General features: G+C 44.7%; 3 protein-coding genes, 2 long non-coding RNA genes and 1 pseudogene across 11 annotated transcripts; 3 read left to right on the top strand and 3 right to left on the bottom strand.

The window, feature by feature from the left end:
* Positions 1–1525: 1525 nt before the first annotated feature.
* On the bottom strand, positions 1526–42541 carry NIPAL4 (NIPA like domain containing 4). Its single transcript, XM_064376347.1, has 9 exons — positions 42428–42541; positions 25230–25324; positions 17112–17199; positions 16738–17020; positions 12816–13055; positions 8987–9043; positions 7659–7749; positions 4372–4532; positions 1526–3894 (listed from the first exon to the last, which is right to left on the bottom strand). The coding sequence occupies exons 1-9, from the start codon at positions 42539–42541 to the stop codon at positions 3266–3268; spliced, it is 1758 nt and encodes a 585-aa protein (XP_064232417.1). The 3' UTR covers positions 1526–3265.
* A 26254-nt stretch (positions 42542–68795) lies between these two features.
* On the top strand, positions 68796–72322 carry LOC135275109 (uncharacterized). Its single transcript, XR_010342826.1, has 2 exons — positions 68796–69483; positions 69775–72322. It is a non-coding gene; the product is annotated as an uncharacterized LOC135275109 (long non-coding RNA).
* On the bottom strand, positions 69815–212740 carry CYFIP2 (cytoplasmic FMR1 interacting protein 2). Of its 4 annotated transcripts, none has more exons than XM_064376481.1 (32): positions 212667–212740; positions 192414–192553; positions 190842–190931; positions 181950–182027; positions 179950–180051; positions 176125–176306; positions 173815–173911; positions 172535–172663; positions 167922–168026; positions 165965–166056; positions 164038–164155; positions 161307–161426; positions 160676–160801; positions 155868–156034; positions 155011–155158; positions 152800–152874; positions 151748–151901; positions 149968–150124; positions 149335–149431; positions 147543–147619; positions 142342–142450; positions 139791–139910; positions 134290–134489; positions 132327–132414; positions 113906–114049; positions 112624–112714; positions 111442–111572; positions 83302–83374; positions 82566–82660; positions 76254–76492; positions 75013–75160; positions 69815–72567 (listed from the first exon to the last, which is right to left on the bottom strand). In XM_064376481.1, the coding sequence occupies exons 2-32, from the start codon at positions 192528–192530 to the stop codon at positions 72400–72402; spliced, it is 3837 nt and encodes a 1278-aa protein (XP_064232551.1). In that variant the 5' UTR covers positions 192531–192553; positions 212667–212740; the 3' UTR covers positions 69815–72399. The 4 variants fall into 4 exon arrangements, with proteins under 4 accessions (XP_064232551.1, XP_064232552.1, XP_064232553.1 ...); XM_064376482.1 differs by lacking the exon at positions 212667–212740 and adding an exon at positions 212278–212331; XM_064376483.1 differs by lacking the exon at positions 212667–212740 and adding an exon at positions 198650–198724.
* LOC105719514 (uncharacterized) lies at positions 76286–110376 on the top strand. Of its 2 annotated transcripts, XR_010342824.1 has the most exons (5): positions 76286–76679; positions 92096–92189; positions 94395–94519; positions 105659–105763; positions 109779–110376. It is a non-coding gene; the product is annotated as an uncharacterized LOC105719514 (long non-coding RNA). The 2 variants fall into 2 exon arrangements; XR_010342825.1 differs by lacking the exon at positions 109779–110376 and having other exon boundaries at positions 105659–105831.
* On the top strand, positions 127639–131890 carry FNDC9 (fibronectin type III domain containing 9). Of its 3 annotated transcripts, XM_012455607.2 has the most exons (3): positions 127639–127981; positions 129663–129702; positions 129971–131890. In XM_012455607.2, the coding sequence occupies exons 2-3, from the start codon at positions 129665–129667 to the stop codon at positions 130650–130652; spliced, it is 720 nt and encodes a 239-aa protein (XP_012311030.1). In that variant the 5' UTR covers positions 127639–127981; positions 129663–129664; the 3' UTR covers positions 130653–131890. The 3 variants fall into 3 exon arrangements, with proteins under 3 accessions (XP_012311030.1, XP_012311031.1, XP_012311029.1); XM_012455608.2 differs by lacking the exon at positions 129663–129702; XM_012455606.2 differs by lacking the exon at positions 127639–127981 and having other exon boundaries at positions 129559–129702.
* Positions 144328–146424, bottom strand: LOC105719511 (bifunctional methylenetetrahydrofolate dehydrogenase/cyclohydrolase, mitochondrial-like; annotated as a pseudogene).
* Positions 212741–221574: the final 8834 nt, after the last annotated feature.

Below are 221574 nucleotides of genomic sequence, written 5' to 3'. Positions count from 1 at the left end.
AACAGCCATATTTAACGTATGTGAGTCACTGCATGCTATTTATGAATAAGGATTCTCTCATTTAATTCTCACAAAAACCCTGAGGGGGCTTCTTGCTCTCTGATTGTACTTTAAAAAAAAAAAAAAGGAGTCTCTGTCACCCAGGTTGGGGTGCAGTGGGGCAATCTGGGCTCACTGCAACTTCCACCTCCCGGGCTCAAGCAATTCTCATGCCTCAGCCTCCCAAGCAGCTGGGATTATAGGTGCCCTCCACCACGCCTGTCTAATTTTTACATTTTTAGTAGAGAAGGAGTTTTGCCATGTTGGCCAAGCTGGTCTTGAACTCCTGACCTCAAGTGATCCATCTGCCTTGGCCTCCCGCAGTGCTGGGATTACAGGCGTGAGCCACCGCGCCCAGCCTGATTATACTTTTCTAACCTTTCAACTCTGCTTGCTACTGAGTAGACAGGTGGGCCTGGATAAGTTCCAGGTTTCTGAGTCTCTTTTCACTATTCAAATGGGAATAGTATATCTACCTCAAAAGTGTGATCATCAATGACGTTCTCTATGTGAAAAAAACACCCAACAGCGCCTGTCACAGGCTATGTGCTCAGAAACTGCTGACTACATCAGTTTACAGTTGCTTTGCTTGACATGCAGGGTTCTGTTACGATCTGCCTTGGATTGAGTGCTGGTCTCCAGGAGAGTTTGGGCAAGGAAGGACTGTGATGTTGTTCCTTCATTCAATACATACATTTTTTAGTGCCTATGATGTGCTAAGTACAATCAGAGCCAACTCTCATGAAGCTTATATCCCGATGGGGAGAGAGCACAGATCACAAGAAAATAAGTGAATAAAGTAGAATCAGATTATGCACCAGGCACAGTGGCTCAGGCCTAAAACCCCAGCAATTTGGGAGGCCGAGGTGGGAAGATTGCTTTAGGACAGGAGTTTGAGACCAGCCTGGGCAACACAGCAAGGCGTCATCTTTACCAAACCTGAGCCTGGGAGTTTGAAGGTGTAGTGAGCTAGGATCACACCACTGCACGCCAGCATAGGTGACAGAACCAGATCCTGTCTCAAAACACACACACAAAAAACCCAGCACAGATTATGCAACTGGGGGCAAGGTTAGTCTTGGAGAGACACACTACGCCTGGTGGTTAATCCAGGTATCAGCTTTGCTCTTCTTGGCTGTGTGACCTTGGGCAATTATTTAACCTCTTCAAGTTCCTTTCCTCATCTATAAATGGGAATAAAAACATATCCAACTTGCGGATTTGTGAGGAGTTAAAGAGAGAAATCGCAGGAAGCACCTACTGTGCCTGGTGCCTGGTAAGGGCTCAGGTGTTAACCAGGGAAGGGTTGTCTTCGACTGATTCTATTTCAAAAACTATCTTTCCCACTCTACCAAGGGTGTTAATTATCAAGGACACGGTAGGGGCTGTATTGGCAGCCACATTCATTCAGAGATTGGAGACTGTCCCTCCAGCACTAGAAAAACCAGTTTCATCACTCCATGCTCAAGGAAGGTCAAGACACGTGTCGAGTAAATATAATCTGAAGTCTTTATTCTTGACCCTGCAGACCACACTCTCAGGGCCCTCAGTTTACTGCCATTCTCAAGATCCAACTTGTTGCATTGCTTTTCATTACAGACAGAAATCCACATTCATCAAAAACTGGGGATTTGAGGCTGAAGGGGCAGGGAGCCAGTCTGCCGGTCAGCCAAACCTTGGAGCTCCAAGGCCAGCAGGAATTTATCTGGGCAGAGGATACAAACACAGTGCAGGTGGAGTCACACAGGGGAGGCCCTGCACCAACCTGGGGGCTGAGAGTCAAGGCTTCCCTCTTTCCAGATATACCAGCCCACTAACTTCCCTTTCTAATGTCCTCCAACCCCACACTCCTGCAGCTAGAAAGGAGATGGGAAGGGAAGGAATAGTAATTCTCTCTCCTCCAGCTGCTCTGGTTTTGGGTATGCCTCTGGCCAAATGTGAGGGGACCAAAGGTACTCCCCGTAGCAAGTGGTGTTGGAAAAGTCAGGGCATACTGCTTCCCAGTGTGGGCAGCTCATCAGTGGAGTTGGGGACTTGGTGGCAATCTGGTCAACAGCTAGAATGCACCCCATGCCAAGTCTGTGCCTCCACTTGGCCACTGAGATTCAGAGCTGATCCCACTATCCAAACCTTTAAGGCTGCAGCCCAGAAATTACCCCTGAGCCCTTTTCTCCTAAGTTCCGGGATGAGAACCAGAGTCAACACGAAAGTTAGCCCCTAGTATCCAGAGAGCCTGGGACTGCCTTCTGCCAAATCCCGACTTCGCTCCTCATCCTCTCCCCACCTCCCCAGATCACAGGTTGGTTGACTCCTTAAGGAAAAAGAAAGTGCATTCTGCGAAATTCTAGCTTGGCAGCCAGGCCACTGTGAAGCAGTGAGTCTGCTGTTCTTTTTTTGAGTAAGACAAAATGAAACACTGGGTTTGGCCACCAGAGTTTGGCTGTGGCTCTATTACTGTTGTTTTGCTTCCCGTTCTGTGATTACCATCTTTACGTCTCAGTGACTGACTCCTTAGGATGTAAGTAGAGAGGGAAGGGGTGAGGGTGGGATGGACTAGGTGGATACCAAGGTGCTGACTGCCAGGCTGGAGTGCTCGGGGAATGAGCTGGTTGAAAATTTTCCCTGAGACATCAAGTGACTTTCACAGTAAGAAGGTCAGCTGAGGTCTTGCTTCTGTTTCCAAAAAGGAAGTGGCAAGATCACAGGATATTTTACACTGGTTGCGTCCCTGTCAGCTCTGGATAGGGCGGTGCGGCCAAATGCTCTCTGGGTCTCTGGAAACCAGCTCTATTTCATTCTTGAGCTGAAAAAAAAAATAACAATGGAGATTTCATCTCAGGAGGAGACTTGGTATGAAGGAACTCCTAATGACCAATAAATATCTCAGGGAAGTCCTCGGACTGCACTACATTCAATGGGTCAGATTCCATCTTCTTCCCAACGACATAGAGATGGCACCAAAAGAATGAATGAGAAGGGAGGTCCAGGGGACCTGCAGGCACTGATGTAAACTTGGGTATTTGGTCACTGAGTCTGTTTCCAGGAAGTTCTGCCACCACCGCTATTTGGGTAGAGATTTTTCTCCTGGAAACAGTGATGAGGTATAAATGAACTTCTCAAGACAAGAGAGCCCACTGGTAACAGTGGCACTGAAAGTAACCAGGTGGTTTTAAAATTCAGAGGTCAGTCTGTACCATCAGGCTCATCCTCTCACGTATTCCAAGCTTCAAGAATGGATTGTAAATACTCTGGGTTTCTCTTCTGGCGATGGCGTGCTGGCGAGTTCTATATTGTCCACAAGGACATTCTTGTCTTCCAGTCTAATGACAGTGGGCTCTGGGGCGGGAGAAGGGGGTGGGTTTTTATGCATGTGGGGTAAGCTGGCGCAGCTGATGTCCAGGTCTTTGAAAGCATGCAGCATGAACACGCCCAGGATAATGGTGACAAAGCCCGAGAGGGTGCCCGCAATGTCCACGGCAGACATGCTGTACCACTCCTTGAAAAGGATGATGGACGAGGTAACGACCACCGTGGTGAAGAACACATAGTAGATGGGGAACACCAGGGAGGTGTTGAAAATATCCAGTGCCCTGTTGAGGAAGTTGACCTGAGTGCTGAGAGACAGTGCCAGGATGAGGGACAGGATGTAGGGGAGTGGGTGCCGCACAACTGGCAGCCCCTGGAAGAAGTTCTTGATGGTGATGCCCAGCCCCTTGACAGCAGCCACAGAGAAGGCCCCGATCACAGAGCAGATGATGATGTAGATGAGGATATTCCTTTGCCCGTAACGTGGGGCGATGACAAAGATGAGGATGAGGCAGGACACCAGCAGAAGGACAGCAAACACGATGAACCCTTCGGGAGGAGAAGGAGAAGAAGCACTGGGCTGTGGGTGCAGGCAGTGTCTAGGGCCCAGACTCATGGCAGTGGGTGGTAGCCTTAATTAAGATCATGGGCTCTAGAGTCAGACAAACATGGGTTCCAGTCCCAGCTTCGTGACTTTCTAATAATTTGGTTCAGTTGTTAAACCCCCAAGAACTGTTTCCCCGTTTGTAAAAGAGGACCAACAATCATAAGGCTGTTTTGTGGGATTCAATGAGATAATGTATTTAAAGCACTCACAACAGTGTTGGTATCCATACATGTCGGGCCGGGAAGCCTTTAAACCACCCTCACTAACAATTACCAGCCCATCCGTGTTTCTTCTTTAGCTTGCCTTCACCTCTAGGCGGCAGCACCTGAGATGGTCAGAACCCGCTCTGATCTTTTATGGGGCAGTGGGGGACATTCAACCTCCAGTATTTTCCTGCTCCTCAGGGGCTTGGAGTCTACCTGTGTCCTTCATCTTGGAAGCCATCTCCATGATGGTGGTGACTTTCTCTTCCTCAGGGGCGTGTATCACCATCACCGTGCTGCCGGCCACACAGATCACACAGCCCAGCTTCCCCAGCAGGTTCAGACTCTCTCCCAGGAAATATGAGGAGAGGATGGCACTGCACGTGGAAATGAGAGAAGGAGATAGAGCAGCCATGCCTGTCCCAGAGTCCCAAAGAAAAATGGGGCCTGAGCAAACACTCACAGAGAGCAACAGATCAGACCTCACTACTCTCTCACGTGGAAGTTTTTCTTCCAAAAAAACTGAGGTTACCGTGGGCAAGTCATGGGACCATTCTAAGCCTCATTGTCTCCGTCTGCAAAATGGGGATGCTAATAATATCCACGGGAGGCATTGTTCTCAGGAACTAAATAAGATAATGCACAGAAAATGCACAGTGCAGAGCTGATACCAAATAATAACCACAGCTATCACATATGGAGGGCTTAGTATGTGCTGAACGTTCTGAATCTACCCCACGTATTAACTCATTTAATCCTCACAGCATCCCTAGCTGAGGCCAACAGAGTAGTTAAGCTACTTGGCCAAGGCCGGCGGGTTTTAGGAGGCCAGGCTGGAATTTTAACCCAGGCACTCTGATTCCAGAGTCAGGGTGCTTAATTGATACGCCATGTTGCCTCTCAAGTAAACACACTCAAAAAATGTCTGATCGTTTTAAAAATAGTTGATACGAAATATTTGTGCGTCTCACCACCCCCAGTCCTCCTGAGCTGGGGTCAAAAAATGTTTCATATAGAAACTCATTTCTGGCAGTGTTACAGTATTTGCTGGAGGAATAGAAATGCAGGTGAATTTCTTCTGTTTTAGAGACTGAAAGTATTCCCAAACAGAAGAGTTGGAAGAGCACTTCGGAGTGCTCTTGTCTAGCTGCCTACCCGATGGACACGTCCTCTCTCAGCATTGCCGACAGATGGCGCTCAGCTTTGGCTTATACATACCTCTGGTGGCAGGGACCCACCCCCCTTCACAAGCCAAATGAGCCCGTTGTAGGTTTGCTCTAATCATTCGCCAAAAATACGCCCCCTGGTAATTTTTGTTTTTTTGCCCCATCTCTGCTCCTCGGGTCATCCATAACAAATCTACTATTTCTTTCATTTGTATAAGCCAATATAAACAACTTTAGTGACAATCACAGGTACCATGTCTTAGGCGTTTATTACCTACTATGTGTGGTGCTAGGAACTTCCCATTTATCTCACTAGCATCTCACAATCTTTGCAAAGTGAAGTATACTATCTCCAGTTGATAGATGAAAAGACTGAATCTCATAGAAAAAATGAGTTGGCAAGGTCAAATGACTAGCAAGTAGTCGAACCAGGAGTTGAGTGCAAGTTCTTTCTAATTGTCAGTGGGTTTTCTTCTATGCCTCATTGAAGAGGATGCTTGTGACTTCCCTGAGTCTTCAGTTTCTGGGCAAATTATCTCTAGTTCCTTATTGCACAATGGTGATATGATATCCATTCCCCTCACATCCTCTACCCAAGCCAGCAGAGGCGAGAGAGGAAGGGAAAAAAGTCACGAGCAAGCCACATAGGATCACTGGGGCGTGCTTCTGTCTCCTCACGAAGGTGGCATTAGTTTAGGGTAAAAACCTATTGGCCAGGCACAGTGGCTCACGCCTGTAATCCCAGCACTTTGAGAGGCTGAGGCGGGTGGATCACCTGAGGTCAGGAGTTCGAGACCAGCCTGACCAACGTGGTGAAACGCTGCCTCTATTAAAAAATACCAAAAAATCAGCTGGGCATGGTGGCGGGCACCTGTAATCCCAGCTACTCAGGAGACTGAGGCAGGAGAATCGCTTGAACCGGGGAGGGGGAGGTTGCAGTGAGCTGAGATCGCAGCATTGCACTCTATCTAGCCTGGGCGATGAGCAAAACTCTTGTCTCAAAAACAAAAACAGAACAAAACCTACTGGCTGTCTCAGGGCCTAATTAGCCTCAAAAATCGTGGTTCAAGTTGTCAGGAGAGAGGCGATTGGTATCTAAGCTCTCTTGTCTGTCTTCTATCTTTCCTCTGAAACCACCAAAAACATTTGGGCCACAATGTCCCATTCGAGAGATTATTCATGCAGGCAGGGGCCACACACTGGAGGATTTCATGGCTCTCCCAACTTACCCGGAGTGGGAATTTGCAAACTCATCAGATATGCAATTATGGTATCACAGGTACATCAGCTGTGATCGGCCAGTTGTACAGCATGAGTCATGGTTCATTTGAGTGTGTAAATGTTGCAAAATTTTTATCAAGATAGTAAAACAAATGATGGGTACTGGGTGTGGTCTGCTGCCATTTACCAGCATTCCAAGGTTAGGCCAACAATCAGAGTCTCCTTCAAATGGGGCTCCAGGACCCCCACAGAGGAACCGGCTCTGTTTGTAGCTCAGGAGGACTAGGGGCAGTGGGAAGCACAGATATTTAGTATCAATTACTTTTAAAACTATCAGACATTTGTTGAGTGTTTACTTGAGAGGCAACGTGGCATAGCAGTTAAGCCCCCAACTCTGGAATCAGACTGTCTGGGTTAGAATTCCGGCCTGGCCTCTTAGAACCTGGTGACTTTGGCCAAGTTGCTTCACCTCTGTTGGCCTCAGCTAGGGATGCTGTGAGGATTAAATGAGTTAATATGTGGGATAGATTCAGAAGGTTCAGCACATACTAAGCCCTCACTATGTGATAGCCACGGTTATTGATTGGTACCAGCTCTGTACTGCATTTTCTGTGCATTATCTCGTTCAATCCTCAGAACAATGACTCCAGTGGGTATTACTGGCATCCCCATTTTGCAGATGGGAAAAATGAGGCTTACGGTGACTAACTAAGTGGCTTAAATGACTTGCCCATGGCAACACAACTACTAAGTGGTAGAGCGAGCATTAGAACTCAGGCAGAGTTCATCCAGGGCACATGCTCTTAACTTGTATGCTACATCTATCGCAGCACCAAAATACTGACACGTGCCATTCGGCATGGTGGTGGTGGAAGACCTTCCAACTGGTTTGGGCTAGGCCTGCCTATTACCCAGTTAGTCAAGGGGATGCTGGGGCAAGAGGCAGCAAACATTCCCGGGGTCTGTAGCTCTGAACAGCACACTACCTCTTTCTGGAGGCCGAGACCAACCCAGATCCCTGATTGCCAAGTGGCAGCCGACCCCACTTGGCAGTTCCAGGCCTCAACAAACTGAAAATGGAACAGAATAAGAGAGGGCTGGAGAGGGGACAATAACCTTATGAGGACACTCAGTGCTCCCAGAGGCGTGACGACTGTTGCGGGTGCAAACGCATAGGCTCCAAAGTTGGCAACTTCTCCAGCAGCCACTGGGAAATGAAGCGAGAAAAGAGGCTAGCACGGTGCAGAAGCACCATCTCCGTTCCAGACCAATCATTCCGTGTGCAACCATCTGGAGAATCCCAGACCAGCGTTCCTTAAAATCCTGATCCATATGCTCTCTCCCTAGAGAGTCTGATGGAAGGTCAGTCCCAGCCTATCCGGATCAGATCCTTCCATTTTAAAGGTGGTGAAGCTAAGGCCCAGAGCCCAAGGTCACGTGACATGCTTATGGGGTAGAAGCCCTCTTGTTCTTTAGGCCTGTTGGCTTCTAATCCAGGTACAGTTAAATTTGTCTCAGGGACTGTCAGTATTTTGGACTAGATCGTTAATTTAAATTCTAGGAGGTGTTCATTATCAAAGGAAGAAATAGTTACAGTTATTGATTCTCCAGGTACCAACTGGTCCATGGACCCCTCTTTTCCAGTGGAATTGTGACCGGTCTGGACTGACAGGCAGGTGGTTAGAAAAATCTGGCATTCCCAATGGGCCTAAGTTCTTTCTCTCCATCCGAGTTTCCAGTTTGTAAATTCCTGAGTTAATACACAGGATAACACTTAGAAAGTTTAGCACATAGTAAGCCCTCAATATGTGATAGCTGTGGTTATCAGAAAAGTGTCTTTTCCGTTTATCTGCTGATAGAGAACAACCTGAGTCTCCCCTTTAAAAGCAGAGGGTCAGTGGATAGCTCTGACTGAGATGGGGATCAAAACTTGACATAGAGGAATTATACATAGCAACCTGGTTAATTTTCCACCTTAAAGAGTCAGGGTTTGCTAGCAGGAGAGGGTGGGTGGAAAGCGGGGGAAACGTATGAGTATGCAAATTTGGGCAAACTTTTAGTGACGGACTAGCTATGTTCTAACTGGGCCAACACGTTAACTGCCTGTGAACTGGGAGAAATTGGCCTAGGAGTCCCAGCTTCTACCATGAAGAAGTCAAGAGTCCACTGCCAACAGGCAGTGATATTATCAACCTATGTTTAAAGGGAAGTTGAGAAAACACACCTTCATTGTTGCCAGCTCTGTGCAAACCTCTCTGGGGGTAGCTACGTCGTGGATGAAGACTGGCTTTGATGATAAGATGTTCTCTTTGCAAAGGTGTTCAAGGTTTTCCCCTGGGAATCTGGGCCTCAGATTCACACTTGCCATACTAGAGACAAAAATGCCCCGCCCACCCCTCCCTTTGTCTCCAGCCACTGTTCTTAGTAGCAAACAGCCCACTTACTGGTGAGAAATCCGGCCCACCACATTGCATCCTTCAGGTAGCCGAAGCCTCCGTCCACTGTAGGGGGAATGGACACAAAGCTGGGTTGGAACTTGGCCACACTTTCTCAGGCACCTCTCCTAGCTCTCTGCTCACTCCCCGGCCTCTAAGAGGCTTGGTTCTGGGCCTTCTCCTGGGTGGGTTCACTTGTTTCTAAAGTTTTAAATACCGTCTCTATCTGGTGCCTCTGTATCTCTAGCCTGGACCTTTCTTCTGAGTCCAGGTGTATATCCAACTGCTTACTTCGCATCTCCTCTTGGATTTCTCAATCTTTGTCCTAAATGGAGCTCTTGGTCTTAAATGTTCCCCAGCCACCTGCCAAATGAAACATAGTAAATGACACTCTCATGTGTCCAGTTGCTTCAGCCAGAAGCCAGGGAATTGCCCTTTGACTCTTCTCTCTCTCCTCTGCATCCTGTCCATCCTGGTAACTGTCTCCAAAAAGCATCTCACATGTGTCCACTCCACTGCCACCTGCTACACCAAGGCACCGTCATCCCTGCTTCAGATGGAGGCAATAGCCTCCTTCATAGTTACTCTGGTTCCATTCTTGGCCCTTTAATAACCTTTTTTTTCTTTCATGGCAGCCAGTGGTCCTTTAAGAATGCAAATCAGATTATGTCACTCCTCAACTTCTGGCTGGCCAATGGCTTCTGATTGCTCTTAGCGTAAAGACCAGATCCTTAACAAGACCATGCATACCATAGTGTTGGCCCTGCTCACCCATCCAAGCGCATCTCCTGCCACTCTTCTCCTCTCTTAGCGCTCCAAAAACGATGAGCTCTTTTCTGCCTCAAGGCCTTTGCACATGCTTTCCCTGTGTCCAGAACACTCTTCCTACTAACATTTGCCTAAACTTATATGCACCCTACAGGTTGCTGTGTGAATGTTGCTTCCCTTGTGATGCCATTCCTGACTCCCTGATATCTATTATTTCCTACTGGAGTTCCTGCTCTCTCTCCCTCCCTCCCTCCCTCCGTCCTTCCTTTTTTCCTTCCTTCTTTCCTTCTTTTCCTTCCTTCCTTCCATCCCTTCCTTCCTTCCCTTCTTCCTTTCCTTCCTTCCTTCTTTCCTTACTTCCCTTCTATCCTTTTCTTCCCTTCCTTCCCTTTCCTTCTCTCCCTCCCTCCCTCTTTCCTTCCTTCCTTCCTTTTTTCTTTCCTCTCTCTCTTCCTTTCCTCCCTTTCTTCTCCTTTCTTCCTTACATTTTGCCTTCCCTCCCTCCCCCAGTACAGGGTCTCACTCGGTCACCCAGGCCGGAGTGTGCAGTGGCATTATCATAGCTCAATGAAGCCTCAAACTCCTGGGCTCAAGGGATCCTCCCACCTCAGCCTCCTGAGTAGCTGGGACTACAGTCATATGCCACCATGCCTGGCTAATTTTAAAATATTTCTGAACAGATGGGGTCTCACTATGTTGCCCAGGCTGGTCTTAACTCCTAGACTCAAGTGATCCTGACACCTCAGTCTCCCAAAGTGCTGGGATTACAGGCATGAGTGCACCCAGCTGGGGTTCTCTTCCCTAACACCCAGCTCTTCTCTTTCATGGCATTATTGTTTATAATTTTAGTTGATCTGCTTATTTTCTGGCATTTCCCCTGGTAGAAAGAAGCTCCACAAAGCCAGGAATTATGTCTGCTTTGTTCAGGATCTGGCACGTAGTTAATAACCAATAACATTAGCAGCAAAGATGATGATAATGATGGATGATGGTAGATGGGTTTGAGACAGTTTTGTAGAAATCCAAAAATCTCATGTTGCCTTTTGGAAATGCCCACTTTTCTAAGAAGAAGGTCTCGTTTTCATCGGGTTCCTAAAAACATCAGAATTTCCTGTAAATATTAAGAACTCAGAGAGCATTTTACTCTAAGGGATGAAATCACAGGAGATACTGAAATAGCCTATTGGAGAAAAAAACTGATTCCAGGGAAGTTGGCTTTCTGAATGGCCAATGATACCTTCTCTGAGCACAAGCAGAAATTTCCCTGGCACTCTGGGAGGTCTCTGACCTTTCAAATACTTGTCCAGAAGTGAAGGGTGGAACGGCAATGCCCATTGTTCCCGACTCATCCCTGAACCTCACAGCTATTCATTTTGCAGAACACATGGGCTCTAGACCTGTGCCTCTAACTGCGGGAACCTCCCACTTAGGTAACAGTAACACCAACACTAGTGCTCTCTGTGCTAGGTATGATTCTGACTATGTTACATCTTCTTATAACCCTTCAGGCTGGCACGATTCTTATCTCCATGTTATAGATGAGGAAACTGAGGCATAGAAAAGGATACTTTTCTTGCCCAGAATTGCATAACCAGGAATTGAGGAGCCAGAATTAGAACCCCTACAGTCTGCTTCCAAAGTGCAACATCCCACAGAAACATTAAACTGAACATGTCCAAACTTGAATGCACCATCTTCCCATAAACCTGTTCCTCCTTCTATGTTCTTCATCTCAAAACATAGCACCTTCATCTCCCCAGTTGCTCAAGTAAAGAGCCTGAGTCATCCTTGAGTTTTTGTTTTGTTTTGTTTTTTAACCCCTTGCTTGAAGCCAGTCTGTATCAAAGCTGGTAAGTTCTACCTTCAAAAACTAGCTCTGGAATCACCACTTGCCTCCATTCCTGTTTCCGTCTTCCAGGCCCAAGTTCTGTCCTTGTGCTCACCTACGTGGCTTGTCCCCTAATCTGATCTTCACCCAGCAACCAGGGATTTTTTTCAAATTGCAAATTAGACTGTGTTACTCCCCTGCTTAAAACCATTCAGTCACTTAACAATTGCACTCAAGCTCTGTACTTCAGTTTACAAGACCCTTCATGAGCTGGCCCTTCGCTCACCGTGCACCCCTCCTGCTCCCGCCACCCTGAATGACTTTCGATTTCTAATATCACAAGTTATCTCTTACCTCTGAGCCTTTGCACTTGCTGTTTTTTCTGCCTGGAACACTGTCTCCCTCTTTTTACCTTGTGGTCTCCTCATCATCTCGGTCTCAGTTTAGAGATCATCTCTTCTAGAAAACCTCCCCTAATCCCCTGAGTCCGGGCTTTACACACCCCTCCAAAATACTCCCCCATAGCAGGCTGTATTTTCCCCATGATAAAACAACTGCCTGCTGACTCATCTGTCTCTTCCATTTAACTGATGGTTCCACTCAAGTGAACCATCCCCATACATCCCCATGTCTAGCATTGTCCCTGGCGTACAGCAGGCAGGCGATAAATGGTGATTAAATGAGTGAGTCCTTTTGCACGGGATTCCTTTTCTCAAGTATTGTTTCACAGATACACATCTTATTTTCCAAACAAGCAAATACCTTGTCAGCAGAAACCTAACCATTTTTTGGCAGCCCAGAAGGGAGCTCAGTTGGATGGTAAGTGAGTGCACACCAGCATCTGACATTGTTCTGAGCAGAGCTATCTATTCCAATTTTGCAGAGAAGTTGTGACTTGCCTATGTTGGCACCGGTAGGAAGTAGGACCAAGACCAGATCTGCAGTGTCTGATTCTTGGTCTTGAGACTTGCTGCTTCCCTTCTCTAATAAACACATCATGAAGTTCTCAGGAAAGGTTGGATTCTAAAGGAAGGCCTGCTGTTGGCTCTCTACACTGAGACCTCCTGTTGCAAGTCTTCCTTTATGACCCTAAACCCTAACCCTGTTGGCAGGTGGGATTCCCAACAGGGTTGACAATGAGCCTTTTGTGCCCCGAGGAGGCCGTCCTCTTAGGTTGCAGCCCTGGTCCCTGTGAGGGCTCAGCTGCCCTGCACCCCATCCTCTCCTGCCCCACGAACCTACCAGCTCGAGTGGCTCCCGTGGCCACGAGTCGCAGGAGGCCTTTCTTCTTGAGGATGACACTGCTGCCGATGAGGAAGCTGGACAGGAAGGCCAGGCCCAGGCCGATGTAGAAGCCATAGTTCTGTCTGATCCTCTCCTGCCAGCTGTGAAAGGTGGCATTGCTGGGCACCTCAGGGCTCAGGTCACCGACAATCTGGCACCAGACTTCTTGGGAGGAGCAGTAGAGGTGGAGCAGGGAACCTTGATGGGAAGACCACGGTGAGAGAGTCACACTGGGGACATTTGCACACTTTAAAAATACTGGAATTGGCCACTGTTTCAGACCTTGTACTTCCACTACTGCAGGGCTCTGCCCGTATACTGTGCCTCCGTCGAAAAATAATAATGTTCAGTGAGTGCTTACTCTAGCTAGAGCCTTCCTTTGCATGGCCACAACAAATCTTTTCAACCACATGTCAGGTGAACGATGTCTTTAATCCCCATTTCACAGATGTTGATGTGGAGGTAATGAGAGGTCAGGTTCCTTGCTTAAGGATACACAGACTGGCCAGGCGCGATGGCTCACATCTGTAATCTCAGCACTTTGGGAGGCCAAGACAGGCAGATCACGAGGTCAGGAGATCGAGACCAGCCCGGCCAACATGGTGAAACCCTGTCTCTACTAAAAGTACAAAAATTAGCTGCACGTGTTGGTGCACGCCTGTAGTACCAGCTACTCAGGAGGCTAAGTCAGGAGAATCGCTTGAACCCAGGAGGCAGAAGTTGCAGTGAGCTGAAATCGCCCCACTGTACTCCAGCCTGGCAACAGAATGAGACCGTATCTCAAAAAAAAAAAAAAAAAAAAAGAAAGGATACACAGACTGACTCTAGAACCCCACTGTGTAACCACTAATCTATGCTGATGGCTCGCACCTCAGGCAGGGTCCCCCAAGCTCTCAGGAGTCATTGAGTCCAATCTCAGGCCCTCCTCAGGAATCCCTGCCCAGCCTCTGGGCATGTGGGCTTCCAATAGCTCATGATCCCTCCAAGGGAATCTCTCCCTCCCAGAGACATCTTCACTTGTCTCCCTAAGCTCCAGCTGCAATGGGAGGCTGCTGATCAGATACACGAAGGAGTGAGGCTAGAGAGTCCACAAGCCTCTTCCAGGCCTCAAGATGACTAAGTGGTGGGCCTCCTGCTTTCAGATGAAACTGACCATTCTCAGGCCTTGCTTCTTAGACTTCTGGTGCTGTGGTCAGTGGCTGGGGTCTCCTTTAGGTTTTGAAGAGATCAGCATCCCTGCCACCCCATACAGACTCTGTCTTTGGTTTGCTATCGAACTCTTAGAGTTCTTAAGAATCTGAATCAGCCTTCGGGCCTCGGAGCCATCCCACCTTTGCATGCCCTGTGGGGACAAACACCAAGGACAGCAAGAACAAACCTGGGCACAAAGGCAGACCCTCAGCCAGAAGCAGCACACAAGTTCAAGGAAACTGCAAAGAATAGCCAGTAATTCTCCAGTGCAACAACTCACATGGTCCTCTGCTCTGGGGTTTTCCAGGAGGGTTTCTAATGACCACTTGGAAACAGGCACAACAATCATTTCTAGGCTTTTAGTTGAAGAAATTGAGGCCCTGATAACTTCAGTAGCTTGCCCAAAGCCACAACGCAGTACTAAGTGGCGAAGCCAGTGTTAGATTCTAAGCTTATCTGATGCCAAAGCCTGTGCTCTTAACCACCACACACACCTCAATAAAGCAGGTAGCATCTGGCCTCCTAAGAGGTTTTTTGTTTGTTTGTTTTTGTTTTTTGGGTAGAGATGGGGGTCTTGCTATGTTGCCAAGGGTGGTCTCGAACTCCCAGCCTCAAGCTATCCTCCTGTCTCAGCCTCCCAAAGCACTGGGATTACAGATGTGAGCCACTGTGCCTGGCTCTAAGAGGTATTTTTAAATAGAAATAAAAATTGGGAGATTTTCCATGATAATTCAGATGTGAGGCTACACTGAAAAATCATATCTGCTTACCATATTGGGCCCTCTTTTAAGGGAACAGCTGGCTGCAGCTGGGCAGTGTTGCCCCCTAAAACAGGACATACTCTCTACAGTTCCCCAAGAGTCTCATCTGACTCCTTTCAGTCATTTCTGGCCTGTGCTTGGCCTTCGTAGGCATCTGAGTTTGTGACCTCTGGAGGTAGAAGGCCTTTTTCGAGCTGTGTGTCACCAAGGCCCCTATGCCAAGGATGTAAGCCTCAACCAAGTTTTTCTCCCACCAAGCTAGAACTCCCAGCCAGTGCCTGGAAGGGCCCCAAAGTCCACGGTCAAGCAGCTCTGGCTCTGGAACATCTGCAGTGCAGAGTGGCAACTTGGTGGAACAGATGAAGGGCAATGTTGACCTTTCTTCCATGACACAGACCCATGAAAGAGCTTGAAGAGCCCTTAGAAAGCAGTCTAAATTATTATTTTCAGCTGGGGATACTGAGGCCCTGAGAAGGGGAAGGGCTTGCTTAAGTCACACCAACATCTGGTGGAAGATCAGGACCCAGAACCCACTAGGGCACATCCATGTGTCGTTTGCAGTGTGAGATATCTCTTTCCAAAACCCATGTCACAATCGAGGGAAGATGAGACAGGAGGCATTTCCGTCCCTAATCAGACTTGCTCTGCACTGCTCATTCCTGTTTCTCCAGCTCAGGCTTCCTTGCCCAAGAGCTGAATCTGGGGAGTTCCCTGAGCCCAGGAAATGAGCCAGAGCCTGGGAGGACATGGGCTAAGGGAGGTGACTCCTGAGAGGAAGACCAAACTCATCCCCACGCCCTTCCCTTGATCCCTGAAGGTGCAGCTGGAGCAGGTGGAGTCAAAGAACCCTCTGTGGATGGACTTGGCTGTCACTGTAAAGCCTGCAGCACCCAAGGGCTCAGCACCCTCCACTGAGTCAAGTTCTCCCACTGCAGTGAAAAGCAAAAGAGAGAGGGCTGATGGCCAAAGTTAACCCAATTCTGAGCATGGGCCAGATGATCCCTGTCATCTCTTCCAGAATATGCTGGGACCGGGGAACCACATTCTGCCCTAGAAGAAAAGGTGAGCCTGAAAACGGCCTGCCTTGTTCAGGAAACCAAAGTCAGACACCCGACAGGCTGGTTTTGAAAGCTTCACTGCGGAAGGGAAGAAGTTAGAGAAACAGGGACGTTCCACAGCTGCATTTCCAAGGCAGGTAGGGAAGTGGAGCTACACCAAGGAAGGAGTTGAGGGTTTAGTATCCACCAGCCCTGGATCTGTATTCCATTTCCTCACTGTATTACCTGCAGCAAATCATTAGCCATTCAGAGCATCAGTTTCTGTATCTTTAGAATGGGGATAACAAGATAGTAAAGTAATAATACTTATTATTATTTCTTTCTGGGGTTATTCTAAGGATTCAGTGAGATAATGCAGGTTAAAGGGCCCAGTCCGCTACCTACTTTATGGTCAGAATGCAGTAAAAAGCCAAGGCTGTTTCTTTACCCCTTCCTGCAGTTATTTCCCTTTCTTTCCCAAAGCAAGACCATCCATACTTTGGTGGTCCTCGCATTGACCCAGAGAGAAAGCCCAAACTGCGCAGGTACTAAAGCCTGAAGCAACTATACCTTAAAAACACAGAATCCCCCAACCCCAACCCCCACCTCTCAGAGTGTCTGCTTTCGTCCAAATGCCTGCCCCACACCCCAAACCCCCATCTCAACCCAGGGGACATCCTTTCCTTCCCTGGCTCCTGTCAGGGAAGATGCAAAGATGAAGGTGAAGTCTCAGCCAGAACCCTGATCTTCAAAGCTGGGGGGAGCCACCTCGTGCTGGCCCTGCCCCTCCCCCGCCTTGGGTCCCCTGAGAGGATGCGAAGGAGAGGGGTGGCAAGGAAGGGAGGGCGCGAAGCGCGAAGCCCGCCTGGTCCCCAGCCCTGCCGCACGCACCGTTCTCGCAGCTGGCGTTGCTGGCCCGCAGCTCCATGGGGCTCGGGGCACACGGACCGACGCGCGGGCGGACGGCGCCCGGACTCCCCGGCTCCGGGGCAGGTGGCCGCGACTTGTCCCCCGCGTGGCTCGCGCTCGAGAAGCCGCCGGGGTCCGGACCCAGGAGTGGGGAGAGTGATGCGTCCCAGCGGGGGAGGGTCCCCGGGGAGGAGTCACCCAGTGTCTTGGGCAACTCCGGGGGGAGGGGTCCCCGCGCTCGGGCCGCCCGCAGAGGGGCGCATGCCTTTCCGGGGTGAGGACGCTGCCAGGCTCCCAGCCCTGGAGTCACCGCCCCGTGCCAGGGGCCAGAGGCGAGGGGGCGGGTTCCCCGGCACCGCCTCTCCGATGCCCGAATCGGCACCCAGCTCCATCCCCAGTGAAAGAATACTGAGGCCCTGGATGGCTGGAGAAGGGGCAACTTTCCTGCCGAGGTGGATGTGGCAACGTGGGGGTTGGAAGGGGGTACTGCTGCCAGTTGGGAACCTGGGTTCCTTCTTTTCCATCCTTCTCTCCCTCCCACCGTCCCCCCTCCCTCCTCCCCCTCTTCCTCCTCCCCTCCACCTTTCCTCCCTTCCTCCCATTCCACCCTCCTGCCCTCCCTTCCTTCTGCCCTCTGACCTCCTTTCCTTGCCTTACCCATTCATTGATTCAACCTAGATCTGATCCGTGCTGGGCACTAGTAGGTAACAGATACCTAGTGAGTGCCTAGTGCTCAATATATATTTATGTCTAATGAATAGGAGTTTGGTAAATTAAGTGAAAGAAGGAATGCAGTGATTGGAGTCCAAAATGAGTCAGACCATTCCCTGTCCCCCAAGTACCTTATATTTTAATGGGGGGAAACAAAATGTGATCAATTCTTAGAGACCAATGTTTTTGAAATTACCACTTTAAAAAAGTTAGAAAAACACTGACCTGGACCATAAAAACACTTACATAGAGTTTGCTGTAGGCCAGGCAGAATTCTAAGTGCTGAAAAATTCCAGTTCATTTAATCTTCATGACTGCCTTTAATGTACAGATTTTTATTATTTACAGAAAGGAAACTGAGGCACAAAGTGCCCGAGTAACTTTCTGGGGACCTCAGCTGGGAAGTGGAAGAGCCAGCATCAACCTTGTGCAGTAGTGGCCACGTTAAGCTGCCTGGCATTTTAGACTGAAATAAACTGCTCCTGGGCAGTGAGGGGCGTGAAGCTAAGAAAGCCGTGATGGGTTCTGCCAGTAGTGGTGTCTGGCTTGCTGGAGGAGGCAGTCTCCCCAACCCCAAACCAGATGGAGCAAGTCTTGCTCGGTCACCCAGAGCTGGGGTACAATGGTGCAATCTCGGCTCACTGCAACCTCTGCCTCCCAGGTTCAAGTAATTCTCCTGCCTCAGCCTCCCGAGTAGCTGGGATTACAGGATCAGGCCACCATGCCCGACTAATTTTTTTAATAGTTTTAGTAGAGATGGTGTTTCATCACGTTGACCAGGCTGGTCCGGACCTCCTGAACTTACGATCCGCTGACCCTGGCCTCCCAAAGTGCTGGGATTACAGGCGTGAGCCACTGTACCCAGCCACCTGTTAAGAATTGTCATGTATGGAGTTGTCAGCATGAGGCAGATGCTGTGCTAAACCCTTTCCAGGAACTGTCTCATTGAAGCCTCCTAGGAGACAGATATCCTTACTCTTTCCATTACAGATGAGAGGAAACTGTATTTCTTTAAATTTTATCAAGAGATAGTTTTAGACTTATGGAAGTATTACAAAAATACTATAGAGAGTTCCCATATACCTGTCACCAGCTTCCCTTAGTGTTAACAACTTATATAAAACAAAAAATTAAAAACTCTAAATACTCCGAGACACTTGCTCCCAACGTTGCACAGCTAGTGAATGAGGATGCCAGATGTAAACAGAGCTGCTCTGGCCCCCAAGCCGGCCCTCCTAGCTACCACCCTCCATTGTCTACTTGTGGACTTGTAGCGGGGCCTCCAAGGATGGATTCTCCCCGCATGGGGCTTCCCCTAACTTGCTAGATGACTTTAAACAAGTTGCTTACTCTTCATAAGGATCAGTTTCTTTGTCTGTCAAATGTGACAGCCCCTTCTCCCAGGGGTTGGGATTGGGTTGGGAAGGGGAGAGGTTAAAGAGAAAGGGAAATGAGACACAGCGAATGTAAGAAGCCACGTTTGCTCATTTTACTTCCTGCATAATTTCACAGGCCCTTGATTCTGTAATGAGGTTCAGCTCTCTGGAAAAATGCTTTGAAAACAAAACAGGATAGAGCAAAGGCCCCCACATCTCTTGCCTGTGAAACTACATGAATGACCCTAGACCTTGCCTATTCCTACACACAGGATAACTAACAAGGTTAGTGACTATGCCTCTGTCATCTATGACCAGATGTACTCTTGCACCAGACTTTGATGTGATTCTACTTTACTGTAACTTCTAAGCAAATTTGATGTAATGTTTGAGCACGTACTGCACCTCCGCTACCTGTAAATAAGCTATGAGCTGAAACACTGTTTTAGAGCAGTGGGATAGAACCTTTCTAAAAGACTCCTCCCAGACTTTTGTCTTCAGTTTCTAGTCCTCGATAAGACTTTTTTTTTTTTTTTAAGACAGTCTCGCTTTGTCGCCCAGGCTGGAGTGTAGTGGCTAGATCTCGGCTCACTGCAGCCTCCACCTCCCAGGTTCAAGCGATTCTCCTGTCTCAGCCTCCCGAGTAGCTGGGATTACAGGTGCCCACCACCACGCCCGGCTAATTTTTGTATTTTTAGTAGAGACGGGGTTTCACCATGTTGGCCAGGCTGGTGTCGAACTCCTGACCTCAGGTGATCCACCCGCCTCAGCCTCCCAAAGTGCTGAGATTACAGGCCCTCAGTAAGACTTCTGAATAAAACTAACTTTAATTCCTTAAAAGCTTCATTTTCTTTTCTGTGGTTGACAGAAGTCACAGCTGTTGCCAACAGAATATACGTGAGTCTGCAGGTGAGTGCTCCCAGGCCTGCCTCTAACTTTGGAAGTGTGTCATACTACCGTTCAAGTAGAGGTGAAACCTCTGAGACCCATATGAACTTGAACATAGAGTGGCAAGATACGGGATGACTGGCCCTATTTAGAAGTAATACTTCGTGATAAAAAAATATATGCATCCCTGCTATCTGCAAGGGAGAATTTGACAAGAGAATTCAACTTCTCTTTCTCTTCCCTAAGCATTTCTGCTGTTCGGCCCCTCCTTGTGCTATAAAACAGGATCAGCGCGGAGCCCAGCGTGGCACAGCTCTCAAACCCTCACTGCTTTCAAACTTGCTTGCTTTTGTTCCGAGGACATAGGGTGAGAAATATGGAGTATTTCCCTCTGACCCGAACTTTTTTCTTCCTCGCTTTATTGAAGTATGACTGACGAATGAAAATTGTATGTATTTAAGATGTTCAGCGTAATGATTTGATATTGGTGTATGTTGTGAAATGATACAACAATTAAGCTAATTAATACATCTGTCACCTTAGTTATATTGCGCATGTGTGGGCGTACATGCATGGATGTTGAGAACACTTTAAATAGTGGCTTCTCTTAGCAACTTGACTTTTTAAATCACAAGAGAGGATGTTTCAGATTGTATTGCCAGAGCTGAGCCCAGATCCTGAGAGACAGATGCACAAATATGTTCTTTAATACATTTATTTTTGTATGTGTTTGTGATTTGTGGAACCTCTAAATTGTAGGGTCAGGGCAGGGCCTCCTTGTCAGGGGTTAGGGCAATATTGAACTTATTCTGTGCTTTGAGACAGGCCTTTTCAGAGTCAGGGGATCTCCTGTTTTAGGGCAGTGGCACGAGGTGAAGGAGGCTGAGATCCGCTGCAGGGACGTCCACACCCTCCCTGGGCCTCAGGCTCCCCATCTGTTCTAGAAGGGGGCTGGGCCTCAACAGGGCTGGCATCAGAGCATCTCACCAGCGTAGACATAAAGGGCGCCATTGAACTGCAGGCTCCTCGGCCACTGTCCTGACAAAGCCCTTTTCTCCTCGAGCCACAATAGCCCTGTCAGGCAGGTAGCAGGGCCTGCAGCATTGTCTCCCCAGAAAAGAACAACAGGGTTCACTGTCTGTTCCAGGCTCCGTCTCCCTGGGGAGGGCGGGTGGCTTTAGAAGGGTCTAACCAGCTAGGGACAGATGGGTTCTGCCCTTAGCCAGCCAGCAACTGGTGACCCAGCCACAACTCTTTTGGTCAGTTATTCTGGGATGAGTAAAAAAACCAATTCACCAAAACCCAAGTTTTAAAACATGTGACTTTTCCAAGTGCATTTCCAAACGTTTTAGGTTACAGAGCTGTGCTGTCCAATACAGTAGCTACCAGCTGCATGTGGCCATTGAGAACTTGATGAGCCGCTCATCTGAATCGTGATGTGCCGTAGAAGAAAAAGCCGGCTCAGTTAGCATTTTGGACTAGATTGTTCTTTGTTGCAGGGGCTGTCGTGTGCTTGTAGAATGTTTAGCAGCACCCCGGCCTCTACCCTCCAGATGCCAGCAGAGCACACACCCCTACACCCCAACCCCCACCCCAGTTTTGACAACCAAAAACACCCCCAGACAATTGCCAAAGTCATGCTAGGTTGAGAACCACTCAGATTTCAAAAACTTAGAAAAAGAAAAGGAAAATCTCATTAATAATGTTTAAATATTGATCACATATTGAAATGATAATATTTTGGATGTATTGGGCTAAGTAAAAACATTATTAAGGCAAGGCATGGTGGCTCATGTCTATAATCCTAGCACTTTGGGAGGCCAAGGCAGGCGGATGATGAAGTCAAGAGATTGAGACCATCCTGGCCAACAAGGTGAAACTCCATGTCTACTAAAAATACAAAAAAATTAGCTGGGCATGGTGGATGGCGCCTGAAGTCCCAGCTACTCGGAATGCTGAGGCAGGAAAATCACTTGAATCTGGGAGGTGGAGGTTGCAGTAAGCCAAGATTGTGCCACTGTACTCTGGCCTGGCAATATAGCGAGACTCTGTCTCAAAAAAAAAAAAAAAATTAAATTATTTTTTCCTACTCTTTTCACTCTTTATAAAGTGGCTACTAAACTATTTAAAATTACATATATGGCTCATGTTATGTTTCTATTGGGCATTGCTGTTCATAGAAGAAAAATCTGAGTGCAAGAGAGGGAAAGTGACCGGCGGAAGGTCACAGAGCAACAGAGAGAGAGTCAGGGCCCCAACCAGGTTTTCAGACTGGCACCTGTAGGGTAAATGCACCTGGCACAATAACTTAAGCATACGCTTACAATGACCCTGTACGGCAGACACACCTGAATGTGTGTTCCAAGCTGGGGAATCCGGGAGTGGCCAACCTGGAGATTCGTTCCTTGTCTATGAGGAACATCTGAGCTCCCGGCCTGTCCCATGGAATATGGACCGTACAGAAGACTGAAGCCTTGAGTTTTGAGATGGATGAAGGTTGCCAGGTGGAGGTCGTTAAGGGGCGGTGTTAAGTGAAAATATGATATAAACTGCATGCAGTTTGCAAGTGGTTGTGGTTTTCGTGTCCAGCCCTTCACCACTGGGTCATCTTGTCCAGCCTGCCGCTGCTGGACTGTAGATAAGGAGGACATCATGTCCAGCCTGTCGCCAGTGGACGTTTTCTGTAGGTAAGGATGATGTAGTGCCCTTACCTATCCTAGCCTGTTGTCAGTGGGCGGGTTTTCCTGTCCAGCTTGCCACTGTATGTAAGTCGCCTGTATGTAAGCCGTCAATTTTTATTGCTTCCCTGTATGTAAGCCGCCAATCAAACCCCACCCTCATTTGCTGGCTCTGGGTCTCTTCTTCAGCCCTTGAACCTGGTACCTTCCCTATTGAGGTTAATAGGGGTTCAGCTCAATAGCACCCCAGACCAACTCTGCTGCTCTATACAGCTTTACAACAGGAACTCCACAAACCAGTGCATTGTGTGTTTCCAGTATGCTATGGCCAAAGATTACTAGAGCAGGAGCAGAGCGGAGAGACATTACACTTGTGGCTCATGTTATGTTTAATCTTCGCTTAATCTTTGCAACAACCCTGGGAAGAGACTCTGTTATTACACTGTTTTCCAGATGAGGAAACTGAAGTCCTGTGAGGACTCTTAGTCTTAACTTGAGAAGCGAAGAATCAAACCCAAATACTCTTTTCAATATTGCACATACTGCTGTGCAGTCCTAGGTCTAGTAAAACCTGGATAGGTCACCTCATCTTCTTACATCCTAGTTGGGTAAGATGACTGGGCAAGATATAGTCTGAAGTCCTTCTCAGCCTTGCCCAGCTGGTCTTCCAGGCAGGGTGGGGAAAGACAGATGGTTGTCACCTCCTTCAGGCTGACGGGGAGTCATGGAATCTGGATGGTCAGCATGCAGAGGCTGGCCCACCCCTTTTCAGGTGTGTCCCTGGGATGGCTTCTGACCTCATAAAGAGCTTTGCCAACATCAGAAATAAGACTTGGAATGGACACGTGTGTACTTGTTCTGGTTCTAAGAAAAGCACCATTCCCAACAATGGGGTCCACTGGCATCAATAATGTTACCAAACCGACACTCTACCGAGCTCTGTGTGCTAAGCACTTAGCAGACATCACCTCATGTGCTCTTACAATCCCTTACTCCGGTACCACTTTAAATCCCTCTTACAGATGAAAGAACTGAGGCTCAGAGAGGTGAAGTGACTTTCATAAGGTCACACACAGTGATAGAGAATTTCAAGCTGGGATTGTGCATTTCAATAATGGCTCCCTGAACTAAGGCACTGGTTTGATGAGGCCACTGGTTTGAGGATTAGTCCCCTTCCTGACCCTCCTCTGTGTGGGAAGACTGGGGCCATCCAGACACAGTTATATAACCTTCTCATCATCCCTTCTGGGGGCAGCTATATAACCTTCTCAGCCCTTCTCCAGAGTCAGAAAGCGTTTGCCTAATCCAGCCCCTTGAGTTTGAAGTTGCTGGGGAAACTGAGATACAGAGAAGGGGCAAGGTCGTGGCTAACATCACTCAGCTAATTTGTGGCAGAATCAACACTTGACTCAAAGTCACTGGAATCCCAACCCAGCACAATTTTTTTTTTTCTGAGACAGTTTTGCTCTTCTTGCCCAGGCTGGAGTGCAGTGGTGCAATCTTGGCTCACTGCAACCTCCGCCTCCCGGGTTCAAGCGATTCTCTTGCCTCAGCCTCCCAAGTAGCTGGGATTATAGGCGCCCACCACCACGCCAGGCTAACTTTTGTATTTTTAGTAGAGACGGCATTTCTCCATGTTGGCCAGGCTGGTGTCTAACTCCTGACCTCAGCTGATCCGCCTGCCTTGGCCTCCCAAAGTGCTGGGGTTACAGGCATAAGCCACTGCACCTGGCCCCCAACCCAGCACTTTTATCTCTCTCTTTCTTTCTTTCTTTTTTTTTTTTTTTTTTTTTTGAGACAGGGTCTCACTGTATCAACCAGGCTAGAGTGCAGTGGCATGATCTCAGCTCACTGCAACCTCGACACTCACCGGGCTCAAGTGATTCTCTCGCCTCAGCCTGCCTCCCAAGTAGATGGAATTACAGGTGTGCACCACCATGCCCAGCTAATTTTTATATTGTTAGTATAGATGGGGTTTCACCATGTTGGCCAGGCTGGCCTCAAACTCCTGACTTCAAACAGTCTGCCCACCTTGGCCTCCGAAAGTGCTGGGATTACAGGCATGAGCCGTTGCACCCAGTCTTTCTCTTTGCTTTATTTCTGAGCAGAAAGGACAGACCTTAGGACCAATCATGAGTTAATAGTTTTTGGCCAGTTTTTAAAGGTGAGCCAGTGCACTAAGATTTTCACAGGTGTTATCCCATTCAATCCTCAAAACGAGTCTAAGAATTAGAGACTGCTATTATTCCCATTTTAGAGATGACAAAACTGAGGCTCAGGGAGGTTGAGAAACTTGTCTGCTGTTAAATAGTAGAGCCATAATGAAACCCAGCAGACTAATTCTAGAGCCAGTTTCTTCTCAGGCCGATCCAACTGCATCTATGGGATTCTCCCATCAAACATCTGCCTACAGGTGGAAGAATGTGGAATGACTGGCGAGGGCAGGGCTCACTCCAACGCACGCATGTGGAAGTGCAGCATTGCTTGGCCTTGATGTGGGTGTGCAGAGAGCCTAATGCACTTAAGTTATGTATAAGAACTTCAGATCTTGTCAAAAACCAGCTATAGTTAAAACAATATTAACTATTACCTGTTGTACCACTTCCATGTTGCAGGTTCTTTATGTGTATTGCCTCTAATCCTTACAGCAATCCCATGTTAGGATAACTTCGTGGCACGTGAAATTTACGGTAACTCCGTAAAGTTACCCCAAATTTACAGCTGATGGCAGTGAGACTTTGTGAGGTCAAGTGACTTGCTCAGGTTCACACAGAGAATAAGTAGCTAAGCTGGGATTCACTCTGTCTTCCTTGTTCCCTACCGTTTGCTTCTTACTGGCAACTGTAAGGACAGAAACCTGGTGGTGGAGGATCGAGGGGGACTGTAGTTCCGCTCATCCCCTGGGCCTGTGTGGACCTACAGCATTCAGTATACGGGAACAGATTGGGTAGGAACACAGTGAGCTTTGAGTGTGGCCAGAGGGAAGATTGATTCTAAAGTCAACTTGAACATGAACAACAAACGTAGGCTCTGTTTTCCCTTTCAGTTAAAAAAAACAATCTCAGACTCTGCTGTTTGACAGGCTGGTATAAAAATAGACAGGAGATGTCAGTTCCAGTCCCTATTCTGTCACTAACACGCTGGGACCTGCGGCCGTTCCTTCCCACCTGGGCCTGTTTTCCCAAAATGCACAATGAAAATGAGGAACTAGATCAGTGGTGTTTAAAACTTTTTTTTTGGTGGTATAGGGGTAGACAGCAAGCCTTTTTTTTCAGATAGAAAGTTACATAGAAGGACAACATACAAACTTCTTTCAAGAGCAGCTGCTTTAGTTGATTCAGGCCCAGAGCCTGGAACCTTGCCCCCTTGGCCTCCATGTTGTCTCCCTGCTGACCCTCCCCTGTGACCGCCACGGAGGCATCCCCACTATGCTAGGGCTTGGAAGATCCCTAGCAGGTCAACAGCAGGGACCATGTGGCTTCCTATGCATATAGCGTGTGCACTGGCCATGGCTTTTATGGAATGCTCCCTGTATAGAGAAGCTTATAAAGGGGTGTCCAGAGGTTCAGGACCTTATGAGTTCTCCAGGCCCATTTGTCAGGGCCTGGGGTCATGGGCATGCCGTTGCCAAGCAGGTCTGAACGCTTATGCATGGATGGTAGGGTCTGAGTTCCAAAGGGAAATTCCCACTCACTCCTGGGTGGCATGTGGTGTGAGGCGTGGAGAGAATGAGAGGTTTTATTTGCAAGTTCAGATGAAATTGGCTTATCCGCCTTCAGGGATCCTGGAGAGAAACAGCAGGTTTGGAGTTGTGTATGGGTCTCAGTTCAGCCACACACAGTAGCTATGTGGCCTTAGGCAAGTTAGTATCCTTTCTGGGTTTCTGCTGTATGATCTGGAAAACACAAATAACGCGACCAGGAGCAATGACGCACACCTGTAATCTCAGTACTTTGGGAGGCTGAGGCGGGTGGATCATGAAGTCAGGAGTTCAGGACCAGCCTGATCAACACGGTGAAACCCTGTCTCTACTAAAAATACAAAAAATTAGCTGGGTGTCGTGTAGGCACCTGTAATCCCAGCTACTCAGGAGGCTGAGGTGGGAGAACTATTTGAACCCAGGAGTGGGAGGTTGCAGCGAGCTGAGATCGAGCCATTGCACTCCAGCCTGGATGACAGAGTGAGACTCCATCTCAAAACAAACAAACAAAAAAACCCACGAATAATGAAGAGGATAATGATAATCCTTCTATGTGCAGAGTCTATGTAAGTGCCTCTCATGCATTATATCAGCAAAGCCACATGATAACCATATTAGGTAGGCATTGTATTATCCATTTTGGCAAGCAGGAAACTGAAGCATAGAACAGTTAAGCGACTTGCCCAAGTTCACACAGCTATAGCGATCAAGTGGCATAGCTAAGATGCAAACTCATGTTTATCAGACTCCAAAGGCTACATTTTCATCTGCAACATTATCCCACCTTCTTCAAATAAAACCTGCTTCAAAGGGCTGTTTTCAGCATCATGAAAAACAATCTAAGTCATAATCACAGAGTTGGCGTATAGTAGGTGCTCAGCAAACGTGTTCCCTTTCCTTTCTTCATCTCCATGCTAACCAAAAGTCCCTGCAGGCTTGAAGGAGTTGATGATTGTTTACAAGTTCCTCTCTTCCTAGCAGGTAAAAGTAGGGACAGAGAAGAGAATTCTGTCCGATCTCAGAATAAATGATCTTTTTTTTCCAAACAAGCTATTTTTTTTTTTTAATATTTAGACTGGGTCTTGCTATATTGCCCAGGCTGGAGAACAGTGGGGCAATCATAGCTCACTACATACAGCCTCTAACTCCTGGGCTTGAGTGATCTCTCTGGCTCATTCTCCCAAGTAGCTGGGACTATAGGTGAGTGGCACTACACCTGGCTAATTTTTTTTTAATTAATTTTTTAAGAGACAGGGTCTTGCTATGTTATCCAGGTTTAGTGTTGAACTCCTGGGCATAAGTGATCCTCCTGCCTCAGTCTCCCAAAGTGCTGAGATTACAGGTGTTAGTGACTGTGCCTAGCCCAAATAAGCTTTTAAAATGAGTGTTTGCCAACTGTGTTCCATGGAATACTATTCCACATTGTTCTATGTCAATAAAGTTTGGGAAATGCTACATCCTCAACCCCTCTCTTGAAGAGACCCATTGGATATTAGCATATTAAAGGCACTGATAAATCCTGCTGCAAAGAGTTCCACCTAATTTAGCTTGATCCTGCCCGGAGCCATAATACATATTAGCATCTTTTTCTAAAGAATACTCATGGAAGATAAGCTGATTCTTGTCAATTAATGCACATAAGGCAATTAAAGGCCAGAGAGCTTTGGATTTAGAGTTTAGGTCACACAGCTATCCAGTGGTGAATAATTTTGTAAATGAAGACTTATTCTCAAATCCATTACTGAGATGCAGGGTAGAGTGGCAAGTAAAAGAAGGAACCTCAGGTCAGATGACCGGAGTTTATATCCCGCCTCCACTTAGCCTTGTGACCTTGAGCAGTTTGCTTAGCCATCCAAGGCCTCAATCTCCTCATCAGTTACATGAGGTAATATGATACATACCTCATGATGCTAATTTGGGGATCCAGTGAGTTAATACATGAAAAGTATTTAGAACAGCACCAGGCATGAAGTTAGTTATTGGTATGCCTGTTGGAGTTTTGCATAAGAGGAAGTCCACCTAAGTATACACGGTGCCGGAGGCCTGCTGTTTGAGAGTGCCTGCTGCTTGCCAGGGCTCACAGGGACTTGCTGGAGGGAGGCCAGGCCTTGGCTGGCGGCTCTGGGGAGGCCTGTTTTCCAGCCAAAGCTCCCAGGAGCTGAGTGCTCCTATCCTCCTCCCCGACCCGCTCCAGGGCCAGGCCTCGTGGTGCTGCCAGATTGGACAACATCCACATTTCTGTTTCGTCTCCCTGTCTCCTAAGCCCAGAGGAGTCCTGGTTGGAATTGCCAATTTGTGAGGCTAGATAGGTCTGGAAGAAGGAGCCGAAAAAAGCAGTACAGCATCCTACAAGCAGCACCGGCTTTTGAACCAGACAGTCCTGGCACCAAACCCAGGCTATACACTTACCAGTTGCATAATTTTGGCCAAGTCACTTAACTCCTTTGAGTCTCAGTTTCTTCATTTGTAACATGTGCATAATAATGGTACCTACTTCCTAAGTGTGCTGTGAAGTATGAATAACAGCTAATGTTTAATAAGTGCTTACTACGTGCCGTGCACTGTTCTAGCAGCCAGTGATAGCTAATGTCATAACAGACAAAATACCTGGCTTTATGGAGCTTAGTTCTGTTAATAGAAGGGGTAGGTATGCCACAAATAAGTAAATTAGAAAATAGATTAGAATGTAATAATGGATATAAAGAAAGTAAAATATGGTAAGGGTCAGAGAATGAATAAAATGGTCTGGGAAGGCCTCACTGAGGCGGCGATATTTAAACTGAGATCTGATTGATAAGGAGTGAACTGTAAGTAACAATTTGGGGGAGCAGCCTTCCAGACAGAGGGGACAGTTAGGCCAAAACCCCTGAGGTGAGAGTGAGCTTGGTTTTCTGGAGGGACAGAAAGAAGGCCCTTATGATGGGGAGGGGGAGAACAGTATAAGATAAAATCCTTACTATACACTCAAACAAATGAAAACCTACGTCCACACAAAAACTTGTACATGAATGTTGGTTCATAGCAGCATAATTTATAATGGCCAAAACGTGGCAACATCCCAAATATCTATCAACTGATGAATGAATAAACAAGATGTGGCACATCCATGCAATGGCAGCCACAGAAGGCAATGAAGTACGAGACGCACCATGGGAGGCGTGGATGAGCGTTGAGAGCACTATGCTAAGTGGAAGACACCAGACACAGAAGGTCACATATATGATTCCGTTTCTATGAAATCTCCAGAAGAGGAAAATCAAGAAAGGCAAAAAGTAAATGAATGTCCCCAGGGGCTGAGGGGAGTGGAGAATGGAGAGTGACTGCTACGGGGGCCCTTGTTTTGGGAATAAAAATGTTCTGGAATTAGTAGAAATGGTCGCACAATTTGTGAAGATACTAAAAACCACTGAATGGTACACTTTAAAAGGATAAACTTCATGGTAAGTGGATTATATCTCAGTCTATAAAAAAAAAATCAGAGGGCTAGGAGGGCCAGCTTAGAATTAAACTGGAGAGTGGGGGTGGTACCACTGTTATGCCACATTATGGAGGACACTAACATAGAGAGAAGATAAGCAACTTGTGGGGGGCCACACAGCTACAGATTGGCTGAGCCTGGCTTCAGAGCCCATTCTTTTATGTAAAGCATTTCTGTAGCACAGGGGCTGGTATCCATCCATAGAAACTCAATATATGGGGTTGGGGTTTTAGTTTGCCGATTCCCTCCCCTCCCTGAGATGCTCCTTCCCACCTGCCTCGTTCCAAGCAGAGAGACTAAGGACCTGGCGTTCCTAAGATCCTTTGCGCACTATTCACAGATAATAGGGCACAAATGTTAAGTGTGTCCTTCCCTCTTGGGCAAGTCTACAGCAGCGACAGCCACAGCCTCCTCGGCTGCTCATTAGCTCTCTGCCAACACAGTCACACTGGAAATTCTGGTTTGCAGGTCGGGCCTGGATAAGGGACCCCAGAGGAATCCAGAGCGTGGGTTAAGCTTTCTTCAGGCTTGTCGGGTGAGGCGGAGGGTTAAGCTGCCCCTCTACTACCTAGCGCCTCCGCCCAGCCAGCGCGAGGGGGCACGGCCCGATGCGCAAAGGCCTGCAGGGCTGGGCAGAGCTCCGCCCACCAGGGCGAGGACGCAGCCGCGCGCCTCGGGATTCGCTGCACACAAAGGCGCTGGGCCAATAAAAAGCCACGCCTTTTTAAACGGTTGCGCTAAAGCTCAAGTGGTGATAATTATCTGTATTTTGCTCCCCAAAGAAAAAAACGTAGCTGTTTGTTTGCAGCCAGCCCAGTAAATACGCTCATGCCTCCCTTTCTCGAGGCCTGCATTTCCAGAAAGCCTGCTCTGACAGAGCGGTCTGACCTTTAGTTAAACCCCAACAGAACCAGGAATAAGTAGTCTTTATTTTAAGGAAGGCCCTCACTAGTAATTTTTAACTTTTTAGGAGCTCCAAATCCCTTTAAGAATCTGACAAAAAAGGTCAACACTTGCCCAGAAAGAGGCACGCACCACTTTTGCACTGAATTTCAGAAGGACACACAGATCAATAACCCTTGGCTTTTGGCCAAAGAGGGGAAACGTCCTATATTTTTGAATGCACTTTTTTTTATTGAGGCAGAACTTCACAGAATAGTGCCCAAATGTTAGGTGTGAAGGTCAGTGGGTTTTCGTATACGCATACATCCTGCCATTCAGATAAGATATGGAACATTTCCAGCCCTCAGAATGACCAAAAGAAATTTTGGCTTTTTTTTTTTTTTTTGAGACACAGTTTCCCTCTGTGGCCCAGGCTGGAGTGCAGTGGCACAATCTCGGCTCACCGCAACCTCTGCCTCCTGGGTTCAAGTGATTCTCCTGCTTCAGCCTCCCTAGGAGCCGGCTTTATAGGCGCATGCCATCACACCCAGATAATTTTTGCATTTTTAGTAGAGACGCATTTTGTCATGTTGACCAGGCTGATAGCCATCCAGAAATTACATATACGTACCACAACATGGAGTCACATTATACAGCTTTTATTTCAAGTTGCTTTTCTCCTAGCAACGTGACTTATTTTTCATGTTAGTACATTTGAATATACTTATTTTTAGAATACTGCATCTTTTTAGAATAATGTACAAATATTCCTAGCTCATTTAGTTACGTTTCTACTGATTATCAGTAGAACAGTTTGTTTCCAGTTTAAATATTAGAAACTCTGCTGTGTGGACATTACCTCTTTACACGTGTCTGTGTCTGTAGGATAAACTGCAAGTGGAATTGCTGGGCTACAGGATAGAACGATTCAAAAGGCTTCTGGTAGGCTGAATATTCACAATCCCCACCTATATCTTGATTCCTGAAACCTGTAAATTTGTTACCTTACATTGTAAAACAGATTTTGTAGATGTGATTAAGTTAAAAATCCTGAGACAGGGAGAGTACCCTGGGTTTTCCAGGTGGATCCAATGTAGTCACAAGGGTCTTTATAAGTGGAAGGCAGGTGGGTTGGCGTCAGTGGGAAAGGTTATGTGAGGATGGAAGTGAGGATGCGGGTGATGGGGTCAAGAGCCAACAGCCTCTAGAAGCGAGAAACAAATTGTTCCCTGGTGCTCCAGAAAGAACCAGCTTTGCCGACACGTTGATTCTTGACACGTTGATTCTCGTCTGGTGACTAAGAGACTTATGTCTTTTGGTGTGCATAATTGTAAGTAATACGTTTGTGTTGCTGTTAAGTTTGTGGTAATTTGTTACATCAGCGTTAGGAAACAGGGCTGCATCCGCTCTCATTTTTACCAAGACAACAGGAGAGTGCTGGGTTTCCCAAATCTTGGCCAAAGTTCCCAAATAGACTCTTTAAATGTTGCCAGTTTAGAGCAGAAGTTTGAGAATGTGAGACTGCAACTCACCGTTTTCTGAAGAAGAAAAGCAAAACACGTATATATGTGCCTGTAATTTGAGAGTGCTAATGGACCCCTTAAGGTTAGAGGGTTTTTTTTTAGGGTTTCTGGTTCCCCTTCCCTTGCCATCTCCCCAGGGCAGGCTGTGGTTCACATCCATGGTCCCAGTGCAGAAGACCTCAAACTGCCAGTGCAGGGATAGTCCTTAGAGGTCATCTGGGGTACTATGCTCATTTTAAAAATAAAGGCAGAAAAAGTAGAAAAGCTGGGACGAGATGTGAGTTTCATGGCTCCCAGAGCAGTGTAGTTTTTTGTTTCGCCTGTACATCCTCCTCGGCTAGGGAGGAGGAAATGTGGGGAAGCATCCGGGTCTGGGCTGAGGTTTGGGAGACCCCTCATGTCACAGGTGAGTCCAGTTTCAGGAACCACTCAACCTCAGGCAGTAAAGGCCTCCCACAGGCTCGTCTTCCCCTCTGCTGGGGAGGGAGATGCACACATAGAAGACCTATCCAGAGACTCCTGGCCTCAGGCTTCAGGTCCTGAGAATGAACTCTGGGTTCTTAAGAGCTAAAGAGTTTGCCAAAGAGGGGCTGAGATGGGGAAATAGACCTTCTGGCCACTGGTCTCAGGAATGACCCTTTACCACCTCTGGGCTTTCTGGGCTCTGCCATAGTCCCCTCCAACTGGTTGTTTCTTCCTTATCTAGGCTTTTTGCTTGCTGAATCTATTGGAAATAGATTTGAACTGAATGGGGATTAGGGGTGATCGAAATCTTCCAAGATATACTTCCACCTTCCCTGGGGAATTGAATGGAAACCCCAGTTGGAAAGTAGGAAACGGGCTGCAGAGGGTAAAAACAAGTGCCTCCAGCTGACGGAAACCTTTTCTCTCTATCAGCACCATTATTGATCACTGACAGTGTGCCGGGCATCGTACCAAGGCAATTCTTACATACTACCACGCATTTTTTTGTAACAACCCAAGAAGCAGGTGATATCACTGTTACTATTATTTTGCAGATAAGGAAAAAGATGCTCAAAGATTAAGAACTTGCTAGTTCCTGGCGGAGCTGGGTTTTCAACAACCCAGCTCTTAACCAGTTACTCTCTTCTGCCTGGATTCTTGGTTGAGGTGGGTCCCAAATGAGAAAATTAACACCACCAAACCTCACTCTCAGCCCTGACTCTGTCCCTCTCTGTTTGTCCTTGTCCCTCTTGCCTCAACCCTACCTCCATAGTCCTGTTTTCTGCAGCCCAATACAGTATACCCATAATACTTACAGTCAGTGCCAATTGGCACTTTATTTTCTCATATGGCAGCTGCTGTTTTAAGGCAGGTTAACTTGTCGATACCAGTTATATGGCAAGCTTTTTTTTTCAAGGGGAAGGAAACAGGGAGAAATGGATTCATTCAGATGACATAAAGGCAGCACTTTTGTGTCACCCACTGTGAATGGCACTGGCACTATGATCGTAAGACAGAGACAGTCCCTATACTCTTAGACGGTATTCATTAAATGGTCACACAATTAACATTGAATTATAATTTTGGCAAGGGGTAAGAAGGTCAAAGATGTGCTTAGAGAATATTTCACAGAGCACCTGGAACCCAGGCATCCAGGAGGAAGAGGAATTATAAGAGACTTGCAGGATGATAGAAGGCCTTAGTCTGTGAAGAGGGGGATGTGGGAAGGGGAGAGATGGTGGGGGAGGGGAGCGGGCAGTGTGGTTGCTTAACCTCTGTTGTGTTCTAAGTCTGAGTCCTTGCTTATAAAATGGGGATGATATTTGTACCTCAGGGATGGGCGGAATAAAGGGACATGAGAATATGTGATAGCAGTAGCCGGGCTGAACTCAGCTGCTCTGGCTAGGGTCTCCCCATAGCCACTGCAGTCCAACCCAATTTGCTTTCTCCAGCTCATTCCCGGGCTTGGCTCCTTGCCAGAAAGCCTATTAGAAAAGTTCCAACCAGGGACTCTTTGATTTCCTCTTTTCCTGTCAGTCTGAAACTCCAGAAGGCAGAAATCCCTGGGTTTTATTCTGGCTAATGAAGGTGGAGCTTGGGGGCCGCATATTTTTCACTCAGATAGCATCTCACAATGTAATTTCCCAGGGAAACCCTCCCCTATCCCTGTTCTGCCGGAAGCTGTGGGCTAGCCAAACAGTGATACATCTGTGATCCCACCGGACTCAGCCCAGAAAGGAGCCCAGGCGGAGAAAATTAGAGTAAATCAAACCATATGGGGAAGTGAACTGGCTTTGGGGGCTGCTTATTCTCCTCCTTGCATAGAGGGAAACAAATACATCTTTATCCCTTTCCCACCGTGGTCGTTATTGTCTTTAGGGGTGCTGAATGCAGCTTAAGAGCCAGCCCCCTCCCAAAGTTTCTAGGGTGTGGGGCAGAAGTACCACATACCATATGTCTCCAAATAATTAAAAGTTCCATATCACACCGATAAACTGTTGAAAATACGCTCTGTCTTCCTAACTTGACAAAATAGACCATTATAACACAAAATAAAGTATATTTAAAGTCATGGTTTTTCTATGACTGGAAGTTGGCAAAAATATCAAAGATCACTGAATTTAATTATCATAGCATATTTCTGGGTGTTCTGTTCCTGTGCCAGTGATATTTGAATAAAGACACAGTAATTTATATGATTCTATGCATTCCTTCTCATTTTTCCTTCATTTAAGCAAACTTATGTTCCTAAAATCTAGATTTTTATGTAGTTTGTGTTCTATTGTCAGTAATGCCAAATTAGATGAACCTTTCTTGATTCATTGCAGCTTTTTTTTTTTTTTCTAAATCAACTTTGATTTGGAAAAACTGCTCTGATAAGGAGTTACACCTGGAATTGTCAACCAACGTTTGTGTTCATTGCTGAATCTTAAGAGGCTTGTGGGAGGCTAAATATTCACATTCAGGTATTCATTTTACATACTACATTCGCCTCCTGTAATGAGGCCACATGTACAGAAAGCCCTCACATAACATTGTGGAAAGGTTCTTGGAAACTGTAGTTTTAGGCAAAATATACAGGTCCTCGAATGTCGTCATCGGTTCAACATTTTGTTATAATGTCATTGAGGAAACAAAAACTGATTTTGTGTAGTTTTGCTGAAACTTGCAGTTTCCAAGAACCTATTGATGTTTAGTGAGACTTACTAAAAACATCACAGAAAATTACAAAAAATTCCTTATAGTACAATTTTCCCTGTCTCTTAAAACAATATCTAGATCATACAGTATTTCTTGAATTATTCTTTCACATTTTTCAATTCTGGAATATTGTAAGGAAACCTCCTTAAAAGCTGTATTTTCCTCAATTTGTTCTAACCTTTTTCAATCAAGATTATACCCTGACCTGTAATGGTCAAAAAATGGTTTATAAACAAGTTAGATGGGGAGTGCTTGTATGTGAATCTTCTTCACAGTCATGTAAAACATTCTTTTTTTATTGTTTTGGTTTCTTTATATTTTATTGGAATGCCATTTTTGTTGTATATTTCACATGCATTTTTATTTGGGAAAGCAGTTTCTAAAGCTTGTAATACTTTAATTCTTAGACAAACTTAGATTCCTTTTTTGTAATAATAGTGAAAAATAGTTCATACTAAATATAGATGGTGCTCATTCAAAATTATTTTTTTCTCCCAAGATAACAATTTCATTATTTTTCTTTTTTAAATTTTTTCCCCACAATTTTACTCTTGATTTGAGGATCCTCTGTTGTTTTACTTAACTCATTTAATGCATCTTTGACTTTTTCCAAACTAAATCTAAATACTTTAATGCCATTTTGTCAGCAGTTCCTTCGACCATGTGAAAGTGGTTTCAGTGTGAATTCTGATGTTTCATCAAAGGTTCTCTTTTAGCAGATCCATAAAATATTTTACTTAATCTTTTTTATTCTAAAAATTGACATAATTCTAGGTACAGTTGTAATTGTGTCTCCTAGGAACAAATTTAATTTGCTATGCTTGGTAGAAAAAACACCCCTGGATTTTCAGCTAAAAGTTAATGCTATTTCTGTGGGCTTGCCCTAACAGTCTTTTAAATAAATGTCTAAAGTTGAAAGTTGATTTCTCTTTTCAGTTCTCCTTTACATGTTTTCTCTTACCCAAGTGCCTCCACAGCTCAAACTTCTCCACAGTTCCAGGGAGTACTCGTCCCTGATATCAGTGGTGGCACAATCCACAAATGTTTGCTGTGCTTGGATGCAGTAGCATTTTGTCTCAAGGATGTGCACAAGAGATTAAAAAGATTCCACGGGGGGCCTGAATGGTGTCAGTCACAGAGCAGATGTTTAGAATTACAGGTTGCACTAAGCTAGCACTAAGAATAGATGCTGAGTGACAATGATGCCCACTCATTGTGACATTTAGGGCCTGGTGAAGTGTGGGGCTTGGAGCAGAAACGTGTTTAATCTAATCTAGACTGGTGTTGATCAGGGCCACAGTGTGTTGTTGGTAGATTACGTCTCTTGGTGCTCTCATGCATCTCCCTCCATGTTCATGAGTTCAGATTCTCATTTTTTTAGGTTTATATTCAAATGAAACCTCTTCCATGAAGGCCTCCCTGATACAGCCCTTCACCTTCTCAATCTTATCCCAGCTGGAATATCTTTCTCTTTCCTTTGATCTTCCAAAATACCTGGTGTGCCTTCTCTTAGGATCTTACAGGATGGAGTTACTGTACATGTTTTTACATACTTTAGTGATTAAGAGCTTGGAGGCTGGGCGCGGTGGCTCAAGCCTGTAATCCCAGCACTTTGGGAGGCCGAGGCCGGTGGATCACGAGGTCAAGAGATCGAGACCATCCTGGTCAACATGGTGAAACCCCGTCTCTACTAAAAATACAAAAATTAGCTGGGCATGGTGGCGTGTGCCTGTTATCCCAGCTACTCAGGAGGCTGAGGCAGGAGAATTGCCTGAACCCAGGAGGCGGAGTTTGCGGTGAGCCGAGATCGCGCCATTGCACTCCAGCCTGGGTAACAAGAGCGAAACTCCATCTCAAAAAAAAAAAAAAAAAAAAAAAAAAAAAAAAAAAAGAGCTTGGACCTGGATCCAGACTCACTAGACTTTGAATCTTAGCTTCATTCTTTACCAACCGTGAGACTTGTGCCTCAGTATCGTCATCTGTAAAATGGGAGTAAATAGTAATGCTTATCTTCTACAAGTTTTTGTGAGGTTTAAATAAAGTGTTGAAAGCTCATTTTCTGATGGGTGGCATGGAGAAAGCACAATAAATGCTAGCGATTATTAGATTCCCCATGTTCTCCTTCACATTCTAGTATAATGTGTACGTGTTTTATTTCTCCTATAACTCCTAAGTTCCCTCAGGTTTGTGATCATGATAGATTTTTCCCATTGTTCTTACTGTGATAAAATACACACAAAATCTACCATCTTAAATTTTTAACTGTACAGTTTAGCGATACTAAATTCATGTTATTATGCAGCCATTATGAACATCCATCTCCAGAACTCTTTTCATCTTGCATAACTGAAACTCTGTACTCATTAAATAAGAACTTATTCCCCCCTCCCCAGCCCCTGGGAACCACCATTGTTTGTCTCTGTGAAATTGACTACTCTAGGTATCTCGTACAAGTGGAATCATGTAGTATTTGTCCTTTTGTGACTCACTTATTAGACTTAACGTCCTCAAGGTTCATCCATGTTGTAGTGTATCCTTTTTAATGATTCAATATTCCATTGCATATATGTATTTATCACCTTTTGTTTATCCATTCATCATCAATGAACTCTTGGGTTGCTTCCACTTTTTGGCTGTTATATATAATGTTGCTGTGAATGTGGGTATACAAATACCTGTCTGAGTCCCTGCTTTCAATCCTTTTGAGTGTATACCCAGAAGTGGAATTGCTGGATCGTATGATAAATCTGCTTAGTTTTTTGAGGAACTGCCATCTGTTTTCCATAGCAGTAGTACTATTTTATGTTGTACCAATGGCGTACAGGGTTATAATTCTCCACATCCTCACCAACATTTATTTTCTGTTTTTTGGGAATAGTCATCCTAGTGGATGTGAGACGATACCTTACTGTTGTTTTGATTTGCAGTTACCTATTAGTTGAGCATGTCTTTATATGCTTATTGGCCATTTGTATAACTTCTTTAGAGAAGTGTCTATTGAAGAACTTTGTCCATTTTTAAATTGGATTGTTGAGTTCTAGGGGTTCTCTACGTATTCTGGATATCACTGCCTTATCAGACATATAATTTGCAAATATTTTCTCTCATTCCACAGGTCACGTTTTCACCTCTTAATAGTGTCCTTTGAGGCACAGAAACCTACTTTCTGTGAAGTCCCACTGGTCTTTGTTGTTGCTGCCCGTGCCTTTGGTGCCTCATCCAAGAAATCATTGCCAAATCCAGTATCAGGAAACTTTTCCCATTTTTTTTCCCTAAGAGTTTTATTGTTTTAGTTCTTATGTGTGTTTTTTTTTTTTTTTTTTTTTGAGACAGAGTTTCGCTCTTGTTACCCAGGCTGGAATACAATGGCGCTATCTCGGCTCACCGCAACCTCCGCCTCCTGGGTTCAAGCAATTCTCCTACCTCAGCCTTCTGAGTAGCTGAGACTACAGGCACGTGCCACCACGCCCAGCTAATTTTTGTATTTTTAGTAGAGACAGGGTTTCACCATATTGACCAAGATGGTCTCAATCTCTTGACCTCGTGATCCACCTGCCTCGGCCTCCCAAAGTGCTGGGATTATAGGCGTGAGCCACCGTGCCCGGCCAGTTCTTATGTTTAAGTCTTTGATCAATTTTGTGTTAATTTTAGTATATGATATTAGATAAAGGTCCAACTGAATTCTTTTGCATGTGGACATCCAATTTCCAAGCACCATTTGTTGAAAAGACAGTCATTTCCCTATTGAATGGTCTTGGCAACCTTGTGAAAATAATTTGACCGTAAGTGCAAAGATATTTTTCTAGTGTCTGTATTCTATTCCATTGGTCTATATATCTCTCTTTATGCCAGAACCACATTGTTTTTGTTGTTGTTTTAAAGCAATCTCCGCCTTCTGGGTTCAAGCAATTCTCCTTGCCTCAGCCTCCCGAGTAGCTGGGACTAGAGGCATGTGCCACCACACCCAGCTAATTTTTATATTTTTTAGTAGAGATGGGGTTTCACCATGGTGGCCAGGATGGTCTCTATCTCTTGACCTCATAATCCACCCGCCTTGGCCTCCCACAGTGCTGGGATTACAGCGTGAGCCACCACACCCAGCCCACACTATTTTTATTACTATAGCTTTGTAAAAAGTTTTAATATTAGGAAGTGTGAGTCTCCCAATTTTGTTCTTTTTCAAGGTTGTTTTGGTTATTGAGGGTCCCTTGAAATTCTATATGAACATTAGAATAGTTGTTTCTATTTTCAAAAAACATCATTGGGATTCTTATAGAGATTGCTTTGAATCTGTAGATGACTTGGGTAGTATCGATATCTTAACAATATCAAGTCTTCCAATTCTTTAACAGGTGTATTAGTCTGTTTCCACACTGTTAATAAAGACATACCTGAGACTGGGCAATTTACAAAAGAAAGACATTTAATTGAACTTACAGTTCCACATGGCTAGAGAGGCCTCACAATTGCGATGGGAGGCAAGGAGGAGCAAGTTACATCTTATGTGGATGGCCACAGGCAAAGAGAGAGCTTGTGCAGAGAAACTCTTTTTTTAAAACCATCAGATCTTGAGACCCATTCACTATCACAGGAACAGCATGGGAAAGACCTGTCCCCATGATTCAGTCATCTCCCACCAGGTCCCTCCTACAACACATGGGAATTATGGGAGCTACAAGATGAGATTTGGGTGGGGACACAGAACCAGACCATATGACATGGTATGTCTTGCCATTTACTTGTGTTACTAATTTCTTTTAGCAGTGTTTTGCAGTTTTCATTGTGCATATCTTTTACCTCCTTGGTTAATCCTGAGCATTTTATTCTTTTTGATGCTACTGAAAATGGAGTTTTCTTTATCTCCTTTTTTTTTGAGACAGAGTTTCACAGTCTTACTCTGTCACCAGGCTGGAGTGCAGTGGCGTGATCTTGGCTCACTGCAACCTCCGATTCCCTGGTTCAAGCAATTCTCCTGCCTTAGTCTGTTGAGTAGCTGGGATTACAGGCATGTACCACCACACCCAGCTAATTTTGGTAGTTTTAGTAAAGATGGGGTTTCACCATGTTGGCCAGAATGGTCTTGATCTGCTGACCTAGAGATTCACCTTCTCAGCCTCCCAAAGTGTTGGGATTACAGGCGTGAGCCACCGTGTCCAGCCTGGAAATGTTTTCTTAACTTCCTCTTCAGATTAGATTGTTCCTCATTAGTGTGCAGAGATGCCACTTTTGTGTGTGTTGACTTTGTATTCTGCTAATTTGAATTTGTTCTAACATTTTTTGTGTTAAATCTTTAGGGTTTTCTACATATAAGACTGTAACATCAGTGAACAGAGATCATTTTTCTTCCTTCCCAATTTGGACGTCTTTAATTGTTTTCTTGCCTAATTGCTCTGTCTAGAATTCTAGTAGTATGTTGAGTAGAAGTGAAAGCAAGCCTCCTTGCCTTGTTCCTCATCCTAAACAAGAAGCTTTTAGTCTTTCACCACTAATATTATGTTTGCTGTGGATTTTTCATATATGGGATTTTTTTTGATATACTTTCTTTTTATTTCTAGTCTGTTTTTACCATGAAAGGGTATTGAATTTTGTGAGCTACTTTTTCTCCACCAATAGAGATGACCATTTGTGTTTTCTCTCCACTGCATTCTGTTAATGGAGTATATCACATTGATTTTTCTTTTTGTATATTACATTTCAGGAATAAGTCCTACTTGCTCATTGATATGGTTTGGATTTATGTTGCCACTCAAATCTCATGTTGAATTGTAATCCCCAGTGTTGGAGGAGGGACCTGGTAGGAGGTAATTGGATCATGGGGGTGGACTTCCCCCTTTCTGTTCTTGTGACACTGAGTTCTCATGAGATCTGATGGTTTAAAAGTATATAGCACTTCCCCTTTCTCTCTCTCTCTCTTCCTCCCACTCTGGCCATGTAAGATGAGCCTCCTTTCTCCTCTTCCACCATGATTGTAAGTTTCCTGAGGCATCTCCAGCCATGATTCCTGTATAGCCTGTGGAATCATGAGCCAATTAAACCACTTTTCCTCATAAATGACCCAGTTGCAGGTAGTTCTTTGTAGCAATGTGAGAATGCATTAATAGAACCATGGCACATACTCATTTAAAAATGCTTCTTAATTCTATCTGCTAATAGCATTTTGTTGAATTTTTGCACCAAAGTTATTAAGGGAGATTGGTCTGCACATTTCTTGTGGTGTCTTTCGCTGGCTTTGGCATTGTGAAGCAGGTTCACTGTACTGGTTACCAGCTTGTCTGAGTCTGATGAGACAGAACACACACATACAACAAGTTATATGAAGTGGGTTTTGTAAGGTTTAAATGAAGCAACCAAGGTTCTAATGAGGCAACTGAGGCCAGTTATTGAAATAAAGAAATTTAATCGGCTCCTGGGCGAGGTTCTGCAGTCCGACAGGAGGGGCCAGAGAAGTCGCTCTTGACTCCTCTTGGACTTGGGGTTTTATAGGGAGTGCAGGCGTTTTGATTGGTTGTTGGGAAGCAGGACGTGGATGAGGGCAAGCTGCCATTGGCAGGTAGGCGGGATTTCCGGTGAGCGGGCCGCCTAGGGGGAGTGGGACCTGGATGGGGCAAAATGCTATTGGGCAGGTTTTGGCAGGAATTCTTTTAAATTTTTGGCAGGATTCTTCAATGGTTGGCTAGGTGCTGAGTGTAGAGGCTAGTGTTGAGTGCAGATTTGCGTGCTGAGTGCAGAAGTGGGCGTGGAGTGGTGAAGTGGTTTCTAGGCAAGGAGGGGGGTGGGTGTGTCTGAGCTCCTGGCGAGACATTACATTCTGACCCTTTTGATAATATAGGATGCCGCTTCTTTCTGGCTACTTCCTGCTGAATAGGGGTGGAGTGAGGGAGAGGGTCTAGTGAGCAGGTGCCTCGGTTGGGAGTTGGACGTAGGGATGAAGCAACATTTGGTTAACAGCCACTCATCCAATTTCTTGGCATATGAGCTTGTAGGAACCTGAGAAGGAAAGGGGCAATTAGTAATAGTAAGCAGATTATGATGATGGGAGTGACGATAGGGGTCAACCAGGTAAACAGGGGAGATTGCCACCAGCTGAGACGCGAGACTGATGTATTTTGCTTTTTACAGAGGTTTTCTTGGAGGCAGTGGAGAGTGTTGACATTCTCTTCTACCAGGCCTGATTCATTGATATAGTAGCAGCACTGTTCCTGAAGAAACAGACAGGTACCTCGTTTTTCTGCCATTAGTAGGTCAAGGGCCCATCGGTTTTGGAGAGTTACCTGGGCCAGTGACGTGATTTGTTGCTGGAGGGAGGCCAGGGAGGCAGCTGACGTGTCAATGGCCACACGGAGCTTGTCTTCCAGTTGAGCGGCTGAAGTGACACTGTAGCCCATTGCTCCGCCTCCTATTCCAGCAGCCGCTAAAGAGGATGCTAAGCAGAGGCTGACTACTATTGGGAGGAAGACAGCTCATTTGTTTCGGCGAGCAGGGGGAGGCGTAAGGAGAGATAGGAGCTCAGCTTGCCCGTATACCTTCAACTGCGGGACTAAAGTGACAGGCGTGCAAGGGAAGGCGAAGGAGGCATTAATGGCTTTGGTTAAGGTTCCATTACACCAGAAGTGTCCTCCTGGAGGTGCGTAGAAGGAGGAATTTAGTTTTACTGTGGTGTTGCAGGTGGAGTTGGAATTGCTGGCTGTCCCATAGCAGAGAGAGAGATTCTGAGAGTGCACTTCGAACAAGGGGATACCCGTTAAGGTGGTGCCAGGCCCCGTAGGCGACTGTGACAGATTGAACCTGGACCAGAGGGGAACTGCGGCTAACGGGGGTTTGTTGAGAGAGGCACAAAAAAAAAACAGTTGGTGAAACTCATGGCTTTGGTTAAGTTTGACATGTTAGCTCCCTGCTGTACTAGAGTTAGCCAGGAAAAAGGTCGGGAAGTGCTGTCTGAGGGTTTGAGTTGGTTAGTTAGGGTGGCTTCATTTTGTAAGATGGTATGGCCTACCGAGCTGAGTTCTTCTATTATTTTAGGGATGATGCGGTGTAGGACCGGTATACAAGCCATGTTCCATGAGGATGTCTCCAAGTATGAAATTTATATACTTTAGCGGAGACCCCCATAACCCACCTTGGGTCCCAGGGATCTTTAATTTTGAGGGTTAGTGAACCATTGGGCTGTCTATTCAGGTCACGGTTAGGATTTATGGCCATACCTGTAGATTGTGGCATTAGGATTGGGCATGAGGGGTAGGGACATCCTCCATACTTTTCTGGCCACCACAAACAGTAGTCTTTGGTTTGTCTGTACAAGAAGCAGAGTGCCGGCCCTCCCTGCTGTCCAGAATCCAGCTGATTTTTTTGGGAGGGGATGGTAATGTTGACAGACTCCTGGCACCCTTGCAGGGAGCAGTTACCCTGGCCTGTAAATTGGGTGTGAGTGATGTGGCCTTCGGTCCATGTCTCCTTGACATAGAACCATCAAACGTATGAGTTAGCTTTAAGGGGGGTTACTAGAAGGATTGTCAGAAGGAGGATTTGAAGGGTTAGGGGTTTGTGGGCAGGGGCCATGGGTGAGGCAGAGGCGAATGGGGCCCAGGGATTTGGATTTCCACTGATCATTTTGAGAGGCCACCTTGAGGCAGGACACATGATACCATGGAGTGTGACCCAGGAGCTTGGCGGCCGTGGGGGTGGTTAGGATAACAATGTGGGGTCCCGACCACCTGGGTTTCAGAGATCCTGGTTTGAGCTCCTGGAGGAGAACACTGTCACCTGGCTGGAGAGGTGCTGCCAGGTGGGAGTCTCCAAGTCCTGGAACAAGAGGGAGAGTGTGATCCGTGTGCTCCCTGAGTAAATGGCGGCAGAGAGAGAGATAGAGGAGGTAGGAGGCTGGGGGGGTGGTTGCACCGGGAGGTTATGGGAGACCAGGAAGGGCCGGCCATACAGCAATTCAAAGGGGCTGAGGCCCATTGGCCCCCATAGGGTGGGTTGGACCTGGGCTAGAGCAAGAGGCAGGAGTGTGGGCCAAGAGAGTTTTACCTCGATGGTAAGTTTGGCCAAATGGTCTTTGAGGATGCCGTGAGCCCATTCGACTTTACCTGATGACTGAGGGTGGTAGGGAATGTGTAGTTTCCAGATGTTGAGAGACTTGGGGACCAGTTGGACCACCTGAGCTGTGAATGCTGGACCGTTGTCTGACTAGATGGTTGCAGGTAAGCCAAAACAAGGGATGATTTCTCAAACTAAGAGGGAGGCCACCGTGTCCGCAGTTTCCCTGGAGGTGGGAAAGGCTTCAATCCATCCAGAAAAGGTATCTACTAAGGTTAGGAGGTAGTGGAGTTTTTTGTGAGTGGGCATAAGAGTAAAATCAATTTGCAATCCTGGGCCAGCAGATTGCCACGTATTTGGTGGGTGGGAAACTGTGGCCTTAAGCCTCCCTGAGATAAGACCTTAGAGCAAGTAACGCATGTTTTGTGTACCTGCTCAATTGTCTGTTGTAGACCTGGTGAAACAAAGAGGGGCTGCACAAAGCGGTACAACGCCTTGGGCCCTATATGTAAGGATTGGTGGATTTCAGCAATAATTTTAGGGGCCTGTTCCAGTGGAAGGGTGATCCTGTTGTTTAGGAAGATCCAGCCCTGATTAGATTCAGTTCCCCCTCTTAATATGAGGGCCTGTTTTTCTGATGGCAAGTAAACTGGCAGCGTGGTCGTGGTGAGGAACAGGACCAGAGTGGGGGCTAATCTGGTACTGGTTAAGGATTTTGCTGCTGCATCTGCCCTTGCATTGCGCCGAGAAATGGCATCCTGCTGGGCCTGGTGCCCCCAGCAGTGGATGACAGCAACTTCTTTGGGCAGGGACAAGGCCTGCAGGAGATTTGAGGTTTGGGTAGCATTGACTATGGGGGACCCCTTTGTGGTAAGGAATCCCCGCTCTTTCCAAAGGGCAGAGTGGCAGTGGGTAATAAGAAAAGCATACTTTGAGTCAGTATAGATATTTGCTCACTTTCCCTGTGTTAGTGTGAGAGCTCGGGTTAAGGCAATGAGCTCTGCTTTTTGTGATGTGGTTCCATCGGGGAGGCGACGTGCCTCGAGGGTGGCTGAATCTGTGACTACTGCATAGGCCACTTTTCGTCGCTTCTCGGCTGTCACTATTGAACTCCCATCTACATAAAAGGTAAGGTCTGGGCTAGAGAGAAGAAGGTCAGACAGGCCCTCCCGAGGTTTAGCAAATGCATCTATTAGTACAGGAATGGGCTGGGGAGGGGGAATGGGATAGAAGGGGAAGCAAAGTAGCCGGGTTGAGTGGAGAAGTGGGATGAAGGCTGACTGAAGGATTTTCAATAAAGAGTGGCTGAAACTCCTGTAGGTGAGAGGGTCCTAGGTGATCAAGAGATTTGTGAGAGAGAAGGTCGGTGAGCTGATGGGGAGAAAACACTGAGATGGGCTGACCCAAGGTAAGTTTTAGGGATTCCTTGGTGAGTTCTGTTGCTGCTCCCAGGGCCTGCAGGCAAGGCTGCCATCTCCTGATGTGGGGTCGAGTTGTTTTAATAAGTAGGCTACTGGATGGTACATGGGACCCAGGGGTTGCGTTAATACCCCAACTGCAATTCCCTGTTTTTCATCAGTAAGCAAGTGGAAGGGGCGGTTGAGATCTGGCAGTTGGAGCGGGGGTGCCATGGACAAGGCAATTTATAGGGTTTTAAAAGCCTATTTTACTACCCCAGGGTGGGAGAGGGGTCCTATGGGTGTGTCTTTAGCAGCTATATACAGAGGTTTAGCTAGAGAGGCAAAATTAGGTATCCAATGGTGGAAGAATCCTACAAACCCTAAAACGGAGAGAATTTGGTCAGCCGTCTCTGGAGGCTGTAGTGAAAGGAGTGCCTTTTGGCGATCTATTGTTAGACTTTTACTTGTAGGGGTGAGGTGAATGCCCAGGTAGACTACTGAAGTGACTGACATCTGTGCCTTGGAGGGAGATACCCGGTACCCTCGAGATCCCAGAAAGTTAAGAAGAGTGGTGGTATGCTGTTGAGACAGGGAGAGGGAGGGGCTACAAAGTAACAGATCATCCACATACTGAAGGAGGAGACTGGGTTGGAGAGGGCAGGAGCTAAGGTCAGCTGCTAAGGCTTGTCCAAAAATGTGGGGGCTGTCTCTGAATCCCTGGGGCAGGACCGTCCAGGTGAGCTGTTGTGACAGGTTGGTGTCCAGATCAGTCCAGGTGAAGGCAAAGAGAAAGTAAGACTCAGGTGTAGAGGAATGGTAAAGAACACATTCTTGAGGTCAAGAACTGTAAAATGGGAGGTAGTGGAGGGAATGTTGGATAGCAGGGTGTGTGGGTTGGGGACTACAAGGTGGAGGGGTACCACTGCCTCGTTGATAAGGCGTAGGTCCTGAACTAGGCTGTAGTTGCTGGACGACTTTTGGACCAGCAAGACAAGAGTGTTGCAAGGGGAACTGGTGGGGATAAGGAGTCCCTGGGCTAGGAGTTGGGTAATGATAGGCCTTAGACCCTGGCGGTGGGTTTTTGAGATGGGAAACTGAGGACATGAGGGAAAGTGGGTAGGATTTTTAAGAAGTATTTTAACTGGCATGTGATGTCTGGCCACTACAGGCTTAGCAGTATCCCATACCAAGGGATTAACCACATCAGGAGGGATAGGGGGTTGAGGTGAGGGGTTGAGACCGGGCGTAGGGTTGGTTAGGAGGGGCAGTAGGAGGTGAGTGGGTGATGGGTTTGAGTATGGGGGGCCAGTAAGTTGGAGAGTGGCCCCCACAGTCTGGAGAATATCTCTTTCTAACAGGGGAACTGGGCATGAGGGTATGATTAGAAAAGAGTGAGAAAAGGGGTGTCCTTCGAGGACACGGGTAAAGGATGAGTTTGATTAGGGCAGGAAGGCTTTCCATTAATTCCCATAACTGAAACCTGGGAAGGTATGCTAGGCCTGGAGTAGGAAGACAATATAGAATAGGTAGCCCCTGTGTCCACTAAGAAGGAAATGGACTTACCTGCCACCTGCAGCATTACCCTGGGCTTGGCAAGGGTGATGGGGGTCGTCAAGTCTGGGCTGCATCAGTCGACCAGAAGGCCGAGAAGTTCAGGCAAAGGGATTGCTTCCTGTGGACCGGCCTGCCCCTCACATAGAGGTGTGGCGGGTGAGCCTGTAGTCCGGGATGGGCACTCGTCGCGCCAGTGTCCCAGCCGCTTGCAGTCTGGGCAGGGCTTGGTAGGTAGTCAGAGACATGGACACTGACGTGCCCAGTGTCCTTCCTGACCACACTTGAAGCAGTACCCAGGCAGAGTGCCGGGTTTTGATGGACACCCCCCACCAGGCATCTGGTGGGCTGCTGACCTCAGGGCTGCTACAAGAGCTCAGGTTTGGAGGCTTACCTTTTGCTGTAGATGGGCCTGTCGGGTGGCCTCAGCTTTTTCCTCTCGGCCATTAAAAACCTTAAATGCCATGTTTACCAGGTCCCGTATGGGAGTTTGGGGGCCCTCCTCAGCCTTTTTAAGTTTCTTTATTATATCAGCCACCTACTGGGAGATGAAGTGTGTGGCTAGGACTCTAGCCCCCGCTAAGGAGGCTGGATCCAGCTGGGTATGGAGGATCATAGCATTAGTTAATTGGTCAAGGAAGGCTGCTGGGTTTTCATGAGGTCCCTGAGTTATTTCCCTCAACTTGTCATAATTAACTACCTTTTGGGCTGTGCTTTGCATGCCTGCTAGGAGGCACTGTAGCATTTGGTCTCGGTAGTGGTGGCCATCTTGACCAGTCTGATAGTCCCAATTAGGGTCGACCTCGGGGACCGCTCCTGCCCCCACCGGCATCTGGTTGTTAGGTGTACCTGATCAGCATATGTTCGGGACACTGTAAGAATGCAGTCTCGCTCATCTGGAGTAAGGGTGGAGGACAGGATTACATAGGTGTCATGCCAGGTGAGGTTGTATGCCTGGGTGAGGGAGTGGAATTCTTTGGTGTAGGCAGTCAGGTTAGTGGATAAAGACCCTAGGTGCTTTTCGATAGCCGATAGGTCAGAGAAAATGGAACATGCACTTGTACAACTCCCTCGGCCCCGGCTACCTCACACAAAGGGCAGAGGAGTGGGGGGTCGTGAGAGCGGGTATGAGAACTGATGGGGGAAGTCATATTAGGGCTTTGGGGAGGAGAAGGAGAAGAGGGAAGAGGGAGTTGAGGCCCTGCATAAGGAGGAGGGTTGGTAAAATGGGCGGGGCAGGACAGGTCTTCCAGGTTTTCGGAGAGTGCAGAGCCAGGCGGGGCTGAGGGCAAAGGTGGTGTTTTGGCTAATAGGACCTGGGCAGAGGAATAAGAAGAGCAGAGGGCGGTCGGGATCACAGATACCAGAAAGCCTGGACATAGGGGACTTCCAACCACTTGCCATTTTTTTGACAAAAGTTATCTAAATCTGTCAGAACATTGAAGTCGAGTATGCCCTCTGGAGTCCACTTAGACTGGTTGTCCAGAGAGGACTGTGGCCAGGCCATGGTGGAAAGGAAGAGCAGCCTTTTCTTTTTTATGGAGAGGCCCAATTTGGGTAGATTTTGGACTAGGCATCTCAATGGCGACTTGGGGTCTAGGCGGGACTCCTGATTACCCATAGTTTACTAACAAAACTGGCAAATCTACAATAAAGGCAGAACCACATACAGGACTGACGGACAAAGGATGGGTGTCCCCCAGATGGGAGACCAGTCTGATGCCTTCCCAGCCACATCCCCAAAGAGGTCTTGGCTAAGGTGTACCCGTATAACCCCCAGGCCTGGTCACCTCAAAACTTTCAGTCCAGAGGTGAATCACCGTTATGCCTTATGACGTCCCCGTGGAACCACAGGTTGAGGCCCACACAAGCCCTGTAGCCATTAGGCCATGGGACTACACATAAACTCACTCACTCACTCATTCATGCCGGGGGTAGGAAGAGAAACTGAAAGTAAAGTTACTCCATTAAGCAGGAAATGGCCGCTATTTTAAAAGAGGGCGAGAGAGTTAGGAGTGGGAAACAGCCGTCATCTTGAGAGAGGGAGAGAGAGAGAGTTAGGAGATAGGAGCAGAAACAGGAGCCAAGAATACAGCCAAATCTGAATTTGCTGCTTACTTATCTGCTCCCAGGCAGGGCCTGGGTTGACAAACAGGATATCTGACTACCCAAGCCTTGGCTGCCACCACAGAGATTATCAGAAGGGCGACTCAGCATCACACCACTGAGCACTGGAGGCCGACAGGGGAAGCTCCTGGAACTTCCAACCTGAAGCCGGAGGGTTCAGGAAGGTGGGGACATCTCCCTCGGATTCCTGACCCTGAGAAACCCCTTATGGGGAGAAGACAAGAGTGTAGGGACGTCTCCTCTATGCTCAGGTCCTCAGAACAGAGCTAGGGCCCTGGGCCCTTGGTGGAATGGAGCCAGGGCCCTGGGCCCATGGTAGAAAGGAGTCCCTGATGAGGCCTCAATTACAGACAGGGAGTCCACAGCGCAGACAGCAGGAGAGGCTATGGGCAGAAGAAGTCTTACCTTGTGGAGGAGTGGCTTCCTGGTCCGTTTCGGGTGGAGGAGTCAGTTTCCCCCGGGGGGGTCTTACAACTCCTCCCAGGTTTCAGCACCACTTGTAAGGTTTAAATGATGCAACCGAGGTTCAAGTGAGGCAACTGAGGCCAGTTATTGAAATAAAGAAATTTAATCAGCTCCTGGGCGAGGTTCTGCAGTCCAACAGGAGGGGCTGGAGAAGTCACGTTTGACTCCTCTTGGATGTGGAGTTTTATAGGGAGTGGAGGCATTTTGATTGGTTGTGGGGAAGCAGAACATGGATGGGGGCAAACTGGCCTCCCAGGGGAGTGGGACTGGGACAGGACAATATGCTATTGGGCAGGTTTTGGTGGGGCTTCTTTTAAATTTTGGCGGGGTTCTTCAATGGTTGGCTAGGTGCCGAGTGCAGAGGCTAGCGTTGAGTGCAGATTTGCGTGCTGAGTGCAGAAGTGGGCGTGAGGGAGTTTAACAGTGGGCTAGATACTGAGTGCAGAGCTACAGATTTGCATGCTGAGTGCAGAAGTGGGCGGGGAGTGGTGACATGGTTTCTAGGTGTGGAGGGGGGTGGGCGTGTCTGAGCTCCCGGCAAGGCGACCGGCCTTACAGGTTTGTTACTTACAGAAAAGCAGCAAGGGACAACAGAAGCCTAACGTTCATTGTGAGCTTCTCTTCCAAAGTTCATAAAAGCTGCTCAGGATGTGTGGAGTCTCATCTGTGTGTGCTCCTTTTGCACTGCAGCTGAGGCAACTTGAAATGTAACCCACCCTGGGTTTGATTCCTTGTGGTGTCATGATATGCTGAGCGAAAGTGTTGAAGGACATCTTGTCTCTCTGGTGGTGGGACTGGATCAGGATGTGGGCTTTTCTGGCCAGTTCCTCCCTATCTCAGAATATTACATTCCCAGCACATTGATAGTTATTCTTGAGAACTACAAGTAAGAAAGAAAGGAGAACTGGGTCGGTCCAAGGCCACCCAGAGAACTGTCCTGCTGATATCAGGCCAATCCTGGCTTCCTGGAGTGAGTTAGGATGTGTTCTCTTCTCTTCAAATGTCTGAAAAAGTTTGAGAAGAATCAATGTTAATTCTTCGTCAAATGTTTGGAGTTTATCTGTGAAACCATCAGGTCCAGGTCTTTTCTTTATTGGGAAATTTTCTTTTTTAAAAAAAAATATATTTTATTGCATTTTACATTTCGGTTTACATGTGAAGAACATGCAAGATTGTTGCATAGGTACATACATGGCAATGTGGTTTGCTGCTTTCCTCCCCATCACCTATATCTGGCATTTCTCCCCATGTTATCCTTCCCCAACTCTCCACCCACCACTGTCCCTCCCCTAGTTCCCCACCCAGAGCCCAGTGTGTGATGCTCCCCTCCCTGTGTCCATGTGTTCTCATTGTTCAACACCCACCTATGAGTGAGAACATGCGGTGTTTGATTTTCTGTTCTTGTATCAGTCTGCTGAGAATGATGGTTTCCAGGTTCATCCATGTACCTACAAAGGACACGAATTAATCATTTTTATGGCTGCATAGTATTCCACGGTGTATATGTTCCACATTTTCCCTGTCCAGTCTATCATCGATGGGCATTTGGGTTGGTTCCAAGTCTTTGCTATTGTAAACAGTGCTGTAGTGAACATTCGTGTGCATGTGTCCTTACAATAGAATGATTTATAGTCCTTTGGATATATACCCAGTGATGGAATTGCTGGGTCAAATGGAATTTCTATTTCTAGGTCCTTGAGGAATCACCACACTGTCTTCCACAATGGTTGAGCTAATTTACACTCCCACTAGCAGTATAAAAGTGTTCCTATTTCTCCACATCCTTTCCTGCACCTGTTGTCTCCAGATTTTTTAATGATTGCCATTCTAACTGGCATGAGATGGTATCTCAATGTAGTTTTGATTTGCATTTCTCATGATCAGTGATGATGAGCATTTTTTCATATGTTTGTTGGCTTCATATATGTCTTCTTTTGTAAAGAGTCTGTTCATATCCTTTGCCCACTTTTGAATGGGCTTGTTTGTTTTTTTCTTGTAAGTCTGCTTTAGTTCTTTGTAGATTCTGGATATTAGCCCTTTGTCAGATGGGTAGATTGCAAACATTTTTTCCCATTCTATTGGTTGCCAGTTCACTCTAATGATTGTTTCTTTTGCTGTGCAGAAGCTCTGGAGTTTAATTAGGTCCCATTTGTCTATTTTGGCCTTTGTTGCAATGCCTTTGGTGTTTTAGTCATGAAGTCCTTGCCTATGCCTATGTCCTGGATGGTTTTGCCTAGGTTTTCTTCTAGGGTTTTTCTGGTGTTAGGTCTTATGTTTAAGTCTTTAATCCATCTTGAGTTAATTTTAGTGTAAGGTATAAGGAAGAGGTCCAGTTTCTGCTTTCTGCACATGGCTAGCCAGTTTTCCCAACACCATTTATTAAATAGGGAATCTTTTCCCCATTGCTTGTTTTTGTGAGGTTTGTCAAAGATCAGATGGTTGTAGACATGTGGCATTGCCTCCAAGGCCTCTGTTCTGTTCCATTGGTCTATATCTCTGTTTTGGTACCAGTACCATGCTGTTATGATTACTGTAGCCTTGTAGAATAGTTTGAAGTCAGATAAAATGATGCCCCCAGCTTTGTTCTTTTTGCTTAGAATTGACTTGGCTATGCGGGCTCTCTTTTGGTTCCATATGAAGTTTAAGGTGGTTTATTCCAGTTCTGTGAAGAAGGTCACTGGTAGCTTGATGGGGATAGTGTTGAATCTATAAATTACTTTGGGCAGTATGGCCATTTTCACAATATTGATTCTTCCTAACCATGAACATGGAATGTTTCTCCATCTGTTTGTGTCCTCTCTTATTTCCTTGAGCAGTGGTTTGTAGTTCTCCTTGAAGTCCTTTATGTTCCTTGTTAGTTGTATTCCTAGGTATTTTATTCTCTTTGCAGCAATTGTGAATGACAGTTCATTCTCGATTTGGCTCTAAGTTTATTATTGGTGTATAGGAATGCTCATGATTTTTGCACATTGATTTTGTATCCTGAGACTTTGCTGAAGTCGATTATCAGTTTCAGGAGATTTTGGGCTGAGACAATGAGGTCTTCTAAATATACAATCATGTCATCTGCAAATAGAGACAATTTGACTTCCTCCTTTCCTAATTGAATACCCTTTATTTCTTTTTCTTGCCTGATTGCTCTGGCTAGAACTTCCAATACTATATTGAATAGGAGTGGTGAGAGAGGGCATCCTTGTCTAGTGCCAGATTTCAAAGGGAATGCTTCCAGTTTTTGCCCATACAGTATGATATTGACTGTAGGTTTATCATAAATAGCTTTTATTATTTTGAGATACATTCCACTGATACCTAGTTTATTGAGAGTTTTTAGCATAAAGGGCTGTTGAATTTTGTTGACGGCCTTCTTGGCATCTATTGAGATAATCATGTGGTTTTTGTCTTTGGTTCTGTTTATGTGGTGAATTATGTTTATAGACTTGCATATGTTGAACCAGCCTTGCATCCCCGGGATGAAGCCTACTTGATTGTGGTGGTTAAACTTTTTGATGTGCTGTTGCAATGGTTTGCCAGTATTTTATTCAAGATCTTTGCATCTGTGTTCATCATGGATATTGACCTGAAGTTTTCTTTTCTTGTTAAGTCTCTGCCAGGTTTTGGTATCAGGATGATGTTGGTCTCATAAAATGACTTGGGAAGGATTTCCTCTTTTTGGATTGTTTGGAATAGTTTCAGAAGGAGTGCTACCAACTCGTCTTTGTATGTCTGGTAGAATTCAGCTGTGAACCTGTCTGGACCTGGGCTTTTGTTGGTTGATAGGCTATTAATTGCTGCCTCACTTCAGACCTTGTTATTGGTCTATTCAGGGTTTCAGCTTCTTCCTGGTTTAGGCTTGCAAGGATGTAAATGTCCAGGAATTTATCCATTTCTTCCAGGTTTACTGGTTTATGTTCATAGAGTTGTTTGTAGTAATCTCTGATGGTGGTTTGTATTTCTGTGGAATCTGTGGTGATATCCCCTTTATCGTTTTTTATTGCATCTATTTCATTATTCTCTGTTTTCTTTTTTATTAATCTGACTAGTGGTCTGTCTATTTTGTTGATCTTTTCAAAAAAACAGCTCCTGGATTTATGGATTTTTTTGAAGGGTTTTTTGTGTCTCTAACTCCTTCAGTTCTGCGCTGATCTTAGTTATTTCTTGTCTTCTGCTAGGTTTTGAGTTTTTTTAATCTTGCTCCTCTAGCTCTTTCAATTTTGATGAGTGTCAATTTTAGATCTCTCCTTGCTTCTCATGGGCATTAATTGCTATATATTTTCCTCTAGACACTGCTTTAAATGCGTCCCAGAGATTCTGGTACATTGTGCCTTCTTTCTTATTGGTTTCGAAGAACATCTTTATTTCTGCCTTCATTTCATTGTTTATCCAGTCAACATTCAAGAGCCAGCTGTTCAGTTTCCATGAAGCTGTGTGGTTCTGAGTTAGTTTCTGAATTTTGAGTTCTAACTTGATTGCACTGTGGTCTGAGAGACTGTTTGTTATGATTTCCGTTCTTTTGCATTTGCTGAGAAGTGATTTACTTCCAATTATGTGGTCAGTTTTAGAGTAGGTGTGATGTCGTGCTGAGAAGAATATATGTTCTGTGGATTTGGGGTGGAGAGTTCTGTAAATGTCTATTAGGTTTGCTTGGTCCAGGTCTAAGTTCAAGTCCTGGCTATCCTTGTTAATTTTCTATCTTGTTGATCTGTCTAATATTGACAGTGGAGTGTTAAAGTCTCCCACTATTATTGTGTGGGAGTCTAAGTCTCTTTGTAGGTCATTAAGAACTTGCTTTATGTATCTGGGTGGTCCTGTATTGGGTGTGTATATATTTAGGTTTGTTAGCTCTTCTTGTTGCATTGATCCTTTTACCATTATGTAATGTCCTTCTTTGTCTCTTTTGATTTTTGTTGTTTTAAAGTCTATTTTATCAGAGACTACGTTTGCAACTCCTGCTTTTTTTTTCTCTCCATTTGCTTGGTAACTCTTCCTCCATCCCTTTATTTTGAGCTTATGTGTATACTTGCATGTGAGATGGGTTTCCTGGATACAACACACTGATAGGTTTTGGCTTTTTATCCAATTTGCCAGTCTGTGTCTTTTGATTGGGGCATTTAGCCCATTTACATTTAGCATTAATATTGTTATATGTGAATTTGATCCTGCCATTTTGATGCTAGCTGATTGTTTTGCCTGTTATTTGATGCAGTTTCTTCATTGTGTCAATGCTCTTTACCATTTGGTACATTTTTGGAGTGGCTGGTACTGGTTTTCCTTTCTATGTTTATTGCTTCTTTCAAGAGCTCTTGTAAAGCAGGCCTGGTGGTGATGAAATCTCTGAGTAATTGCTTGTTTGTTAAGGATTTTATTTCTCCTTCACTTATGAAACTTAATTTGGCTGGATATGAAATTCTAGGTTGAAGGTTCTTTTCTCTAGGGATGTTGAATATTGGTCCACACTGTCTTCTGACTTGTAGGGTTTCTGCTGAGAGATCTGCTGTGAGTCTGATGGGCTTCCCTTTATGGGTGACCAGACCTTTCTCTCTAGCTGCCTTTAGCATTTCCTCCATTTCAACCCTGGTGAATCTGATGATTATGTTCCTTGGGGTTGCTTTTCTTGAGGAATATCTTTGTGGTCTTCTCTGTATTTCCTGTACTTGAATATTGGCCTGCCTTGCTAGGTTGGGGAAGTTTTCCTGGATATCCTGAAGAGTATTTTCCAGCTTGAATTCATTCTCTCTGTCACATCTGGGTACACCTATCAAACATAGATTAAGTCTTTTCACATAATCATATATTTCTTGGAGGCTTTGTTCATTTCTTTTTACTCTTTTTTCTCTAATCTTGCCTTCTTGTTTTATTTCATTGAGTTGATCTTCGACCTCTGATATCCTTTCTTCTGCTTGTTCAATTCAGCTATTGAAATTTGTGTATGCTTCGTGAAGTTCTCATGTTGTGTTTTTCAGCTCCATCAAGTCGTTTATACTCTTCTCTAAGCTGTTTATTCTCGTTAGCATTTTGTCTAACCTTTTTTCAAGGTTCTTAGTTTCTTTGCCCTGGCTTAGAACATGTTCTTTTAGCTCAGAGAAGTTTCTTATTACTCATCTTCTGAAGCCTGTTTCTGTCAATTCATCAGGCCCATTCTCCATCCAGCCTTGTTCCCTTGCTTGTGATGAGTTGTGATCCTTTGGAGAAGGAGAGGCATTCTGGGTTTGAGTGTTTTCATCCTTTTTGCACTGGTTTCTTCCCATCTTTGTGGATTTATTTACCTGTGGTCTTTGTAGTTCGTGTCTTTCAGGTGGGGGTCTCTGAGTGGACATCCTGTTTGTTGATGATGAAGTTATTTCTTTCTGTTTCTTAGCTTTCCTTCTAACAGTCAGGCCCCTCTGCTGTAGGACTGCTGGAGGTCCACTCCAGACCCTGCTTGCCTGGGGCTCACCTGCAGCAGCTGCAGAACAGTGAGGGTTGCTGCCAGTTTCTTATTCTGCTATCTTTGTCCCAGAAGGATACCTGCCAGATGTCAGTCTGAGCTCTCCTTTATGAGGTGACTCTTTGGATACACAGGGGTCTGGGAGCTGCTTGAGGAGATAGTCTGTCGATTATAGGAGCTTCAAATGCTGAGCTGTGAGCTCCATTGTTCCTCTGGGCAGGTACATTTAAGTCTAGTGCAGCAGAGCTCATAACAGCCTTTTTTTTCCCTGGTGCTCTGTCCTGGGAAGATCTGGCTTTATTTATAAGTTTCTGTTGTGCTGCTCCCTTTTCTCAGGGCTGCCCTGCCCCAGAAAGGAGGCAGCCTAGTCAGTCTGCCAGCAGAGGCATTGCTGATCTGCTGTGGGCTCTGCCCAGCTGCCATGTGAACTTCCCTGCAGTCCTGTTTATAGGGGTATAATTAGAACTGCCTCTGTAATGGTGGGCTGCCACTGTAATGGCGGGCTGCCTTTGTAATAGCGGGCTGCCTCAGTAATGGCGGACACCCCTCCCCACCAGAGCTGAACTGTCCCGGGTTCAGCTGTGCTTGCTGTGAAACTCTGAATCCAGAGCATTTCAGATTGCTGGTCTTTGTGGGGGTGGGACCAGCCATGCCTGATCACCTGGCTCCCTGCCTCAGACCCCCCCCTTTTTTTTTTTTCAGTTGAATGGGTGACTGTCTCCCAGGTGTTCCAGTCACCAGTTGAAATGGTGCCCGGATTTGTGTGAGTTCTTGTGTGGAGACCCACTGCGTTGGCTGAAACAGCTGTGCTGGGGGCTCGTGGTGCTTTTTCACCTGGGAATCTCCTGGCCTGACTCCCTGTTTCAGTCTCCTTTTTTTCAGTTGAATGGGTGACTCTGTCTCCCAGGCCTTCCAGTTGCCAGTTGAAAAGGGGCCCGGATTTGTGTGAGATTTTTGCGGAGATTTGCTGCACCGGCTGTGCTGGAGGTGCTTTTCCGCCCAGGGATCTCCTGGCCTGGCTCCCTGTTTCCGTCCCCTTTTTATCAGTTGAATGGGTGACTCTGTCTCCCAGGCATTCCAGTTGCCAGTTGAAAAGGCATCTGGATTTGTGTGAGATTTTGTGTGGAGACCTGCTGCGCCAGCTGAAATAGCCATGCTGGAGACTTGTGGTGCTTTTTCACCCAGGAACCTCCTGGCCTGGCTCCCTATTTCAGTCCCCTTTTTATCAGTTTAATGGGTGACTCTGTCTCCCAGGGACTCCAATTGCCAGTTGAAATGGGGCCTGGAGATGTGTGAATTTTTTGAGTGGAGAGCTGCCCTGCCAACTGAAACATCCGTGCTGGAGACCCGTGGCACTCCTCCACCTGGGAATCTCCTGGTCTGTGGGCAATAAAAATCCGTCTAGAAATGCAGCGACCACTCACCCTTCACATGCTCGCTGGGAGCTGCAATCCAGAGCTGCTCCTACTCAGCCATCTTGGATCCCCTCTCAGGAAATTTTCAGTTGTTGATTTAATCTCCTTACAAGTTATAAGATCTATTCAGATTGTGTGTGTGTGTGTGTGTGTGTGTGTGTGTGTGTGTGTGTGTGTGAGAGAGAGAGAGAGAGAGAGAGAGAGAGAGAGAGACAGAGAGAGAGAGTGATTCAGTCTTGGTAACTTTTGTGTTTCTAGAGAATTTAAATTTTCCAATTTCCCTTCTGTTATTGAGCTCTAACTTCACCCTATTGTGATTGGAGAAGATGATTTGTACGATCTTTTTAAAAATCAGTTGAGACTTACTTTTTGACAAAAGATACAGTCTATCCAGGAGAATATTCCATGTGTACTTGAGAAAAATATAAAATCTCTAGGTAGAGTGTCCTGTATGTCTATGAGGTCTAGTTGGTTCATTGTGTTGTTCAAGTCCTCTATTTCCTTCTGTCTGGTTGTTCTGTCCATTATTGACAGTGAGATATTGAAGTCTCTATTGTAGAAACATCTTTTCTCCTTACAGTTCAGCAACTTCTTGCTTGTTTTTTTGATTAGCTGTTATTAGGTGTGTAAATGTTTATAATGTTATATCTAATTACTGTATCGAATATTTTATTAACATATAATACCTTTCTTTGTCTCTTATGATTCTTTTAAAGTCTATTTTGTCTGATGTTAGCATTGTCATCCCTGCTCTTGGTTGCTATGTGCACAAAATATCTTTTTCACTTTCAACCTATTTATGTCTTTGGATTCTAAAGTTAATCTCTTGTAGACAGCATATGGTTAGATCATTTTTAAAAATCTATTCTGCCAAACTGTCTTTTGAGTGAAATGTTTAATCCATTTAAATTTAAATTACTGATAATGAGAGATTTGTCATTTGCTATTTGTTTTTTATGTGCATGATAACTTTTTTCTTCTGCATTATTGTCTGTTACATTTAATTGATTTTTTAAATAGTGAAACATTTTGATTCCCTTATTTCGTTTTATGTAAATTCCCTATTTTCTTTGCTGTTACTGTGAATATTACATTGGTCTCACTGCAATAGCAACAAAAAGTGTCTGAAATTATTACAACAGTACAGTATGTATTCCAGTTAATTTTATGCAGGTTCAAGTGATTCTCCTGCCTCAGCCTCCCCAGTAGCTGGGATTACAGGCACCTGCCACCACACCAGGCTAATTTTTGTATTGTTTTAGTAGAAACGGGGTTTCACCATGTTGGCCAGGCTGGTCTCAAACTCCTGATCTCAGGTGATCCACTGCCCTTGGCCTCCCAAAGTGCTGGAATTACAGGCATGAGCCACTGCACCTGGCCTATGTCTTTCATTTATTTCTCTTGCCTGATTGCTCTGGCTAGGACTTCCAATACTATGTTTAATAAGAGTGGTGGAAGTGAACATGCTTGTCTTGTTTCCGTTTTCGGAGAAAAGGTTTTCAGCTTTTACCCATTAGTGTGATGTTAGATGTGGACTTGTTGTATGTGGCCTTTATTATGTTGAGATATGTTCTTTCTATGCCTACTTTGTTGGAAGTTTTTATCATTAAGGGATGCTGAATTTTATCAAATGCTTTTTCTCCATTTACTGAGATGATCCTATGGTTTTTGTTCTCCATTCTTTTGATGTGATATATTATGCTTGACTTGTGTATGTTGAACCATCCTTGCATCCTTGGGATAAATTCCACTAGATCATGGTGTATTATGCTTTTGATGTTGGATTTAGTTTTCTAGGATTTTGAGGATTTTTGTCTCTGTTAATCAGGGATATTGGCTAGTAGTTTTCTCTTTTATTGAATTAGGGGAAAATTTCCCCTCTTCAGTTTTTTGCAATAGTTTGAGAAAAAATTGATATTAGAACTTAATAAGTTTGGCAGAATTCAACAGTGAAGTCATACAGTCCTGGACTTTTTTTGGTTGGGAAACTTTTTATTACTGGTTCAGTCTCACTACTCATTGTTAGTCTGTCCAGGTGTTCTATATCTTCCTGACTCAATCTTGCTTGGTAGGTTTTATGTGTTCAGGAATTTATCAATTTTCTTTTCTTTTCTTTTCTTTTCTTTTTTGAGACTGAGTCTCACTCTGTCTCCCACGCTGGAGAGTTAATGACGCGATCTTGGCTCACTGCAACTTCCACCTCCAGGTTCAAGTGATTCTCCTGTCTCAGCCTCCCGAGTAGCTGGGATTACAGGCGCACACTGTCATGCCCACCTAAGTTTTTGTATTTTTAGTAGACATGGGGTTTCACAATGTTCCCCTGGCTGGTCAAGAACTCCTGAGCTCAGGCAATCCACATGCATCAGCCTCTCAGAGTGCTAGGATTACAGGTGTGAGCCGCCACACCCAGCCAATTTATCAATTTTCTATAAGTTGTTTATAATTTCTGATCTTTTATATTTCTGTGGTGTGTCTCCTCTCGTAATGTCTCCTTTTTTTTTTTTTTTTTTTTGACTTAGGTTTCGGGTTATATATGAAGGTTTGTTACACAGGTGAACATGTGTCATGGGGGTTGGTCATACGTATTATTTTATTACCTAAGAATTTAGCCAGTAACCAATAGTTACCTTTTCTACTCTTCTCCCTCCTCCCTACCTCTCCCTCAAGTAGATCCCAGTGTCTGTTGTCTCCTTCTTTGTGTTAGTTTTTATTATTTAGCTCCCACTTGTAAGTGAGGACATGTGGCATTTTGTTTTCTGTTCCTGTGTCAGTTTGCTAAGGATAATAGCCTCCTGCTCCATCCATGTTCCCACAAAAGAACATGGATGTCTTTTTTATGGCTGCCTCATATTCCATAGTGTATATGTACCTTATTTTCTTTATCCAGTCTATCATTGATGGGCATTTAGGTTGATCCCATGTATTTGTTATTGTGAATAGTGCTGCAATGGCCATTTGCATGAATGTGTCTTTATGGTAGAATGACTTACATTCTGCTGGGTATATACCCAGTAATGGAATTGCTAGGTCTAATGGTAGTTCTGCTTTTAGCTCTTTGTGGAATCAACATACTGCTTTCCACAAGGGTTGAACTAATTTACACTCCCACCAACAGTGTATAAGTGTTCCCTTTTCTCTAAAACCTCATCAGCATCGGGTATTTTTTGAGTTTTTAAAAATAGCCATTCTGAATGGTGCGAGATGGTATCTCATTATGATTTTAATTTGCATTTCTCTAATCAGTAATATTGAGCTTTTTAAATATGTTTGTTGGCTGCATGTATGTCTTCTTTTGAGAAGTGTCTGTTCATGTCCTTTGCCCACTTTTTAATGGGGTAGTTTGTTTTTCTCTTATAAACTTAAGTCCCTTGTAGATGCTGGATATTAGACCTTTGTCAGATGCATAGTTTGCAAAAATTTTCTCCCACTTTAGGTTGGCTGTTTACTCTGTTGATAGTTTCCTTTACTGTGCAGTATCTCAAGTTTAATTAGATCCACTTACCAAATTTTGCTTTTGTTGTGATTGCTTTTGGTGTCTTTGTGATGAAATCTGCCTGTTCCTATGTCCAGGATGGTATTGTCTAGGTTGTCTTCCAGGGTTTTTATAGTTTTGGGTTTTACATTTAAGTATTTAAGCCATCTTGTGTTAATTTTTGTGTATGTTGTAAGTAAGGGGTTCAGCTTCAATCTTCTGCATATGGCTAGACAGTTATCCCAGCACTATTTATTGACTAGTGAGTCTGTTCCCCATTGCTTTTTTTTTTTTTTTTTTGTCAGCTTTGTTGAAGATCAAATGGTCATAGATGTGTGGTCTTATTTCTGGGCTCTCTATTCTGTTTCATTGGTCTATGTGTCTGTTTTTGTACCAGTACCATGCTGTTTTGGTTACTGTAGCCTTGTAGTATAGTTTGAAGTCAGGTAACATGATGCCTCCAGTTTTGTTCTTTTTACTTAGGGATGCCTTGGCTATTCAGGCTCTTCTTTTTGGGGCCACATGAATTTCAAAATAGTTTTTTCCAGTTCTGTGAAATGTCACTGGTAGTGTGATAGGACTAGCATTGAATCTATAAATTGCTTTGGGCAGTATAGCCATTTTAATGGTATTGATTTTTACTCTTCATGAACATGGGATATTTTCCCATTTGTTTGTATCTTCTCTGATTTCTTTGAGAAGTGTTTTGTAACTCTCTCATTTTAGACCTTTCTCATCTTCCTTGTTAGCTGTATTCCTAGATAGCTTATTGTTTTTGTGGCAATTGTGAATGAGATTGCTTTTCTGATTTGCCTCTCAGTTTGGCTGTTGTTGGTGTACAGGAATGCTAGTGATTTTTGTACATTGATTTTTGTATCTTGCAACTTTGAAGTTGTTTATCAGCTTAAGGAGCTTTTGGGCTGACACTATGGGATTTTCTAGGTAGAAAATTATGTCATCTACAAACAGCTTGACTTTCTCTCTTCCTATTTTAATACCTTTCTTTCTCTTGCCTAATTGCTCTGGCTAGGACTTCCAATACTATATTAAATAGAAGTGGTGAGAAAGGGCATTCTTGACTTATGCAGTTTTCAAGGGGAATGCTTCCAGCTTTTGCTCATTTAATATAATGTTGGCTGTAAGTTTGTCATAGATGGCTCTTATTATTTTGAGGTATATTCCTTCAATACCTAGTTTGAGAGGTTTTAACATGAAGGAGTGTTGAATTTTATCAAAAGCCTTTTCTGTGTCCATTGAGATAATCATGTGGTTTTTGTCTTTAGTTCTGTTTATGTGATAAATCACATTTATTGATTTGCATATGTTGAACCAACCTCACATCCCAGGGCTGAAGCCTACTTGATCATGGTGGATTAATTTTTTGATGTGCTGCTGGATTTGATTTGCAAGTATTTTGTTGAGGATTTTTGCATCAGTGTTCATCAAGGATATTGGCCTGAAGTTTTGTTTATTTATTTATTTTGTATCTCTTCCAGGTATCAAGATGATGCTGGCTTCATAGAATGAGTTGGGAGGAGTCCTTCCTCCTCACATTTTTTGGAATAGTTTCTGTAGGAATGGTACCATCTCTTCTTTGTACATCTGGTGGAATTTGACTGTGAATCCATCCAGTCCCATGCTTCTTTGAAAGCCTGGGACTGGTTGGTAGGCTATGTATTACTGGTTGATTCGTAGGCTATTTATTAGTGATTCAATTTTGGAGGCTGTTATTTGTCTGTTCAGGGAATCAATTTATTTCTAGCTCATAAGTGGGAGGATGTAGTGTGTGTGTTTCCAGAAATTTATCCGTCTTGTCTAGGTTTTGTAGTTTGTGTGCATAGAGGTGTTTGTAGTAATTTTTTAGGGTGGTGGCCTGTTTTTTCTTTTTCTTTTTCTTTTTTTTTTTTTTTGGAGATGGAGTCTTGCTCTGTTACCCAGGCTGGAGTACAGTGGTGTGATCTCAGCTCACTGCAACCTTTGTCCCCCAGGTTCATGCAATTCTCCTGTCTCAGCCTCCTGAGTAGCTGGGATTAGCTGGGATTACAGATGTGTGCCACCATGCCTGGCTAATTTTTGTATTTTTTAGTAGAGACAGGGTTTCAACATGTTGGCCAGGCTGACCTCAAACTCCTGACTTCAAATGATCCACCTGCCTCAGCCTCCCAAAGTACTGGGATTACAAGCATGAGCCACTATGCCTGGCTTGTTTCTGATCATTGCTTTTATTTCTGTGAGGTCAGTTGTAACATTCCCTTTGTCATTTCTAATTGTATTTATTTGCATCTTCTCTTTTCTTCCTTATTCTTCTAGCTAGTGGCCTATTTTATTATTTTTTTCAAAAAACCAACTTCTGGATTCATTGATCTTTTGAGTGGTTTTTTATGTCCCAATTTTTAGTTCAGCTCTGATTTTTATTATCTTCTGCTAGCTTTGGAGTTGATTTGTTATTCTTTTTCTAATTCTTTCAATTGTGAAATTAGATTGTTAATTGGAGATCTTTCTAACTTTTTGATGAGGGCATTTAGTGCTATGAATTTCCCTCTTAACACTGCCTTAGCTGTGCCCCAGAGATTCTGGTATGTTTTATCTTTGTTATTATTTTCAAAGAACTTCTTGATGTCTGCCTTAATTTTATTATTTATCCAAAAGTCATTCAGGAGCATGCTGTTTTTAATTTCCATGTAATTTTATGGTTTTGAGTGATTTTCATTGACCTCTATTTTTATTGTGCGGTGGTTGAGAGTATGTTTGGTATGATTTTGGTTCTTGTACATTTGCTGAGAATTGTTTTATGTCCAATTGGTTTTACAGTATATGCTATCTGGTAATGAGAATAATGTATATTTTGTTGTTTTGGGGTGGAGAGTTCTGTAAAGGTCTAACAGATTCATTTGGTCCAGTGTTGAGGTTAGGTCCTGAATATCTTGTTAATTTTCTGCATCAATGATCTGTCTAATACTGCCAATGGAGTGTTGAAGTGTTCTATTGTATAAAGGTCTGTCTCTTTGAAGGTCTAAGAACTTGCTTTATGAAACTTGGTGCCCCTGTGTTGGATGCATGTATATTTAGGATTGTTAGGTCTTGTTGAATTGAACCTTTTACCATTATGTAATGCCCTTCTTTGTCTTCTTTTAATCTTTTTGGTTTGAAATCTGTTTTGTCTGAAGTTAGGATTGCAACCTTTGCTTTATTTCCTGTTTTCCATTTGCTTGGTAGATTTTCCTTCGTTCCTTCATTTTGAGCCTGTCATTATATGTGAGATGTGTCTTAAGGACAGCATACCATAGGTTCTTGCTTTTTTATCCAGCTTGCCACTCTGTCTCTGTGTATTTTATGAGGGGATTTAGCCCATTTACATCTAAAGTTAGTATTGATATGTATGGATTTGATTCTGTCATTGTGCTGTTAGTTGGTTATTATGTTGGCTTTTGTGTGTTTGCTTTATATTTTTTTATTAGTTGGTAGCAGTCTTTCTTTTCTATGTTTAATGCTTCTTTCAAGATCTCTCATAAGGCAGGTCTGGTGGTAATGATTAACCTCAACATTTGCTTATCTGAAAAGGATTTTATTTCTCTGATACTTAGGAAGCTTACTTTGGCTGGATATAAAATTCTTGGTTAAAGAATTTTTTTTTTAAGAATGTAGAATATAATCCCCCCAAGCTCTTCTGGCATTTAGGGTTTCAGCTGAAAGGTCTGCTGTTAGCCTAACAGGGTTCCCTTTGTAGGTGACCTGCCCTTTCTCTCTAGTTGCCTTTAACATTCTTTATTTCATTGTGACTTTGGAAAATCTGATTATGTGTCTTGGGGATGATCTTCTTGTGTAAAACCTTGCAGAAGTATTTTCTGAACTTGATGTTGGCATCTCTAGCGAGGTTGGAGAAATTTTCATGGATAATATCTTGAAATATGTTTTCTAAGTTGTTTGCTTTCTTCCCTTCCCTTTCATGGATGCCAATGATTCATAGATTTGGCCTCTTTACATAATCCCATACTTCTCAGGTTTTGTTCATTTATTTTTTAAAAAAAATTTTGTCTGAAAATTTTAGAGAGCCAGTCTTCAAGTTCTGAGATTTTTTTTCCCCTCAGCTTGGTTTCTTCTAATGTTAATATTTGTGATAGCATTGTGAAATGCTTGTATTATGTTATTCAGCTCTGTCAGACGCATTAGGTTCTTTTTTATACTGGCTATTTCATCCTTCAGCTCCTGTATCACTTTATTGTGATTCTTACTTTCCTTGGATTGGGTTTTTCTATCCTCCTGAATCTTCATGATCTTTGTTTCTATCCATATTCTGAATTCTGTTTCTGTCATTCCAACCAGTTTGAGCTGGTTAAAAATTGTTGAAGGACTGGTGCAGTTATTTGGAGGACATATGACACTCTGGCCATTTGAGTAACTGGAGTTCTTCTGTTGGTTCTTTCTCAGCTCTGTGTGTGGGTGTTCTTTTAACTGTAGTATGGATTGACTACAGTAAATAAGCTTCCTTTCTGGATGTTTTCACCAGGCCAAGGCTTTGTGCAGGGTCTTTATTTGAAGCTGACTTGTTGTCTCTGGTTTCATAGGGGGTATGTTAATGAGGTATATTTGGTGTTGAAGCTTTGGGATGTGATCCATAGTTGGCACTTAGGCTTATTGGTCATTTGGTAGACTCTTGCTTGATTGTATTTCTTCAGTTGCAGCTGTGTTGATGTTCTGAAAGTATGGATTTCTTTCCCCCTTGAGTGCTGACTGCAGATTACAACTGGGCACTCCTGGTCTGCCCACTGCAGCTGTGGGGTGATCTAAGTGTTTGTTTCTCTTCCCCAACTTGGAGGCAGCAGAGGAAAGAATTTTCATAGTGATTGTTGTTGAGGGTTGTTTGCTTGTCTTCTGAGGGCTCTACCCCAGAGAAATGAAGGTCAGCAATTGCTCAGTACAATCAGCCCAGGATGGAGAGTCTGTGTTGCAGGTCTAAACCATGGGTTCCCTGTCTGGAGACAAGTTGGGGGATAGAGGGGGTAATGTGGGATCCATGAGAGATGGACTGGCCTCCTCTCCTTAGATTGACTACAGCTTGTTGGAGGTGTGGATAAAGCACTTATGGTCTTTGCTCCTTCATTAGTCTGAGGGTGGCAAGAGCAGTTCCACTGCAGAGGCAGTGACAGAGAGAGACTTTCAATTGCCCCTGGAAAAGTCTGGCCACTTTTCCCTAGGGCTGCTGTAGTATGCTTGGGTCCCACTCCAGTCCTTAGTCACCTCAGATTTTCTAGTACCTGGATGTATCACCAGTGAAGCCTGTAAAACAGCAAAGATGGCAGCCTGTTTCTCCCTCTGGGAGCTTTGTCCCAGGGAGGTATGGGCCTGTTGCTGGCCCAAAGGTACCTGCAGGAAGTAGCTGGAGACCCAGGTTGGGAAGTCCCACCTGATGAAGGGGAATGGGGATCAGGGATCCACTTAAAAAAGTAGTCTGGCCACATTTTGGTAGAGCAGCTGTACTGTGTTGGGGGGTCTGCCTCAGTGCCCTCCCTGGTCACTTCAGACACTCTGAAGTCCAAAAGCTTAAATGGCAAAGATAGTGGTTCACCCCTCCCTCTGGGAGCCCCATCCCAGAGAGATTACAAACCTTTGTTGATTGGAGAACACCAAGAGGGGTGGCTGGAGGACCCAGTTGGGAGGTCTGCCCAATGAGGAGGAGTGGGATCAGGGACCGACTTAAAGAAGCAGTCTGGCCATGTTTTGGTAGAGCTGTGCAGTGCTGAGAGATCCCTTCCACCTGCAGTCGGCTTGGACTCTCTAAAGCCTGAAGGCTGAAACAGCTAAGTCACCCAAACAGCAAAGATGGTGACCTGCCCCTCCCTCTGAGAGCACCATCTCTGGGAAAATTCAAATCTCTGTCAGCTGGAGGCCACTGGTGGCATTGGTTGGAGGGCCCAACTGAAAGAGCCCTGCCCAGTGAGGAGATCTGGCATCAGGCACCTGCTTAAAGCAGCAGTCTGGCCCTGTTTTGTAGAGCAGCTGTGCTGTGCTGGGGAATCCCTTTCATCCCTGGTCAACTTGGAAACTCCAAAGCCTGAAGGCTGGAATGGCTAACGCACCCAAGCAGCAAAGATGGCAGCTTCTCCCTCCCACCAGGAGCTACTTCTTAGGGAGGTGCAGTGCCACTACTGGTGGCTGCAATTCCAAGCCACTGGGTCTTATCTTGTGAGGTGTTGTGGAAGTGGGCCTATAGGCCATTGCTGCTCAGCCCACTGGATTCTGCCTCTTTCCTAGGATTATGTATGGGGGTCTAACCTCCCACTTTGCTGGAGCTGCAGCTACTTTTTCTGGAAAGTCCAAGTATCTAAAGCTCCAGAGTTTCTGCACATGTCTGTGTGGCTCCTATACTGAGGTACCACATAGCTCCATCAGACTGAAAGCCCTGGTAGAGTGGGTTCACAAGGACATCTTCTGATCTGAGAGTTGCAAAGGTCCTTGGGAGAAGTGTCACTTCCTGGGGTCACTTATTCACTCACTGCTTTCCTGGGTAGGGGAGGTTCCCCTAGCTCCATGTTGCTCCCTGTTGGTAGTGTTCCTTGTTCGGAGCAGAGGTGACTCTTGTTAAGTTTTAGCAAAGAGACTAGTGGCATTTTGCCCCTGCCCTAGAAATTTGTGGAACTTTGAACTTGAGAGAGATGATTTAGGGTATCTGGTGGAAGAAATTTCTAAGCAGCAAAGCATTCAAAAGGTGACTTGGGTGTTGTTAAAAGCATTCCATTTTAAAAGGGAAACAGAGCATAAAAGTTCAGAAAATGCGCAGCCTGACAAAGCAGTATAAAAGAAAAACCCATTTTTAGAGGAGAAATTTAAGCCAGCTACAGAAATTTGCATAAGTAGCAAGGAGCCTAACGTTAATCCCCAAGACCATGAGGAGAATGTCTCCAGGTCATGTCAGAGATATTCATGGCAGTCCCTCCCATCACAGGCCCAGAGGTCCAGGAGGAAAAAGTGGTTTCATGGGCTGGGCCCAGGGTCCCCATGCCAGGTGCAGCCTAGGGACTTTGTGTCCTGTGTCCCAGCCGCTCCAGCCATGGATGAAAGGGGCCAATGTAGAGCTTGGGCTGTGGCTTCAGAGGGTAGAAACCCCAAGCCTTGGTAACTTCCACATGGTGTTGAACCTGTGGGTACACAGAAGTCAAGAACCAACGTTTGAGAACCTCCACCTAGATTTCAGAAGATATATGGAAACTACTTAGATGCCCAGGCAAAAGTTTGCTGGAGGGGTGAGGCCCCCATGGAGAACCTCTGCTAGGGTAGTACAGAAGGGAAATGGGTTGGAGTTGCCACACATAGTGGGCATTGCCTAGTGGAGTTGTGAGAAGAGGGCCACCGTCCTCCAGATGCCAGAATGGTAGATCCACCAACAGCTTGCACCGTGCACCTGGAAGAGGCACAGACACTCAACATCAGCCCATGAAAGCAGCCAGGAGGGAGGCTGTACCCTGCAAAGCTACAGGGGTGAAGCAGCTCAAGACCAGATATCCCACATCTTGCATCAGCGTGACTTGGATGTGAGGTCTGGAGTCAAAGGAGATCATTTTTGAGTTTTAAAACTTGACTGCTGTGCTGGATTTTGGACGTGTGTAGAGCCTTGTAACCCCTTTGTTTTGGCCAATTTCATTTGGAACAGCTGTATTTACTCAATACTTGCACTATCATTGTATCTAGGAAGTAACTAACTTGCTTTTGATTTTACAGGCTCTTAGGCAGAAGGGACTTGCCTTGTCTCAGATGTGACTTTGGACTGTGGACTTTTGGGTTAATGCTGAAATGAGTTAAGACTTTGGGGGACTGTTGGGAAGGCATGATTGGTTTTGAAATGTGAGGACATGAGATTTGGAGGGGCCAGGGTGGAATGATACAGTTTGCCTATGTCCCCACCCAAATCTCAACTTGAATTGTATCTCTCAGAATTCTTGTGGGAGGGACCCAGGGGAAGGTAATTGAATCATAGGGACCAGTCTTCCCTGTGTTATTCTTGTGATAGTAAGTCTCACAAGATCTGATGAGTTTATTAGGGGTTTCTGCTTTAGCTTTTCTCTTGCTGCCACCATGTAAGAAGTGCCTTTCACCTCCTGCCATGATTCTGAGGCCTCCCCACCCATGTGCAACTGTAAGTCCGATTAAACCTCTTTTTCTTCCCTATCTTGGATATGTCTTTATCAGCAGCATGAAAACGGACTAATACAACCATCTAGGAGATACGATGTTAATCCAGACTGATAAAGTTCTGCCGGACTCCTCAGAGCCTTATGGATCTTCAAGGGGAAAGAACATGAAGTGTTTCCCAAATTCATCTTCTTTGGAACCCTTCTTTCACTCAGCATCTCAAGACTAATAGTCCTCCCACGACACTACTTCAAATATGACTCCTTGTGATGGCAATTTTATGAAGTGGTGACACAGGTTGAGAAAGATTGTGAGTAGACCCCTCAAAGTGTCCCAGTGGGAAATTACCTAGAATCAGGATATGAGAGCTAGAAAGGATCATCTTGTCCAACTTGACAGAAGAGGAAACAGCCCTACGACTCATCTTAGTGGATGACCTTTAGGAAAGCTGGTGCTATGTGAAATGTGAGGCTTAATTTGTAAAGACGTAATTCCCCAAGTGAGAAACCAAGCAAAGCCATTAGTTTGGTGTGCACTAACCTATATTTTTCTTTCATTCTCTTTTAGGTTGTTTATGTAGTTCTAATATTGTCTTCTGCAGGTCAATGAGGATTAGAACAGGACCAGGAATCAAGACCAAGTTGCTGGTTTTACTAGTTTGGAAGCAGTTTTAATGAAGATGGAAATGTTTATCAACTCATCACAGGTACCCCCAAAATACAAATCAAAATATCATTTTCAGCTGCATAGCAAATATGATTTAAGAATTTAACATCATTATTTGATCACAAGCGTAAATATAAGTCACCATAAATAAATGTAAATTCATTGTACAAAAATCCCCAACAACTCTTAATACAAATATGGTACATTTGACAGTTCCTGAAACAGATTTTTTAAAACTTCTTTTTAAAACCTAAGCTTTATTTCTTTCCTGGTTATTAGACACACACAAAAATCAAAAGAGGCTAGGGCAGTAATGCCAAGGGGAGAGAATATTAAACTCATAGGTTGTTTAGAAATCAGGGCCACTGGCAAGCCAGGGAAATGAAATCCTTCTACCGAAAGGGAAGACCTCAATCTACTGCGATCAAGTCTCCTGCAGGTAATGTGACTCAGCCCAGAGGGTGAAATTTAGGGATATGAATGTGGGGTGAGAGAGGTGGGTTATTGAAATAGAAATCTCATCAAATAGATGATTCAAATCTCCACAAAGCTGTGGTCAGGGATTTGGATGAAACTCTAGCTATCTATCAGCTACAGAGAGCCAGCTACCATCCTGACAGGACTAAAGATGTAGAAGGATCTGGAGCTTAGACATTTTATATGTGTTTTGAAAGTACGTTCTGCCATCTGGGATAATGTCTCTTTTGCCTCTGGAACATAGCTATGGTCATCAAGAAGAAAAAGTCAGAAATCAGAATAGAAGGTGGTACTTGCAGACAGGAGGATCTGCGTTTCCACTTGAACCTCTTCCTTTCTCTCTTCCCTGTACATATTTTTTTTCCCACACCTCAGTGGTAGCTCAAAGCCCAAGGTTATCAGAATGATTCCCTTACAACAGTGCTTCCCAAACTTTGATGTACAACAGAACAAGTCAGGTAGCTTGTGGAAAGGGCAGATTTCCTGGCCCTATTCCCAGAGATTCAGAATTAGTAGGTTTGAGGCGGGGCCCAGGAATCCGCACTCAGTTGTGCTACTCTCAGGATCTGACCTAAGGGGCCTTTCACATGTGGCCCCAACTTTCCTCACTGGAGGACATAAGTACATCACAGACCTCTTCCTGTGGGTACTTCCTTTGGGGTTAAAAATGAGGCCATTTGATTAAGGCAACCATTTTTAACCATCTTAATTCCCTGGGCTGGAAAAATACCAAATGTCACATTTTATGCTCTTAAAACCACAGGGCCACAGATTTCCTGAGACAATGACATGCTCTGTAACAAGACATGTACATCCTAAAGCCTCTGTCCTTCTCAATGTTCTCGTCACACTTGGTGGGAGATTCGCAGAAGACCTTTGGTTTGGTCTAGAAAATGGAAGTAAATATTACCTCTGGGAGAGAAGCCACACCCCAAAGTCTAACTTAAGAAACATAAAGAGAACAGCCAAGTTGAGAGCAAAAGCTAAAATGTTGCAAGAATCTTTCAGCTTCTAGGACAATGAAAGTTCTGATTCCCTAAAAGAGGACTCTTCTTGGGGGCCAGGGGGCATACATATCTTGGTATTAAAAGCTCGTTGACAATTATTATTCCCCCTCACCTCTGTATTTCCAAGATGTTTTGGGCCTCTGTGGAAATAACCCCTTAATATTTTCTTTCTTGTGGAAATGTTCCTTGACAAGCGATTCTGTGCCAAGAAGTGGTCCCTAATTTGGTAGCTGGCTAATGCTGTAGGCAGTGCTGTGACTGATTTGTTCAAAGCTGCTTCCCCTATGTGGCCCAATGCTAAGCCTCTGCCAAAGGAACGAGGGAACCATCTCACCATCAAGCAACTGAGATGGCCTGAAAGCATCCTGTTTGGACTGTGAAACTTCTGGCCGTGTTCATACATACTGCTTCCCCACAGCAGGCCTGACCAGTCTCCTACCCAACCTGCATACAGTGTGATACATCTGTGAGTGTTTTTGGACCTCTCTCTAGGATTTCCCTGAGAGGGGAGTTAGGATGGGGCTTTGGGAAGCCTATGTGGTAGGATCCCTGGCAGCCAGAGTGGGAGAAGATACACCCCGTGGCACTGCAGGGAGGGAACCAGGAGAGATGAAGTAGTAAGCTGAGGTACGCCCTTCAGGCCGGGCTGGCATCTCTGGGCAGGCCATATCTGTTCTCAGTCTGAGACTTCAGTCCTGGGGTCAGACATGGGCACTGGGTAGGAGGTGTCCATCTTGGGAGGAGGTCTTGGGAAGCAACCACAGATGGGTGGGACGATGGGATGGAGAAAGGGTGAAAGGTTGAGGGGGCAAGAAAAGAAAAAGCACACACTGCCCTGTTTTTGCCTTTTTTTTTTTTTTTTTTTTCATATATGCTATGGAGAAACCAGCATGGAGATGTCACGGGAGAGCATGCACAGGCCCCGCCCTAGGGAGTGGTAGAGATGTGTTTGGGGAGGTGCTTGTTTCCAGGTCCATCCCACACGCTGTCCAGTCGGATCCTGTGGCAGGCTGGCTGTGGCTTTCTCTCTCCTGCTTCTCTTCCTCCTCCAGATAAGGGTCTGCAGGACCTTCTGCTCAGCAAGTGGTGGCCAAGGACTGGTGGATGGGTGGCTGGAAGCAGCGCACATGCTCCACGGTGGAACTGTCTGTCTCCACGGACTTCATGTACTTGTTCAGGATGGCAAAAACCTCATTGTTCAAGATCTGGTACTTCCTGATCCGGTCGGCCATCTTCTTGAGGGGCTACAGAAGGAAGGGGATATTCAAGTTAGGGCAGGACAAAGGGAGTGGAAAGAGAACGGTGTAAGAGAAGTCAGTGAGGTCCAGGGTCCCCTGCATCTATGACTATATCACTTAAAGTCCTTTAATGGAATCCCCTGGATCTGACAATCAAGTGTTAACAGGATGGTGAAAACCCTCTCCAAGTCTTAAAACCATCTACAGAGCTACAGCAATCAGAAGTGTGGCACTGGCATAAAGGTAGACATACAGATGAATGAAACAGAATAGAGAGCCCAGAAATACACAATTATATGTATGATCAAATGATTTTCAACAAGGGTGCCAAGACTGTTCAAGGGGGGAAACAGCAGCCTTTTCAACAAAAGATGCTGGTAAAAATGGATACCCACATGCAAAAGAGTAACACGGAACCCTTACCTTACACCATATACAAAAAATTAACTCAGAATGGATCAGAGACCTAACCATGAGAGTTATAACTGAAACGTTTAGAATATAGGGGAAAAATTTTAATGATATGGATTTGGCAATAATATCTTGAGATATGGTATCAAAAGCAAAGGCAAAAAATTGGACATCAAAATTGAAAACTTTTGTGCATCAGAGGGACACCATCAGAATGAAAAGGCAACCCATAAAATAGAAAATAATCACAAATCATATCTAATAAGTAATATCTAGAATACATAAAGAACTTCAACTCAACAAAAAGGACTCAATTAAAAAAATGGGCAAAGGACTGGAATAGGCACTTCTCCAAAGAAGATATACAAATGTCCAATAACACATGAATACAGCACTCAGCACTGACAGTCATTAGAGAAATTCAAATTAAAACCACAACATGATGACTTTTTCACCCATCAGGATGGCTATTATTAAAGAGTAAGTGCTGATGAGGATGTGGAGAAACTGGAACTCTTGTGTACTACTGGTGGGAATGTAAAATTGTGCAGCCACTATGGACAACAGAATGGCAGTTTCTAAAAAATATCGAATTATCATATGATCCAGCAATTCCACTTCTGGGTATATAGTCAAAAGAATGGGAAGCAGACTTATTTGTATACCTATGTTTCATAGTAGCCAAAATTCACCATTTTCAACAATAGCCAAAAGGTGACAGCAACCTAAGCGTCCATGGATGACTGGACAAACAAAACGTGTCTGTATACACAATGGAATATTACATAGCCATGAAAAGGATGGAAATCTGCATACACTACAACATGGATGAACCTTGAAGACCTGCTAACTAAATGGAGCCAGTCACGAAAACACAAATACTGTATGTTATATGAGGTACCTCGAGTAGTCAAATTCATAAAGTAGAATGATGGTTACCAGGGGCTGGGGAGAAAATGTGGAGTGAGTTTTTAATAGGCCCAGAGTTTGAGTTGGGGAAAATGAAACAGCTCTGGAGAGGGATGGTGGGAATGGTGGTACACTCAGTGTACTTCACGCCCCTCAATCATACACTGAAAACTCCCATTTAAACTATGCGTATTTTATTTAAAAGCCCTTTGTGAGGTGGCTCCTAGCTCGCTCTCTTTGAAGTAAAAATTTTGCCCAGGATTTTGATAGCACGTTGTCAGCAACCGTCCCTGTTTTGAAACTGTCCCTATTTTTGTTAGTAACTGCCTCTTTCTGCTTCTGTACCTCAGCTTATGGCTTACTAACTGGAAAACCTTTAAGAGAAACTGCCGCGTTGTCTAAAGTCCTGAGTTACTTCCCCTCCCCCTTACCTGTAAAAACTGTGTACTATTCTGAGCCGGGGTCCAGGCTTTTGGGTGCGAACCCTTCTGGGCCCGCTGGCATAATACGGTGTGTTCCTCCAATCCCCTGAGTGCCACTTGGGTTTCTTGTCGGGTAAGATGTTCCAGAACATCTTCTCACTGGGTCCCCGAAACCCCACCTTCGATCTGCCTTCATGCCTCAGTGCCTCAGCTGTCACCATTCCTCTGTCTGGGGCATCCTCCCCACCCCAAAACCCTCTTTGCTTCTTTGTTCTTTGCTGTGGGCCATCCCGGACTCAGCCCAGGCACAGCCTCCCTCTCCTGGGAAGCTTTCTCTGCCCTCAGCTTGGTTTAAGAGTCCTTCTCTGCCTTCCCACAGCAGCCCGTCTCACCCCACACCAGCACCTATCCCATCCCCTGCACAACTCCGGTGTTTGGTGAATATTTGTACAGGTGAGAAACTGGCATCAGCAGAGCCTGATTGGGACAGGGAAGGTGCACTCCAGGTCTGGAGCCCAGCCCTGCCCTTCAGGGTGACGAGTGGGTGACTCATGGCTTCCTCTAAACAGGTCACCGGCCTGTAATATCTTTGTACCTGCTGTGTGGGGAGCTGGCCTTCACGAGCAGCTCCCACTCCTTTGCTTTTCTGGTGAAAGCCTGGTTGTCAGCCCAGCCCCACCTCCCAGGCCTCAGCCGCCAGCCTGCTTACCACGTTCTTAATGATTTCATCCTTCCCATCCTGCCTCTGCACTTTTAGCAGGTGGTAACAGAAGTCGAACAGGTCGAAGCGACGCTGCTGGCCCAGCAGGACGATGATGGAGCAGCCAGCCCAGTTCAAGCCATCACCGAAACACTGCCTAGGAGCAGGGAGAGAAAGCAGCTGGAGTTGAGAGGTAGGGGAGGAGGAGAGGGAGGGAGGGAGACTCATCTTGGGCCAGGAGTACAGCTACTGAGCAGGCCTGTCTTTGGGCCAAGTCTCTTAATCTATAAAATGGGTACAAAGGAAGCTGTGAGGGTGGATTTGTTAGTTCCAGGGATGGTAGTTATGTCATATAAAGTCCTTCCAGCCACAAAGAGGTGTCAGCCTCTTTGCATCACTAATGTTAAAAAAAAAATCAGCTCTGAATTTGCAGGGAAAAACCCACCCAGCCCTTGAAATTTATGTGGCTGATCCCTCCCTGCAGGCCAAAGGAGAATCTGTCTTGACTCTCTAAAGGAGCTGAAGGAACACCCATGGGGTGAAGGGCCATTTCAAACCAGGAGGCCAACTGGCCAGAGCAGGCTGAGAGGGAGGGGACAGGCCGTGGTGGGCAGATGTTGCTGGGGTTGAGGCTGAGTCCTCTTGGTTCTGACAATGTTCCGACTGCAGTCCCCCAACTCTCAAGAGACATGGGCAATTTGGATGGCAGCAGGGTCATTCTTCAACTATCTCTTTTGTCCTTAAGCAGCAGCCCCAGCTCAACCTGGGCAGGTGTCCCCAGTTCCCCATCACTGTGCTGGAAGCTTGTAGGCCAGCGCTGCTCTGAAACAGCCTCACCAACACCACATTCTCAGGGAAGCTGCCCCTTCCCCCAACCTTTTTCCTAGAGCTCGTGGCTGCTGGAGGACAGGTCTTGTCTGCCTTGCCACTCTGTCCTCAACATGTAGCTGGGTGAGTTCAGGAAGAATTAGCCCTCCTCTGCTCTAAGGACTCCTAAAGGCTCCCCATTTTCCAGTAGTACAGTGAAGTGGCAGTGAGGTGGGCAGTGAGTCTTATCAAACCCCTACTGGGCTCTTTCTTGCCCACGCGATTGGCTCAGCCTCCAGGTGTACCCCGTGCAGCAATCAGCACACTCAACAAGTACTTGCTGGCCACCCCCAACCCCGTTTCTGGCTGAACTCTGGTAGCCCCATGACCTGCAGGAGCACAGGCAGATTGGGGGTGACCCTGCCTTCTCTGGGAGTACTCACTCAGCTGTGAACTCATTGGTTCCCACAGGGATGCAGTAGACAAACTGCATGGCACTCCACAGCCGGTGGAACTCCACACACTCATCGACGTGCATGACGCCATTGGTGGGCGGCGGGCCCCGCCAGATGGGGTCCTGCAGGTAGCTCCGGATGCGGGTCAGGATGACCTCGAACATGGACAGGCCACAACACAGCCGCTCCTTGGTCAGGAGGTCACCCTCCCGAGCGATGGCGATTTGCTGGAAACGGAAGGGCATTGACACCTTCTAGCCACATTTCAGAGCCCATCACCTGCCACCTCCCACCAGAGATTCCCAAACTCCAGAGCTGGCTGCACCTGGAATTCATTCACCAAAACTGATGTCTCTTCTTCAAAGCAGAGCGCTAACTTGATGGTCCTGAATGCAACAGCAAGGAAGTTTCGTGGTAAGTCTTACTGGCGTTAAGTAAAATCCAGGCACCATCAGTAGTGGATTAATTTTTTAAATGATGATTTACCCATGTAATGAATGCTGGATAGCCACTGAAAAGACTGACATGATACTACTAGTAGTACCACTGCTTCTGTAATTACTACTAGCTTAAGCTTTCTGAGTGTGGGTAATAAAGCAGGCCGTGTTCTAAGCACTTGATAGGTGTTGACTCCATTCTACTCCATGAGGTAGGTGCCATTCCTATCCCCATTTTACAGATGAAGAAACTAAGGCTCAGAGAGGCAGCCAGTGAGTGATAAAGCTCCCATTTGACCCGGTAGTCTACATCTGTTGGTTAAGTTGTAAAGTGAATAGAACAAATTGCAGAAACGAACGCATATTACAATTCTATTTAAAAACATTGACAACGTACAGTCCCACAGACGAAAGTATGTGTGACGTGTGTATGTGTAAAGCATACTTTAGAAAGACTAACATCAGTTATGGGAACAGATGGGCTTGGAGAAGTGAGTGGGACTGTCACTCTTGACTTTAAATACTTCTGTACAGTTGAATGTGCTATAATGAGCATACGTTAATCTTTCAAAATTTGCCCATGATTTCAGATAATTATTTCCTTTAGAAGGGCTTCTTTGACTATTACAAATGACCTCTATTAATAATGTAAACTGGTTTTTCATCTGGGTTCTGGCTACTGCATATCTAACAACCAGCTAGCTAGACAGGCTAGATGTGAAAACATATTACTACACACATTATGAGTAAAAACATGTAGGGGTAGAGGTCCTGAAAGCTATCTGCAAAGCAACGTAAATGTTAAAATCTAAGGTTAAAACAAGGTCTCTGAATCTGTGAACAAAGCTAAAAAAGGCAGACTTTCTGACACTGAGATCCACAGGGGACTCACGGGATCAGCTCCCAGTGGGAGGTTTCCCCAAGGAGCCATTTTACAGGGTGGCTGGGAGGCACCTGCCTGACTTTCCTGGAAGCTCCCTCCCTGGAGGCCCCCAGGAAGAGGAAGGAAGAGGGTGACCTTTAAGCGAATCCATGAAGGGAAGGAAATCCGGAAACAGCAATGCCAGGAGTCTGTTATAAATGTGGACCATGAATGTAGTTGTCACGACAACTAGGAACTGAAAAAAATCTAGGAAAAAGATGAATTGGACAAGTAGTTTGCCAATGTGTGTTTTAAACACGAAAGAGGGAACCCTGATTCCTGGTGACTCATCCTAATTTCATCAGGAACAGCTTGTGAGCAGAGGGGGAACCGCTCAAATTGCCACAGTTAGCTAGAAATATCTCTTGTTAAAAAAAAAAATCCTGAGCCTGTGCTCGAGTCTGTTCATATTCTCTTTATTCTTATTTTCTATTTGGCCCCAGAAAGGGCTCCTCATTTCAGAAAGAGAATGTCTAGTACAAGGAAGATGCTCAGTAAATAAAAGGACCCCAATTTGTTCTCAAGTCATGAATATAATTTTGCAAATTAACGCACACAGAGTTCTGGTTTACTAATAAATCTACATTTGCTTAATCTGAATCAGTCCTGAGGGTCAGACAGTCCTGGAGTGGGGAAGAGAAAAACTGGCAACTATGGTTATAAATCTTTAGACTTGGAACTCTGGTGCCCCCACCCACTACAGCCAATGAAAAGGGCCTAATAATAATAAGCTTTCTCCCTTTCTTTCGAAAAGTGTTTGTCCTTTCCTGGTGTCCTAGTGGTTAAGAAAAAAGAAAAAAAAGTGTTTAGCCCTACAGTTTTATGAAAATAAAAATATTTCATAAACTTCATTACCCAGAAATGAACATTCTTAAAATATTGATGTATGATTTGTTTATGTATGTGAATGTATATATGTATATTTAGCAATTTGAGTCATATAGCTACATTGCTTTTTTTAATAGGTTAGTAATTTCAACTCCCCCTCTTTCAATATGTTGAAGGAACGGCTACATTTAATGGCCAGTGATGTAATTCATTTAGTCTTATATACTTGGTTACCTTAAATTGTTTACAAACTCGCCATTAAGAACAATTCTAAAGCCACCATCCTTTTTTTGTTTTTTTTTCTAGACCAGGCTAAAGTGCAGTGGCATAAACTCGGCTCACTGCAACCTCTGCCTAGTGGGTTCAAGTGATTCTCCTGCCTCAGCCTCCTGAGTATCTGGGATCACAGGCATGGGCCACCACGCCTGGCTAATTTTTGTATTTTTAGTAGAGACAGGATTTCACCATGTTGGTCAGGCTGGTCTCGAACTCCTGACCTCAAGTGATCTGACTGCCTTGGCCTCCCAAAGTGCTAGGATTACAGGCATGAGCCACCGTGCCCGGCCCACCATTCTTATACATAACATTTTGCAAGCTGCAGCTGAGCATTTTGTTAAGATGAATACTTAGTAAATGAAGGGTCAATGAGTCTAAATATTTTTCAAAGGCATCTACTACACAGTGGCAAACTATCCTCAAGCAAAGTTGACCCGTGTGCATCTACCTATGTGAAGCCTGTTCCTTATACCCTCATCCATATTCCTGTATCCCAGCCTTGGCAACATGGTGACACCTCATCTCTATAAAAATGAAAACATTATCCAGGTATGGTGCTGTGCACTCATCCCAGCTTCTTGGGAGGCTGAGGCAGGAAGATTGCTTGAGCCTAGGAGGCTGAGGCTGTAGTGAGTTACGATGGCACCACTGCACTCCAGCTTGAGTGACAGGCAAAGACCCTGTCTCAATAATAATAATAAAATACGGTTGAGTGAGGTCACTGACGCCTGCAATCCCAGCACTTTGGGACACCAAGGCAGGCAGATCACCTGAGGTCAGGAGTTGGAGACCAGCCTGACCAATACGGTGAAACCTGTCTCTACTAAAAATACAAAAATTAGCCAGGCATGGTGGCATGCACCTTAAGTCCCAGCTACTCGGGAGGCTGAGGCAGGAGAATTGCTTGAACCAGGGAGGTGGAGGTTGCAGTGAGCTGAGATCACGCCACTGCACTCTAGCCTGGGTGACAGTGAGACTCCGTCTCAAAATAATAAAAATAAATTACTCCACTGAGAAATAGTCTTCGTCAACTTGAGATGAAAAATTGTATCTCATTCTTTGAATCTGCATTTCATTGATTACTGGTAAGGGCAGATGCTCTCCTGCGTGTGTTAGCATTGTATTTTTTTTACGTTGTGAGTTTTCTTTCATGTCGTGTCTTCTGATATGTCTATCATTTTCTTCTTGCTTTGAAAATGTGCTTTATAGATCGCTTCCTGCAAATACCCTCAATTTGTAGCTTGGGGTTATATGGGGAGGGGAGTGTTTAACATAGTTTTTATTTCTTTTCTATTCCACTCAGTGGGGAGTTTTTTCTCTTTCTAACCTTCTTTTCTGAGTTTAACCAGGGGATGGAGAAAACATTTGTGAAGCTGTGCTGAAGTCATCTCAATATTCCTCCTCTATAACTTTGAGAAGGAATATATAACAATATTCCTTCTTAAAAAACTCAAAGGTTTTTGAATTCTTATGCTTCTAGTATTTGCTCATCAGAACAATCTAGAAAGGCAGGTAAAGCAGATATGATCCTATTTCACAGATGGCAAAATAAAGACGGAGAAAAATGGCTTGCACTAGGTAACTCAGGGGTGGAGCTGGGACAAGGATGCCTGTCTTTTAACCTCCACCAGCCCCGAGTTTTTTTTTCCATGGTGGTGTGGGGCAACAAACCAGGTCACCTGAATTTGTCTCAAACAAATGCAAAGAATGCAATACTGCTCAAGCTTCCCAGCTTTACGTTGCAGACTTCCTCTGTCACCAACCTAGATATCTTATGAGTACCCTGTGCGCAAACTATCTCAAAAGTTAATTAATTTGTTAATTTTTCTTTGGTCTATGGAATGACTAAGTTTTGGACTATTTCTTGAGGGATGGGAGACTTATAAACTGGCATTTCCTGTCTCACAGAATGTCTAGGCTCTTGTTTGTTAAACACTCAGCATTTGACAGATTGAGATTTCTATCAGTTCCAAGGAAATGGTGTTCACCAGAACAGGGAAGGAATTCACAGTCCTCTAAGTGGAAACACATGCCAGACTTTGGCTTGAGAGGCGGGGGATGCCTGCAGGATGACAGCAGCAGTGGAGCAGACACATTTACATGTCACTCACTGGGTTTTCTCCCTAAAAGGAAATCACTGGAGAGGATCTCCTCTGTTTAGCCTCCGCAGGCCAAAAAAGAAAATGTGTGTGTTCTACAGTATCCGAATTCTCTCTGTGGTGAGTCAAAGAACCCAACCACCATTAGCTTTTTCTTTTTTTGAGATGGAGTCTCTTTCTGTCACCCAGGCTGGAGTGCAGTGGCATGATCTCGGCTCGCTGCAACCTTCGCCTCCCAGGTTCAGGTGATTCTCCTGTCTCAGCCTCCCAAATATCTGGGATTACAAGTGCCCGCCACCATGCCCAGCTAAGTTTTGTATTTTTGGTAGGGACAGGGTTTCACCATGATTGCCAGCCTGGTCTTGAACTCCTGACCTGAGGTGATCCACCTGCCTCGGCCTCCCAAAATCCTGGGATTACAGGCATGAGCCGCCACACCCGGCCCCACAATTAGCTTTTAATCACCATTTGCAGAAGGAGATTGGTGGCATGCGGGGTGCCTGGCTGGGGTGGCTTCCTTAGCGTGACGTCTGTGCAAATGAGGTTCTGCATTGTGCTTCAAAAATATTTACCACATTTTGCCAGAAGAGAGGCCACCTCTGCCGTCTGCTGAGGATTCGAGTCCTTCTGCTCTTGGTGAGAACACCAGAGAGGACCACCGGAATGCCAGTTAAACAGCGGGTTTCAATCCTAAATCTCTTAAACAGTCGACGCTGGCTTGTCTCACCAGGATACCCTGTTTCTCTTACTGAAATCTTGCCCTGCCTCCCCCCAAAATGTGCAGCTTGCTTAAATCAGCTTGAAAAGAGACAGCACATGCCCTTTGCTTCTCCCCTTCCTCCTATTTCTCTTCCTTCCTGCTCCCTGCATAATCTGAATTCTCTGAACGCAGGGGTCTGTCTTACTCATCTTGATGTTCACAGCGACTTGTACTGGTTTTTAACAATTACAGAATAACATGAGCTCATTCACCTTCATTAGAACGCTACAGAAAAGGCTCTCTCCCACTCTAACTTGTCACCTCTCTTCAGAGGTTGCCACTGTGACAAACTACGTCTATATCATTCTCGACATTTTCAGAAGAGTTTTAGATGGTTTTGTTGTGTGCATTTAAAAAAAGCATCATCCTGTGTGAACTGTAGTGCAACTTACTAGATCCAGCTGGCTGTGCTTATCTATCCACACGGCTGCATCAAGATCTAATTTTTCCTTTTCGTTATGTGTTAAGTACATACGTAATATGCAGTAACTTAGCATTTAGATGACTTTACCACATTTTAATCAGTGCTTTACTGATAGACGTTTGGGTTGTTTCTAGCTTTTGCTTTAACAATGTTACATAAGCGTCTATCGTCCTTTAAGTGTTTCTCTAGCAAAAATGTCCAGAAGTGAACTGCTGGCTCACAGAGTATGTGGAGTTTTCATTTTGAGAGACAACGTAACAGAATTCTTGATACTTACCTAGCAGGGACACAGTAGATACTTGTTTAAATAAGCCGAGGACTTGTTGGCAGGAGGCATGATAACAAGGTACAGAAGAAACACTCAGGCCCAAGAGTCAGCAAATCTCATTCTAGACCTGCTGTTGCTATTGCTACAATTAGCTTTTGACTATTAGACATTCTCTTCCCTTCTCTGAGCCTCAGTTTCCCCACCTATACAGTGAGGTCTGGTCAAATGCTCTCCTTCTCAAGTTCCTGTCAGTGCTCGCAGCCCATTCATTATATAAGGTTGGTACCTGAGGGGTCCCCAGCCGCTCAATCAGAGGGACCAGGTGAAGTGGGGCATACTTGGCTTCCAGTCGTTTCATCCGGACCTCCAGGCGCTCCCCCTCTGCAAAAGGAGTCACAGAGCAGAAAATGAGATTCAGAGCACACAGGGCAACTAGGGAAGGAAAAACTCTCAAAGGACCTGATGAGGTATCTGCATTCCAAAAATGAGATGGAGTATGTGGAACTGCTCTCCTTGATTCTGGAAAGTGTGAATAGTGTTTACTATAAGGAAAAATGTTCTATGATTTGTCCAACAATGGAATCGTCTACCTTGTGAAGTGGTTCTATGATCTGTCCAACAATGGAATCGTCTGCCTTCTAGAATATCTCTAGTATAGTGCTGTCTAGCCTTGGAATTTATAGACACCACTATACTAGCGATATTCTAGAAGGAACAAGGAACAGGGCCTGGAGTGTCATTTCTATAATTTTGTAAGGAATCTGTTGAATAATTAGAATGAATGACACAGAATCAGAGATAATGGACCTCAGAGTCTGTGTCTGTCTGGTCAGTGGTGAGGTCTGAAGGTTCAATTCAGGTGGCTAGGTCAATCTTCTAATTCATGATTCTGTGGCTATTCAGTGGGTGTCCAAAGGATTAACCTTCCTTCTTGCTGACTAGATCTGAGTTAACTAGGACTAAGAGGTGAGAATAAGGTTCAAATGCTGGCCGGTTATTCAGCTGCTGTAGTGGTTTCTTACCTTTGATGTAGACTCTAGGCAAGATGTTTTGGAAGGGTGCAGCATGGAGCAAATCGCAGACCTCCTCTTGAGACTGCAGACACAGGGGGCAAAGAAAGAAAGCAATTTTCATTTTAAATCAGGAAGATGTTTCATTCCTAAAAACCTGAGCACTGGAGTTAGCTAGATCAGGGTTCAAATCCTGACTCTTCTATTCGCTGTGACCTTGGGCAAGTTCCTTAGCGTCTCTGAGTCTACTTATCTATCTACAAAATGAGGATGAGAACAGTACCTATTTTAATGGGTTGTGAGGATGAAACGAGAAAACACATAACCTTATGGCATGGTCACAGGTACATATTGAGAGCCCAGTACATTTTTACTGTAATCTTATAAGGAATTTGTTGAATTAGGCTGGATTACACAGAATCAAACAGAAGACGGGCCTCAGAGTCTGTGTCTGTCTGGTTGGTTGTGAGGTCTGTAGGCTCACAGCAGGTGGCTAGGTCAGTCTTCCAGTCTACAAATCCAGGACAACTCTGTGTAAAGGCCTATGTCTGATTGGTTTTCTCCACACCAGACATCAACTAGCAAGAAAAGAGGGAGGAGAAGCCAGGCCAGAAAGGTTTTGATGGTGACTTGTTATGTGTAAAGATGAGCTTAAAAGCAAACATACAATGGTTGGAAGGGAAGTTTGGTTAGGGCAAGACAAGGAGATAGGGTCTCACAGGCCGTCTTGGGACAAGCTTGAAATCCCTGGATTTCAAAACAAAGGGGAGGGAAGGAGTCTGGAGAAGCCACCTTCTACTGGGGTTTGCTTTCTCTTCAACTGCGGGCATTTGGATTAGGTTAAGAGCCAGGCTCCATTTCAAACTCTGACACTTTGGGATTCTAAGCATCTGAGAAAATCAAGATTGCTGGAGTCCTTGGCTTCCTCCACCCCAGGCATGGATGGAACAGTGCCATCCCAGGACTCAAAGGCCAGCTGTTCAAGAGGGGAGCCCCAACTTCCTTTTAACTGCAGGTCAGTCCTTGAAATGAGCCTACCAGAGGAAGAACACTCTGCAGTCCCTTCAGAGAAGTCTGTCTGAGTTGATTGTAATTCTGTTTTTTTCCAGAGGGGAAACTTTCCCCCCGTCATCCCCTCCTTGTTTTGAGATGGAGTTTCACTCTGTTGCCCAGGCTGGAATGCAGTAATGTGATCTCGGCTCACTGCAGCCTCCGTCTCCTAGGTTCAAGCGATTACTCCTGCCTCAGCCTCCCGAGTAGCTGGGATTACAGGTGCCTGCCACCACACCTGGCTAATTTTTGTATTTTTAGTAAAGACAGGGTTTCGCCATGTTGGCCAGGCCGGTCTCAAACTCCTGACCTCAGGTGATCTGACTGCCTTGACCTCCCAATGTGCTGGGATTACAGGCATGAGCCACTGTGCCCAGCCTTTTCCTCCTGTCTTAAGTAAGCTGTTTGTTTGACTCCTTTCTAGTAAATCCCACAACCTGGTCTTCATTGCTATGTCTAAGCTTAGATCCTTTGATTCATCATATAACCTGAAAACTTGGCTTATTGATCATTCAAGCTAATCTTTCATATTCACATGGTGAATTACACTGGATAAATTTTTTTTTTTTTGAGACAGAGTCTTGCTCTATTGCCAGGCGCCAGGCTGGAGTGCAGTGGTGGGATCTCGGCTCACTACAACCTCTGCCTCCCGGGTTCAAGCAATTCTCCTGCCTCAGCCTCCCAAGTAGCTGGGATTACAGGCGTATACCACCACGCCCAGCTAAGTTTTGTATTTGTAGTAGAGACGGGGTTTCGGGATGGTCTTGATCTCTTGACCTCGTGATCCACCCGCCTCAGGCTCCCAAAGTGCTGGGATTACAGGCGTGAGCCACCGCGTCCAGCTAATTTTTGTATTTGTAGTAGAGACGGGGTTTCACCATGTTGGCCAGGATGGTCTTGATCTCTTGACCTCGTGATCCACCCGCCTCAGGCTCCCAAAGTGCTGGGATTACAGTGTGAGCCACTGCACCCGGCCTGCATTGGATGATTTTTGAATGATAAATCAGCCTTGTATTCCTGAAATAAACCCACTTCATTATGTTATCCTTTTGATGTATTGCATGATGTTATTTGGTAACATTTTGTTTAGGATTTTTACTCTGTATTCATGAGGGATACTGATTTGTTATCTTATTTTCAAATGCCTTAGGTTTTGATATTAGGGTAATGTTGACCTCAAATGATGGGGAGAGTTCCCCTTGTTTGTATGTTTTGGAGGCAAAACCGCCTTTCCAAAATGAGAAAATCGTGACAGGGAAATAAATCAGACCTAACCAACCTCATTTTGCTTCTAACTTTTAAGCTGTCCTTGTTCATTCCTGGGCATAGGCCGAACTTACTTTGGGAAGGAATTCAGTTCATGGTTTGTCTCTGAAACAAAATTGGTAATAGCCCTTTCCTGAAAAGACCCCCTTTTCTTGCCTGAGGTCTGCCTTTGCAGGACTAACAAATTAGCTACAACATTAGAAATTACAGTTTAGGGGTCATGCAGCCTCTGGCTCCAAGAGTCTGAACCTCCCCAAATTGCTCCTGGGGATAACATTACTATTGTAAAACCTAAGAACAGTGCTTGAGTGATTTTGCAGACCCTGCTCTCCAGTGGATGAGCTGACACCATCCAGGCCAGTAATCTGACTCTGCTAGTTCTGCCACCTCACCCAGGAACACAAAACAGCAAGAAAAACTCACTTCGACTCTCTATGATTCCATCTCCAACCTGACCAGACAACACTCCCTACTTCCCAAGCTCCTACCTGCCAAATTATCTTTAAAAACTCTGATCCTCGAGTGACTGCTCCAGGAGACTGAGTTGAGTAATAATGAAACTCCGGTCTCCTGCACAGCTGGCTTTGCATGCATTACCCTTTGTCCATTGCAATTCCCCTGTCTTGATAAATAGCTCTGTCTGCGCTGTGGGCAAGGTGAACCTGCTGGGCAGTTACAGAGATCATGTAGAATTGGTACCATTTCTTCCTTAAATGTTTGATGGAATTCACAAGTCAAACGATCTGCGTCTGGTGTTGGTTTTTTGTTTTTGTTTTTGTTTTGAGACAGGGTCTTGCTCTCTCACCCAGGCTGGAATGCAATAGTGCAATCATGGCTCACTGGCATTGACCTTCTGGGCTCAGGTGATCCTCCCATCTCAGCCTCCTGAGTAGCTGGGAGTACAGGTACATGCCACCACACCTAGCTATTTTTTTAATTTTATTTTTATTTTTTTGTAGAGACAGGATTGGGAGTTTTCTTTGTTGAAAGTTTTTTTTTTTATATATATAAATAGGAATTATATTTCTTTAATAGATACAGGACATTCAGCTTATCAATTTTTCTTAAGTGAGTTTTGGGGATTTGTATCTCTTAAGGAATTGGCTTAAGTTTAATTTATGGGTATATATTTGTCTTTAGAACATTTTTACTGTCCTTTTAATTTCTGTGGGTTCTGTAGTAATGTCCCTCTTGCATTCCTGGTCATTTGGTCTTCTCTTTTATTCTTGGTCAGTCTGGCTAGAGGTTTTGTTTGTTTTCTTCCCCAGAAACCAGGTTTTAGTTTCAATGTTACTGGTTTCTTTCTTTTTTTTTTTAATCTTTCTTTTCTTTTCTGTTCTTTTCCTTTCTTTCTTTTCTTTTGTCTCATTCTGTTGTCCAGGCTGGAGTGCAGTGGCATGAACATGACTCACTGTAATCTCAACCTCCCTAGACTCAGTCGATCCTTCCACCTCAATCTCCCAAGTAGCTGGGACTATAGGTGCACACCATCACACCCAGCTGAGTTTTGTATCTTTTGTAGAGATGGGGTCTCACCATGTTGCCCAGGCTGGTCTTGAACTCCTGGGCTCAAGCCATCTGCCTGCCTTTGCCTCTCAAAAGTGCTGGGATTATAGGCATGAGCCACTGCACCTCAATGTTACTAGTTTCTGTTCTTTACTAATTCATTTCTTTCATTCTGCTTGCATTAGGTTTAATTTGCTCTAATTTATCTTGTTTATTTTTTAAATAATTGAAATAAAGATTTTTACAATAGAGATGGGGGATCTCACTGTGTTGCCTAGACTGGTTTCAGACTCCTGGGCTCAAGCAGTCCTCTTGCCTTGACCTCCCAAAGTGCTGGGATTATAGGCACATGCCACTGCACCTGGCCGTGGCTCTAGTTTCTTAAAGTGGAGACCTAGATTACTGATTTGACACCTTTATTCTTTTCTAATAGAACATTCAGGCTATTCTTCCGTAACTCCAGCAGTCAAGAATTCAGTTCTTCTGGAGGCAGCCCAATCTACTTTTGAAAACTCTAATGGTTAGAAAGTTTGGTTTGGTATTGAGCTGAGGCTGCTTCCAATGCTTTCCCCTCTAGATCCTTGTTCTGTTCTTTACAGTATCGCTGAATGTATTTTTCGAGCTAGTATCTTTAGCTCTTTTATCTGTATTCTTCCCCTAAGGGCCAAGCACTGTAAGAGTTTTCTACATCTCTCTCCATTTCCTAGTCTTTACTTCCTTTCTCAGCAAACAGAAATATCATGCCTAGTCATATGCTATGGCAATGTCTCTAGCAAAGATGACCAAGGACTTCTTTGTCACCAAGTTCAGTGCAACCTTTCAGCCTTCATCTTATACGGTGTCTCTAAAGTATTAGGCACTGTCCTCCTCAGCTCCTATGACAAGGTGTTTCTCTGTTTCCACCATTTTGGTTTCTCCTTTTTAGCATCTTTGCAGATTTTATCTCTGATCGTTCCTTAAATGTTGCGTTTTTTTTCTTATTCTATTGTCACGGTTTATCTCATCGACTCCCATGATTTGAAACACCACTCACTGTCCACTATTGATCAAATCTGTGTTTTCATCCAGACTTTTCTGCAAAGCTCCAGACCTGGATATCCAACTCCTTGCTGGATGTTCCCACTTGAATATTCCACAGCTCACTGTTTCCAAAGCTGACCACCTTCTCCCCTTATCACCTGGGATCCTTGTTCACAGAATGACATAATCAACTCCTCATCTACCCAGGCCTAAACCCTGGGGTGCATCTTCTCTCTTTCTCCTGTGAAAACCAATCAGTCTTTATCTCCTGCGGATTCTCATGTTTGATTCTTTCCACGGTTCTCCACACCAACCACCACAACACTATGAGCTCCTTAAGCGTAGGGATGGCGTCTGTATTTCTGCCTCTTATCTCCAGTGCCTTGCATATAATAGTTTCTCAATTATTTATTAAGTGGCTAAACATTTGTTACTCTATAAATGTTTCTTAGATGAGTAAATAAATTTGTCCACAAGACAGTCCTCCAAGTATGAGACTGCTACTATTACAGCCATACATTCGTCCAACAAATATTTATTGAGCACCAGGCACTCTTGTAGGCTTTGCAGGTATGGTGCTGAACAAGTTAGACTAGATCTTTGCCCTCACAGAATTTATATTCTAGGTGACAGACAGACAAAAACAAGTAAACAAATCAGAACATTTCAGGGTAATAGGCTAGACAGTAACTGGGGTTGGGAAGGGACTACCACAAGGTAGTCAGAAAAGATCTTTTTGGCCGAGTGTGATGTCTCACGTCTGTAATCCCAACACTTTGGGAGGCCGAGGCAGGCGGATTGCCTGAGCTCAGCAGTTCGAGACCACCCTGGGGCCAACATGGTGAAACCCCATCTCTACCAAAATACAAAAAATTAGCCGGGCTTGATGGTGCATGCCTGTAATTCCAGCTCCTCGGGAAGCTGAGGTAAGGATAATTGCTTGAACCCAGCGGGTGGAAGTTGCAGTGAGCCGAGATTGTTCCACTGCACTCCAGCCTGGGCTGCAGAGCGAGACTGGCTCTCAACAACAACAAAACAATTTTTTTCTCTTTTTGAGAGTAATGTTTGAGTTGGTGACATTTGAATAGAGAATGGAATGAGTTGGTGACACTTGATTAGAGAATGGAATGAAGCAAGGGAGCCAGCCATACAGATATGAGGTAAGGGCGTTCCAGGACAAAGGCCCCCAGGCAGGGAATGAGTTAAGAGTGTAGTGATGAAGAGACTCACCGTACGTACAGCAGGAGGCCCTAAAGGTAGGGAGACACCAGATCAGGTGGGGCCTTGTAGGCAAGGGGCTAAGGGTGAAATTTAAGTGTAACGAGGAGCTACTGAAGTTCCAGAGGACTGGTGTGCCTAGCTCCACTGCCAAGTTCTGTCTTTTTTTCCAAACATTTCAGTTGCTCCAAGAAATGTCTTATTAAGGCTGCCCATTGCATCAACTATCAACTTTCTGTTTTGTTAATATGGGTAAAGTGGTCTTGGGAGCCACCTTAGGGGATAGAGGAAGGGAAAGAGGGCTCTAAGTTCTCTACAAGAGTAATGCTGCTGCTTTGTTCATTTTACATGATAAGATTGTTCAGATTTCTTTTGGGGAGACAGTATTCCATTTACCCCTTTCAACGCCTCTGCCACCCCAATGCAAACTGCAGGACCAGAGGTTCTCTGGGGGTGCTTCCTGCTGGCATACTTCTGTGTGTGCTTTGTAATGTCATTTATCAGTGAAGGTGAGAAAGATGAAGGATGTGATTTCCTAAGAGATGGAAAAGCATTTGCCTAGAAGGTCCCAGAAGATGAGCTACATGGCCATTTGCATGATGAGGTGGCTACACACTCTGCAACACCTTTTGTGGAAGGTGTTTGTTTGACGTTCAAGCTGAGATCACTGTGACTGATAAAAACATCCACTTTAGAGCACATAAAGGCCTACATAAGTGATCCAAACAAGCTTCCATTGTGGGAGCCGAGAAAAGGCTGACCTCCCTCTTGTCTGATCCTTAAAGGATCCACGCTAGACCATCCACTCTGCCTAGGAACCCATCAAGCTGTGCCCTGCTAGAAAGGCTCCTTGCTGTGGCCTGTGAAGACCATCGAGCCTGGGTTTCCTCTCCACTGGCCCCGCTGGCTCTGACTGCTCCAGCTATAGCAGCTGTTTGTTATTCAAACGTGCTGTTTGTGTGGCCATCACAGAATCTTCACCGACTCTGGAATGCTGTCTAATCCATCTTCTCCCTTACTCTTTGCTTAGTCAATTCCCGTTCTTTCAGATGGCAATTGAAGGAAGCACTGTTCCTTTTACGAACACTTCCCTGACCCCAACGCCCCCCTGCTCATGTAGGTTCCCTAGTTAAATGTCCTCAAAGAACAAAGTTTTTTTCCTTTTCAGCATCTTAACTCAAGCCGTATTCCACATTCCATATGTGACTAGTTCATGAATATGTACTCCCCAACCACTGAATTTTGACCTCCATGAAAGTAGAGACAATGTCTATCTATGACCATATTTTATTCCCAATAGTGAGCACAGTGCCTAATACACAGTAGCTGCTCAATAACTATGTAGAATAAAAGTTGCAAGGCTCAGTGTGTGAGGGAATTTAACCCTAGAACACAATCTCTCCTATTTGGGGCCCATGTGTTTCTCATTACTAGAATAATAAAGGAAGTATTATCTCTTCAATTTTACTGATTATGAACTATATGAAGTGGTTTTAAGAATTGTCCATGTAGTGGAATTTTCAGGTATTTTAAATTTTCTTTCCCACTCTTTCCCTTTTTTTCCTACCTGTATGCATTTACTAAGTTTTCTACATTGAGCATATATCACTTTAAAAAATTAACTTGAAAAAAAGAACCCTGAAAGCAACTACTTTTTCCCAACTTGAAAATAAAGAGCTTTTGGAGTCTCGCTGCTGGAATCAGAGGGGAGGAAATGAAATCCTAGCATGCCACTTGGTCCAGCAAAGAAAAATATTTGCATAGGGGCCAGGCGTGGTGGCTCATGCCTGTAATCCCAGCACTTTGGGAGTCCGAGGTGGGTGGATCGCCTGAGGTCAAGAGTTTAAGACCACCCTGGACAACATGGTGAAATCTCATCTCTACTAAAAATACACAAATTAGCTGGGTATGGTGGCACATACCTGTAGTCCTAGCTACTTGGGAGGCTGAGGAAGGAGAATTGCTTGAACCTAGGAGGCAAGAGGTTGCAGTGAGCCAAGATTGAGCCACTGTACTCAGCCTGGGTGACAAAGTGAGACTCCATCTCAAAGAAAAAAAATATTTGCATAGGTTTCATGCAAATAGTTTTTGTTTTAGGCTACATTTAGGGACAAATGACAGATGCAGAGCAAAATATAAGTATTATAAAAAATACAGCAGTGATGAAGTAAAAGTGAAGCTGACAAGAGGCAGGAGGTGGGAGCACCAGGGGTGTTAATTCTCTCAGTCTTTTGTCCTTTCATGGAAAGGAATCAAGATATGAAATCATGTTACCAAAAGCGGCAATAGAGGTGTAAGTATATTCTCTATGATTACAAGAGAAAACAGAAGCAGTAATATAATCAAATGTTGAAAGGAAGAGAGGGGGAGAGATGAGCTAAAATCTCATCTTTCCAAGTAGGGAGTCGATAAGTAATGTCTAAAGTAATGTCTAAATTAAGAAACAGGTTACCCTCAGAATAGTCAGTGTTATGGAAGTAACTGGAAACAGGAGTGATGGGGACAGGCTGCCCTGGGGATTGGGAATGCAGGTGGGAAGAGGTGCAGCAGAGCCGAGTATGATGTTTTCATCAAAAGATTATCTGTACTATTTGATTTGTTATAATGTGCAATTAAGAATTTAATGGAATTAAGTTACAATGTGCAATTAACAACTTATATGGAACAAAATCAAGGGGCTGGATTAAATGGTCTCTAAGTGTCTAGAACCAAGAGTCTGTTAAACTACAACCACTTTTCTTTTTAGAGAAGGAGAGGCAATGAACATTACTGAGCATTAATTACTGAGCCAGCAGCTTTATATCCGTCGCCTGCTGCATGCTTCTGGCCAGCCCTGTGAGGTAGGTCTCACTGTCCCCGTCCTGTGGACAAGGACATCAAGGCTCTTGGTGAGGTGAACTTTCCTACCTAGGTCCCCACGCAGATGCTTAAATAACCAGTAAGGCTGACATTTAGATCCAGAGCCACCTCACTTCAACACCCATTGTTTTTCCATGGCAGCCAATGCAGAAGAAGCCTTGGGAAGCTTGACTCTCCCCCTTCATTATACATACATGTCATTAAATTGCAAAGTTACCAAAAATAGAAACAAAACCACTTAAAATCTTATCACCTAAGAAACTTCAGCCTCACTCACATCTGACAGGATCATATCATTTGTTGACTTATTGGGTTTTTGGTTATAGAAACTAACATTCTTTAAACTTAAGCTATGGTATATTTGTGGTTTGAAGAAGAATAAGAGCCTAAGCTACCTTCTTCTGTGCAAAGAAATAGGAAATTACTGATACTCAACTCTCAGAGGTAGCCTCAATCCTGAATTGTTTTAAATAATTTCTTTGTAGATGGACTAACTTTTATAAATCTGCTGATATGATTCCAAAGTATGTAATTAGACCACTCACGTGGTCAATTTGTACCCACAAATTCCTTCTTCCCTGACCCTCTTACCCCCAACCAAAGTTTTCCACCCATTTTTACCCATCCCATAAAGCCCCATTTAAGTTTCATCTTCTAGGAGTCTTCCAAGCCTTTCCAGCCCTCAGTGCCTTTGCTTTTCAAAAACTTATCAGAGCTGTTATTCATTCAGGGCTTCCACTAATCAGTCTGCAGATTGGGCTGCCTAATCTATCCCAGGGCCCTGAAATCTGAGTTTCTGATGGTGAACCAGGGGAGTGACCCAAATCTCATACAAACATTGATTGAGAGGGAATCTTCTTGAGGGACCACCCATGCTCAGGACCTGCACCTTCTCTATATTTTTCTCGGCCTGATATGAGAGGCCAGCAAGAATATAGAGAACATGTGTATAATAGGATTTAGATATCCAATAAGGTGGTACCAAATTCTGAAGACTTTCATTCCAGCTCGAATATAGCCTGAGCTAGAGAGTAATTCATTATTTCATTTATATAGCAAATAATAGGGATCAACTATACGCAAGGCTCTCTGCAAGATGCTGGAGTAGGTGAGGCAGGCCAGATGCATAACCCTTGCTATCATGATGACAAAAACAAGGAAACAGGCAATTCTAGTAAATGCTACAATTGGGGTATGGCTGGGGCCTATGGGGATGCAAAGAGGAACACCAATTTAGACTTTTGGGGATGACGACAGGAAAGGCTTTCTGAAGAAGAATGCTAACTTGAACCAGGGGTGAGTGTTGGACAGGTAAGGTGGAACAGTACCTGCAAAGGCCCCAAAGCATGAGGCCATGGTAGGCCAGGGCTGAGAGTCTAGGTAGACTGAAGCCTTTAGTGCTGAGGGAAGTGATATGAGACAGGAAGGAGGGGTGGGCAGGAGTGGGTTGGGAAGAATCTTCTAAGCCTCACTTAGGTTTCTGGATGCCATCCTGATGGTTTTTATCAGGGAAATGGCAGAGCTGCCGTTTCACCTTCTGGTTGTAAGGGAGAGAAAGGATTGGGAAGGGCAAAGCGGGTGTTGGAAGAGTCTGATCAGGAGAAAGCAGGGCCTGGAGTAGTGGCAAAGGAGATGGAAGGAAGTGAGCAGAGGCCACGAACCTAATGACTGGACATGAGGGCGAAAGGAAAAGGACCCCTGTGCAGGGCACCTGTATGACGGCGGTGCCGTTCCTGGAGTCAGAGGACACAGTGAGGCTGCAGGCAGGAAGAAGCGGAGGTAAATTTCTGATGTGTGTGGGCATGGAAGAGAAGATGTCTAAAAGGCAGCTAGCTATGAGGCCTGGGCCCTGCAGAGTCTACGGAGTAAATCTGAACTTGGAAATCAGCATGAGGATGGAGGCTGACCCCAGGGGGAAGAAAAGGTGCAAGTGCAAGGTTTGCATGGGCGGGTGCTTCTCAGGGGGACCAAGACCCTTCCAGAGACTTCAGTTCCTCTGACTATATGAGACCCAAGAGAAAAGCATAAAATTGTCCTTGAGTTCAAGGCAAGAGATAAATTCTGAGCATTTCCATGTCTACTAGCACACAACCTAAACAGGTATAAAAAGACACCTTTCAAGTCAGGAATAGAGAAGATGCCACTTCTCTGCATTTGCTGCTACCTTTTTTTTTTCCTTTCTTTAGGTAACCAAATATCTATTGAGTGCTTGCTCTGTGATCTGGCAGACAACCCAAAAGCAGAGAGATGAAGATGACACGCTCCATGGAGTCGGAGAGGGGCCCAGATGCTGCAGGAAACACAGTAACAGGTAGAGCTCTGTAAAAATGAGATTTCAGTGAAGTTTACCATCTAGTGGAAAAGAGATCCAGGGACACTCATGACAGAAATAAAACAGAATCAACTGGGTGCAATAGGAGAAGTTGTTGACAAAAGGCTTTAGAGACTGATAAGAGAGAGAAACACCACCAAGTTCCTTGCAGAGAAAGGCATTTGATAAAATGTGTGTTGAATGAAAGGACCAGGGGTTTGTGGAGGATGAGGAAGTGATGGCTGTGAGATGGGCCTGAGAGGAGGGGCAGGATTTTGAACTGTGGGAGGAAAGGTGCCATCCCATTCAGAAGGAGGATGAAATCAGGGATAAAATGAGGTGGCTGATAAGAAAGGAACAGGGCTCACACCTGTAATGCCAGCACTTTGGGAGGCTGAGGTGGATGGATCACCAGGTCAAGAGATCGAGACCATCCTGGCCAACATGGTGAAACCCTGTCTCAACTAAAAATACAAAAATTGCTGGGTATGGTGGCGTGCCTGTAGTCCCAGCTACTCAGGAGGCTGAGGCAGGAGAATTGCTTGAACCCGGGAGGTAGAGGTTGCAGTGAGCCAAGATCATGCCATTGCACTCCAGCCTGATGATAGAGCAAGACTCCACCTCAAAAAAAAAAAAAAAAAAAGGAGTAGGGCATCCTTGGCTTGGGCTTGTGAGGAGTGTGGGCCACAGGGCTATGGGCAGTCAGGAGCAAGGCTTTCAGTTCTTATGGGAGTTTAGAGAAAAGGCTGATTCAAGTCTCTTTGCTCGTGGCAAGAGGAGGAAAGTGAGGGGGGGTGCTCTTGGTAACTGAGAACCTGCTTCTTACACACTGGAGACTTAGCATTCATTACTTCATTTACCACTAAGATATCCGTGAGGTAGCTCCTTAGCCCCGGCACTTTTCAGTGGAAACTAAGGCTTAGAGAAGGGGCGTCCAATTGTTTGGCTTCCCTGGGCCATACTGGAAGAAGAATTGTCTTGGGACACACATAAAAAATAAAATGTACTAACAATAGCTGATGAACTAAAAACAAAAAATTGCAAAATAACATCTCATAATGTTTTAAGAAAGGTGATGAATTTGGGTTGGGCTGTATTCAAAGCCATCCTGGGCCATAGGTTGGACAAACTTGGCTTAGAGAAGATAACGACTATCCCAGAGTCTCATAGCTAGCCAGTATAGAGGCAAGACTTGAACCCAAGATTTCTGAATCCAAAGATACGTGGTTTCCAGTGGAGCCACGGAAATCAGGCTGAGAGCCCCATGCAATTCCCCCTGCCCTTCCCCTTGGCCTCATTCTGTGTAGACTTAATGACACCAGTTCTTTGATAGGCATGGTGTCTTCCTTTGGACACAGGCAGAATATAAGTAAATACAGTAATACTTCTTGTTAAATGAAGAAATGGGTGATAAACCAGAGCTATGTTCTCTCACGATTGTCTTCTGCCCAAGGCCTGGTCTCATCTCCAAGTGGCCATCGGGCCTACCAGGCAATCATCATCTTTAAAGTCAACCTCACTGTGTTCTACTTGCTGAGTCTCATAGTCCTAGATGGAACAAAGGCATGAGGATTCCTGGCTGCCTTTAACAAACCCCAAGTTGGGAATGCTGATTTTAAAATGCCAGGTGGCCACTTAGAATCTGCTGGGTAGTAAATGTCCCCAGCATGAGTTTCCCTTACTCGTCATTAGGTAGCAGACTCTGCCACCCAGAATGCATCTCCTTCAGAACCATAATACTGGGTGCTGGGAGGGAGAGGCTGGGCTTGCAATGCAGCCAATGCATCAGCAGAGGCCCCAGGGAACTAACTGTGTGTATTACAAGTGACTGGAACGTGTAGGGATCAAATTCACAGACTGGAAATAAAAATGAATTAAGTTTGCAATTTAATTGGAACAGAGACCCATGTCCTCCTTTCCCCATGCTGCCTTGAAAAGGGAACAGCTGACTGGTAAGCCCCATTCCGTTAGTGTCCTGGGCTTTGCTGCATTGCCTTGCTGTACAGGACAGTGCATCTGACCAGGTGGAAGTGGGCATTTCAGGAGGAGAACTGCTGCCCAGATACCAAAGCAGGACAAACGCCAGCACCTGGAATGTTGGAACGACAGGCAGTTTCCAGGGCTCTCAGATCATTGCTGCTTTGGCTGGGAGACAATGATACCATCTTGTCAGGGTTTGTGTTCATTTTAGGGGGATGGGGGAGTTTATCACCCAAGGCTGCTGGGTATGGTTTATGTAGCAAGTGTAGTATCCAAGGGCAACATCCTAGGGAATGCCAAGCACACTGCAGAAACCAGATTGTTCATAATCATTTTCTAGCAGATGTTATTTGTTCTTTAAAAATTAATATATTTCAAAATATATTAATTTTGAAAATATATTAGTCTTGAGGAAGGATACCTTTTTATCATTTCCTGAAGGTAACATGTGTGCTAGTGATGGCCCTGGGGTCACCTCACACATCAGTCACTACTGAGAGGCAGCAATGGCTTTTGGAGAGGATTCTGACACCAATTCAGGTGCAGCAGGATTGATCATCAACCTCCATGGGAAAGTGGCATTCAAACTACAAATCTGCTGTTTCTGATTTCCAAGGGATATCATCATTAATGATACCCTAGTTATGTTACATGTGGCATTTGACTTGACATTTGTCATTGTCTTCTGGGAATGCACCAAATACTTAATTCAGCCTCTGGGCAAAGACTGTCCTCTGGAAAATTACAAACTTAGACATGTTTTAATGATTGCCACTCTAGCCTCATTTCTTTTTATTGGCTGTCTTTATGTTCACTTTCAAAAAATTAGAAAATGCAGATAAATTTTTTAAAGGAGGAAAAAATCTGTAATTCCACCACCCAGGAGTCATCACTGTGATAGCCTTTTCTGGGGTTTGAACTGCCAGATTCCTCTCTGCACATACTACTTCAGCATATATTTTTTAAAAAGAACAGAATATACCTACTCTTCTGTAATCTATTTTTTATCATTTAGTATATACTATCAATATCTTCCCATGTGCAGTAAAGAGCTTATTTGGATTTTTTTTTTTTTTTTTTTTTTGGCCTAGTTTTAGTTATCCTACATCCTTTTTGTTTTTTTGAGACTGAGTCTTCCTCTGTCACCCAGGCTGGAGTGCAGTGGTGTGATCTCAGCTCAGTGCAACCTCCGCCTCCCAGGTTCAAGTAATTCTCCTGCTTCAGGCTCTGGAGTAGCTGGGATTACAGGTGTGCACCACCATGCCCAGCTCATTTTATTTTTTATTTTTAGGAGAGATGGGGTTTTACCATATTGGCCAGGCTGGTCACGAACTCCTGACCTTGTGATCGCCCACCTGGGCCTCCCAAAGTGCTGGGATTACAGGCATGAGCCACTGCACCTGGCCTATCCTACATCCTTTTTTAAATGATCATCCTACTCAAAATTATTTGATTAATGAATATTCACTAAAGTACCAGCTCTCTGAGCATGCACATTCTTTCTCTCAACACGTCTCAGCAACCCCATTTTAGTGAGGCCTTCTAAAGAGAACATTCCAAGCCCATGGAGCAAGTCTCTAATGGGAGAATTTCAGACACTGTGATAGACAGAGGAGGTGCTCTTTCTTGGGGGCTGAGGTGGGTGTTCTTGGTGCCCTTGAATTACAATGCCAAGGTGGTAAATGTCAACAAGCCTTAAGGTAGAAGCCAAGGACAATGGGATTCTGTCTTGCCCTGATGCAGACCTGCAGTGAACCCGTTTTTCTCTTTAACTTGACCCTCAGTATGCCATGTGGGTTGTGCAGCCAGGCAGAGTGGTAATAACAGATCAATGGTGGAACAGGCATGGCTGAAATCTTCTGAGCCTTGTGGGTCAAAGTTGGGAGTTTGACTTTTAAGTACAATGAGAATCCACTTGTTACTTTTAAGCTGGAGAGTAACAATCTGATTTATAATTATATGAAAACCCCTTTGCTGCTAATGCTAAGGCATGCCCCTCCTTCGGCTCAAGCACGCAGAGGCAGTGAGCCTCTGTGGAACTGGGTTTGAGACATTTCTCTTTTTTTTTTTTTTTTTGAGACGGAGTTTCGCTCTTGTTACCCAGGCTGGAGTGCAATGGTGCGATCTCGGCTCACCGCAACCTCCGCCTCCTGGGTTCAGGCAATTCTCCTGCCTCAGCCTCCTGAGTAGCTGGGATTACGGGCACGTGCCACCATGCCCAGCTAATTTTTTGTATTTTTAGTAGAGACGGGGTTTCACCATGTTGGCCAGGATGGTCTCGATCTCTTGACCTCGTGATCCACCCGCCTCGGCCTTCCAAAGTGCTGGGATTACAGGCGTGAGCCACCGCGCCCGGCCCAAGACATTTCTCTTTAACTGAGCACTGGGAGAAGGCATTCTTGTGTGTCTGTGTTTCTCTGTTAGTATTCCTGAAGCAGAAGGCAAGCCTTCCCACCACAGCCAAAGAGGACGGAGGCTGCCAGAGGTGTTCTTAGGGCCACTCACTGGCCTCTAGTTTGGACTGGCCAGCTTCCCTGGCTTCATTTGCCTTTCTTGAATCTTAAACTGGTATTTCCTGATGGTAAATCAAATAGGTGGTCAGCCTGTGAGTCACAGCCGAGTTCAGTGCTAGCAAATGCCTCTATAAATTTTTAAAATAAGGCCAGATGTAGCTCCAGGATATATGTTACCAAGAATAAATCTTACTAGGAGAGTAGCTGGAAAAGACAAAAAACCCTCATGACTTTCCTCCTTCTCATACATCACAACCTTGTCTGCTTTAACCCCTTACTTAACTTTTTGATAACCTGATGAGGTTTGATATCCTCCCCCTTCAACTTCATATCAGGAAAAATTCTAAACATATAAAATACTTGAAGGAATAATGAATATCCTTATACCCTTGATGTACAGTCACCATGAACATTTTGTCATATTTGCTTTAACTTTATTTTGCTGAATCATTTGAGAGTAAATGGAAGACACTCAGTCACTTCAGCCTTAAATACCAAAGCATGCAACTCCTAAAAACAAGGACATCCTCCTGTGTAACCTCAGAATTATGATCCCCTAAATTTAAAATTTTCTTAATATCGTACATGATGTAGGCAAGACTAAAATTTCCTCAACTGTTCCTAAAATGTTTCTTTTATCATGGTTAGATCCTGGTTCCAAAAAGCTATGAGTTTCCCAAAGTGTGAATAATATGCAGTTGCTACACAAAAACCATGAACTTTAACCACCCTTCCTTGGAGAACTGCCAGAAGCTTGTGCTTCTGCAGAAGTTTCTCTCTGGGAGGAGTTAATAAGTGAAAGTCGTGATTCAGTAACTTTGCATGTACCAAGTGTCATGCTAATGCCTATCATTCCCGCTATGTGATAACTACAAGGGAAATCATCATTAGGTGATTAAGAACCACAGTCTACTGTAAAATTGCTCTGTTGACAGGTTTTTGGAGTTGGGATGCAAAAATATTTTACTGTAATGAACTCGCATCAGAATTCAAGGGATTCATATTTTATGGAAGTGCTTTCTGTCTTAATTTTCTTTCTGTATTACACTTAATTTAAAACTGATGGACCAACAGTTTTAAAACTGAGGGATTCCTTCAAATGGCAAAAACCTTAAGTGTTCTCAGCTCATTTAGTCTATGAGGCTAACTGGAGACTTGATTTCTCCTGGCTACAGGCTACCATAAAGATTCCATGTACATATTTAAAAAAGATTCAATATGATTTTAAGAATGTCAGAGTTATGCAGAATGGCATTAGACTCTACCTTTAAGGTTCTGGTCATGGCTGAGTGAAAAACTACCATTTTTAGCTGATTTCCTAAAGGGAATCATCAAACCAGTATTTTCTTTTTTTTTTTTTTTTTTTTTTTTTTTTGAGACGGAGTTTCGCTCTTGATACCCAGGCTGGAGCGCAATGGCGCGATCTCGGCTCACCGCAATCTCCGCCTCCTGGGTTCAGGCAATTCTCCTGCCTCAGCCTCCTGAGTAGCTGGGATTACAGGCACGCGCCACCGTGCCCAGCTAATTTTTTGTATTAGTAGAGACGGGGTTTCACCATGTTGACCAGGATGGTCTCGATCTCTTGACCTCGTGATCCACCCGCCTCGGCCTCCCAAAGTGCTGGGATTACACAAACCAGTATTTTCTTAAATAACCTTAGCTCTGATTTTTGAGGCAACAAGACAAATGTCACTAATGCATTATGTTATTGGCTTTGTTGAGTAAGTACGGAGAAAGAAGCTGAAAATGGGAGGTCCAAGCACCCCATAGAAATCGGTGCTTGGCAGGAGGGGCATGGGGGGGCTGGACCTAACCAGAGAGCTCAGTGTTCTAAACATTCCCTTATATGGAGGCACATAATGTGGTTCCCGCATACTGATGTTAAGCCCCAAGGATACAGAGCCTGTGAAGCAGGCAAGAAATTAGGCTTCCTATTTCCACCATGACCCTCTCCCTTGCACAGAATGTACAAGCTGCAACTCCCAGTCCTCATGTGGGACTCCAGGTGCAGTGGAAGGCTCATCCGAGAGACGCTGCCTCTGCTCCCATTCCACTGGTCCCTCACTGCCAGCGGCTCTTCGTAGCCCTCGCTAAATCAATCAGTAATTTAATCTTACCCAATTCTATGTGTGATCTTTTCCTGTCTATCTATGCCTTGCCTGAATAGTGCTGTATATTCTATGTTTCACCTCCAACCCTTTCCCCTGTCCCCTGAATTGTCAAGGGGCTAACAGAATTATCCTGGATTGCAATCATGTCTGGTCAACTGGGAAAGATCTATAACCAAGAAACCGTGGTCTAGAAAGTGGGCTTTCCCTTCCCTCGAGTACATGCCAATGTCTTCCAAGGTCAGCATTTTCTAAGTGGGAATTGGGCATACAAGAAAATGTTACTTAATCATAATGAGCCACACGGTGAGCAAGTTCTTTCCGTTTTCAGTTTCCTGGCAATCTTTCTGACAACCTTAATCAGAAAGTCTCCATTTGAAACCGGCACATGTTAGCACCTAACGTTTACTAATTAATCTTATTTTTTAACAAAGAGGGAATAAGCCTTGTGTTCAGAGATCTGGGCAGGCAGCAGCTGGAATTATATGATTTTGCTTTATTTTGATTGAATGTATTATTTTCTAAGGATGGCAAGAACTGATTTTTTTAAATGGAAGTGATGATAGTTTTCTTTTAAAATTAAATTTCAGTAAAAAGATTTTGTAAATAACAGCACCAGTGATCTGCAGATCTGGCAAGAGCTGTGACAACTATGCATCATTGTCAAAAATCTGGCAGCTCTAGTCCAAGAAGATGCTTCTACATGGGGCATCTTCCACTCTGGCTGTACATCAGAACCAAGTATGGAGCTTTTAAAATATCTGGGCCCAGCCAGGTGTGGTGGCTCACGCCTGTAATCACAGCACCTTGGGAGGTCAAGGCAGGTGGATCATGAGGTCAGGAGTTCAAGACTAGCCTGGCCAAGATGGTGAAACCCCATCTCTACTAAAAATAAAAAAGTAGCCAGGTATAGTGGCGGGCGCCTGTAGTCTCAGCTACTAGGAAGGCTAAGGCAGAGAATTGCTTGAACTCAGGAGGTGGAGGTTGCAGTGAGCTGAGATCACAACACTGGTGACAGAGTGAGACTCTATCTCAAAAAAAAAAAAAAATCTGGGTCCATTCCCAAGGATTTGGTTTTTCTTGTGACAGGGCTCAGAGATCAGTATTTTAAAGCGAATTTCCAAGTGACTTAAATGAGCAGCTGCAGTTGAGACCACTGCACTACCCTGTGCTGCCTTCCTGGTGCTTGACGATGTCCATTGTAGAATAGTACTCAGCAGCACAAACTGTAATATGACCCTGACCACTGGGGGTTTCCTCACAGAAAAGTCATTGATACAGAACGGTATAACCAAGGCTCTGATTTCTTGGCAGTTACTGGCCAGGCTAACAAAATAAGCAAGAACTGATCTGGTTTTGGATGAAGGTGACTGATTGCCACTGTCTTGAATGGTGGTATCTTGAGGATGTTGGAGGATAAACATTACATTTTGATTTATAATCCACAACGAAGCTGAAATGTCCCTCCCCTGATTTATAGTTAATGAGCCCTGTGCTAGGAGCTGAGAATACACTAATGACCCTTATCTGGGAAATCTTTCCTAACACCTTTACCTCTGGTTATTTTTTTTTGAGACAGAGTTTTGCTCTATTGCCCAGGCTGGAGTGCAGTGGTACGATCTTGGCTCACTGCAACCTCTGCCTCCCGAGGTCAAGCAATTCTCCTACCTCAGCCTCCCAAGCAGCTGGGATTACAGGAGTGTGCCAACTGCATGGCTAATTTTTGTATTTTTAGTAGAGACGGGGTTTCACCATGCTGGCCAGGCTGGTCTCGAACTCCTGACCTCATGATCCTCCCGGCTGGGCCTCCCGAAGTGCTGGAATTTCACAGGCATGAGCCACCGTACCTAGCCTTCTACCTCCTGTTTCTATGGATCAGTTCTTGTTTTATGCCATTTTTCACCAAATTGTTTTGTATCTAGGTTGAGGGTCTCTGACTATAAATTTTCGTCAGTAAAATTCTGAGCAAAACCTCAACTGATAAATATTTATCAATCAAATCTATATAGTTGCCATTGTCAAATGGTGTGTTAATAAATAGTTAAAAAGCTTTGGGATTGGCTGGGTGTGGTGGCTTATGCCTGTAATCGTAGCACTTTTGGAGGCCGAGGTTGGTAGATCACTTGAGGTCAGGAGTTAGAGACCAGCCTGGCCGACATGGTGAAACCCTAGCTCTACTAAAAATGCAAAAAGTGGCCAGGTGTAGTGGCACATGCTTGTGATCCCAGCTACCTGGGAGGCTGAGGCATGAGAAGCACTTGCACCCAGGAGGTGGAGGCGACAGAGAGCCAAGATAGCACCACTGCACTCCAGCTTGGGCAACAGAGTGAAACTGTCTCAAAAACTTCTAAAATCATCTTGCCCACCACTAGAGGGCTCGGAGGGCTAACCTATGCTGACAACCCGGGGGTGGGTGGTGAACAGTGCCATCAGGGATGGGTGTATGCCCTGGAGTCTCATACTCTGCCTGGCCCATGGGGACTCTTGGTCTTGTTTGTGGAACCAGTGATTCTTAACTTTTAGACCATTTTTCCCCAAGTCCTGATATATTGATGCTAGCAGGTTTGCTTTTCAGATTAGGCCATTTCTGAAAAGATGTAAATAGAGTTAAAAATCATAAAGTCACACAAAGAAAGTGTATTATTGGGAATCAAGGTGTCTCCCTTCCACAAAGTGTGGACCATTTTCAACCAAAAATATAGTCTGTATTTGGGCTGGAAGAAATACTCATACAGAAAGGTCAAAGGCATTACTTGTGGGTGCCTGGGCAAAAGGACAGGACATGCTTCTTGGGCAGCTGGAAGTCTCTTCTCAGAGTGATGGGCAAAAATCATCCTGGATCAAGCACAGGTGGGCATATGGAGTGACGGTCTGAGAGGAGTAGTTGAGAAGGGTCTTTCACTTTTTTACTTTCCATGCATTTGAATTGTGTACATTTGCTACGTATGTGAGTCTTTCCTTTTAAGGAAAAAAAGTAATAAATGTTTACTGCAATAAATCTAAATAATTTAAAGCCTAAAAAGCGAGAGACACTTCTCCCTTGTCCCTGTCACCATCACACCCCATAGAGGCAATCACTCATCTCAGCTTGGTGAGTGTTGCTTTTATTTATGACTAATAATTATATATGAGAAAATACGCTAGAACATCTGGAACAATATTTGTAGAATGTGAACAGAGGTCGGCTGGGTATGGTGGCTCATGTCTGTAATCCTAGCACTTTGGGAGGCCGAGACAGGCAGATCACTTGAGGTCAGGAGTTCAAGATGAGCCTGGCCAACATGGTTGGCCTTATCTCCACCAAAAATATAAAAATTAGCTGGGTGTGTTGGTGAGTGCCTCTAATCCCAGCTACTTGGGAGGCTGAGGCAGGAGAATCGCTTGAACCCAGGAGGTGGAGGTTGCAGTGAGCTGAGATCATGCCACTGCACTCTAGCCTGGGCAACAGAGTGAGCTGTCTTTAAAAAAAAAAAAAAAAAAGTGAACAGAGGTCATCTTAGTGTGACAATGCGGTTTTTGTTTTCTTTCTGCTTCTCTGAGTTTTCTATCAATAAATTTATTTCAATTGTGTAATAAAAACAGAGGAAAGACATTAAAAGGCAGAAGTAGCAGACAGGTCAGATGTGGCGATGGAACTATTGAAAAGAACAAAAACAATCGGGAAAGCCCAGCTGGGCATCTCTCTGTATCTTAATACGCTAACTAACTTCAAGGATCTCTGGACTCCAAGGCACATCTGGTTTTCATCCCGACTCCTGCACTAGCTATAACGCTGGGAAAATCAGCTCCCTCTTGGGGTCTCAGTTTTCCTGTCTACACAATTTGAGGTTCTACTAGATCAGTGGTTTTCAAGACGGGAAGGTTTTACCCTCCTGAGGAATATCAGGCAATATCTGGAGACAGGGACATTTTTGGTTGTCACAATGAAGGGTGCTACTGGAATATAATCCAAAATTGCTGTTTGACATTTTTGTTGAACAAAGCACAGGGCAACCCCCTAAAAGAAAAGATTATGTGGTTCCAATTGTCAGTGGTGCTGAGGTTGAGAAACCGACCTGGGATGGTCTCGTTCCCAGATCTGACTGGCATTCGAATCTGTGAGTTTAAGTCTAGACTCTCCTCACCTCTGGTGAGGGCAGTAATGCTCTCAAATGACTGACAGGAGTGTTCCTATGGTCCACTCCAATAAAACAGGGAGAGAAGAAATAACAGAGACAAAGGCAGAGAACACACTCAAGTCCAGGAGGCCTTGCAGTAAAAGGCAGACTGAATGGCTATGTTCTTCCCAGGGACTCAGGCCCGCCCTCCCTCACACGTACCAATAGGGCCCTCTCCTGGTGTATGTTGGCATAACAATGGCCCAAAGTCGAGAAAACCACGCAAAATTTGAACAAAAACTTAGTGATTGCTATTTCCCTAATGACCACTTTCTGATTTCCCAGGGAAGGAAATACTAGAGGAAACACTAGATAATAATAGAATTTCCTTTGAAAACCTGATACATGCGAAAATACTTAACAAATGCCAATCTGTTTCAGGTTAGATCCAACAAATATTAAGAGGCTGCGATGACCATTGATGGACACCAGATAAACGACAGACATAGGACTACCGCTACAGATTGCGGGAAGGAGGTCTTCTCAGTAAGTGGTGCCGGGACAATCTGGAAATAAAAGATTAGATTTGTACCTCCCATTAAACATCAATTCTAGGTGAATATTGTGGACTTAAAGGTCTGTTTGGTCTTGAACGACTAACCTCTAAAACTTTCAGGAGATAGCATAGCTTCATGCGTTAGAGCAGGGAAGGTTTTCTAAACGATTCATAAGAGTACCAACCATAAGGGAAAAAAAGAAAACCACACTAAGCCTCAAGAACTTCCATTCACCATAAGATGAGTCAGAGTAATATATCTGGAATACATGTATCCATAATATATAATGCCCACAAACCCATAAGGTAATTTAAAAAGGCAAGAATGTTGAACAGCACTTCACAAAAGATGGTGTCCAAATGGCTAGTAACGTGGAAAAGGAGAATCAGCATCATTAGGGAAATCAAAATCATAATGAAATATGACACACACCCCCAGAATGGCTACGATGAAAAAGAGGTACAAATTCAATTGTTCATGAGGCTGCAAAGAAATTATAACTCTCAGATACTGCTGAATGGGAGTATAAGTTGTACACACAATTTGTAAACTGCTTGGCAGTATCTACTGAAGCCAACCTAATAGGTATTTCCCTAATAAAAAGAGCATATATACACCAAAACACATGTACAAAAATATTCATGACATCCTTATTCATAATAGTACCAAACTATAAACAACCCAAATGTCTAACCACAGTAAAATGGATGATTCAATTAGTCTATTTATGCAATGAGAATACTAGAGTAACTGACTCAGTAATAAAAAATCATCCACAACATGGATGAATTGCAAATGTAATATTGAATCAGAGGTCAGAAGGGAAAGGGAAAACATACTAGATAACTCTATATGAAGTTCAAGGACAAGCAACACTACCTCTGGAAACAACTTAGAACCATGGTTCCTTGTGGAACACTGAAGAGGGCATGGAAGAACCACCTAAGATACTGTAAACATTCTGCATCTAGCTAGACCTGGGTGTGGGCTACATGCTCACATGCCTTCATCAAGCTGTACACTTAGGATTTATGCATTTGGCTGTAATATATTAATTAAACCACCAGAACACCTAAAAACCCAAAAACCAGAAAAATGCCACAGGTACATGGGTTTAGGTACTAATATTGCACACTGAATTTTGAGAAATATAAGCACCTAACAATGAGGGAAATAAACCTTTGTCCAAGTGATCAACTGTTCAATTTATATCCCTCTACCTATCAATGATAATCTCTGTTTAAAAAAAATGGCAAACCACAGATGAGAAGGTATTATGGAACCTATAACCAGAAAGACCTCTGAAAATCTATTAGAACAGTGTGGCAATTCCTCAAGGATCTAGAACTAGAAATACCATTTGACCCAGCAATCCCATTACTGGGTATATACCCAAAGGATTATAAATCGTTCTATTATAAAGACACATGCACATGTATGCTTATTGCGGCACTGTTTACAATAGCGAAGACTTGGAACCAACCCAAATGCCCATCGATGATAGACTGGATATAGAAAATGTGGCACATATACACCTTGGAATACTATGCAGCCATAAAAAGGATGAGTTCATGTCCTTTGCAGGGACATGGCTGAAGCTGGAAACCATCATTCTCAGCAAACTAACACAAGAACAGAAAACCAAACACTGCATGTTCTCGTAAGTGGGTGTTGAACAATGAGAACACATGGACATAGGGAAGGGAACATCAAACACTGGGGCTTGTTAGGGATGGGAGGATTGGGGAGGGCTAACAGGAGGAAAACCTAATGTAGATGATGGGGGATGGATGCAGCAAACCACCATGGCGTGTGTGAACTTATGTAACAAACCTGCATGTTCTGCACATGTACCCCAAAACTTAAGTATAACTGAAAAAGTAAAATGGGCAAAAGATTGCTTACTTTCTCCTTTGCACTTTTTGGTATTTCCCAGTTTTCCTAAAACCATCATATACTTTATAAAATTTATAGGCCAATGATTGATAGTACATGAATATGCTTTCCTTATAAGAAATTAAGACATTCCAGATAAGGCTAAAAAGTCCCTATTAACCCGTAATCCTGGATTCCTCCCTAATATCCAGAAAAAATGACTAATTTCTTGGTATGCTTTTTTTCCTAGATCTTTTTCAATACAGCGTTATTTGTGGGGTTTATTTTTTGTTTACCTCTATGGCATCATGTGTTTCTTGTCCTAAAACTTCATTTTAGGTCAATATTGTATCTTTCACCAATTTTTATCTTGGTATGTGCAAAGCTACTTTGTCACCTTATTCTTTTTACTTGCTTCAGTTTTCCAGGAGAATGGATATTCCACAGTTTATACAACCCTTTGTCTACAGATGGCCATTAGGCTTTTTTTTTTTGGCAGTTAGTAGTCCTCTTTCATTGAGAACAATTAGTATGTCATTAAAATATTTAATTCTAGCTTCCTAAACTAAAAAACTCCGGAACGTTCACGCCTTATTCTCACCTCAAAGTACTGCCTAGGCTTGGCGATCTCTGCAGTTGTCTAAGTAGAAAGGGGAGTGTGCACTTTGGTGAGCCTAACCCCTGCCCTGTGTTCCCCGCCCCGCCAGCCCCCAGTGCTGATTCCAGGGATCAACACGGGAAACCTGTGCTTTCGTTCTTCTACCTCTGCTGCTGCTATGCTGCGTGACCTCAAGTGAGTTCCTCCTCTCTGGTTCTCCGTTTTCTCACTTATGAATAGAGGGGGCTGAAACATTCATGGTGGAGGGGGTCTGTCTCAGCTCTGAAGGTCATTGATCCTGAGTGTCCTGTTGTCCTCAGTGATACATTTGAGTGACCACCCAGAGTTGCCTGAGGAAGTTTTCCTTTCCCCACAGCCTTCATCAATAGTCTGCCTCCTGGAGTCTGAACAGGGGAAGCTGAACTGATGCCCTCTGAGTCATAGTTCCTCATGAAAAGAGGTGCTTAGCGGGAGACACTAGGGACCAAGGCTTCAGGGACCCGCCCTTCCTACCTCCACTGTTCCTGGTGCCCCTGAGGCCTTCAGCAGTTGTTCCTATTTATCTCTGTGACTTCTGAAGACTACGTTGGTATAGCAACCTGGGTCTGCTGATCCGTGTAATAAACCTATCAATTAGTTGTCTGGAGAGTCCATTTAAGGGGTAACAGAGAAGCAATTACTCCTTATAGAGGCAGAGCAAACAGTCCCCATTTCAGAGCCTCTCGGGGAGAATCTGAGAGCAGCAGGTCCAAGTCACTCATTTTAGGGATGGGGGCACTGAGGGATGAAATGAACTGGTTCATCCCAGGTCACACAGACAATCAGAGGCAAGGCATCCTTTCTGGCTTTGATTCGGAAGCTCCATTATCTCTCTTCCTTTGTTCCAGGCTCCTCCTTTCCCCTCCTGCTTATTCTCCAAGCACTAACTGCCTCCAAAGTGGGCTCTAGACTCTAAAAGCCTTGTCCATCACTCTCTTTCCAATGGGTTCTCCCAACAGCCCCCAGGTCTTTGAAAACAGCCAAGCAGACCCCCTCACCTGCTGCTCACAAGCTCACATGGCATCCTGCGGTGAACCACAAGGCCCCAGTGACCTGCTGCCTGGCAAACTCCCTCTACAGCTCTTACCTCTGTCTCCTTGCCCCCGTGCACCAGCTCAATTGTGTCCTTCCTGTTCCTTAAAGCCCATCAAGCTCCATCCTCCTTAAAAACAGCACATGGCTCCCTGACACAGCCACTCTCCCTCCATCCTGTTATCCTGTTTATTCCATCACACTCCCATCCCCATCTGCAACCACACTCTGATCCTTATGGCTCTTCTTGTCCCCCTCTCTGCAATAAAAATGGTAACACTCTGGCTCTTACTCATGGCCTTTGATCCACAACCTAGAACTGTACCTGGCAATGAAGAGGCTCACCACGCCTCTTGCTGAACAAGTGGATGGATGAATGGATGCCGAAAGAGATTCCCACTATGTCCTGAGAATGATGCAGCCCAGAGTAAAATCCTTCTGTTTCCTTCTACTGCTTTAGGCTGTCTCCGTTACCCCCACACCTGTAGGACTGGGCCCACTGGGAACACCATGTGGAGGACAGAGACAAACTGGAGTGCCTTGGGGAGGACGCAGGAGAGCACAGTCTCTGTGAGCCAGACGTGAGGCACAGCAAATACCAACAAGTGGTCACGCAGGAAGAAGCATGTGCTGGTTCTGCGGGGTCCCAAGAGGGAGATGTACAGGGGGTGTGCTTTTGTTCAATATGACAACACTACCGATGGTTTAGTTCTTACTGCATGACCTTTACATGTGGTAGCTCTTTCCCTTGAAACTAGCAGGGTGAAATAATTGTCCCCCATCATAAAAAATGGTAACACTGCATGCTCTCCCCTCAGCCTGGAACAGCTTCACAGGCAAATTCTCCAGGCTACCTCCCTGGAGACGCCCTCCTTCAGCCCCAAGAACACATCGAGTTCTCCATATTCTGTTCCCATGGGACTCTGCATTCACCCCTCCTAGCTCTTGCTGTAGTAGTGGACACATGACTTCTGTGTAAATATGGACAGGCCATGAGGCAGGGCTGGACACTGCTATATACCCCAGCACAGTGCCTGTCCTATGGTTTCCAAGGAGTAATTATCTAATGAGTGAGATGGAGCAGGGATCCCTCTTAGGAACCCGGACACCCACTCCCCACCCCCGCAACCCCCCACCCTACAAGCATGGAAATAAAGGAAAATCTTGAATTTCTTAAAGAGAAATTCCAGGCACCTAGCTAGCCCTGAGAAATAAATAAACAACCTGATAAGCAAGAAGGTAATAGTAACTTAAACCGACAGCCAAGGAAGCTAGAATCATGGGATGTTTAATTCCCTACAGAAATTAAAGATAACATCTTTACATATGTCCCAGAGCTGTTTTCAGAAACCTGGACCCCACACCAAACAGATGTGCTGGCATGTGGGCCTCAGATAAGAGGGAACTGCAGGTGGAGCTCTGACCGCAGTTCTTTGTTCTTAACTTATTCCTGGGAGGCCTGGAAGAAGTCAGACCCACAAGCCAGAGCTAACATTCTTTTCTACTGACCCTAAATTTTAAAACAAAGCTTCTCTTCCTTAACCAGTTGCAAATCAGAAACTCTCTAGAATCTACCTATGACTGTAAGACCCCACCGACTTCAAGATAGCCTGCCCCTTTGGGCTAAACCGATGTGTAACGTCCATACAACGACTTATAACTTCGCCTGAAACCTCTGCTTTCCTGAAGTTTACCCCTGCCTTTAAAAACCCTGGTTTGCAATCCACTGGAGAGGTGGCGACTTAAGCAAGAACTGCCCAGTTCTCCTTGCTTGGTACTCTGCAAATAAGCACGCTCCTTTCTCCTGGGGCAAACCTCACCGTAGATGTTTGTCCTTACTGCGCCAGGCAAGTGGACCCCAGTATGGTTCCATAACATGAGTGAACGGCAAACTAAGACCTAGACAACTGCACTAATCATGAATGGGGGAGCCAGGACTAGAATCCATGTCTGTCTGACTTCAGCCAGGATTCTCATGGCCAGGACTGTCTGGCCATGGACTGAAAAGCACTTGTGAGCTTGCTCTAAGCACAAATCGATGCTGTGGGAGCCTCAATATCTGGCTGGTGTTGGCATCCCTTCCAACCCAGAGACATCCCAATTCCTTTGGGATCTGGACTTACCAGAGCCTGCTCTATGAGGAGGCAGAAGAGGATGGCATTGCCCACTTCCCTCAGGCTCTGGAACACGTCTGTTTTGAGCTCTGCGTACTCAATGATGTCCTTCAGCTGGTGGTGGAAGAACTCCAGGATCCCTGGGAGGTGAAGCGAGACGGTCAGTGGGAAGTTGACACTGCTCAATAGGGTCTATGGGAAATACTAAGTGGCAGCCCCAGACCTGACTCTGGGATAACAAAAAGTCAAACATGCATCCCTCTGTCTTCAGGTCCAGAGTGAGATTTCTTTCAGAGCTCAGTACTAGAAAAAGCTCAAGAAGCTGGCTCATATCTTTTTCAGAATAAAACATACACACACACAAATGGGGCAGCAGTGGACCCTTCCCAGTCCCTCCAAAGTTGCCTGAATTCCTAATCATGACAGGAATATTTATTTGTAGGTGTCAGATATTATGCAGAGGACTTTATCTGTAAAACTCATTTAATACAACAATATCACAAATTAGGCACTATTACGCAATCCGTTTTCAGATGAGGCTCGGAGAGGATAAGGGGCATGCCCGTAGTCACACAGGTAGTAAGCAGGGCAGCTGGGACTGAACGCCAGGGATTTTAGCTTATCTTTTTCCTATTCTGAATCACAGACCCAGCACTTGACATCTTGGTTTTGAAAAAAACATCAGACACCAGTTCATGGTCCCCATCTTTCCCTCTTCTCTAGGCCCTGTATTCACTTCACTTACTATGAAGGAAGGAAAGAATTATTTCTCTGTCCAGCGGTCAAACAGCAAAGATGTCCACTTCCCGACTTATCTTAGATATACCAGCTTGGCACCACTGCCTACAGCCTCAGCCTCCCCAGATATGCAGAAGAGGTGCTGAGCTCATAAATACCTTTCCTAATAACCTGGCTCTGCATGCTGTAAATGCGCTCACATTTGCTGTCCTCTTCCAATTTCCCAGCAGTCCCATGAGGCAGGGCCTGCAAGCATCATCTCCCTCCACTGACAGAATGTGCCATTGCTCAGAGGGATTAAAAGGCTATCTAGCTAGTGGCGGGGGAGGATGGATAGCCAGTACTCTGTCAGCTCACTGGCATGTTAGAGAAGCAAATGCTCCAAGGTGGATGGTCAGAGCCTCCCTCCCCACCAAGCGATGGGTCTGTCTGGATTGTTTAGCTGTCACCAACCTGGGGAGCCATACTCATGTCGGGGCAAGCGGCATATCTTGGGCATCACCTCTATCAGTGTTTTCACATACTGGAGAATGGTTCCTTGGAGCTGACAAATGAAGAGTACAGATGAGTGAGATAATCTGCTGCAGCAAGTGAGCATCTCTGGGCTGAATTCTGGGCTCCGGGGGTGGGTACGGAAGTTCTGCTGAGACCCCTGAAAGGAAGGGGCAGACTCTTGCCTAAAGGTGGGGAATAGTCCCTTTGACCTTTATAAGGGAAAATGAGCCTTTATAAGGCTGAAAAAGGAGCTCTCCCATTCTCATGGGCTCATAGACTTCAAGGAGGGCACATTTCTAGGTGTAGGGTCTTTCCTGGGGCTGAGGATGCTTATATCAAATTCAGACTAAGAGCTAAAATGAAATGGAGCCAGGAAATTGTGGAGATTGAAACATCATATTTAATTTAAGCCTGGAAAATTCATGGCACATTCATTCCTCCTGTGCCCAAGGCAGACATCTTTAATCAATTACCACATTTTCTTGTTTTACCCTGAATTTAGCTCCACAATCTTTAACAACCCATGGTTCCACAAAGTTGCCGCCAAAGAATTGGAGTTACCAGATGAATCCTATTTGCTATTCCTGCTAATCCTATTTGCCATTCCTGACCTGGTTATATATGACTTTATGTCTCTTTCGTCATCTGAAATTTTCATAAAAATCTTAAATGTTTTGGCTTTCAGCTGTGTTCCAGGAAATTAAATGAAAGTTCAGATGACCATATTTAAGGCAGATTCAGAATAGTGGTAAAGGGATACAGAACTCTCTTGAAGCCAGAGCAGTATGGGGAGCAGTGTTTAGCAAGAAATCCCAAGGGAAAGAAGCATGGCAATTGATTAGAGATGTCTGCCATGGATAAGGGAGTGGAAAATGGCAGCACATGTGTCATGAATTTGTCCTGCTCAAATTATATAATGGAGCACAGATGGGGAGGATGAGCAGTCACTGGCAGCCTCTGAAGGACAAAATCAGGATTTCTGAGTTCAGACATCAAATAGAAGGAGTTTGGGGTCAGAAATGAGGGGCACGGCTACAGGTCAAAATGTGCACAGAAATGTAACAGAATGATATACAGACCAATCAAGGGATAAGGACAAGGGACTCCCTGAGTGGTTTCTACAGGCAGAGCTGCAGTGCCTGGGATTTGTTTTTACAGGCCAGGTAAAAAGTACAAGCAAACCTTGTTCATATCAACCTCACATGGGCACATCGCAAGCCACATTGAGGCCTTTCCTTACCAAGCTCTTCACAATCTTTAGCAGTTCCTCCATGACCACAGCAATGCCCTGGTAACCCAGGAGTCTGCAGATAGTCTTGAAATGAGGTGGCCCCACGAAATTCCTGTAGGAGCTGTAGATGTGGCTGTAGGCAATGTTGAGGGGCTGGAAAACAGAGGTAGAGGTAGTGGCAAAGTAAGTGCCTGAGTACTGAATGGATGCTGGTGGAGTCTGCTGACAGAAGAATTAGGAACACTGTTATGAGTGTGCTCACTGGAACCCTATGAATATGTTTGCAAAATGGTGGTCATGGAGAGGTGTGGTCAGTGACTACAGGATGGGGCACAGTCACCAGATGGAGCAGCCACTCCCTAGCGGAAGAGGATAAGGGTCTTCCAAGCAAATATCCCTTTTACAGGGATTCCTGCCACTCATGACTTTCCACATCCAAACCAGGATTTTTAAAATTGAGCCATGGGGGAAAAGATAAACAGCCGATTTCCTTTCTTAAGAGGCATTTCTAGTACTAGAAACTGACTGGAAGAACCATATGAAAACTCAACAACTGGTTCAACATCGTCATCTTTCTTCTACTGTTACTTGTTTCTATGAATGACAGGCAGGGGCCTAGGAACACACAGGCCGGGAAGTCAGGAGACCTCTGCTGAGTGCATGGGACAGTTGCCCAGGCTTTTTGAGCCTTAGTTTCCACATCTAGGAAATGAGGGATTAGATTAAGTCAATGGTTTCCTAACTTTAAGAGCAGCAATCCAAAGGAAAGATGCCACGGAAGCTTGTATGTGAAACAGGCAAAATGGAGCTGCTCTGGCTTGGGGCTGGCTGGGGACCCAGAGCCTTGGCCACCACCATTGTCCTCTGGACCCCATGAGACACCATAACTGAATTTGAAGGATCTCTTTAAGATCCTTGTCTGAGAATATACAACCAAACTATAGGGCCCTAAATTGGTCTCTCTTGGTTGGGGAGAATGTAAAGTTACCATTGATGCTAATGCTCTGTTCTGGAAATGCTGCAGCTATGGAGCACCTGATGTCAGGCTTTGTGAAGCCCTCCAGGTGCATTCTTGTTTAATAAGACTTACGAGGCCTGACTTGGATTTTTATTTAATCCACCCAACAAACCTATGCGATCTAGATCATGATTAGCCCCATTTCACAGATGAGGGAACTGAGGCTCAGGTGGGAAGAAGCCTGCACTCACCTGAAGTAGGTATGGCGGATTCCAAAGCCCCTGCTCCACCTATCATGGTGTATTCTGGAAGTTGAATTCTTATATAAATGATACTGTTTTTTACATAAGGTTTCAATTCAAAACTTAGTTCTTTTTTTTTTTTTTTTTTTTTTGAGACAAAGTCTCACTCTGTTGCCCAAGCTGGAGTGCAGTGGCACGATCTCTGCTCACTGCAACCTCCACCTCCTGGGTTCAAGCAATTCTCCTGCCTCAGCCTCCTGAGTAGATGGGACGACAGGCACATGCCATCACTCCTGGCTAATTTTTATATTTTTTAGTAGAGAAGGGGTTTCGCCGTGTTGTTGAGGCTGGTCTTAAGCTCCTGGGCTCAAGCAATCCACCTGCCTCGGCCAACCAAAGTGCTGGGGTTACAGACATGAGCCACCATGCGCAGCCTGTTTGTTTTTTGAGACAGTGTCTTGCTCTGTCACCCAGGCTAGAGTGCAGGGGCTCGATCTTGGCTCACTGTAATCTCTGCCTCTAGGGTTCAAGCAATTCTCCTGCCTCAGCCTCCCAAGTAGCTGGGATTACAGGTGCCTGCCACCATGCACAGCTAATTTTGTTTTGTATTTTTAGTAGAGGTGGGATTTCACCATGTTGGTCAGGCTGGTTTTGAACTCCTGACCTCAAGTAATCCACTTACCCTGGCCTCTCGAAGTGCTAGGATTACAGGCATGAGCCACTACACCCAGCCCAAAACTTAGTTCTGAGTGTAGTTTTCCCAACTAGAGTTGCAAAAATCTTGTACATGGAACATGCAAATATGGAATGATCACATAAGATATTCTATTCGCTGAAATTCTCTATTAGCTAGTTAGTTAGAAATTCTACATGAGTTAAATGGAAATTCTAATGCTGCTTTTGGAGTGCTGAAAGATTTTTAACTCCCTTTGGAGCCATCAAGGAAATATTTAATTGTGTTCAGTCTAATTTTTGATTTAGGTATGTATTTAAGAATTATTCTAAACTTTACGAAACAACCATCACAACTATGCACTAATAACAAGGATGCACGAAGAACACAAAGTTCTCACTAATAGCAAGGACTCGTGAAGAATTAGAACATCCACTCGTTCACCAGGTTGAGTAACAGTTCATTTGGTAAGCTCATGACTAGATAATGGGAGGCCTGGAATGTGAGAGGGAACAAAGTTTTGTACACGACACTGAGGAGCTATCATGGCAAACTGCCTGAACCTAGGGGAGGGACGTATTGTATTAAGCTTCGAAATGTATGGGTCAGAAATGGCTTATATAGGGAGAAAATAGAACTGACTTAAGAGTATGATGTTCACTGAAGTCGATGTTCAGCAAATCCTGGGAGTGTATAACTTGCTGAGTTGATTTGGCTAACTGTGGGGCCAGGCCATGTAATCTTCCAGGTGTGGAGTAAATCTATTTTAGTGCCTCTGTCATAGGCCACCCTGTCAGACAGGACCAGGAGTAGGTTGAGGTGACTAAGGCACGTAGGATGCAAAATGCTAGGAGGCATGTACTCTCCTAAGTGAGTGTAACTTAGTTTTTGCCCTGTTAGCAAAGCCGCATTCTGTATTCTCCTGTTTCCCTCTCTGGAGATAAGGTATACATAGCAATCTCCAAGTAAGCCACGGCTTACCTCGGTGGGAGGAGGAGACTGTCTGGAAAGAGGGCATGAGAGGATTTCCTAGGGTGACGGAAAAGCTCTACAGCCTGATTGGGCTGCTGACTACACAGATGTGTTTGTCAAAACTCACAAAACTGTACGTACAATTACGATTGTGCCCACGTGCACCGAGTGTTTGTGTCCCTTCCAAATTAGGATGTAGAATTCCAATCACAAACAAATTAGGATTCTTGTGTTGAAATCCTAACCGCCAATATGATGAAATCCTAACCACAAATATTAGGTGGTGGGGCCTTTGAGAGGTGATCAGACCATGAGGGTGGAGCCCTTATGAGTGGGGTAGTGCCCTCGTCCAAAAAGACAAGAGTGCTTGCTGTCTCTCTCTCCTCTCTGCCATGGAGGCTACAATGAGGAGTGGGCCATCTGCAAACCAGGAAATGCACCCTCACCCACTTAGACACTAGATCTGTTGGAACCTTGATCTTGGATTTCTAAACCTCTAGAACTGTGAGAAATAAATGGTTGTTATTCAAGTCACCCAGCTTATGGTATTCTTGTTATAGCAGGCTGACCTGACAAAGACGGTGCCATCTTACTGAATATGATTATACCTCAATAAAAAAGTAAATTAAAAAATCCCACTGAGCTATGTCACAGCCTAATTCACCTTCCCAACATGATTTTCAAAGGTTAAAAAGCAGAAACATGCTTTAAATTTTCTCTGAAGAGGGCTGCAGCTCAGGCCAGCAAAGGCACCAGGGGGCGAAGACGTGGCTGTGCTCTCAGCCATGGGAACAGATCAGGGAGCTCACGGGCTGCCCTGACAGCCTTCTCATTCTCCACCAGCACCAGGATCTCTGGGCTTCTCTGGTAAAGCCAGCAAAGCTCTCAGCACATTCTCTGTTGTCCCCTTTTCAAATATTTCATGAAAGGAATTTCTGAGTAGCAGGGAGCTTTCAAATGGATATCTCTAAAGGGGACAAAAAGCAATCATCAACTCATTTTTTCTGTCTGATTTTCTGACTTCTTTTCTAGTTTTGTCTGAGTCTAGAAGACGGGCTCTGGGGTGGGCACACCTGAATTCAAATTCTAAGTCTATAAATTTACTAGCTGGATGCTCTTGGGCAAATTACCTAAACCCTTTAAGCCTTGATTTCCTCTAAGTAGAGATGATAATACCAAATCCGATAGGGTTGTTGGAGGTTTAAATGTGATCATATATATAAAGCAGTCAGCATGGTGCCTGGCACACTGGAAACCCTCACTGAAATAATAGCCATTATTATTATTATGTTTGATGACTTGGTAAATAAAGAGGAAAACACAGACTCCTAGTCAAACTTCTCTCAGCAGCTTGGGCAACAGCTATGATTCTCTGATTGTAAAGAGGGGAGCACGGCCAGGCATGGTGGCTCACACCTGTAATCCCAGCACTTTGGGAGGCTGAGGTGGGCAGATCACAAAGTCAAAAGATTGAGACCATCCTGGCCAACATTTAACACCCTGTCTCTACTAAAAATACAAAAATTAGCTGGGTGTGATGACGAGTGTCTGTAGTCTTAGCTACTCGGGAGGCTAGGGCAGGAGAATCCCTTGAACCCGGGAGGCAGAGGTTGCAGTGAGCTGAGATTGCACCACGGCACTCCAGCCTGGTGAAGAGCAAGACTCTGTCTCAAAAAAAAGGGGAGGGAGTGGATATGTGGGGTGTCATTTTATACAACAGTGTGTACCCCATAAAGTGATAGGACAGAAGTGAGAGCCAGGACTAGTTGATGGAATGCACAAAAAATGCACATTTTACTCAACATTAAGAACATCATAAAAATGGGAGATGTTCAGCAACAGATTGTGCTGGGTACAGTCCCTCCTCACTGCAGGTATCTGAGTGGAGGTGGAGAAACACCACATAGGGTTGTTATAAGGGGACCCGTCAAGGGCTGGAGGTGGAGACAGATGTGCTCCCTCCAGAGGATCAAGCTGAAATGCATTCTTCCTGTATGCTCATCCTTCCAAGCAGTCTCCTAAACCCTCACCCAAGGAGCTTCTAGTACCAAGCTTCCCTGAACACTTCCTGGCAAGCACAAATAAATACACATTTACATGTATGCAAACTGTTTAGCAGGACTTCCCAGATCTAGGCAGAGGCTGAGAATAGTATTGGAATTGTTTTACCACATAAGGAGTTTTAAAATGCCCCCTTCAAACCCACTCGGTGCACTTTGGAGGCCTCTGGTTGACATTCCTATGTCAGTCTTGGATTCCGGTCTAGACTGGAAGTTCAAGCTTCAGTTAATGGCCCAAGGTGCATTTCATGTAAGAAGGACCAGCATGAAATGAGGAGAATCAATCCTCCTTCTAAGATTAAAAAAAAAAAAAAAAACTCATCTTACCCCTCATTCCCCTAAATATACCACACGCATGCAAGAAGAAATGCACTCGCATGCTGCAAAGTACACACACACACACCCCCGGAGGGCACCCATCTGACCTGCTGGCTCAAGAGGAGGCTGGGCCCTATTGAGAAAATGTGGGAATAGGGGAGCCTGGGCATTTTCTGAGGGTTGGCAAAGAAAAACAAGAATGCAACACAACGTGAGCCATTGGAAACCTGCCGTTAAACCAATTTTGCTAACTGATAGGTTCCAACCAATGGGCCTCATGGGAAACTAATTACGTATCCTACCTGGTTAGGATGGCTCACTTAAAATCAAATGTGTTTAAATCCACACTACGCAAAATAGAGGGCTTCATGAGATCTCAAGAAATAAACAACCCTGATTCAGGAGTTAGAACCATGTTATTGCTGTGTGATGCAAATCTGCATTTTCTTAAAAAAGCAAAAAAGTATTTTTAAGGAGAGAAAAAAATATGATAGATCCTGGGCCCTGTAATATTATCTGTAGATGAACTTTAAAAAGTTGTGGTAAAATATACAAACTTAAAATTCACAAATTTTGACCATTTTTAAATGTTGTATATAGACTTTTAATCTATCTGTTGAGATAGACCTCTATCTCATCAGACGGTAAACACAGCCAGCCACTTCAAACAGTGAGGCCCATTTATTTGGCAAACTGAATTTGTAAGCAATTTGCATCTCTGCTCTCTGGAATCACAATTGCTGTTTTCAGAAATCCCAAGAGGAATTAAAACCGTTCCTAATTTCCTGTTTTTGTTGCAATTTCCCTAATGGTTATCATCAGCCCACAAACACAAACACAGCTCTCTAATTTAGGTGTAAGAGCTGCAGCTTAGTTCTCTAAAATCACTGCAGGTAAATGAAGGCGAGGGCAAAAATAAAACAGCAGCATCGTCCTTGTCGGGAAGGTCACAGAACAAGATGGCGCCAAGGACTGATCAATTCTCAGTTCCAGAATCAAATCCATAGTGAGCTCAGAACTACTACTGTGTCTGTCTGTTTGTTCTTGACATCTTGGGGGCCATAGGGCTGGGTCTCCAACATCTGGATTCCTTCTTGGCCTTCTCAGCTCAGAGGCTGAAAGATCCAAAGGAGCTGCTATGCGGATCTCAAGAAATGATGCTCCTTCCTTTGCTGAGTCATGAATAAGGTGCATTGGAAAAGGCAAGCAGGGGAACAGGAGCTAAGCCTTCCGGCTCCCAGAGATCACATCAACACTGTCACGTTCAGAGATGCTAAAATTTTTGAAGGGAAGCAACATCATTATTTTTCTTTATAATCACTACTCATCAGATGATACACAAGTATATCATGCTTCTCTGTGAATTTTTCACATAGGAATTCCGTCACAGCTGCCCATACTGTTTTGTGGCTTCTCTAACAATGACCACAAACCTGGTGGCTTTAAACAACAGAAATGTATTCTTTCAGACTTCTGGAAACCAGAAATCCAAACTAGTATCACTAGGCCAAAATCAAGGTGTCGGCAAACCACGCTCCCTCCAGAAGCTACAGGGGATGATCTGTTTTCTCTTCTTCCAGCTACTGGAGGCTGATGGCATTCCCTGGCTTGTGGCTGCACCATTCCAATCTTCACATCCCTCTGCTGGGTATTCACATCACCTTCTCCTCTTACATGTGTAAGCTCCCTTCTCCCTATGACACTTGTGATAGCATTTAGGACCCAACATAACCCAAGGTAGTCCAGGATCATCTTCCCGTCTCAAGGTCCTCCAGTTAATTACATCTCCAAAGACCTCTTTCCAAAGAAAGTTACGCTGACACGTTCCAGGATTAGGACATGGTGTCTTTCGGAACCATTCTCAGCCTTCTAAACCAGGTAAGGCAGTGCAAGTACTAGCAGAAGTAGAATCTGAATCCCAAGTGAAATGAAGTGACTTGCCTGGGGTGAGGTACAAGATGAAATTCTGCACAGGAAATTCCATATGTACTGGTTGCCAAAATAACAAAAGCCTTCTGTACTGGTGGGTAAACTACCTTGTAGAAGTGGTACCATGCAGACAGAAGGGTGGAGTAGCAGCAGGGAAGTGGGTGCTGCTATTGGTGGTGGTGTCACGGCAACCAAAATTCCCCTGGTCAGTCCAGGTGGGCAGTGCTGGCATCTAGGTATGTACCCAGCTGAGCTGCGCCCAGCTTGCTGCAGCTAAGCACTGGGTTCTGGGTCCTAAGGATATGATTTAATGAGTAAGGCACAGTGAGAGTATGGTGCATTTGCCTGAGGTCAAACTATGCCTCAGACGGGTGCTTGTGACAACCATGCCAAACAAATCACACCAACAATTCCTAAAGGCCAAAAAATGACCAGGAAGTTACTGGAACAATTGAATGAATGCTTTATGCCACAATCTATGTCACTTGGAAGACAGTTTTAGGATAGACTCTATATAATTTACTTTATTTACAGAATATATTCTTAAAGTTTTGATTCATATATTAATTTTGATTACTTGACCAGTTGTTAAAGTTTTGTTTTATTTAACATTTAACATCATCCCTAAGTGACAGAGCTCTTGGGCAGAAGAACTTGGGCTCCAGAGCAGGGCCCATTCGGAAGACGAAACACTTGCTGGTCATATTTCTCCAAATGAGTTGATGTCTTCCCTGATGCAACCACATCAGGTGATTAGATGTTCTCTGTAAGTGCTTTTAGTTCTTTACCTGTTCTACCATTCTGGAGTCCACTATACTGTGAAGTCCTGGCTCTACCTCTCAAGGAAAGCTAATCACAAAGCAAAGGGCTACTACGGACTGAAGAACCACAGACTACACAGGATGGTACAAGCAGAGCAGCAGTGCATCAAAGAGGCCAGCCAGAATCTCCAGTTCTAGTGGCCAGCAGACCCAGGCTTACACCATTGTTTGCCAGGACCTAGCTTCCTGAGAGCAGCCAAGCCAGCCCCACTGAGCTTCAGTCTCTACCGTTGCACAATGGTGCTAAGAAGGCTGATCTCAAAGAGCTGTCATGTGAATTGTAAAACAAGAACACACATGTAAAATGCACCAAAAGTTCCCAAGTTTCTGAGTTGTATGAGTTTTACTGTCATCTTTGAACTTTTCTATATTCTTTATGTACAATGAACATATACATTAAAAAAAAAAGTGATTTAAGGGAGGAAAAAGCAAGGAAGTGCAATGCAATGCAATGCAGGGTGTAAACTCTGCTCATTACAGCCTCTGGATGAAGCAAAGACCAACTCAGGAAATGTCTCTGATCCACTGACCTTTTCTTCTTAACAGCTACTATTCTTAAGCCCAGCACTTTACAGACATGGGTTCATCTAGGCATTATAATATTCCTATTTTTTAAAACGAGGAAATCTCCCCCCTGAGAATTGGAACAAGACAAAGATGCCCACTTTCACCACTTCTATTCAACACAGTACTAGAAGTCTTAGCCAGAGCAATAAGACAAGAGAAAGAAATAAAGGGCATCCAAATGAGTAAAGTGGAAATCAACTGTCATTGTTTGCCGATATTGTGATTGCATACCTAGAAAACCCTAGACTCATGCTACACACCAACACCAACCAAGCTGAGAATCAAATCAAAAACTCAACCTCTTTCACAATAGCTGTAAAAACGTTGAAATACTTAGGAATATACCTGCCACGGAGGTGAAAGACCTCTACAAGGAAAACTACAAAACACTGCTGAAAGAAATCATAGAGGACACAAACAAATGGAAACACATCCCATGCTCATGCATGGGTAGTATCAATATTGTGAAAATGACCATACTGCCAAAAGCAATCTACAAATTCAATTCGATTCCCACCATCAAAGTACCATCATCATGCTTCACAGAACTAGAAAAAACAATCTTAAAATTAATATGAAACTGAAAAAGAGCCCACACAGCCAAAGCAAGGCTAAGCAAAAAGAGTAAATCTGGAGGCATCACATTATCCGACTTCAAACTATACTGTCAGGCTATAGTCGCCAAACAGCATGATACTGGCATAAAAACAGGCACACGGACCAATGGAACAGAATAAAGAACCCAGAAATAAAGCCAAATACTTAAAGCCGACTGATCTTTGACAAAGTAAACAAAAACATAAAGTGGGGAAAGGACACCCTTTTCAACAAATGGTGCTGGGATAGTTGGAAAATGAATAATAATGGTGCTAGGATAACTTCAAAAATGAAACTGGATCCTCATCTCTCACCTTATACAAAATTCAACTCAGATGGATCAAAGACTTAAATCTAAGACCTGAAACCATAAAAATTTTAGAAGATAACATTGGAAAAACCCTTCTAGATATTGGCTTAGGCAAAGACTTCATGACCAAGAACCCAAAAGCAATTGCAACAAAAACAAAGATAAATAGATGGGACTTGAACTAAAAATCTTCTGCACAGCAAAAGAAATAATCAGCAGAGTAAACAGACAACCCACAGAGTGGGAGAAAATCTTTGCAAACTATGCATTTTACAAAGGACTAACATCCAGAATCTACAAGGAATGCAAACAAATCAGTAAGAAAAAAACAAATCGAAAAGTGGGTTAAGGACATGGATAGACAATACAAATGGCCAACAAAAAAATGCTCAACATCGCTAATGACCAGGAAAATGCAAATCAAAACCACATTGTGGTATCACCCTAGTCCCGCAAGAAAGACCAAAATCAAAAATGGAAAAATAATAGATATTGGCATGGATGGGGTGAAAAGGGAACACTTACGCTGCTGGTGGGAATGTAAACCAGTACAACTATAATGGAAAATGGTGTGGAGATTCCTTAAAGAACTAGAAGTAAGAACCATCATTTGATCCAGCAATCCCACTACTGGGTATCTGCCCAGAGGAATGGAAATCATACAAAAAGGACACATGCACACAAATGTTTATAGCAGTACAATTTGCAATTGCAAAAATATGGAACCAGCCCAATACCCACTAATCAATGAGTGGATAAAGAAAATGTGGTATGTATACATCATGGAATACTACTCAGCCATAAAAAGGAATGAAATAATGGCATTTGCAGCAACCTGGATGTAGTTGGAGAGCATTACTCTAAGTCAAGTAACTCAGGAATGGAAAACCAAACATCGTATGTTCTCACTGATGAGCGCAAGCTAAGCTATGAGGATGCAAAGGCATAAGAATGATACAATGAACTCTGGGGACTCAGGGAGAAGGGTAGGAGGAGGCAGAGGGATAGAAGACTACACATTGGGCATAGTGTATACTGATCAGATGATGGATGCACCAAAATCTCAGAAATCACCACTAAAGAATTAATCCATGTAACTAAAAACCACCTTTTCCCCCAAAAGCTATTGAAATTTTTAAGAAACTGAATTAAGTAAATAAATAAATACATACATACATAAAGTGAGGGAATTTGGCTAGGTGCAGTGGTTCATACCTGTGGTCCTAGTACTTTGGGAGGCCAAGGCGGGTGGTTTGCTTGAGCCCAGGAGTTCGAGACCAGCCTGGGCAACATGGTGTGGGGAGGATAATTTTATGCCCTGTGGGGACTCAACATTAGCACTTGGGAAGAGACAGGCTGTATGCAGTGCTGCAGATTTAAGACAAGCCCTTGGGAAGACTGAATGCCCCGGGAAAGCCGCAGAGCAGCTGTCTGATCTCGTATCTACTAAAAATACAAAAATTAGCCAGGCAAGGCAGGGCACAGTGGCTCACGCCTGTAATCCCAGCACTTTGGGAGACTGCAGTGGGCGTATCACCTGAGGTCAAGAGTTCAAGATCAGCCTGGCCAACATGGCGAAACCCTGTCACTACTAAAAATACAAAAATTAGCTAAGCGTGGTGGCGCACACCTGTAGTCCCAGCTATTTGGGAGGTTGAGGCAGGAGAATCACTGGAACCCGGGAGGCAGAGGTTGCAGTCAGCTGCGATTTTGCCACTGCACTATAGCCTGGGCAAGAGCGAGACTCCAACTCAAAAAATAATAATAACTAGCCAAGCGTGGTAGTGCATGCCTGTAGTCTTAGCTTGTTGGGGAGCTGAGGCAGGAAGATCACCTGAGCCTTGGGAGGTCAAGGCTGCAGTGAGCTGTGACTGTGCCACTGCACTCCAGCCTGGGAATTCCTGGGCATGCTCTGTGAGCCACTCGCTTCCCCCATGTGTCAATCCAGTATTGGGACTGGAGCCTGCCCATGTTATCCCTTCACTGCCACCTTCAAGAAGGGTGGAAGAACCTCGTTCCTAGCTGATTTCCTCTAGCAGTAATACATTATTGGTGTCAACCAGCTGGGGCCCACCTGGCCTGACAGCAGAGGCTGTAACTGGCACAGACTCTGAAGAAATTGTCCCTGATGATGGAGAAAGAATGAGCCGGATGGGGTGTAATATCCCAGGGTAGATGTACCAGATACTTTATCTCCTTTGCAAAGGGCTGCCCTGGCTCCTCTGGGTGCTGCTTGCAAGTGTCGACAGCTCAGAGGAGCGGGATGAACATGGCCTCTGAGTCCGGGACACCACCCCATTTCACTGGCGGCTCTGCCACGAGTCAGTCAAGCGGCCTGGGGGAATGCCATGTCTTCTCCTGGGACTGTGAAACAAGAGGGCTTCTAGGCCTCACATTCTCTGAGTATCTTAATTTCACAGAGAAAAATTTCTCATCGTTAAAAATGTCACCCAAGAACATTAAAAATAAATCTCATTTTCTGTGGAAAAAGGCTCGAGTTCAATCTTGTTCCCCCTCAGACCCCCTAAATCTGGTATTTTTACTCCCCTCAAAAATAACCTTTTTAAAGGGCACCTGCCAACAGCTGTGTGGCCTTTCTGTGGAGAGAATGCTTTTATGCTTTGTGGGGACTCACCATTAGCACTTGGGAAAAGACAGGTTGTACGCATTGCGGCAGATTTAAGACAGGCCCCTGGGAAGACTGAATGGCATGGGAAAGCCGCAGAACAACCGTCTGATCATGGAACGCTGGCTGTCCCGAGACTCTACGCCTCCCAGAGACCCTTGGCCAAGGGAAGGGTCACGACTCACCAAGGCAGCTCTTCCTTCCTTATTTGTTTGTTTGTTTGTTTGTTTGTTTGTTTGTTTGTTTTAAGAGAAAAGGTCTTTCTATGTTGCCCAGATCTGGAACTCCTAAGCTCAAGTGATCCTCCCACCTTAACCTCCCAAGTGGCTGGGGCTACAGGTGCACACCACTGCCACCGTGCCTGGCTTTTTTCCCTGATCTTTTATCATTAATGTGAATCAGAAAGAGATCTTCATGGGTTCACTTGGATACTCTGGCCAAGAACCAAGAAGAGAAAAGCTGACTTTTAAAAGCATAGAATTTGTGTAACTTTATTCAGGTCTAAATCTATCTGAGCTACTTTCCACCCTCTATTCCAGACATGCCCTGTGATCTCCTCAACAGAATGGTGGCAACGCATTCTCACAAGGTTGAAAGGAACAGGAAAGGATGGAACCTCAGAGCCAGACGGCCCTTTGTGAGAAAAGGGGAGGCAGGCAGTCTGGCTTCTCGAAAGGAAAGGGACGCTGGGGATGATCCAATCCAGGAGTAGCAAACAGTTTCCATTTCTGTTGTCAACTCCAACAGATCAGTTGGGAAGCAGTTTCTTGGGATGCTCATCTTCAGAGGAACTCTGGGGCTGTTTCTGTGCCCAGCTGGAAAAAGTGCTACATTAGATTCCTAGGGTTGCTATCACAAATTACCATAAATGTGGTGGCTTAAAATGACAGAAATGTATTCTCTCTCAGTTCTGGAGACCAGAATCCTAAAATCAAGGCTCTGGCAGAACCATGCCCTCTCCAAAGGCTCCAGGGGAGAATCTTTCCTTGCCTTCCCGGCTGCTGATGGCTCCTGGTGTCCCTTGGCTGATGGCAGCATCCCTCCACTCTCTGCCTCTGTCATCCCTTGGCTTTTTCTCTTTGTGCGTCTCTGTGTGTACATCTCCCTCTCTTTTCTCTTACAAAGACATTGGTCATTGGATTTAGGGCTCACCCTTAATCCAGGATGATTTCATCTTGAGATCCTTAACTAGTTATATCTACCAAGACTCTATTTTGAAACCAGGTCACATTTTGAGGTTCTGGGCGGATATGTGTCTTGAGGGGACATTATTCAACCCAGTGCAAATGCCATGATGGTTTAGCAAGCTGGACATGAGTTTGAGGCTATGCAGGGATAGGGCTCATGTCTTTTGCCTTCTGATCTGCCATGCTGATCTAGCCCAAGCCCACAGCTTTACAGACGATAGCAGAACTGAGGTTCAGACAATAAAAAGGTCTTGACCAGTACCACATAACTACGTAATGCCAGAGGAGTCAAGAACAGAGAAAGATAAAGAGGTGGGGGAGGCAGTTGGGATGGGGAAGTGTAGGGTGGGAGGGGATGAAGACGAATATTACTGCCTTAATTGGGGAATAACTAAGAAGGGCATCTTTGCATTTAAAACCATTGGCCAAAGAGGATCTAAATGGGACAAGAAAATAACAACCAGCCAATTAGAGAGAAAATGTAGGCGTTTTAGAAGAATTAGTACCGCACTGGGGATCGGTTTGCAGAAGATCATCTGCCCTTTTTAGGCTAAAGGAATGAGAGTTCCTCTCACCGGGCAAAAGCCTTTCCAGGCTGGTCCCTGAAAGCATCATGCGTACAGATGCCTGCTGGTTGCCATGGTGAATGATGCTGATCTGAAGAAATGAATAATGTGAGCGTTAGGGTGACAGTGGGATTACTCAGTGTTGAGAGAAACAACACGGAGAGCCTAGAGCGGAGGAGGGAGAAGGCACCATTCTCGCAGCTTTGGTCTACTCCACCTCGGAGGGCACAGCTCTAACCAGACACGCTGCGAGCATCAGGTAAGGGATATACATGGCTCTTCTTGGAAATGGAAATGGCTTCTCTTTTCACACTTTGCTTGGAGAAGGGCCAGGCAATGGTAAATGAATAGCTAAAAATAGGGAAGAATTTAGAAACAGAAACAGAGGAAGAAAAATCATTAAGGGAGATGGATCTGGCCCTAAAAGCTGAGGATGCTGTTTGTGTCTTGGCAGAAAGCTCTTAAAAATGTCTGCTGAGGTAATTCCATGTGTACAGACAGCCAGCGGTAGACAGGAAGCCAAGAGAACATTTGTGCGTGACAAGAAACAGGATTCCTGATTACTCCTGATGGAAGGGTTTTACACAGGTGGCTGCCTATGTATCATAAGTAATGAATTAAGCTCTTTTCATTGTGGTCGAAAGTGTATTTATAGGGATGTGTGGGGTGGGGAGGACGAATGCGTAGACACCAAGCAGGGAACATAAACATTCGGTCTCCTTCATGATGACCTTCCCTGGAAGGGTCTGAGCACACCTGTCTCATCCCTTTCATTCCCCATTTTCTGGGAAGAAATTTTCAGCCACATGGAGAGACACTATTCACCTTCCTGAGTATCTTAGTTCACTGTTACTCTTAAAGAAGAAAAACAAGCATTGAGAAATCACTCAATGCTGTGCGACTTTTTGCAGCTCCTCTCCTGGAGGAAAATGGGCACAAACACAGGAGGGTGGGTGAAAGCGGAGGAGAGAGAAAGGCAGGTCATAATAGCCATCAGTTTGGCTTGATATCCAATGCAGGTGAAAATCCAATTGACAGCTGTTTACTATGTCACTGCAACCCAAAATAAAACCTACTGGGTTTTATGTGCGAGAGGAGGGGCGGAGGACAAAGCAGGGTGAGACCTTTATGTGAACACACATAGGCTATGACTGTCTCTGTACTTCTGATCACGGGAAATCAGTAGAGAGAACTGCATGAGAGAAACTAAAATGCTTGAAGATGGCTCTGTCTTATCAAAGTGGGGTCTGGCAATCTGAAGAGGGCTCATTTGATTTGTCTGGAAAAACAGCAACTGGGTCTCAGCCCTGGCACCTCATTTTGCAATAGCGTCTGTAACTAAACCCAGCAGCCTTGCATTAGGAAATGCAGTGGTTAAGCGGCTTTGAGTCTTTATCTCTATTAGCGGCATGACATCCGGTTGCTCATCCATAAAATGGGAATCGAGCTCAGAGGGTGTGAGGAAGAATAAAGGAAATTAATTACTGTCTGTGAATCATCTCGCATGACCCGTGACATAGCAAGCGCTTTCTGTGAGTGGTTACCATGATTAACATTCATAATACCAGCAGAATTAAATAGTGGTAGTTATGCTGATATTAGGGGCTGATTATTTTCACCTATGACATAAATTTCCTGGTACCGCTGGCTTTGAAAAAAAAAACAAACAGGAGCAGAGGCTTTGGGGTGAAATCAGCTGCCAAAGAGTGACGAAGCGAATTTCCACTCACCATGGGCAACAGAACCAGGAGGCTAAAAAAAAAAGCAGTGGGCAGAATGTTCTAGATCACTGAGTTCACAGTACTTGGAGCAGAAACAGGAGGTCAAGAAGGAAAATTTAGGTGAATCGATTGCCTGAGGGGAGGTCACAAACCTGAGGATGAAGGTGGAGCCTGAGGTTCTATTGATTTCTCCTTACCTTTTCTTCTTTTTTCTTAAAGGGATGAGAAAGATGTTGTTATGTGAAGGATTTCGGCAAGGGTGAGATGTGGCTGGGATTACACGGGTGCATGTCTCCTTAGGTCCGAAGGCCACCAACTTTGACATGGGACGGCCCCGGTTTTAACTTTTGTCCTGCCTTTTCTTCGCTATGCCTAAATAACAGAACCTCTCGGCCTCCACTTCTTTGTCTGTAAGATGAGGGCAATAGGAGTGCCCGTCTTAAATGTGCAATAAATGGTGGCTATGATTATGATAAGTACATACTTAAATCGGGGGATGTCACTCTTCACTTTGATTCTGGTTCCAGAATCGGGATGAACATCGAGGTTGGGAACATTTCTCATACAGGAGCCATCATCTCCTGGTCGCCCTCAGAGCCCTGCCTGGAGGACTATTACCATATTATGTATAGGCCCACCTGGAACAGCATCTTCTCTGGCTATCTTCGCTACAGCTTCCACCACGAGGAGAAGGTGCCTCGAACGATCAGCTCCGTGGTGCTGGAACATCTCGCCCCTTCCACTTTCTACTTCCTGTGCATCAGCTGTAAGAAGGCTGCCTTCCCTCACAGGCACTACTGCACCATGTTCCACACCCTGGATAAGAGTCCGCTGGCTGCTGGAAGCTCCCTGGTAGACCCCCAAATCTCCCTTTGGGTGCTGATGGCCATTCTACTGGCCTGCTTCACAGCCGTCTTGGCCTTCATCTGTCTCCAGTTCTGGTGTGTCCGCTACCATGAGCCGCGATGGTCTTACAGAGCTGGCCAGATGGAGGAGGCCAATGGGTTGGTGAGATGGCCAGAGGAGGCCCCAGCTCTGGGTCAGAGGGAGGAAGACCTGCAGGGGCTCCCCCTGGTGGAAGTGCCACGCAAGAACTCCAGAGATGGAGCTGAACCGGACCCTGAAGTCAACCAGGATGCCTCTGATGCGGGTGCCTTACAGAGGGAGGGTGGTGACCAACTCGCCACACTGCCTCATTGTAGGGAATAAGAGCGGGGAGGAGAGGGCCCACATCATGTAGCCTAAAGCTTTCCACACAGTAGGTATTTTGTACAAATGTGTCTATAGACTACCCATTTCTCTCCCATTGTGGGTCACCTGGGTTGGATGAGTGCCCCATGACAGAGCTTCTCAAGCTGGAAAATGTATCCCCCGGGGTATGCCAAGGTACAAACAGGGCATCTCTGCAGCTGTGTCCACTCGGGAGACATAGTTAAGAACTGAAAGCATTATTTTAACATTAAAACAAATATGGATATGTTATAAAGTAGAAAGCAGAAATTTGCACAACTGACATCAAACAGTACTTGAAGGAAATGTTTGAGTTGCAGGTGGGCTCTCTGAGGTACACTTTTGGGCAAAGGCAGATGTCCAGTTTCCTCCGCCCTTGAGGGGATTATTTGGAAAAATGTGAGAAGCTTCTTTTAGGCCATCACACGCCACCTGTCTCTATTTCTTTAAATCATGAATTATCTTTACTATTAATACTTTCCTTTAAATTGACTCATTTTTAAGTGTAAACTTATTTTCAAAGACATCCTTATCTTATTCCATAAGTGAAAAGCCAGCACCCTCCTGCTACAAACAGAAGGGAACAGACATAAGAATAAACATCATGAAAGTAAGATAATATTCAATCTGACTTAGCTTCTACTGCCTGCCAGTGACTCTGAGCTTCATGCCTGCTTGCTTGTCTTTGACAAAAAGAGATCCAGTGTTGGAGAGGTAATAAAGACACATTAGTACCCATATTTGTCTTTCTCCTTGATACAGCATAAGGTTTGAAAAGAGAATCGAAAAGGGAAGTGCTATTTTTACTTTGTGAGTCCGTGTTAGTTTTAGTTCACAGACCTGTGAACCACCCCAAATGCTGTCAATAAGCTTCCCTCGATTTGAGAAAACTGCCTTGATCAGACCAGACTGGTTGTTCTGGAGAAGATGCCTGTACTTTCCCAGCATCATCCTAAGACCTTCCAAGTGCCCTCTTGTATCTACGGAGGACAAAATTCCAGAATCACAGGACGACACTGCTATGAACCAACTGAGAAACAGCAGGAGCTGAGAGGCCAAGACAAGAAGCCCCACATCCCTATTTCCTTGCCCCCTCAATTAAGTAAATCCTCACCTGACTGCTCAGCCTTCACAGCTCAGCATCCAGACCAGAATAAGGGTCTGCTTTTGCTCTTATTCCTGCTACTTGTGAACAAATAAAGATTCATATACTCGCAGATGTTTCTGCTTGGCTCTCATTGCTGCCCTTTCCCTTTCTTTTTAGAGATAGAGTCTCACCCTGCCACCCAGGCTAGAGCGAAATGGTACAATCATAGCTCACTGCAGCATCAAACTCCTGGGCTCAAAGGATCCTCTTGCGTTAGTCTTCCAAGTAGCTGCTGGTGCACGCTGCCATGTCTGGCTAATTTTTAAATTTTTTTTTTTTTGTAGAGACAGGGTCTTACTATGTTGCCCAGGCTGTTCTCAAATTCTTGGTTTCAAGTATCCACCTGCCTCAGACTCCCAAAGTGCTGGGATTAAAGGCATGAGCCACTGTGCCTGGCATTGCTGCCTTTATCTCTGCAGCTTCATGCTCGTCTAATTCAGGGACACTTTTCTATTTGTTTTTTCTAACCAACCCTCTTCTAGGCAGGGTAGGTCAGGACTACTTACCTTGGATCCATAGAGGTAATAAGGCTGGACGTTGGCAGGTTTGTCTCGTTGTGGTTCTTGGGTGAAAGGAATGGCAGTCCGGACAAAACTAGAAGAAGCAAAGGGATGGGGAAGAGTTAAAATGGTCCTAATATTCTTCTTCATGGGACACAGATAGCAGGAGCACTTCCTGACCAGGTGAAGGTTTGCTTTGGTACAACTGCACTGTTGGTTAGGTGACTATAAAGGTACTAAACTCTTCCAACATTTCTTCCCATTCAACTACTGTCTCCTTTCCATAGATGGGAAAACTTCAGTCTAGATTCCTGGGCTCAACCAGCGGCTTGTGGCTGCTCAGAAGGACACTAGGCAAGAAAGTTAAGAGCGGGGTACACTTGAACATGGCTTTCTCTGGAGCTCCACTCCTCTACCTCCAGTTTGGTTTCTTGGGAGCACAGTTCAGCAAACTCTTTCTCAAAAGAGCCAGGCAGCAAATATTTTCAGCTTTGCAAGCCAGACAGTCTCTCCTGCAAGTACTCAACTCTGCTGTTGCAGCATGGAAGCACCACAGACAGTAATAAACAAATGGGCACGACCGAGTTCCAATGAAACTTTATCAATTACAAATCATTTTCACCTAAATATTATTATTCTTTGGACTTCTTCCCCTCAACCACCCAAAAGTGTGAATACTATTCACAGCTCATGGGCTTTACAAAAACAGTCAGCAATTAGATGTGGTCTGTGAGCCACAGTTTGCTGCTCCCTGCTCAAGAGCGTTAAAACTCCTAAATCTTTACAGAACTGGAAATCTATCTTACTTAGTGTATGGATTCAGGTGGATTTGTGCACATCTCCCATATCCTTCCATTCTTTCAACACATACTCATTTAATACTGGCCTGAGCCAAGCCTTAGGGATACCTACAAGATCTGAAGATGAATACATTTTTTTGCATCCTTTCATACCTATTTTGTATGTGAATATATATGCCTCACCTCTTCCACCAGGTTATAAGCCTTTGTTGGGATAAAGAAATTAGGTCTTGTCTACCCCAGTGCCTGGCCCAGGGCTGTGTGCACCTTGCAGGAGGCAAGTTCCACTTGTTACGCATGTGTGCTCTGCAAATGTATGCTGTTTGCATGCATGCTTTCAGATATGTGGATATCCTTATAAGCATACAATCTGATGATGTCACCTCCTTTCCTCAAATTCTTTCAGGGTTAATAAAAGTGTAATAAACATTGTACAAGCATACAATCTGATGTCACCTCCTTTCCTCAAACTCTTTGAGGGTTAATAAAAATGCACGATCCTGCCCTGGCCTCTAGAGTACTGCACAATCTGTTCCTGTGTTATCTTTCCCACCTGACTAGTTTCACTCTCATCAACCTCTTAGAGAAACCCTTAGATACTTGCCTGGAATATTCTTCTCCTGCCTTTTTGCCTTAATTAGTCCTACTCATCCTTTGCATCTTAACTTCAGCATTACTTCCTCAAAGAGGAAGCCTCCCTTGAGGTTTGCATGACTTTTTGGACTAAAATAGGTGGTGCTGTCACTTCTGTCATGGCCCTACGGGTTTTCCTTCATCTTCTTATTCACTGTTCATAACGGTACCTTTGTTGTGTGATTTTTTGATTACTCACGTCTTCCTCTAGCCTGAAGACTCAAGAGGCAGAAAGGTATCTGTTCACCAGGGCATGCCCCATGTTTTGCTGGGGCAGTAAAACACCCAAATGGGCAACTTCAGAATAGTACTAGAAAGAGCCCTTCAATGAGAAGACCTAATTGTTAATCACATTCAACTGTCAACCAGCTCTGTGACCTCAGGCAAGCGACAGAGCACAGAGCCTGTGCCCAGGAGGTGCTCTGAGAGACACCTGTTGCAGGAACCACTCACATGTGTGCTGATCCTAGTTTGGAAGAGGCAATGGTCACTCTCCCAACCCCTGCCCACCCGCCTCTGCACAGGGACTCCCTTACCGGTTCGTGGACCCATTGTAGCAGTAGTTGGGGAGAAAGTCAAAGTTCAGTTCCCAGAAGACATGCAGGGTGATGCGGCCGTAGGGGGCGGACACATTGTGATTGGCCTCCCGGAACATGGCATCAAAGCTGTCCAGTGTCATGTGCTTACAGAGCAGCCGGTGCGTGAGCCGGTTAATCTCCAGCAGCCACTCCAGCTCCTGCCCAGAGAGAGAGCCCACAACTGCTGAGGACGCGCTTGTAAGCCTTACATGTGTGTGCTTTATCTTACTGATCCGTTCATGCAAGTGACAGCTGCTCAGACAACTTCCCGACCATCTACAGGGGAACTAGGACCCTGCAGTAGCAGGTGACAAGGTTTCCTTCTTCTGAGAAGTGGAAGGATTGTCAGACTATGCTAGGGGCAAGGTAGGGGAAGGGGAGGCTGCATGCCTACCCTGTGGAAGGAGACCATGAACCCTGTGCAAATCCCCTGATTACATCCCTTTGGGTAGAGAACAAGCTCACTTGCTTTCCAGTTTCTATATCAGTGAGAAAAAAGCAATAATAAGAGCTACCACTGATTAAGGGCTTACTGTTAGGTTGAACCCTATAATGTTACTGTTTTTTTAAGGTCAAATACTGGCAATTTTGCATGGTTCAACCAAATCAGTATGTGCCAGTTTTACATGCATCAACTCATTTAAAGCTTATCAAACCCTATGAGGTCACTATTGCTGTTCTTATTTTACACATATGGAACCCGAGGCTTTGAGAAGTTAAGTAACTTGGCTTCAAATCCAGGAGACTCCAAAGTTCACATTCTTAACCGCCATATACTCTAACAGCTATAGAAATTTTAAAAAGAGGTGGGAGCAGAATGCCTCATCCTTTGGAGTATAGGCCCCTTGAGGTATCACATAGGGGTGGCAAAGGCATGGCTACAAGCCATGGGCAAGCAGTCTATAATCAGCTCATAATGACCTGAAATCTATGTGCACTGTGGGCCCTGAACGAAGGAATCCCATCTTCAGGCAAAGTGGAATACAGTGGACAGTGTCTGTCTGCACACAGCAGGACATGGCATTTGTTGGGAAATGGAAGAAGAATGTAACTCTTTCAACACGCTTTGGTCTCTCACTGTCCTGTAACTTCCCCCCACTGCTATCAAAAGGAACCAAAGCACAGTCTTGTGTAGAGACAGAAAGCACCTGAGGCCACTCCTGTGTTGTTTTGGTTAAGCCATCTTTAAGATAGGTACAATGGTCCCTCATCCATAGGGAGGGGAAATGGAGGCCCAGAAGGTTAAGTAACTTGCCCAAGGTCACCATAACATGCCTTAGGATGTGAATCCAAGTCTCCTTATCGTGGCCCCTAAGACACAGTTCCCTGGAATAAGGACGCAAGAGCTGTGAAAGTCCTCTGAAAGGTAAAGATGGCTTTACAACATAAAGGCTAAAAAAACATCGGCAAGGCCAATTCATTAGAGTATGGCCAGGTGGGATGGCCATGGAGTCAGCTGTAATGGCTGGAATATGTCCACAGGAGGCAGCCTCATGCCAGAGATTCAATTTCATTCTCATCAGCCACAAAGACCCCTAGATGGAGATCAGAGTACGGTCAGGTGGAGATCCCAGGCTATGTTTCCAATTTCTGGAGCTCTGCCTCTCTGAAACTCAGATTCTGTGGCTGTAAATTGAAATGTGCAGAAATGGTTGAGAAGGCTTGCAAACATACACAGCTAAAGAAACCAGACAGGTCAGGAAAGTGGGATCAACTGGGGTGAGGACAAAGTTTGGGGAGTGGGTCCGTCTATGGGAAATTGAAGGGCCCTGCCCAGGTGAAGGTGGAGCTGCTACTTCTGATACCCTGTCAGACTGCTGCCATATTGGAGTGGGGAATTAGAGATGGCAAATCCTGCAATTTTTCAAAACAAGGTCAGAATTTCAATTCTGGAACAGCATCCAGAGGAATAAGTTTCCAGTCATTGTGTACCATGAAGTAAATGAAGAGCAGAATACAGATCCAGCTTTCTGATTCTGTCTCCTGGGGGCCTGGCTAACTGCAATATGTCTTTATTCTGATTCACTTAGAATGGGTACTAAATAAATGAAAAATACATGAAGTAAGCGCTGCCGAGTTTATTTCTAACATTGCTGAGTCCTCTGGCACACTGTGGTGCCTTGTTACTGAGAAGACGACTGAGAAGCTGGGGAACAATTTCTGTTATCGCTCTGTGACTTTAGCAGTCTCACAGCAGGAGACTGAAGCATAGGCAGAGGCTGCTGGAACTGCAGGTCCACTTCTTCCTGCACATTATATAACCCAAACGATATTTCTGCATCACATTTTGGATTTGTTCTCCTGGCCTTGAAATCAGAAGAGGGCGTGTGCCTGCTGGATGCAGGGCTCAATGCACCAAAGCATGGAAAAGGCTTAGAAGGCCACGTGGGCAGTTTGGGGGTCTCCTAAGAGGACAACAGCTTTCCACAGTAAGGCTGGTTTACTAAAGGCCAATGCAGAGAAACAGAACTGGGAAGTAAAACACCCAAATGGGCAACTTCAGAGTAGTAGCATAAAGAGCTCTTCAATGAAAGACCTGATTGTTAATCACATTCAACTGTCAACCAGCTCTGTGACCTCAGGCAAGTGAGAGAGCAAAGGTCTCAAACTCAGTACACTGAGGCCTAGTGGGTCACACACATACACGAAGCCAGCCAGTGGGGCTGTGCAAGCTGAAGAAAGCGTAGCCCATCTCACAGGATCTTCCAGGCCTTGCTGGATAGTCGTTACCATCTGGAAATGCTGGTCTGCCATTGCCAGAGCTCCTGCAGTTTTATTTGAATTCTTCCAAATGTTAAATGTTGGCTCAAAGTTACAAATGAACTATGCCACCTAAACAAAACAATGCCCGTTTTAAACTTCAGCATAAGGTCTTGCTGAGACTCTGTTTGCTCAGCTGTGGAAAGTGAGAACAACTAACTCCCCAAATCTTTGCAACATCTCCCAGTTCAGAATCAAGTTGCCTCCCCATCTCAGAATGGAGTTTTTCAGGTGGAGGGAGAGGCTGAGGGGAACTCATTCTCCACTTTGTTTCTTGGAGGAGGTAGAAGCTGCTCAGCCAGGGCCAGCAGGGGTCATCCTGACCCACCAGGAGAGGGTTTCCCTGAGCTCTCTTCATGGGCTTCCCAGGAACTAGTGTTCTCTGGGGAGCCACTGCCCTCAACTGATAAACAGGCACTTTCACTGCTTGTTTTGATTTTGTTCCCAGCTTAAAGAACATTTAGTGCTTTTGAACAGGTGGGAGGAGACCATGAAGACACATCTATCCCAAATCTTATTTTTACCATAAGATATGCTCATTATTGGAAAATTAGAAGATACAGATAAACAAAAAAGAAAAAAAAATCCCACCACTTGGACCTAATCACTGCTAACGATTTGGCTTAAAGAGTAACTCTGTTTCTCAAAATAGAGGTGGCCGAACGATTTCTCAGCAAAACGTGAGCTGTACTACAGTCTCTTGAATTAAGTGACCCAGGACTTAGGTGGGTGGTTAGGTCAAGTCCTAAGAAATTCTGTTGAAAATTCACCCGAAATCACTGCATTGCAGCCCCAAATTAATTTTTCTCTCATCTTTTTTTTTTTTCAGAAGCTATTACTTATTAAGGGCTAACTATGTATACAAAGAACTCTGCAAAGCTCTTTCCAGTCAGTATCTCATTTTATCTCTATAGAAACCCTAAGAGGTGGATTCTGATATTCCATTTCTAGAGATGAGGAAACAGGCGTGGAGAAGCTGAGTAACTTGCACACGATCACCCAGCTAGGAAGCAGCAGGGTGAGGACAGGGACCCCAGGTAAGACACCAGAGTCCTAGTTCGGTGTCACTTTTTTACTACTTTGTCCACTTAAAATAAAACCCACCTTTATTTAAAAATAATTTGAGACTTATTGAAAAGTTGTAAAAACAGCATACCCTGCATATCCTTTACCCAGCTTCCCCTCTGTTAACATGTGGCAGAACCATAGTACAATTATCAACAGAAGGGAATTAACTTTGGTACAACACTATTAGCTGAATGACAGGCTTTCCTCTGGTTTTACCAGTTTTCCCACTGAAGTCCTTTTTCTGTTCTGAGATTCAATCCAGGATTCCACGTTGCATTTAGCTATCATGTTCCCTTATTCTTTCCTAATTTCTAACAGATTTCAGTCTTTCCTGTCTCTCAAGACCTGGATACTTTTGAAAAGTATCGTATCGTTCACTTTTTTTTTTTTTTAATGGCACTTGATTTGGGTTCACCTGATATTTTTTCATAGTTAGATTGAGACTGCATTTTGGCAAGAATATATGATGACAACAATAATATGTCTTACTGGTGATATTAACTTTGATACTTGGTTAAGATGGTGTCTAATTTTCTCCATTGCAGGGTCATCCTTCCCTTTGTAATTAATAAATATCTCGGGAGAGAGAGTTTGAGACTATGCAAGTATCCTGTTTCTTCTCAAAGATTTTTTGGTTTAAAACATTTTTTTTTGGTAAGATATACATAAAATTGAACATTGGAACCATTTTTAAGTGTGCTGTGGCATTAACTACATTCACATTGCTGTGCAACTATCAGCCCCATCCTTTTCCAGCAGTGAAACTCAGCTTCTCCAACTGAAACTCTGTATCCATCAGACACTATCTCCCTCTTCCCTGGCAATCACCATCCTACTTTATGTCCCCACGAATTTGCCTACTGTAGGAACCTCATATAAGAGAAACAATGCAACATTTTTCTCAAAGTTCTACCCATTTATTTTAGCATCCATTGATGGCTCTTGCCTATAATCTTTATTATGTTCTAATGGTGATTTTCCATTTCCTACTCCTTCTGTTCATCTGCTTTTAAAAGCATTGAAGTCTTACTTTGATTCACTAAAAGAACAACCAGTCAAGTTTACTCTAATTCTTGAAGAGACAGAATTAGCAGAGAGCTGTTTAAATTGCTGTTTTCTGGGAGAGAGGAGTAGGCCTATTCCAGGTTTGTGCATCAGGACCAGTTATATAATCTGTAGGGTACAATGTTTAACGAAAACGTGGGGTCCCCTTGTTTAGGAATTTCAAGATGGTGACAGCAAAGCAGTAAACCAGCTGCAATGCCATTCTGTGCCCTGTGCTACTGCATACCTGCGAAGCCAATCCTCTTGTGCAATTTTCCCTAGCTTCTTGGGACCACTCACCTACTTGCTCAGTTTGCAGGATCCTAAGAACACGCAGCTGTGTCTGAGGGTGGGCCATCTCTAGAAATCTCAGGGAGACCCCCTCCACTCTATCGTTCCCAAGGCAATCAGGAACATAAGATTATTCTTATTCAGTGTAAGTCTTTCTTTCCCAGCTCCATTCAGATGGGAAAGAGACTCACTGCCCCTCTTTAACTGGCCCAGCACTAGACTAACTACAATCCCCATCTAGGCTTCTAGTCTGAGCAATCCCAGAGCAGAAATCCCACCAGCTCCCAGATTCTTACCACAATGGAGGTCAGGTCCTCACTCTCAAAGCGGCTGATAGCCTGGTCCAAGGATTTATACATGGCGGCAGAGATGCGCTGGGTAATGAGTCTGTTCAGGTCAATTGATCTACCCAACAGCTGGTTGAAGAGAGGGAGAGAAAAGTTACTTAATATTCACACTGGGCAGGTGCAGTGGCTCATGCCTATCATCCCAGCACTTTGGGGAGCCGAGGTGGGAGTGAGACAGCCAGGTGGGGGGCAGGGTCCCTGAAGAAACTCCAATCGGCCTGCCCACTGAGATGGAGCCTCGGGAAGTTCATGATGTTTGCAGCAGGGAGGAGCCTGGCCCCTCCTCTTCCTGTGTGGAACCTGGGATTCCAATGGCCTAATGGGAAGTGCTCTAGTGGGAAGCGCTCTAGCAGAGGGACTCTGGCCTTGTGACTGTCCCTGTTTCCCTACTTTTTTTACTTTTCACCCAATAAAATCCTGCTTTACCCACCCTTTAAACTGTCTGCAAGCCTAAATTTTCATGTCCATGGGACGGACGAGAGCCCTGTCTTTAGGTGAACTAAGGAAAAGTCCTGCAACAGGAGGATAGCTTGAGCCCAGGAGTTTGACACCAGCATGGGCAACATAATGAGACCGTGTCTCTATAAAAAATAAAAAAATAGCCAGGTGTGGTGGTGTACACCTGTACTCCTAGCTACTTGGGAGGCAGGAGGCCGGAAGATAGCTCGAACCCAAGAGTTTGTGGCTGTAGTGAGCTATGATTGCACCACTGCACTCCAGCCTGGGTGACAGAGACAGACCCTTTCTCTTAAAACGAACAAAACAAAAAAAGATTCACACTGACAACCTGACAACTACGTGCATGCACTGATAGGAAATTGCATTAAAATTATAAAGGACATAACTGGGACAGTTTCTATTCTGATTTTATAAGAGAATGTCCTTGTTATTAGGAGATACAGGCTGAAGCATTCGGGGTGAAATGTCATATTAGCAACTTAAACTCTCAAATAGTTAAGAACAGCAGTATGTATATTCATCACACACACACACTGTATAAGTGCTAGAGAGAAAATACATACATGAGAGAGAGAATGTGAATAAAATATGGTAAAAGATTAATACTTGCAAATCTGGCTACAGGGTAAATAAGTGTTCATCGTATTACTCTTTCGACTTCCCTGTAGGCTTGAAATATAGGAAGTTTAGGAAAAATATGATTCACTCAGGCTGTGGGAAGGGGCTCTGGGTAGGCTCTGGCTTCCCATAAATGTTTCTGTTGACATCCTAAATCTAGCCCTGAGGTTCTTCCTGCATCTTTCCTGTGCTCAATTCAGTCACCAGAGCACAGCAGCCGCCTCAGCAAGGGCCCACTTTGTGCCTTCATGAGGGAAAATTTAAAAACAAGAGAATGAAAGTCTGATTACAGGATGGAAAATATAGCTTAAGGTACTTTCTGCTGGGGTACATGCAGGCATTACTGCAGATGCTACGTAGAGGGCAATGAACATTTGTCGAGTACCTGCTGTGTCCACAGCGCTTTGCTAGGTACCAAATGATTATTCTTAAGTGTTTTATTTTTTCTACTTCTCTTTTGGCATAAATTTTCTACCAACCAACTAGGGCCCCTTATAGTCATCTCATGCACACATAAAGCCCTTAGTATTTAATATCCTGTGGCTAATTCTGGCTGCATTGTAATGGATAGCAGTAATCTTCTGAGAGGCAGAAGGAAAAGCTCTCATTGAGCCCCTGCTGTCGGCAGAAGTAAAGATTCTATTTTTCCCCCCTTAACGATTCTCCATTTCCCTTGGATTTCTCATAGCAAAGGGAATGTCCAGAGTTTGAGATGAATCCTTTGCTTTTCACCTCTGGCACGGTCTTGGCCTCAGCCCGGCCCTTTCACAAAGACCAGGACCACATAATAGCACACGGATATCACAGCATAAAGGCCATTTTGCCACCTGCTTGGCCCACAGCAGGGCTCTGGGAGGAGGGCTCGACATCTGCCGGGCCATCTCTTCTGTTGTCTGTCTGCCTCACATTAACATTGTTAAATGGGGATGTTTCTCAGTTCCTAGCAACATTTACTCTATATCCAGGGTCAAATGTTAATAGAAACCAACTCTGCACACACACAAAAAAACAGTTTCTACTGTGGATTTGCCCTGATATGCTTTCCTTTCAAAAGCGCCACCGTCTTCCTCATTTAGAGCAGCACTTGGGCCCTGTTCAGGGACAGATTTACCCATCTCTGAGCGGCAGTCCCAACTGAAAAAAGTGGGCTGCAGCTTACGATGAGAAGACAAAAGCTTTGATTGTCATGACTTGTGAGAGGTCGGTTATAGATGGGTGGAGAAGCCCAGGACTTGAACGAAAGGAAGCCCAATGCCCCCGTACAGTTTGTGAGATTCTGAGGCTGTGCTACACCTGAGCTCAGAAACCCACACCGGGCATGCAGGGCAGACAGTACCCAGGCCTGATTTCTGATCTCTATGCTGACTTCACAGCTGCTCTCTCCTGCTCCTTGAATCTCCATGGTGACTTCCTCTCACCATACCTGGACGTGTCTCTGCTTCAGCAGTGTTTCATAGCGATTGGACGGTGGATATGGAATGATAACTCCATAATTCTTACATTCAGCTCGAAAACGTTTATCCAACAGGACACTGGAAGAGATAAAAGTTAAACAAGACCAGTAAACAGACAGTGAATGACTCTCAACTGCCCCAGTGCATCTATTTCAGACCATGGTATCTACCCACAGAGCACTAGCTTGTATATCTTAAGTAGAATTGTTTTCTGCTCTGGACAATTTTCTTCAAATTTCTTTTCAGTCACAGCAGCTCAATATGTGAAACAGAGTTTCTGAGTTAAAGATGGGCAACATAGAAGTTGAGCCACTTTCCTCTTATTTATTTACCACAAACCCAATTGAGTGCATGCTTGGTGTATCCCAGCAAACATTCTGGGTACTGGGAATACGAAGTTCCTGTCCTCATAGAGCTTATATTCTAGTGAGGAAAGACTGATAATATAAACACAAACAGAGGAATGAAAAAATTTCAGATAATAGGTAAGAGTTGCATAGTGTTTATTATTTCCCAGGCACTTGAAACACACACACACACACGTCATTTTAAATCTCACCACAACCCTATAAGCTGGGAGTGTTATTATCTTTCACACTGAGGCATGGATTGCAGAGTACCAAGTGTTTTGAAAATAATAAAATGGGACCATTTGGAGTTAGGAAGTCAGGCAGAGTCTCTCTAAAGAAGTTTTGCTAAACAGAGACCTGAATGATAAAATTGGAAAGATCTAGAGGAAGACTATCATTGACACAATGAGCTTGGTTATGTTTGAGAAAAGGAAAGACGGCCAGTGTGGATCAAGTACAGTGCAGGCTTGAGAGCATGGTGCAAGATGAATTTATAACATCAGACCAGGGGCCAGGCCAGGTAGGGCCACACAGGCCATAGTAAAGAGGCTAGGTGTATTCCAGACATAACTAAAAGTCATTTAAAGGTTTTATGCAAGAAAGAGACATCATCTAAATCTACACGTCCAAAGTAGTAGCCACCAGCCACATGTGCCTACTGAACACTTGAGATGTGGCTGGCCCAAATTGAGATGGACTGTAAAATAAACACTGGATTTTGAGGACTTAAAAAAAAAAAAAGAAAAATCTCAAATAATTTCTATATTGAGTATATGTCAAAATTACAATGTTTTGGATATGGTTGGGTTAAATAAAATATATTATTAAAATAATTTCACCTGTTTCTTTTCCTTTTTAAAATATGTCTACTAAAAAAAATTAAAACAACATCTCTGGCTCACATTTGTGGCCAAATGGCATTTCTAATAAACAGGACTGACCTAGCTCATTAGCTCATTGTTTTCCTCCTGGGCTTTCTCCAGATCTCTCAACCTCCTCAACTTCCCATACTTTAAAAAAATCACTGATCTTACAGGAAAGGGTGTAGATAAAAGCCCATATTTCAGATGAAGGAAGACCCAGAGTTTGACACACCTCAGTCTGTTTATATAGATGATGAAACAGCATATTTGGAATCAGAATTGTCTTATAGAAGCCAGAAGCCCAACTCACTGTTAGAACCACATCCCATTCAATCCACAGATGCCTGTTAAGTGACTACTTTGTGAAAGGCTGTGTTCTCTGCTTCCTCTGAAATCCTACATGCATGCTTTCTTTTTTTTCTTTTTTTATTAAAAAAGAAAAAAATAACCTTTAATCAAAAAGTCTGATTAAATTCAATATTAATGCAAACTCTTAAAAATTTTCTGGAAAAGTCAACAGGGTGCATCATAGAAAAGCAGGCAGCTGCTGACAGTTCTTTGGTGGAAAAGTAAGTTGCAAACTTACACGAGCTGCCCAAATGATTATCAAGCCAAGTTTGTTTTTCAAAAATAGGTTTTAAAATATACCAAAGAAACTATACAATACAAAAATTTAACAGTGAAGTTAAAGTATATAGCAAAAAACAAATATGACAATATACATGAATAATGTATAAAAGAAGCCTTTCAATCCTAGAAAACTAAAATCGGGAGAACTTACTGACGGGTAACAAACATAAACTGAGGACTAATAGCAAGGAACTATCCTAAACATTTTCCCAACGACTGACTAAGCCTCAAAAAGACAGCTTAGGAAAACAATTAACATGTAGGTTTTTTTCCTAGCCAATTCAGTTCTATTTAGATAAATCTGGTTACCAATCAACACATATATAAATTAATTTCTTTCTACTCAATTACTACCATTTTTTTCTTTTTCACCTTTCTGCTAATTTCCTCTAGCAACACTTTTCCTTTGGTTTGATCAGCTGAACTCAAAAGGTTTGGTACCTAAAATGAGTATCAACTCTTATTGGAACAGCACTTGGGAAAAGCAATCCTAGAAAAGGCAAATGTTTAACTGAGGGTGTCACAAAGTTAAGTGTCCATTCTCCGTACGACAATGTCTCCCATGTTCACCACTAGGTTAATGGCTGCGCTTGGCTAGATCACATGACCCTGCATGATAGTGGAATGCTCCCTGGCAAGGTACTGCAGGTGTGTGCACAAACACCCACCCATTTAAGCTTTTAATAAATACAAAGCATCACTTTAAACAATTTCAGTGGAATAAACTAAAAATATTGCATTTCTATTGGCCTGCTTTGCTTCTTGAGCTGGCTTGGAGTGTTGTTAGTGACACAGAAGACACAGTAGTTAATTACTGGCTACTCCAAGCTCGTCAGGCTTCACCACTTCTTGCTCTTCAAGACTCAGCACCTTTTTTGCAGCAATAATGGTATTCTTCATTAGCATTGCCACTGTCATGGGGACAACACCTCCAGGAATTGGAGTGATATAACCGGCTTTTTGTCTGACTCCTTCCAAATCCACATCTCCAACCAACTTGGGTTTGGCAGTTATGGGATCGTGAACTCTATTTATTCCCACATCAATAACTGCTGCTCCTTCCTTGATCATATCTGCTGTGATCAGATCTGGAATGCCTGCAGCAGATATTACAATATCTGCAAGAATTGTATGTTTCTTCAACTGCTCTTTGGGGGTATATCGATGAGATATTGTAACAGTGGCATCACCTCCAGGATGTTCATGTGCCCCGTCTGTGTGCAGTAACATTGCAATGGGCATTCCAACATTTTTTGACCTTCCAGCCACAACCACATTCTTCCCTAGGGTTGGAATGCCAGTTCGCTTAATTATTTCCCACACACCCCATGGGGTAGCTGGTAACATGGAATACTGGTCCAAACACATTCGCCCTACATTAATTACATGAAAGCCATCAACATCCTTGTCTGGAGAAACAGCATTGCAGATTTTTCTCTCATCAATATGCTCTGGAAGAGGCAGGTGAACAAAGAGGCCATCTATGTTATCATCATTATTCAGTTTATTAATTAAATTCAACAATTCACCCTCTGAAATTGAAGCCGGTTTCACAACTGTCTCACTGTTGATTCCCACATCTGCAGCTGCCCTAGTTTTGTTGAGGACATAGGAGTGACTTGCAGGATTCTCGACAAAGAGGATCACACTCAGGTGTGGCCACTTATTGCCTGAGGCCACCCACTCTTCCACCTCCTGCTGACCTTCCTGCTTGATCTGCTGGGCCAGTTTCCTTCCAGAAATGACCACACCTTCATTTCAAACTGCCACAGGGTGGAAGGGGCGAGGGTGGAGGGAGCATCTGTGCACAGACTGCAGCAGTCAGGCAGCCAACATGGACATGAGCGAAGGCGCGGGCATAGCCCATGCCAGTGACCATGCCGGGAGGGCCCTACATGCGTGCTTTCTATACTTTGCAGCCTTTAAGAGTCACATTGTTGAATGCACAGCCTATGTTAACAGAAACTTGGGTGTGATGCACATCAACTCCTATTTGAAATATATTAGAGCTACTCTGGCTGTTAAAAGCAAAATGAAGCAAATCCTTTTCATAGAAAGAAAATTTATTAAGGTAAGGAAATATCCTTGGAATTACTGGTTGATATGTTTGGATTTCCAATAAGAATGGAAATACCTTGGGAGGCCGAGGCGGGTGGATCACGAGGGCAAGAGATCGAGACCATCCTGGTCAACATGGTGAAACCCCGTCTCTACTAAAAATACAAAAAAATCAGCTGGGCACGGTGGCGCGTGCCTGTAATCCCAGCTACTCAGGAGGCTGTGGCAGAAGAATTGCCTGAACCCAGGAGGCGGAGGTTGCGGTGAGCCGAGATCGCGCCATTGCGCTCCATCCGGGTAACAAGAGCGAAACTCCGTTTAAAAAAAAAAAAAGAATGGAAATATCTATATATAAAATTTGAGGTTTTCCTTGATCAGTGCTGTTACAGGTTCTTGAAACCCAAGAACTCATGAGGGTTGAAATCAACATATACTGGCAATACCCAGGAGCCTCTAAGCCGGACACATCTCTGATCCAGACTTCTTCACTGGCCCCGTCTGATTTGCACATACCCATTCTTCTCCAATTCATTCTTCACACATTTATATTCTTAAGGCAGTAAACTTTCAAAAGCAAATAAAAATCAAATCGGGTCACTGTGGTACTTTTGAAACCATCCGGAGGCATTCCACTCCTAGCAGAAGCAGCTACAAAACTGGTGTGCTCTGGCCCTGCCCACCTCCCCAGCCACGTCAGGCAGCCTGCCCCCTCTTGTGGTGGTGAGGAGACACTGACATGCATGAATCCACAGGAATCCTCCCACAGCCCTGGGAGGTTGGCATTCTGTTCTCATTAAACTCCCGCCACGGGGGCCTTGCACAAGAAGTTCCTTTCGCCTGCAACTTCCTGTCCCGTCCTTCACCTAGTTTTACTTTCTTCACTTCTACCAACTTCGGATAAGAACTCAGACACCAGTTCCGCAAGATGGCCTTTCTAGTTCCCCGCCCCAAAGGTTTAACTGTTCAAATTTAACTGTCATATGTTCCCATGAGCTTTTCCCTCTGGAGAGCATCTAACCTCCTTGTCACTGTGCATTCATCGGCCTATAGTCAATGTCTGTCTTTCCTGCTAGACTGCAGGCTGTGTGAGGTTAGCACCCTATCTGCCTAGTTTTCTTTCCACTCTATGTCAGCACCCAGTCCGGGCCCGTGGAACGTCTCTGTTTTCTTCAGGTGCTAAAGAAGAAGGAAGGTTTCACAACAGAAAGTCACGTCTTCCAGGGTGGCAGTCTTAAGAGTTTGGTACTCACAGTTCTAGGGCTTTCCTACCTGCCGGCCATGGCTTTGTAGTAAGCAAAGATCTGGTCTGCCAGCTTGTAGACAAACTGATCAAAACACAGGTTCACCTGGTAGAGAGGAAGCAGGAAACATTACTGGTGCCCATTCAGCTTTATCACAGAAACTCAGCCAACTGAAAGAGGCCAGTCCAGCAGGATTGCCCGAAATGCATTCTGGGGAAAGACACTTTGAAGGGGAAAAAGAAGATTCTGTGGCTAATTTTGGGAGGTTTGGTCCCTTGCTCTCAGGGTCCTCAGTCAGTCAACAGACAAGGCAAAGTTCAAAAAGGCTACTGAGGAACCGACCTCCCCATGGCCCCCCTCCTCAGCTGTTCCAAGGCCATCTGCCTGGGGGGATGCAACAGACAGACCATCAGAACCTGTCAGTGCTCATATTTGCCTGCTAACTTGGCAGCCTCCCCATCCATCTCTTCTGTTAGACTTATTTTTTTTCAATGTATTTTACTTTGCAATTTTTTTTTTTGGAGATAGAGTCTAGCTCTGTCACCCAGGCTGGAGTACAGTGGTGTGATCTTGGCTAACTGCAACCTCCACCTCCTGGGTTCAAGCAATTCTCCTCCTTCAGCTTCCCGAGTAGCTGGATTACAGGCACCTACCACCACGCCCAGATAATTTTTGTATTTTTAGTAGAGACAGGTTTTCACCATGTTGGTCAGGCTGGTCTCGAACTCCTGACCTCAGGTGATCTGTCAGCCTCAGCCTCTCAAAATGTTGAGATTACAGGCATGAGCCACTGCACCTGGCTGCAAATTTGTTTATGAAGTTGATAGTCACATTTAAAAGCCCCATCCTTCAAACTTTGCTTAAATTTCTTTGGTTTTCAATGAATAAAGTCTTGCCATTTCAGTCTTATCATCAGTGATAAACTGTAATGCTCAGGTGGGAAGAGAATTCACACCAGACACAGAATCAAACCAAATCTTCCAAAAATGGCAAGAGCAGGAAATGACCACGAGACAGGGTAAAGGTTACACTCTTACCTGCCTTCTCTTAACTAGGTAAGAGTGTAACGTCAAAGGAAACAGATCATATTTACTATCATATTTAATATTTTAAGTCTTTTATATTTAATATATACGTGATTAACCTTCAATTCTTTTCTCACCAGATCCTCGGCCCCATAAGGTTAACAACTCAAAAAACTTTCATATCTTTCATCTCACACCCCAAATGGTATGCAGAACACAAAGCACAGCGCTGTGTTTAGTGCTTTCCTCAGCCCTAGGTCACTGAGGCCTCTGCCCTGCACTTTGTGCTTCAAGGGTCATCAGTGGACCTCCCTCCAGGCAAAGAATCTATAGGGTCACGATGGGTGTGTGCACTAAGGTCCCATTCTCCCCTTCTAGAACTAGCTCTGAGAACCTTATACAGGTGGCTCAAGCCTCTTCCAGGGCCATGTGCTGTCTTCCCTGGTTTCACCTCTGGATGGCACTATGGGTGTGTGTGATCACAGGTTTTAGGTCTGGACACTGTTTTTGAGCAGAGGTGGCAGGCAGAGCTTGGGTATCTATACACATGCACATGAAGCCCTTTATGGTGCAGCACAGAGTTTGGGCGTGGGAAGAGAAAGACAGCAGGCCCTGAGCTGGGTGTCTGTACTTCTGCCCTCAGAGGTTGCACAGGTCTTCTGATGGCCATGATCACAGAGATTCCTCTCCAGAACAAGTCACTCATACTCCTAATTCATGCTAATAGCAAAAGACTGGAAAAATCCAGAGTGTGGAACAAGATTAAAGGAGGAAAAAGAGAAGCACGTCACTTGCCTCAGCTTCGATCTCATCGTACAGGAACTGCTTTTTAAACTTGGTCAGAGCATAGTAAGCGCTGTCGTTGTACAGATCCAAAGGGTAGAGGACATACCTGGAGAGGGAAAAACACAGCCAGCTGCTTCCTAATGACCCCCCTAAAGGAAGACAGTTTTATACTTGCTTGGGAAATAGAAACAAGTTCAGAGTCAGGAAAAGACCATCTTTCAGCTGTCTCTGATGTTCCCAGAGCCTCCACCACTTAGGAACAACTTACTTTACAGTCGGACCAAAGAAATAAAAAGTCCGAGATGCAAATAAAACCAAGACTTGTAAACATTCATCTGGGACTAAAAGACATCAGGTGACAGTTAAGAATACGAGCTTCCTGATCCTGAGATGATTATTTTCTGAGCATAGCTGTTATGAGGCTGACAAGACATAGGAAGGACAGTTGGGCTGGGAGACTTCAGAATTTATCTACAAGGCTGAGTTAAATGATTCTGTCTGGCCTGAGTTCTCCCCATGGTGGGGCACATGGCCTGGTTTCTTTTCAACTTAGTGCCTCCTTCTGGAAAGAAGGAGCTCCCTGGCAAACTGCCCTCCACTTGCACTCCACGAGCCACCTGCTGGCCCAATCCTGCCTCTTACTCCATCATAGAAGGTTCTTTGGTTTCCAGGATATGGTCCGTTAGAATCCAGGGCATGGACATCTCAATGGGGAACTGGATTCGTCGGCCCATGGTTAACTCCAGGAAGAATTCTCGGAACCAGAGCTGGGAGAGGTCGCAACATTGCTGCAGGGCTTCTGAAAGTATAAGGGAACGAGCCTTGGGTTACACTTAGAGAGCGCTGAAAGATCTTAGTTCTTATGGTTTTTATTAATTTTTATTGTTATTGTCACTGTGTTAGGTACGTAGCAGGTCTTAATATTGATTAATAGATCCTGCTCTCTTTTACTTAAAGGCACACCTAACATCTACTTGGAAAATGGTATTTGTTAAGCTTGAGAGGCAGTGGTTGTGGGGTGGCGGGAGAGAAGAGGAGGCAGTGACATTTTAGAGCTTTAGATGCCCCTATAGTTCCCATTACCCTCCTACAAAGCCATCCTGAAAACCTGCAATCTAAGCATGAAAAGTACACTCGTGACTGGGCACGGTGGCTCACACCTATAATATCAGCACTTTGGGAGGCTGAGGCAGGCAGATCACTTGAGGTTACAAGTTTGAAGCCATCCTGGCCAACATGGCGAAAGCCTGTCTCTATTAAAAATACAAAAAAAAAATTAGCTGGGTGTAGTGGTGCAGGCCTGTAATCTCAGCTACTCAGGAGGCTGAGGCAGGATAACTGTTCGTACCCAGGAGGCAGAGGTTGCAGTGAGCTGAGATTGCACCACTGCACTCCAACCTAGGTGACAGAGAGAGACTCCATCTCAACAACAACAACAAAAAAAGTGTGTTCATCATACTTCATTATACAAACACATTGTCAAGATAGGCCCCCAAGTGCCCGCTTTCAACTGGATTGTGGCTTGACCCCTTATGTGTGTTTGTTAGTTCCTAGATCCCATGCAGTTTTGAGGCCTTGAAGGCACTTCCCTGGCTACTGTCTAATGGAGAAATTTGTACTGTTTGTTATGATGACTTTTTTCAATGCGGACAGACATGACTCATGTCCCTGAGATACTACTCTTCCTCTGTCCCGGACATACATCTTTTTTTTTTTTTTTTTTGAGATGGAGTTTCCCTCTTGACGCCCAGGCTGGAGTGCAGTGGCGCAATCTCGGCTCACTGCAACCTCCACCTCTCCCAGGTTCAAGCAATTCTCCTACCTCAGCCTCCCCAGTAGCTGGGATTACAGGCATGCACCACCATGCCCAGCTAATTTTGTATTTTCAGTTTCGTCATGTTGGCCAGGCTGGTCTTGAACTCCTGACCTCAGGTGATCCACCCACTTCAGCCTCCCAAAGTGCTGGGATTACAGACATGAGCCACAACACCCGGCCCATACCTCTTACTAAAAGGAGAGGAAGTGTGACAGACAAAGGATTGGGAAGTGGCTTGAGAGCCTCCCCTGCCGGCAGCAGCAAGTACTAATTAGTGCTCTGCTGAGGCTGAGTAGCAAAAGTCTAGCAACTATGTGTATGTGCATATTCTTGCTTTTGATCCCGCTCTACTAAGGACTTTATGACAAATTAGCCACAGGTATCTCCCGGACAAATTTAGCTAGGTCAGAACAGCTGAGTTGAGCCTGGCGTTTCCTAACTCCAAAAGCCCACTGGGAAGTGTGTGTGTTTTTTCCTTGGTGGTGATATGTGCCCCTTACGGTCAACAATCATGTCCCTTTGCAGTGCCTGGCTTGGTGGTCTCGGTGACTCTGAGAGCCCTCATCCCCTCCCTCCATGCCTTAGCGGGGGTGGGATGCAGCTCACCACTGATGTTGAGCAGATGTGTGAAGAAGAAGGACTGTTTGTGAAAGTCCTCTATGGCGAGGACAATGGGTCCGTCGAGGCTGCTCCTCAGGGTCTTCTTGGAGCCGCTTTTGTCTGCAATGAGCGATTCAAGCATGGTCCGCACCATGTAGAGCTTGAAGAAGAAAGCAAGATGAGAAGGTCAGAAGCTGGCCCTCCACCCTGGGGAAAAGGTTGCTTCATGTTGTATTTATGTATTTATTTCTGCAGATATCTGCTCTTAAAAAGCACTGTCTTAAGGAAGCACCAGTTTAGGTTTGAGAAATAAATGCGGAACTGCGAAAACCTTCATGGCCAAACCGGGCCCCATGGCATTCCTGGGCCAGTGGACCTGGCCACACCAGGTAGCTCCCTGCTCTGCTTGGCCAAGGGTGTGTGTATCAGAGGAGTACCTCATTACGTGTCACCCTGGAGTCACTCCCTGCTTTCCCAGAGGGCCACAGATGCCATGGGTGGAGCACTGGACTGGGAGTCAAAAGACCAGGGTTCAAGGCCAGGCACTGCTGCTGATTTGCTGTGTGACCTTAGGCAACAAAGCCCCCACTCTGGGCCTCAGTTGTCTTATGTAACATGAGGGGGTTGGACCAGATGCCTTCTCACACCAGTCCCTTTCAGCACTAACATTCTGAGGAACTAAGAAATGGGATAAGATCAGAATGAGCCCCCTCCCACACCTGTTCCTGACCCTCAGCGTTTTGACCCCACTGCTGAGTGATGGCGCCCCCTTGGTGGCATGAGCTGCATTGCACAGCCTGCTGAAGTCCGGGGTGGAAAGCGGGTTGACATTGGTACTTACACAGGAGGCTACTAGACAATTAACTCCCGCTTACAGGGTGCCTTAAGTGCAAAGGATGCAAGTGCGGTGGGGTGGTTCTCTTTGCTAATCTAGATCTCTCCACATCATCTGTGTGTGAATCTTAGGGCTGGAAGGGGCCTTGAGGAGCCAGGCTAGTCCATTCCTGCTGCCTCCTCGAGAAGGGTACCCAAACCAACCCAGCCAGGCGGTGTGATACCAGGGATCGGCAGCCTCTTCGGCCCTGTGTGCCACCAGTGGGGTGAAACAAAGCCCTCGGGGACCACTGGCAGGCCTAAGACATAGATGGGAGAGAAGGAAGAGGGAATGGGAGGGCAGGAGAGACAGGGAAGAGGGAGAGAGAGAAAGAGAGAGAGAGAGAGAAAAGCAAGAGGTATTGTATACGATGGGAAAGCCGCCGCAACTGCCGGGGGCCGCCTCTGAGACACTCCAACCTCCCAGCAACCGCGTTTGTCTTTGCTGCTTCTGGAGCTTCCCTGGGATCTTCCCCACCACATGCCTGGCACTGATGCAGGCAGGGCAGCCACAGAAACGTGTGACCCACCATCCCTGCCATGAGGCCTCCTTTGTGGGAAAGCAGCCACGGTGGCCGTCGGTGCCTCAGACAGTCCCCCATCTGTGGCCCTGTTGGGGGGCCCGTCTCATCATCCCTACGAGCCGAGAAGCACTCTTCTGATGATGGCCTCTCAAGTCCTCAAAGGAAGAATCCACATCTAATCTGTTGTGGGTGCTGTCTGATTTATATCCAACTCTAACTATTTGAAAAGTGGTTTCACCCATATGAGGGTGAACTCTTCTCTCATATACTTAACAGAGCATTTAATTCACCAAAACAGTCTCTATCCCAACTGTGCGAGATGCCCGTGTCTACTGTGTCCTGAAGACCCCAGAGCCCTGGTGGGTGTCAGGAGACCTGGGTTCTTGTCCCACCTCCGCCTGGGACTCACCTTGTGACTTGGACAAGTCACTTCCCCTCTCTAGACCTCAGTTTCCCCATCCGTAAGACAGGGGGAGGGCCTAGCTTTTCTCTAAGAGCTCTCCTAGCTCTGGTGGTCTAGGAGTTTATTCAACATGTCTGTGCCACCTAGCATGACCTGGTGGAGGTCAGGGGTGGGGGGATTCACTGCTGGAGACCCACCCCTCTCATATTGTCTACCCAAATACTCCTTCCTCTTCTCTCCTTTTCTCTCTGCCTGTTGAGCCCCCTCCTCCCCCTTTCCAATGTATTTTGTGCCCTGTCTCCTGCTCACTCATGTCTTAAAACTTACAGAAACACCTGGAAGCCCTACTCAATGTCCCCAGGACCTCAACCCTTGATACTACACAGAACTGTCTGCAGATGCTTCCTTGGGGTGTTCTACAACCAGCAGGTGAGATTAAAACTGGCAGAGGGCTGTGAAGCCAAGGGGAGTTAGGATGACCCTGCCGAGAACCCTCCTCTCCCCTGCCCCAGCCCCCAGCACAGACACAGACACACACACAGGGAGAAGGGTAGGGGCGTGGGCCTCAGATGGTCCATCTCGGGTGATTCACAGCAGAGAGAGGCTTAAAGGTCATGGGAAGTGAGGCCTGTGAGACCCTTAAACCTGCAATGAGAACCATCTGCTCTTTTTAGTACCTCAAAAATATTACCAGAAACTACCTATCCTTAAGCAGGTAGCAGGGATTTAACTAAGATACCCAGATTATTGACTTTTTTCCTGTAATGTTATGACGGCTCTGGATAAGCCAGGGTTCAAGGCCAGGCACTGCTGCTGATTTGCTTGTGCAGAAGCTCTGGCTGGCAACTCTGTGTGTTTCCAAATGCTAGACTTCCTCAAAGAGGACAAGGGCTTCTCAATACTTGGCACTTTTGGAAGGATGTGGAACTAAGGGGTATTTTGTTAGTAACACAATCTCATCCAAAGTTTCCATTTTACAGAGAAGATAATCAGAGCTCAGAGAGGTCAAGGTGCTTGCCCAAGATCACACAGCAAGTCAGAGGCAGAACTTTTGGGGGAAAGGGCCAGGGCTTATTAAAGAGGGACAGGATAGATGCATATAGATTCCATTTTAAACTCCTCCTGCACTTTGGAATGTATACTTCATAGGACTAGAAGATAGCCAGGCTTGGTGGATGTGGTATTATCCCCATTAGCCAGGTAAAACAACTGAGGCACAGAGAGATCCGTAACGTGCCCGAGGTCACACAGGTATCTAGGACTAGAATCCAGGTCTCCTGAATCTTAAGCCAGTGGTCCTCCTTTCTATATCAAAACAAGATGGCAGAATAAGACCAGAGCAGCCACTCAACCCTGCCCCTCCTGACTAATGCCTCCTGGCCTCACTGCCCATGGCCAGCCATGATGATCTACCGTAGCCCGGCTGGCCTCTGAGTCAACGCAGCTGGCCTGTGCCTGGAGCCACTTACCTGTGTGCTGGACGGCCCCACAGCACGCCGGGGCACCTTGATGTCAAATCCACCTTTGGGGTCCTTCTCCCCTCTCAAGCATGGGTCATTGGGGGGCTCTCGCCCTCCCTCCCAGTCACAGATGGTCTTTCGAATTGCCTGTAGGACACTGGGGAAGGAAGAATGAAGACGCAGACCAGATTTCACCACGGGAGAAAGGCACTGCAAGCTTGTGTTTCTAGGGCCCATGGTGTCCCAGGACCACCCGCATTTGAATTCTTGGGGTGCTTGTGAAGATGCTTATTTCTGCCCCCATTCCAAAATTCTGGTTTAACAGATTTAAGGTACACTCCAGAAATCTGTGTTTAAACAAGTGTCCCACATGGTTCTGATGTCCAAGGGATGTCTGAGAATTCAGCTCTGAGCCCATCAAGTGAGACAGAACTTGCGTGAGGTAAGATGTCTATTTTTCCTTCCTGTATAGGGGAGTCTCATTGGTCTTATAAAATCTATGTGTGCTTAGTTTTCATAATAGCTTAGATGTGCACGTACTTACTCCATGCTGCATGTGCTTAGGTCTACAAGTGGACTATACCACATTTCATCATCCCAATAGGCAGCGGGTAGCATTAGAATCCCCATTACTGAGGTTTGGAGGTCAGTAACTTGACTGAGTTCACACAGCTAGACAGCAGTGGCTATGGACTTCAAACCAGAGATGAAGGCCTAATTCATTCCAAATGCCCAATCTCCTAAGGAGCCCTCTGGAGCTTACTGGAAGGACCTGTGTGTGTTCAGAGGCTGAGTCAGTACATCCTCTCTGATGGGTACCTTGCATGCTTATGTCTGATAGCTCCTGAAGGCCTCTGAAAACCCACCTGATGAGGACATTCTTCTTCTTCCGTACCGCCTGCCGCAGGGGCTCACGCAGCGTCACCTGGGCGAAGTCCTGCAATGCTGCATAGATGGTGTTCCTGATGGCCTGGTTGAAGACGCTCTCCATCCTGCCCATAAGCACCTGCAGGCCTTTGATCATGGCGATCACCTGGGCAGGCACAGGTCAAGGGTTAGGTTCGCCATGTCCAGCACATCAGCTGTCTACTACCCATCACCACCTCGCCAGGGGAGGCAGGGAGTGATATGTCACCACCTCGCCAGGGAGGCATGAGGCCAGTGCAACCAGAGTGCCAGTGCATGGCTAGGTAAGAAACGTGTGCCAGAATGTACGTACATCAGCACTTTGCTTCATTCCTCGAGAAAGTCTTGCTACAAAACACAAGCGGTTTCTGGCTGCTTCTAGCAGCTCAACTAACAGCATTCTTTGCAATGCAACTGATTTTCATCCTGACATGAGCTCCCGATTTTGTTGCTGACTGCTGACAAATGGTAGCTGGCCTATGGGCCACATATTGAGCATTTTAAATAGTGCTCTGGCTTTTGAAGGCCTCTCCATAGACCAAGACCACCCACAATGTCTAATAGAACTTTTTTACTACAAAATTTTCTAAAGAATTTTTACTTCTGTTTTCGAAACCATTTGGCCAGTTGCTGCTTGAGTTTACAAAATCAAAATTTCTTCTGCAGAAGTTATGGGGGAGAATGCCTCTGCTCTTCTATTTCCCTTCTCCTTACCCTAACTCACTCACCTGTTTGGAGACATAGGGATTCAGCTGTGTGTGATGAGAGGAGCCTGGCCTGTCCTTGGCTCTCTCTTTTGGGACCTGCCTGACTGCGAGCATGTGGCCTCCCTTCTAGGTTTCTGGCTGCTTCTTACAGTTACCATCCCCTGCCCATCCTGAGGAAAGGAGGCAAGTATCTATGCAGCTGCTTTGCCTATTACCCAGTGGCAAGTTTAATGAGATGTAGGAGGCATAGGAAGACTGGTGTGGCCTTGGGCGAAAGCCACATTCTCTAGTCCAGCTTTATCAGCAGTAAGTCTGAACCTTTGATTCCACTGGCCTGTGACGTTAATTTCTCAATTGATTCAGAAGGCATGTGGCAGATCGTCCACCTCACAACTACCACACATATCACACCCATAATGGCATGTTCCACCTTCTACACCAGACTGGAAACACACAGGACAAGGTCCAGCTATGCTGTGCACGCCCAACTGCTGGTGTCTGCACCCATGGTGGGTAGACAAAGTTTTTGTTGAAAATGAACAAATAAATGAATGAATGAGCTTAGACCCTAAGCTTCTTTTTTTTTTCTCTAAAATTTAAAGAAAGAAAAAGAACCTTTTTAGATAGAACTGGTATGAAAACAACTCAGGAGGTGACGGTTTGCATTGGCACCAAGAGTACAACAATTTTCTTGGCGAGAGGCTTTAGTGCAGGGAAATAATGGGAGAGAAGCATTAGAGGACTGTTAGATCATAACAGAACCTGGGCTACTGGCCACACATGTAACTAGGAGACATTAGGATAAAGGAAGGAGCAAGTAATGAAGATGTCTCAGAATAACTCCAAACACAGTGGAGTAGGCAGGCCTGTTGGATCTAACAGAAAACCTTTGCAACTCCAGACCAGGCAAAGAGTTCTTAGCTGAAACTCCAAAATCACAAACCACCAAATAACTGATAAATTGGACTTCATCCAAATTAAAAACAGCTGCTCTTCAAAAGGTACCCTTTCAAAAATGAAAAGGCAAATTACTGATGAGAAAAAAATATTTGCGACATATATTTGACTAAAGACTTGTAATCTAAAATATGGAATGAATTCTCACAATTCCATAATAGGAAGACAGAAACCCACTTTTTAAAAAATGGGCAAAAGATCTCAATACTTCATAGAGGAAGGTACGCGAATGGGATCCAAGACAGGAAAGAGGCAAAGGGAATTCCCAAGATAATAACGAGGAGAATCTTGGATCAGCGGCTGGGCTGCTCTAGAGACAAACCCATGCAGACTGGAAAGAAGTCGGCTTGCAGAGGAACAGCTCCAAGAAAAAAAGAACACCAAAACTCATCAAATGCTGACAGGGACGGACTGTTTTGTAAGGAATTGTACAGTTTGTTGGTATGTTGCGGGTTGCCTTTTTGATGGACTCATAGAAAACAAAACAAAACAAAGCATTGCAAAGTCTATGAAGAACAAAAACTTATGCAAGAAAATAAATGTATTCACATTAGATCGTGTGGCTCAGTGATGGATGACAGTTACTTGGTCATCATAATAATAAGGTAACTATTGATTTTACCAAAAAGTGTAAAATTACCACTATGGGAAGACGAGGGAAGGACACCAGGTGTGTTGCGGGGACGGGAGGTAGGAAGGAGAGAGCTATAGCCTCATTTCTCAAAGTAGAAAATGTCATAAATTGAAAAACCAAGAAATAGTCTCATAAGCCTGTTAGAACGAGGGAGATAAGTACCACAAGGAATCACTTAACAAGTCGAGCGAGGTTTCCCATCCGGGGACTCAGAATAGAATGACATGGTTCAGTTAAGTTACTACTTTTACTTCGTTTTATTATTAAAGGCCACACTGAACTACTTTTCTTTTTAATTTTTAAACATGTTTTATGAATGTGATAAAAATGATAAAACCTCTCAATGTATAGCAAAGCAAGGACTAGAAGGAAATACAGTGACATGCTCTTGATGGCTGTGTTTGGATGATGACAGGAGGCTGTGGCAAGGCGAAGGTAGGAGTGGGGTTGGGGAGCACCTTCTAAATCACTTACAGTGCATATGCATCCCTTTTATTAAGGAAATAAGTGCATAACTAGTTTCACAAACTTGCATTTACCCTCTGACTGTCTCACTTTAAATAGGCTTGAGGATGACTTTGCCTTCTAGTAATGAAGGCTGCAAAACTTTCTCCAGGTTGCCCATTAGCAATGGAGTGCCAAGGGATTCGGGACCACTCAGGACAATGTCAAACGTGGTTATGATTTTTCTCCTTTCTGAAATTAGGCCATTGAGCTTCAGTCCTTTAATGTGAAGCTTGGAGATAAGATGCTAACCTCTTACATTTGTATGACCCTTCAACTTTTCAGGGCCCATCTACGTTCATTATCTTATTTGACAATTATTGTTTGATTCTCCACAATAACCCTGGGATGGGGCATGGGAGAGATTATTAGCTCCATTTTACTGATAAGGAATCTGAGGGTCTGAGAGCTGAAGCGACCAGAGGGCCCAGGGGTAGGAGCCAGGTCTCTGATTTCTAGATTAGTCTCTTGTAGGTTTCAAAGATCCTCAAAAAAAGAGCTGTCACTCACAACCTAGTATAAAAGAAGTTTCCTCCCAAATAGGAACATCATTTTGTAATCAAACAAAACACAATACAAAAGGTTATAAATCAGACAGTCCTGTTTCCAGAAATTACTGCTGCTCGTGGTTTGGTATACAACATATTTATGTCCTTCAGTTTTGCACAGATATAAAAAGCATATTGTATCATTCTACATGCTGTTCTGTTTTTGGTCTAAATGTCTATATTTGGATTTTTATTTTGTGTGTGTTGATATATATATTTAGATATATTACATATTTCTTTACGTATTTAAAAATATCCACTTTTATGTGTATATGCATATTTATTTCTAGATATAGTTTTGCTTCTTCCCTATAAGCGTTAAAACTACAGACATGCTGTTCTTTAACTTTCTTTTTTAACTTAATGATATACTGAGCATAGCTTTCCATGTCGGTATACCTGTTTTACTTTTTATTTTATTTATTTATTTTTGGGACAGTCTCACTCTGTCACCCAGGCTGGAGTGCAATGGCACAATCTTGGCTCACTGTAACCTCCACCTCTCAGGTTCAAGCGATCCTCCTGCCTCAGCCTCCCAAGTAGCCGGGATTATAGGTGTGCACCTCTATGCCCAGCTAATTTGTTTTTGTATTTTTAGTAGAGATGGGGTTTAACCATGTTGGCCAGGCTGGTCTCGAACTCAGGAGACCACCTCAAGCGACCCACCTGCCTCAGCCTACCAAAGTGCTGGGATTACAGGCATGAGCCATGGTACACCGCTTTTAGAGACTGCATAGTATGCAGTGATATAGCTGAATATTAACTTACATACCTGATTCCATATTGAAGAACATTCGTTTCACATATTTTGGTATTATAAACAACACTGTGATAAATATCCATGTACGTATATCTCTGCACAGTTGGCTTAATTCCTTGGGATTTATTCCCAGAAGGACTTGGCCAAAGGGTATACACATAAAAATGTGAGTACATGTAATCAGATTGCTCTCATAGAAAGCCTATAAAATGTAGACTGACCACTAAAGACACAAGAATGTCTGTTTCTCGCACTTTAACCTGCAACATGCATCACCCATCTGTCAAATCTCCGCTATCCTGATTGGTAAACACTGCATCCCATCTTATTCCAATCTGTAGCTCTTTGACCGCCGATCAGTTTGGGCATTTTTCATACCTCTTTTAGCCATTTGTTTTTCTTTTGTTTCTTCTGTTGGTTTCTTTGTGCCCATTTTTTTAGTGGAGTGGACATTTTTCTTTGGGTTTTTAAGAACAGAATGAGTTTCTAATCAATTCTGAGTAACAGAATAACTTCTGACAGATTAATTTAGATGGGAGGGCAGGGAAGAGCATGCAAATTAGGGCGACCAATGCTGTTTTCTTGCTCGGAACTACTCTGGAACCACCATAAGCTGCAGTCTCAGGGAGGGAGGGAGATGCAGGAAGTCTGCACCTACCTCAACAAAGGCAAATTTTTCCTCACTGGTATAATTGTAGCGTGTGGCTCTCTCGTATTCCTCTGCGGTGCCAGGGCAGTCCTTATTGCAGAACTTGTCTGTGGGGTGAACCAGCTTCCAAGAGTACTGGGGAGAGAGGGACAAACCAAGTGTCCATCAACTGATGCATGGACAAACAGAACATGGTGGATCCATGCAATGGAATATTATTCAGCTGAAAAAAAGGAATAAAGTACTGACTCATGCTACAACATGGAAACACCTTGAAAACATGCAAAATTAAAGAAGCCTGATACAGAAGACCATGTATCATATGATTCTATTTATATGAAACATCCAGAATAGGGAAACCTGTAGAGGTAGAAAGCAGATTCCTTAGGGCTAGGGAGATGAGAGGGGAGATAACACAGGGCTTCTTTTTGAAGTGATGAAAATGTTCTATATTTGACTGTGGCTATACAATTCTGTGGCTATACTAAAAACCAATGAACCTACACTTTAAATGGGTAAATGGTATTGCATGTGAATTTTAACTCCATAAATCTGTTAAAAAGAGAGTACTAGGGAGAGATGAAGGCAGATTCCAAGGAAAGGGAGGTCAGTGTGAGGCCTTCTGCCCTGGGACACCTACCACCTCCATGACGTGGGCACTCCACTTGGATAGAAGCTGCAGTCCCCGCAGGGCTAGGTCAAAGAGCTCACGATACTCCTCGTCTGACTTCTGGCTGTCCAGCCCCGAGCCCGTCACCACCTGGGGAGCATCAAGTGTCATACTCACCATCTCTGCGCCTGACACTTTTATATGTTATTTCATTAATTCCCCCAAGGACACTGCAGGGAAGGGCTATTATTACATATCCTTGACAGATAAACTGAAGCTCAGACAAGTGCCTTGCTGAAGGCCACGTGGTTTATAAATCACTGAAGGCTTGGGTTCAGGTGGTGATGCCACAGCCCCACTCATAATCACCCTGGAGTATCACAGGATGGCACCTTTCAAACTCTGACTGCATTCACAGTAGGAAGTGCACACTATATAGAAACTCAGAACATACACCTACATAGAGCTATCAAATATATGTATGCAACAATATGTTTTTCTTTTTTTTTTCTTATAGAGACAGGGTCTCACTGTGTTGCCCAGGCTGGTTTCCTGCACTCAAGCAATCCTCCTGCCTCAACCTCCCAAAGTGCTGGGATCACAGGTGTGAGTCACCATACCCGGCCTCAACAATATTTTTTACAAAGCAGTTTTATGCTTAATATATAGGATTCCTTCTGATTTTCTATTCTATATTTATATAAAAATGCTAATCACAAACCACTAAGTTGATTTCACAACTCATTAGACATGACTCACTGATTGAAAGGCAATGGATAAACATCTGTATAATATCCCACAATGACAGAATATGTGTGTATGCACACATACTGTGTGTGTATACATACATATGTACATATATATATACACATACACACACACACACACATACACAGCCAGTCCTCATTATTGGTGGATTCTGTATTTATGAATCCCCTTACTGGCTAAATTCATGACGATTTCTAAGCCATTTGCAGACATGTGCCCACTCCCAGCTGAAATTGGACAAAGTGACTCTGCCTTCTTGTTTCAGCTCTCACACAGTAAACAAGTATCTTTTTTGAAGTGTATTTAGTGCCATGTTTTCTATATTGTTGCACTTTTTACTTGCAATTGCTCAATTTAAAATGCCCTCCCCCCTACCCCAAGCTTAGGGCTAATGTGCTATATAGTGCTCCTCTGTGCAAGAAAGCTGTAATATGTCTTATGGAAAAAAATGTATCTTCTAGATAAGCTTCGTTCAGGCATAAGTTATAGTGCTATTAGGCATGAGTTCATGAATCAACAATAGAGATCACATAAAGTGTCTTTAAACAGAAGTGCTTATAAAACAAGGTTATATATTGACCAGTTGATGAAAATGTCGTGACCAGAGGCTCACAGGGCTGTAACTGAGATTTCTCCTTGGAGCAATGATTCAGTATTTGCTAATTCAGAGTTCATGGCCACTTTATAGAACTACTGTGAAGAATGAGAATTAACATGTATGGAGCATATAATTTTAAAAAATATATTTGACCAGACTCATTCTTAGACCACATCAAAATCTGAGTAAGAATTAAGAGCTCTGGCTGGGCGCAGTGGCTCATGCCTGTAATCCCAGCACTTGGGGAGACTGAGGCAGGAGAATCACTTGAGTATGGAGTTCAGGACCAGCCTGGGCAATATAATGAGACCCTGTCTCTATTTTTTAAAAAGAAATAAAATATTTTTAAAAAAAAATTTTTTTTAAGAGTTCTAGCACTCAAAATAAGTTATCCCTGTAACTTCAGTTCAATTGATTGGTACATATGTTTAGAAAGCTAAGGTCTGGGCTTGACCTTGGTCCCTCTGGGCCATGAGTCTAATGGCCACAAGTCCTTGCATTTGTCAAACTGACCCCACTTCAGATACATTGCTCTGTGATCAAAGGCACCTCCTGGCTGGGGTTTGGAAAGTACAGTCATCATGGCTGCCGGCCACATGGTGGAAGCAGTGAGCACACATGGGTCAGTGCACACTCACCCACGAGTGCTATGTAATAAAGGAATCTGAGTCAGGGGACCAGTGTTTATCAAACAGCATATTCATTTATTAGAAGGGTGTGTATGGAATAAGAACCAGAAGGATACCCAGTCTTAGTTGGCTCTGGGATGGTAGGATTTTATGTGATTTTTCTCTCCTTTTGCTTATCTGTGTTTTTTCCTGAGGTTTGAGCTCTGATCAAGTCCCCATTGAAAAAAAAAAGTTTAGAAAAAAAGAAAAAATGAAATGAAATGTAATTATCGGGATTAGTGGAGATTTTTATGGCCTTCATCTGCCCCTAAGTATATTACAGATTTTTTTTACAAGGATCATTTATTACTGTGTAGTTTAAAAACATTTAGGTAATGTTATGAGTACAAGTGTTCTGTTTGCTTGCCATGCAGGGTGGAGGTGGTTTGCATCATTTATCACGTACAGGCAGAACTAACCATCACCAGGCTTTTACTGTCTTCCATATCTTTTAATCCTCTCAATGAACCTTACAGGATAGATACTGTTGTCACCCTCATTTCACAGATAAGGAAACTGAAGCAAAGAGATACTGAATAATTTTCAAAGAGCAGCGGCACCACCAGAATTCACCCCAGTCTGCCTGACTCTAAAACCCATGCTCTTGGCCACTTTACCCTCTTGCCTCCCTCCTACTCTCCCGTGGGTCTGTGTTCTTTCCTGGCTGCTCCTTACCCCATCTGGCCCTGGGCCCATGGGCCTGCATCCCAGCACCCTACATGCTCACCTCACTGTTGCTGTAGCGAGCAAGCTCGGAGATGAAGCGGATGTGGTCATCCCGGATCTGAACCATCTGCTCGCAGATATTGTACTGGGGGCTGATGCTGCTCTGGGTGCACGTCCACCTGGGTAGAAAATTATGCGGTTGGAGAGGGTCCCAGTCTCAGGCGCCTGTGTGGGACAGGCATTAGCTGCTCCTGGTGCTCAGTCCGTGTGGCCAAATACTGAGGGTGGTCACCACGTGGTATCCCAGCAGCCTCGGCAAGAGAGCCTGCTAAGTCTAACACTGTGGAAGCTTCAGGCCTAGTGGGGCAGTCCTTCCTCCTCTTCCTTGGGGCTGGCCTCATCTAGGACCCAACTGCAGCCCATCCAGATACCTGGTCCATAATACTTACCAGTAATATGAGAGGAGAGGGATCACAGCTGCTCTAGGGCTACAAAGGGCTGGATCCGAGCACGGAAAAAGCAAGGTGGGCAATCTCCAAAACCAGCCTACCCGCTCTGACAGCACAGACACTCTGAGGTTGAAGCTGGCTTTGGGGGGCCTTTGGGCTGGGACTGCGGAAATCTTAGTGTGACTGTGTTTCTTTTCCAACAGTCCCCTGGCAACACGGAAGCACACTGTGGTGAGGGAAGCCAGGGTCACTCTGAGACTTGGGGGTGGCCCATCCCTCCACCCACCCTCTCTACCTCTCGCCCCCTTCTCTCTTCTGTCCTCCCTCTTTCCTCCTTCCCTCTGCCTCTTTTCCACTCCTTGTGAAAAGATGTCATTAGGAAAACCATCCTAAGTCAGAGAGGAAATGAATGAATGAACATCTTCACTCTCCATCCCCAAGAGAAAAACGACCAATCCCTTCACCCTCTTCTACCTTCAGGTGCTGGTGACCCAGCAGACAGACTAAGCATGAGCACCAGACAAGGCAGAAAAAAATGCTGGGCAGAATTTACTCTTTCAGAAGGGGCCCTGATGTGGTTCTCAGAAGAATGGCAGGACACTGACAGCCTTCCTCAGGCTTCCCTTCAGTATTACTCAGAGAGCTATGTGCAGAGAGGGGAGCACATGGCCCCTCACACCGTGCCCTGGTCACTCCCCCAGCCTCTGCTCCCAGCCAGCTTCAGCTGGTAGAGAAGTCATGTGGGAAAAAGTGAGGAATGAGCTCAGTATTCTCCATTCCCTGCTTTTCCTGCAAAACCCCCTCACACGTTAGCAGCCAGAGGGTGATGAAGGGACTACATTAGCTTTCCTTCGGGACACTCAGTTGCAGGGGCTCCAGGTGGATGCAGTTCAAGGACACTCCATTCATGTCTTTTTAAGATGCTAATACACTCGCCCTTGAGTAAAGGATGGCTGGTTCCCCTCTGTGTGGAAAAGCCACAACTTTGGGCAAGACACACACAGAAGGACCCTCCTTCACAGCCTCAGCCGAGGTTGGAGCCCCAACTTCAGTGAGGCACTGACACCCCAGGCATTTGCATAGATGACCTAGAATTGTGGTTTATAAAGTGACCGAAGGTGAAGCTGCCCACCCACTTCACATCCACTCCACAAAGTACTGAGCACATGGTCACCTAACCTGAGAGGATCAGCGTAAGGAGGAAAAACGCCACCTCTCCTCACTGGACCACTGAGGGCTCGCCACTCCTCCAGAGAAGAAGGTGGACTCCTGCTGTCCTGCTGAGGGGACATGCGGGTCACTGCTGGGCTGGACAAGGGGCATGGCTATGCTCTGAGCCCTTTTGAACCTGGCAGCAAAGGGCGGATACAAAAGGGCGCAGAGCACCCTCGCAGCTCCCCTCCAGCCGGCGCCTGTGTTCTGATAGAATCCACCTGCCCAGGGCTCTGGGGAGGGAGGAGGGGCTGAAGTGGCCCCTCGGCTCCCTGCCCGGGCTGGGCATCCTCGCGGGAGCCGAGAGACATTACGGCAGGCACTCACTTGGACTTGTTCTCTTCATAGTGAGCACTGGTCTTAATGTATCTGGCCAGCTCTATCTGCATGTCGCCGAAAAGGGGCACCACCTGCAGCTGCTGCAAAGGAAGCAAACACAGCTCGTGAGATGCCAAGGAGGGGCTGGGGCGGCCGCCTTTGCTGCCACCCCACTGGGGGAGGCGGGCCTCTGTGTGTGCCTGGGGGATGACCCCTAGTTTCTGCTTCCAAGGATGCTACCAGGTGACTGAAAACAAAAGGAGTCCCAGCCAGGGTGCAGGGCCTCCCCTGACTCCAACCAACTGTGTTCCAAGCAACAGAGCCTAGAAAGGGAAAGTAACTTGTCCAAGGTCACTCGGCCAACAGCATGGGTGAGGCTGAGGACCGGATGGACAGCTGCCCAGTGCAGGGTCCTTTCCGCTTGAATCTTCCCCAGCTTAAAGCATCCTTGCTGCTATGAATTCTGGTCTAGAAGCAGGTGTCTGAGTGCTGTTGGTCTTGCAGAGAAAGCCTGTACTTTCAAGGTAATTAAAACCATAATAATACCTAACACCAGAGGGCAGACAACTCCCAACCAAAAACCAGAGCAAACGGCGGGGAGGCTGGTGTTTACTGTGTGCTTCACCTGCACTAGGTACTACACCAAGCACTTTAAAAACAGTATCTCAAGCCATACAATAGCCTGTGAAGTCTGTACTATTATTATTCCCATTTCAGAGAAGAAGAAACTGAAGCTTAAACAGCTTAAGTGATTTTTCACGAAGACCAACTAGAAGTCAAGAAGCCAGGATTATATAACCCAGGCTCTGAGTCATGGATGTAACCCCAAACCCCACTGAATCCTCCAGGGAACCCTACAGAGCCGATACCCTTGGTATTCATATTTTTCAGACTTGGAACTCAGTTTCAGGGTGATTTAGTGACTTTCCCAAAGTCATCTAGCTATTAAATGGCAGAGCCAGACTTACACCCAGACCTGCCAAGGGAGAGGTTGTATTCTCTTCTACCCTCATCTGATTCATGCTGACTTAGGGAAGATTTTCCAAGGGTCTCCCCAAATGAGCCCTATTTTCATTTGGGACAACTCTAGATAAAAGTTCCACCGTTGAAAACAAGTAAAGCCACAGCACAAAACATAAGTGATATGTTCCTTCTCCTTAACCTTGAAGAGTCAGTGGGACTCAGGCCCAATCCAGTGCCCTCCACATCACACGACTAAGGAGTTTTGCTGTGAATATTAATCTGGGCTTTCCCATGTCTGACCCCTCAGGCTTCCTCCATGCCTGCAGTGCCCAATGCTAGAATAAATTGAGAACATGGAAGTTAATTCCAAAGTGCAAGATTCCTTTGCAAAATCCTAAGAAGCTTAGTTTAACTGCAATTTTTTAAGATCTGGAGCCAAAAGATTAACTCTCAAGAGACACTGAAATAGAGTGTATGATGGACATTGCTGAGGCACCCTATCCAGAGGAAAGGGCAAGCTGAGGTGGTCCCTGGTGTACCAGGTGAGAGGCTGTGATTTTGCATATGTGAATCAATTTAAAATGCAGTCTGTAACCATTCTACTTCTGTGAGCTCTGATTTATACTGGAAATTAAAGCAAGTGCTGTCTTCTGGGATGCACCTCTTTAAGTGACAAGGGACTTCAGGGGGAAAAAAAAACAATGCAGCATTCAAAAAGACTCACAGTGCCTCCTCCTACCCAAATCCCAGCTGCATCCTGAAACCTGAAACTATGCACAGCTTTCATGCAGCATCCTTCTAGAGAGCAAATGCCTCTCTGAGCGGCAGCCGGAGGCCCTGCTGTTCCGTCTTCCTCCTCTCCCTGCTCTTGGGAGCTTTGCAGCTACAGCTCAATTTTAAAAACAAACCCATGGCTTTCTGGCTAATTTCATTCCTTTCTGCCAAAAACATCTTGGCTCTGGTAACCTCAGCCCTCTGCCCAGCCCCAGCCCCAGTTGCTGACCTTAAAGAACTTATCAATTTTGCTAAGATTAATTCTCTTCTTGGCATCCAGTTTGTAAATGTTACTGACATTTCCATCCATCAGGTACAGGCCAAAGCCCATCACCTAGAATGAGAAGGGGGCAGAGCATAGAAACTAATCACATCCACTGGAAAAGCTTTTTTTTTTTTTTTTTTATGAGGTAGGTCTGCCTATGTGACACACACACACACACCCTGTAGAGACACACTATATTATAAAAACCTATGCATCTTCAAACAAAGGCAGGAAATATAAGTCTAATTTCAATGAGAAATTTAGTCTATTATTATGGCAGCTACTTCTTCAGCCCTTACTATGGGCCAGAGTCTGTGCCCAGAGCTTTAATAAGCATTATTCTCTCTTGAGTCAAGTTCTCTGCAATAACTTTATTCTATAGATGAGGAATCGGAGACACAGGGAGGTTAGACAGCTCGCCAAGGCCACATAGCTAAGGAGCGGATAAAGGAGCTGAACAGGATCTGTTGAATATTTCTGCATTTAGATCTTTCTTAGAGAAACGGCTGCTCCTAGCTCCCTGCTGTATCCCAGGGTGTGGCACAACACAGGCATCTGATGAATACTTGAACAGTGAGTGAATGTCAAAGTATCCACCTCTTTCTCCACAGAAAGGACAATGTAAAGGTTTTCAAGGAGCTGCTGGTGACTTTTTTTTTATTATACTTTAAGTTCTGGGGTACAAGTGCAGAAATGGCAGGATTGTTGCATAGGTACACACATGTCATGGTGGTTTGCTGCCTTCATCCCCCCTTCACCTACACCAGGCATTTCTCCCAATGTTATCCCTCCCCAACCTTCCCACCCCCTACTATCCCTCCCCTAGCCCCCCACCCCACAACAGACCTCAGTGTGTGATGCTCCCCTGCCTGTGTCCATGTGTTCTCATTGCTCAGCACAAGCCTATGAGTGAGAACATTTGGTGTTTGGCTTTCTGTTCCTGTGTTAGTTTGCTGAGAATGATGGTTTCCATATTCATCCATGTCCCTGCAAAGGACATGAACTCATCCTTTTTTATGGCTGCATAGTATTCCATAGTGTATATGTGCCACATTCTCTTTATCCAGTCTATCATTGATGGGCATTTGGGTTGGTTCCAGGTCTTTGCTATTGTAAACAGTGCTGCAATGAACATATGTGTGCATGTGTCTTTACAATAGAATGATCTCTTCCTGAATTTGCCCTCTGAGTGAGTTGACATTCTTGATTTCAATCCTTTTAACAGTCTCTGAATGCTGGCTTATTTTGTTCCTTTTAAAATGTATGCAGAAGGGGGCCTGAACAGCTTGTGACCATGAGAAAGTCACTTCTCTCTGTGCTTCTATTTCTCATCTGACATGAAGAGGGTGGACCAGGGGACTGTTAAGGTCACTTCCCCTGTGGGAAGCGTTTCCTTTTTTTTCTCTTTGAGATGTTCTTGCTCTGTTCCCCCACCACCCCACCTGGGCTGGAGTGCAGTGGCATGATCACGGTTCACTGCAGCCTCAACTTCCTGGGCTCAAGCAATTCTCTCACCTCAGCCTCCTGAGGAAGTGTGACTACAGGTGCATGCCACTACTCCTGGCTAATTTTTGTATCTGTCTGTAAAGATGGCATCTCACTGGGTTGCCTAGGTTGATCTCAAACTCCTAGGCTCAAGCGATCCTCCTGCCTTGGCCTCCCAAAGCACTAGGATGACAGGCATGAGCCACTCTGTGGGTGTACTTTGTTCTGCAGGATGAACTTCACCCTTTTCTGCATAAGAGGAGACAGTGCCCATGGTGGTATCTGAGTTCACTGACACAAACTACCCACACGGCAAAACTACGTGAGGGGGCAGATTGAAGAGGGTGAGGAACAGAGAGGGAAGAAGGCAGGGAAGTCCAGGTGCGGAGGGCTGGAGAATTTGAAGGCTGTGTGAACATTACTTGATGGGCTGGAATGAAGTGATTTAGCTTGTAGAAAGTTACAGCAACCGCCCAGGCTGAGCACTAGGGGTGAGAGGGGTGTGTGAACTGTGAGTGGCTTCTCTAGATTTCTGATGGTCTGGAGGAAGCCAGGGTAACAAGTCTCAAAGCCACCCAACCCTGCAAACTTAACTGAGGTGCGAAGACATGCAAGACAGGAGCACCAACACAGTGCTGGGATTCTCAGAACAGCAGGAGAGACACTGAAGGAGAAAAAAAGGAAAAACCACCAGAATGCTGAGAGGTGAGGATCTGGGACAGAATCAAAAGGAGCTCTGCAGCATGTAGAAAGAACGGGAGAAGGCGGCCGGGCGCGGCTCACCCCTGTAATCCTAGCACTTTCGGAGGCCGTGGCGGGTGGTTCAAGAGACCAGGAGTTCAAGACCAGCCTGACCAACATGGTAAAACCCCGTCTCTACTAAAAATACAAAAATTAGCTGCACATGGTGGCGTGTGCCTGTAATCCCAGCTACTCGGGAGGCTGAGGCAGGAGAATCGCTTGAATCAAGAAGTCGGAGGTTGCAGTGAGCAGAGATTATACCACTGCACTCCAGCCTGGTGACAGAGTGAGACTCCGTCTCCAAAAACAGTAAAAAAAGAATAGGAGAAGGCTGATCATGTCAGTGCTACAGCAGCTGTGGGGTGTAAGTTAGAGACAACCTAAGCTAACAATGGAATAACAGCTAAGGAAGGCTCATCGAAATCACATTATTTCACAGCAGCATAGCATAGCCAAATAAATTTAATCACATGAGATGAAACGGATACATGGTCATACAGACTGCAAATTTTGAAAATATATAAGCAGAGGCAAAAACTTAGGACATACATAAAAATGCTGAAAGTAAGCCAGGTGCAGTGGTTCATGCATATAATCCCAGCACTTTTGGAGGCTGAGGTGGGCACATTGCTTAAGCCCAGGAGTTCAAGACCAGCCTGGTCAAACATAGGAAGACCCTGATTCTACAGAAAATAAAAAATAAAATAAAATAAATAGTTGAGTGTGGTGGTTGTGCCTCTAGTCCCAGATACTTGGGAAGCTGAGGTGAGAGGATCACTTGAGCCTGGGAGTTAGGCAGCCTGTTTCATGCAGTGAGTCATGATTGTGCCACTGCACTCCAGCCTGGGAGACAGAATGAGACCCTGCCTTGGAAAAGAAAATGATAAAAGTGTTATCTTTTGGTTAAAGGACTGTGAGAGATTTAAATTTTTTTATGCTTTGCTGTATATTCCAGATTTTCCAAAACAATAAATATGACAATTTTGGAATGAAACCTGTAAACTGATGAAACAATCGTGATCATTTTGGCAAAATATAGCAAAAGCTTGAAGATCTATTTTGTTTTCCAGTATGAATATTCCTTAAAGAACTAAAAGTAGAATTACCATTTGATCCAGCAATCCTACTGCCGGGCGTCTACCCAGAGGAAAAGAAGTTAGTACATGAAAAAGATACTTGCACACATGTTTATAGCAGCACAATTAGCAATTGCAAAAATATGGAACCAACCTCAATGTCCATCAACCAACAAGTGGATAAAGAAAATGTGGCATATATACATCGTGAAATATTACTCAGTCACAAAAAGGAACAAAATAATGGCATTCACAGCAACCTGGATGGAGTTAGAAGCCATTATTCTAAGTGAAGTAACTCAGAAATGAAAAATCAAATATTGTATGTTCTCACTTATAAGTGGGAGCTAAGCTACGAGGATGCACAGGCATAAGAATGATATTAATATGCTGGGCACGGTGACTCACGTCTGTAATCCCAGCACTTTGGGAGGCTAAGGTAGGTGAATCACCTGAGGTCGGGAGCCAGAGACCAGCCTGACCAACATGGAGAAACCCTGTCTCTACTAAAAATACAAAAAAAATTAGCTGGACATGGTGGCACATGCCTGTGGTCCCAGCTGCTCGGGAGGATGAGGCAGGAGAATTGCTTGAACCCAGGAGGCAGAGGCTGTGGTGAACTGAGATCACACCATTGCACTCCAGCCTGGGCAACAAGAGTAAAACTCTGTCTCAAAAAAAAAAAAAAGGGAAAAAAAAAAGAACGATATAATGGACTTTGGAGACTTGGGGAAAAGGCAGGGAGGTGTGGGTGAGGGACTACACTTTGGGAACAATGTACATTGCTTGGGTGACAGGTGCACCAAAATCTCAGAAATTCCCAGTAAAATCCATGCAACAAAAACCCACCTGGTTTCCCTCAAACTATAGAAATTTAAGAGAAAAAGATTTATTCTGTTTTTCCCTTTGAGCCAGCAATTTCTCTTCTAGGAAGTTTGGCTTGACAAAAAGATGTGCGCAGAGACCGTGCTACAAGGGTGTTCAATGAGTTTAGCAAAGAAACATCCAAGCACAGGGGATTTGTTATGACAATGTCCCAGTACAATGGAATGTTTGGTAGTCATTAAACATCACACTGTAGAAATACCCTTAATGACATCTGGAAAGGTGACTACGGTACTACAGAAAAGGAAGAGGTTACAAACCATTTTGTGCCATAAGATCTGTATCAATGTTTAAGAAAAAAGAAACACTGTTTTTTAAAAAGGGTTTTTAATAAGAAGAAGGTGAGAGGGTAAGCTCGGGTCCCATGGGTGTGGCCTAAGGGAGTTTTACCTTGAGGAGCATGTGTTTCTCACTGGGGGTCAGGTACATCTTGTTCTCATAGTAATCCACGCAGATGTTGACGATGTCAGCCAGCAGCTCCTCATAGCCTGGGATCACTTCCAGTTGCTGGTGGAGACACTGAACAGCAGCGCCACCCTCAGGTTAGGCAGTGCATGTATCCTGCGCCCTCACCCGCACCCCTGCAGAAGGTCCAGAGCTGGCGGGTGTGGCCCCCACTGATGACCAGGAAGCATGGCTCCAGGGAGGACAGCCTGCATGCCAGCCGGCACCTGATGCCTGAATCCTCTCCTCGATGTCCCCACAGTACTCCTGCACACATCCCATGGCAGGGAACTCACTCCCTTGTTTTATTCCCAGGCAGTTTTGATGGTTAGAAAGTGCTTTCCTGTCCTGAGCTAAAAAGCAGCTCAGCTTTACAGCAATAGGCTTCTTGTAATTTCAGCTCAGCTTGGAGGATGTGGGCTTATCTAGGATGTCTTCTTAGACAATGGCAGCAAAAATCCATTCAAGGGAGGAGAGCTGGCAGTGGGGTGGGGGGCAGGTATCTCCCTCCTGGCAGGACACAGCAGTACAGGACCATCTACTAGAGAAGGGTCTGAGGTCCCCACCCCAGGCCCTTTCTCTCCAAAGAGACCAACTGGGCCTTGCAGGGTACACAGAGGAGGGCACTGCTGGTAGTTCCCACAGACAAGAGAAAGAAAACCTGAGGCCTCAGTTGCTGAGCGGCTTTCTGCAGTTAACAAAGAATGGCAAGGGCCCTGTCAATCCCAGCACCTTAGTGATATGGACTTGAGCCTGAACACGCTTGGAAGATGGAGGATCCCCTCAGTTTGGGCCTGATATCATTTATTTCTCACAACAGTCCTATGAGATGGCTTCTCACAATATTCTCAAAATAACATATCCATTTTACAGATGAGGAAACTGAGGCTTAGATTGAGCCCCAAGTCTTACAGTGGGTCAGTGGTGATCTAGGATTAGAAAACAAGGCTGCCTAAATCCAGACCCCATGTTCTCAACCCTGATGCAGGGTCAGAGCACTGGCTGAGAGGGCTTCACAAGAATGACAACTGGGGAGGGTGAATGGGCCACCTGGGGTTGGGAGGGGAGGCTGAAGTCCTCAGCTGCATTTCGCTCTCATGTAGGGCAGTGGAGATGGAAGCTGCACACTGAGCTTGTCTGCTTGGGCTTGTGGTCCACCCAACCTCTACACGCCTGCCTGTATCACTGAGACACCAGGCCAGGACTAACAGGGACTCTGCCCTCACCTGGGTGATCCTGTTGTGGTTGGCCAGGAACATGGAAAGGTTCTGTGACTCCTGGATGGACTGGGGATCTGCCATCTTCCTCAGGAACTGTGCCGCCCTGAAACACAGACAGCGGGTGCTGCAGACAGGACTGTCCAGGCACAGCAGCCTGAACCATGCCTCACAGGCTCCCACGCCCACCTATCCCAGAGTGACACCATCCTGGAAGTCAATGAGCTCTGAATATCCCAGGCAACACTAATGTTGAAACAGAGTGTATTCTGAAGTCATTTGCTTTGGGGCCGTCTACAACCTGTAATAAGGGTCCCTGAAATTAAAAGGCAGGAATGTACAAAACTCTCTGAAATCTCAGAAAGTTTAAGGGGAACTAGCATCCCATCAACCAGCCGGGAGTGCTAAAACAGGGAGTGAAATGATCAACCTTGTACCTTCCTGTGACCTCTAGTGAGGCTGCATAGTAAGTTATGAAGAAGCACAGGTAGGATGTTAGAATGCCCCTGTTGTGTATTCTGTTATTTATAGGAAAACTTCAGTGTTTCCAAAGCAAAGCACTGTATGGAAAACAGAAGTCTACTGAGCCTCACAGAACTTTGGGTGAAGGGATGACGGGCACCAGGAACACGAGCAGAGCTTGGCGGGAGAAAGCTGCAGCTGCCTGACTTTCCTGCCTAACCTGGGGATGGTGCCACCTGTGTCATCGTGAACTGTGAAAACAGACAAGACACCCCACCTTGCTCATGACCTAGCTGGGCTGTAGAGGATGTCATTTGTGGCCATGACAGAAGCAGCTGGCCACAGCTGGGGAGAATTTGGTAGAATATACTATGCAATAAGCTACATGTAAAAACTTTGTGAAGTTGTCACTTCTAAGTCAGCCTTGAGATGGGGTCCTGTCTGCTGGACACCACCAGATTTCACAGTTGACTCAGGAGGGTAAACTTGTGAGAATCAGTCTGTTTTCTCTGGTTACTCTGCAGTGCAGGAAGATGTTGTTCAAGGAGGAGGATCTCTCCTTAGCAGAGACACAGCAAATCCTTCAGAGAGACTTCTGGGTGGCTGCATACTGGTTTCTAGAATGACTCCTTCCCCACTTTCAGTCCTCCTCTTTTTTTGTTTTAATTTTAAAAAAGAGGCCGGGTGCAGTGGCTCACACTTGTAATCCCAGCAATTTGGGAGGCTGAGGTGGGCAGATAACCTGAGGTCAGGAGTTTGAGACCAGCCTGACCAACATGGAGAAACCCTGTCTCTACTAAAAATACAAAACTAGCTGGGCGTGGTGGCAGGTGCCTGTAATCCCAGCTACTTGGGAGGCTGAGGTAGGAGAATCACTTGAACCCGGAGAGGTTGTAGTGAGCCAAGATCGTGCCATTGCACTCCAGCCTGGGCAACAAGAGTGAAACTCCATCTTAAAAAAAAAAAAAAAAAAGAGAGACAGAGAGAAAGAGAGAGAGACGGGGGTCTCACTATGTTTCCCAGGCTGGTCTGAACTCTTAGGCTTAAGCGATCTGCCTGCTGTGGCCTTCTAAGTGCTAGAATTACCGGTGTGAGGCACCTCTCCTGGCTAATCTTCTTCTTATGAGCTGGCAGAGACCCTGGGCTCCAAAGTCGAGTAACCATCCCATCAGGGTATCCCCACCACTACATCTCCACAGTGACTGATGGAGGGTCTAGCACATGACTCAAGCTGGATCAAAGGCAATCCTCCCTGGGAATTCCACGAAAGTATTTGGAAAGAGAAGCATCCTGCTCTTCCTTAGAAGCTGGGGTTGCTGCACTGGCTGGAGGAAAGCTGCTGGAAACCACCACAGACCTGAGAATGCAGCCAATGTAGAGGAGGTGGAGCTGAGAGCTGGAGAGACCCAGGCTAACATCGTCATCTGAGTGCCTGCGTGCAGGTGTGCCTGGACTTTCTGTGAGCCAATTCATTTCCTTCTTTTATATAAGCTGCTTGAATTGCCTTTCTCATTCTTACAGAAAATAACTAATGTAACAATTTTGTGATGATCTTACTGGCCCCATATTGCACAGGGCAACATAAAACGCTGCTGCTCCACAGGTGGGGGAATTGAGGATTTGATTCTATCTTGTGACATAAAACTCTACAAAGATCAAGTTCTTCCAAAGCCCAGCTCTGTGCCCTGTTCCTCAAACCACACTGAATCAGGCTGAGTTCTCCTGTGTCTGGGAGATGGCTAGTTTGGTACCAAAGAAATAGCAAGTGAGAGGGGCTCCATCCTCTTCCTCCACTTGGTGGGTGGCCCCGGAGTAGGGGCCCGACTGGGGCAAGGGAAAGGGAGAGGTTTCCCTGACCTCTTGTAGGCAGAGTGGTCGTTCTTGACGCTGCACTTCATGTTCTTCAGCTCATCCAGGACAGCGAACATATTGATGAACTTGCCCAGGGTCAGGAGGTAGGCTTCAGAGACAAAGTCCTTCCTGCGCTCGGCGTGGCATAGACGCTTCACCTCGCTGCAGAACCGCTCGATGGCCTTGCGCTGGAGGTAGAGGGACAGTGAGTAAGGTCTCCTGGGGAGGCTCACTGTGCTCTCTTGTAGGGGCAGGGTCCAGGCTCCTCTAGGGCCCTCCTCAGAGCTAGCCCTTTAGAGAAAGGCAAATCTGCCAGGCAGTTTTTCTCAGAGGAGTCCTTAAATCCAAAGCTGATTTCTAGAGGGGAGCCTGGCACCTGCCTCCATGTGAGTCAAACCAATGCATTCATTCAACGTACATTGGCTGGGCATTATGTCTTACTCATTTTGGAATTCCCAGCACCTAGGACAGTGTCAGGTACCAGTTGATAAGGAGGTAGAGACCAAGAGTGAGAGAGAGAGATGCAGAGAGAAAAAGAGGTTCATTCATCCAGTAGCTATTTAATGAGCATCTACTATGTGCCAGGCACCATTCTAGGTCCTGGGGTAGAACAGGAAACAAAAGAGAAAAACAGACAAGTGAGGAAATTCTGCCTTCTGCCTTCAGGAGCTTACAGTCTAGTTTTGTTTTGTTTTGTTTTGTTTTGAGACGGAGTTTTGTTCTGTTGCCCAGGCTAGAGTGCAGTGGCATGATCTCGGCTCACTGCAACCTCCACCTCCCGGGTTCAAGTGATTTTCCCGCCTCAGCCTCCCTAGTAGCTGAGATTACAGGCACATGCCACCATGCCCAGCTAATTTTTCATATTTTTTGTAGAGACTGGGTTTCACCATGTTGGCCAGGCTGGTCTCAAACTCCTGACCTCAAGTGATCACCACCTGCCTCAGCCTCCCAAAGTGCTGGGATAACAGATGTGAGCCACCATGCCTGGCCTAGGAGTTTACACTTTAGTAAGAGAAGACAGAAAACAATACATCTATTAGAATGTGGTACGTGCTATCAAGAAAAACAAAGCAGGAAAGCTTGAGGAGAAGGTCTCAGAGGTTGGTCCTTCTAAGGAGGAAGATCAGAGAAGGAATCCTCATGAAGTGACTTTCAGGAAAAGAAGTTGAAAGAGGAGGAAAAGAGGCATATAAGGTAACTCAATGGTCAGAGTGAAGGCCCTGAGGCATGTTCCAGGGATGGGAAGGAAACCAGCATGGCTGAAGTGGAGCGAGTGCTGGAAGGAGGCAAAGAACGGGGGGCCAGGGCACTGGCTCTTGCAGACCTTTATGAAGGCTCAGGCTTGGACACTGCATAAGCTGGGGAGATGTGGGAGGTTGTGAGGCCAGATAACATGGCCTGAATTATATTATAAAAGAGTCACATTGGCTGCTGTGGGAAGAACAGACTCTAGGGCACAAAGCTAGACACAAAAGAATAGTTAAGCGGGTATTTAAAGGCTTAAGGGTGGGGTTACCATCTGACCCGACAATTCTACTCCTAGCTCTCTACTTGAGAGAAATGAAAAAATATGTCCACACAAAATCTTGTATGGAAATGATCAATGTTTGTTCAAAATAGCCCCAAAATGGAAATAAACAAATGTCCATCAACTGAAGAATGGATAAATAAAATGTGGTACATCCATACAATGGAATAGTATTCAGTCCTAAAAAGGAATGAAATTCTGATACATGCTATAACATGGATGTATTAAAACATCATGCTAACTGTGAAGAGCCAGATGGACACAAAAGACCACACGCTGTATGATTCAGTTTATATGAAATGTCCAGAATAGGCAAATCCACGGAGGCATAAAGTAGCTTAGTGGTTGCCTTGGGCTGGGATGGGGGTGGAGATGAGGGTATTATGGGGCGATGGCCAAAGGGCATGGGATTTCTTTTTGTGGTAATGAAGATGTTCTAAAATTGATTGTGGGCTGGGTGCTGTGGCTTACATCTATAATCCCAGCACTTTGAGAGGCCAAGGCAGGTGGATTACTTGAGGCCAGGAGTTTGAGACCAGCCTGGCCAACATGGAGAAACCTCATCTTTACTTAAAAAAAAAAAAAAAAAGTACAAAAATTAGTTAGGTGTGGTGGTACACACCTGTGGTCCCAGCTACTCGAGAGGGAAGCTGAGGTTGCAGTGAGCCGAGATAGTGTCACTGAACTCCAGCCTGGGCGACAGAGTGAGACTCTGTCTCAAAAATAAAATAAAATAAAATAAAATAATAAAACTGACTGTGGTGATGGATGCACAACTCTGTGAATATATTAAAAATTGCTGAACTGTCCACTTTAAATGGGCAAATTGTATGGTATATGTTAAGTATATCTCTATAAAACTGGTACCAAAAATTTTAAAAAGCAGTTGAACAGCATCAACAAAAAAAGGCTACTGTAATAACCCAGAAAGAGCAAGAAAGGAGGAGGAGGAAGAAAAGGAAAATAGGGAAGGAGTGGGGAACTGAAATGACTGCCCCGACGTAAGCTCCATTCCACTTCCACTGGCCTGAGATGCCCAACCAGCCAGTCAGTCCTTTCCTTCAAAGACTGGACGAAGTCACACTTTCTCCTTCCAGAGTCGAAGTCCAACTAAACTCTGTGATGATGAAAATGGACCATACCGTACTGTCCAAATACAACAGCCACCATCACACGTGGCCACTCAGCACTTGCAATGTGCCTAGAACTACTGAGGAACTGAATTTTTCATCTTGTCTCGTTTTATTTATTTTTTTCAACTTACCTCAAACTTCCATTTTTAAATTTTATTTTTACTTATTTTTATTTTTTAATCTTTACTTTTTTCATGTGGTCACTTTTAAATTAATGTCAGTACCCACATGTGGCTAATGGCTATCGCACTGGATAGCATAGTTCTAGATTATTCCAGATCCTCCCTTCTGTAAATACCTCTTGTCAGGAGACTCTCAGCTTAGCACTTAATCAGTTTCTGAATAGTTCTTCTCTCTTGGCCCTGTACTCCCCAAAAGATTTTGGGCTCCCGAACGCAGGTCCACGATGCTAACAGCAGCTGCAATTTGTCAAACCTAGTCTGACCAGGGTCCTCCGTGGCTCTTTACAAAAAAGATCTCTATGATCCTCACCATAAACTGGTGAAGCAGGTCATTTTCAAGGTGAAAAATCCCAAGGTGTCAGAGACGTTAAATAACTCACAACCACACAGAAAGTGAAAGGGCCAGGGAATGTGACTTGGGCTTCTCTGCCTCCAAAGGCCATGCTCCCTACCCAGGGCTGCATTATCTGCCCCCACCCCACAACACATCCAGGAACTTCATTTTATTTCTTAAACACATCAAGCTCCTTCCAGCCTCAGCCTCAAGCCTTTTGCCTCTGTGGTACCTTCTGCCTGAAATCCTTTCCTCCGGGTCACCACACATCAGCCTCTCTCTAAAGAGACTCAGCTCAAATGCCACCTCCTGAGAGGCTGTCCCTAAAGCAGCACCCACACCACAGGTACTCTATAACCCAGAACGTTTCAAAATGTTATTTTACTCACAGCACTTATTATTCTCTGAATATTCACATGTATTGCTTATTGTCTGTCTCTTCCCCTACCTAAAACGCACTCACATACGTACTAGGATGAAATTCCATGAGGGCAGGGAGACCCATTCGTCTTGCTCACCCAGGGTGTGTAGGGCACAGTCAAAAAATGTTTGCTGAATGAACAAATAACATGGCGCAAAACTTCAGACCCCAGTAGTTAGAAGACTAGGGGCCTTTTTAGTTCTTGAGATGCAGACCTGCCCCTCCCCATTCACCTGAAAATACATGAACTTCATGAGCTTGGTGACCTCTGGCTCCAGCACCTCCACCGTCTTCTCATAGATCTCTACACGGTTGGGCTGCTCGTTGCATTTCACCTGTGGGGGAAGGTGGGGGCACACACATCCTGGTTTGCCCAGGCAGTCCTGGTTCACACCTGTCATCTTATTACTGGTTTTTTGTTTTGTTTTTGAGACAGGGTCTTGTTCTGTCATCCAGGCTAGAGTGCAGTGGCATGATCATGTCTCACTAAAACCTCAACCTCCCAGGCTCAAGTGATCCTCCTAACTCAGCCTCCCAAGTAGGTGGGACTTCAAGCACTCGCCACCACATCCAGTTAATTTTTGGAGTTTTTGTAGGGATGACGTCTCATTATGTTGCCCAGGCTGGTCTTGAACTCCTGGGCTCAAGCAATCCTCCTGCCTCAGCCTCCCAAATTGCTGGGATTACAGGCATGAGCCACCATGCACGGCCCTGCTGTCTTATTAATAGAGCCCTTTTTTACTCTCAAATATACCTGATTTTGGATGATAACTGATATGCTCATCCTAGTGAGAGGAGACTGGGGTAGCCCCTACTTCACCAGTCTGGCAGGGGGCAGAGTGCTCCTCAGACATTGGCTGCAGGAAATGAACCAGTTGGTCCCAAGAACAGAACCCTCCTTCCTTTTTCTCAGCTCTGTGCTGTGTCCGTGAGCGTCTGACATGTTCCCATTCATCTACAAGCTCTCGCTCCTTCAGTCTTTCCCTGTGCCTGCTCCAGTGGGATCCAGCTGGATTCTAATCAGAGAGAATGCTCTATCCATTGTTCTGGATACACCTGGGACAAAGCTCCCCTAGACAAAACCAGGCCCACTTCCCCTGCTCTGCAGTTTTCACCAGCGTGCACATCAGAATCCCATGGCAGACATTCTCACAACGCACACGCCAAGGCTGCTAATGGGTACACGGGATCTAAAGAGCGAGCCAAGGTAAGCACAGGGACATTCCTCACACTATTGCTTAGAAAGTCTTAAAATGGCAGCATCATGCTAAATACCCACCAGTGAATGATTAAGTAGATAAAATATGCTACAATCACATAATATCACTGTGAGCTGTTAGAAGAAACGAGACCGTTTTATGTAACAAGGAAACAAGTCACCATAAACAGGTGAAAAAAGTTACAGAATAGTCAGTATAGTTCGGTCCCATTTTTTTAAGCAAAACAAAACAGCATGTGTGCTCATATCTAAGACAGGCACGGAAAATCTAAAAGGATGCAAACCAAACTGTTAACAGTAGTTATTGCTGGGGCCTAGAGTTAGGAGGAATGGGGAGCAATAGTTTCCCTTTACTTTACACACCTGTGGCTTGCTGATTTTGTTACCATGGGACCCACTAATTACATGATAATGGTACTGATGGTAATAAAAATATCTGTATGTGTCAACAGGAAAAAAGTCAGTAATTAAGTGGTAAAAAAAAAAAAAAAAAAAGAAAGTGACAGAACAATACAAACATTGAAACAGTACATTTTTGTAAGCAATTTAAATTATTTATGTAAATTATTTATGTAAATATAAATAATTATATAATTATTTATGTAAATTATTTACAAAGTAATATTCATGCCAGACAAAAGATCCAGAAGAATATGTCACAAAGTGTACACGGCCATCCTATGGTGGGAGCTGGGTTTGGGTGGTTGGGGCGAGGCAGTAGAAACGTTGCTTTTCACTTTATACCCTCTGCAGTGGTTTTGGTGTCATGTGGTGAGCATATACTGCTTTGGAAATAAAATCTATTGAACAAATGTGTTTTAGGTCCCTCGACATGGGTCCCTGTCATCAGTTTGATGGGAAGCTCTCTGAATGTCTTCCAGGTTTTTCCTTGGATAAGAGGCCCTGCTTTACTCCCTGCCACGTGGAAAAGCTCAGCTCTCTGGTTTGGGGATGAAGCAGGGGTTAGTAACGCCCTCTGGAAGAGAAAGAGACACACAGCAAGGACAGTCTCACCTGGGGAATGGCCCGGGAACAGCTGCGCCAGGTGTACAGCATGACTGCATACTCATGTCCTTCCTCCAGCATCTCATTCTGAAATGGTAAAACAGCCTCAGCAGGGAGGAACCAGACAGGTGCCACCAGGCTTCCAAAGCCCCCAAATCCTCACTACTTATGGTTAGGTCCATGGACCAGTAGCATGGACATCACTTGGGGACCTTATTGGAAATGCAGAATCACAGGCCCCTTCCTGGGCCTATGCAGTAAGAATCTGCATTTCAACTAAATTCCCAGATGACCCACATACACAATAAGTTTGAGAAGAACTGACCTAAATCATCCTCATCAGATACCCAAGGGCTCCACAACTAGGCTACATTTTTCCAAACAGATGGATGGCTACCTTAGAAAGAAAGGGGTGGAGCTATGTGTTCCCCAGATACAATGTGAGCAAGAAAATAAGCAAGTAGCAAAACAGTATGTACAGTAGCAAAACAGAAATAATTATTAAAGTATATTATTGAAACTGCCTTTGCAAAGATTATGACAGTGAGAGAAACCTGAAATAGTTGACTCCATCTTGCTTTTCACCTTCAAGCTGTCCTTGGTCATTCCTAGATGTAGGCTAAGCTAATTTTGGGAGGAATTTCACTGATAGTTTAACCTTAAAGCAAGGATGATAATAGCCCTTCCCAAAACTAAACTGCCAGAGTAAAACTAACAAAAGGCCACAAGGTTAGGATTATGAGAGGTGCGTGAATTCTGCTTAAGACGTAGGCATACTTTCCACAATCTCTTACTACTCAGGAGTCGTGTGGCCAGAGGTCACAAGATTTGTGACTTTCCCAACTGCTCTTACAAATACCAACACAACACTATCATAGAGAATGTAAGATTGGTCTTATGAGAAGTTCTTCAGACTGATTCCACCTGGACTTGGGACTCAACTGGTCCAATGGCCCCCACCCAGAGGCAGCCTCAGCACATGAGGCCTGTTTTCCACACTTCATGATTGCATCCCTAACCAATCAGCACCCATTCCCTAGCCCCATGCGCACCCAACCATCCTGGAAAAACTCTAACCTCCAAGCCTTTGGGGAGACTGATTTGCATAATAACACTGTCTCCTGCATAGCCAGCCTCACATTGATTAAACTCTTTCTTTACTGCAATACCACTGTCTCAGTGAATTGATTTTGTCTGTGCAGTGGGCAGAAATACCCATCAGGTGATTACATTACTATGTGTTGAACAAAATTTCAGTGCAACATGCACCATGCTCTGAATAGCAAGCTCTCTGTGGGGCTGGATTATTTTGCATCACTTTTTAAAAAGCCAGATAGCACTATAATGTTCACACTTTTATAAGAGCCCATGTACTGCTATCTCATAAGGAGGAAAATGATTAATATCAATTTTTAATAATAGCCAGAGCAGATGGGAAAACCAGCAACAGCATGAAAAGCGAACATGAAAAATTATAGTGATGACTCATCTCACTGAGTAAATGCTACTGTGGAAAGAGACCTAAATTCAAGGTCCAAACATCTGGGTTCAAGGCTGGGCACGGTGGCTCACACCTGCCTTTGTAAAACTAATGAAAGGCCAAAAGATTAGGATTATGAGAGGTGAGTGAATTCTGCTTAAGATGTAGGCATACTTTCCATAATCCCTTACTACTCAGGAGCCACATGGCCAGAGGTCACAAGATTTGTGACTTCCCCAGTTGCTCTTACAAATACCAATACTACTGTAGAACGTAAGATTGGTCTTTTGGGAAGTTCTTCATATTGACTCCACCTGGACTTGGGACTCAACCAGTCCAAAATCCTAGCACTTTAGGAGGACGTGGCGAGTGGATCACCTGAGGTCAGGAGTTCAAGATGAGCATGGCCAAAAATGGCAAAACCCCATCTCTACCAAAAGTACAAAAATTAGCCAGGTGTGGTGGTGGGTGCCTTCAATCTCAGCTACTCCAGAGGCTGAGGCAGGAGAGTCACATGAACTCGGGAGGCAGAGGCTGCAGTGAGCTTAGATTGCACCACTGCACTCAAGCCTGGGCAAAACGGTGAGGCTCTGTCTCATAAATAAATAAATAAATAAATATCTGGGCTCAAATCCCAGCTTCATTACTTATTGGCCCTTTAGTCTATTGTAAATCACTTAGCCTAAAGTTCTCCACTTAGTCATCTGTTAAATCATGGTAATATTAATAATCTCATAGAATTTTATGAGAATTAAATGGAACACACACACACACACACACACACACACACACACACATTCTTGGTAATCTGTGAAGTGAGTCAGGAAAATAATCTGGCAGTGTCAGGACCCATTACCCACAGAATTACCATTTAACCCAGTAACTCTTGGGTATGTGTATACCCAAGAGAACTGAAAACACATGTCTACACAGAAAATTGTGTAGATTCAAGATCTGCATGTAACACAAATTCATAGCAGCATTATTCAAAATAGTCCAATAACCCAAATGTCCATCAATGGATGGATAAATAAAACGTGGTATATCCATACAATTAATTACTCAGCAATAAAAAGTAATGAACTACCGATGTATGCTACTACATGGATGAACTTTGAAAGGGTACGGTGGCTCATGCCTGTAATCCCAGCACTTTGGGAGGCCGAGGTAGGCAGATCACCTGAGGTCGAGAGTTTGAGACCAGGCTGACCAACAAGGAGCAACCCCATCTCTACTAAGAATACAGAATTAGCCGGGCATGATGGTGCATGACTGTAACCTCAGCTTCTTGAGAGGCTGAGGCAGGAGAATTGCTTGAAGCCTGGAGGTGGAGGTTGTGGTGAGCCAAGATTGCGCCATCACACTCTAGCCTAGGTAAAAAGGGCAAAACTCTATCTCAATTTAAAAAAAAAAAAAGAAAAGAAAACATGCTAAGTAAAAGAAGTCAGACACAAAAGGTCCCAGATTGGATTATTTATTTAGATGAAAATAGGCAAATCCATAGAAACAGAAAGTATATTAGTGGTTGCCGGGAGGTGAGGGGGTGAGAGGAATTGGGATTGACTGCTAACAGGTCCAGGGTATCTTTCAGGGGTGATGAAAATTAGGTGGTAGTCATGGCTATACAACACTGTGAATATGCTAAAAACCACTGAATTGTACACTTCAAATGGAAATACCCCTTGAAAAAAAAAAAAAGAACTTTCCTAGGCCATCTCTTTTTATAAATGTTTGTATCTATATTAAAAAATGAACTCTATTTTTAAATCCACATATCACCATTTCATAATATCTTATTAGTACAACATCAGATTAATTTACTTGTGACAGTTTCATTTTCAACAGCAAATGTCATTGACAAGTCACACGTTCAATGATTAGAGAACTTTAAAAATCAGTAACATGTCCTTGAGACCAGGGAGAACCAATCAAGCCTGTGGTGGGTCCTGCAGTCATCTGCCTCAGAACACATGTCTGAAAGGAGAAGTGACAGTAATGCAAGGAACGTGGGTCTACTTTTAGCACCGAACGAACTGCCTGCTGATAGGTGCAATTCCAACTCATTCATTCAGTGAATGTTTAATGGGGCACTCACAGTCCCAGGCTCTGTGCTTTGTGCTGCCAACACTGCAGTGAACAAGAAGAATGTGAACTCTGCCTCATGGTTGGCCATTAGCCAGAACTGTCGTATAATTATGCTGGAATGCAGCAGAGGTCAGGATGGTGCGGTGGAAAGAGCCCTGGGTGGGGGTCTTGGGAAACTTGAGTTCTAGTCCTCACTCTTTTTGAGCCCATCTTTTGACTTATAATGTCTTAGTTTCTTTATTTGGAGGTAAAGAGTTGGCCTGAATCATTGGTGTTCAACCCTGGCTGTACATTGGGTTACTGGGGAACTTTGATGCCCAAGCCATGCCCCAAACTAACTAAACATTTATCCCTGGGGATGGGATGGGGTATTGGTGTTTAACAATCCGCAGGTGTTTCTCTTGTGCAGCCCACATTGACAGCTTCAAGACTGAGGATCTCTTTACATTTCTAATATTCTGTAAGTCCATGACTTAAACCCAATGTAAGTCTAGCTCAAATTTTCTGTAGTGACAGATTCAGTGATCACTCAACCCCCATCTCACCCCCAGCAAAGAATCCTCAACTCTTCCATATAGTTGGTAAATTACGTGGTTTATGCATTTCCCCTCCTCCTTTCTCTGGCTATCCTGCCCTTTGAGAGATTCACCTTGCCCAAGTGGGGGCAGGAGAAATACAAGAAGATGAGTATCTCATATGCCCACATTGCTGCTGATAAGCTACTCTAGAAAGACCGGACAAGGCACAAGAGGACACCACTGACTGAAGGGAGATTTTGGTGTTATCCAGGAATGTCAGCATTGCATGCCAATCATAACTCATGCCTAAGCCACATCAACACTCTCCCTGTGTAGGAATAACGGTCCCCTAAAAATGTCTGCACCCTAATCCCTGGTACCTGTGAATATGTTACTTCACGTGGAAAGACAGAATTTGCAGATGTGACCAAGTTAAGAGCTTTTCAATGGGGGTAGGGAGGTGGTGGTGGTTATTCTGAATTATCCTGGGGAGCCCGGTGTAAACTCAAGGTACTCATAAGCAAAAGAGGGAGGCAGAAGAGTCAGAGAAGGAGATGTGAAGATGCAGGCAGAGATCAGAGTGAAGTCACTACTGGCTGGGGACCACCAGCCAAAGAGTGTGGGTGCCTCTAGAGGCCAGAAAAGGCAAGGGAACAGACTCTCTCCTGGAGCCTGCAGAGGGATTGCCGCCCTGCTGGCACCCTGATTTTAACTCAGTAAGACCCATGTTGGACTTCTGACCTACAGAACTGTAAACAAATAAATCAGTGTTGTTCTAAGCCACTAAGTTTATGAACACCATCACCCTCCAACCCAGACCCTCCTTCCAACTTCCCTATTGGTGTCCTGACCCAGGTCTTCCTAGGAACCCAGTCCAAATAGTCCCAGATGACTGCAAAGCCAGTGTCCCTCCCTCACATCCATATCCTCTTGACTGTACCCCAGGGCCATCACCCTCATTTGGCCTTGAATGCCTGCACCGTAGGTAATTTTAATTATCTTGACTAGGCTGGTGGTGGTGGCTCGCACCTGTAATCCCAACACTTTGGGAGGCCGAGGCGAGCAGATTACCTAAGGTTAGGAGTTCGAGATCAGCCTGACCAACATGGTAAAACCTCTGTCTCCACTAAAAATACAAAAATTAGACAGGTGTGGTGGCGGGTGCTTGTAATCCCAGCTACTTAGGAGGCTGAGGCAGAAGAATCACTTGAACCCAGGAGGCAGAGGTTGCAGTGAGCTTAGATCATGCCACTATACTCCAGCCTGGGTGACAGAGCGAGACTCCATCTCAAAATAAAATAAAATAAAATAAATGCCAGGCGAGGTGTCTCACGCCTGTAATATTAGCACTTTGGGAGGCTGAGGTGGGCATATCACGAGGTCAGGAATTCGAGACCAGCCTGGCCAACATGGTGCAGGAATTTGAGACCAACCTGGCCAAAATGGTGAAACCCCATCTCTACTAAAAATACAAAAATTAGTTGGGCATAGTGGCAGGTGCCTGTAATCCCAGCTACTCAGGAGGCTGAGGCACGAGAATCACTTGAACCCAGGAGGTAGAGGTTGCAGTGAGCCAAGATTGTGCCACTGCATTCCAGCCTGGGCGACAAGAGCAAGACTCTGTCTCAAAAAAAAAAAAAGAAAAAAGAAAAAAAAATTATCTTGACTAATATATTTGCCTCATTCCTACTTGCAACTCATTCTACACATAACTAACACATGGAACCTGTCCCCCAAGCAGAGTTCTGTTCATATCTCTTCTAAGGATAAAGATTTTCCATTGCTTTTAATTTTTTTTATTAAATAAACTAAAGCCTTCTGTTACGGGCTAAATTGTGTGCCCGAATTTATATGCTGAAGCCCTAACCCCATAGAACCTCAGAATGTGACTGTATTTAGAGACAGGACCTTTGAAGAGGTAATTAAGATCAAATGAGCCATTAGAGAGGGCCCTGATCCAATCTGACTGGTGTCCTTATAAAAAGAGGAAATTTGGACACACAAAAAGAAGGTGCCAGAGATATGTGCACACAGAGAATAGACCACGCGAGGACACAGATGGCTGCCACTTCCTTGGTAGCCATCTGGAAACCAACGAAAGAAGCCTCAGGAAAAATTGAACCTATGGACACCCTGATCTTAAACTCCTAACTTCCAGAACGGGGAGAAAATACATTTCTGCCGATTAAGGCACCTAGTCTGTGGCACTTTGTTATGGTACCCAAGCAAACAAATACACCCTCTATGCCCTGACCCCTTATTTGTAGGGAATCTGTAAACAATATCTCTATATGTACTTTACAGTTCAAACCAGACAATGCCTGAAAATCCTTGCCCTGTGCCTTTGCTCACAGCAGCTCTTCCACCTGGTGTGCCCTCCCCATCTCATCTCTGACTAGTAAAATTCTAACTGTGTGAGACAGCACAGAACAGGAGAAAGAGATCAGGACAGGGAGTCAGTCCTGGATTTCAGGTCCAGTCCTATGATTTACTAGATGTGGGATCATGAGCAACCTGCTTATTAACTTTTCTAGGCCTCAGTTTTCTCATCCCTAAAATGGATATAATGATCCCTTTGCAAATCACAGGGCTGTTATAAAGCCCCAATAATATAACATATGAAAATGCCTTACCTATATTTTAAAGTATACTGAATCTACAAGGTATCATTACCCTCCTACAAGGCCTCACGCAAAAGCCACTTCCTTCATCAAGCTTTCTCTGACTCTCTCAAGGTTCTTTCAAAAACACAGAACTCTGAACTTTTACCATGACATTTACCCTTAACTTCGTGTATTTTTATTTGTCTTCATGTGTTTTTATTTTTCACTGTATTTTTATTTGTCTGCAAAGCATAGTCTGGAGCACAGTTTTTGTAGTCAGGCAGACCTTGGCCTAGATCTGTCACTTGTCAGCTGCAGGACCCTGAGTAAGTTATGTTATTTTTCTGGGCTCCAGTTTTCCCCATCTGTAAAATGGGTATGATAATAGAACCTACCTCACAGAGTTGATGTGAGGAGTAAATGAGACAAATGCATCTAACATATCTTTACAGAAGAAGCATTCGAAAAATGGTAAGTTTGTCAATTTCCCACTTGACTCACTGAGGATCAGGACTGGCCCCTGTCTGTCCTTGCATACCTCCCCAGCATTTACACAGTCCTTTGCAGGCACCGGCGACACAATGCTTACTGAATGAATGAACAGTGACAAAATGAATGACCAAATTTGCCAGCACAAGGTTACAGGAGATAACTGATACAGTGCTATGGTTGGAATGTGTTCCCCAAAGTTCATGTGTTAGAAACTTAAATCTCAGCTGAGGCGGGGCGGATCACGAGGTCAGGAGTTCGGAACCAGCCTGGCCAACATGGAGAAACCCCGTCTCTACTAAAAATACAAAAATTAGTCAGGCATGGTGGCACTTGCCTGTAATCCCAGCTACTCGGGAGGCTGAGACAGGAAAATCACTTGAAACCAGGAGGTGGAGACTGCAGTGAGCCGAGATTGCGCCATTGCACTCCAGCCTGGGTAACAAGAGTGAAATTCTGTCTCAGGGAAAAAAAAAAGAAAAAAAGAAAGTTAAATCTCCAATGCAAGTGTTGAGAGGTGGGACCTTTAAGAGGTGATCAGGTCATGAGGGCTCTACCCCTATGAAAGAATTAATGCTGTTATCATGGGAGTCAGCTCCTTATAAAGGATGTTTGGCTCCCTTCTCTCTCTGTTACCCATGTCATGCCTTCTGCCACGATACGATGCAGTAAGAAGGCTCTCACCAGATACTGCCCCCTCAATCTTGGACTTTCCACCCTCCATAATCATGAGCCAATAAACTACTGCCCTTTTTTTTTGAGATAGAGTCTTGTTCTATTGCCCAGGTTGGAGTACAGTGGCACGATCACAGCTTACTGCAGCCTCAACCTCCTGGGCTCAAGCAATCCTCTCACCTAAGCCTCCCACATAGCTGCAACTATGGGTGTGTGCCACCTCATCTAGCTAATTTTTAAATTTTTTTGTAGAGACAGGGTTTCACCATGTTGCCCAGGCTGGTCTCAAACTCCTGGGCTCAAGGGATCCTCCTACCTCAGCCTCCCAAAGTGCTGGGGTTACAGGCATGAGCTACTGTACCCGGCCTAAATTTCTATTTATTATAAATTACCCAGTCTGGTTTCCTTGTTATAGCATCACAAAACAAGCTAAGACATACAGTGTCAAAGGTCTATGGGGCCACAGGCAGGGTCTATGAACACGGAATTTGGAATTCTTCAAATTGCAGTGCTGCATGAGAATAAAATCAATGAAAACCCAACAGGGAAGGGGAGGAGCCCTCCACAGATGAATCAGACTCTAAGAGAGAAAATAATAACTAGCCCTATTTGCAAATGATTTAGGCCATCAGCTTTTTTGAGTAACTAACTGTTATCCCAAAACCAAAGCCAATGTCCCTTTTTCGAGGAATCTTTTGCTCTGCTCAAGAGACAAAATTCCACACATTCAATAATCTATGTACAAGGCAGAAGCCAATCACATGGTTAACCCAAAAAGCTATAGGAGCTCAGGGAAGTGAGTAGTGGAGACTAAGTTGGGCCCTAACAGTTGAGTAGGATTTGCAAAGCTGGACGATAAAGGGGAACACTATGTTTCTAGGCACCCAGAGGGGATGGGGCAGAATGTAAGACTGGGCTTAAGCACATGATTCTGACTGAGGCAGGGGGTTCTTAGAATAGCTGAGCACATGCTTCTGGCGTGAGAAGCTGCCCACAGCCCCTGCCAGCCCAGCAGGGAGCATGTCTGCACCCGTGGGTCACAGAGACTTACCATGCTGGAGTGGACTGTAGCCTGCTCAATGTACCTTGCAATGCCCGTGACAAATGCATTCCTGTCCTCGAAGTTCGTGTCAAAGTTAGCCTGTGGAATTAGAGGGCAGGAACATTTTGGTCGTTAGAAAACAGTTCCAAGTTGGCTGGGTGTCCGGGGAGCAAACTGCTGCCAACAAACAGCACGAGCTCTCTGTGGATGCTCCCGCTGCATCACCTTTCATCCTGCCCCTTCCCCACAAAGTCTCACCCTCGCTCACACTGGGCAGAAGCCAGCGATGACAGGGCCTGCCATCTGCTTCCCATCAGTAATCAGGTTCACTCAGCTGAGCCTCAGAAGCAAATGCTGAAACTCCACAAGCCCAAATAGCTGCTAAAAGTTAAGATGTGCATTGCTTTGATTCAGCAGTTCCAGAAAATACTCACCCAAGGGTGCGGATATATAGGTCCAAGGATAATCACCGTGGCATTTTTTTGTGATTAAAAAACTGTAAACAACCCAGATGTCCCTCAACAGTGAAAGGCTGAACATATAATAGCATATCCATAAGCGGGCTTATAAGTACCACGAGGTGGCTAAGCATAATGTGGTAGCATTGTGGTATTGTCATGGAAAAATATCCATATTTTAAGTTAAAAAGCCAAGTCATAAAGCAATAAATATAGTATGGTTCTCTTTTGGTAAATACATACACATACACACACACACACACACACACACACACACGTGTATATTTGGTTAAAAAAGGCATATATATAGGCACGGTTAAAGAAAAAATTTATATGTTTTTGTATACTTTTTTGTATACTTTTCTGTATTGCTTATGACAAAAAAGATATCTGTATAATTAAAATGTTAATCTGGGTTAGAAGAGGTGAATCAATGAAGTTTATGAGCTGAACCCTCAAGCATGTGCTTCATACATCCACTGAATGAAATTTAAGAATTTATCATGTATTTATATTTAGTCTCCTTTAGCAGTCTGAGAACTATCAAAAGGTCAAACACAGCTAGAACTTTCAAATTAGCACGTCCTTTCTTAACATGGCTTCTGGACTGGTATACCCAGACAAGGGGATAAAAAGCTGACTCCCAGCCCTGATGGGTCACGGTTTGGAACAATCTGATGGTGGTTTATCACAAGCTCTGTTCTCTTAAGCAAAAGCAAACAACAGTGACCAGCTTCCCTGAGGCATGAGCTGCTATGGGATGTTGTAATGCCCTCCTCAAAAGTAATTACCCAGGCAGGCTCTGGGGTTTCTAAATTGCAATATTTAATTCATGAGGTCAGAGCTGCCAAAAGTTTGGTTAGTGCAGCAGCAAGAATAGCCAGAAAGGTATCTGGGGGTCCAATCGGATCAACAAGACTGGGAAAGGGAAATAGTCCTGGTGCACATTTAGTAGCTAATCTGTTCCTTACACTCGGTTCCACCAGTGCACAAGGGACTGGATCAGCTCATGACCTTTCACCTTCTAGATGGAGACCTCCCCTTCCCTCTGCCTCAGGGCAAACCCTGTTAGGGGATCTCCAGAGTTCCTGGGCCCCCTGGTGCTATCTGCCATTTCCATTACCTGGTACATGATGGAGGAAGGCGGAGGTTCGATGCATGGCTGCTGGTCGGGGAGGGGCAGCTCTTCAAGCAGGTCCACGTTGGACAGGGCATCTTCCAGGGTGACATGCGTGGTCATGGCTGCAGTTTCTGTATTCCGCACTGAGGGAAAGGAAGAGAAGGTCAGTGGAGATTTTCAGGGTCCTCTAAAATTTCTTTTAATCGCACCATGTCCAGGATCCTTCAGGAGAATAAAGAGGGTTAAAACACATTGAGGCCACTTCCACTCACCACTTCTTCACAAGGTGTTCTCAACCTGTATCTTTTATATCTGAGGATCTCTACATGGCTAACAAAGTACTTTGTGTGTACTTGGCTGACCCTCACCGCCACCCTCTGTGATCAACATGGAAGGTGGTACTCTATCTATATAACCGATGAAACATCAAGGCTCAGAGAAGTTACGTAACTCCCACACGTGAACAGGAGTGAAGGACCTCAAGTGGGATGTGAGGACATGGGTCATGGTTATTTCTCCACCTTTTTTGTTCTTCCTAAGGATATTTATGAATTCCACTCTTAAATTATCATGCAACACAGTTATCCATGATTGTGACAGCCAAGATAATTAACAGAAAACCAGAGCCCAGGTTTTTAGGCTAATTAAACTGGGATTAAAATAACTCAATTCCTGCAAATCAACCTTCTTTGCAAAGATGGAGGAGCCATTGTCTTCCTTGGCCTGAGTATCTTTTGTGAGGCACACTAAACAAATCAACCCTAAATGGACATTTTGTGTCTTAGACCCTGGCACAGTGTAACTGCTTTGACGGTATGTTTGGTAGAATTAGAAGCTGAAGAGGATCTGAACAGCACAGTTACCCAAGTCGAGCTAATTCCTATTTTAAGAACTCAGCACACAGCAAACAGAATACTCATTTTCCCCACCCAAACATATGTGAAACACTGCTTAAAAAACTAAGCATGCCGGGCGTGGTGGCTCACGCCTATAATCCCAGCACTTTGGGAGGCTGAGGTGGGTGGATCACAAGGTCAAGAGATCAAGACCATCCTGGTCAACATAGTGAAACCCCGTCTCTACTAAAAATACAAAAAATTAGCTGGGCATGGTGGCACACGCCTGTAGTCCCAGCTACTAGGGAGGCTGAGGCAGGAGAATTGCTTGAACCCGGGAGGCGGAGGTTGTGGTGAGCCGAGATTGCACCATTGCACTCCAGTCTGGGTAACAAGAGCAAAACTCCATCTCAAAAAAGAAAAAAAAACTAATCATGATTTAGGATATAAATCAGGTTCCTTCTTCAAAAATGATAGCCTACAAGTCACATTCACTGATTATTACTGATTATTAAATATAATACAATGAAATTAGAAATCAATAATGCAAATTATAGCAATAAAATCCCATACCTCTGAAAATTTAGAAAACATACTTCAAGGTCATTCATAACTAAAGAGGAATTTAAATAGCAATAATAAGATATTTAGAAATGAAAGATGGAAAGCACTCATAAATGTCTTCAACACATTTAGCTGAAAGAAAAGTGGAACTAAATGAAGTTAATGTTACACTCAACAACCTTCACAGAACAAAAATCAGCCCAGAGAAATGAGAATAGAGGGGTTGAGAGTTACAAAGGCAGACATAAAGCAAAAAACAAGGCAAAATACAACACAACAGTAGAGGTGAACAAAAACACTAAAAACTGAGTTTTAGAAAAAGATTTGTAACAATAATAAAGCCAACCCTAAACACACATGATTAACAGGGACACAAAGAGAAGGGCCACCGTGCTTGTCTGAGAACCCCTTCCTGACCACGTTCAATCCCAGATAGCTGTGAGACAGGGCTGGAGTTTCTCCCGTGAATGCCAGCGAGTTTGCCTTGCTTGTTAGGAAATGTAGTGTCTTACATTAGGGGGAAAACGGATCATCAACAGAAGAATTTGGTCCAGGGACTGCACAGGGCTAAAACAACTGCAGAATATACCCAAGGTCATGCTGCCCGGAGACTAATATCTGCCTTAGGTCCAAGGTTGGGAGGGCAGATTGGGGCTGAGCCTTCACTGGCTGCTGAGCAGCTAACTGGATTCACATTAACCCCAGTTCTTGAACACACCTCCCATCAGGTACCATGGCAACAGCGAATGCTGCATCCAGTGAGGGCTCACTGAGCTCAGAGGTAACTTCCCCCTCTGCCTCTGCAGAAGGCTGGCCTCCTAGCATGGTTTCAGGTCCTCTCCACACCTAAGCTTCTTCCTCTTCTCTCCCCACAATTCTAAGTGTGGCATTTAGTTCTACAGCAAAACCACTTTGCCTATCCATTAAAAGAAAAGAAGAAGACTGTCTTCCTTCTTACACTACTAAGTCCATTTTACAGGGGGAGTGATGATTTTACTAGGTATATGATCTTCAACCTCCAAAGCCTTGCTAATTCTCTTCATTAATTCCAATTATAATAACGATAAAACATTTCTTTAGCCCTTACTCTGTGTCAGACACTGTGCGAAGTACTTGACTATTTCAATCTTGCGTCCACTTCATAAAGGTAGGTACTCTGATTATTCCCGTTCTATAGATGAACAAACAGAACCTCGGCATTTAATTTCACAGGGTCAAGGGCTGGCAAGTGGTGGAGTGAGGGCAAAGCCAGGTTTGTCCAGCTCCACAGTCTGAAGTCATCTTCATTACGACATACTTCCTTCCAACGGCTCAGGCTTGCATTGTGAGACTACACCCGATGAGGGGAGGTTTATTTCATACGAACCTCTATGCTAGTGTTTTCAAACACTCTGCATTAATGGTTCTTGGCCCTGCTTGTGTCAAAAAGTCACATGTACAGCTTCTTAATAATAAAATGCCTGGTTCCAACCAGGGGACCAGGAAAACTGCATTTGAAAGGTGTCCTATCTCATTTTCAGTAAGAAAAATCCAGATTAAACTTAAATGGAGATACATCATTTCTGACTGATTAGATCGGCTCAAATCCAAAAGTTTGACTATACATGTTGTTGGCAAGACTATGGAGAAACAGGCTCTCCCAAATATTGTTGATAGGGATGTAAAAATGACACATTTCCCATGGAAAGAAATCTGGCACTAACTAACAAACTTCCATAAGCATTTTACCCTTTGACTAGCAATCCCACTTCCAGGAATCTATCCCAAAGTTGTACGAACAAAAATACACAAAGATATATGCACAAGGCCATTCACAGCAGCACTACTTATGACAGCAAAAACCGAAAACGGCAAACATCCATTGATACAGTTAGGTACTTGCTCTCACCCAAATCTCATGTTGAATTCTAATCCCCAGTATTGGATGTGGGGCCTGGTGGGAGGTGTCTGGATCATGGGGGCGGGTCCCTCCTGAACAGCTTGGGCCATCCCCTTGGTGATGAGTGAGTTCTGAGTTCACAGGAGAGCTGGTCATTTTAAAGTGTGTGGCACCCCGCTTCCCCACACTGCCCACTCTCTTGCTTTTGCTTTCACCATGTGGTGTAACTGTTTCCCCTCTGCCTTCTGCTGGGATTGAAGGCTTTGTGCGGCCTCCCCAGAAGCCAAGTAGATGCTGGCACCATGCTTCCTGTACAGCCTGTGGTACCATGAGCCAATATTCAAAGGATTCTAGCCTCCATCTCTGCCCCTTAACTGTATTCCCTTCTTTTCCTGTTTCCAATAGGTAACTAATTTTTAAAAGTATACGGCTTCCCCTTCCATTGCTCGTTTTGTAAGTAGAAGATGTGTGAAGACCTCTTTCTACTCTTTTCTTTAAAATTACCCAGTCTCGGGTATCTCTATAGCAGTGCAAGATCGGCCTAATACATCCATTAACAGAGGACTGTCTGGATAAACTATGGTGCCACCATACAGGGAAATATGAAGCAGCAGGAAAACAGTGAGGAACCTCTCTACATGCAATTACGGGGTAATCTCCAGGACATGGTATGGAGAGCAAGTGCTCATGTACCCAGGAGAGGGTCTGCAGATGTCTCCACACACATCTTCTACTTCAAAAACAAACAATGGAAGGGAAAGCCATATACTTTTAAAAATTAGTTACCTATGGGGAACAGGAAAAGAAGGGAATACAGTTAAAGGGCAGAGATAGAGGCTAGAATCCTTTGAATATGCCTTATTTTGTAGATTTGACTGTGAAACCATCAAAACATTTTATAGACTTATAAAATTTAAATTTATAAAAAGTGGCCCACAAAGTGAAAAGCAAAATGAAACGAATGTATATATATACGTTGTACTATTGGAGTAACTCCACAGAAAGGGACTGTTCCAAGCTTTTTAAAATTGAGTGATGTGCTGGAAGACCCTGATGGATCTCAAAGACATCTAATAAAAACTTGGTTTTTATTACTTTGTTACTGTTAGACAAGCCTGTGAACCAATTTTTATGTTGAACATTGGTACATAAAAGCAAACATTTAACCTGTCTTACCTAAACAAACTATACCACCAGATAACCAAACTATAGAAGAGATGGTTGTCTCTTTCCATAAAAGTTTTTTTTTCTTTTTAAGAAAAAAATGACAATATACTTGTTTTCCAACCTCTATAAACAAATGGATCTAGGAACTGATCATCATCAGCTGCTAACATCCCTAAATGAAAGACAATCAGATATTATGTGCTTAGTGATGGGAAACACACTATCACCTGTGAAGAATGCTGGCCTCCCCACCCCCAATAAAACACCTGAATCTAATTAAGCCTTTGATGCCAACTCACAGGAAATATAAGAGGGCAGAAAAACATGCTATACCCCAGTGATGTAAATAGGAAAATACAATCTATGACAAATTCTGCCGGAAAAATGACTCAGGACCTCTAACAAATAAATTGCAAAGATAGAAAAGAGATGAAAGGAAGACTATAGGTTTTGAAGAGACCTAACACACTATCGTGCGTGAACCTTATTTGGATCCTATTTCAAACAAACCACCATGAAAATAAAATTATAACTTTATAACTTTGTGAGAAAATTAGAAAATTAGTACTGATTGGATATTTCATAATATGAAGGAAATATTTTATTTAGGTGTGATAACATCAAGGTTATGTTTTAAAAGAGCCTTTATCTTCTAGAAATAGCTACTAAAATATGGATAAAAGACACAGGGGTTTGCTTCTTAATAATACTAGATGAGGGAAGGGTGAGTAAAAACGAAACAAAATCAGCAGTGAGTTAGTAACTGTAGATTGTGTGTGACACACGCATAGAGATTATTGTATTTTTCCATCCAATTTTATATGTTTCAAATTTTTCATAAAATCCCCTACATCAGTTTATATGCTCCCAGCTCTTATCCAACTTCCCTTTTTTCTCCTGTAACTAGGTTTCTTCTCCTGTAACTAGTTTTCTTCTGGGCTTCTCAAACTTACTCATTTACAGATGGGCATGGTGGTTCACACCTGTAATCCCAGCACTTTGGGAGGTCGAGGCGGGTGGGATCACCTGAGGTCAGGAGTTCAAGACCAGCCTGGCCAACAGTTCGAGACCAGCCTGACCAGCCTGGTCAACTTTTCTTTAGTAGAAACGCTGTTTCTAATAAAAATACAAAAAAAGAAAAAAAAATTAGCTGGGCATGGTGGCAGGCACCTGTAATCCCAGCTACTCAGGAGACTGAGGCAGGAGAACCACTTGAACCTAGGAGGTGGAGGTTGCAATGAGCCAAGATTATGCCATTGCACTCCTGCCTGGGTAACAAGGGCAAAACTCCATCTCAAAATAAAAAAAAAAATACTTATTTACCAGAATAACCATTAAGTTTTTCTCTATAGCATAATAGTACCCCTGAACATCCCTTGAAGAGAATCAATAAATGAACAACCTACAAAGCTAATAACTCAGGATTCTGTTTATGTTAATGCAATCCTTCTTCTCCCTTGCAAATACAGCTTCTATAGTGGATTTCCATGAACACTGGTAGATCACTCATTGCCTAAGGGAGCTGGAAACCAGACGTTTTTAGCTCAAGTGCTGGCAGGCACTGCCAAATCCACATCAACCAGAAAGGACAAATGTTCTGGAAATTTGAACAGAGGTATAAATGAAAATAAGAACACACTTCTTTTCTGCCCAAGTGTCCCGCCTATTATGCAATCTTCCAAGTGAGAATGATTATTTATGTTCAGTCTACAAACATGTGACCATTTCATCATTTTGGAAAATAAATTAATGAAATATTTAAAAGTTAACAGTGTTCTGGGAGCATCACTTACCCAGCGCAGCTGCAGCTTCTCAGTGGGGGGCATTCATGACAGATTTAAATTCAGTGTCTTCATAACAAACTCAGTCAGTGGCCTGGTTTCCGCAAAAGCAGTAATAACATTAGGCTCACAAGCAATTTGCTTCTGAGAAGGGGGGCTTTATGTACCCCTCCAGGCAGAGATGATTGACAGACCCCAAGCAAGACAGGGATGGGTCCTATAAATGCATGATGGCTGTCAGGAGAACCTGGCTTTGAAAATGCAGGTTCTGATACTCCCAGCTTAAACCCTGCTTTTCTATAAGCAAAAGACTTGCATTGTCATTATCTGTTTGATTTTCTGGAAAGAAATGAAAAGTTAAGACTTTTACTGAAGTGGAATATTAGGCTAGTGCAGTAGGTAAGCTTGAGTTCTGGGTCTGAATCTGTCATCTGCCACTTACTAGCTATATAACCAATAGCACGTTCCTTAACCTTTCTGAGCCTCAGTTTCCTTACCTTATAAGGGTGACAATTTATAACAGTGCCTGTCCTCAGTGATTATTCTGATTCTATAACTACAGCACGTACTTAACATAGTAGCCAGCAAAGATGTGAATGTCAAAAGATAACATTACAATAAATGTATAGAATTAATTGCTTTTAATTCATGATTTATGAATTGAAGCACCTCCTTTTTATACGATAGAATGAAAGCTCCCACTGAGCAATAGCAAAACAGTGGGTTTTGTAAGGTGGGAAAAAGGAAACATAGCAATAGAAAAATAAATGATTAGTTAACATCAGGTTACTTCAGGTTACTTTTTTGTAAGGGTTAAGGCAGAAGGGATTTGCTTATTATGCTGACTCAGGTAGAGAGTAGCATTTAGCATGAGTGACTCCATTTTAGTTTGGGCTGGATTTTAGGGGTCTAGTACAGGAGCTCAGCCTTAAACAATGACCCCCCTGTTTAACATTAGCTAGTCTGTGGCCTGTTTTCAATAGAGAGGATGAATTTAAATACTGCGACAATTCTCCTACAAAAAGGAAGGTATTATTATTATTATTACAGTAATATCTCAGTTTTATAGATTTTTCACATTGATTTTCTCAATCACAACTATCTTGCAAATTTAACTCAGCAGGTGTAATTTTTGCTGTGTTTCTGAGGACACTGTGTTATGGAGAAGTAAACACTTTTATTCAAGGTGCCATGGCCAGCTAGTGGCAGAGGTAGGGTAGAAACAGGATATCTTGACTCCCAGTTCTCCCATGCCTTTTCTTCTAGACCATACCTGGTTTCGTACCTTTTTGAAAGGTGCCAAGCACATTTTTCCCCCCAGTTTGGCTGCTTTTTCCTTTCTCAAGAAGAATACAACTTTGCCAGGCTAGAAAGATTAGGTAATGTCACCTTTGTGCTTCATGAACTTCAAGAGGCCAGGAAATACTTTCCCTGTTGTATGGCTCTCCAGCCAGCAGCTATATATGTATACACACACACACACAAACACACTACACACACAGACATATATATACACACATGTATACATATATTAGTACAAAGAAAATATTACATAATATAAAAATAAAAGGGAGATTTTAATTGTTTCTATTTAAAAAATTACGGTCATTTGCCTCATAATGATGTTACAGTCAACAGTGGACCATATATATGATGGTGTTTCCATAAGATTACATCATATTTTTACCGTACCTTTTCTATATTTAGATACACAAATACTTCCCATTGTGTTGCAACTGCCTACAGAATTCAGTACAGGAACATGCTGCACAGATTTGTAGCCCAGGAGCAATGGGCTATACCATATAGCCTAGGTATATAGTAGGCTATGCCATATAGGTTTGTGTAAGTACACTCTATGATGTTTTCTTGGCCACAGAATAAAACCTAAACAGTGTTACTTCTTCCTCCCATGCCAGGGCAGACATTGCTAATTGGTAATAACTCTATTTTCCACTAAGTCCACAGACAGCTTCAGAATCCTCAGGAAACACTGAGCTCCAGGAAGCCACCAGCAATCAATCTGAGTTTGCCCATGAAATAAAACACACGTGCCCTCCCTGGAGCAGAACCACGCATGTGAAAGTTCCTCAAGGTCAGGGACCACTTTCTTACCTATCAGTGAAAATGCAGAGACCTTAGCAGAGTGCTGCAAAAAGATTAAGCACTGGGGAAGTACTGAATGAAAGAATGCATGAACATGCCTCAATCACCTGACAACATAGATGAGAGGAGATGACCTGAAGTTGGCCATGTCCTTACTTCTAGTTTTTCCATTCCTTCTCCTTCACTATTAATAACACAGATAAGGCCAGGCACGGTCGCTCACACCTGTAATCCAGCACTTTGGGAGGCCAAGGCAGGCAGATCTCATGAGGTTAGGAGTCTGAGACCAGCCTGGCCAACATGGTGAAACCCTGTCTCTACTAAAAGTTCAAAAATTAGCCAGGCATGGGGGCACACACCTGCAGTCCCAGCTACTCAGGAGGCTGAGGCAGGAGAATTGCTTGAACCTGGGAGACAGAGGTTGCAATGAGCTGACATCGAGCCACTGCACTCCAGTCTGGTTGACAGAGCAAGACTCCACCTCAACAAAACAACACAGAGATAATTAAAATCAGCATGGAATACATAGTCATATCCATAAACTGCCAGGATAATTCTTACTTTTTTTTCTAGAGATTCTCTTTTTTGCTACTTTATATTTTAGAAGGAAGCTTTGTATAATGATCACAGATAGAAAACCAATATTATATGCCATAAACACAGGGGAGCCATAAAAAATACAGCAATGAACATAATCACAGGTCTGGGTATTATCTGAAAATCATCCCTTGTTTACCACTGATATCCACATGAGAGGCATTTTAGTGTGGAGGTGAAATGGATAGCTTGAGTTAGAATCTTACCTGTGCCAATACCCAGTTGTGTGATCTTGAGTAGGTGACATAACCTTTCTGAGCCTCACTCTCCTCATTTTGGTAAAAGGCATAATGACAGTTCCTATCTCATAGGCTTTGAAAACTAAACGAGTTAATTCATGTAAATGGCTTGGCTGGTAGAAAGTGCTTGATAAAAGTTAGTGCCTCAACAAAACTGAATCTAGAAACATATAAAAAAGATTATAAACTGTGAACAAGTGAGATTTATCCCAGGAATGTTAAGATTGGCTTAACAGTAACATCAGAATATCAATTAAGGTAATAAGCTACACCCATAAAGGTAAAAAACCATTCATCTCAATACACACAGAAAAAGCATTTGACAAAATCTCAATGCCTTCATCATAAAAACAATTAAAAAAAGCTAAGAATAGAGAACATCCTCAACTGACAGTAAGCAGCTAAAAAAAACCCTTAGCTAATATCAGACTTAATGGTGAAAGACTGAATGCTTTCCCACTAAGATCAAGAACAAGACAAGTAAGTCTGCTCTTAGCATTTCTATTCAACATTATATTGGCAGTTCCAGCCAAGGTAACAAGGCAAGAAAATTAAATAAAAAACATCTAGATTGGAAAAGAAAAAGTAAAACTATTCCTATTTGCAGATAACATAGTCTTATATATAGAAAATCCATGAAAAATCTACTAAAAACTATTAACATGATAAACAAGTTCAGCAAATCTGTAGGATACAATATGAGCATATAAAAATCAGTTATATCTCTATATACTAGCAATGCACAATACGAAAAGAAAATTGGGAAAACAATTCTATTTACAGTAGCATCAAAAATAATACAATACTTAGGAATAAACTTAACAAAATAAGTGCAAAACATACATTCTGAAAGCAGTAAAACTTTGCTGAAAAAAATTAAAGAAGACCTAAATAAATAAAAAGATATCCCAATGTCCATAGGCTGGAAGACTTATATTCTTAAGACAGCACTACCCAAACTAATTTACAGATTCAACATAATCTCTATCAAAATCTCATCTGGCTTCTTTGCAGAAATTGACAAGCTGATCCTAAAATACATATGGAAATTCAAGGGACTCACTCAGGATAACCAAGACAATCTTGGGGGTGGGAGGAACCTAACAGAATTGGAAGACTCACACTTACTGATTTCAAAATGTACTCAAAGCTATAGGAATCAAAACAGTGTGGTATTACTATGAAGACAAACAACGAACAATGATAAATTAATGGAATAGAACTGAGAATCCAGAAATAAACCCTCATATTTATGGTCAATTGAACTTTGACAAGGATAACAAGAGATGGAGAAAGAATATTCTTTTCAAAAAATTATTCTGGGACAACTGGATACTGGATACCCACATGCAAAATTTGTTTTATGGTGTCAAGTATATCCTCACGCCACATAATAAATTAGCTCAAAATGGATAAAAGATATATGTAAGAGGCAAAACTATAAAACTCATAGAAGAAAACTTAAAAATACATCTCTGTGACCTTGAATTATGTAATAACACCAAAAACACAAGAAACAAAATAAAAAATAAACATCAAAATTGAAAACTTTTGTGCTTCAAAGGACACTATCAAGAAAGTAAGACCACAGAATAGAAGAAAATGCAAATCATGTATTTGCTAAACATATAAAATATGTAAATAATTCTTGGCTGGTCACAGTGGCTCATGCCTGTAATCCCAGTACTTTGGGAGGCTGATGGGAGAGTTGCTTGAAGCCAGGAGATTGAGACCAGCCTGAGCGACATAGCAATACCCTGTTTCTACAAAAAGTTTTTTAAAAATAAAATAAATTTTAAAAAATGAATTCCTAAAACTCATTAATAAAAAGACAACCTGATTTTAGAAATGGGCAATAAACAGATTTTTCTCCAAAGAAGATATATACATAGCCAATAAGCACACAGAAAGATTAATATCCTTATTCATTAGGGAAATGCAAATCAAAACCACGATACCATTTCATACCCACGAGGATGGCTATGATGAAAAGTGTTTTACTTTTTCCTTTATAATCTAGATGTCTTCGGTGTATAAAAAACAAGTGTTGGCAAGGATGTGGAGAAACTGGGAACACCATTACTAGTGGGAATGCAAGATGGTGCCGCAACTTCGGAAACTAGATTGGCATTTCCTCATTTGACTTAGCAATTCTACTCCCAGGCATAACCCCAAGAGAAATGAAAATATATGTCCACGCAAAAACTTGTACATGATGTCCACAGCAGCATTCTTTACAATAGCTAAAAAGCACAAGTAACTAAAATATGCATCAACTGATAAAGTGCGGTATTAGCCATATGATGTATTTTTCAGCCATAAAAAGTAATTAAATACTGATATTGCTACAACATGAATGAACCTTGACAATATTATGCTAAGTAAAAGAAGCCAGTCATAAAAAAATCCCATGTTGTATGATTCCATTTATTAAATATGCCCAGAATAGGCAAATCTGTGGAGACTTAAAGCAGATTAGTGGTTGCCTAGGGCTGGGGTTGTGGAAAACAGGTGGTGCTGCCAACGGCCACGAGGTTTCTTTCTGGGGCGCTAAAATGCTCTAAAACTGACTATGATTACGGCTTGTACGACTCTGTGAATATGCCAGAAACCACTGAACTGTATTGTTTTTTAGACAGAGTTTCACAATTGTTCCCCAAGTTTGAGTACAATGGTGTGATGATCTCTGCTCACTGCAACCTCTACCTCCCTGATTCAAACAATTCTCCTGCCTCAGCCTCCGGAGTAGCTGGAATTACAGGCACCTGCCACCATGCCTGGCTAATTTTTGTATTTCTAGTAGAGCCAGGTTTTTGCCATGTTCTGCTCACTGCAACCTCTACCTCCCTGATTCAAACTATTCTCCTGCCTCAGCCTCCAGAGTAGCCGGAATTACAGGCACCTGCCACTATGCCTAGCTAATTTTTGTATTTCTAGTAGAGCCAGGTTTTTGCCATATTGGCCTGGCTAGTCTTGAAATCCTGACCTCAGGTGATCCACCCACCTCGGCCTCCCAAAGTGCTGGGGTTACAGGCGTGAGTCACTGTGCCTGGCCTGAACTGTATTTTTTAAATGAGTGAATTGTACAGTATGTGAACTACATTTCAATAAAGCTGTTACTAAAAGTTAGTATTTTTTTAATTACTTTTTGGGAAACTCTGGGTGTAACATAAGCAGAAGGGGTACAAAGAGAGCTGGGGGTGGAGAGGGAACTTGAGGAGTTTGGGGACTGTAATGCTGCCCCTACAAGCAGAGGCCGTGGAGAGCAAAAACTAACGGGGACAACGGGAGGAAAACAGCAATAGATACAAATATACCACCCCACGGAGTGGCCCCCTAAACTGCAGGGGTGAACTGGGCCACACGGGGCGGGCCCGGCTATCCTGTTTGTTCCCTCCCCTGCCCCTGCCTGTTTTGGTTTCTCTACCATCTCTCAGGTCCTGGGGCTGCCCACCCTGAAGTCAAGACTCTTCCTCATTAATAGAGGCATCTGAGGTGGGTGGGGTGATAGGCTCTGAGGTTTAGAATGAGAGCAAGAAGGGAGTTAGCTTTCTTTCTACTGATGAGGAAACGGATGCTCAGAAAAGAGAAGGGGCCTGTGCAAGGTCACTGGGTAGTTAGGGGCAGAGCTGGGGTTAACACTGCAACCTCCTGAGAAGACCAGGGAATGCAACAGAATGACTCACATGACACAGATCTTTAAAAGAAAAGGACACGGGCGGGCACAGTGGTTCACGCCTGTAATCCCAGCACATTGGGAGGCCGAGTAGGGTGGATCATCTGAGGTCAGGAGTTCAAGACCAGCCTGACCAACATGGTAAAACCCTGTCTCCACTAAAAATACAAAATTAGCTGTGCATCGTAGCACATGCCTGTAATCCCAGCTACTTGGGAGGCTGAGGCAGGAGAATCACTTGAACCTGGGAGGCAGAGGTTGCAGTAAGCTGAGATCGCACCATTGCACTCCAGCCTGGGGAACAAGAACAAAACTCTGTTTCCAAATAAATAAATAAGACAAGTATTGCAACAAAAATTCTGCAACAAAACTAAAAGTGCTCTAAGAAAGGAAATACAATCAAAGAACATTACTTGGCCCTCTGTGATCATCACAGAGATATATCTCTTAATAATGTAAACACTTTAAACCTGATTTAGGTTAAAATAGAGCTTTCTATCTTGAGAGATGGGGGCAGGGGAGGGAAGGAGGGAGATGGTGTAAGAAAGCGAAATCTCCATCCATCACAGCAGGAAGTAAATAGACGACGTGCAGAATAGATAAATCAAGAAACAGCAGTGTAAGCATATCATTTAGAGATCTGGAGGCAGCTACTAGAAAAAACAGTGAGTTAAAAGCGGCAGCCTCTAAGGGAGGGTGGGTGCTGGATAGTTGTTTTTCATTATAAGGTTTTCAATACCATTTGATTTTTTAAAACATGGGTATGTACTGTTTTGATCAAAATTTAATAATTTACTTTAGAAGACAACCACCCAAAGTCTCTTTGCTGGCAGTTCAGACACCTGGCTGGTGCCCAGCACTGACTGGCAAGGCAGTCTTTGCTGTTTCGGTTCCTTGCTGCCTGTCTTGTGGGACCAGAGGCCCCATCACCTGCAGCTTCTCTCCACACAGGGGACCTGCAGTCAGAGCCGAGAATTCAAGTCAGCCTTGACTTGGGCCTCTGGAAAAGGCCTACCCTCCTCGTTGTTTATGAGTAGGCAGACAAAAAGACCTTGGTGGGGGCTAAAGGGCTTCCCACTTCGTTGGTGGTTTTGCCCAGCTGCTTCCTGTGTTGTTAGGGTTGAGGCCGCCTTTCTGGTGACACCAAACCAGGCAGATACTAGCAGCTCAGGGGAATGGCCCTCATGCTGTCAGGAGGGGAAGTCATGCCATCAAGGTGGCTTGCTGATTTGCTCCTGCTGGGGCCCTGTAGGCTGTCACATGAGGAACACCAACATGATGCCTCTGCAGGGAGAGGAGCTGCCTCTCAGAGGCATCTACTAAAACTCACAAAAGGAAGCCATGCATCTGTTATGGAAACAAAGAGCAGGACTTCAGGTCTGGCCACCAGATCGGGGCACGTGGAACTCAGTTTCACTAATGTGAAACTAACTTGAACCATGGCTCAGTATGAAGACAAAGGCCCCCAAATCACCTTTTCACTCACTCTAAAAGGGCAGATTTCTCTGTCTGTAAAATATGGAGGTTACCCTTGGTTCTCTCGCAACCATGAGGTCAAAACCTGCACTGTGAAGGTTACTGTGGGTAACTTGTGCTAATGATAGCTTAAGCACTGAGTTTTGCAAACAAGGTATGTTTTATTGTATATGAGGCAAGGGTTCAAGGCCTCTGTATGATATTATTGCTTGCATGTTCATCTCTTCCCTTGAGCGGCGGGAATGGAGCAGATTGTAGGGTTGGCTGTAGGGGCTGACATGTTGAGCATATCAATCTTGTCCATGATGTGTACTAAAAACAACAACAGCAACCACTTAAGAATCACTGGATTTGAGCCTCTCTCAGGGCCCCTCCAACTCTAAAGCCAATGACCTTGACTACAGTTGAGACATTCCATCCAAAGGGCTTCCTTAAAGACACAGGTTAAGGATCACGCAGACCATTCACTGTGGCCAAGGTATACAGGGCGCCATAAACCTGTCCAAGGACATTCTTCCTTTGTGCCTTTGCTCAGACTGTCTCCATTCCCTTAAGGACTGTCTTCTCTCCTTCTCAAATCCTATCAATCTATCAAGGCCCAAGTCAAGATATGCCCCTTCCACAAAGGTCTGACCAGCCAAGCCCCACAATGAGCTTCATTTCTCTCATTCCCTTAGAACTCACAGTCTAGAGTTCACAGTTTTTAACTGCACTACAAACTACTTTATATTACACTAATTCTTTGGGTCACTAAGAATGCCAATGATAGTCATCTTGTCTGTGTTTGACCCATAGCAACCAGCACAGAGTTAGACACGAATCAGGAATTTCTTGCTTATTAATACTTCAGGAATGGTTTGTTGAATGCATGAGCCAATGACCAAAATTCTTCTAGTTTAAAAAAAATTAACAAAAAAGTTAAAATATCATGCTTCTCTAAGATCCCACATCTAAGTCTGCCTTATTACTATAAGAATCTGAGGAGACTTCTTTAGAAAATCCTTCTGTCGCAAACCTAAACTTCAAACCCTAAGAAGCAGGTCCTCTCTCTCCCATATGGAACAGACTTGAAGGTAGAGGGCTGACCTCTAGTTCTGAATTCTTATCTCACCATTCGTATCTTGCCAAAATAAATCTTAAAACATCACATTTTAAAAGCATAAATCAAAAATACTACTCAGATATTCCTTAAGAGTTATTGCACGTCTTCTCCAAGGGTCGGCCCTGCAAACTCTCTTTGATCTTAGCCAGGCCTTCAGTGAAGTTAGACAATTCTCTCATTCTTCCCCAGCTGATTTCTTATTCCACCCACAGAGGCAACTGGTCCAAACCCCTGAAGTCTCCTGAAGTTTCCTAACCAGTCTGCCACCTTTATTTCCTGCAGAGGACCTCACCTCCTGCCTTACGTAGAAAACAGAGACTATAGAACATGGACAGACTAAACACACCTCTGTTTTACCTAGAGATGAAAGCCTGAGAATCCCTGCTCTACAGTGACCAAATAATGACGCAAACAGAATCAAAAGGCCCACTGATGAGGTCGTCACTGGATCTTTCTCAGGCATCTCGCCAGAAGGTCCTCTTTACTTTCCTCTCTCACTGCCTGTTTCTGAGTTGCCCTAAGTCTATCAAAAGGCCATGCAACCAGAAGGATCCCTGCAAGAAATTCTGCCTGAACTCAAGCTCTGCCTTCTCAAAACACTTTCTTTCAGGAATTTGCACCCTCTGTTGCCAGGGCCCAAGAAGTATGGCTTAAATGGCTGTTCTCTGAGGTACATGACACACAGCCCTTAGATAAAGGCCATGGCTAGAAAGCCAAGAGCGAAGCTCTTTGCATCCTGGGAGGCGTCCCACACCCACTGACTGAATTCTGAAGTGTCTTTGTACAGATAAGGCCATCCAGGGGCCTTGACAGAATCTGAATCACAAAGTGCCTTTCAGCTTCCCATTGGCTCGACGGTACAGAGAGGCCACAGATCCATCTTAAATTGACACACAATATATAATTAATAAACTGTTCCTTAAGGAATGGAGGGCATTTACCCAAAAGAATCACACATTCAGAAGTCTCCTTAATTCCATGGTCTTTTTTTCTCAGACTGAGATTCACAGACATTCTCTCATTCGCAGGCTTCCATGATGACAGGCAGGTAAGAGCTGGGCAGGCTGCCTTCCATTGCTCAATTTTTAACGTTAGAGAGGTAGTGGCTGGCTTAAAGGCACACAGCACGTCAGGGATAAATCCTGCGTCCCATGCTCACTGTGCTGCTGTCTGCCCTGGAAGCAAAGCATGCCCTCAACATTTCTGGATGGTTGCAAAATGCTAAAGAGGTCCTTCCTCAACTCTGTGTGTTGAAATGTGAGAATGGCCCTGGGCTTCTGCTTGGCTTACTCCCTCCCCCTTCTCCCTGCCTACTCAAGTTCTACCCACCTCCCTTGTGCTACTTAAGAGCACTTCCCACCTGAAGCCCTTCGCTTCACCCCTTATCACTCTTAGCTTTCCCTTCTTTTGGCAGGTCAACTTGGGGCTGGGTTTACTGGTCACAGAGACCCACCACCCTCAAAAAAGCAAAATTCAGGAAAGCCCTGGAGGCAGAGCTGCTGGTAAGAACCAAGGGTTGATTACATACATGAGCCAAATTCTTAATGACTATGTAATTAATACATAACAAGAAATATATAAATATGAGGAGCTGTGGTAGCTCAGGCCAGTTGTCCTGGCACATAAGGAGGTGAGTCTAGGCATTTGAGGCCAGGCTGAGCAACACAGAAACCTCTCATCCATTAAAAACAAAACAAAACAAAAACAACTGGATGTGGTGGCTCATGCCTGTAATCCCAACACTTTGGGAGGCTGAGGTGGGCAGATCACGGGGTCAGGAGGTCGAGACCAGCCTGACCAACATGGTGAAACCCCATCTCTACTAAAAAAAAAAAAAACCAGTAATACAAAAATTAGCTGGGTGTGGTGGTGTGCACCTGCATGCCAGCTACTCAGAAGCCTGAAGCAGGAGAATCACTTGAACCCAGGAGGTGGAGGTTGCAGTGAGCCAAAATCTTGCCACTGCACTCCAGCCTGGGTGACAGAGCTAGACTGTCTCAAAAAAAAAAAAAAAGATAGTACTTACTATGTGCTAGGCATTCTGCCTGGCACTTTCATGCTCCCCACAGGTAGTAAGAGCATCCAAAGATATTCTAGTGCCTCTCCTACCACAGTGGGTCCCCCACCCCCATTCACTGTCTAGGAGGCAGCAGCCTGCTCCCCTCTTCCCAGCATCTCACTACGGATGCAGGGGCCATCCTCTGGACCCTAGGCATGGCTTTGCTCCTCAGAATCACAAGACCAAAGGCCTTTCGTAAAGACTCCAATGAGGTGACTGATGTCTGGCTTTGTCAACTACAAGTGAGTAATTCTTGCCAGTAAAGAAATAAGACTCATTGTTATGGTGGCCACATGCAGGCTACAAAAGGCCATTTTGTGACACTCCTGGTGGACCCCTGGGACCAACAGTGGTCAAAAGAACCGGGATGAGAGTGTAGTCCTATCCTTAAATGGGGGGACTGGGGCCCCCTGTACTGTTTTCCAGGAGTGCTGTTCCTGTTAATTAGCCTGTTACCTATTCGTCATCTCATTCAGCTTTCTGGTCGATGACAGCAGCAGAGGCCCACTGAACATCGGAGAGGGCGTGATTTATCAGAGGGGACACGTAGCGTTCTCTTGGGGCCTTTTACCAGTTTTTGAATTCATGTCTACTTTCTTCTCTGGGCCAGCGTTTGATTTAAGTAAAACTCTCCAACCCCACTGGGCTGTACATCTGACTCTTGGCCTAATGCCTAAAGCATGTTTTTCCTTTTTCATTTTCCAGCAGGGACTGAACAAGGCAGCCTTGGGTGCCTACAGAACCGGTCAGAACTGGCCAGGAAATATAATAAAGAAGCTTAGTGAGCAAAGAGCTAATGCCCCAGCCAGAGGCTCAGTGTGTAGAACTAGCTAGAGGCACTGGCTTTGTAAGCAACAACACTCTCTTCTTGAGGTCTAATCATTGCCTTGGCAAAGGGCAGCCAATGCCAACGAGTAACCCTGTGTACCCAAGTTTCACATCCTGAAAGCGGTCACTGGGTGCTCAACAAATGCCTTCTGGTGGCAGTAACCCCTGACCAGTTAAACATGCACTCATACAGCATGCACACACAGCCGTACAGCATTCCTGCCCACAGGGCCAAAGCTGCCCTTGCCAAATACAGAGCTGACAGCTGCTAGATATTGTCATTTCAGGGACCTGTTCCCAAAAGAACTACTCAGCTCCCCACCTACACTTCCAGGCCCACTGTTTGAAATTCCACCATTAGTGACAGCAAGTATTTTCTAATTGTTTCCCATTAAAGCTTTGTTTCCCATTAAAATGCCTCCATCCTGCTTCTTTTCGGGTCAAATGACTTGTAAAGCACCTGCTCCGCATCAAATGGGAACTTCTTCGGTATTTAGCTCTTCAAGATAAACACAGTCATTGGCTCCTTTCTTGAAAACAATTTCTGACACTGGAGAATGGGGGAAGGGCAGGACACTGTATGGAAGTGGAGGTGGGAGGCCACCAGGAGGGCCACAGAGAGAGGGTCTAATGGTGCAGAAAACAACCGCCAAGGCCTTCACAGGCCTGCCCATAGATATGGACCTAGATTTTTGCCCTCTAAGATCTGAGAGCCCCAGGTTGCTGGCACAGCCTGTATCCAAGAGTAAGGTGAGACCCACTGACCTAACTGGGACACAGAGAGGAAGTAGAAAATGGGAACACAGGAATCAACACTCTCCTGATTTGGCCCTCCTGCCTGCAGGACTGCCGCTGTCTCGCTGCCCATACTGAGGGCACAGGCACCCAGGAACTAGCAGAAAAAGATCCTTGTCCCATTCTTGGCCTAGTTGGAAGGACAGCTGATGGTTCATCAGCCCTGGTGAGTGGTTCCACTGCGCTGGGGAAAGTAGGTAAGCAGAAGTCAAAGTCAGATTCACTGGGCTGGGGAGGCACCGGGGCTGTCAGTGTCGTTTCTAGCTGCGTTCTGGATATAGAGAGCCATGCTTCTGTGGGCCATGCTACCTGCCCCCAACCCCAAGCAGAGAGCACCTCCTCCTCTTCTTTTGCACATAGATGGGCTTTTCTTTGGGGTGAGGGGTAGGGCTGTCTCGAAAAGTAGACGCCACAACAGACAGGTAGGCAATCTTCCTGGTTCTTCAGAGCAAAAAAAAAAAAAAAACAATCTTTTCCCGGAGGAGTCAGCCCACTCATCCCCTTCCCCCACCTCCACCCTACCCTCAGCCAGCGGGGAGAGCGATGCTAGTGTAAGCCAGAAAGCTTCCAAGCGGGTCTGACCTGCTCCTCTCGCATCAAAGCCCTCCGCCCCCAAACATCGCCGCTGCGCCCCTCGCCCCACCCATCACACGTTCTGTGTGCCGGAGGCGGCTGCCAGGCGGGCCCAGGCGGCTCTCGCTGGCCCTGGGGGAGGTGACAGTAGTCTCGGCGGCAGAGGCGGGGGCCAGCGCTCTGCAGTACCTGGACCCGAGGATGTCGCCGCCGCCGGGCTCGGGGCCGCTGCAGGTGTCTCCGGTCCCTGAGATTAGCACCGCCTCCTCCCGGGCAGGCGGCTCCGGCCCAGGCCGCGCACCTGCTGCTATGACTCCCCAGCCGCCGCGCCGGAGCTCCGCAATGCGCCCGCGCCTCCCGGCCAGAGGGTCCGGACCACGGGACGCACGGTGGGCCCGAGGGGGAAAGGGGCCGCGTGGGGCCTGAGGCCCGGCCTCGCGCTAGCCAGGGCGCAGCGCCTAGCACCCCACGCGGGCCAGGAGAGGGGGCGGCCCCTCGCGCATCCTCACGGCCTCATCCCAGTCCTCCGCAGCATCCCGGTCCCAGCGCCGGGCCCGAGGCCTGCGAGCGCCTCTTACCTGGCTCTGCAGCGCGGTCCAGGGGAGGCGCCCGAAGCTACCGCAGGGCCCCGCGCCGGGGCGCAGGATGCTCTGCCCCGCTCCGCTGCGCCGCGCTCGGTCCCGCCCCGGCTCCGCCCCCGCCCGGCGCCCGCCCCTTCGCCGCTGCGGCTGTCACACAAAGGGCAGGAAATGGCTGCGGCGAGCCGTTCTCCGCGCTGCGCGCTGTACCGCCGGCGCACCCGGGACGTGCAACTCGGGCTCGGAGAACCACTCGGCACCCAGGCTTCCTGCCCTGGGGGCGGGAAAGGGAGGGAGGGCTTCTTCCACGGCCTCCATCACCGGGAACCACACCTGCAGCAACCCGAGGACGAGAGCTTCGGCCGCGTTCGGATCTCATTGGCCCCACATGATTTCCAAGTGCTCGTTTATCAACCCAATCTTTATTGATTGCCTATTCTGTTCCAAGGATCGTGCCAGGACCTGGGTGTATAAAAGACATGGTCCCTGCCCCCTTGAAGTTTATCACCTGCCAGGAGAGACGGGTGTAAATTAACCTAGCAAATGTCCAGTTACAGCCCATAGTGCTGTGAGAAGGAGCAGGGTGAAGTGACAGAAGATGCAACCGGGGCTGGGGGAAGAGACCTTCCACCAGTTGAGCCTGCTCCCTGATGGGGCTCCTTTGCTCAAGAATAACTTCTTCCATTCCCTTCCAGTTGGCTGGAGAAGAGTCCCTGAAGCTGCCACCTCTTTAACAGGGGACTGCCTCAACTTCATTCTGGAAGAATTGCCTAACGGACAAATAGGTGACAGGAAGCACTGAGAGAACAGGAACCTTTCTCTTCAAGGCTTATCTGCCGTTTCCGGCTCTTTAAAGAAACAATTATCTGACCTGCGGTGGCTCACACCTGTAATACCAACACTTTGGGAGACTGAGACCGCAGGATCGCTTGAGCTCGGGAAATGGAGACCAGCCTGGGCAACTCAACGAAACCTCACCTCTACTAAAAATTAAAAAAACAAAAACAAAAAAAAAACATGGGTGTGGGGACATGCACCTGTGGTCCCAGCTACTCAGGAGGCTAAGGTGGGAGGATTGCTTGAGACTGGGAGATTGAGGCTGCAGTAAGCTATGATCCCACTGCTGGACTACAGCCTGGGTGACAGAGTGAGACTCTGTCTCAAAAAAAAATAAATAAATAAAAGAAAAAACAGAGGAAAAGAAAGAAACAATTCTCATTGAGATGCAGCCTGGTAGGCCAAAGAAAGAGAGAAAGAGAAAGAAAAGAAAGAGAAAAAGAAACAATTCTCATTGAGATGCAGCTTTGGTAGGTGAAAGAAAAGAAAAAAAGGTAAAGAAAGAGAAAGGAAAAGGAAATGAAAGAAAAAAAGAGAAAGAAACAATTCTAACTGATATGCAGCCTGTTAGGCCTTCAGACCAGGCTGAAGTCAGGCTGCACCAAATTCTAACCTTGAGACACCTGAGCAAGTCACTTCACCACTCTGCTCCACAGAGGTCTCCGTATCTGCAACACAGGGAATAACAGTTCCCCTTTGTACCTTACAGGGTAAATAATTTGAAAGCATTTGAGACATTGTGGAGTGTATGTAGACATAAGGAATGGTTTCTTAGGGCCCACAAATGTATACTTAATCATTCAGCTATTCCTAATAAGGGTGATTTATGGAGAAGCCTCATTATTCAAGCACTAGCAAAGGATTTATGGAAGCCTTTGCTTGCCCTTACTGATCTCACCTTGTGTCCCAAGTTCTCAGAATCCATGATTCCTTATGGTTTGATCTTAAGTCACTAATTCCAATTCAAATTGCTATATCACAAAAAAAAAAAATGACATATATATACATACATTTCTGTCCCTGGTGCTGTGTGAAAAGCTGTGGGGGTGTTTGTGGAGAATGGGTTTAAAAACAGAACCGAGGTTTCCTTTTTTAAAAATGTTTCGTTTTCCACCATGATCCTTGGGATTTCAAGTGTTAGTGATTACAAATATTAACAATGAGAATCCCAATAAGTCAGATTTTCATTCTAAGCGGCATATTATTTCAGACGTTGTAGTTTTCGGAAGATGCATTTCTCCCTGTTGTTCCTTCCCTGTCTTTTTGCCTTCAGGAACAAGTTGCCTGAAAACAGAAAAGACTATTACATATGTATTTGGTTAGATCTTCGGCAAAAATAACTCCCTGACCTCTGAGTTTTATTTGCGTATAAAGGAGAGCAGTGTGGTCTTCTGAAGCCACTGTGTTGGAAATCCAGAGGCTTGCCTTTTGGTCCTAGTTTTGCAACTAACAGAAGAATGATGTTAGGCAAGGAGTTTCACCCCTGTTTCCCTACATATTAAATGAAGTAGGTTGGATGCACTCCAACTTCCCTCTGAATGTGGAAAATTACATGAGTTAGAAAGAAGGGCATGCCCCTCCCAGGCTTAAGGCGCTTCCCTAGCTCCCCACCACCCTCTGAATGAAGTGCATACTCTCTTCAGTGGCCTGGGAGGGTCTTCAAGAGCTGGCAGCTATCTCTCCATGTGAACAAGCTTGCTGCGCTTCAGCTAAAAGGAACAGCTTTTAGTTCCTCAGACTTGCTGTGTTCTCTGTTGTGCTTGACATTTGTACATGCAGGGCTTCTTGAATCGCTCTTTCTGTCCCCCCATTCCCTCCACATTCCACAATTTTCCCCAGTTTACCTGATGAAGTTCTGTTCACCTACTGGTATGCCTTTAGATGTCACTTCCTCCAGGATTCCTACGTGTCTGGGTTAGCTTGAGATGAGTTGTCTATGTGCCCTTAGCTGCCTGGGCTCCCTCTATCATCCGACTTATTATTCTGTGTTGTGATTGTCAATACACTTGCCTGTATTCCACCATGAGACCATAAAATCTGAGGGAGCAGGGATATGTCTGTCTTGCTTTCCCACTGAATCCCCAGAGCCTGGTACTTAACAGGAGTTCAGTAAAAATGGATGGAATGAACACCCATAGGTGAAAATTTTAAACTTTGCCATTGTCACGTGTAGCTGTCTGTCTAGTGCCTTCAGATTTCTTTCACATCCAACCCCAAGCTGTGCCATAAGCAATGAAATGGTAGAGGTTATCAATTAGAATTGCTTTGCTATTTGCAAAGCTATGGCCCATGTGTTGTCCATGTGGCAACATTGCCTTGAGTTTTAGAAAAGCTTCAAGTTACTTAGAGTATCGAGATCTCTATTTTAAAACTATCAGCAGACCCTGCTTCATAGACACCAGTAATGAAGTATCTGGAATAGGCATGAAAGGAAAACATAAATAATAATAATAATAATAGCTAACATTTACCAAGTTCATTACCTCACTTAATTTTTCACAGTTTTTCTGTGAGGAAAATCATTTTTCCCATTTTTGTAACTGAGGCAACTAAGGGTTAATAATTTGCCCAAGGTAGTGAAGTCAAACCCATGCTTTTTACCACAATCTCATACAGCCTCATTTTCCCCCTTCCAAGCTAAGTCAATGTGTTTACTGATATGCTACCTTATTCCAAAAACATATTCAATGTAAGTTATAGGAATACATTACATTAAAAAATTGAAAATCAGAAAGAAATTTTTAAAATGGAAGGAAAAGGGTGCAAAGATGAGATGGAGGATAAAATGTGCATAAGACCAAAATGAAAACAAAACAATAAAAGCAGTCACGATTCTACGTGCTCTGAGCTTGCTAACACATTTGGTTCTGAGCATTTATGTGGATGGCAGGAAAAGAGAAACTTGATGGTCAGTTACATAATTTACATTGGCCATTCTGTAGACAGAACCTGACCACTTTTGCTCAAAGTTGCCTCATTTTATAGATCAAGGAACAGAGGCCCAGAAGGAAGGGTTGGCCAAGTCTGGCCAGACCCAGACCACAAGTCTTTCCTTAGGAAACTGGGTTGCCTATCTCTTTCTTTGTATTCTAAAGTAATTTGTTAAGGCATATATTTGAAACGGACATTTACTAAAGGTTTCTTTGAGGCGAGCCTCTATGTTAAGGATGTTATATGGATGGGCTCATTTCATCCTCACAAAATTCCAAGAAGTAGCCCCTGTTATTTTGTAGATAGAAACTTAAGGACTGTTTTGTGGTTGCATCATTGCAGCTCTATCCCGGGCGGCTTGGAAAAGCATACCCTCTATTCCCTGCTATATTTCTCTCATTTCCCACAACTTCTGAAGTCCTGGCCTCTCTTGAAGGTCAGATCTTTTACACATAACTTGATAGCAAATAACATTTCATCTTTATTTAAACAAATACAATTTACAATAATTTTAGATAAGAGCTGGTAAGGAGGGACTGAGCATATTCTGAACTGGATTTGGAATGCAACAATGTAACTGAAGTATGATGAGTCAATGCTGTTGTATTCCTGGAGGGTAGTGTAAGTGGCCCTATAATCAGTCCCACAGAATGCTTGGGAGCACTGGAACTTGGGGACAGTTAGGTCCAGCCTCAAGCCCCCATTCTGGTACTTAATAATTGTGGGACTATGGGTCATTTCTCTAATTTACTGAGCCCTATACATCTCATCTGTAACATTGAGTTGATAATAATTTTACCTATTTCAGCCAGTCGCAATGGCTCACACCTGTAATCCCAGTACTTTGGGAGGCCAAGGCAGGTGGATCACTTGAGGCCAGGAGTTTGAGAGCGGACTGGCCAATATAGCAAAACCCAGTGTCTACTAAAAATACAAAGAATGAGCTGGGTGTGGTGGCACATGCCTATAATCCCAGCTATGTGGGAGGCTGAGGCATGAGAACAGCTTGAGCCCGGGAGGTAAAGGTTGCAGTGAGCCAAGATGATGCAGCTACATTCCAGCCTAGGCAACAGAGCAAAACACTGTCTTAAGACAAAACAAAACAGTATATCCCTTAGGTTCTTGTGATGATTAAATGAAATTTTAATATAACACACTAAGCAGAGTCTGGTATATAATAAATGCTCAAAAATGGGATTCTAATTCTAATTCTTTTTTTTTTTTTGAGACAGAGTCTCTGTCACTCAGGCTATAGTGCAATGGCGCAATCTCAGCTCACTGCAACCTCCGCCTCCCAGGTTCAATTCTCCTGCCTCAGGCTCCCAAGTAGCTGGGATTACAGGTGCTCACCACTACGCCCGGCTAATCTTTTTTCTTTTTTCTTTTTTTTTTTTTAAATTTTTAGTAGAGATAGAGTTTCGCCATGTTGGCCAGCCTGGCCTTGAATTCCTGACTTCAGGTGATCCACCCGCCTCGGCATCCCAAAATGCTGGGATTACATAATTTTTAAACATGGTTTGAATTTCAGTGTGATCCCTAGGAAGAAAGTAGAACTTGAAAAAAGACCTAAGTGCTAATCTCACTTGTGTTAGGTAGCTCTACACCCCCAGGTGTGTGTGAGTTAATCTCTCTATGTATCACTGCCCTCCTCTGTCAAGTGAGACCCCCTCTTCACCCCTACTGCCCTCCTCAAACGGCTGTAGAGATCAAATGTAGTCTTAAATGGAAAAATACTTTCAGAAGGACAGAAAAGCAAAGCAAATGAGTGTTCATGTCACTTATCTCAGTTTATGGAAACTTCTACTCAAAATCAGTCTTTGAGAAAATGAAAAAGAACTAGAAGCTTCATGGTAGCTCTACGTGGATGTAGAGGGGTGGGCATGGGAGGTCAACTTAGAGGGTAAGGAACGAGAATCTACAATTGACCCTTGAACTACATGGGTTTGAACTGCATGGGTCCACTTACACACAGATGTTTTTCAATAAATACATTGGAAAAGTTTTTGGAGATTTACAATAATTTGAAAAAACTTACAGATGAATCTCATAGCCTAGAATTAGCAAAACAATTAAAAAAAAGATGTGTCATGAATGCACACAATATATAGACATTACTCTATTTGATCATTTACAACCATAAAATATACACAAATCTATGATGAAAAGTTAAAATTTATCAAAACTTACACACAGACACAAACTCTTGACTGTGCCTTTCAGTTAGGAGAAATGTAAACAAACATAACAATGCAGTATTAAATCATAAATGCAGAAAATTAGCTGTAGTCCATACTATACTACAGTGATTTTGTGGTGGCCATCTCTCATTTTTTTTGAGACAGAGTCTCACTCTGTCACCCAGGCTAGAGTGCAGTGGCATGATCTCGGCTCTCTGCCACCTCGGCCTCCCGGGTTCAAGTGATTCTCATGCCTCAGCCTCTCGAGTAGCTGAGATTACAGGTGTGTGGCCCCATACCTGGCTAATTTTTGTGTTTTTAGTAGAGATGGTGTTTCACCATGTCGGCCAGGTTGGTCCCAAACTCCTGACCTCAGGTGACCCTCATGCCTCACCCTCCCAAAGTGCTGGAATTACAGGTGTGTGCCACCACAGCTGACTAAGTTTTGTATTTTTAAGTACAGACAGGGTTTCACCATGTTGACCAGGCTGGTCTTGAACTCCTGACCTCAGGTGATACTTCCGTCTTGGCCTCCCAAAGTGCTGGGATTATAGGTGTGAGCCACCACCCCCGTAATGGCCTGTGGCCATCTCTTGTTGCTACTGTGGTGAGCTCAAGTGTTGCCAGTATCTACTTCAAGTGCTGTGTGACACTAATCATCTCTGAGTGAGCAATTCATCTCTCCAGTTAATTGGATACCAGAGTAAAATGTGGTATCTCCTAGTTCTCATGATGAAACATTGTGTAATACAGCAAACCATGAATAACATTATGAAACCCACATAAAGTGACACCAGTGATGCTGGAAGTGTTCTCAAGAAGCAGAGAAAAAAGTTGAATTTCTTGATATGTACCATAGATTAAGGTCTGCAGCTGCGGTTGCCCATCATGTTAAGATGAATGAATTCAGCATAAAGACCACTGTAACAAAAAAGAAAAGAAAATTCACGAAGCTGTAGCTGCTGCTGTGCCAGCAGGTATGAAAACCTTGCACTTTTGGCTTTTTAGCTTTTCAGCTCACATTGAAAATGCACTTGTTAGGCAGGTGCATTGCCATGAAGATTGCTGTAAGAAAGACATACCCATAGACTCTAATATGAGTCATGAAAAATGAAGTCATTATATGACAACTTAAAGCAAAAGAAAGGGGAAGGATCTAAAGCAGAAGGATTTAACGCCAGCAAAGACGGTTTGATAATTTTAGAGAGAGGTTTGGCTTAAAAAATGTCAAGATAGCAGGAGGAGCTTCTGTTGACCAAGAGGCAGCAGACAAGTTATCAGATGCCATTAACAAAATCATGGAGGAGAAAGGGTATCTGCCTGAACAGATTTTTAATTTGGATGAAAGTTCCCTATTCTGGGGGGGGGGGGGGGGAAGCCACAATGAACACTGATTAGTAAGGAAAAGAAGCGAGCATCAGGATTTAAGGCAGGAAAGGAGAGGCTAACTCTACTGTTCTGTGCAAATGCAGTCAGGCCTATCATCAGGACTGCCCTTACCTGTAAAGCTGCTAACCTCCAAGCCTTGGAGGGAAATGTTAAACACCAGCTGCCAGTATTTGGTTGTACAACAAGAAGGCTTAGACAATGAGAACTCTTTTTCTGGATTAGTTCCATCGATGCTTTGTCCCTGAAGTCAGGAAGTATCTTGCCTCTAAGGGACTGCCTTTCAAAGTCCTTTCAATATTGGAGAATGCCCCTTGGTTATCTAGAACCCCATGAGTTCAGCACTGAAGGCATCAAAGTGATCTACTTGCCCCCAAACACTTTCTAATCCAGTCTCTAGATCAGAGGGTCATAAGGACTTTAATGCCCATTATATACAGTACTCTTGGGAAAAGATTGTCAAGGCTATAAAAGAGAACCCTGATAGAAGATCAAGAAAGTCTGGAGTGATTACACCATCGAAGATGCCATCATTGTTACAGGAAAAGCTATGAAAGCCATCAAGCCCAAAACAACAAGTTCCTGCTGGAGAAAACTGTGTCCAGATGTTGTGCCTAATTTGACAGGATTTACAACAGAGCCAATCAAGAAAATCATGAAAGAGATTGAGCATATGGCAAAAAGGTGGGTGAGGGGCATGTGTGAAGGGTCTCAAGACGTGGATCTTGGAAAAATCAAGGGCTAATACATGTCACTCCAGAAGGATTAACGGAAAATGATGATGTGTTGGAGATGAGTGCTACTGAGCCAGTGCCAGGCAATGAGGAAGAAGATGTAAAAGAGGCAGTGTCGGCCGGGCGCGGTGGCTCACGCCTGTAATCCTAGCACTTTGGGAGGCCGAGGCGGGTGGATCACCTGAGGTCAGGAGTTCAAGACCAGCCTGGCCATCATGGTGAAACCCCATCTTGTTTAAAAGAAAGAAAGAAGAGGCAGTGTCAGAAAACAAACTGATGTTGCAGTCAATCTGCGAAGGGTTTTGGTTACTCAAGGTGACTTTTGACTTCTTTTATGACATGGGCACTGAAGCTAATGCAAATAGTGAAAGAAGGCTTTGTGTCATATGGAAACATTTTTAGAGAAATGAGAAGGCAGAAGGTCAGACAGAAGTTACAATGTATTTCTCTAAAGTTACACTGAATGTACCTGCCTCTCCTGCCTCCTCTTCCACCTCCTCCACTCCTTCTGCTTCTGTTACCCTTGAGATAGCAAGACCAACTCTCCTTTTCCTCCTTCTCCTCAACCTCCTCAATGTGAAGACAATGAGGATGAAGACCTTTATGATGATCCACCTCCACTTAACGAATAGTAAATATATTTTCTCTTCCATTTGATTTTCTTAATAACATTTTCTTTGCTGTAGCTACTTTTTTATTATAAGAATACAGTATATAATAAATATAATACAAAAAATATGTGTTTATCAACAGTTTGCATTATCAATAGGCTTACAGTCAACAGTAGGCTATTAGCAGTTAAGTTTTTGGAACATTAAAAGTTATATGTGGTTTTTTGACTTT

Source organism: Aotus nancymaae, unplaced genomic scaffold, assembly GCF_030222135.1.
Source record: "Aotus nancymaae isolate 86718 unplaced genomic scaffold, 86718_ANA_hifiasm-v0.15.2.pri h1tg000015l_0, whole genome shotgun sequence".
In the NCBI taxonomy this organism is placed as follows: domain Eukaryota; kingdom Metazoa; phylum Chordata; class Mammalia; order Primates; family Aotidae; genus Aotus; species Aotus nancymaae.
This window is presented reverse-complemented; position numbering and strand designations above follow the sequence as displayed.

What these genes read in the sequence shown, in the direction of transcription:
- NIPAL4 (XM_064376347.1), bottom strand. Translation starts at nt 42,541, where the DNA reads ATGGGCTACAGTGTCACTTCAGCCGCTCAACTGGAAGACAAGCTCCGT. An exon ending in GTGGGCCGGATTTCTCACCA is followed by an intron (nt 7,750 to 8,986) that starts GTAAGTGGGCTG and finishes TTCATTTCCCAG; the next exon opens with TGGCTGCTGGAGAAGTTGCC. An exon ending in GCACTGAGTGTCCTCATAAG is followed by an intron (nt 4,533 to 7,658) that starts GTTATTGTCCCC and finishes TTCCACGTGCAG; the next exon opens with TGCCATCCTCTCCTCATATT.
- CYFIP2 (XM_064376481.1), bottom strand. Translation starts at nt 192,530, where the DNA reads ATGACCACGCATGTCACCCTGGAAGATGCCCTGTCCAACGTGGACCTG. An exon ending in GAAGAGGCTGCCGATCCCTG is followed by an intron (nt 151,902 to 152,799) that starts GTATCACACCGC and finishes TTCTTCTTCAAG; the next exon opens with CTCTACATGGTGCGGACCAT. An exon ending in TAAAGATTGTGAAGAGCTTG is followed by an intron (nt 112,715 to 113,905) that starts GTAAGGAAAGGC and finishes TTCATTTGTCAG; the next exon opens with CTCCAAGGAACCATTCTCCA.
- FNDC9 (XM_012455606.2), top strand. Translation starts at nt 129,602, where the DNA reads ATGAAGGTGGAGCCTGAGGTTCTATTGATTTCTCCTTACCTTTTCTTC. An exon ending in TGTGAAGGATTTCGGCAAGG is followed by an intron (nt 129,703 to 129,970) that starts GTGAGATGTGGC and finishes TTCTGGTTCCAG; the next exon opens with AATCGGGATGAACATCGAGG.